At 42.5% G+C, this 286,086-nt stretch overlaps 6 protein-coding genes, 3 long non-coding RNA genes and 1 pseudogene across 21 annotated transcripts; 5 read left to right on the top strand and 5 right to left on the bottom strand.

The window, feature by feature from the left end:
* The first annotated feature begins 1,724 nt into the window (after positions 1-1,724).
* GPR179 (G protein-coupled receptor 179) lies at positions 1,725-19,934 on the top strand. The gene is made up of 11 exons (XM_036990902.2): positions 1,725-2,946; positions 4,189-4,297; positions 5,947-6,034; positions 6,445-6,680; positions 7,460-7,528; positions 7,903-8,012; positions 8,294-8,532; positions 8,706-8,844; positions 9,498-9,603; positions 10,143-10,289; positions 11,679-19,934. The coding sequence occupies exons 1-11, from the start codon at positions 2,156-2,158 to the stop codon at positions 16,752-16,754; spliced, it is 7,110 nt and encodes a 2,369-aa protein (XP_036846797.2). The 5' UTR covers positions 1,725-2,155; the 3' UTR covers positions 16,755-19,934.
* A 165-nt stretch (positions 19,935-20,099) lies between these two features.
* Positions 20,100-39,859, bottom strand: MRPL45 (mitochondrial ribosomal protein L45). Of its 2 annotated transcripts, none has more exons than XM_017659332.3 (8): positions 39,701-39,859; positions 38,246-38,423; positions 37,711-37,828; positions 35,178-35,276; positions 22,424-22,472; positions 21,392-21,541; positions 20,817-20,990; positions 20,100-20,607 (listed from the first exon to the last, which is right to left on the bottom strand). In XM_017659332.3, the coding sequence occupies exons 1-8, from the start codon at positions 39,764-39,766 to the stop codon at positions 20,512-20,514; spliced, it is 930 nt and encodes a 309-aa protein (XP_017514821.1). In that variant the 5' UTR covers positions 39,767-39,859; the 3' UTR covers positions 20,100-20,511. The 2 variants fall into 2 exon arrangements, with proteins under 2 accessions (XP_017514821.1, XP_017514814.1); XM_017659325.3 differs by having other exon boundaries at positions 39,620-39,781.
* Positions 39,860-42,643: 2,784 nt separating this feature from the next.
* LOC108396463 (uncharacterized) lies at positions 42,644-65,326 on the bottom strand. Of its 4 annotated transcripts, XR_012130732.1 has the most exons (4): positions 65,093-65,326; positions 46,685-46,834; positions 45,482-45,614; positions 42,644-42,879 (listed from the first exon to the last, which is right to left on the bottom strand). It is a non-coding gene; the product is annotated as an uncharacterized lncRNA (long non-coding RNA). The 4 variants fall into 4 exon arrangements; XR_012130731.1 differs by having other exon boundaries at positions 44,912-46,834; XR_005053794.2 differs by having other exon boundaries at positions 45,482-46,834.
* A 124-nt stretch (positions 65,327-65,450) lies between these two features.
* NPEPPS (aminopeptidase puromycin sensitive) lies at positions 65,451-165,291 on the top strand. 2 transcript variants are annotated; one of them, XM_036990856.2, is made up of 23 exons: positions 65,451-65,860; positions 73,770-73,854; positions 118,694-118,771; positions 130,174-130,295; positions 133,393-133,500; positions 134,764-134,964; positions 135,418-135,514; positions 135,627-135,660; positions 136,520-136,634; positions 138,735-138,899; positions 139,736-139,840; positions 140,211-140,271; positions 142,135-142,244; positions 144,805-144,868; positions 146,532-146,668; positions 151,202-151,336; positions 152,578-152,797; positions 156,924-157,066; positions 157,481-157,537; positions 160,613-160,720; positions 161,212-161,367; positions 161,646-161,693; positions 163,795-165,291. In XM_036990856.2, exons 1-23 carry the CDS (start codon positions 65,600-65,602, stop codon positions 163,945-163,947), a joined length of 2,763 nt encoding a protein of 920 aa, XP_036846751.1. In that variant the 5' UTR covers positions 65,451-65,599; the 3' UTR covers positions 163,948-165,291. The 2 variants fall into 2 exon arrangements, with proteins under 2 accessions (XP_036846751.1, XP_017514783.2); XM_017659294.3 differs by having other exon boundaries at positions 146,529-146,668.
* Positions 116,475-116,556, bottom strand: LOC118967023 (U4 spliceosomal RNA; annotated as a pseudogene).
* Positions 163,949-188,568, bottom strand: LOC108396469 (uncharacterized). 4 transcript variants are annotated; one of them, XR_001852956.3, is made up of 6 exons: positions 187,993-188,568; positions 175,391-175,485; positions 173,390-173,426; positions 172,130-172,287; positions 165,512-165,607; positions 163,949-164,114 (listed from the first exon to the last, which is right to left on the bottom strand). It is a non-coding gene; the product is annotated as an uncharacterized lncRNA (long non-coding RNA). The 4 variants fall into 4 exon arrangements; XR_012130730.1 differs by having other exon boundaries at positions 172,130-173,426; XR_005053797.2 differs by lacking the exon at positions 173,390-173,426.
* A 208-nt stretch (positions 188,569-188,776) lies between these two features.
* KPNB1 (karyopherin subunit beta 1) lies at positions 188,777-211,914 on the top strand. Of its 3 annotated transcripts, none has more exons than XM_036990892.2 (22): positions 188,777-189,096; positions 189,199-189,257; positions 191,289-191,471; positions 194,544-194,744; positions 195,668-195,820; positions 197,386-197,445; positions 198,039-198,128; positions 198,460-198,570; positions 199,308-199,409; positions 200,907-201,131; positions 201,954-202,160; positions 202,899-203,029; positions 203,987-204,134; positions 204,478-204,549; positions 205,726-205,870; positions 207,051-207,133; positions 207,621-207,728; positions 208,145-208,288; positions 208,401-208,506; positions 209,148-209,262; positions 209,893-210,054; positions 210,740-211,914. In XM_036990892.2, coding segments are annotated over exons 1-22 (2,646 nt in total). In that variant the 5' UTR covers positions 188,777-189,056; the 3' UTR covers positions 210,741-211,914. The 3 variants fall into 3 exon arrangements, with proteins under 3 accessions (XP_036846787.1, XP_036846788.1, XP_073091604.1); XM_036990893.2 differs by having other exon boundaries at positions 188,780-189,096; positions 201,969-202,160; XM_073235503.1 differs by lacking the exons at positions 188,777-189,096; positions 189,199-189,257 and adding an exon at positions 189,713-189,727.
* A 7,722-nt stretch (positions 211,915-219,636) lies between these two features.
* TBKBP1 (TBK1 binding protein 1) lies at positions 219,637-237,012 on the top strand. Of its 2 annotated transcripts, none has more exons than XM_036990901.2 (10): positions 219,637-219,773; positions 221,663-221,921; positions 222,347-222,469; positions 222,729-222,833; positions 223,872-224,052; positions 224,649-224,821; positions 224,993-225,054; positions 233,418-233,536; positions 233,771-234,507; positions 235,474-237,012. In XM_036990901.2, the coding sequence occupies exons 2-10, from the start codon at positions 221,697-221,699 to the stop codon at positions 235,600-235,602; spliced, it is 1,854 nt and encodes a 617-aa protein (XP_036846796.2). In that variant the 5' UTR covers positions 219,637-219,773; positions 221,663-221,696; the 3' UTR covers positions 235,603-237,012. The 2 variants fall into 2 exon arrangements, with proteins under 2 accessions (XP_036846796.2, XP_036846795.2); XM_036990900.2 differs by lacking the exon at positions 219,637-219,773 and adding an exon at positions 220,331-221,287.
* Positions 237,013-243,521: 6,509 nt separating this feature from the next.
* LOC108396433 (uncharacterized) lies at positions 243,522-246,660 on the bottom strand. 2 transcript variants are annotated; one of them, XR_005053793.2, is made up of 3 exons: positions 246,452-246,660; positions 245,171-245,357; positions 243,522-244,243 (listed from the first exon to the last, which is right to left on the bottom strand). It is a non-coding gene; the product is annotated as an uncharacterized lncRNA (long non-coding RNA). The 2 variants fall into 2 exon arrangements; XR_001852939.3 differs by having other exon boundaries at positions 245,171-245,293; positions 246,452-246,658.
* A 9,738-nt stretch (positions 246,661-256,398) lies between these two features.
* TBX21 (T-box transcription factor 21) lies at positions 256,399-267,942 on the top strand. The gene is made up of 6 exons (XM_017659369.3): positions 256,399-257,119; positions 264,799-264,953; positions 265,282-265,403; positions 266,008-266,166; positions 266,296-266,357; positions 266,582-267,942. Exons 1-6 carry the CDS (start codon positions 256,629-256,631, stop codon positions 267,198-267,200), a joined length of 1,608 nt encoding a protein of 535 aa, XP_017514858.1. The 5' UTR covers positions 256,399-256,628; the 3' UTR covers positions 267,201-267,942.
* Positions 267,943-286,086: the final 18,144 nt, after the last annotated feature.

Raw genomic sequence — 286,086 nt, 5'->3', positions numbered from 1 at the left:
CGTAGTCACTGCCTCTCTGGAGCTTGGCATCTCTTTTGAGTCCTAATCATGCCATTTCTTGGATGCGTGACCAAGAGCAAGTAATTAAACATTTTTAAATCTGTGTTTGATTTGTAAAAATAGGTCAATAATAATCCCCCCCTTGATGGAGTTCCTGTGGAGATTAAATGAAAATTCACATGTAAATGCTCAAACATTATATAAACATTAGTTATTATGAAAAGCTTCTGGGTGGAAAAAAACAGCTTACTATTATATCTTCACCCACTGTGTTTTCTTGGACCTCAACTCACCATAACCCGTAATACCAGGAATGTGGTGTGGGTCACTTGCTCCCCTGTCCCTCTCTTTCTGTTGGCACACAGAATCAGAGGCCAAGGAGAGAGCTATGAATGAGCTATGGATGGTCTGAGCCCAGTGACCACTCACTGGCTTTGTGGCCTTGAGAAATTCACTTTGCTGACATTTAGTTTTAGTTTCAGTTTCCTTCTCTCTCAGAGAAAGGTCTAGGTTGTAGGCACTTCTAGTTCTGACATCAGAGGGATTCTGCTGGGGGTTTGGTCTCTGGCCCCCTTCCCTTTCTCCCACCTCTTACCTTTCCACTTAGAGTTCCAAAGCAGAATTGTTATTTGCAAAAGCTACGTGAAAAGCAAGGGAAATTTTTAGCAACCACAACCCATCCCTTCCTGCATAGTGATCTAGGACACCAAAGGTTTAAGATGGGGGTGGGCAGCAGTGAGAAGGGAAGCCGAGAGATGGCACGTGCACATGGGTCCAGATGGCTGGTGAGGGGGAGCACATCAGCAATGGAAAGGCGATAGAAGAGGCAGGGTGAGGAAGGCAGGGACTTGTTCTGTGGCTGTCCACAAGAACTGACACCCTTCTGGATCCGAGGAGGCTGCCGTGACAGTACTAACTCTGGCCACCCCCAGCTGTTGTGTCTGACAGTGGGAAGAATGTGGGCACTAAGAAACCCAGGAAGAGCAAGAGGTTAGGCAGGGTTTTCATGAGGAAAGGATGGAGACAGGACTTAGGATAACAAAGGCAGCAAATGAAGGTAGAAGAAACAAGGAAAACCATTCAGTTTCTTTTCCCCTGCACGCATCACCTCCCACCACCACTGGCTGTGGTTGTTAACTCTGTGGTGCAGAAGGAAGGCGCCCCCAGTGGGGAGGTGGAGACCTACCAGCGGCTCTCACTATGTCAAGAACAACTGTGTGGTGTTGGGAAGTCCCTTCACCTCTCTGGGTCTTGATTTCTTCCTCTGTAATGAGGCTTTACTATGGTCTCTGAGCTGGAATAACAGGGTGATGGCAGTGGTTGGACGGGGCCATGTAGAGGAGTCGGGGCTCTGGGTTTGAGTCTCAACTGAAAATGAGCAGCTACATGATCTTGGGTGAGTCTCTGATCCTCAGTGTCTGCACCTGTGAAAGAGGGCTAAGCATAGTCACCATAGTGGTTGGGGGGAAAATTCATTGAGATAACACGCAAGAAAAACACCTTATAAATAGCCAGAGTCTGGACAAAGATTGATTATGGTTATATTAGGCTCTCTTCCCCACTCTCGCAATCCCCAGTCTCAAATTCCTGTTCAGCAGCATTGTTAGAAGGGCACAGCCAGCCAGAGCTGTGCCAGGAGGGGCAACTTGGCCCTTTATCATGCCCATAGCCACTGCTGCCAGGAGGCTGAGTGGAACAGAGGGGTGGAGAGAGGGGCATAGGCTTATCTGTGGTTGCTATGGTGCCCCATCCTGGATTTGCCCATCTCTCCTAGTGGAGCAGAGGGCAGAGGAAGGGAGGGAGAAAATGCCTGGTCCCTTCCTCTCCCCTCCAGCTCTCCCTCTCTGGAGCTGATGTGGGCAGGGGAGGTGGGGGAGGGAGCCTAGATCCTAGATAAGAGGGGGAGGGAAGAGTGGTGTGCCAGGATTAAGAGGGTTTGCAATGAGGGGCTACACGGAGAGAGAAGGGGCAGAGCCCTCATGCCTATATCCAGAAGCCAGCTGATGACGTGAGAGAGAAGAAAAAACAGGCAAGACAGCGCCAGCATGAGAGAAGGAAAGAGGAAGAGAGAAAGCAAGGGTAGGTGTGGAGGCAGGCAGCCCCAGACTTCAGCCAGCCTCTGCCTGGTCTCTTCTGAGCTGCCAAATTCTCCAGGATGGGCACCAGGGAAGTGGTCATGCCCCCTCTGGTGTGGGGGCTGCTAGGCTGCTGTTTCCTCTGCAGCTGGGCTCTGGGGGATCCACGGCTGCTCCACTCTCTGCCCCCGCTGTCCTCCCCAGTCAAGCCAGGATCTGTACCTGTGTGGGTATCTCCGGAGGGGCCTAAGGCAGCCCTGGCTTTTCTCTACTCTGGAGATGCCCGACAGCTCTCAGGGGCTAATTGCAGTGAACGCTATGAAGCCCACGGGGCAGGAGGCAAGCCAGGGCTCTCCCCAGTCCTATGGAGGGCAGCAGGCACCCTTACCCAGGCTGCTAATTTCCTCAACATGCTGCTACAAGCAAACGACATCCGTGAATCCAGTGTGGAGGAGGATGTGGAGTGGTACCAGGCGCTGGTCCGCAGCATGGCTGAGGGAGACCCAAAGGCCTATCGTGCTTTGCTGACCTTTAACTCTCCACCGGGGGCCATTCACCCACAGCTGGCCCTGCAGGCCACCCGGATAGGGGAAGAGACCATCCTTCAAGACTTGTCTGGGAACAGGGTGCAGGAGAGCCCAGCTGAGGCCCTGGACACCTCTGCCCTGCAGAAGCGGGTGCTGACCAATGACCTAGGGAGCCTCGACAGTCCCAAGTGGCCCCAGGGGGATGGATATGTGGGGGACATGCAGCACGTGAGACTGTCTCCTCCTTTCCTGGAATGCCAGGAGGGCCAGCTCCGTCCAGGCTGGCTTATCACACTCTCAGCCACCTTCTATGGACTTAAGCCAGACCTCAGCCCGGAGGTCAGGTAAGTGGGATTTGGAGGATTGGATGCATTTGTAGGTATGTGCATGGGCCATTTAGCATGCATATGTGTGTCTGGAGGCACAGATGCATGTAATTGCAGTCAAATCCGGGAATCTATAACTATGTGTTAACACATGCAGGTATGTGTACAGACTGTGTGTGAATCAATCCATTTACACATAGGTATACACATGTGTGTATGTGTAGAAATGTGTGCGCATAGCCAGACATAGGTCTTGTTCTCCAGGTCTGAGTAGTGTTGTGAAGCAGAAGAGGGCTTGGTGTGGATGACAGTGACAGTCCAGGCACCAGACTTCCTGCAAGAGCCTGGTGGGCCCTCCAAGAGTCCAGCCCACTACTTTCTAGCCATCTAGAGCATAAAAGCAGGCTTCTCCAAGGGAAGGAGAATTTTTGCGGGGAAGCTTGGAATCACTGCCCTTTCTGCCCAGGAGTTGGCCAGGTCCCCAGGGTCACACCCAATGGCTATATTCTTACATCAACTTGGTTCCACTGTCCTTCCTGTCCTGACCCAGATACTTAATGATATTCCTCAAATAATTGACCTCCTCCCTCAACCAGAGAAAAGAGGTGATTGAGAGCTCTGGTGGGAAGGAGACAGCAAATGGCCACAGTACTGCGATACATTCAGAAATCAACATTGTTTTCCAGCTATGTGTCTCTAGTAGGGCTCCCTTCCTGCAGGAAGGCAGCCTGGCTTCTTGCCAGCTCTCATCCCCTTCAGCCCAGAGCAGAGGTTAGGAGTCCTTGGGCCAGGCAGTGCCATTCCTTATCTCCCTTGCTGTGACGGAGACGTGGTTTGGGCAGAGTGGGAGGGTGGTCAATAGCTGAGCTGTATGTGTGTGTGTGTGTGTGTGTGTGTGTGTGTGTACACATGCAGTGGGAAGTGTGAAAATCTCCTTCAGACCAGATCATCAGAGCCCCAGCTCCCACATATCTTGACATGCCTCCACCCATTGATAGAAACCAGAACATGCTAGGATGTTGAAAAGCCAAGGGAAGATGGGGACAACCTTGGGGAAGGGAGACTGTTGCCCGCAGAGACACTGAGGGCTAATGGCACTGGAGAAATGGAATGCATATGTTCCCTCTTTCCCAACACACTCCAGCCACTGTGCTAAATAAAAGCTTGCAAAGCTTGCATTGCCCCATAGTCTGGGGCTCAAGGACACATGTCCGCTTTGGCATCCTTCACTGTACAGCTAACTCCCAATTCATGCCCTAGGGGGCAGGTGCAGATGGACATAGATCTTCAGAGTGTGGACATCAATCAGTGTGCCAGTGGCCCAGGCTGGTACTCCAATACACACCTGTGTGATCTCAATACCACCCAGGTAAGCATGAGGATGGGGAGTGGGGACTAGGGTCATGCCTCCCTCCCTCTTTCCCACGACTGCCACCAGGTCCTAGAAGCAGCTGACAAAGGCACACAAGCCTCTCAGGGCTTCAGGGGAGCACCTAGTGATGAGATAGAGATGAGATGAGATGTTAGGCTTTTTATAAGTGAGGATACTGACAGCCTACACCTCCATCTCCCACTCAAGTCACCTCCATTCCTTTGAAGTCTCAGTTTGCCTCCTATCTGCTCTCCTTTTGGGTACTGAGTGCTCCAGAATCCCTCCCCAGGGCCATATCCTGAGCCTCTATTAATCATCCCCTTTCCTTCCCCTGGACCATGTTCTACATGTCAACAGAGCTCTAGGCTCCTTCTGGCCCACAAAGGATGCTCTGTTGTTGTTTATCCAAATAAGTGGAATTGCTGGTTGGGGTATGGGAGAAACTTAACCAAAGAAAGAGCGTGAAGGGCTCTGGGACTGGTGATAGTGATGGAACCCAGGCCAGATGTTGGCAGAAGCAAAGCCATGGATGCAGGAAAATCTGGATAATGGAAAGCAATGGCTGGTAATCCTGCAAGCCCAGTACTGGGAACCTGGGAGGCCAGGGAAATAATCTGCTCCCTTGTTACACTGACTACATGTTTGTTCCTGAGCTGAACCAAAGCCAAGGCCAGCCCTGCAGCCTGCTGGGAGGTGGGACACATTTGAGCATCTGCTGCTCTTCAGGGTACATGCATTGCAGCTATAAATCCAGGGGTGGAGAAAGGCTCCCATGGGCCAATGTACTTTTAAACCCAGCCACATACAGGTTTCTGGGTACGCATTTAACTGATTGTGTAGACTGCGGCAGGAACAGAGTAAGTTCAGTGGTCTGGGCAAGAGGGGAAGCTGGGTCACGATTTCAGAAGCACCACCCTCTAACCCTCCTTGGTGATGTCAGGGGCTGGACAGGAAATCTCCCAAGGTTAACTCTTTCCTTTGTCCCACTGCTGTCTGTTCCCAGTCACTCCCCACAGCAGATCTAACCTCATCCATGTGCTCATCTTCCCTGACTGGCTCTGAGGTCTAGTCTGTTCCCTGCTGTGAAAACATCAGTGGGTGGCGATGAACTAAAGAGCTGGCCTTAGCATCCCACCACCCTGGCATTAGCCTGGCACTGGGGCTGGGGAAAGCCATCCTATACCAAAGCCAGATAGCCCTGATGGAGGAAGCTGCTCCTCCATGGGGGCCTTTTCAGCCAACTGTGTGCCAAAGATGGGGACCCTTTGAAGAAGGATGTAGGCACACTGGTGTGGTTGGACTCAGAGTTCTCACTACTTCCATCTCTGATAGCACCTTGTTCCAGCATTAGCTGGACATTGGGAAATGAGACCTGTGAGGCTCCTGCTACTGCCAGTCTGAATAAAAGTGTGATATATTCCTGTACTCTGCTTGGGGGTCTCTTTGAGAAGAGAGACTGTGTTGGGGGTGGGAGTGGGGACAGAGTTTCCTCAAGACAGAAAGCTTCCCGAGGACTAGAGAGGGCTTCTGGGGGGATTCCCTAGTGTGGACCCTAGTGATATAGGTAAGAAGGTAGATGGACCCTCTATCTCTTCCCAGGAGGGAGGCTTAATAGAAATCCCTATGGTGTTTCATTGTCTCCACAGTGTGTCCCCCTGGAGAGTCAGGGCTTTGTTCTAGGCCACTACATCTGCCGCTGCCGACCTGGCTTCTATGGGGCAAACCACTCCAGGGGTATGTAACTGGGGTGAGGGCCAGGCACGTTTTATAGGTTGGGTTGTTTGGAGGTAGGTATCTGGGCAAGAAAGACAGTTGGGGTGAGACACTGGGAGGAAACTTGTGGGGCAGGGGAAGCAGGCACGGTCCAGTTTGGGGTGTCTGTGTCTTCTGAGAAAGAGCCCATAGCATGCCGACCTGATGCAAGCTAACCTTGCAATGAGCCCCAGCATGGTAGCCCCCCTTCCTGTTAGCTTGCCTTTCCCTGAGAGTACAACTTCCTCCTTCCTCCCCTCCTGACCCTAGCCCGGAGGCCATAAACTGCGGAAGGGTAGGGAGAGGGCTGTGGTGGCCATTGGGAGAGAAGGCTGGGATCCTAGGATGACCTAGTCATAACCTTCTCCCTGCACCCATCTTGTTCTTTTTAGGGTTAGAAGAGAGTGCTGCCCAGCCTCCTAGGCAATTCTGGTCCTCTCAAGGCAGCTTTGGGAGGCTGCTGCAGTGCCAGCCATGTGCTGAGGGCTGCACCAGCTGCAAGGATGCCACGCCATGCCTGGTAGAGGAAGGCCTGGCACTGCGGGCAGCACTACTGGCCTGCCAGGCCTGCTGCATGCTAGCCATCTTTCTGGGCATGCTGGTCTCCTACCGCTGCCGCCGGAGCAAGGCAAGGAAGGCCCCACATGGCTCTCCTCCACACAGGTGCTACCCATCTTGGGCCCCTGGGTTCACCTGACGACCAGAGACTGCCTAAGCCTAGAACTTGGGAGAAATAGGTTCTGGTCTTGATTATTAATTTAACTTTGTGACATTATGCAAGTGACCTCACTGCCTTAGACCTGCCTCACCTGTAAAATGAAGTCATTGATTCAAAGCATCATGTAAGCACTAGATGTGATCTGACCCTCCTGAGGCTCCCAGTTGAATGGAGGAAGCAGATATAAATAAAATGACAGCACCATGAGACAGGGGTGAGGACAGAGGTGTGTCAGTTACTGGGACTGCTCAGCGAAGGGATCCAGTTGGCCGGGCCCTGATGGCATGGGACTTTCTGGAGAACGTGACATTTGAGCTAGGCTTGAAGTTCAGCTGGATGGTTACCAGGCAGGGAAGGGGTATCTAGACAAGGGAGCAGTCTGACCCAAAGCCTGGAGGAACACATGAGATCCCATCTGACTCCAGCAACCTCCCATGTGAGGCCAGGTTTGCAGCATGGCCTGGGCTGGGAGGGGCATGGGGTGGAGCGGCAGGGGCTAGTGAAATCTTGGCCTTAGCCAAGCTTAGTGTCAGGGGAGCTAAGAGCTTGTGGTGGGAGTGCAGCATGGCAGAGAGTAGACCGAGTATTACAGGGCAAAGCCTAAGCCCAGGGCCACTGAGGGACCTCTAAAACAGGCCTGAGACCCTCCTGCATCCCTGCTTACATGCCTTGCTTTTCTGGGTTCACAGAGGATCCGGGCATCTGGAGTTGTTCTGCTGGAAGCCATCCTTTTTGGATCCCTGCTGCTCTACTTCCCTGTGAGTTTGTGGCCAGAGACTGATCCCACTGGCCAGGATCCCTGCAGTCTCTACCTGGCACCTTCCAAACCCCAGAATCCTTCCTTCTCTCTGACCCCTTGGGGGCACTCAGAGACCTCAAAATCCCCCCAGTCATATCCACCAATGGCAAGCTGGCATAGTGAGCTCTGGAGCCAAATAGTTCAGGCTTAAAAGAGCTGTGACCCACTGTGTGACTTGAGACCAGTTACCTAACCTCTGTTTAAGCTGCAACTTTGCAGAATGGAGGTGATGATGTGTGTATTGCTGGGAGGATCAGCAATGTGCTTAGCATAGGCCTAGTGCAGAGTGGTAGTGCAGTGGAGAGCAGCTGTTTTTGCCCCCCTCCTCACCAGGTCTTCATCCTGTACTTCAAGCCCAGTGTATTCCGCTGCATTGCTCTCCGCTGGGTCCGGCTGCTGGGTTTTGCCACTGTCTACGGCACCATTATACTCAAGCTTTATAGGTAGGGTCTGCGGCAGATCTTGCTCTCATGCTGCTCACCCCAGGCTACCCCAGCTCATTTCTGGAATGGAGTTCTTCACAGCCAGCCTCTTACCAGCTCCATTCCCTGTGCCCCCAAGGCCTGCTCCCATCACTATAGCTCCCTCCTTCATGTCACTTTTTTTGGGGGGAGGAGGCAGTAAACCATGGAAGGGTTGGGCAAATAGGTGTGGAGGGGAGGGAAGCAATGGACAGAGGCTGGAGCCTGGCCCCCTCCCCTTCATCCCCCTCACACCCTTGTAGAGTGCTCCAGCTGTTTCTGTCTCGAATGGCCCAGCGGGGCCCCCACCTGAGCAGTGGGCTGCTGCTGCAGCGTCTGGGACTGCTCCTGATGCTTGTGGTGGGCTTCCTGGCTGTGTGGACGTTGGGGGTCCTGGAACAAGGCATCCAGCACACGCCTCTGGTGACCCGAGGCCACACTCACTCAGGCCGCCACTTCTATCTCTGCTACCATGACCGCTGGGACTACATCATGGTTGTGGGTGAGTTGCTTCCACTCAGCCCAGCCTCTCTGGCCCTCAGCTCTGCACCTCCAGGGGTCCTCTTATCCTGGTCCTCCTGCTAGGTAACCAGACCCCTGGCCCAGCTTCCCCCAGCATGCCCTACAGAGAGAGGCAGCATGTGCCCAAATCTGTCCCTTCCTACTTCCCCACAGTTGAGATGCTGCTCCTGTGCTGGGGCAGCTTCCTCTGCTATGCCACCCGGGCTGTACCCTCGGCCTTCCACGAGCCACGCTACTTGGGCATCGCCCTGCATAATGAACTGCTGCTCTCTGCAGCCTTCCACACAGCCAGGTGAGGACGGGCCCCTCCTACCCATGACTCCTCCCACCCTAACACAACTCACCTCTCCCAGGTGAGGGTACCTTCATCCCATGGCCATCCTTGCAATACTGCCATGCCTCAGTGAGGAAGACCCACCACCTATAGCTCTCTCCCTACTTGACAGATACCCTTGCTGCCCCCTTGAGCTTCCCAACACCCACAAAGAAGAAGCACGCCCCACTCCTAAGCCACTTCTCCAGCACCATCATGCTCCTTCCCACACATGTTCAATTCTCCCTGCCTTCTTCCCCCTCACACCTCAGCTGGCCCAGCAGCAGACCTGCTATGAATATCCACAAGTACCTGGCCCTGTGGTGGAGGTAGAATCAACCCACAGCACAGTCCACAACAGAGGTGTGGAGCACGATTCCGTGCTACAGCCAGCCAGAGAAGGGGAGCTGGAGTAGTCAGGGAGAGCTTCTTGGAGGTAGAGGTTAAAGTGAGACTTGAGGTAGAATCTACCTCCTAGAGAGGGCAGGAAGAGCGAAGAGTGCCCTCCTTGCTCTACTGGGCACCTCCATGGAGATCAGGGCTGGGGATGGGGAGGTGAGCCAGTGAGCCAGCTTAAGGGGGAAGAGGCCCTTTCACCAGCAGCCAATGATCCCCTCACTCCCCACCCTCAGGTTCACGCTGGTTCCCTCTCTGCACCCGGACTGGACCCTCCTTCTCTTCTTCTTCCACACGCACAGCACAGTCACAACCACACTGGCTCTGATCTTCATCCCTAAGGTGAGGTCTTCCCACTCCTGGGGGTGAGGAGTCTCCAGAACAAAGGGGCATTGTGAATGTGCTGCCGCTGCAGTGCCTTCTCCAGCTCAGAGTGAGGATGGCACCTTGGGGGTGCAGGCGCTGAGCCACAGAGGTCCTAAGCAAGGAGCCCACCTGAGCAGACAGGAGTAGGGAGGAAGCTACTGTGCTTCTGCCTCCAATCCTTGGGCAAGGAACTAAGAGCTGCGGCTAGAGGGGTCCTTGTATCACAACTGGAAGTTCGGCAGTCTGAAAATCAACTCGGAAGCACTTAGAGAGAGAGTTGGGGGAGCTGAAGGACATAGCTAGGAATTGTTTTGGTGGGGGGCTAGGACCTCCCTGGTCTTTGAACTGGAGAAAAGCAGGGAGGATAAGGGGGAGTAAAACTCTTTGGACCCCTGGGATTGCAAATCAAAGAAAGGGATGAATATTCACAAAGTAAGATGTAGTCCACGGGGCAGGTGGAATGGAAGTGAACAGGAATGAAGGTGACTCTTCCCAATCATGCCTGCGCTGGCCAGTTCTGGAAGCTGGGGGCTCCTCCCCGAGAGGAGATGGTGGATGAGGTGGACGAGGATGAGCTGGACCTGCAGGGCTCAGGCTCCTACCTGGACAGCAGCACCGCCTCAGCCTGGAGTGAGCGCAGTCTGGACCCCGGAGACATTCGGGTACCTGCCACCCTCCCCGCCTCCTTTTTGATGGTATCTGCTAGGTGCTGGGCAGGAAGCATTGCTGTCCTGCCTCCTGGGTTATGTGCCAGTGCGGGCCCCTTCCCCTGCCCCTAGCTTTCCCTCTCCCTAACACCTGCCTCCTCCCTTCTCCACACTTGCCCTGAGCTGCTTTCCCTGACTAGTCAAAGGAGGCCAGACACCACCCAGCTGGAAAGACCCCAAAAGTCCCAGAACCCAGATACCCGAGGCTCAGGCCACTTGGCAAGTTAGAGGCAGAGCCATGAGTGGAGCTCTAATCCCCCCATCCTCCACTCCCATTCAGCAGTGACATCCTGTGAGGAGTAGACTAAGAAGCCCCTCAGTCCCCAGCACACTGGGGCAGCTGGGTGACCTGAAGGCCAGCTGTGGGGCTGGGTAGTTCAGGCAGTGAGAGGCTATCAGAGAGTTTCCACACCAGCATCCCCTTTTCCTGGACCTGGAAGTCTAGAGAAAGGAAGTTCTTCCTGAATCTTTCATCAGGAGAGCATCCTTACTCTTATTTTTCTGCCTAGGAGTATCATTATTGTCACAGGAATGCTGATAGGAGGCTTAGAGGGCAGGAAATAAGAAGACCTGGAGGTTAACCCCATTGTTTTATAAAACCTAAGGTAGAGGAACCACTTCGTTTTCTCCATCCTCTCCACCTCCACCGGGACGTTGTTTAGAGCTCCCAGTTCCCAACTGGTCCCAGCTGCCATGTCCTCTCTTTCCCCCTGTGTCCTCCTCAGCTTTGGGCTCCCTGGGTATGGCCCCAGTCCAGCAGAGAGGCCAGGGAGTGTGGAGGTGCACTGCCAAAGCAGTGTCACCCTGGCCCTCCACTAGGGGAGCAGCAGCCAATCTACTCTCCCTGTGCTGGCTCTGGGGAGAAATGCAAAGTATAGGGCTGAATTTGAAGTCCCCTTCCGTCATCTGCACCTGAATGTGGCACTTTTCATGCACTGGTCCCAGCATTCTCATATAATCCTCTTAAGGAAGCCGGCATTAGGTGTCTAGTTATTGTTACTTCACAGAAGTACAGACTAAGAGTTTAAGAAAATAGCCTTGAGGCACATGATGGGTCAGCAGCCTCAAACCCAGGTTCCTGTCCCCCAAGCTGGTGACCTCCCTCCAGTCCACAGAGAAGTGAATGCTCACTGTGTCCTCAGAGATGAGTGGGTCTGGCCTGGAACTAGGGTGCCTCCTGCAGAAGTAGAGAGGTGAATCCTGACAGTTTTCAAAGCAGGATCCCCCAGAGGAAATGGTCTAAATAAGGGCTGAAGGGGAGAACAGTGCAGCCAGGGGATGGAGAGAGCTTAGCTTGTCCATCTGAAGGTCAACTCTGCTCTCATCATTCCTCCCTCCCCTCAGGATGAGTTGAAGAAGCTCTATGCTCAGCTAGAGGTCCACAAGACCAAGGAAATGGCTGTTAACAACCCTCACCTGCCTAAGAAGCGGGGCAGTGCACACCAGGGCCCGGGCCGCTCCTTCATGAGGTACCTGGCCCAGTTCCCAGAGGCCCTGAGCCGGCAGCACTCTCGGGACTCACGCTCCCCGAGCCGCAGCAGCCTGCCCAGCTCCTCCCGCCGCAGGCTCCTCAGCTCCAGCTTCCAGGAACCCGAAGGGCCACCAGCTCTGCGCAAATCCCACAGCACCTACGACCACAACCACCGCAGGGAGCAGAACCCGCCTCTCCTCAACTCTCTGCTGAGGAGGAAGCTGGCCAAGAAAGCCTCACAGGCAGAAAGCAGGGAATCAACAGAGGGGCCCCCTGCCCTGGGCTTCAGGTCAGCCAGTGCCCACAACCTGACAGTGGGGGAGAGGCTCCCCAGAGCCCAGCCAGCCTCTTTGCATAAGTCGCTCAGTGTTGTGACTGGCTCCAGTGAAAAGGCCCTGCTCATGGTCAGCCAGGCCTACCTGGAGGAGACCTATCAGCAGGCGAAGGAGCGAGAGGAGAGAAAAAAGGCAGAGGCGGCCTTGGTGAGCCCCATGCGGAGGCCATCAGCCAGGAGGCTAGAGCGAGCTCAAGGCTTTCCTCTGTCAGCCCCACCTTCCCCTGCCAAGAGCAGCAGCGTGGACAGCTCCCACACCTTTGGGAAGCTTCATGAGGAGGCTGCAAAAAGGCTGCCTCACTCACCCATGCGGCACCAGGTCTCCACACCCATCATAGCCCTGTCTGGGGCCTGTCTCGGAGAGCCAAGGATGCTGTCTCCCACCTCCACTTTGGCTCCAGCTCCAGCTCCAGCCCCAGCCCCAGTCCTAGTACCCCCCCAAAGCCCTAGCTTACTCACCTACATCTGCCCCTGGGAGAATGCAGAACTGCCAGTCAAGAAAGAAAACATGGCTCAAGAAGGCCCCTCAGGGCCAGAGCGAGGCAACCACCTCCCTGCCCCAGTTCGGGCTAGGCTCTGGAGGGCCCTCTCTGTTGCAGTAGAGAAAAGAGGGGCTGAGGAGAATGGGATGGACACAGAGGGCAGGTATGTCCAGGGGGAAGCTGAAGACATGGATGAGAACAGGCCCAAGGTCTCTAAATCCCAAAGCCTCAAGACCCCTGTTCAGCAAGGCTCCATGCGCAGTCTGGGACTGGCTATCAAGGCTCTGACCCATTCTCGGAGCACATACAGAGAGAAGGAGAGTGGGGAAGGGAGACCTGAGAAAGAGGAGAAGGGCAGAGCTTCCGGAGAGGGTGTTGGAGCATGCCCCAGATCTCCCAGGCTAGGCCGGCTCAAGGTGATGAGTAAGCAGGCTGCCCTTGCCCCCTGTGATGATGAGCTGCTCCAGAACCAACAGAATGCTCACACCAGCAGAATGCTCCAAGTCTGTCACCAGGAGGGCAGCAGGGAACAAGCAGACAGAGGCAGGAGGACATCCCAGGGTCTAGGAGAGGGGAAAGTTGAGACAGCAGGGAAAACAGGGCCTGCCACACCGAGACAAGTCAGGCAGGGCACAGCTGGGGACAAAAGTGCTGAGCAAGCAAAAGAAGCCCCTGTGTGGTGTCCAGAACTGCCCAGAGCTGGCCTCCAGCCCCTGGCCACTGCTGACCACAGGCCTGCAGAGGTATGTCCCCTGGAAATCACCGAGTCAGAAATGTGTCAGCCTGACAGTAGCAAGGCTGAAATCTGCCCCTGGGAGGTGAGTGGAGCCCCTGAGAAGGGGACATTAAGACAAGACCTAGTAGATTCCCAAGAAGAGAGAGGGAAAGCCTCAGGAAAATCAGAGCCCAAAGATGTGGTTGCTGTTGCTCGGAAAAAGCCAGAGAGGCTGGTCAGGGGGCAGGAGGCAGTGTGTCCCTGGGAGAGTGCTGATCCCAGGAGTCTTTCCTGTGTGTCAGCCCCTCAGCACTCTGATAAAACCAAGGGCAGGTCTGACAAAGTGGGTAGTGTGGAGGCCAGAGTGCTAGCGAAACATCAGCGGGAAGTCACTAGCCCAGACGCTTCTACAGCTGGCATTGCTAAAGCAGAGCTCTGTCCCTGGGAGGCAAGTGAAGGAGACAATGGGAAACCATCCCAGGAGAGGGTAAAACAGCTCCCCAAGAAAAAGCAGAAAACCCCCAAGAAAGCCTTTTGGGAAGAGCAGAAACTAGGTGGAGACTTGGAGTCTCTGTGTTCATGGGAGAGGACAGATTTCCGGGGTCCCTCAGCAGTCTCTACCCAGACCCCAGGAAACCTTGGTTACCCAGAGAGTTTGGGCAATAGCATCACAGAGGTGTGTCCATGGGAGGCAAGGGATGCTCCTATCAAGAAAGCAGAGATCTGTCCCTGGAAGCTGGATGATGAGGGAGTGGGGAAGGAAATGCTGAGTCAGGGGACAAGTGGAGACCCTCTCCAGGAAAAGGGGAAAACTTCCAGAAAAGGGCTCGATGGAGAGATGGAACAAACTGGGAAAGCAGTGCAGAAACTGAGTCAAGAGCAGGGGTTGGTGTGTCCCTGGGAGAGCATAGCCCCTGGGCACTCCAGATCATGTCTAGACAATTCCTCATCCAAAGCTGGTGGCCAACTCCTCAGCAATGGAGGAAGCAGAGTAACGCAGGTATATCCACGGGCAGATCTCAGGCCAGAGCTAAGGGACACACCACTTGCCAAGGCAGAAAGGTATCCCTGGGAGGTTAAAGAGAGAACAGAGGATTGGACATTGGGACAGGCATCACCAGAAGGAGAACCTCAAAAGGATAAGGATAAAATGCCTGGAACATCAGGAATCAAAGATGTCACAACTTGGGAAAAGCCTGAGGGGCAGATCCAAAAGCAGGAAGAGGTCTGTCCTTGGAACAGTGTGGACCCGGGCAGCTTCTCTCCACAATCAGGTCCTCAAGACACAGATAAGCCCAGAGCCAGTTTCCAAACGTCAGGCAGCGTGGGAAGCAAAACTGTTGAGATCTGTCCCTGGGATGTGGAAGAAACCCTGCCTGCAGAGATGGCAGAGATGGCAGAGATCTGTCCCTGGGAGGTGAGTGCTGAGGCAGGGGAGGAGAGGGCTTTGGAAGCTGAGGCCAAAAGGAAAATTTCAAACAAAGCAGGAAAGACTTCTGCAGATTCTAGACCCAGCAAGATGGCTGTTATTTCTCCAAAGAAGCTAGAAAGACCAGTCCTGGAGCAGGAGGTGGCTTGTCCCTTGGATTCAGGGGATTCCTCTCAGCATTCAGACACTCTGGGCACTGACAGGCCAAAAGCTGGATTCCAGGGACTAGACCATGCAAGGAGCAGGCCAGCTGAGGTGTGTCCCTGGGAAGTGGAGGAAGCACCTACTAGAGAAAAAGTCAAGATCTGTCCCTGGGAAGTAAATGAAGGAGCTACTGGGAAGGGACTGGATCAAGAGACAGGGAGTGATTCAGCAGGGAAGAGGGAGAAAACTCTAGAAAAGGGGAGCCTCACCTCCTTGGGAGAAAACATACCAGAATGGAAGACAAAACTGAGTCAAGAGCAGGAAATCATTTCTCTTTGGGAGAAGAAGGACTTGAAGGAAACTTCTGCTCAGGCTCCTGAAGTCTCAGACTTGTCCAGCAGCATGAGCAGCAAAGTGGCAGAGGGACACTGCTGGGAAGTGAGTGATGAAGCAGCAGAGAAAGGAGACCTGACACAAGACCCAAGGACAGGCTCCTTCCCGGAACGTATAACCCGAGAAAAAGCTCCATCTTCAAAAACAGGAGAATCCACTACTGAAGATGGGATTCAGGCAAGCACTGAGCTACAATCTCTCTGTCCGTGGGAGAGCATGGCCCCAGCAGACTACTTCTCCCACCCAGACAGACAAGGCCCTGATCGATCTAAAGCTGGCTCTCCAAGACTGGTCAGTGCTGGGCGCAGGCTCACTGAGGTGTGCCCATGGGATGCCCCTGCCTTGGCTGCCCATAAACCTGACAGCAGCGCCAAAGCTGAGATCTGTCCCTGGGAGGTGATGCAAAGAGTCACTGAGGAAGGGATGGGACGAAAGGATGGAAATGGGAATCCTCAAGAAGAGAATGGGAAAGCCCAAGGAAAACCAGAATCCAAAGCTGTGGCAGTTCAGGAGAAGCCAGACAGGGTAGATGGGAAGCAGGAGGGTGTGTGTCCCTGGGAGAGTCAAGATTGTGGGGGTCTGTCTCCACAACCAGCCCCACAAGCTTCAGATAGAAGCAAAGGCAGTTCAGAGGCAGCAGGCAGTGTGGAGGCCAGGGTAACAGAAGAGTGTCCGTGGAAAGTAGAAGAGACTCCCTCTGATAAGAAAGCAGGAATCTGCCCCTGGGAGGTGAGTAAAGGAGCAGCACAGAAAGGGGGGCTGGAGCAAGAGGTGGACAGAGACTCCCCCGGGCAAGGAGAGATGTTCCTTCAAAAGGCAGGATCTGGAGGAACTGAAGAACACTTTCCAAAAGCAGCAGCAAAAGTCAGCAGAGAGCAAGAGACAGTCTGCTCTTGGGAAGGCACAGGTTTTGGGGGCATCTGCCTCCACCCAGATGCTTTGGACACTGACTGGCCCACAGTCAGTCCCTATGGAGCAAACAGTATGGGGAGCAGGGTGGCAGAGCTGTGTCAATGGGAAGTCACAGATCCAGAGGGAAATACAATAAAGGGCACCATGGCAGACATTGGGCTTTGGGAGGGAACTGAAATCCCATCTGAGGAATCCAGCCTCCTTGCTTTAACAGCAACTCCGACAGAAATATTTTCTCCTACAGCTCCAGATAACCCACCATGCCCTTTAGTCCACAGACCTCAGGATAATTTCCTTCAGGAGAGCAAAAGCCCCCACCCAGAGGTGAGCAAGCAGGCCAGTACTTTTACTCTAGAAGGTGTCAGAGAACTCCAAGAACTTCCAGAATTTAGGCCAAGGACCAGCTTCACCCCAGAGCCAAGGTTCCAAGAAGCTGAGGCTCAGATGTCTTTTTCCTTAACTGACCAAGGAGAAGAAGCTTCTAAAGCTGAACATGGAGAACTCACCCCTCCAGCTGTCTACCCTTGGGATCAGGAGTAAAAACTACATCGGGTGAGCTAGCTCTTGGGAGCCAAGGTCCATTCCAAGTCCTGGGTACTCCCAAAGAGCTGAATCAAAGACACTTGGCCACTTCCCATCTCCAAGAAGGCCAGAAGATAGTTCATTCCAAAGATAAATTATACAAGGGGGTACAGCTCAGACCCCAATAAAGTCCCACCCTCTTTACTTCTAACCCTTCTTCCTGCTCCAGGGAGCAAAGGCTGCTTCTAATGAATCCTCCCCTCCAGCTAGAGTATGCAACACAGCCCATCCAAATGTGTCTGGATTCTCATCTGTAAAGTCAGTATTAGGGATGAAAGGAAGTATTAATGGTGCCCAGCCCACATTTTCTCATAGAGAAACCCCATTCTTTGCTGAAGTCTATGAAAGACCATTTTTTGAGAAGAAACTAAACCATGTGAGGCATTGGCAACACAGGGACTGAGGATCATAGAAGGCTATAAGGTCACCAGAGGAAGTTTAAGAAGCCACTTACGAGTTCAAAGATAAATCGGAGGAAAACCTTAAATGGCTCAAAAGAGGGGTCTGAAATGCCTAAGGACCTTGTCATTTTGCCTTTGACCTCGTTTCTGCTTTAATGATCCTCACACAGACTCTACTTACTGCTGAAACAGAGCTAATCAAGCACTTTTACATTCATTTCAGCATCTTAGCATCCAAAGCAACATGAGAGCACACAGATGGAAAGGCAATGGACGGCTTCAGGCCCTCCCCACACTGGCCAAGGGAGTTCCCTCTTCCAGACACCCTCTCTCCCAGTTTAAGGAATATACCTCTTGCTAGCCTTTTCAGAGGGTCTCCCCTTCTTCCTGCCCCATCTGTGGCCAGTCTCTGGAGTTCATCTCACTGGCTCATTCTCTTAGCCTTTCAAGTGGAGGGACCCCTCTGTTGTCAATGCAACTGGAGCAAAGGAGAATTTCTGGTTCTGATGTGAGAACCACTCCAAACTCACTCAGTAACAAGAGGCCCACATCAGTATCCTTTCCAAGAAGCCTGAGAAAGAAACAAGGCCTTGTTTACAGGCAGCACTATAACTGCTCTCAGAGAGTAGTGCTACAGGGCAGGTTAGAGGCTTGAGGGCTGGGGAAAGGGCATTGTGTATAAACAAAGCCTTCTTTCTTAGGGAAATCTCTCTCTCAAGATCTTTGCTTGGCTCTATTCTCTAAAATCAGCTCAAGCTACCCTTGCCTAAGTGGTCCCAGATAATAGAGTTGCTGGAATTAGATAACATTACCAGAGGGAAAAAACACTGGTCAAAGGATTCCCAGCATTGGCAGGGGTGAGGTGGGTGTGGAAAAACAGACGACACATTAAACATGGCAGAGCTAGGCAGGGGCACTTAAGATGGCAGTAAACATACCCTCGAACTGGACATACTGATGCAATTCATGGAGAGGAAAGAGACAAAATGAGGAGGCCAAATACCCAATGGGAAAAAAATGAATCTGCATGTAAATACTCTACGCAGCTACAGGACTTCACAGAAAAAGCAGCACAGTGCTCCACTTCCAAAAAGCAGAAGGAAAGGAATAACCCACTCTTTCAGGGACCAGACACCCTTGTTCTCATATGTAGGCCTTCCCACTTGCCTGGGTCCCTTACCCTGGGCTTTCAGAGCAGCAACTGAAGTACGTAGTTGCTCCAGGCTCCAGCTAGCCAACCCCACAGCTTCCCAGCCAGTGAGAATTTTGCAAACCGCACCTCAGAACAATTCCATGGGTCTAGTCTAGTGGGGAACAAAAAAGCTGTCCCTATAACCACTGTTTATGAAATAAACCACAGGGAAAAAATAAAAGAATGCTTTTTCTTGACCACTGCAGTTGGTTCTAGCTTATTTGTTATGATTTTTTTTCAATGTTTTTAAGTAAGAACAGTAGACAGGTAAAGAAAGAAGAACTACGCTGCAGCCTTCAGGACCCTGGATCTGGCTAATTCTCAGCCAGTGCCCAGCTCGGTGGCTGGCACTGGAGATGGTCTCTGCCTGGCCCTTTAAGCCAATTCTTTACATCTGAGCCATTAGCTCAGCTGGATTTGATCCCAACGGGACACAAAAACTGCACTCATCCTCTGACTCCCTGGTAACAGCTATTGCTTGGCTGTTTTGCAGGATTACCTAGAGACTCCCAAGACAGACTGAGGGGAGTGGGGCAAAATGGCCTTTTCCAAGTACTGTTTTTACATATTCAGGGAAATCAACGGGTCATTTGCCTATTCACTTTGTTTTTGTTTCTCTGCTTCCCTACCTCCCTAGATTATCTCCCTTTACTCCATACTCACTGGCCGTGGATGCTGCTCAAAGCACTTGCTTCTAATTTTTGCGTTAATCCAGGGTTTAGGCAAATGGGATGTGACCAAACCTCACTTGGGCAGCAATGACGCAAAGTGATGTACATTTTAAGCCAAAAGGGTTGCGACTAAGTAGCTGCTTTGGATTAACCCGGCAATGCTGCCTCTCCCCTCAGCATACACATATTGCTTCCACAGCCAGCATTCAGCAACTATTGTAAAAACACATCAGTGTCTCCCAGTGTGGTCTGGTCTGCTTGCTGCTTTGCTGAGATCGTGGTTTTAGAGAGATCGAGCAGTTAGGTTATTCTTGACTTGATTCCAGTTTCTTTGGCCTCTATTTTCAGGACAAGGTCAGAACCGATTAATCTTGACCTAATGATAGACTCCTTAAAAGCAAATTGTAGGCTTGAAAAACAGAGAGCATGAGAATTAAGGTCCTGTTTTTTAGGGGGAGCCCATGCTGGGCTAATGAAAGCAACAGCCAAAAGGCCAAGCTTGCTGCTAGTACAGAGTAATTTCCCTTGTCATACTTTGGATGACCCGGGATGCATGAGCAGGTGAAGTCCCACATCCTCCTCCTGACAGCCCAGCTGGAGCTAAGGAATAAGGAGGGGCTGGGCTATCTCACTCCACCAGGTTCATAAACTGGTATACGTGCTTTCCCAATGCAGGAATAGTCACTCCAAGGAGTGCTAGAAAGAGGGAACAAAGTCTTATAGATGGATTTCCCAAATGTATTAACTCCTCCATGGCCCCTGCCTTCCCCAAACTTTCTGGATCACACCAGGATGATAATATAATCCAAAGGCTGAGGAATAAATGATTTCTTTAGATTTACATTCTTCTATGAAATACAAATGCTGATTAACTGGATTAGTGTATGAGAAAAGAGCCTCTTATATCAACATCATTTTTCTCAAGTCTGGATTTCCTGGATGTCACATCACTCACAATTCAGTTTGTCTCCCATTTCTGCCATTTGAAGGCTGGTCTACTTCCAGCCTGAACCAGGGGAAATGTACAGAACCCACTACAATTTGTCCAACGTCTGATGGTGTTTTATTTCAAACTCTAATCCCTATTTTGTGATTATAAAATTCTGCCAGTTTGCTCCTGACAGTCCCTACTGCAAGAAAAATGGGTATTAGGTAGTCTCTGAAACACACTTTTATCTAGATTTAGAAGCTAGGTATATAATTATAAAAGAAGTAAAAAAAGTGGGTCCACGGCTGTGCGTGCCAGCCACCCACTGGGGCCCAGCCATCAGCCGTGGTTGTCGAGGGTGAAACTGCTAAAAAGACCCAAGCAGGACAGAAGACAACAAAGTAGGTTCTTTCTATAGCCTGATGGAGATGGATGACCACATAGCTCCCAGACTCCCAAACTTTACAGCCAAGCTTCCAGTCACCTCATCACCCCTGCTTCACTCCAGGAGGTATTTTTGCTATCAGGCTAGCTGAGGCTTAAGGGCCTCTCCCTGTGACCCTTGTGGTTCTTCATAGTCTTCCCAGGGTTTCAGCTGGGGGCCAGGGATCATCACCGTCTGAAAGAGCAGGAAGCTGAGTTATCGACCACCCAAGCACATGGCTTAACCAAGAGATTCACTGCCCCTTCCTACATGCCTACCCCAACAGGATTTCCCTTCCCTGGAGCTGCATCACCCCCTCTCTCCACTAGGTGGAGCCCAACAGGAGTGGCTTAGGATGTACATGAATACTGCCTCAGGCCTCTTAAATGAGGCAAGGGCCTTACCTTAAGGATGGGCTGCTTAGGGGGTGCCCACGGTGGGACGATCTTGGCATGCATTCTCCAACTCCCATAGGGGTTAGTCAAGTGCTTTTCAAACACAATATACTCCAGCACATCCCTGGGCACATCCTCCTGTCCATACATCAACCGGCCAAACCGGTCATAGATAGCCAGCGTCTGCATGGATGAAAGCAAATCTGGCCTGTTAGTCCGTGTTTTGTTTTTTTCTTTGCCATACTACCATTTTTCCAACCACCATAACAATAAACTTTAGAGGGTAGAAAAAAATTATCTCAGAATTCTGAATCTTGACTAACTGACGTACTGATTATTCTTAGAGGATTTTTGACCAGGGTTGGGGGGACAGGGGTGTCAAGACCAGGAAGGGTGAGAAAGAATATTCTCATACTTGTCTTAGTAGAGCTGACATCTAGCAGTGGGAAGGGCACAACGACAGAACAGGGTAAACCATGGCAAACCTTGTCTTAGACCCCAAGTCTTGGGCATCTGTATCCAGGACTCCAGAGAGAGGTGCCCAACCTGAGAGTGAAGAAAAGCCAGAAGGATGGTATCTCTACCTGCCGAGTGTGCATGCGGATGGTGACCTGGCCATATATGTTGCCCTGGCTCAACAGGCTTGAACAGCGAACCTGAGCCACCTGTGATGGCTCTAAAGATTCTATGAAGCTCCAGCGGACGGTCTTATATTTGATGTCCCAGACCATGTCCTGAGGGCAGAGGAGAGCAAGTTCAACTGGGTTTTTCCTTCCCTTTAGGGAAACTGGTACTTCCTTCCACACCTGTTCTCCCTTCTTGCAACACTACACCGACATGCAACATTTCCCATCAAAGGCCTTCTTATGCCTACTTTCTCTCTCACCTTCCTAAATTGTGATTCAGCTACTGCTTAAACCCACTTCACAGCAACTCTCTTTTCATCCAAGTCACAACTCAAGACCCGTCCACCTCCTTGAGGACTCTTCTCCAAGTCAATGAAAACCACACTTCAAACTAATACATCATTATCCCTCCCATATACTTTCATGATCTGCTAATTACTGAATGCATTTTTTACTGTATATATATTGTTTTTCCCCCCTCACCTTTTGGAGGTGAAGGATGGGATTTTACAGAGATCATAAAGTCTAAATTGCTAAGACTAGGTTGGCTACACTTGACCCTAGGGAGATGAGGCTGAATTGACAGAAACTGAAGTTCTTATTCTTGATCCACAAAGTTCCCATTTTCAGGAGTCTCCCAAAGTACCTAGCACCCTTATTAATACACAATGTTAAGTCTCATGAATGATTGCCAAATCCTTTATTATACTCCAGGTATGCGTAGGGCTGGCCTACTGTGGCCCATACCTTGACCTCAGGATGGGTCCCAGAGGCTTCAGTACTGCTTGCTAAGGGACTTCCTCCTTCTCATCTGCAGTGCCCTTACCAGCGTTTAAGACACTCATTATCATTTGGCCAAAAATAAAGAAACTTAAGCTTTTTCCTTAAGTTTCCTGCACTTTCAAAACTAATCCTTCTTATGAAAACCAGAAGTCATGTCTACAATCTGCCATTCAGACACCCACAGCTCTGAGGAGGATGAGAACCTACCGGAAAACAGTTTTCAGTTACCAAGGTATGAAGCCGGTCATGATCTGAGCTAAAAACGAAAGAGAAATATATCACTGACTTTTGCTTTTATGATACCCTGTAAGAAAATTAAAAATGGCCCTTAAAATGGAAAACAATTGGTTTTACCAATACATGCTGCACACAAACTATAAACCATGCAATATGCTATGTCGTGGGGACATAAAGATGAACATGATTTAAAAGAAAACCTTGAAATCTAATAGAAGAGTAAAGTTATGTTTGAATCTCAGAAGCAGAAAGAAATTTCTCTGAAATTACCATACATCCTTTAGATGGGCAAGAGACCCTCATAGGGACATGGGTATCAGTCTTCGCTCTAAGCTGCTATGGGGAATGAAATCCAACGCAAATAGTCAAAAGCTCAACTTATCTTACCTCGGACACATCAATGGTACCAACTGGCTTAGCTGTGCATTTCACACTTGTATCTATGAACCTAGCCAAAAGATAATCATCTGTCTTTTCTGGTCTTTTCTTTTTTTCTCCCCATCTTTGTTGCTGCCAGAGTGACCTAATTGTGCTGATTCTATGCTGTAAGAATAAGAAAACAGACATTCCAGCTCCTGTACATACAGGATTTTAGGAGAGTTCTTAACTGAGAGATTTCAAATAAACCTAAGACCACAGATGAGTTTCTTTCAGATACACATGCATGACTTTTCCCCAAAGTTTAATACTTTCTGGGCAGTTTAAGTCTTCATCCCTTTGAAAAATCTTATCTCTAATCCCAGAGTGAGTAAGAGATCAGTTCTATCTGCTTCTCTTCTACCTTTATTCCTAATAGAAAATATTCCAAGACATTTCCCCCACAGTAGCTCTCAGACTAGACTGAGTTGTGTTGGCAGCTACCACCAGCAAGTCTGCACCTCTAACAAACTCTTCCCCCTCACTATCCTGGCCTATAAATCTTCAGTAGAAATAACTCCCTTTTCTATGACTTTACTTACTATTCTGCAATAGAACTTACACTGAAGAATGAAGAATAAAAGAAAGAGATTTGTTTCTGGCAACATAAGGACTGAGCTAATGTGAAACTACTCTCACTATAAACATCTAGGAATGTTGGATAGAATATAATACATGCACACATGCACATTTCCAAAAACTGTAGCTTAGTTCACAAGAAAGAAAAGTAAATCCCTAGATGCCAGAAAGGGAACTAAACCAGAATGGAAGGAAAGAATACAACCTGATATCACAACAGGATAAGAGATGATTAAGGGATCCAGAAATAGATGATGGCTAGGAGCTGACTTTCCCTAAAACTGTGGATCCCTGCATAAAGCTATGACCCTCAAGAGTCCTGCATCTGCAGCCAAGGGAGACTAGAAAAACAGTCCACCAGCTGAGAGAGAAAACTTCTCTGTCCAGGGTTGAATGGGGGTGGGGGTGGGGGAACCCAAAACTACAAAAATTCAACAAACTCCAAGCAGGATAAACTTCAAGAAATCTACACTGAGACACATTACAATCCAAACATTAAAACCCAAAGACAAAGAGAGTATCTTGAAAGTGGCAAGAGAGAAGTGAATTGTCACATACAAGGGATCCTCAATGAGATTACAGTTGAATTTTTATCAGAAACCATGGAGGTTAGAAGACTGGGGTAATATATTTAAAGTCCTGAAAGAAAAGAAAAAACCTGTCAACTAAGAATTCTATAGATGGAAAATCTCTATTTTAAGAATGAAGGAAAAATTTAGGCATTTCTAGATAAAAGGAAAACTGACAAGAGTTCATTATCAGTAGATCTGCCCTACTAGAAATGCTATAGGGAGTTTTTCAGACTGAGTTAAAAGACACAAGACAGTAACTTAAAGCCACAAGAAGAAATAAAGAACACTGGCAAAGGTAACTATATAGGTAAATATGAAAGCCAGTATTATACTTTTGGTTTGTAACTCCTTGTTTTTTTCCTATAAGATTTAAAAGACAAATGCATAAAGTAATAATTATAAATCTACGTTACGGGCACACAATGTATAAATATGTAATCCATAACAATAACAATACGAAGAGGAAGGAAGAACAGAGATATGAAGGAGCAGAGTGTTTGTATACTATAAAATTAAGTTGATTATTCAAACTAGGTTGTTGTTCTAAGTTTAAAATATCAATTCTCATCTCCAAGGTAACCACTAAGAAAATAACTTAAAAGTATGTAGAAAAAGAAGGGAACCAGAATGGTACATTACAAAAAATCAACTAAATACAAAAAAGGTGGTAATGGAGGAATGGAACACAAAGAAATATGTAAGACATACAGAGATAAATAGCTACATGGCAGAACTCATTCCTTAACAATTATTATTTTATATGTAAATGTATTAAACTTGCCAGTTAGGAGGCAGAGATTGGCAGACCAATGAACAAAAAACCATAATCCATCTATATGTTGTTTATAAGAGATTTACTTTAAATACAAAGATGCAGAAAGATTGAAACATAAAAGGATGGAAGAATATATTTATGCAAATAATAACCAAAAGACAGTTGGGGTAGTGATAATATTGTTAGACAAAATAGATTTTATGCAAAAAAGGTTACAGGAGACAATGGATTTGATAAAAGGTTCAATCCATCTAAAAGATGTAACAATTATAAATATCATACATATAATTTATAAAACATATAAAGCAAAAATTAACAGAAGGGAGAAAGAAACAGTTCTATAATAATAGTTGGGTATTTCAATCTTCCATTTCCAATATTGGATAGAACAACCACATAGAATATCGATAAGGAAACAAAGGACTTACACTACCAATTAACAGATCACTCCTGCTAACAACATCAGAACACACATTCTTCTTTGAAAACACAAAATAGCAAAACTATGGGATGTGGCAAAAACAGTGCTAAATGAAAATTTTATAGTTGCAAATATTTACATTAAAAAAGAAGAAACATCTCCAATTAAAACCTACCTGTGCACTTTAAGAAACTAGAAAAAAGAAGAGCAAACTAAACCCAAAAGCTAGCAGAAGGAAGCAAATAATAAAGATTAGACCAGAGAAAATCAAAATAGAGAACATCAGAATCAGAAAATCAAAGAAGCCAAAAGTTGTTTCTTTAAAGTTCAACAAAATGGAGAAACCTTCAGTTAGCTCAAAAGAGAAAAGACTCGGGGGGATTCTCAAGACAGCAGCGTGAATAGGGTGGCAGAAATCTCCTCCCAAAACCATAGATACTTTGAAAATACAGCGAATACAACTATACCTAAAGAGTGACCAGAAGATACAGTATACTAGCCAGGCTATATCTACATCTGCAAGAACTCAATATCTCATGAAAAGGGTAAGCTACAAAGCCATGACCTGGTGGGACCCAAGCACACCCCCCACCCCAGCTCACTGGCAGGAGGAAAAGAATCAGAGTGGGGAGGGAGTGGAAGCACAGGACTGCTAAATCACCAGAACTTCAGGCACCCTAACCCCCTGGGTGGCAACACAGCACCAAAGCCCCTCACGGCAATAAGCAGCCTGCCATTCATTCCTCACCACCGGCACTGCAAGCGAACTGGCTGATCTGCCATTGCTGCAGAGCAACGGGGAGCAGCCCCACCCACAGCAACCACACAGAGGCTTCTCCCAGCGCATGGCTAACTGGGCCAGACCCAGAGGCTGCCCCCTGCCTGCAGTTGACCGACACAGACAGTGGAGACTGCTGCACAGTCCAGAAGGCACAAAGGGGCTTTACTCTTGCGGCAAACATGTGCTGATCGCCTGCAACCACTGCCAATGTCCTAGGTCATCCTGAGGACCGCCCTGTGCACGGCAGCTCAGGGGATCAATACAGAGGCTGCCCCCTGTACGTGGCCAACCGGCATAGGTAGAGGAAGCCGGTGCGGAGTCCGGAAAGCACAGAGGAGCTCTATTCTTGGAGTGAACACGTGCTGCAACCACCACCAGTGCCCTAGGCCATCCCGAGGGCTGACCCACCCACGGTAGCTCAGGGGATCAACCCAGAGGCTGCCCCCGTGCACCGCTGACTGGCACAGGCAGAGGAAGCCAGCGTGGAGTCCGGAAAGCATATAGGAGCTCTGTTCTTGTGGTAAACACGCGCTGATCGCCTGCAACCACTGCCAATGCCCTGGCCATCCCGAGGGCCGTCCCATCCATGGCAGTTCAGGGGATTAACCCAGATGCTGCTCCCTGTGTGCAGATGACTGGCTCAGGCAGTGGAGACGGGCAAGGTGACAAACAAGCAGGAAGGGACTTTGTTCTCCCAGCTGGCACACATGCCACTTCATGGTGATCACTTCAATCAACACAAAAAGGCAAAAGAAACTCGTTCAGTCCAAAATCCTTCAAACCCCAGAAAGAGGGCCTAGTGACACTGAAATCACCAATCTTCCTGAAAAAGAATTCAAAATAAAACTCAAAAGCATGCTGATGGAGCTAAAGAGAAATATGCAAGAGCTAATGGATGAATTCCAGAGGGAGATGACAGAAATAAAACAATGGAAGGACTTAAGACCAGACTGGATGAGGTGGAAGAGACTGTTAATGGAACAGAAATCAGAGAACAGGAATACTGAGAAGCTAAGGCAGAGAAAGATTAAAGGATCTCCAGGAATGAAAGAATATTAAGAGACCTGTGTGACCAATCCAAACAGAACAATATTTGCGTTATAGGGGTACCAGAAGAAGAAGAGAGAGAAAAAGGACAGAAAGTGTCTTTGAAGAAATAATTGCTGAAAACTTCCTCAAGCTGGGGAAGGAAATAGTCTCTCAGACCATGGAAGTCCACAGATCTCTCAACACAAGGGACCCAAGGAGAACAACACAAAGACACATAATAATTAAAATGGCAAAGAACAAAGACAAGGACAGAGTATTAAAAGCAGCCAGAGAGAGAAAAAAGATCACCTACAAAGGAAAATCCATCAGGCTATCAGATTTCTTAGCAGAAACCTTACAGGCCAGAAGAGAATGGCATGATATATTCAATGCAATGAAACAGAAGGGCCTTGACCAAGAATACTGTATCCAGCAAGATTATCATTTAAATTTGAAGGAGGGATTAAAAAATTCCCAGATAAGCAAAAGTTGAGGGAATTTACCTCCCACAAACCATCTCTACAGTATATTTTAAAGGGACTGCTCTTAAGTGCTTCTAAGGCTAAACAGATGTCACCAGAGAAAATAAAACCACAGCAAAGAAAGTAGACCAACCAAATACTAACTAAATGCAAAATAAAATTAGCTATTCACAAAATCAGTCAAGGGAAACACAAAAGAGTATAGAATAATACACCTAACATATAAAGAGTGGAAGGGGAAGAAAAAGAAGGGAGAGAAATAAAGAATCATCAGACTGTTTATAATAGTGTAATAAGTGAGTTAAGTTACACGGTTAGATAGTAAAGAAGCTACCCTTGAACCTTTGGTAACCACGAATCTAAAGCCTGCAATGGCAATAAGTACATATGTATTGATAATTACCATAAATGTAATGGACTGAATGCACCAATCAAAAGACACAGAGTAATAGAATGGATAAAAAAGCAAGACCCATGCTGCCTACAAGAGACTCACCTCAAACCCAAAGACATACAAACTTTTCAGATCACAAAGGTATAAAACTAGAAATAAATTGTACAAAGAAATCAAAAAGGCTCACAAACACATGGAGGCTTAGCAACATGCTCCTAAATTATCAATGGATCAATGACCAAATTAAAACAGATCAAGCAATATATGGAGACAAATGAAAACAACAGCACAATGCCCCAACTTCTGTGGGACACAGCAAAGGCAGTTCTAAGAGGAAAGTATATAGCAATCCAGGCCTATTTAAAGAAGGAAGAACAATCCCAAATAAATAGTTTAAATTCACAATTATTGAAACTGGAAAAAGAAGAACAAATGAGCCCAAAGTCAGCAGAAGGAGGGACATAATAAAGACCAGATAAGAAATAAATAAAATTGAGAAGAATAAAACAATAGAAAAAATTAATGAAACCAACAGTTGGTTCTTTAAGAAAACAAACAAAATAGATAAACCCCTAGCCAGACTTATTAAGAGAAAAAGAGAATCTACACACATAAACAGAATCAGAAATGAGAAAGGAAAAATCACGACAGACCCCACAGAAATACAAAGAATTATTAGAGAATACTATGAAAATCTATATGCTAACAAACTGGCTAACCTAGAAGAAATGGACAACTTTCTAGAAAAATACAACCTTCCAAGACTGACCAAGGAAGAAACAGAAAATCTAAACAGACCAACTACCAGCAACGAAATTGAATTGGTAATCAAAAAAACTACCCAAGAACAAAACCACCAGGCCAAACAGATTCACCACTGAATTTCATCAGACATTTAGAGAAGGCAGAATACCCATTCTCCTTAAAGGTTTCAAAAAAATAGAAGAAGAGGGAATACTTCCAAACTCACTCTATGAAGCCAGCATCACTCTAACAGTCTAATACCAAAACCAGGCAAGACCCCACAAAAAAAGAAAATTACAGACTAATATCCCTGATGAACATAGATGAAAATAATACTCAACAAAATATTAGTAAACTGAATTAAAAAATACATCAAGAGGATCATATACAATGACCAAGTGGGATTCATCTCAGGGATGCAAGGATGGTACAACATTCAAAAATCCATCAACATCATCCACTACATCAACAAAAAGGACAAAAACCACATGATCATCTCCATAGATGCTGAAAATGCATTCGAGAAAATTTAACATCCATTCATGATAAAAACTCAACAAAATTGGTATAGAGGGCAAGTACCTCTCAACATAATAAAGGTCATATATGACAAACCCACAGCCAACGTCATACTTAACAGCAAGAAGCTGAAAGCTTTTCACCTAAGATAGGAAACAAGACACAGATGCTCACTCTCACCACTTCTATTCAACATAGTACTGGAGCTCCTAGCCCCGGCAATCTGACAAAACAAAGAAATAAAAGCATCCAAATTGGTAAGGAAGAAGTCAAACTGTCACTATTTGCAGATGACATGATATTGTACATAAAAAACCCTAAAGAATCCACTCCAAAACCACTAGAACTAATACCTGAATTCAGCAAAGTTACAGGATACAAAATTCATACACAGAAATCTGTTGCATTCCTGTACATTAACGATGAACTAGCAGAAAGAGAAATCAGGAAAATAATTCCATTCACAACTGCATCAAAAAGAATAAAATACCTAGGAATAAACCTATCCAAGGAAGTGAAAGACCTATACTCTGAAAACTATAAGACACTCTTAAGAGAAATTAAAGAGGACATTAACAAATGGAAACTCATTCCATGCTCTTGGCTAGGAAGAATTAATATCATCAAAATGTCCATCCTGCTCAAAGCAATATACAGATACAATGCAATGCCTATCAAAATACCAACAGCATTCTTCAATGAACTGGAACAAATAGTTAAAATATTCATATGAACCCCAAAGACCCCGAAAAGCCAAAGCAATTCTGAGAAAGAAGAATAAAGTGGAGGGATCTCACTCCCCAACTTCAAGCTCTACTACAAAGCCACAGTAATCAAGACAATTTGGTACTGGCACAAGAACAGACCCACAGACCAGTGGAACAGAATACAGACTCCAGACATTAACCCAAACATATATGGTCAATTAATATATGATAAAGGAGCCATGGACACACAGTGGGGAAATGACAGCCTCTTCAACAGTTGGTGTTGGCAAAACTGGACAGCTACATGTAAGAGAATGAAACTGGATCATTATCTAACTCCATACACAAAAGTAAATTCAAAATGGATCAAAGACCTGAATATAAGTCATAAACCATAAACTCTTAGAAAAAAAACATAGGCAAAATCTCTTGGACATAAACATGAGCGACTTCTTCATGAACATATCTCCCTGGGCAAGGGAAACAAAAGCAAAAATGAACATGTGGGACTATATCATGCTGAAAAGCTTCTGTACAGCAAAGGACACCATCAATAGAACAAAAAGGCATCCTACAGTATGGGAGAATATATTCGTAAATGACAGACCCAATAAAGGCTTGACATCCAAAATATATAAAGAGCTCACATACCTCAACAAACAAAAAGCAAATAATCCAATTAAAAAGTGGGCAGAGGAGCTGAACAGACAGTTCTCCGAAGAAGAAATTCAGATGGCCAACAGACACATGAAAAGATGCTCTACATCACTAGTCATAAGAGAAATGCAAATTAAAACCACAATGAGATATCACCTCACACCAGTAAGGATGGCTACCATCCAAAAGACAAATAACAACAAATGTTGGCAAGGTTGTGGAGAAAGGGGAACCCTCCTACACTGCTGGTGGGAATGTGAATTAGTTCAACCATTGTGGAAAGCAGTATGGAGGTTCCTCAAAAAGCTCAAAATAGAAATACCATTTGACCCAGGAATTCCACTTCTAGGAATTTACCCTAAGAATACAGCAGCCCAGTTTGAAAAAGACAGATGTACCCCTATGTTTATCGCAGCACTGTTTACAATAGCCAAGAAATGGAAGCAACCTAAGTGTCCATCAGATGAATGGGTAATGAAGATGTGGTATATATACCCAATGGAATATTATTCAGCCATAAGAAGAAAATAAATCCTACCATTTGCAACAACATGGATGGAGCTAGAGGGTATTATGCTCAGTGAAATAAGCAGGCAGAGAAAGACAAGAATCAAATGATTTCACTCATATGTGGAGTATAAAAACAAAGGAAAACTGAAGAAACAAAACAGCAGCAGAATCACAGAACCCAAGAATGGACTAACAGTTACCAAAGGGAAAGGGACTAGGGAGGATAGGTGGGAAGGGAGGGATACGGGGGTTGGGGGGAAAAGAAAGGGGCCATTATGACTAGCATGTATAATATGGGGGGGCACGGGGAGGGCTGTGCAACACAGTGAAGACAATTAGTGATTCTACAGCATCTTACTATGCTAATGGACAGTGACTGTAATGGGGTGTGTGTGGGGGGGACTTGGTGAAGGGAGGAGTCTAGTAAACATAATGTTCTTCATGTAATTGTAGATTAATGATAACAATAACAACAACAATAATGCATTGTGTTTCTATAGACTAGAATAAACAACCAGAAAAGGAAATTAAAAAAATAACTCCACTACAGTGTAGTCATTCATAAAAGTATTATCATACTAGCCAAAAGGTAGAAACAACCCAAATATACACCAACAGATGAATGGATAAACAAAATGTGTTATATACATACAATGGGATATTATTTAGATATAAAACAGACATATGGATTCAATGGACTAGAACGGAGAGGGTGGGAATAAATCTTCATATCTATGACCAACTGATTTTCAACAAGGCTACTAAGACTATTCAATGGAAAAGGACAGTCTCTTAAAAAAATGATGCTGGGTGACGGCCAGGGACTGTGGTGGGATGTGTGTGGGGGACTTGGTGAGGGGAAGAGCCTGGTAAACATAGTGTTCTTCATGTAATTGTAGATTAATGGTAGCCAAAAAAAAAGATGCTGGGAAAACTGGATTTCCACATGCAAAACAATGAGGTTGGACCCTTACTTTATACCATATACAAAAATTAACTCAAAATGGATTAAAGACTTAAGTGTGAGAGCTAAAACTACAGAATCATTAGAAGAAAACATAGGGGGGAAGTTTCATAACACTGGATTTGGCAATAGTTTCCAGGATATGACACCAAAAGCACAGGCAACAAAAGAAGAAAAATGTAAGTTAGACTTCAAAATTAAAAACATTTCTGTATCAAAGGACACCATCAATAAGGTGAAAAGACAACCCACAGAATGGGAGAAAACATTTGCAAAATACATATATACCTGATAAGGGATTAATATCTAGAACATATACAGTACTACAACTCAAAACAAAGTAATAACCCAATTCAAAAATGGGCAAAAGACTTGAACAGAACTTTCTTCAAAGAAAACATACTAATGGCCAAGAAGCACATGAAAAGATGCTCAACATCACTAGCCATTAGAGAAAAACAATGAAAAACTACAATGAGATACTACTTCATATCCATCAGGATGGCTATTACCAAAAAAACGGAAAATAACAAATATTGGTGCAGATGTGGAGACCTGGAACCCTTGTGCATTGCTGGTGGGAAAACAAAATGGTGAAGCTGCTGTGGAAAACAGTTCCTCAAAAAATCAGACATAGAATTACCATATGATCCAGCAACTCCATTGGGACTGAAAGCAGGAACCCAAACAGATACCTGTATTCCAATGTTCATAGAAGTATTATTCACAACAGCAAAAAGATGGAAACAACCCAAATGTACACCAACAGATTAATGGATAACCATGAGGTGGTACATACATACAATGGAATATTATTCAGCCATAAAAAGGAAGGAAATTCTGATAGGTGGTACAAGATGGATGAATTCTGAAGACATTATGCCAAATGGAATAAACCAGTCACAGAAGGGCAGATATTGTAAGATTCCATTTATATGAGGTACTTAAAATAGGCAAATTGATAGAGACAAAAAATAGAATAAAGGTTACCAGGTGCTGGGAGGAGGGAGCAATGGAGAGAATTACTGCTTACTAGGTAGAGTGTTTGTTTGGGATAATGAAAAAGTTCAGGAAACAGGAAATAGCAGATGATAAAATTTAAGACCACTGAATTATTCACTTAAAAATTGGCTAAACTGGTAAATGTATATTATGTGTATTTTATCATAATAAAGCCCTTCCTAAACTGATAATTTTTAAATGAATGGTTATATCTTTGATTTTTTTTTAAAAAGCAGGCATACAAGAAAACAACTAACCAAAATCAGAAGAAAAAAAAAAGACCTACAGAAGATAAAGATTTTTATTAGACATGGACTTTAAATGCAATTAGTATGTTCAAGAAATTATATGACAAAATGGAGAATTTGTGGCAAAGAACTGAACACAAAAAAAATCAAATGAAAATTCTGAAAGTGAAAAACAGAAAATAACTACAAAATTAAGAGCTTGACAGATAGGTTTAATAGCACATTAGATACAACTGAAAAAAGGACAGGAAGATAGATCAGAAAATATACAGACTGAAGCTTGACAGAGTTAAAAAATATGTATTGGAAAATATAAAAAAGAGCCTATGAGACTATTTGGCACACAGTGAAAAGATCTAACATGCGTATTCAGAACCACACAAGGAACAAGGAAGTAGAGCAGAAGCAACATTTGAAGGGATGTTCTTAGAATTTTCCAACACTAACAAAAAAAGCAACCAAAGATTTAAAAAATAATAGGAACCTAGGGCAGGAAAAACACACACACGAACACACATACACATAGGTACATCAAAGTAAACTGCTGAATGCTAGAGGCAGAGAACAAAATCTTGAAAGCAGTCAGAGGAAAAAGAAACTTTAACTCCAAAGGAACAACAACAAAAAAAAAACAGCCAACTTCTCAGTAGAAAGAACAGAAAACAAAAGATGATATCTTCAAAATGCTGATAGAAAATAAGTACTAACCTAGAATTCTCTTCCCAAAGAGAGCATCCTTTAAAAATGAAGATGATTTTTTAAAAAGCCCATAAACAAAAAATGAAGGAGAAATTTTAAAAAGGTAGAACTGAAAAACTAGATGACAGTAACATGGAGATGGACAAGGCAGTGACTGGACAAGTATTCTAAGGTTCTTGTAATATTAAGTCAAGAGTACGTTAAAACATTTTAGGGACTACTGACTAAAAGAATAAAAATCAATGAATGTAGTGCTTCCAAATAAGTGGAAGGAACAAAAAAGAAAGAAGGAAATTATGTCAATCCAACAAATTGAAGGAGAAAAAGAAAAGAAAAATCATGGCAAAGAGAACATACAAAATAATGTGGTAGAAAAAAAAGCCAATACATAAAAAACACCACTGAACAATAAAAATGGCAGGTTTTAAGAAGATAAATACAATACATAAAACAATACTATACATTGTTTATACACATATACATGAGGTGAACAAGTATAAAAATATGCATGGGAATGATATATAGCATAGTGGTTATCTGTAGGAAGGAAAACAATGGGGAGATAGGGTGTCAGCTATGTTTTATCCCTGCCCACACCCCGTTAGGGATTCTGAAGCAAACATGGCAAAACATAAACATTTTTTAACCTGAATGGTATTTTTTATGTTTGAAGTATTTCATAATTAAGAAAAATTTTTTTAAGAAATAAAAGTAAAAGGAAATAATTAATGGATTTTGAGTACAGGTTTGGGGTCCCACCTGAACCATAGCAGCCACAGCTCAAGAATATCAGCAACAGTCCAAGGACTGGTACTTAAGATTACTCTAGGCCCTTCTTTGCTTTTTTTTCATTTCCCTAGCAGCCCTTTCTTTCCCTTGGTTGAATCATGGTAAAGATGGAAATTTTCAAAAGAAACTTATTCAGGAAAAGGAAATGTACATACATTAGGCAAATACACAAAAAGAGGATGAATTAGAGATCAGGTGGGGTAAGAACAGCAGCCATTTGGCAGAGTGTCCCACCATTTTTAGGTGGAGCAGAGCCAGACCAAATGGTGACAATTCCCAACAGCAGGGAGAGAAGACAAAGTTACTGCCAGGCTCCAATTATTCTCCACATAGAAAGTTCTCCCACTTTATAACTCTTACCTGAAGAAAAAAAGATTATACCTAGAATAATAGCTGCTCACAACATAACTGGCTTAACACAGGAAATTCACTTACTTGTTTAGACAAAGGTGAGCTTCAATGAAGATATCCTTAGCTTTTTCAGGGAAGTCTCTTATTTTAAAATTTGCATCATATTCTCTTATCTTACGAATTCTGTAAAATTAAGCACGAGAATCATTTCTAAAGACTTCATACAATTTTCACAGCTTACATTAATCTTAACTTACAGCTTACATTAACCTTCATTAATGTCTGTCCTCTTACTCAATAACTATGTTTTGAATGTGCCAAGTCCTGTAAACGCAATCTTACTTGCACTTAGATCAGTCATTCTAAAGAAAGACCAAGTCTTCTTATAGTGAAATTTCAGAATTCTGGCATCAAAGAAAACATCCTATAAGCACTAGAAAGAAAATAGGTTTCACACAGAGGCTCAGGAGTCAGGATAACATCAGGCTCCTAACTAGCAACAATTAGACATTAGAAAGACAATAGAACAGTGCTTTTAGTTTAGGAAAAAATTATTCCTAGCTCAGAACTCTATTATCTTGGCAAATTATAAATGAAGTGGGGGAGTAAAAGACTTTTTCTTAAACTTGCAAGATTTCATCTCTTTTCCTCAGGAAGCTGCTGGGGAATGTGCTCACCAAAATAACAAACTAGTTAATAATAACAGAACAAATAATAAGAAGTAACAGAGTAGAACCATGAAAGAGACATAACATCAAGAAATAAGAGAATACAAGAAGATGAAGGCTTAAGGAATATTAGGAGGATGATAAAAGAAGATCCCAAGATGTACAGTGGGTCTTAAACAGCAACCAGTCCAGATTGAAACAGGTAAGAAGGTTACAGGAGGGACTTTTTCTTTAAGATTAAACTAAGAAAATAATGAATGTTTTGAATGTACTAAGAGGAAATTTAGGGGTTCTATAAACAAATGAGAAAAAAAGACACAATTCCAAAAAAGAAATTATGCAGGGAAGGAAAAGTCATGATAATGTACTGCATGATTTAGCTGTCAATGGCATTTTCATGGTTATAACATAAACAGGGAATTCTGATATAATTAAAAGTATTAATATATTAAGAAGATGAGAGACACCATGACAAACTGGATTTATTCAAGGTATGCAAAGTTTGCCATTCTCAAATCAATGTTAATTCATAGAATAAAGGACAAATATCACATGATCATCTCCATAGATGCAGAAAAAGCATTTGACAAAATTTTTAAAAAAATTCAACACCCTTCCATACTCTACCTCAAAGCCTTCCTTGAACTGTTTGTCTCCCTAGAATGCTATTCTTCACTACATTCCTCTGCTTAGCCAATTGTTAAGCAATTCCTATATCCCAGCTGTAAATGCCATTTCCTCAGGGCAGCCTTCACTGAACTTCCAGACCAAGTTATCTTCCCTGTCACATGATCCCATAGCACTCAGACTTCACCATACCTATAATTATTTAATTGTGTACAACCAGTATTCAATGGCTGTCTTCCTCTCCTAGATGGTAACTCCACAATAAAGCCACATGAGTTTTGCTTATCATCATCACACCAACCACCAAAGACATCACAGTCCAGGCAAGAAATACTTAAAAGGAAATAATTACAGCACAGAGTTATCACAAGTAGGAAATGTAAGTGTACAGTTACAACTATGCAGAGGCAGCTCCAAAAAGAGTCAGAGAAGGCTTAAAGGCAGACACAATAATCAACTGGCTCTTGAGGAATGAGTTGGAGTTATCAGGTGAAGAAGTGCAGAAGACATTTTCAGGCAAAGGAAATGATGTGCAAAGATACAGAGGCATAGCACATTAGTTTAGAAATGGCAATTAGTTTAGAAATGCTGAAGTTTAGGATGTGAAAAATGGAATAAGGAGAAGATGATGGTAGAGGTTAAGGCAAGAGCCAGATTATTAAAAGTCTTGAATACCGCTGTAGAAATATGGATTTTATTCTTAAGGTTATGAAGAGCCACAAGAGTTTCAAGCAGGAAAGGTGATGTGATAAAATCTGTATTTAGAGAAATAAATTACGGTCACATTAAGAATTAACACTGACTCAAAACCAGTTGTGCACAGAAATTTATATATGACCCTAAAGAACCTCAGAGTGACACATACTAAATGTTTCTGTCCTTTTAACTTAAAGAGGGACTAAGAAGATTTTGGCTTCTACCTCTTTAACAAAGGCCCAGTTATCTCCCTAGAGCAGATCTGTCTTCTTGACTGTTTCTGGCTTTTCCTACTATCTGAAGTTTAAACACTAAGATACTTCTCATACAAATATCCTTTTATTATTATTTTAATTTTTAAAATACATGATCAGAAAAGGTCTTAACAAACTAGAAGTCAACTCCTTAGTTGACATGACACAAACTACCAATAAAGGCTGAGATGCTAAGAATCAAAATACCCATATTACTTAACATTAATTACAGACTATATTACAGGCAAAGAAAATACTGTCATCAAGGGAGTTATATCCAACTCAGTTAACCCAAGATGGCCTCTCTGGAAAAAAAAGTAGCAACAAAAATTTTTATTCTAATACTAACTCTTAGTAGTCTCAGACACCTACGACAATTGTGATGCCACATTTTTCTTCAACCGCTCAGTTTTCTGTGCCAGTCCTTCCTTTGAAAGAGATGACACACGAGCATCACCCTCTGGAGGAATATAGGTGTCAAAGATATTAGCTGTAATGAGAGAAGGAGAACACTAAGCAAGCATTCAAAGACTGAAAAGAAGTCATCTTGAGGTCATATAAAATTGGGAGGGATTCTGGATACAAAGTAGACTAATGAGACAGACTTCCATGAAGAGGAAATCTATTACATTAGAAGACATAGACTAAGATAATTTAAGTCTTCTGTTAGAGCCTCAGTTTCTTCTTAAACAAAATAGAGAAATTTCACCCTTGTCATCTAAGAATAGTATGAAAACAAGTGCAAAGATGACCTTATGAAATATAGTATAAATAAAGTGAATCATTGGGGCTGACCTGATTTTGTAGTTAACTAAATACTGTCAATCACAGTCCAAATCATTCCATTTTCCAGAATATCTCTGACAGAAGGAGACTGGGTCAGGGTCTCAGAAATACCACACCTCACCTGTACAAGCCAGATGTATGGGACGCTCCAAATGTTCCGGAGGAATAACTAGTCCTGCTTTCCGGGTAAATTCTATAAACTCCTTTTGTGATCTGTATTTGGGTTCATGAGCAGGAGGAGTGAAACGTTTCTTAGTTCTCACTGGAACTATGGCTGTGGGGTGAGTAGCAAGGATTGGCTGGAATTCAGGAAAAGGTTAGGATATAGATAACCTGGAAAAAAAATCTATCTTGAACAAACTCTAAGCAAAGATAGAAAGGACACATCCAAAGAATGACTTAGGAATAATTATACAGCCACATGTAAGAGAGAAAATGCATTACTATCTTAATACTTATGAGTGTTTCTAACTAGGCCAGTAAGCAACATTTACTAACACCACTCAACATTAACTAAAGGCTTTCTTGTAGTACTTTCCATAGTACGAGGACTATGCCAACTCCTAGAGATGCTTAATTGATTGAAGCAAGGCTACTCTGCTCTCAAAACACCTTCAGTCCAATGGAGAACTTAAACACCAACCTAATAGTAAAATGAACAGAATGCTATTATTAAAACATAAGAAAAGTCCTTTTTTTGGCATCCCTTCTATATTTACTCAGATTACATTCTGCTCATTACATTCTGATCCTCACCATAAACTTCATTCTGCTGTTGTAGCTCCCAACTGATCAATTAGCTCTTTAAGGGCCAGATTGCTTTTCTCTCTGATTATGAAGTTTGCTCAGGCAGGTACAATGACAATACAGGACTCCCTTCTTTTCAGCTACTGTTCAACTTTGGACATTTATAACAATCAAGGGACTGTTTGCAAAGGCCAAGATATGGAAGCAACCTAAGTGTCCATCAATAGATGAATGGATAAAGAAGATGCGGTACATACACACAATGGAATATTATACTCAGTCATAAAAAGAAAAGAAATACTGCCATTTGCAACAACATGGATGGATCTAGAGGGTATTATGCTCAGTGAAATAAGCCAGGAGAGAAAGACAAATACCATATGATTTCACTTACTTGTGTAATATAAAAACAAAGCAAAACAGAAGGAACAAAACAGTATTAGGCTCGTAGACACTGAGAAGTGACTAGCAGTTACCAAGGTGGGGGAATGGGACTGTTGAAAACACTGTGATGCACATTTAATAAAATAAAGAATCGAGGGGAAGCGAGTGCCCCTTCCAAACCATTACTTGTTTCCCCTTTAACACCTCCCGGCCAGACAGACCCACACCAAATTGGAGAAACTTAATCCCCTAGAACTTGCTCGCCCTTAAGGTCCTACCCAGGCTGTCCGCACTCGGCTACTTAGCTTAGTAACTGGGTCCCGTCTACCTAAACTGAGATGTCAGTCGTATTGACCAAGCTTACCAAGAACTGCAAAGCGAGTATTTCCCCTCTACTCTGTCGTCTTCCAGCCCCTAGAGTCCTACCCGCTCCGTCCCTACCCACCTGACGAGACCACCAACCCACCGTCCTGGGTAAGCAAGACAACCCCCGCGACACAGGGGCTGCCATTTTGTTCACGCAAAGGCCTCTGGGATGGAAATTACGCTTCAAGAGCCTAGTTCAGGATAGAAGGCGCAAAGGGTGGAGCTAGCCGGGGTGTGGAATTTTCCAGGGCGCGCGCCCTCCGCCGAAGTGTGAGCGGCGCGCACGCGCACGTGAGCAGGGAGGGGGCGGTGCGAATTAAGGACAGCGCGTGCGCACTGAGAAGGCGTTGGCGGTTTGGGTGGAACGCACGGCTGTCACGCGCCTGCTGGAGAGCTCTGGAGCGTGAACTGCGCTTGCGCACGTCGCTTTCTGGCTGCGAGGAGTTGCCGCGCTCCCCGAAGGTTGTGATGTTCGTGCGCCTTGTTTCGCTTCTGTTGAAAATGAGGTGGTGTACTTCTGAGACAAGTGTTTTTCTTCAATGCCTAGGTTGATCCCCGAAACGGCGAAATGAACTCGTTTCTGGTTTTTGTATCTGACGTGACTATGCTGGGTAACCTCAAACCCGAGCCAAGTTTTCCCAATCCGTACAGTTTGAAGAAAATTATTTCTTACTGTCAAATTAATGACTACGTTTATTGTACAAGCTTAATGACTACTATGTTTTCTGAAGCAAAAGACAAGCGGACCGACAAAAACAATTCTTATTTGTAATTTTGGGAAAGAGTCACAGGTTTAATATTAACAAATAATAGATGATACAGAAATGTTTAGCGGGTGCCACGCAATTTTGTAGCATTTTACATATGTTAACTCAGTTACTTCTCACCACAAACAAGAGTAGTATTCTTTTACATATGAGGTTGGGTCGCTGAGAAATTACTTAAGGTCACGTAATACTTAAGGTCACACAGCTAATAACTGGCAGAATTGAGATTCAAATCCAAGCAGTCTTAACTCCAGAACCCATGCACGGAGTACTATGCTGTGTACTTCGTCACAATTAGATGTTAAAGAATTCATGCTGTTTGCGATCAGCTTGGAAAATCCAGTGCTGAATGGCAAACACTTTCCACACTTAACCATAGATTTTTATCTTTTTCTACCAATTAGTGTTTTTTGAGCACTTACCTGAAGCATTTTGCGATGAGTTAGGAACTATGGGATGTACATGCAAGAGCTTCCAGGCGGAGATTGGAAGGAAAAGATTACTTTTGAGTTTGGGGAACACACATATTGTCTTATATTTTGACTTCTCAACTATACTGTAAATTCTTCGAGGGTAAGAATACTCCCACAAGTCCTACCCACAGCATTGAACCTATAGCATGACATATTAATAGTGACGTGAATTAGCTGTTCTAGTTTATGTTAAATAAAAAACATTATTAAACATTTAAATGAGATACCTAATTATTTCTTAACAGACTCCTTTCTGCCTACTCTATGCCCCAGAAAATTAAAAATGATTCTTTTTTTACTTGTCTCCCCACTGGAATGAGGAAATGACACTCCATGTTGAGTGTTATCAATACAGAACATTGATATAGTCTATCTGGGATTATCAATTCCACTGGTAAATTTTATGCTGGCCTCACGTGGTAGCCAGCACATCCCATCATCTCTTCCAGTCCTCTGATCAGTTCCTCAGAGAATGCAAACGTGTTTTATATCAGCCTGGATGAAATAATAAGGGGAGTCAATATCATTTAATTCATTCTGAGATGAATTATAAGTGGGCTTTTTTTGTTAGCTGCTCTTTTGAAAAATTCAGATTATCTTCCTACCTCATTAACTCCATGGAAAATTGGAAGTGTACACTGGGGAAGTAACACTAAAAGGATTGTGTGTGTGTGTGTGTGTGTGTGTGTGTGTGTGCGCGCGCGCGCGCGCGTGCGCGAGCGCATCCATAGAAAGTTGCTGAGCTTTTTTTAATTGAAATATAATTTATATACAATATTATATTGGTTTCAGGTGTACAACATAGTGATTTAGCAATTATATACAATTCTAAACACATCACATTAAGTGTAGTTACCTCTGTCTACATGCAAAGACATTAAAAGATTATTATTGACTTTTATCAATTCTCCTTTTATATCTTTTGTAACAATATTACTTTTATTATATTGTCTATGCTGTACTTTGATTCTTCATGACTAATTTATTTTATAATTGGAAGTCTGTACCTCTTTATTCCTTTCACCTATTTCACCAGCCCCTACCACTTCCCCTATGGCAACCACTAGTCTGTTCTCTGTGATTATGAATCTATCTCATTTTGTTTGTTTGTTCATTTGTTTTGTTTTTTTTAGATTCTACATATAAGTGAAATCATATAGTATTTGTCTTTCTCTGACTTATTCCACTTAGCATAATACCTTCTAAGTCTACCCATATTGTCACAAATGCCAAGGTTTCATTTTTTTTTATGGCCGAGTAGTATTCAATTGTATATATATATATACCACAATTTCTTTATCCATTCATCTGTCAATGGACAATTAGGTTGCTTCCATATCTTGTCTATTATAAATAATGCTGCAATAAACACAGTAGTGCAAATATCCTTACAAATTAGCGATTTTGTTTTCTTCAGATAAATTTCCAGAAGTGGGATTACCAGGTTATACAGCATTTCTATTTTTAATTTTTTGAAAAACCTCCATACTACTTTCCCTAGTGTCTTAACCGATTTATATTCCTGCCAACAATGGACAAGAGTCCCCTTTTCTACACATACTCGCTAACACTTATTTCTTTTTTTTAATATACTAGCCATTCTAACTGGTGTGAGGTGATATCAGAAGGATATTTCTTAATCCCACAAATGTTGTAGTTCCCATTTCAGAAAAAGCAAAATAAAAACAAGAAGGGAACTCATTGTGCAGTTAGAGGAAGGAATAAGTGGTTAAGGGCTCATCTTTGCAAGAACAGCCTTACACATAGTAGACACTCAAATATTTATTCAATAAACAGATGAGTAGAATCCCAGATGAAATATGATAAGGTAGAGGGCAAAGTTGATGTCCTGTTTCTCCAAGTGCAGGGGATTCCTGGAATCCCTTGTCCTGATGAAATTTCTAAATGGAGCCAAAGAGGACGGGATATCTCATGAACAGCGGGGCATGCACTTGCATTTTTTTCTTCCTCCTCATAGATAACATCCAAGATCAGAACTTCTACTTGATAACCTACATCTGGGAGAAGTACAGTTGATTTGAACCAGGAAAATCCTTCTGGAGAATTGGAAGAATCTGATTGCAATATGTTCATCAATTACAAAAAACAGTATGATCCTTGGATTGAGGCAAGTAATAGGCTTGCCATGTATTTACATTGTACTTCCCCACCTTGAGCGAAGGCATGAAAAGCAAATGTAAACTGTCGAAGATAAGGTGACATAGAAGAAACCAGGAATTCTGACTTTCTAAGAAATGTTCTCAACTGACCCTTAGCTCACAATGTTAGTGGTGTTGCTTTTCCCATCCTGGAGTTGACTTTCTATGGCTCCCACACACTGGCTGAGAATGCTACAATGCCTGAGGTTACATATTAATGCCACTTCTTTTCCTCACCTATAGGAAGGGGTAATTAAATACCTAACTCACAAAATTGTTAATAACTCATTAAATGAGTTTTCCCACACTGGTTAGTTATGGCTACTGCTTCCAAGCCCTGTGATAGACCTGGAAGAGCTATCATACAGAGCCTAGAAGAGTCCTGGTAAATGTAACTGCTCTTTGTGCTGGACACAGAATAACATCCCACCCCAAGTCCACTCCAGTGCAGTGCCCCTAAAGCAAGAGAGCCTGGATATGAACTGAAAATCCTCAAGAAGCCCTGTGTGTTAGCTTTCTTCCCCTAGGGAGCAGTTCTCACCTCTGTTGAAGCTAAGACCACCCAAATGCAGGTTGTTTCCAAGCTCCAATGTGATTCCCTAATTCCATGCTGCACAGCTTTCTTCTACTAGCTGCTCTTTTTTCTCATGATCCTTCTACTCATCCCTGCTGCTAAACACAAAGACCTTTTCCTGCCTGCCTCAGACTCCTTGTTTTAGAAGGTATGTCTAGAAAGAGATATTGCTCATCTGGTTCAGCCAGAAAAGAAGCCCATGCATTCCACTGTTCATGGTAGGTCTAGAATTAATCCCTAGCCTCTTCTTGCTGGCTAAATCAAGCAATAATCCTGAAAGGGAACTTCAGGCTATTTGTGATTTCCCTCTCCCCTTGCACCACATTCAGGGAGGGGAGGAAAAAGGCCCTGGATCAGAGTAATCTGTTTCTAACCCACTTCCATTCCCAGGGATTACCTCTGTAGGAGGAAGGAGACCAAAATAAATCTGGCATATTAGCTCTGGGGACTTGAGGAAGGCAGCCCAGGGGTGCCTGGAGGGCTGTAGGCATGGGGCAGGAGCCTGAGAGCCTGGTCTCATGTGCTGGAGTCCCTTTTAAAAGGATCCACAAACTTGGAAAACAATGCCTAGAGTAGTATTTGGCAATACTAGGCACTCTATAAATGTGGTGAATGAAAGGATAAAGTATATAGATTGTGGGCAGAAAAAAGCAAAAACAATTCCCTAATTTTACCTACAACTTCATATCCTTATATGCAACACCAGTTTATGGCTAAAATCAATCAACCCACAATTAAGGGAGTGTGATGCAGTGGGAAGTCCTCTGGGTTGGGAGGCAGGAGACAAAATTTCCAGTCCTACCATTGTTGACATCAATTTACCCTGTGGCCTTAGACAAGGTACTTCATATCTCTGATCACTAATTTTCCCTATTAAAAAAATCCACTCTAGAGCCCTAAAAGCCTACAGTCACATGTGATGTGTATTGAGCTCCTATTAATACACAATGCCCTCCCTGAGCACATTTATATACTGACAAGAACTCCCCTTGGGGCCCCGTGAACCAAGTGCTCAGCACACACACCCCACCCCCAGTCTGCATTTCTTCTCTACCCACCATGGACTCTGACACATAAACTTGTATCTTCCAGATGACCGTTCTTTGGGACCCTCTCCAGTGTCTGGGTGAAGGCTTCCCTCCCAGCTCTTGGGCACTGGAGCCAGGGAAGCTGTGTGAATCTGGGAAATGTCCACTAGAGGGTACCACGGCTGCACTGGGATCTCAGACTGCAGGGAAGCCTAGCAAAGCCAACGATTTCAGGATTTGTAAATACCCACATTCAGAGATTTAGAGATCTCCGCTCACTGTTCCTTACCTGGTCCTCTCCTTATTGCTTCTTGGAAGGCTTGACAAGTCTTACCATTTTGACATCATTTTAATTTGATCTGACTTCACATCAAAGGTAGCTTTTTAGAGTGGAATCCACGGGGGCTTTGGCAACAACAGATACACCTGGCTCCCCTACTTCCAAACTCTATGGGCAAATTACTTAACTCTTCTGAGACTCAGCACACCCATCTATGAAATGAAAATAATAAAACCTTGTAGGACCACTGTGAGCACTAAATGAAATCATATATGGATATATGTGACTGGTAGACAGTAGGTGCGTAAAACTGTTTTTGCACTGGAGGATTTATTCAAAGAATTGCCACAAACTGGGAATGGTGTTGAGGAAAGAAAGATGGCTTTGCAAGAGCTGAGCACCTTCAAACAGGAAACGTGACATTGTGCCATTTTGCTCTTGAATCTTGCAGTTTCCAGACTGGTGCTGCTTGGCACTCCTCAGCCTCGGTGCTCAGTGCTGGACTCAGCAGAGTCCAGCCACAGCGCTCTTCTGCCCTGGTTTCCTTGGAGATGAGCTCAACGTCTACTTTCCACTCACCTCCTAGACAAAGGTCTCTGTTTGCCCCACTATATCCTGAAGCACCACATCTCCACCTGGTTCTGTCCGTCCCCTTTCCTCTCATTTCTCCTACAGTCACTCCTGGGGTGGAACATGCCATCTGTTACTGAAGCTGAGCAGAAGTTTGGGAAAGGGGGAGGGAAAATGTGTTAGGGCTTGCGTGTCCGGAGACACGTTACAGCTGCAGAACAAGCCAGGATCAAACTACAAGCCAGAGGCTTTAGGGCAGGCAGCCGTGAGGCCCGTCCCTCCACTCTCCTCTCTGTCTCACCCCAGAGGTTTCCTGGCATGAGTGGGAGAGGTTGGTATCAAGTCCTTGAGCCCTGACTCACTCCCTGACCTAGTTGGGTGTTACCCAGTTATCTCCCAAATGTCTCTCCAGAGGCCTTTGTTAGCAACACAACAGTGTCACCCCAGAAGACAGTAGAGACCAAAGAGAAAAGCAGACCACATAGTTCTTCATCCCCATCCGGGGAGCCCAAGAACAAATAAGAAGTTTACAGTCCTCATGGCTTTATGCACCACCCAGGAGGTTACATTAGTTATAAAATGAACAAAATCGTTTCACATTGCTACACTGAGATTGGCTATTTTCCAGACTGCTTTATAGAAAAAATTGTGCTTAACTTTCTTAAAAAAGAAAAAAATCATTGTTTTATTTTAATTGGACAGGGGCAGGGGAAGGGGCTCTGGAGAAAGGAGATGAGGACTGGAACATTGAGCCAGGAAGTGACTGGCCATTTTCACATAATGAGTCAAAGACCTATCTAGGGACATAATTCAGGTTTCTTAACCCCACCCCAAATTCCATTCTTTTCCTTGGCCTAGTTCCTTATGGACTGTAGGAATGTTCTGGGCTCTCTGGACTTCACAGAAGTTCTTATAACCCTCTATTCCTGAAGGTTCAATAGGAAGTCAATTGTATCATGGTTATACAGTGGGTCATATGTGTACCGTTCACTATCTGTCCTGTAGAAATGTGAGATATGTTTGTTGCCTCCTTCATAGGTTGTTGAAAACATTGTATAAGTTATCTAAGATTCAAAGAAGACCTATGTAGTAGTCTGCATGAGATTAGATCTCAGGCACAGGAGATTCCATTTTTAAATCATTTCTTGCTGTTCAGATACTAATATTCTTGTGAATCACTGTACCAGTAGACTCTGAAAACTATCATTTTACCTCCCTTTTATTTGAAGGTCCAAATCCTTAAGGTCATGCTCCCTAAAGACATTAGCTGGTTTCCAAGAAAGCAGATTTTAGGTTTATCCTTTGGCAGAGACAGAGTTATTCCACACAGGCCAGAACATTCTTTCTGCCAGAGTTCCCCATCTGGAAGAAAAGAGAGAAAGAGCTTCAGAGTTTCCATAAAGGCTGCCTAAAGGAAAGGAAGGGAAAGTGAGCCACAGGGAGGGAAAGAGAAAGCTTCCAGGGGTGGAACCCCAAACAGCCAACCACAGTCTGAAGAGAGTATCAGATCAGTAGACCTAAAATCCTGGCCCAGTAGTGCCGCACCTTTCCCTTCCTCCTATCCCTTAGTCAGTATTTATTTTGCTCCTCATTCCTTTATCTTTCACATGTACTTATTTGTCCTGGCTGTGCCAGCTCAGAATTTTCCTTGGATTCTTTGTTTTTTTATCTGTAGCTCCCTTTCAATTTTGTTCTCTCCTTGTGGATGACTCTTAGATACTCTTAGACTACTTCTTAATATTTCTCAGAAAAGTAGGATTACTGAGTTAGAAGGAACTTTCTCATAACCTATGATGCACAGGACTTTAGCCAGTCCAGGGAGCTGCTGAAATTAAATGCCAATTTTGTGCATATATGCATCTTTCTGCCAAGAAGGCTCATGGCTTCTAATAGGTTCTCATACCTTCCCTTTAAATCCCTGCTCTTGACCATGCATTTCAGTGTTTTTCAGAATAAGGCTGGTGTAAGTCCAGGAAGAGGAAATCCCGGGGCAAAATACCTCTAAAACCACAGTCAGTCAAAGGGCTGGGAACCCAAGTTAATTTGAGAACCTAGATCATGACTTCCATTTAAAAAAAATGAATAAAATAGTCAAGAAAATATCAATGAGCATCATACTTAGTAAAGACATTAGTTTTAATTAGTATTTGACTAAAATTACATACATAACAACTTCATGATTTTAGCTTTTTATAATAAAAACACCACTAAATGAATGAATATTAAGTGAATCTATAGATGCTGCTCTAATAACTGGGGATATATGGATTCAAGAGACATGTTTCTGGCTTCTAGAACTTTGTAAGGCAGCTCATTCTACTCTCGAGCACCTGATTGTGACATTGTGACAAATTCCTTCCTGTATTGATGTAATATTTGCTTTCCTCTTTTTTTTTCTTCCCATGGGTATACAGGTCATGTTTCTTGTCCTTATACTTAAATTTCACAATTAAATACTGAGCATAAGAATATGCTGGCCATTACATCCAGGTTTGAAGTTAAAAGCATAAAGATACATTAGATTTTGAAGAATTACACATTTAAGCAATCTAGGATGTGATTAGATTCTACACATTTACACAAATTAAATGACACAAGTATAAATGCAGGACAGTAAGACATGTAAAACTTTAGGTTGCCATTAGAGGAAAAACCTGTTCTGGTTGAGTCTCCCCTTAACTTAAGACAAGCTAAGGAGTCTTTGTTTCCGTGCAAAAATTCATAGTATAAAACCCCTGTTAGGAGGAAACTAGCAACAGGATAGGTTAAGGAATTGGCTCAAGCAAATTCAGTGTGGGGCCCGGCTGGTCTGAAGGTTATAGGGCTGCCTGGAAGTTGGAGATCCCACTGGATGTTGCAGTCCAAGGACAGAGCTGCAGATTAGAGAAGCAGGCTGGAAACTGGAGGCAGAATGGTTAATACATTCTTCAGATGGTTAGTACATTCTCCAGGATGCTTTCCTCAGAGTTTGCTCCCTTTTTACCCAGTGATTCTTGTTTGCCCTCTGCAGCATCACTAAGACCCTACATCCTCTTCTATGAGGTTGAACCAAATGAAATTGCCATTTGTAGATCAAAATGGTTGAATTTTGGCAATTTCATATTTTTAGCCTACTTGACAAAATAAGCTATTCAAGGACAACTATTATTTATCTACCCTAGTCTTCTCTTCCCACATTTAACATCTCTAAACTCCACCAAGTCTTCCTTACCTGGTGAAATTACTGAGTCCTTTTCCAACCTTATCTTTTACTCAGAGTATAATAGTTCTTCAATATATTTTTTAATGTGGGGCACCCAGAACTGGTCAGTTCAAAATACTGTGAGACTATTATCTCTCTTGGTCTGACATCATGTCTTCATGAAATTGTGACTGCTTTGGGGTTGGTGAGTCCTAAAAATAAAATCCTTGGCAACATTTTATTTTTCACATAAAATGCTGTCGAGCCAGTCCCACTCCTTCCTATACTATTGATTTAAAAATTTTTTAACTAAATATAGGTCTTCACTTTGTCCCTGTCAAATTTCATCTTGTTGATTTTGGCACCTTCCAATCTGTCAAGATGATTTTAAATCTTGTTTCTATCATCTATTCAATTATTTTTCCCAGCCAGATCATCATCAAAGTTATGGATTTTAAAAAATGTTTAAAGGACAATGAGGACCCTCTCTTTGTTGATATAGATCTTGTAATCAATATCTTTTGAGTTCAGTTGAAAACCTAGTTAAAAACCTACATAACTGTGACTATCCACCCACAACTCCTCAGCCTCATTTTCTTAGCTCCATCTTCCTGCTCCTTTACTACTTCTCTCTAATCTGCCCCTTGTCCATTAAGCAAACCCACCAGACCCACCCAGGTACCACATAACTATGGATTTCTGTATGGAAGCCACAAACACCAGCTGTTTTTAAAGAAATCACTAAGATCCTTCCGTCTTGCTAATTCCCCACCTGCTGTCATGCTGATCTTCCCTTCCTGCAAGTCTGTGGAAGGCTTTGTGATGCCCAACCCTCATTACCCCCACCAGCCACTCCAAATAGGATGCCTTTATATTCTTTTAGGATGTAGAGTCTGGCTTGGACTTTGACATGGCTCTTCCCATGGGCTCTTGGTGCTTTCCTCCTGTGTACAATAGAATTCTCTTCTTCAGCTTGACTATTATTCAAAAAATAAGGTGTATAACCTTGTCGTGATCTTTTTAATGGCTATATAGTATTCCATCACATAGACATACTATGTGATGGACACTGAGGTGGTTTCTAAACTTTTGGTATTACAAAAAGGCCATGAGTCAGCTTGCAAGTACCAAAGTACAATGAATTTGTGGAAATAGAATTGAAGGGTCAAAAGACATGTACATTTTTATTTTGATAGATTGTGACAAATTGTTCTCCAAGGAGTTGTACTATTTTGCTTTAGTGGTGGTTAAAATCTCAGCAACCTAAGCAATTTTGAATTAAATATACCTGTTCTTAATAGAAATCTCCCGATTATGCTATTGGGAGTTTGAGATCATTTTTAAAATTTCCCTTCTCCCTCATTTCTCCTCCTTTTTTTCTTCTCTGATTGTTCCCCAACTCTGAACTCCAAATTCTTCTCATTCATTTGGATAAAGTCACTCTACTGTCCAACTACTTACCTCTGCCCCAGCCCTGCATTTGCATGTACAAACCTCAGTATAGTACACTTACCACCATCCAAAGCCATCCTCCTTAGTAATAACAATCTTGAGCACTAACATGTATGAAGCTATCCTTTGAAAAACCTTATGACGCAGGTACCATTATTATACCTACTTCATGGGTGAGGACATTGAGCTATAGGGTGGTGAAGTGACTTCCAAGGTTACACAGTTTAAAAATTGCACACCTACTATTTGAACCTAGATGGCAGGTGTCTAGAGATTAAGCTCTGAACCCATGCAGACAGACACCTCTCTTGGGAGATTAGGGTTCTAGCAAATTCTAACCTAACTTTCTTAGTGATTCCGGATAACAATTGAGGCTCTGGTCTCTACCCTATCCCTATCTAGCCTACAGCCTACTCTGTGAGCAGCTCTGCCCCACAAAAGTGTCTGGAAAAAACAAGTTTCAGAACTGCCTTAGCCAGAGGTAGAGGAAAAAATGTGGGGTGGAATCACAGGCCGAGGGGGACATCAGTCAGTCCCTCTCCCTCTGCAGAGGTGCGGCCTCCCTGTTCTGGTCTCTGGGTGGGTCTCCCCAGACAGGAAGGGAACAGTTGGCTTAGTCAGTCTAATTTTCCCTGCAACTGATCACATGATGAAATCCAGAAGGTGCCTGAGGTCAATTTAGGAAATTCTATTTTCTATTCAACATTTATTGAGTCCCAACAATGGGCCAGGCACTGTGCTGTGTTACTGTCCAAGGTAAATAAGTCACATGCTTTAGAGGTGAAGATAAGCACTTTAATTGCTAGTTACCTACAGTGTGATAAGTGTCTCAATAGCTAGAGATGTGAGTGTATTGTTTGGAGTGTGAGAGGGCAAGAGGAGAAAGGGAAAGAGAAAGTGCAAGTAAGGAGTTTGTCCCTGGGGGTTTGGAGTTTTAAAAAACAATTCAGATTAGGGAAAGAAATAATAACAGTCTCAGTAAGGATTTCTGGCAAAAGGGAGGCACTTTCATGAGTGCTGAGTTCTTCAACTGCAGGTAATTTCAAATACCTTGCCGTTTATCTGGCATGGTGGGGGAATGAAAGAATGAGAGGGCAAAGAGGGTCAGGAAAAGTTCCAAGATCCATAATTGTGGGGGGAAATGTTAATTCCTGTGAAATGTTAATTCCTGGTTTTTCTTGGCAGCTTCTTTGTAAATTGTGATGACAGCTGGTGGTGGGGAGAACAGAATCACTGAAATCACCAGTGACCACAGCTATCACCTGAGCCATTCCAGGTGGCAGGCCACTATGGATTCTTTATTTTTTCTCTTACTCATTTAATAAAGTGAGGGTATTATGGACATTTTTTTTTCTTTGAGGTAGGAGGTAGGGAGAAAGGAAGAGAGGGGTTCATTCTCCAAGAATAATGAATAAGCAAGCCACATCCTCTACAACAACCAGACAGCTTCTTGTAGGATGAAAAGCCCTGGATGAGAGACTCAGTCACTGATAGACCTGGTCCAACTTACCATGAGCTTTGGAAATTTACAACCGATCTGTACATCCAGTTTCTCATTTGTGTGGTGGGAATAATAAATTCTTGTCTCTCAATTATATTGTGAAAAAGGAAAGAAAGGAATAATAGATAAACATTTACAGGCTTCAGGAAATTGTATTCTATAGAGATGTCTTTTATTGTTTTCAGTAATTTATCAGACTGTTTCAGAAAAGTAAAAGCACCCTGGCTGATTAGGTTTTTTTTTTTTTTAATGGATTCTGAGTTTTGTTAAGGGGCCTCTCTTGCATAACTTCCCCTTCTTAATTAGGACAGAAATTCTGGCCATTGACAGAACCCTAGAGGAGCGAAAATAGAATTCAACTGTTCTACAACTTCTGGTTCTCAATAGACTCCACTTAAGCATTTGGTTCTATCTTTAAAGCTGAGTCATTAAAACAAGGGCCAGTTTTAATGAAGACCATACTTAGGAAGAAATACGGATAACCGAAAGAGAAACAAAAAGTAACGAAAAAAATCCATTGATGGGCTCCAAGTGGCCATAAAATCTGGTAACAGGTGAAAAATACATAATAAAAGATATAAAGATATTACAACACATACTATGTTCCATAACATTACATGATATATGGTCAATATAATGTCCCTCATTAGCAATGCTTGGTTCAATGTGATGTGCCAACCTACAGCAAATGCTGTACAGAGTTTCTATCAGTTCCTGCAAATGAGTCTATGATGCCTTCCTCAGAATTTACCTTTGATTTTCATTTTCACCGAATAAACCTGCACACCACAGAAGACATAATCCAGTTCAGTCTGTAAAAAGTAAGCTATTATCTATGTTGTAGGTTTTACAACTATCTTGTAGCTTCTACAGAGATGAATATAGAGAATGGATGCAAAGAGAACAGTAAAGAATCTAGAGAAAGATAAAGGGTGAAAGTAGAAACACACAGACTGTGACCATAGAAACAAAATCGGGGGAGGAAAAATACCCAAATCCAGGGAACAGAGAGGGAGAAAGGGAGGGAGCGACCCTCTGGAAAATAATGCATGTCACCTCACACCAGTTAGGATGGTCATTTTCCAAAAGAGAAAAAACAACAAATGCTGGCAACGATGTGGAGAAAGGGAAACCTGCACTGTTTGTGGGAATGTAAATTGGTTCAACCACTGTGGAAAGCAACTTGGAGGTTCCCCAAAAAACTAAAAATAGAAATACCATTCGACCCAGTAATTCTACTCCTAGGAATTTACCCACAGAAAACAAGATCCTTGATTCAAAAAGATATATGCACCCCTATGTTTACTGCTGCAGTATTTACAATAACCAAGACATGGAAGCAACCTAAATGTCCATCAGTAGATGAATGGATAAGGAAGATGTGGTACATATACACAATGGAATATTATTCAGCCATAAAAGAAAAGAAATTCTGCCATTTGCAACAATATGGATGAAGCTAGAAGGTATTATGCTCAGTGAAATAAGTCAGGTGAAGAAAGACAAATACTAAATGATATCACCCATTTGGGGAGTATAAGAACAAAGCAAAACAGAAAGATCAAAAAAAGCAGTATACTCATAGACACTGAGAAGGGACTAGTGGTTACCAAAGGGGAAGAGCTGGGGAGGGTGGGTGGGGAGGGAGAAGGGGACTAAGAGGCACTATAATTTGCAACCACAACATGGATTGGTCACTGGGATGGTAGTACAGCACAGAGAGTACAACTAATGACTCTATATAACATCTTACTACTTTGATAGACAGTGACTGCAATGGAGGGAATGATGCTTTAATAAAGAAAAAAAGAAAATAATGCATATATTGAGGGAAAAGCACAGTAAGGACAGAAAAGCAAATGAGAAAGCAAAAAGGATTCTTAAGAAGAATTTCCTAAACTTCATAAACTGTTATGTGTAGCTCTTATTAGCCAAAGCTGATGGTTGGAGCATAGTACATTTTCCCACAGAGAATTAGTAGGAAAATATAATTTAAGAGCTAGAAAGAACTTTAAAGATTATCTAGTCCAGTGCCCAATTTCCAGATGAAACTAAGGCATTAAGAAGTTCTAGAAACGAACAAAAGATTTGGGTGGCACTGTTGGAAAGCCAGGAGATTCTGATAACCATCAAGAGCAAATAATGAGTGATGAAAACTCATCTGCTCTTGAGTGGGCCAAGGTATGCATCATCTGTTAGGGAAGAGCTAAATGGGAACTCAAGCTCTAGTCTTGACATGTTCCAGCAATTCTTTGGGCTAAATTACATCAGTCCTGGAGTTTGCAGAAAAGGATCATGGGAAGACCAAGTGCTGTGGAGGACAGAGCATCTGTCCTGAGTCAGGCTGACCTGGGTTTTTACACTGGCTCTGCCAACTACCAGCCACTGAGATCCCAAGCAAGTCATAATCCAGGCATTTCTCAGTTGTCCAAAATGGGAATAATAACATCTGTTTCATATGATCTTGGGGGAATAAGTAAAAGAATACATAGTACACAGTGCACCCTAGTATAAACAATTCACCAAAGCAATAAAAGCGGCCAGTCTGAGAAAAATTCTTCCTAACCAGGAATCAAAAGAAATGTGAAATAAAGATCAGTGAGATACCACTTTTACCTACCAAACTGACAAAGATTAAATGAAAACTAAGCTAATAACACTGTAGGGTGTGAAAGCAGATGTTCTCATGTATTACTGAAGGAGTATAAATTGGTACATATATGGAAGTTGGTTTGACAATGTGCATTAAGGGCCTTAAATTTGCACATTTTGATCCAGGATTTTACTTTTAGATATTTAGCTTAAGGAAACAGTCACAGGTATGGGGGAAAAGATATATCTATCTATAAGTTCATTTGCATAAGTTCTTTATATGATAGGAACAAATATAGTAAGTACTAGTTTTCATAACCTTCCTCTCTCCCACAAGGCAAGAAGGATGTTTTGCCTCTAGATCAGTAAAACAAGGGGCTTAGGTCCCACAGAAAATGAGATAGAGTTTTAATTTAATTTGCATTGAAAGAGGCAGATATTTACAAGAAAGGTGAGAATAATTTTATCAGAACCCTTCAGATGGGAAGAGAAAGATGATGGGAAAAGGAAGGGAAGAAGCTGGAGAGAGGCGCTAGTTGGGAAAGAAGCCTCGAACAATCATCTTACGTGTGAGGTATTAAGGGAAAGCGGGAGAAGAGAGGATTTTGATAAGTTTTGCTATGTCCTGTTAATCTAATCTTCTTTTGGCTTTATCTTGAGAAAGTAAAGATTTATTTTACTTTTCTTTTTTTCTCATGTTCCCTCTTTCTTCTCTTCTTCCTTCTCACCCTCTTACTCTTTCTCTTTGACAGTTTTTTTTCTTTTTATATGTTGGAATGATGTTTCTTTAAAATCTTTGCTTGGGCTATCTATCAGCTAGGCTTTATATGGATTCTATTTAAAACAGCAAAAATAATTAGAAATACTCTAAATACCCAAGAATAGGAAATGAGTTGATAAGTTAACTAATTTGTAAGTTAATGCATTAAATAAGTTAACATATATCTATAGTCATTAAATTGTACAGAGGAATATTTAATAAAGTGAATACTTGAATAACATATTAAGAAAAATGTATTATGATCCCAACATAGTAAGTGCGTGGGTATATGTGTATGTGCCACGTATATGTGCACAGGAAAAAAACAAGGAAGGCAGTATACCAAATGTTAACAGTGGTATTTCTGGAATTATTTATTTCTTTTCTTAGTACTCATCTAAATTTTTTGAATTCCCTACATTGATCAAGCAATACTTTTATAACCAGAAATCCCCTCACAATAAACTTTATTTTTTAACTTTATGTTTTGAAGTAATCAGCACAAGAATCACACAACTTCTAGAAAAAATATTGAAGATTATCTCAGCAACCTTGAATGAGGCAAAGATTTCTTGGCAGGACACAAAAAGCACTAACTATAAAAGCAAAAATTGAAAAATTAGACTTCATCAAAATTTTCTACTCATCAAATGATACCACTAAGAAAAGAAGTAGAAAAATGACAGACTGGGAAAAAATATTCATAGTGTATATACTTGACCAAGGATTCATATCCAGATAATATAAGGAATACCTATAAATCAACAAAAAAAAATATGAACTACACAATGAAAAAAATGGGTGTCTGGCTTGAACAGACACCTCACAAAAAAAGAGACACAAATGGCCAATAAGCTGTGAAAAGGTGCTTGTAGTTAGTGCTACGTACCACCCAGAATCTCCTTTTGGAAAAAAAGACTTATTCCTCAGCTACTGAAAAGGCTGCCAGGAGACAGCCTTCAGCTGTCAGTCCACTTTAGTGATTGCCTCATCTAAAGAGCCCTGACTTCCCTAAGGTCACTCCCTCTTCTCACAGTGGCCTGCATCTAATAGCTGATAAACAATTTGGCCTTTTGCCCAAATTCAGAACATTTTTGAAGGATCATCCCAGTTTCAGAGCTCTCCCTAGGGTTGGCTGAGGCCTCTGAGACCACATCACATATCAGCTTCTTCCTCTGCCCAGTCATGCTTTTGTCTCTTCTTTTTCAGAGGTGTTTGCACTCAAATGCACTCCCCAAAAAACCTCCCACTGACTAATTTCCCTTTTATAGTCTGCTTCCAAGAGAACCCAACTTGTAACAATGCTCAACATCAGTAATCATCAGGAAAATGCAAATTAAAACCATAGGGAGATGCCATTTTGCATATACCAGAAGAGATTTTTTAAAAAGACTGGAATCACCAAATGTTGGTTGAAAATGTGAAAAAAACTAGAACTCTCATATCTTGCTGGTTGGAATTTACATGGTGCCACCATGTTGGAGAATTGTTTGGCCATTTCTTAGAAGTTTAAATATACATTTACTATATACAGGAATTCCTTTCTTAAGTATGTACACATGACATATATCTATAAAATTGTACAAGAATGCTTATAGGTTGTCTTAGTTATAACAGCCTTAAACTGGAAATAACCCAGTATCTATGAATAAGGGAATGGATAAATAAATTGCAGCATAGTTCTACAAGACTACTCAGCAACATGAAGGAATGAACTACTGATATTCACATGTGTAGATCAAAAACATTACGTTATATAAAAGAAACCACACATACACACACACCAAACACATATTGAATTATTCCATTGATATGAAATACAAGAACAGGCAAAACAAATTTATGGTGATCGAAATTAGAAAGTTAGTTGTTTGGGTGAAGGGACAGGGGTGGGGATTGACAGAAAAGGGCCATGAGGAAACTTTCTGGGATGATGAAAAGATTCTGTATCTTGTTTTGGGTGGTAGTTACACAGTGGTTACAATTGTCAATAGGCATTGACCTGAACATTTAAGATTTGTCTGTTTTATTCTGTGTAAATTAGACTTCAATCCAAGTTTATACACACATGAGTAGCATACACTAGGCATTCAATATATGATTAATAAGCAAGTGAAGAGATGACTTTTCTAAAGAACCAAATTAATAATTATGGAAAAGATTTCCCTCTTCTGAGTTATGGTAAAATGTGAGATTCTCTTGGGATAGTCCTTCATTAAAATCCTATGAATAATTATTCTTCACAGTGGTTTTATTCTTCCCCTATTAAAATGATCAAGCTTTGATATCTTCAGGAGTGACAGAATCAGGTCTATTATGTCTGTCTGCATCATTTGCAGGTGAGTGGAAATGCTTAAAGTATATTAACATAGTAACAGTGGTGAGAGAAAGAAATCAAAACCATCACTGGTTTCTCAGTGTGGCAGATCAGCATTTAGCTACTACTCTACAAACCTTGCCAACATCTCTCAAAGCAATTTCTCTTATAAACTATGGTACAATCACCACCCTGTTTTGAATATGGGTATTTAATCTCAGAAAAAGTATTTAAAGTATTCGACATATTTGGAGAGACAAGTTTATGGAGCCAGTTGATATTAACTTATGCTGTTTTCTACTCAGATTAATACCCTGGAGCATATGAAAATTAGAAAAGTCAGAATCCTTTCAGGGGTTTCATAGCCTAAAATCTAAACAGACTCTGTTGATGTGTATCAACTGCCCATTGACTTTCAAGAAAATGATTTTCGCAAACACAAAAGCTATTTTTAAATTTCCTTTTATAAAATCAAACAGTTCAAAGGCCATTGGTTGCTTTCTTCAAAATCTGAAGGTGAAGTTGCCAGATTTAGCAAACAAAAATATGGGATGTTCAGTTAAATTTGAATTTCAGATAAATAATAAATAGTTTTTGGTGTAAGTATTCTCCTCAAATACTGCACATTTTTAGTATAAGCATGTCCCATGAAATATTTGAGACATATTTACACTAGGAAACAATTTCTTGTTTATCTGAAATTCAAATTTAATGAGATGTCCTATACTTTACCTGGCAACCCTTGTACTGGGGAGAGTTACTTGGCATATACTCTGCAGAACAAGAGGCCCAACCTGCCTGTGGAGAATTCCTTTAAGGTTACTACATGGAATTACTAGGTAGGCAATGATCATGGTAAAGGAAGAAAAATTGAACTTTTCTTCTGCTCCATGGATTTCTACTTTCTTTTTCATACTGAAAAACACTATGGAAAGCATTTAAATGTACTTCCAATTATTTAGAGTGGTAATGGATTAGTTGTACTAAATAAAGAGTGTACTCCAACTGGACGTCTCGGGTTTGTTCGTGTATGGGCTAAGAGCCTAGGATTAACCATATGGATTTATGAACCTAGAGAACTTGTTTCTCTTGTTAGGTTTGCTGTTCCTAGTGAGGAACGAACAGACCTGATTCTGTAAAGCAATTTGAGGACTTCAAACCTGCTGCATGAAGACATTCTTTTCTAATGAACTTATCCCCACACCCCTTTCAGTAAAGGATCACCTCCACTGTTCTGCTTTATAGGACTTGTTATACTATATCGATCTCCAAAGTGGAAACCTGCTTCTAATGGAGGCTAGAGTACTAGTACTTCAAAGGTGGGCTGAAAACAGCAACGTTGCTCTGTTTGTTTAAAGCACTTGTGGAGAGAGCCTTCTTTTCAGCAACACCTTATGCTCCCACAGCACAGGATTCTATTATCTCATTTGAGCTGCCTAGTTATTCTAGCAATCAGATCTTTCTGTCTCCTTCCTGTTACCTGGCCTTGACACCATCATGTGCGTGCTTTGCCTTGACTCCCAAGGAACACAATTCTTTTTCTCTAAACTCAAATACCTGAATATTGGAATTTCCAGGACAGTTACATGACTATAACAGTAGAGAAGATGTGAAATCAGGACTGTCCTGTACAATCTAGGGCATGTGGTCTCCTTTATGCTTAGGTACTTGTACTCTGACAGTTATCTGCCATAGCAAGGATATTTGGAAAAGAGACAGAACTGAGAGTCAGAAATTCTCATCATGGCTTTAATCACTGCTTTGCAGTTAACCTTGGGCAATTGCTGCACCTGTCTCCCGTGTCAGTTTGTGATCCCTTTATTTGAAGCCCCCTATAACAACAATCATAATTAAAAAAAGTAAAAACAACTCATTTCCACTTTACATTGCCTATCCTTAACATTTAAGCTTAATCCTAGTGTTTGTAACACCACATATTGGGCTTCTCTGTCCCTTTACCATAAGGGGGAAAAGTTTTGGAAAATAAAGGTCTTAAAGTTTTATGATTTTAATTCCTTATTCAGGAGGATGAAACATGCATCTGCTTTCAGGACCACAGTTTGTAAACTTCAAGTCTGAACTCAACCCGGATAGAATTATACAGTGTTCTAATTTAGGGGAAAAATAAAAGTGGGCTTATAAAGAAAGTGATTTACCCCATCAGACAGTAAGAATGGTACTTTCTGTAAAATAGTGACTCCTTTTACTCCCTTCCACCTGTTCAATTCCTTTGATTCTGTTATCCTCCCCTCCACATATCAATATCCTCTTAAACTGAGATAAAACAGAAATGATTCATATTAGGAAACATACATAAGACTAAACAAAGATGTCATATTTTGCCATCTCTTGGTACCGAGGCACCTCAAGATAGGGCCCAGCAAGAGTTCAGGGTTTCCTGATGCAGAGTTTCTAAAATCTGTGGCCTTCACTTTGTAGTTAATGTATGTTTGGGGCATTAAAAATATAAATCTCTCTTGAATGTTTGAATTGTGCCTTGTTGCCTAAGAGTTTAGTCTTTTTTTTTTTTGGCCTGCCCTAATTCCTGACATCAGGTCCCTAGGGTATTTGTGCTATGCCTCATTCTCAGTGAATGTGTATTTTATACAGTGTGATTGCACTTTGAACTAAAATAGACCATATCTAGAAATCTGCTGGTACAGCTTCCCAGGACTAAAGAATCTGAGCAGTTTGAATTGCTTATTGTCTCTTTGGATTCTTCTTGAAGTCAACTCACAATACAGAGATGCTACCATCTAGATTTTATTAAAAAAAAAAAAAAAGTACCAGATCGTACAGGCTAGCCTTCATACTGAGACTATTTTCCTAGAAACTGCAGAATATCTGGAAATGAAAGGGGCCTACATGCTTGCTTACCTTACAGTCTTTCTGACCTGGCATTATTTGTTTACTGAGGACAAGATGACTATCAGTCCAGTCCTGTGCATAAGGAGACCACAAGCCAATTTCTAGCTCCCCCTGCACTTTTTATGTGTTCATTACTCTTAACTCTAATACAAATTCTGTACAGAGGCTGGAAGCAGATTTTCATCCTCAGTTATTTAAGATCATGGCTAAAACTCCAAGGCAAATTGCTCTCATAAAAGGATTACACCCCTGATTCCACCAGATTGGTGGGGCTTAATGTCTTGGGTATCTTTTCTTCAACCCACCCCTAACCTAGCGCTGGACAGAGGTTGAGATTATTCTCTGTGCTAGGCAAGGGATCAGGTATTGATATTCTGATCTAAATTCTGATCTAAATTCTTGTTAGGGATTTAAAAAACAAACAGAAATAGAGCCAAGGGTGGAGAAACTGAGGCTATCTGTTACCAAGCTTCTGAGACTTCTAATCCTCTTGGCTACTTGACTTGGTCAGGTTCAACCCGAGCCCTCACTTATTTTTATGGTTGTCAGGTCAAGGCATCATTGCTAAGTCAATTCCAGCATGCCAGCTCCAGAATACTGTAACCTTAAGAGACTTGGGATTCCACAAGAAATGTAGCGGTGTTCTAGAGACCAATGCATCAGATACAGACATTTTCAATTTTTTTATTAAGGTATCATTGTACAATCTTATGCTCAGGTTTCACATGAGCAATGTTGTAGTCACTACATTCACCCATATTATCAAGTCCCCCACACACCTCCCAATACAGTCACTGTCCATCAGCATAGTAAGATGCTATCGAGTCACTACTTGTCTTCTCTGTGCTATACGGCCTTTCCTGTGCTCCCCCCCTATATTATGTGTGCTAATCATAATACTCCTTAATCCCCTTATTCCTCTCTTCCCACCCACCCTCCCCAACCCCTTTTCCTTTGGTAACCGCTAGTCCATTACTGGGTTCTGTGAGTCTGCTGCTGTTTTGTTTGATCGGTTTTGCTTTGTTGTTATACTCCACAGATGAGTGAAATCATTTGGTCCTTGTCTTTCTCCGCCTGGCTTATTTCACTGAGCATAATACCCTCTAGCTCCATCCATGTTGTTGCAAATGGTAGGATTTGTTTTCTTCTTATGGCTGAATAATACTCCATTGTGTACTACATTTTCTTTATCCATTCATCTACTGATGGACATTTAGGTTGCTTCCATATCTTAGCTATTGTAAATAGTGCTGTGATAAACATAGGGGTGCACAAGGACATATGCATTCTTGCCTGCACAGAGGTACTGGCTTTATTCCCTAACTCATATTAGAGAGTGGTTAACCCTTCCTAAGAGGATGCAGCTAAAAGGACTCATCCCAGTTTGAAGATCACCAACAAAGTGCTTGGGTTTAGTCATGTAGTTGCCAGTCACTTGGGAGTGGTAAATAATCCTGCAGGAGAGTAGTGGTTTGTGAAAAAAGGAAGCAGAAATACTGGGGGGGAAAAAAAGAGGGGTCTAGAAAGGAAATAAGCAGGTGGAAATGTATAACTTTTTCAATTTCCTGATGGAAAGATACCAAGAGAAATAAAACTCTTTCCAACCATTCTCTGGCTGGATTTGGATTTATTTAATGTCATATTGCCCCCCTTAAATACATTACATGCATTATATATATATCACCTGTTAAGTATAGTTATTGTCCACCAGTATAGTGCACATTTTAAAGCATATGGAATTAATCTACTTGCCTTTCATGAGGAATACAGGTGAGTAGGCAACATTCTATCTACTTCCCACATTTCCAATGGTCATTCCAACAGCCATCTTAAGTTATAGAAAAGAGTCAAGTCTGGGATCTCATAGTATCAGCTTCCTATGGATTGCTTGCCAACTTTTGTGTCCCTAGTTGGTGGAACCCCTTCACCATCTTCTGCAGGTAAGACTCTTATTAGTGGAATTAAAGTTATAATTCCCACAACACTGAAGGCCACATTTTCTAAGTCAGGGAGGCTAAATATAGTCCCCCTATGAAGACTGTTCTGATTTTAAAAACATGACAGACATATTTTCAGAAATTCCTAAACCACAGGTAAAATACTATTCTTTAAGAAAAGCATATATTAGGCACTTACCTGCTTTATAAATGGTGAAGCTGAAATAGGGAAAGTATAAGACTTGCTCTAGGTCATAAATGAAGTCAGTGATCAGATTGGGACTATGTCCTCAGACTCTCAGACTAGTGCTTGAAAACTAAAGATGAAAGTGCCTAATATTAGAATGATCTTGATTAGCTTTAACTTTTTATTGACATATGCAACTTGCATAGGTTTTTCATTTATGGATTTTTAAGGGCTTTGTTAACCAAAGAAGCCTAGAAATCTGCAAGAAGTTGGGCTAATGACCTTGAGACATTCCTGGCTTCCCTGCTCCTCCTGAAGCACCATGGACAGGATAGGAATTTCCAAGAGCCCTTGTGTTCTTCATTTCAGTTATTCCAGAGAAGCCTGCCTAGAGCATATGTTAGATTGTTAGTCATTCTTCCTTATGGGAACTATATGCTACCTTCTATTCCCCTATCCCAAATTGTAGGTAGCAGGTCTGGGTTCACTCTTGACTTGCTGCAGGGCCATGGGACTAAGGATGGGGTCAAGCAAGGTTTTCCCCTTTTTTCCTCAGCAGGGTCACAATTACTGTTGTCATGAAGTTTATGGCTCTGGTAATTGGTATTTAATTTTTTTAGAGCACTTCTATGATTTTATAAAAGAAGGTGACCTCTAAGGTTCACATAGATTCTCTGTGGGATACACATGTACATAAAGGAAAGATTACAGACTGGGTAAAATATTCTTTGGTCAGTCGTTAGTTGAGTCAATACCAGTTTGGATGGACTTTGTGTAGGGATTAGTCCTGACAATTATAAGGGAATAAGTAGTACATCTTGAAAATATACTCATATACAACAAACAGAAAATACAATTACAGAATAACAGAACAAATACAAATATATCAGCAAAAGTCAGTAAGTGGGAGCTGATGGGAATAGGGTTAGAGTTGGGTGGAGTTAAGTTAATGATGACTTTCTGGAAGAGGCGAGTTTTGAAGGAAGGGAGGGGCATACATTTGGTGAAAAGGATGAGGAGGTCCCTCCAGCAATAATGCATGAGCAATGGTAGAGTAGACAGAATGAGCAAACCTAAGAGCCAAATGGTAAACAGCCTAGCTTGCTAAAACTGGAGAATCTATGTCAAAGGGTAAGAAGACAAGTCTTGGAGAACCTTAAATGGTAATAAACCAAATTTGCTTTAACAGACAAGAGGGAGCCTTAAGGGTTCTTGCATGGACACAGAAATTCCTTAACCACAGGTAAAATAATACTATTCTTTGAGAAAAGCATGCATTATGCACTTATCTGCTTTACAAATGGGGAAGTTGAAGCAGGGAAAGTATAAGACTTGCTCTAGGTCAGAGATGAAGTCAGTGATCAGACTGGGACTATGTCTTCAGACTCTCAGATTAGCGCTTGAAAACTAAAGACAAAGTGCCTGATTGTAGAATGACCTTGATTAGCTTTTTCTTTCTTGCTTTTTTGAGTGAAGTATACAACTTGCATAGGTTTTGAAAATAACTTTAAGGAGCTGAGATACAGATGGATTATTAGAACAAAACAAAATTGGAGAGTTAGAAAAAGAGGGAAGTTGCTGAAAAATTTCCAGGAGAGAAAAAAGCTGGTTCCTGACATTTATTAGCTGTATGACCATGGGCAAATTACTAAATCTTTGTATGCCTGTTTCCTGATCTATAAGATGGGAATAATGGTGTCCACCTAACAGAGTTGTTGAAAGAATTAAATGAATCAATGTACATAAAGTTTTTAGTAAGCATTCAATACGTTATTATTCAATCATTAATTAGATTATTAATGTATTATTAAGATTCTGGCTCTGTAGAAATACATCCATGTAACTAAAGGCCCATCTCATATCTTAGTTTGAATAATTGCACTTTTCCAGTTTGTCCTACTAGGTGTGAAGAAGAATTCAGAGGGTAAGAAGGCAGGCCCAGTGTCTTAAGACTGTGCTGCCCAATAAAAAAGCAACTAGTCAATAATAAAAAAAAAAAGCAACTAGTCACATGGGTCTATTGAGCACCTGAAATGTGGCTAGTCAGAACTGAGATGTGCTGTAAATGTAAAATACACACTGAATTTCAGAGCCTTAGTATGAAAAAAAATCATTAATATTTTTTATATTGATTGCATGTTGATATATTTTTGATATGTTGGGTTGATAAGGTGTATCAATTTAATCTGTTTCCTTTTTCCTTTTTTTTTAAAATGTGGCTACTAGAAAATTTATGTAGTTGGCCTCCATTATATTTTTATTGGACAGTGCTGGTCCAGTAGAACATTCAGCATTGAGTTTTGGAAATTAAGAGGATCTACATGAGAAGGTTCTATAAAGGAATATGGAAATTATAGATAAATCCCCTTACCCATGACACTTTAAAATACATATATTTAAATATATGCATTACATATCTATAATATATATTTATAAAAATTATGTACATATCAATTTGCAGAATATCTACGGAACTGAGGGAACCACAGCTAGTTTACCTTCAAAGAGGTGACAATCGGTAAAGGTTTCTTTTACAAAAGCAGAAACAAAGACGAAAAAGGGAAAACATAGTTTGAACATTAACTCATGAAAACAAAAATCTTCCTAACTTTTGAACTCATTCCCTCAAAGGTGCAAATTTTATTGACTTAAATAACCTGGATTGCTAAAGATTTTACAAGATTTTTCCTATCATCCCTTGAAATCGCTACTTAAAATAACAGGGATTATTACTGCCAAAGAGCCTTTGGTCAGGGCTTTTCACTGACTTGGAGGTAAAAATCCAGTTTCGTGTTTTGCTCTGAATCGGTATTTTAACATTTTACCTTGACTGTACCGACGGACTTGCACAGGCTTCAGTTTCTAAACACAACTCGGGGGAGGCGTGGACCCTGACGCCTTTCCCTCCTCTTCAAGAACCCTGCCGGACTCCTTCCGGCAGGGGCGGCCCTGGCAGCCGATTCGCCCCAGCGGCGCAGACAGGTGCAACGCGGGGAGCCGCCTCCCGCCGCCAGCTCGCTTCCGCGACCCCGCACCCTTCCGCCCCGCCGGCCGCGCCCTCGCCGCCCCGCCCCCTGTCCCGGCGCGCGCGCGCCCGGCGGCGGGGCCGCGCTCGGCTGGCAGGGCCGCGCACGCAGCCACCGCCTCCTTCCCTCCTCCCTGCCGGCCCTCCTCCCCTCCCTCCCCTCCGCCCCCTTCCCCGTAGGCAGCCAGCCCGCCAGCCTGCCCGCCCGCACTGCCTCCCTCCCGGCCCCTGGCGCTCGGGCCGGGTCTCTCCCCCGCCCCCAGGCTGCCCCGGTCGCTCTGCTCAGGCGGTCGCCCGCGCTCGGTGGATGTGGCTGGCAGCCGCCGCCCCCTCCCTCGCTCGCCGCCTGCTCTTCCTCGGCCCTCCGCCTCCTCCCCTCCTCCTTCTCCTCAGCCGCTCCTCTCGCCGCCGCCGCCGCCGCCTCCACAGCCTGGGCCTCGCCGCGATGCCGGAGAAGAGGCCCTTCGAGCGGCTGCCTGCCGATGTCTCCCCCATCAACTACAGCCTTTGCCTCAAGCCCGACTTGCTGGACTTCACCTTCGAGGGCAAGCTGGAGGCCGCCGCCCAGGTACGGCGACCCTCGGGCGCCGGGGGCGAGCTGCGGGGCAAGCAGTTAGGCCGCGCCCGAGGGCTGGGGGCGGGCGGGCCTGGGCCTGGGGCTGGGGAGGCCGGCCTGGGCACCGGCGCGCCCTTCGGGGCTCTGGGGTGCTCTGCGCTGGGGCCCGGGACGCGCTGCGGGGAGCGCTGCGGGAGCCCCTCCGGGCCGGCACACCTGTGTGAGGCTCATTCCCCCCGACCCCCGGCGCTTCCGGGCTTGGTGGTGTTCTGGGAGAGGCTGGAGGGTGTTGGGGGAGGCCAGAGGGGTCTTTGGAGTCCACACTATGTCTCAACCTCCTGACTCTGTTCCTTTGGCTTGTTCTCCCTATGCTCCATGGAGGACACATTGGAAGGGGCGGTCATCTGGGACTCGACCGCCGCGCGTCTGAGAGCCGGGGAGATTCTAGAAGCGGGGAGAGGTTGAGAAGGAGAATGTTAATCCCAGGCAGCCTTGCTGAGTTCTCCCCGCCTGCTCCGGCCCAGGGGCTGGGTTTCCAAGATGATCCGCCCCCTCCCCTGTCCCTTCCCCTCAAGTGACAGTGCAGCAGTGACTTTGTTCTCTCCTAACCTAGAGAAGCCGAAGGAGGACCCCATCTCCGTTTTTCCTTTAGTCTTCCTAGCTTTGCAGCGTTTGAAGCAGGTGGATTTATTGCTACAGCACTGGTTGCTTAGCAGTACCCTAAGAAAGAAGCTATTTAGCATATCACTGGTGAAAATATTCCATTACTCTTCATTGCAGTTTTTGGTGAATCATGCTCCCGCCGCCCCTCACCCCCCCCGCATTATTTGAAGTATTGTTTGATTTTGGAGACCATTAGTATTGATGCCCAGCAAAGGTCCCAAACAATAGATATTGGTGATACTATGTTATATGACGTATTACATAAAGTCTGTAATGAAAAATGGTAACTGTTTAGTAGTTATCTTTAAAAAGAATGATGGCAAATATATTTTGTTTCATTTCTTTTCCTACTGCAGTCACGGAGAAAAATCAGTAGGCCTTACCGAAAATCAGTCTTACCAAACAGAGTGTAGTGGTGAAATGAGAGAAATGTAGACTAGTGCTCGAAGGAATTGAAAGTTGGCAGTTGTCTTTGAAAGCGGAGTACTCAGATTGAAAATATGTCTAAAAGTGTAGAATTTGAAAGTATACTATCAGATTTGGGGTACTTGTGTGAAAGCACGAGGGCTCTAGGTCTGGCTGCATCAAAAGGCAAAACTTAACCCTGTGAAAGGTGATTTTAAAAATTTCCATTAAGAATATGAATCAGAATGAGTGCATCTTGGGTCCAAATTAGGTTTTGAGAGCGTTCTTTGGCAGACTTGTTTAAGCCCAAGTGACTAGAGTTTGATATATATTGGCAGGGGGCAGATGGGAGGGATCGTAAACACAAGTGTGTCTTGTGATTTGGCAAACCTGTGGGAAGAAGGACCTACTGAAGAATGAGTTCATATTATGTGAACAGGCTAACATTTAAAAACTCATAGTTGGCATAATGGGTTCATAATTTGAAGAGTGTACGTATTTAAGGAAAATATCAGAAAAAAAAACTGTCCGTAAAGATTTTTAAGTGATTATTTTAGTAGGAAGTGACAAGTTTTATTTAACTGGTAGGATAGAACGAGCAGTGCATGCTTCTCCTAACCCCTGTCCTACTTGCTTTTCCAAAAAGATGAGAACTATGTGGAAGACTGGTTTGGGCCATTGCGAGAGCGCATGGTAAGGTACTAGATTTAAGCAGAGAATTGTTAATTTGATACAAGGAAATAAGTGAATCTTTTTTAGTAATCAAAGCATTTCTTTTCAGAAATTCTTCTCAGACTGTGCAAATGAAAACATTTGGCAACACAAATGAAAGATGGCATGCTAGTGAATTCTAGCAGGTTTTATTAAAGGGTGATTAGACTTTTCAATTGTACTCATTGCCACCTGTAAAGGTAAAGAGGAGAGTTAACATTAGTGGGAAAAAATGTTAACATTAGTAGCAAAAAGCATGTAATAATGTTTTTGAAGTCCGTGGGTTGGAGCAATAAATTTAAATGGAGGCATTAGGTGATATCTTATTGTAGAAATCTAAAAATGTGAACAGAATTAATCTCTAGAAACTCAGGTTTGTAATTGGTCTTGGATCAGTTTCCTAGCAGTTGGAATCACATTACACAAAGTGTGAAAGTTGCTTGGTTGCTTTAGTTGCAAAATTTTATGATAAGTCCAGAGTATTTGTACAGGTTACATATTAGAAACTTAGTGGATTTTTAACTTGGCTTGGGGTGTGGACTCCTGTGGAAGGTTAAGAAATTAGTCAGTGTGCTGTGATTAAAAAAAACTAGTTGTCTTTTACATAAGTAAGTATGGTCTAATTCAGCGGTTTTGAAAATGGGCCTTGAGAAATGGGACATGCCCTTTTCACTCCCTTTTTACATTACAATACTTTAGAGCAATGGATTTTTTTAGCTATTTCAAATTCTGACACTCTTGCTTTGTGGATAATTCATTTTAAAATAGATTACAAGTTTATGTGAGTGACTGCAGTTCCTGGTTTATACAGTAATTGGGCTTTCTTTTATGGAAATATTTTACCTGTGCCAGAAAAATTAACTTCATACTTCAAGGCCAGAAGTCAGGATATACTAGACAATGGCCTCCGCCCACAAAATATTCATGTTGGTGATGACTAAATTGGCACCTAGAGGATAGTTACAGATACAGTTGTTTGGCAGGCTAAAACTTGGCACCTAAATGGGTGTTACTGTCAACCCTGTGTCCCTGTGTTGTGAAATTTTCTGCCCAAATTTTGCACATTGTCTTTGTAGTCATTTTGGTAGTTTTTTAATTACTTAAAGAAAATGATAAAATTAATAATTTGTCCAGCATTGTGCTAAGTCATTAGATGGTCTTCAGAAATTAAATTTGAAATGTGTGGTAAGGAATTGAATTTCTTCAGATTTTTGTTCTGTTTCTTGAAATGTTATTTACAAGGGAACACCTAAATACAACAGATGTTTACATGTTAAGCTTTATCTAGCATCATCTGATAGTAAATTCTGCAGTGGCTGTTCCAGATAAATGATGCCCTTTGAGCCACTTAGACTTTAACAAATATTTACCGATTTGTATAAAACACCTCAAAGTATTATCTTTTTAAACTCTGTAATTCCTCATAATCCTAGGTTTGTTTCTTTTCTTCTTTTTAAAAAATACTCGACATCATTCTGAAAGTGTCATTGATACTTACACACATAGATTACCCAAAACTGTGTACTCTATTAATTAGTTTCATATCTGTTCTTTAAAGTTTTTTTTTCTTATCCAGGTTATTCTTGCTGTTTGTTGTGCCTTGTCGCTGCCTGTTGTGCAATTTCTCCTGTCCCTGTTTCACTGAACTTGATCTGAAAAGGTCTAAGTAACCAGATAAACTAACTTGTTAGCGCTTAAAAAGAAATTTCTAAGTGAGAGTTTGATGGGTTCTTTTCTGAGCAGCGGGTATGAGGTATATTGTATGGACTTTGTATCATCTATTCTCTGGCTTTTCATACAGGCTGTCTTTAAACTTCCTGGTTCCAGATAATTGATATGGTCCAATACAACCTGGATAAATGTGGTCTTGAGTAGTAAATTATCTATGAAATGTCTTTGAACTTTGCTACATAAATGAGCCTGTTGTTATTGTAAAGTAAATCTTTACATACTAATCTGTATGTGATTCAGTAGCCGTTTTGTTGTTAACCTGAGATCGGTTCTGTAGATCTTGAGTATTCCATTTTGAACACCATAGTATGTAGTTTTCAGTTCATTTTGCCACTTGTAATCACTTAAAATTTTTATTTTAACTTATGAAATATTTTAGAAATACAGAAAGTAACCCACCACCCAAAGTTAGCAGTTAGTTATTAACATTTTGCCCCATTTGCTTCAGACTGTGCATGATGTTTTGGGGAAATAAAATGTCACAGATACGTCTTAAGCCCATTTCTGCCTCTTCCCACCCCCAATCCCAGAGGTAACTTCTCTCTTTAGATAGGTGAGTGTTATTCCTATGTATAGTTTTAAAGTTTTATTGCATATGGAGGTACCTATAAACAATAAGTAGCAATGTTCTGTAGGTTAAATTTGTTTATGTTAATACTAATTACTATGGTTTACTTTCTGCAACGTGCTCTTGTCAATGTCTCTTGTTAGAAAACTTGGCTTATTTTGTGTTTACTTATTTATTTGCTCCTTATTGTCTTTAGAAGTTAGCCCTATTCCACAAAGAAAATGATTATTACAGAATTGTAATGATCTAATCATTTGCTAGGCAGAGTGGCTCAGACTTCAGACTGGTATTTGGAATTGTCACACTGGAGATTTCCTTTTATAAAATTCTCAGGACTTTGGAAATCAGAAGAAAAAAACAAAAACCTCTGAGTCTTACTATAGTATATGTAAAATGTATTCCTGAGTGATCGTATTAGAGACTCATTCAGGAAAAAAAATTGCCTCAATTGCTGCCTTCTAATTTGTAGGAAATTTCCATTGTAAAATTGTTCCCAGTTGTCAAGCTATTCCTCAGTAGAGCCATTACTTAATGTCTGGTTGAGTTGAAATGTAGTCTGTAGTATGGGACTCCAAGAAGACTTAACCCTGGGTTTGAAACAAAGGAAGCATCAAAAAGAGTAGTATTACAGTGTTAGTCAAGTACTTAGGTATATAAGTCCATATGGATATTTTAAATTACCTTACTTGTGCAGTGCATTAAGTACAGCACAACATTCTTAAATTTTATCATAATGATCAGGTACTGTAGAAACTAGTAGGTGAATGCTGTTAGATGATGGAGTTAGATGATTAGGGCATGTTTAATCTTGGTCTATGTGTATGTGTCTTAACACATTATCTATTAATTGATTACTATGTATCAGGCACTAAAAGCTAAAACAAGCACTTTCTATGAATTACCCTGTTATGCACCTCTAATATGAGACACAATATATTGTACAGTTTTTAAAATTTGAGTGGAGTTTTATTATTACTAAGATACGCACTTCTGTTCCTTTGGTTCTTCCTTACTACCCTTCCAGAAATGACACTATTTTTTGAGGAAAAAAATTAGCTATTTAACAACTAGCTCAATTCATTAGTATAAACAGGAAGAATTGGAATGTACTTGTAACTGGTGTGCACTGTGCCTTTCCAAAATACACAATCACTTTTCCCTCAGAAAGTTACAAACAGTAGAGAGAGAAATGTCACTTGGCATATATACAGGTATCTTGACATTGGCAGATTAATTGCTTGGCTACCATTAGACTCACTGTATATGTTGATGGATGAAAATATGGTTGCCTAGATAAAGATTAAGACACGTAACTAGACCGCTATTATTATTCTGTTGGCATAAACTTCAAACTCTGGGAGGTTTTTATTCATTTTCCCTTTGGAGCACACCCCAGTAAGTGCTTCACTTCTCTGTTTCTAATTTTCTTTTAAAGTCAGTTTATGAATAGGCGAAGAGTTTTTTCTTTTTGTTCAAAAAGTAGTACATAATTGGCCAGTTGGGACAAAAAAGTTTAGGTATGTTCTGGTGAAATAAACAGTGTGAAGGACTGTTACCACTTACAAAAAAATAAAACAAGACAAAAATGTTCATTAGATGACATTTTTGTTTAGAAACAGAAAGATTTATGAGGAGAATTTTTTCTAATGAGCCTTTATAGTTTCATTTTATGTATTAGAGATTTTGACAGTCTGTTACAGGCTTAATACCATATTCATTGTAATTTAAGTTAGGTAATTTTAGCTTAAAATTATTCATGTTTATGTATTGGTTATTAACAAAATGATTACTTAAAAATTTTTTAAAGTAATTTTTTATTAAAGTATCATTGATACACAATCTTATGATGGTGTCACATGATCAACATTGTGGTTCCAACATTCACCCATATTATCAAGTCCTCATACCTGCCATTGCAGTCACTTGTCCATCAATGTAGTAAGATGCTATAGCGTCATTACTTGTCTTCTCTGTGCTGTACTGCTTTTCCATGACCTGCTTATATTGTGATTGCCAGTTATAGTGCCCCTTAATCCCCTTCTCCCTCCCTCCCCACCCACCCTCCTCAGCCCCTTCTCTTTGGTAATCACTAGTCCCTTCTCAGTATCTGAGTCTGCTGCTAACAAAATGATTACTCTTATGTATAACTTTTTCATACCAATATTACAGTACTCCTGTGTCTGTACCTAGTTCTGTGGTTTGCTCAGTGGTCTCAAGGCACTACTGAACTACACAGGGGTTTTGTTTGGTCTACACAGTGTAGACTTTTCAAATTATTTTCCATCAATTAAAAATTGGGAGATGGCATGTGATATCTGAATTTGTAACTTTTTTTTAAATTAGAAGATGAGTCAACACCAACTCTGCTTCTCAGTTTGCAATGATTGGTTGGCTCCAAGAAATGGCTACTTTCTTCTTCTTTTACACGCAGTCAGCTTTTGCTCATGCACAGCCTTCACGTGGCCTACTGTGCTCACCTGCTTGGCTGGACTCTGTAGGCATTTGCTTGTGATTTAGGGTATCTATATTTTTATTATTTTAGATTTAGACCATTCAAATGTCTGCAAATGAATTTGAGGTGTTGTTTAATGCAACAAGTGTATGAAAGCAAAGTTACAACCAAATTAATAAAAGGGCAGGGGTTATGAATGAGCAATTTGCAGAGGAAAAACTTAATGGCAAAAAAGAGAGAAAAGAAAATACATTTAGTAATGTTACTAGTAATCAGGGGAATACTAATTACAACAACAAGGGGAATATCACTTACTATCCATCAGATTGTCAACAATTTTTAAGTGTTTTGGAGGGTGCTCAAAGTGGGATTTCTTTATCCTTTGCTCATGGAAGTGTCAGTTGAAACTACTCTGCAGGATCATTTGGCAATTCTTGGTAAAGAAAATGTGCACAAGAAAACGTGGACCAAGATGTTTATTACTGTATTAAATTTAAAAAATATGGAAATAACCTAACCTCCTTCATAGAATATGCTACTACTAAGCAGAAGTTAAAATTAATGAACTAGAATCTAACTCTGTCAGCACTTACTCATCTCAGATACAGTGTTAGATGAAAAAAGCAGGTTACAAAAGGCTGTACACACTTTGATATAATTTGTGTAAAGTTTAAAACGTTTTTTGATGATCTTTGTATATATAGCAAAAGTACACTAAACATGTGAGAAAGATACACATTAGTCTTAGAATAAGTGGTTATCTAGGGAATGATAAAGAGGGGAAAGGGCTTTCATTATATCTGTATTTTATTTTTGTTTGGATCTGAAGCAAGTAAGACAATGTCTTAAAATTTATTTAATCTTGGTGGTGAGTTATTCATGTCTTACATCCAAAGTACTTCTTTGGGGGAAAAAATTTAAAGAGTGTTTCATGAAGTTTTGACATAGTTTATGATACCAGCTTTCTTCCTCTATCCTAACAGAAGGCCTTATGATGGGTGTGATATGCAGGTTAAAATACATAGTTAATGACAACATATAAGAAGTGTTTCCTAATTGAACAATTTTTTGAAATAAAAATATTTTGGTAAGTTGTAAATCGGGTTTAAGAAAAGTTGCTTTTATTTAGCTCATTGGTCAGATGTTTAAATTCTGTGAAATACTTGAATATTTATTATTGCTTTTAATATAATTTTAAAAATGTGAATTGTTTTGGATTACTCAAAACTTCTCATTTATTTTTACTGTTAGTGTATAAAAAACTCAGTCTAGGGTTCAATGATCTCTGGGCTTAAAAAAATTACCTGTGACATACCCTAGGCTGAGATGAAGATGTACATATTATTAATCTAGGCTATTTCTGACACCACTGGTTTTTCTTTTTCCCTTAGGTAAGGCAGGCAACCAATCAGATTGTGATGAATTGTGCTGATATTGACATTATTACAGCTTCATATGCACCAGAGGGAGATGAAGGTAAGAGCTGTTTCATTTTAATTTGCTGTTCATTTGTGTGTATATGTATTTGTGTGTGCTTGTATGTGTGTTTACATTTTCAGGTAAAGATATCAATGTTTGTTACTTTAGCAATAGGAAAGTTCTTCAGATGTTCATGGGAAATATTTTAATAGCATAACCCAACTGTTAATAGATAAAGGAAATGTCACAATTTTAATTCTGTTTCAGATATTACCTGATTTTTGACCCTAGGTAGATCATATTTTCATAAGTGTAAAGTGAATGTAATGCATATAAAGCTGAAGAATTATTTTAAAAATTAAGTACTTTGAACGTGAAAGGTCGGTTCATCAAGGGGGCTTATTTCTTAGGTGGTTTTCCTAAAGTTCTTTTTTTCTTCCACTTGAACAATAGATTAAAACTGAGATAATAAGTCTTACTCTTAACTGGGAGAAAAATATTTGCTTTATGAAATCAAATGTGAAGGTTAGAAGGTAGACAACAGAGTTATAGGGGAAAAGTATATTAAAAAGATACAGAATGTGTAAGAACTCAATTAGCATCTTTAAAATGGAAGCTATTTTAGACCCTGTAATTACAATAAGGATTAAATTGAGTAATCAGTTTTGGCCTGAAATCTTATTCCACATGAGCTGCATTTTAAAAAGATACAACTTTGGCATAAATTCACAAGTATACTAATATTGGAGCTGGACTGCTTTTTATTTTTTTCTTTACCTTGATGTTCCTTGTCAAAATGATTTATTGGTTAGTCTCTACTACTCAGATTTCCTCTTGGAAAGTCTTCTCATTTGATATAAAACAAGTTAGAAATTTGATCTTTTAATTTACATTTTGTATTGCTATTTCCCCTCTCCTTTATGTTATACTGAAAAGAAGCATAAAGGCCTGACAATATTATTACATGAATTTTTCTTAAACTATCTTGTCCGTAGAAAGACATACATACACTCAGAAAGTAAGTAGCAGTTGAGCATATTATTGCCAAGAAGTGTTTATGTTCAGTTGATTGTAAATGAGATCAAACTACTGTGATTTTTAAGTTAGAGGAACAGATCCTTCAAATGGATTTTGAGTGAATGCCTGCTTAAAAAAAATAGCTTGGTAAATGAAAGAGATTATTTAATTTCTTTAACTGTGAAGAAAAATGGGAAAATTTAGCCAAGCATATCAAGGCAAGCTTTCTTTGTTGTAGGGAGAGAACATTTAAATTCAGTGTACAGTTTTTAAGTAGTGTCCATTATAAATAGGTAGAGCTAGTAAAATAAATGTGCCCCACCCAGCGGTCACAGTTTCAGCTCAGGTGTCATTTTTTTAAATTTAATTTTCTACTAAAATGCCAGGAAAGAGTTCTGAGAACTCAACTGTGCTGAATATCCATAACTGCATGATGCCAAGCCATGATGATATGAATTTCAAAGAAGCAGTGTTAGTGTTCTCACGAAGATGAGAGAGTCAAAAGAGAGATGAAAGCATGTAGGAAGTAAAGAGGATTTTTAGAGAGATTCAGAGAAAACATTAACATTTTTCAGGTGCATAAAATATTTTCTTCAGAGCTAGCTAAGGTGCATTGCTTCACTTATTTTTTCTACAGCAACAAGAAAAACCTGGAGTCATGTGTAAGCCAATTTAATTTTAGAGTATAAGAATAAGGAATTGTATTTTGGTATTTTAAGGTTTCAATCAGAAACAAAGATAGATTTGGCTTTCCAGATAACTGCATAACTCAATTTTGCCCTTGGACATAGTAGCATTTCTTGATTTTTACCTTATAGAAGAGTATAACATGTTACTTTGGAAACTAGTAGTTGCAGATATGACTGCCAGTTCCTTCCAGGTCTGTATGCTAGAAGCAGGGAATAAATGAGTCAATAGGAAAGAGATCATTTTTTAACCCAGCTAGTCTCATCTAGATGTACCTATTAATACTTAGGATTTTCTGCAAGATCTATTTACATATCTGTAACCACTAAATCTTGGTGCTTTAGGGTAAAATCAGAAAATTATTTAAAGACATGAAACTGTTGCTTCTTTGTGTAAGTTTTTAATTGATGAAAAAGGCCATCTTGTGATATGTGCATTAACCCAGAACAACCTATTGGCATGTGTCTCTTTAAATTAGGGCACTGCCTTTTAAACAGAAATAATTTATTTTGAAATCTATTTGAGATATTACCTTGTAATATTTTTAAAAAGGGAAATCAGAAAAATGGCTGAAAATTGTTTTTTTACTGTTCTGCACTTCAAGGGTTGGTGAAATCACTAGCACTTAAGCCAGTGCAAGGAATGCACCTCCCCTACACAGGGCAGGGATTAGTATTGCCATCAGCTTCTGCAAGAGAAATATGAAACTTTTGAGTGCCTGAACTCAGGTCCTGACAGGTAAAGAGTCTTTTAATTTATCATTAATAGATGGCTTGGGCATAACCATATAGAGAATGGTCAATTGAAAGTTTTGTACTGACTTTCCCTTAGTATACTCAGTCAGGTGTGTTTGTAGAATTAGCTGTATAAGAAAAAATTTTTCCATTGGTGACATGGTATTTCATACAAAGTTCTAATTCATAGATTCAGATCCAGCAGCATCACTTTGGTTTATCCATGTAAGGCATGTAAATTTTTTAACATGTTTATTCTTGAAATAGGATCGTCTTTTTTGGCATGTGCAAATAAATGTGCACATGTGTGTGTTTAAGTGAAAGGATAAAACAGCTTAGTCAAAAACATGGCCAAATATTAATAATTTTGAGAAAAACTATTAACTTGAAAAAAGGAATCATTCCTCACACTTGATCATAAGCCTTTATCCAACTGTTAGTAATACATAATCTGTCATAAAATTATGTGTGGATAAGTAATGACATTAATAAACCATCATCTCTGCAATATAGTTGTTTATGTCATCCTGAAAATTAAGTGGTAGACCTCAAATCAGGAAGATTGAAAGAGAGCGGAAAATACCTCTTTCTAATACAAATGTATTGAAATATAGACTTTCACAAGGAAATTTTAAATTAAAGAAATCTGAGTATAACTTTAATTACACAACTAAAGATATATGCTGGGGCCTCAAACCAAAGGTACTGTCGGGATTAAGCAAATAAATGTGAATGAATTGGTCTGGATGTAGGAAAATAAGAATGTTAAGGCAGAGGCTGAAAGGAAGACTGCCTGTCTCACATAAATATATTAAAATTTTAAAGAACTTTTCTGGCCAAACAACATTTTTGTGGGCTGTATGGAGTTCTGTTGAATTTGTAACCTCTGAAGAGGAATTCCAGGGAACTGTGGTGTGTTATGCATATTTTTTTTACTTGGACAAGAAGATAAGACTTGAGTATAGCTGTCTCATTAAAAAGAGGAAAAACCCTTATGAGATTCTTCTAGGTATTTCATTGAAACTGATATAAATAATGTAGAATATGCCATATAATATTAAATGTATTAAGCAAATTGCTTTAGTTTGCTGTATGTTTTACGATACATACTTTGAGAGACTCAGAATCTAGCATAATACCTCTTTTTAGGTAGTTTTTAGAGTTTTTTGGGCACTAAAATGGTCTTACTTCTGAGTTCTTGTTTTTATTTTGTCTGTGGTTTTCTACTTTTCCCAGGTATACTGAGTTTTGGGAATTTAGAACATAAAGTCTGTTATGTGCTTTTAATTATTCTGGATAATGGGTAAAATAATACATAAGCAAACCATTCTTCCAGGCTACATTGAAGAGCCAAGTATTTTCCCAGTTCTTTGTTAACTTTCAAGGGATCTTGTTTTCTGAATTAAATGGTGATTTTATTTTTTTAATTAATAAACTTTATTTTTTAGAGCAGTTCTAAATTCACAGCAAAATTGAGTAGAAAATCGATACTTCCCATATATGCCCTGTCCCCCTTCTACACACACAGCCTACCCCACTATCAATATCTCCAACCAGAGTAGTACATTTGTTATAGTCGATGAGCCTGCATTGATACCTCATTATCATCCAAAGTCCATAGTTTACATTAGAGCTCATGCTTGGTGTTATATGTGCTGTGGGTTTTAGCAAATGCATAATGACATGTATTCACCATTATAATGTCATACCAAAGCATTTCACTGCCCTAAAAATCCTCTGTGCTCTATTTATTCATTCCTCCCCCTAGCCCCTGGCAACCACTAGTCTTTCACTGTCTCCATAGTTTTGCCTTTTCAGAATGTCATACAGTTGGAATCATAGAGTATGTTCCCTTTTCAGATTGGCTTCTTTCACTTAGTAATAGGCATTTAAATTTCTTCCATGTCTTTTCATTCCTGATAGCTCATTTCTTTTTGGCTCTGAATAATATTCTGCTGTCTGTATGTATCATTTTTTTTATCCATGCACATGCTGAAGGACATCTTGGTTACTTCCAACTTTTGGCAGTTATGAATAAAGATGCTCTAACTATCCATGTGCAGGTGTCTGGGGGGGACATATATTTTCAGTTCCTTTTGGTAAATACCAAGGAGCATGATTGCTGGATCCTATGATAAGAGTGTATTTAGTTTTGTAAGAAATTGCCAAACTGTTTTCCAAAGGAAGTGTATCATTTTGCATTCTCACCAGCAGTGAATTAGAGTTCCTGTTATTCCATATTCTCCCCAGCATTTGTTGTTGTCAGTGTTTTGGATTTTGGCCATTCTGATAGTTGTGTAATGACTGATATGTCATTATTGGTTTAAGTAATAGGTCTGTAATCATGTGATGTTGAATATCTTTAAATATGCTTATTTGCCATCTACATATCTTTCTTGGTGAGGTGTCTGTTCAAGTCTTTTGCACAATATTAATTGGATTGTTCTTTTTCTTACTGTTGAGTTTTAAGAATTCTTTGTATGTTTTGGCTAGCAGTCCTTCATCAGATGTGTTTTTGAAAAATATTTTCTCCCAATATGTGGCTTGTCTTTTCATTCTCTTGACATTGCCTTTCATAGAACAGAAGTTTTAAATTTTAATGAAGTCCAGGTTATCATTTATTTCTTTCATGGATTGTGCCTTTAGTGTTGTATCTAAAAAGTCACTACCATTCCCAAGTCAACTAGGCTTTTTCCTATGTTATCTTCTAGGAGTTTGATAGTTTTGCATTTTGCATTTTACATGTAGGTGTATAATCCATTTTGAGTTAATTTTTATAAAAAGTATAGGGTCTGTGACTAGATTAATTTATTTTTTGCATGGGGATGTTCAATTTTTCCAGCACCGTATGTTGAAAAGGTAGCTCCCCTGTATTGCTTTTGTTCCTCTGCCAAAGACCAGTTGACTATATTTATGTGGGTCTTTTTCTAGGCTCTTTATTTGTTCCATTGATCTATTTGTCTCTTGTTTCTCTATTACCACATCACTTTGATTACTGTAGCTTTATAGTAAGTCTTAAACTTGGTTAGATTAATTTCTCTTTATTCTACTCCTTCAGTATTGAGTTGGGTATTCTCGGTTGTTTCCCTCTTTGTATAAACTTTAGAGTCTTTTTCAATATCCACAAAGTAACTTTCTGGGCTTTTGATTAGGAATGGTATTGAGTCTGTAGATAAAGTTGTGAAGAACTGACATCTAGACAATACTGAGTTTTCTTATCCATGAATATGGAATACCTCTCCATTTATTTAGTTGTTCTTTTATATCTTTCATCATAGTTTTTTGTAGTTTTCCTTGTATGGATCTTATACATATTTTGTTAGATTTATACCTCAGTATTTCATTTATAGGGTAATTTATCTTATTTCATAAGTGATAATGTGTTTTTAATTTCAAATATCACTTATTCATTGCTGGTATATAGGAAAGTGAATGACTTTTGTATGTTAATGTTATATCCTGCAACTTTGCTTTTATTGCTTATTAGTTCCAGGAGTTTTTTGTTAATTCTCTTTATTTTTCTACATGACTGTGTCATCTGTGAACAAAGACAGTTTATTTACTTTCCCAATATGTATACCTTTTATTTCCTTTTCTTGTTTTAATTCATTAGTTAGGACTTCAATTATGATGTTGAAAACCAATGGTCAAAAGGGACATCCTTGCCTTGTTACTCATCTTAGCTGGAAAGTTTGGAGTTTCTCACCATTATGGTGTTAGCTGTATGGTTTTTGTAGTTCTTTGTCAACTTAAAGTTCAACTTTATTCCTAGTTTGCTGAGAGTTTTTATTATGAATGGGTGTTGGATTTTGGCAGATGCCTTTCTGCATCTATTGATGTATTTATGTGATTTTCTATAGCTTGTTGATGTGATGGAGTACATTAATTGATTTTTGAGTGTTGAGATAGTCTTGCATGCTATGATAAAACCACATGGTCATGGGGGAGAGGAGCCAAGATGGCAGCTTGAGTAGGGCAGCAGAAATGTCCTCCCAAAACCATATATATTTTTGAAAAATACAACAAATACAACTATTCCTAAAAGAAAGACCAGTGGATACAGTATAACAGCCAGGCCACATCTACATCTGTGAGAACTCAGCATCTCACAAAGGGGATAAGATACAAGCTGCGGCCCGGCAGGACTCAAGCGCCCCCCACACCCCCCAGCTCCCCGGCTGGAAGAAAGGAGTCGGAGCAGGGAGGGAGTGAAAGCCCAGGACTGCTAAACACCCAGCTCTAGTAATCTGCACCGGGAGCGCAGACACATAGTGCACGGTGTGCTGGATATTAGAGAAACGGAAAAGCAAAATCTGTGAGCGGGTCCCCCGCAACCTTCTCTCCTGGGACAAAAGAAAAGTGAGTGCTTTTTGAAAGTCTTAAAGGGACAGGGACCTCACAGCTGAATGGAATCATCCTGGCACACTCAACCCAGCAGCTGGAAATCCCGGGGGACTCCAGGCGCCCTAACCCCCTGGGCCACAGTGCAGCTCTGAAGCCCCTCACTGCGATAAGCAGTCTGCCAGTCATTCCCCCAGCTGGTGCAGCCCCTGACACAGTGGTCCAGTAGCCTGAGAGCAGTCGTGCATGCCCACGGCGGCAGCAGAGCAGCCCAGGAGCAGCCACGCAGGCCGCCAGCAGCGGCAGAGCAGCCCGGGAGTGGCCATGCAAGGCGGCAGCGACTGAATGGCCCAGGAGCAGCTGCGCGAGCCCGTGGTGGTGGGGGCAGTGGTGGAGCAGCCCAGGAGTGGCCACACCCCCGGCAGCCTCCCAGAATCCTGGTGCACAGCCACCCGGGCCAGACTCAAAGGCTGCCGCCAGTGCTCAGCTGCCCGGCACAGGCAGGAGAAACCACGGCAAGGTGCAAAAGGGCACCGCTTTAACAGGAGAGCACACCTGGCGTGCCTGCCACTCCCCGCAGGGCTCTGGGCTACCCTGACGGCAACCCCGCCCACGGTAGCATAGGGGATTAATCTGGAGGCTGCTCCAGGAGTGTGTGTAACCAACATGGGCAGCGGAGAAGGGCAAGGGGACCAGCAAACAGGAAAGGACTTTGTTCTCCCAGCTGACACATGTGCTACCTGCCTACAGCTACTTTAATCACCATGAAAAGACAGAAGAATTTGGTCCAGTCCAGAATTACCCAGACAACCCCAGAGAGAGGGCCTGGGTAGATAGATTTAACCAATCTTCCTGAAAAAGAATTCAAAATAAAGGTCATAACCATGCTGATAGACCTGCAGAGAAATATGTAAGAGCTACAGGAGCAAGTAGGGAGGGAGAATACAGAAATAAAACAATCTCTGGAAGGACTTAAGAGCAGCCTAGATGAGGTGCAAGAGGCCGTTAATGGAATAGAAATCAGAGAACAGGAATACAGAGAAGCTGAGGCAGAGAGAGATTAAAGGATCTCCAGGAATGAAAGAATATTAAGAGAGCTGTGTGACCAATCTAAATGGAACAATATATGCATTATAGGAGTACTAGAAGAAGAAAAGAAAAAGGGATAGATAGTGTCTTTGAAGAAATAATTGCTGAAGACTTACCCAAACTTGGGGAGGAAATAGTCTCTCAGACCATGGAGGCCCACAGAACTCCCAACACAAGGTACCCAAGGAGGACAACACCAAGACATATAACAATTAAAATGGCAAAGATAAAGTCAAGGACAGAGTATTAAAGGCAGCCAGAGAGAGAAAAAAGGTCACTTACAAAGGAAAACCCATCAGACTATCATCAGACTTCTCAACAGAAACCTTACAGGCCAGAAAAGAATGGCATGATATATTTAATGCAATGAAACAGAAGGGCCTTGACCAGTAATACTGTAACCAGCACGATTATCATGTAAATATGAAGGAGGGATTAAACAATTTTCATACAAACAAAAGTTGAGGGAATTTACCTCCCACAAACCACCTCTACAGGATATTTTAAAGGGACTGCTCTAGATGGAAGCACTCTTAAGGCTAAATAGATGTCGACAGAGAAAATAAAATCACACAAAGAAAGCAGACCTACCAAATACCAACTAAAGGTAAAAAATAAAATAAACTACTCATAAAAGCAGTCAGAGGAAACACAAAAGAGTACAGAATAGAACAGCTAACATATAAAGAATAGAGGAGGAGGAATAAGAAGGGAGATAAATAAAGAATCATCAGACTGTGTTTATAATAGCTTAATAAGAGAGTTAAGTTAGATGGCTAGAAAGTAAAGAAGCTACCCTTGAACCTTTGGTAACCACGAATCTAAAGCCTGCAATGGCAATAAGTACATATCTTTCAATAATCACCCTAAATGTAAATGGACTAAATGCACCAATCAAAAGACACAGTGTCACAGAATGGATAAAAAAACAAGACCCATCTATATGCTGCTTACAGGAGACTCACCTCAAACCCAAAGACATACATGGATTAAAAGTCAAGGAATGGAAAAATATATTTCATGCAAACAATAGGAGAAAAAAGCAGGTGTTGCAGTACTTGTATCAGACAAAATAGACTTCAAAACAAAGAAAGTAACAAGAAATAAAGAAGGACATTACATAATGATAAAGAGGGCAGTCCTACAAGAGGATATAACCATTGTAAATATATATGTACCCAATACAGGAGCACCAACATATGTGAAAGAAATACAAACAGAATTAAAGGAGGAAATAGAATGCAATGCATTCATTCTAGGGGACTTCAACACACCACTCACTCCAAAGGACAGATCCACCAGACAAAAAATAAGTAAGGACACAGAGGCACTGAACAACACACTAGAACAGATGGACTTAACAGACATCTATAGAACTCTACACCCAAAAGCAGCAGGATACACATTCTTCTCAAATGCACATGGAACATTTCCCAGAATAGACCACATACTAGGCCACAAAAAGAGCCTCAGTAAATTCAAAAAGACTGAAACTCTACCAACCAACTCTCAGACCACAAAGGCATAAAACTAGAAATAAATTGTACAAAGAAAACAAAAAGGCTCACGAACACATGGGAGCTTAACAACATGCTCCTAAATAACCAATGGATCAGTGACCAAATTAAAACAGAGATCAAGCAATATATGGAGACAAATAATAATGACAGCATAAAGCCCCAACTTCTGTGGGATGCAGTGAAGGAAGTTCTAAGAGGAAAGTATATTGCAATCCAGGCCTATTTAAAGAAGGAAGAACAATCCCAAATAAATAGTCTAAAGTCACAATTATTGAAACTGGAAAAAGAAGAACAAATGAGGTGCAAAGTCAGTAGAAGGAGGGACATAATAAAGATCAGAGAAGAAATAAGTAAAATTGAGAATAACAAAACAATAGAAAAAAATCAATGAAACCAAGAGCTGGTTCTTTGGAAAAATAAACAAAATAGATAAGCCCCTAGCCAGACTTATTAAGAGAAAAAGAGAATCTACACACATGTACAGAATCAGAAGTAAGAAAGGAAAAATCACAACGGACTCCACAGAATACAAAACATTATTAGAGAATACTATGAAAATCTATATACTAAAAAGCTGGAAAATCTAGAAGAAATGGACAACTTCCTAGAAAACTACGCCCTTCCAAGACTGACCAAGGAAGAAACAGAAAATCTAAACAGACCAATTACCAGCAAAGAAGTTGAATCAGTAATCAAAAAACTACCGAAGAACAAAACCCCTGGTCCTGGTGGATTCACCACTGAATTTTATCAGACATATAGAGAAGACATAATACCCACTCTCCTTAAAGTTTTCCAATAAATAGAAGAGGAGGGAATACTCCCAAACTCATTCTATGAAGCCAACATCACCCTAATACCAAAACCAGGCAAAGACCCCACCAAAAAAGAAAATTACAGACCAATATCCCTGATGAACGTAGATGCAAAAATACTCAACAAAATATTAGCAAATCGAATTCAAAAATACATAAAAGGATCACACACCATGACCAAGTGGGATTCATCCCAGGGATGCAAGGATGGTACAACATTCGAAAATCCATCAACGTCATCCACCACATCAACAAAAAGAAGGACAGAAACCACATGATGATTTCCATAGACGCTGAAAAAGCATTCGACAAAATTCAACATCCATTCATAATAAAAACTCTCAATAAAATGGGTATACAGGGCAAGTACCTCAACATAATAAAGGCCATATATGACAGACCCACAGCCAACATCATTCTTAACAGCAAGAAGCTGAAAGCTTTTCCTCTAAGATCGGAAACAAGACAGGGATGCCCCCTCTCCCCACTGTTATTCAACATAGTACTGGAGGTCCTAGCCACAGCAATCAGGCAAAACAAAGAAATACAAGCCATCCAGATTGGTAAAGAAGAAGTCATACTGTCACTATTTGCAGATGACATGATACTGTACATAAAAAACCCTAAAGACTCCATTCCAAAACTACTGGAACTAATACCTGAATTCAGCAAAGTTGCAGGATACAAAATTAATACACAGAAATTGCTTTCCTATACACTAACGATGAACTAACAGAAAGAGAAATCAAGAAAATGATTCTATTCACAATTGCATCAAAAAGAATAAAATACCTAGGAATAAACCTATCCAAGGAAGTGAAAGACCTGTACCCTGAAAACTATAAGACACTCTTAAGAGAAATTAAAGAGGACACTAACAAATGGAAACTCATTCCATGGTCTTGGCTAGGAAGAATTAAAATTGTGAAAATGACCATCCTGCCTAAAGCAATCTACAGATTCAATGCAATGCCTATCAAAATACCAACAACATTCTTGAATGAACTGGAAAAAATAGTTTCAAAATTCATATGGAACCACAAAAGACCCCGAATTGCCAAAGCAATCCTGAGAAGGAAGAATAAAGCAGGGGGCATCTTGCTTCCCAAGTTCAAGCTCTACTACAAAGCCATAGTAATCAAGACAATTTGGTACTGGCACAAGAACAGAGTCACAGACCAGTGGAACAGAATAGAGACTCCAAACATTAACCCAAACATTATATGGCCAATTAATATATGATAAAGGAGCCATGGACATACAATGGGAAATGACAGTCTCTTCAACAGATGGTGCTGGCAAAACTGGACAGCTACATGTGAGAGAATGAAACTGGATCACTGTCTAACCCCATACACAAAAGTGAACTCCAAATGGATCAAAGACCTGAATGTAAGTCATGAAACCATAAAACTCTTAGAAAAAAACATAGGCAAAAAACTCATGGACATAAACATGAGTGACTTCTTCATGAACATATCTCCCCGGGCAAGGGAAACAAAGGTAGAAATGAACAAGTGGGACTATATCAAGATCAAAACCTGTACAGCAAAGGACACCATCAATAGAACAAAAAGGCATCCTACAGTATGGGAGAATATATTCATAAATGACAGATCCGATAAAGGGTTGACATCCAAAATATATAAAGAGCTCACGCACCTCAACAAACAAAAAGCAAATAATCCAATTAAAAAATGGGCAGAGGAGCTTGACAGTTCTCCAAAGAAGAAATTCAGATGACCAACAGACACATGAAAAGATGCTCTACATCGCTAGTCATAAGAAAAATGCAAATTAAAACCACAATGAGATATCACCTCACACCAGTAAGGATCGCCACCATCCAAAAGACAAACAACAACAAATGTTGGCGAGGTTGTGGAGAAAGGGGAACTCTCCTACACTGCTGGTGGGAATGTAAACTAGTTCAACCATTGTGGAAAGCAGTATGAAGGTTCCTCAAAAAGCTCAAAGTAGAAACACCATTTGACCCAGGAATTCCACTTCTAGGAATTTACCCTAAGAATGTAGCAGCCCAGTTTGAAAAAGACAGATGCACCCCTATGTTTATTGCAGCGCTATTTACAATAGCCAAGAAATGGAAGCAACCTAAGTGTCCATCAGTAGATGAATGGATAAAGAAGATGTGGTGCATATACACAATGGAGTATTATTCAGCCATAAGAAGAAAACAAATCCTACCATTTGCAACAACATGGAATGGAGCTAGAGGGGGTTATGCTCAGAGAAATAAGCCAGGCAGAGAAAGACTAGTACCAAGTGATTTCACTCATGTGTAGAGTATAAGAACAAAGAAAAAACTGAAGGAACAAAACAACAGCAGACTCACAGAACCCAAGAATGGACTAACAGTTACCAAAGGGAAGGGACCGGGAAGGATGGGTGGGAAGGGGGTAATAAGGGGGGAGAAAAAAGAAAGGGGGCATTACGATTAGCACATATAATGTGTGGGCGTGCACGGGGAGGGCTATGCAACACAGAGAAGACAAGTAGTGATTCTACAGCATCTTACTACACTGATGGACAGTGACTGTAATAGAGTTTGTGGAGGGAACTTGGTGATGGGGGGAGTCTAGTAAACATAATGTTCTTCATGTAATTGTAGATTAATGATACCAAAAAAAGAAAACATACAAAAAACAATGCTAGAAAAAGAGATTTGGGATACTTTTGTCTGGAAGTGGTAGTTCAACAATGAAACTGAACTAAATTCCCCGAGGATGAGAATGTAAATAGAGAAAATCAGAACTATCGATTAATGCCCTCACCTAAAAGATGGAGAGAGGAAGAGAGGCCAAAACATTTAACAAGTGTCAGTGCAGGAAATGGAAATATGAGCATGAATGATGATTATGACTATTACTTTAGAAGTTTATCTCTCAATATTATTCAAGTAAATATAGGATATTGAAAATTTACTAAATAATAATAAAAAGGTAAGAATGACACCAAAACTCTTTTTCATGAGTTCTGCCAATAGACGAGAGATAAATATGCAGTTTTCAAATGTAAATGTATATTGCTTACTGAAGTGAGATGAAGGCTAGTAAAGGACTTGCATACAAACATCTAAGTTAATGATAACTACAGAATTTCTAGGAAGGTTAAGATGAAATTATCTATAATAAAGGCACATTTATATATGAGAAATAAATCACCCTTGCTAGCTGAGTCCATTAGCTAATTGTTTTTTTCCCAATAAATTGGCCACGTTAATAGAATTAATGTATTTGTTTTAGAATCATGTGGTCACATGAACAAAGCTGAACATATTCAAATATATACTTAAATCCTAATTATTTAGTAACACTTTCTTAGATAATCCTCAAACCTACTCAGCTATGGGTAGTGAATTCTGAGTTGAACTCATTTGTACATTATGTCAAGGAATAAGGTAATATTTGAAATAAATGCCTTGTATAGGAAAAAAAGAAAACCACATGGTCATAACATGTAATTCTCTTTATACATTGCTGGATTTAATTTGTTAATATTTTGTTGAGGATTTTTGCATCTATGTTCATAAGAGATACTGGGCTGTAGTTTTCTCATACTGTCTTTGTCTGAATTTGTTACTGAGGTAATGTTGGCCTCATAAAATGAGTTGGAAAGTATTCCTCTGTTTCTTTCCTCTGGAAGAGATTTTAAAGAATGACTGTAATTTCTTTTTTAATGTGTGGTAGGATTCACCAGTCTTCAGAAGGTAATAGGCCCAAATTGTCTATTTCTTCTTGTGTGAGTTTTGGTGGATTGTGTGTTTCAAGAAACTGGTCCATTTCATCTATGTTACCAAATTTGTGGGCATAGAGTTGTTCATATTATTTCTTTATTATCCTTTTAATGTCCATGGGATCTGTAGTGATGTCCTCTCTTTGAATTCTGATTTTAGAAATTTGTCTTTTTTCCTTGGTCTGACCAGAGGTGTATCAATTTTGTTGATCTTTCAGAGAAAAGAGTTTCTCTGCTGTTTTCCTGTTTTCAGTTTAATTGATTTCTGCTCTAATTTTTATTATTTCTTTTCTTCTGCTTACTTTGATTTAATTTGCTCTTTTTCCAGTTTTGTAAGATTGAAGCTTAGATGATTGATTTTAGATCTTCTAATATATGGTTTCAGTACTCTAAATTTCCCTCTAAGTACTGCTTTCACCGTATCTGCCAAATTTTGAAAAGTTGTATTTTCATTTTCATTTAGTTCAAAACTTACAAAATTTTCTCTTGGGATTTCTTCTTTGGCCTTTTTGTTATTTATAAGTGTATTGTTTATTCTCCTGTTGTTTGGGGATTTTTCCAGCTCTATTTCTGTTATTGATTTCTAGTTTAATTCCACTGAGATCTGAGAGCAGACATTTTGATTTCTATTCTTTTAAATTAGTTAAGGTGTGTTTTATGACCTAGAATGTGGTCTGTCTTAGTGAATATTCCATGTGAGCTTGAGTAGAATGTGTAACATCAGCTATTGTTTGATTAAGTAGTTTATAAATATCAGTTATAGCCAGTTGATGGATGGTGTTATTGAGTTCAGTTGTATCCTTACTGATTTTCTGCTCCTGGTTATGTGCATTTCTGATAGAAGGGTGTTAAAATCTCCAACTATAATAGTAGATTAATCTATTTCTCTTTGCTGTTCTATCCATTTCTGCTTTATGTATTTTGACGCTCAGTTGTTACTCATACACATTCAGGGTTATCATGTCTTTGTGGAGTGTTGACCTCTTTATCGTTATATAATGCCCCATTAACTTCCTTGTTCTGAAGTTTGTTCTTTCTGAATTTAATATAGCCATTCCCAATTTCTTTTGATTGGTATTAGGTTTATATTTATACTTTCTCCATCCTTTTACTTTTAATCTTATGTGTCTTTATACATAAGTGGATTTCTTATAGACAACATGTGGTTGGGTATTGTTTTTGTTTTGCTCTGACGATCTGTGTCTTTTCATTGTTTTGTTTGGACCATTGATGTTTAAGGTGATTATTGATATCATTGGATTAATATTTACCATATTTGTTACTGTTTTCTATTTCTTGCTTTCGTTTTTTGTCTTCCACACTTTTTCTGCCATTTGTGGTTTTAATTGAGTATTTTACATGATGCCATTTTTCTATCCTTAGTATATCAATTATACTTAAATTTTTTTGGTTGCCTTAGAATTAGCCATGTACATTCAAAACTAATCCAAGTCCACTTTCATATAATACTATACTGCTTCACAGGTAGTGCAAGTACTTTTTAATAACAAAATATTCCTAATTCCTCCTTTCCATCCCTTATATCATGGCTGTCATTCATTTCACTTATATATAAGCACGCATACGCACACCCTGCACACAAGACAACATAATCAAATACATTGTTGCTATTAATATTTGCATTTACATTTCCCCCATGGCTAATATGTCAGGCATCTTTTCATGTCTTTAATTGTCAACTGTATATCTTCCTTGGTGAAGTACCTATTTAGATCTTTTGAGTTCTTTATATATCTGAGATAGAAGCCTTTGTTGGTCAGGTTTTGCAAATTCTCTCTCTCAAACTGTGGCTTGCCTTTTCATTTTTGTTACAGTGTTTTTTGAAGAGCATAACTTTTTAATTTCAATGAATTCCAGTTCATTGAATTTTTCTTTTATAGGTCATGTGTTTTTTTGTGACCTGTTTAAGATGCTGTAAAATTCAAGGAAATTAAGATTATTTTCTGTGTTTTCTTCTAGAGGTTTTATCATTGTAACTTTTGCATTAAGGTTTTTGATCCATTTTGAGTCATTTTATATATGGTATTAGATAGGGGTAGATTCTTTTTGCTTATTAATTAATAAATTAGTTTTTTGGTATATGGCTTTCCACTCATTCTACCACTATTTGTTAAAAAGATTATTCTTTCCCCATTGAATTTCTGGATTTTGTTTTGTTCCATTTTAAGTCTTGAAATCAGATAGTGTAAGTCCTCCATCTTTGTTCTTTGTTAAAATGATTTTGGCTATTCTAGGTCCCTTTAATTTTCATATAGATTTTGAAATCAGCTTGTCAATTTCTACAAAAAGAAATTGATATTGTTACAGGGATGGCATTGACTCCATTGGGGAGAGCAATAGTATTTCCATTCATGAAGGATGTATTTATTCCTTCATTTATTCAGGTCTTCCTTAATTTCTCTGAGCAGATTGCAGGAAGTTCTAGTTGATTATAGCTTATTCTAGAGAGGAATTTATTTTCTGCTTTTTATTTTGGCAGACAAAATTCAGCCAGATCTTTTTTCTTTTTTTTTTAATTGTAAAATGCACATAACATAAAATTTACCATCTTAACCATTTATAAGTATACAGTTCATTGAGACACATAAACATTGTTGAGTGATCATCACTACCATCCATCTCCAGAACTCTTTTTATCTTGAGAAACTGAAACTGTAAACAATAACTTTCCATTCTTCCTGTCCCTCTGTTCTAGGAACCACCATTCTGCTTTTTGTCTCTATGAATTTGGTTACTCTGGGTACCTAAGTGGAATCATACTGTATTTGTCATTTTATTACTGGCTAATTCCACTTACCATAATGTCCTCAAGGTTGTATCCATGTTGTAGTTCAGAATTTCCTTATTTTTTTAAGGCTGAATAATAGTCCATTGTACAAATAAGCCACATTTTGTTTATCCATTTATATGTCAGTGGACTCTTGAGTCGTTTCACCTTTTAACTAGTGTGAGTAATGCTGGTGTAAGCATGGGTGTACAAATATCTCTTTGAGACTCTGTTTCAGTTCTTTTGAATACACAGTTGACCCTTGAACAACATGGATTTGAACTTTGCAGGTCAATTTATACACAGATTTATTTCAATAAATAAAGTAACAGCACCTATAAATGTATTTTTTGGCATTTTTTTCTCTAGCTTACTTATTGTAAGAATACAATATATAATATACAAAACATATGTTCATCAACTATTTATATTATTGGTATATAATATATACCAATAGCCTCCAGTCAATAGTAGGCTATTAGTAAAGTTTTTAGGGAGTCAAAAGGTATATGCAGATTTTTTACTGCTTAGGGGGTTGTAATCCTAACCCCCACATTGTTCAAGGGTCAGCTATAAAGTGGAATGACTAGATTATATTATATATAACCTTATTATATATTATAATTATATATTATATTTTATAATTCTATTACTGATTTTTTAAAAGAATCACCATACTGCTTACTATAGCAACTGAACTATTTTACATCCCCACCAAAAGTAATAAGGGTTCCAAGTTACCCACATCCTTGCTACCACTTATTGTTTTCTTTTTTTTATAGTAGCCATCCTAATATATATGAAATGGTATCTCTTTGTGGTTTTGATTTGTATTTCTCAAAACTTTTCTCCTACATTTTCTTCTGAGAGTTTTATAGTATTAGTTACCACATTTAGGCCTTTGGTCCATTTTGAGCTCATTTTTGTGTATGATATAAAGGGTCCAACTTCATTCTTTTCATGTGGATATCTAGTTTTCCCAGTGCTATTTTTTTTAAAAGACTGCCCTTTCCCCATTGAATGGTCTTAACACTCTTGTTGAAAATTATTTGACTGTATATGCAAAAGTTTATTTCTGGGCTCTCCATTCTATTCTGTTGGTCTTTGTCTGTCTTTATTGCCAGTACCACACTTTATTTTTGTTATTATTACTATGCTTTGTAATCAGGAAATGTAAGACTTCCAACTTTTTAAAATTTTCTCCCAAAATTGTTTGGCTCTTTGCAGTCCTTTGAGATTCCATATGAATTTTTGGATAGATTTTTAAATTTATGCAAAAAAAAACTTTTGTTGGCCTTGCATTGAGGGATTGCATTGAATCTATATATTGCTTTGGAGATTATAGACATCTGAACAATATTAAGTCTTCTAATCTGTGAATAAGGGATGTCTTTCCATCTCTTTGTATCTTCTTTAACTCCTTTCAGCAGCATTCAAGGCTTTTAAGTCTTTGGTTAAATTTGTTCCTAAGTGTTTTATTTACTTGACGCTATTATAAATGGGTTGGTTTTGTTAATTTCCTTTTGAGATTATTCATTATTAGAGTATAGAAATGAAACTGATTTTTGTATGCTGATTTTGTATCCTACAACTTTGCTGAATTCATGTATTAGTTCTGACAGTTATTTTGTGGAATCTTTAGGGTTTTCTACGTAAGATCATTTTGCCTATAAACCAGAGAGCATTTTACTTCTCCCTTTCCAACTTGGATGCCTTTTATTTCTTTTTCTTGTTTAATTACTCTGCTAGAATCTCTAGTACTGTGTTGATGAGAAGTGGCAAAAGCCGGCATTCTTGTCTTATTCCTGATCTTTGGGGGAAACTTTCAGTCTTTCACTAAGTGAGACCATCTTGATCCAGTTGAATCTGTTTTTGCTTTTATTCCAGGTTTGTAGCCCTGTCAGAGTTCTTTACTAAGGTTTTTCCTTCCTTTCTAGGCCTTGAAATCCAATTTTTCATTCCCTCCTGTCATAAAATTGCTGAAATCTAGGAGTCAGCAAATGTCTTTAGGGGAAATTAAATGAAGAATGTTAGACTTTATCTATTTCTCCATTTTTCTGGGATGTTGACCATTTGAATCCTGGCAGCTTTGGTAGTACTGAATTTCAGTTTTCATCTCCCCAGTCCAGTGACACTGCTGCAAGCTTTAGTACTTAGTTTTCTTCACCGGTCTCTATGTTCTGCTTAGAAGTCAGCAAATGCAAGGGAATAAAGAGCCTGTGAATACAGAGCTGATATTTGTATGATTCCCATTCAAATACTTAAAAATATATTTTTAGTCCAGTTTTTATAGTTGTTCTGATGCCAGATAAACTGTCATAGCCAGAAGCAGAAGTCTAAATTAATCATTTTAAAATGTGAAACTTATTTCATTATGACATCTGTAATAGAAGATGGTGTTTTATTCAACTATTTGTAGGTCCAAAGGTTACTGGCTTTAGCCCAGATATAAATAATTATTAGCAAGTATTAAGATGATGGTTTAATAATCTGAAGATTGTTAATAAAGTTGAGAATACTTCTGCAAATATTGCATAGGAATAATTGTTTAAATGTAATTATAAAACAATTACAGGTTATTTTCATCACATGGCATTTAATATATTTTTGCTTATCTTTTAAAATTACAAAAGAAAGACATGCTTGTAATAAAATCAAACAATACAGGATATAAGATGTAAAAGTCCTCCTCTTTCCCTCCCTTTAATGTACCAACTACTAGTCCCAAAAGTAACTACTATTAATGATCTGATATGAATTCTTTTATACATGCAGGTTTTTCCCCTTTAAATGACAGAACTAAGATTATGATGTACATAATGACTTGCAACTTGCTTTTTTAACCTAATGTGTTATACATCTTTTAAGGCAATGTACATACATCTGTCTCACAAAGGCCTAGTATTCCTTAGTATAGATATATCATTTTACAAAGCCATTTCTAAATGTTGCACATTTTGGTTATACTTCCTTTTTTTTGTCTGACAGTATTGTAGAGGACATCTTTTGTGCACCAATGAGAGTATACCTATAAATTGTGACAGAAGTAAGAGTATTATGTTGAATTTTTAACAAATACCAAATTATCTGTTATAAATATGATGATCACATATTCCTCTTAAAAAGTTGTATTATTTTACATTCCTATCGAGAGTGTGAGAATTTACATTTCTTTATACTGCCATTTCACTGGATATTATCAATGTTTCTATTATTTTCTAATCTGAGAAATGAAAAATGCATAGTTTCTATTTGAACTTTTTATTAATAGGGTTAATATCTTTTCATATACTTACTAGCTTTTTAATTTTTTTTGTAACAATTGTACTTTGGGGGTTTTTTGCCCATTTTTGTATTGCTTTAAGCATACATCTTATGTACATGCACTATTTGTTACATATGTTGCAAATATTTTGTCAGGTCTGTCTTCTGTGTTTTAATTTTGTTATGGTATCTTTTGCCATACTAGTCAAACCTATCAGGTGAGTGAGTTTTTTTTAATTGACTTTCTACCTCCATGGTTATCTGTAGCTTACTAAAAGGATATTTTGATTTTGAATTTTTAGTTTGAATTCTCCTTTGTGGTGTTTTTCTAGAATTTTATGTGCTATTTAATATTTCTGGGCTTTATTTGGTATGTGTTGTTACAGGTCTACAAATTGGAATTCATAATTAACATTCTTTGACCATTTGGTCACTGAGTAATCTTGAAACTTACTCCAGAAACATTAGAACATGCCTTAAAATAATCCATAATAGGATTTATACTAACTCTATACTAAGTATAAATTGTCTGCTCTTCTACCCTCTCCCTCTTGGAAAGATCAAAATGAGACCATTTCAAATAAAAACAGACTTTCTTATCTCTTTAATCCTGATATATTAACAGTTGACCCTCCCAGGTGGAAGCAAACTTCCCAGTAGTTTAGATTTCTGGAATTATGGCACTACACATGAAGAGGCTTTTTAGCTTTCTTATGGAAATCAGTATCAGTTTCTTGTTAGAATTGCACAATTTTTACAGATCCTGTCTTGATGCTTTTACAACTGTAAACAATTCAGTGACAGCTTTTGAGAACAGGTTTTTTTTTGTTGTTGTTGTTCTTATACTTTCTTATTCCTCATTTTAATGGAACTTTACTCTGAAGGTATATATACTCTTCAATTTAAGTACTGGTTCCCAAACCAACATTATGTGGCAGCTTTATAAACATTTAGCATTTTGGTTTAAGCTTTATTGATAGATACATAAATAATTGCGTTATTTATGTAAACATAATAATTATGCTAGAAACAAGTACTTTGATTGATTATTGTGGAACTTCAAGTAACAAGTCTCCTTCTATCTCCCAGATTCTACCTTTCACTTGCTTTTCAGATAAATTAGCTTGACTTATATGTATCAAAGGAAGTTTGTTATTTATTTGAAACCTTCCCTCCTCCTCATATCAAGTTTTTTTCTTTTTCATTAAGTGGTCATTTGTGTAGTCATTCAAGGAGTTTTTGTTATGTGTTTAAGCGATAGTTTGATAAGTATGAAAATATGTCTGAACTGTTCTTTATAAGAAACTTAAAGCCAATGGCAAAGACAATAGAGAAAAAGAAAACATATTTTGTAAAAAAGAAGAATTTATTTAGTGTTAACATTAAGATAAATAAAACCTTAGATTTCTAATTCCTGATTTTGTTGGTATTTTTCTAAGTTTATCTGTGAACTATGTTCTATTTTCTCTGTAGGATGGATCCATTTAAAAATAAATCGATAACTGTTAGCTCAAACTGAATAAATTTGAATAAAATTGTCGGATTGAATAAATCCTGGAATTAGAAGGAACAACTTATACTATTAGCCAACTCTTTTATTTGTTTTTAGTACAAGTCAGAAATAAAGAACATGAAGTTGCCGGTTGTGCATACTCACATTCTTTCACTTTCACTTTAGTTGGTTTTGAATGACAGTGAAAAACTCTCTGATAAGTCAGAGTCAGGTTTCCTTATGGTTATGTACAAATAGAAAGTATATGAGTGTATAGTAGTTGTAAAATTTAACTGTATCTGGTAAATTTTTAAATATTTAAATGGCTTTAAGGTGATACAGATTGCTTTAGTGACTGTTCTAAAAATTTAGATGACTTAACATGGAAAGTACATTTGTCTTCCTAGGTTCCCTAACCTTCAGACACCGTTAGGTGCCCAACTAAGTGTATCTCATTTTTCATAATAATGATAATGTTTAATAGTAATGATAAAAATAATGAAGAATTCATTGTTTACTGTATGTGGGCACTAAGTGTATTACATATTCACATAGACAAAAACCCTAGGTACACGGAGGTCGTTAAAGTGGTAAATGACTCAGACCAAAGCAGTGGCTTCTAGGGTCCATGCACTTAAATCACCACAGTCTACTGCCTGTGTATAATTTAACCACACCACACAGTAGTTATCTGTTTTGTCTGTACTACTACTTCTTATTAAAATCTGAGTTCCATAAGGATAAAGAGCCATGACTCATTCTTTTTCACCTTTGGTCTTCCATGATATCAGACATATAATCGGTATTCAGTAAGAATTTGTTGAGTGAACTGAAGCAAAATCTGTAAGTTTGTCATATTTGTTAGGCCTGAATTTCTTCATATGCTTATTCTATGGGCTTTATAGCATAATAAACAAAATTTCATTTGGGGTGATTTTGTCAGCTCAAATTTGTATTTTACTTCCCTTTGAGGAATACAATTGAGATATTTACTAATTGTATAGTGTTTTAAATGTTAAGGAAATGGAGAGCATAAAAACTGTAAATTGTGTAATTTTTAGATTCAATTTGAAAAGAAAAACTGTTTCCATAATATGTAATATTGTATTATACGCTGTTGGCTTTTTTTATTTGTTTTATTGAGGTGTGATTAACAAACACAAATTTGTACATATTTAAGATATACAACTTGATGTTCTGATATTCATATACATTGTGAAATAATCATCACAAGCTCATTAACATCAGTCACCTCACATGGTTACCATTTTCCTTGTCTCTTTTTCTTGTGTGTTTGTGGTGAGACCACTGAAGATCTATCCTCTTAATCAGATTCACCTATACAATACAGTATTGTTAACTATAGTCACATTGCTTTACATTAGATCTCCAGAACTTACTCATCTTGCTCAACTGAAACTTTGTACCCTTTCAACACTGTATCTCCATTTGCCCCTCCCTCTAGTTCCTGGCAGTCACCATTTCTGAAAGGAAAGGAGCGACACACAGCAGCAATTCACCGGAGAATTCCACTTTATTAGGGGAAGGTGCTGGGTTATATAGGAAGGGGCATGAGCTGATTGAGGTGTCACTTCTACGGGGCTGGTGGCTATTGGCTAGGTGCTGGGATTAGGGGGGGCGAGGGGTGAGTTCGCCATCTTATGGGTGGGGGCCCTTCATTCCCCCTTTTCTCCTCTATGGGGTTGTGGACGTTGCTTTCTCTCTGACTGCTTCCTGCTGAACAGGGGCGGAGAAGGGAGTGAGGGCTTGAGGACTGGAAGGAAAGGGTTGATAGGACTCCCCACAGTAAGGACGAGTAGATGTGAACTTCTTCAGGTTGGAAATCAGTGAAGGTTCCCTGTAACCATAGGTCGAGGACTTGTTGATTCCAGTGGTGCCAAGAGGATACGGGTGCCAGAAGCCAGGCGTCTGCGGACATTGTTTCCAGGAACAGTTTCTAGCGGAGAGAGGGGTCCATCTCAGCGTGTGGTGAGGAGGTTACGTGAGGGTGAGGGATCTTCTGTGGCTAAAAGCTGGTAGTTCTTGAGTAAAAGCTGGTTGAAAGTTTGATTAGAGATTTTTCCGACTTGGGATTTTGATGAACTTTATTATACAGGGTAAGAAGAGACAGGCGAAAAGAATGATTATTATGGGGCCTGCAATGGGCCAGAGCCAGGTGAGGAGGGGGTTTGTTAGTATTGAAGAGAATGGGTTGGAATTGGAAGCAGAGTGGAGACTGGAGGCAAGGTTGGTGAGTTTGGTAATGTCAGTTTCTACAATGCCGGATTCGTTGATGTAATAGCAGCACTCTTCCCGGAGGAAAACGCAGGTGCCTCCCTTTTCGGCTGTAAGCAGATCTAAGGCCCGCCGGTTTTGAAGGGTGACCTTAGCTAGTGAAGTGACCTGTCTTTGGAGAGAGGCCAGGGAATCAGCAGTGGATGTGAGGGCCCCCTCAAGTTTGGCGTTGAGATTTCTAATTGCCCATAGAGAGTGACCCAAGGCTCCCCTTGAAAATCTTGCCCCAATAGCTGAGGTGGCTAGGGAAATACTGACTATAATGGGAAGGAAAGCAGCCCTTCTTGTGCACAAGGGCAAAGGAGGTTGGAGCTCAAGGAATTCTGCCATGCTGTAAAGTGTAAGCTGTGGGATTAGGGTGATGAGAATGCAGGGTGTGCTGGAGTTGGGAGGCAGTGAGTTGAAAAGACTGCCATTACACTAAAAGAAGTGTCCCGGTTACATAAAAGTCTTAGAGCTGGAGGTAGGGGTGTGGATAGAGAGGCAGTGAAGTGCGCTGGAGGGGGGTGGAGTTGGGCCTACACAGTGGTGGATGGTGAGATTATCTGTGTATTCTGGTTCCCATAGGGTTATGTCTGCCAGGGGACAGAGGGGTTGTCTTTCTGCATGGAAGGAGTAGTTGGAAATATTAAGGGGCACGGCGGCCAGCAGTGGGCGCTGTAGTGATGCGCACAAGAAACAATTGGCGGTGTTGAGGGTGTGGTTGAGAAAGATGGTGGTGTCTTGAATGAGCTGTAACTAAGAGTAGGAGAAATTGGAAGAGGGGCGGGGATAAGATGATGAAGAGGCGCTGTCAAAGAGTTTGGATAATGACTTTTTCGGAATGTCCGATATCTGATGCAACTTGAGAGATCTGGGAGAGGGAACATACTCTCGAGAGCTATGAAGGGTACCGTGGGGGGTTGAGGATCCCCCATAGTAAACTGAGGCTGTGACCCCAGCGGCCCATCAAGAGTCCCAGGGATCTGGGATTGATAAGGAGAATGAGCTGTTGGGATATTTTATGAAACGGTTGGAGGAGTAATACTGTGGGTACCGGGAGTTACCCGTGTAGTGAATGGCGCAAGACCAGTAGGGACATCCCCCGTAGGTGTCTGGCCATCGCCTGCAATAGGCTTGTTTTTGGTCATAGAGGAAGCAGAGGTAGGGAGAATAAAGGTTAGCTGCTAGTGAACACTTCAGTGGAGGAAGGAAAGTGGAGGTATAAAGGCTCAGAGCAGCCTTTCAGAGGGCAGTCTGATGTGGTAATGAGGGCAGTAACTTTTGTTTGATGCTGTGTGTAAGTCTGTCTGACTTTGAATCGCTATACAAAGGAGGCTGGGGTGGCGGGGAAGACAATAGGAATGAGGAAAAAAAGCGAGAGAGAAGTAAAGGAGGAAAAAGTCATGATTTGGGTATGGATGGCAAAGGGGATGAACGGGAGATGCGGAGTTTCAAGGGGTGATTTGGTTAAGTAGGGTTTTGTCTTCAGGAGAGAGAGAGAAAAAAAAGGATTGTAAAAAATGGATCAAGGATTGGGGGCTGGGATGGAACAGATCGTGTAAGAAGCGGAAGAGAGACTCTTTGTCCTGGGAACAGAGAGTGTCTTGTGATAAGGCTAAAACCGCAAGGGCAGACGGATTGTTGTCTGGTGTGTCTTCTGATAGGGCAACTGACCGGGCTACTCTGTCGGCTTTGTTGTTACCTCTTGCAATGAGGGAGTCATCCTTTTGATGTGATTTGCAGTGGACTATGCTTAGTCGGTGTGGGAGTTGTGAAGCTTCTAGAAGTTTAGTAATTAAGGCTGAATTAATTATGGAATTTCCTTTTGTGGTGAAGAGGCCTCGTTCTTTCCATACTGCCGTGTGAGACAAGAGAATGTGGAATACGTATTTGGCGTCAGTGTACAGTGTGAGAGACGTGTCCCAGGCCAGAGGTGCAAGCTCTGGTGGCTGCAATGAGTTCGGCCTGTTGATTAGTTGTACTGGGGGGTAGGGCTCGTGCCTCAATGACGTCTTCGAGGGAGACTACTGCGTATCCTGCGTAGTGGGTGCCCTCATGTTTAAAGGAGGACCCACCAGTAAACCAGATGAGGTCGGAGTGTGAGAGGGCTCCTTCGGAGATTGTGGAGTGGCACGGAAGGAAGTTGTGAAGGGCTTCCAGGCAATCATGTGAGAGAGTATGAGGAGAGTAGGGTAGAGGAAGAAGAGTGGCCGGATTCAGGGGCTGGCAGGGGAGGAAAGAAATGTCTGGATTTTGGAGGAAAGAGGACTGTAAGGTCAGGAGTCTGGAAGGAGGGAGAGTCTGTAAAACTTTTGTAGGTTAAGAGATCTTTTAGGTGATGTGGGGACAGAATGGTAAGGGGCACCCCAAATGTTAGTTTATGAGCTTCCTTCTGCAAGAGCTGTCCAGCAGCTAATGCCCGTAGGCAGGGGGCCCATCCCCGAACTGTGGGGTCTAATTGCTTGGAGAGATAAGCTACTGGGGCAAAGGATGGGCCATAATATTGGCCTAAGACTCTTAGAGCTTGACTGGACCTCTCATGAATGTATAATGAGAAGGGCTTCGACAAATCAGGAAGATGGAGAGCTGGGGCTTCCACAAGGGCTTGACGGAGCTTAATGAAGGAGTGTTGGGGTGAGGATGATAATGGTTCTTCAGGGGGGCCCTTGCTGAGGTCGTATAGGGGTCTTGCCAACAGGGAGAAGTTAGGGATCTACGCTCTAAAATACCCAGCCAGGCCTAGAAAGGAAAGGATTTCTGTCTTGATTTTGGGAACGGGCAGGTCAGAGAGGAGCCGTTTTCTGTCTAAGGTAATGGACTTTCTTTGTTGAGATAGAAGGAATCCGAGGTAAGTGACAGAAGGGGAAGAGATTTGAGCTTTGACGGGGGATACCCAGTAACTTTTAGAAGCTAGAAGGTTAAGTAGGGAGGCAGTGTCAAGTTCAGACCGTTCCCACGAGGGACTGCAGAGTAGAAGATTGTCCACGTATTGTAATAAGGTGGACTCGGAGTAATCATGATGAAACTGTTTGAGGTCCTAAGCTAGGACCTGTCCAAAAATATGGGGACTATCTCGGAAGCCTTGTGGCAAAACTGTCCAAGTGAGTTGTTCAGAATGTCTTGTGTATGGGTCCATCCAGGTGAAGGCGAAAAAATCTTGGGAGGAGGGATAGAAAAAATGCGTCCTTGAGATGTAGGACTGAGAAGTGGGATGCTGAGGCAGGGATCTGCGATAAAAGGGTGTATGGATTTGGAACTAAGGGATGGATAGGGACAATGGCCATGTTGATGAGGCGAAGGTCTTGGACAAGGCGGAAAGATCTGTTGGTTTTTTTTTTAACAGCTAATATGGGGGTATTAAACGGGGAGTGAGTGGGTCTGAGGTAATTTTTGTTTAAGAGATCTTGAATGATGGGTTGGAGGCCTATGAGGGCTGAAGTGGTTAGGGGGTATTGGGCCTGACAGATATACTGAGAGGGGTCACGTAATTTGATAAAGGCAGGAGGACATAGAGCCACGGAGGGGCTTGTAATGTCTCAAACTTAGGGATTTACAGGGTGTATGAGGGCGGAACTGGAGCTTTCATTGGGTAAAGGGGGGTAGTCGGCTATGAGGGCCATCAGAGAGGGAGTACTGGGGGCTGTGGGAGTGGATATAGTTATGGAAACATGGAGGAGAGAAAGGATGTCCCGTCCTAGTAAAGGGATGGGACACTGGGGCATAACCAGGAAGGAGTGGGAGAAAGGTATGGGATTGTCTTGGATTGTGCATAAAAGGGGGGGGGGTTTAATGGGAAAATCTGTTTACCTCCTACCCCAACTATAGGAGTAATGGCAGGCGTGGTAGGGCCCCGGTATTCTCGCAAGACTGAGAAGGTGGCTCCTGTATCTAGGAGGAAGGAGATGGGGCGACTGTCTACTATTAAAGTAACCCTGGGCTCCTGTTGTTGATGGAAATGGTCAGGCAAGAAGCCCCTGAGCCCCGTCAATCTTCTGCCAGCTCCACTACGGCAGGCTTAGGATGGGGGTTGTTTGTCCAGCCTCCCCTTTGGGTGGTTGGGCAATCAGACCCCCAGTGGCCCTTTTTGTGGCATCTGGGGCATGGGGTGGTAGGAGATCTGGGGGAGGGGCATGCCCTTGACCAATGTCCTTCTTTTCCGCACTTGAAACAAGCTCCTGGGGGGTGGGGGGGGCTTGTTTGTAGAAGGGCGCCCAGGTTGTGGTTTTATCAGCTGGGCCAACATTTGGAAATTGGCCTGATCAGCTTTTTGTTTACGGCGTTCTTTTTCCTCCACCCAGTTATGGAAGACTTTAAAGGCCACTGTTAGGATCTCAGTCTGTGGGGTAGCAGGGCCCTGTTCTAACTTTTTGAGTTTAGCTTTAATGTCGGGGTAGCTTTGAGGTAGGAAGTATGTCATAAGGACATGTCTTCTGTCAGGCGTTTCTGGGTCAAGGCTGGTATACTGTAATACTGTAATAGGGCTTGAGTGAGTCTGTCTAAGCTACGTCCCGGAGGGGGGCGATAATTTTGGGAGGCTCTCGGGACCGAGTCTGAGGGGGACTGAAGGGTTCTGGCTCAGTCTGTGGGGGAGAAACAGGTGATGAGGGCAAAGACGGAGGAGGCCCCCGGGACCTGGTTAAAGGGGGGCTGAAAGGCTCAGGCTCAATTTGCAGGGGAGGGGCAGATGAGGGGGACGAAGGCGGAGGAGGTGAGATGGGGGAGGAGATGGTGGGGGGGGAGGGAGAAGGGCTGTTGTAGGAGAAGAAGGGGAAGGGAGTGAACGGGAGGCTTCTGCGGGAGAGATGGCTTGCAGGCTAGGAGAACTTGGGGGGAGGAGGAGGGGGAAGGGAGTGAATGGGAGGCTTCTGCGGGGGAGATGGCTTGCAGGCTAGGAGAACTTGGGGGGAGGAGGAGGCAGTGGCACTGAGGGAGGCGGGAGGAGGAGGCGGAAAGCTTCGATATAGGGAATCTCCTTACATTTTTTCAGGTGCTGGCGGTAGTTAAAGAGATCACGAGTGATGTTAGGATCAAGAGTTCCCCCTGCGGGCCATTGGTTGTTATTGTCTAGGGGGTATGTCGGCCAATCTTGGGAGCAGTATTTACGGAGAAGTTTTGGTTTTATATCAGGTGTCAGGGAGAGGGTGGCTAGATACTTGAGCAGGCATTCAAGAGGTGAATCTTTAGGGAGGGATGAGGAGGCTCCCATGGATAAAGGACAGAGAAGGAGACAAACAGGGGAAGATGAACGGAGATCCTTGGACTGGGAGCAGACAAAGGGCGTCCCCAATGATCCTTGGTGGTCTGCGGAAACTCGTATACAAGTCGGAATTTCTTAGGAAGTGTGGGTCGTCACCCAGACTTCTCTAAGAAGGCAGAGTGCCAGAGTCATGAGGTACCTAGTACTAGGAATTTTCGGTGGATGGAACAGATTTCGGTGGATGGAACGGAAGGAGGAGGGGGGAAAAAGGGAGCGTTCTCATCCGCAAAGGAGTCACCTCGATTATGGCTATTGGAGGAGGGGCCTGAGAGTCCGCCGCAGCCGTGAAGGCCTAAGGCGGGGAGAGTTCTCTCCTCGCCCCCGAGCATCAGGGCTTTGCTCAATGGCGCTGCGATAGCTCGGGGAAGAGTGGCCCGCTCAGGGGGAAAAGTTACCCAAAGGCCAAAGAGGAGTGGTGAGTGTGAGGAGCCAGCGCTGGAAAAAGAGGACGAGGGCAAGCTTCTGCTGGTGTCCGGGGGGGAAGATGAGGCCCAGTTGGGGTGTCCCATCTCCCAGGTTTCGGCACCAATGAAAGGAAAGGAGCAACACACAGCAGCAATTCACCGGAGAATTCTGCTTTATTAGGGAAAGGTGCTGGGTTATATAGGAAAGGGCATGAGCTGATTGAGGGTGTCACTTCTACGGGGCTGGTGGCTATTGGCTAGGTGCTGGGATTAGGGGGGGGCAAGGGGTGAGTTTGCCATCTTATGGGTGGGGGCCCTTCAATTTCTACTCTGCTTCTATGAGTTTGACTCTTTTAAATTCCACATATAAGTGGTACATGTAGCATTTTTCATTCTGTGTCTGACCTATTTCAATTAGCATGTACTCCAGGCTCATCCATGTTGTCACAAATGGCAGGCAGGATTTCCTTCTTTCTGAAGGCTGAGTAGTATTTCATTATGTGTATACACACCACATTTTCTTTATCCATTCATCACTGACAGATACTTAGGTTGTTTCCATATCTTGGCTGTTGCGAAGAATGCTGCAGTGAACATGGCAGGTACTGATTTAATTTCCTTTGTGTATGTGTATCTAGAAATAGGATTGCTGGATCTTAAGTGGTTCTATTTTTAATTTTTGGAAGAACTTTTGTACTGTTTTCCGTAATGTCTGTAGCAGTTTACATTTCCACTAACAGTGTACAAGAGTTCCCTTTTCTCTACATCCTTGTCACTTGTTCATGATTTTTTTTGGGGGGGGTGATAATATATTTGCTGTCTTTAAATGCTAAGCTGAAAGAGTTGTTCTCCAAATTAGTATTTTTTAACTTTTTTTTTTAAGACATTAATAGAAAATGATGTTTTCTTGATAAAGTGGAAAGAAGTGGTTCACATAAGAAGAGTGGCAGAGGCCTATCACTGCTCAAGCCCTATCTGGCTGACCCAAGGTTTAAGGAAATCAGTATCTTGGCAAACCTGTTAATTTATTTATATTTGGAACTGCCACAGAACACCTGGAAAGCTTTGCTCTAAGTGGTTTCAAATTATTATAATTCCAAGGGATCTTAGCTGCCAGATCCCTTATAATAATAAAATATCATTTTATTTATTTTTATTTATATATCTTATATAAACAATAATTTTATAAATTTATCATTTATTTAAATATTTATTTGTGCCTTCTCTTTTTTCTCCTTAATCTCCAAATCTTTGTCAATTTTTTCAGTCTTTTCAAAGAATCAACTTCTGATTTTAAATCCTCAGTTGAATGTTTATTTTCTATTTCCTTAATTTTTGCTCTTCCTTCTACTTCCTTTGGTTTGTTTTGCAGCTTTTTTTTTTGAAACTTCTTAGAGATGGTTGCTTGGCTTATTAATTGTTTTTCTAGTATATTCATTTAAAGCCATAAATTTTCCTCTTGAAAGTTTATTGCTTTTAGCTGCATCCCATACTTTTTTTGGTTTGTTTTGGGGGAAATTCTCCAGGCAGTGATGATGACTGCTGTAGCTGTACCTCCACTTTTCCTCTTCTTTTTTTCTTTCCTTAGAGAAAGAGCTTTATGAAGGTTTATATGCAATATTAACATACAATAAACTGCACGTATTAAAATAATGTAATTTGATATTTTTTTATCTATGAGTACAACCAGGATAATGAACACACCCATCCTACCCACAGTGTTCCTCTTGGCTCTTTATAATCCATTCCTCCCCTTCTTCCCAATCCCAGGCAACCACTGATCTGCTTTTGTATTTTAAAATATTTCATAGTTTATCATTCAGTTCAGAATATTTTCTGATTTCTGATCCATGGAATGTTTAGGTGTACTTGGACCTTTTCTGGTTTAACCAAATTATGGTCAGGAAACACACAATATGAGTTAAGTCCTTTGGATGTGAAGACTTACTTTAGCCCAAGAAACTTAGTTTTTAAAATGCTTGTGTATACTTAAAAAGAGAGATTTCTATAGTTGTTAGATATAATGTTTATATGTCTTACTAAATGAAGTTTGTTAATTTTGTTTAAAATTTTCATTTTTACTAATGTTTTCCTGCTTGTTCTATGAATTACTAATGTTTGCTTGTCATATTTTTCTCATTTTTACTTTCACCTTTCTGAATACTTAAGTTTTAGATATATCTAATCTGAGAATCTTTGTCTTCTAAATAAAGCATTTACATTTAATGTAATTCTGCTACTTGGCTTTAAAGCTCCCATTTTCTTATGTGCTTTTTCCTATTCCCTTAATTAGGAAAGTTTAAAAAATTACTGTTGTTTTTTGGTGGGTGTCAGTACCCCGTGGATTACAACAGCCACCCTTGACTTTAAAAGTCTAGTGTTAAGCAGTCATTTTGCTCCTTTCCTTGATAATACAGGGATTTTAGAGCACTTAATCTCTATCTCTCTCTGACTTACATGTTACTGTTATGATATAGTATAATTTTTTTAAATATGTATTTTTATTTATTTTGAAGTCATAAGATATTATTGTGTTATATAGTTCTTTCTTCTAGCAGTCTTTTTAGAATCATTCTTTTTGTTTGAAGAATACCCTTTGTAATGTTTAGTGTGGGTCTGTCGTTGGCAAAGTTTCTGTTTTTATTTCTTTGAGCATCTTTGTTTTGCCTTATTTTTCCAACCTTCATTTTAAATTCCTGCTTTATTGAAGTTACATACAAGATGGATTCGTTTTTAATGTCCATTTTGCATTTCAATGAGTTTCAACAGTGTGTATACCAGTGTTACAACATTTATTTTTGAAGATTATTTTTGCTGGCTTTAAAATTCTAGATTGGCAATTACTTTCTTTCCGTACATTGCCTTTTTTTTTTATTAAAGTATCATTGATATGCAATCTTATGAAGGTTTCACATGAACAGTATTGTGGTTTCAACCTTCGCCCATATTACTAAGCCTTTACTGCCCCCACTCCTCACCCCATTGCAGTCACTGTCTATCAGTGTAGTCGGAAATTGACTTTTATTCCACGATCATCTTACTTTTATCCTTAAGACGTCAGCTCTCACTTCCTTAACACTAGTGTTCCCCGCAACCTTCCTACTCTAGTTGCTCTTTGTCTTTGGTTTTCTGAAATTTAAGTAGTTGGATTTCTTTTTATATAGCCTGCTTGGAACTTGAAGGGATTGGTGAATGTGTGGCTTAATATCTTTTCATTGATTTTAGAATGGCCTCAGTCATTACCTCTTTAAATACTGCTTCTGCTGCATTCTGACCTCTCATCTCCCCTCTTAGGATTCCAGTTAAATAAATGTTCCACCTTCTAACAGTATCCTCCATCTTTCTCATTTTCCTCTGCATTTTTCATTTTTTTGTTACTGTGCTTTGTTCTGGGCCTTTTATTCTTGCCTATCTTCCACCTCACTGATTCATTCTTCAGATGTATCTCATCTGCTTTTAAGATTGCCCGCTGAAGGTGTGTTTTGCTTGTCTGTGTTTTGTTTCATTTTTTGTTATTATATATTTTAGTTTTATCATATATTTTTCCAAGTGTGTGTGGGTTTTTTGTTTGTTTTTTCTTTTCAAGTAGTTTCTCAATCCTAACTGATTTTTTTCAAGCTTGGGCTTTTATCTTTTTGAACATAGTAAGAAGGTATATAAATATATCTGCTAACACCTAGGGTTTCTGCTCTATTTTATTCATTGTTTTAGCTGTTTTTCATTCAATTTGTCTTGTCCTCTGATGTTCCAGGGTTTATTGATTATTAGATGTTGAATTAGGAAAATCATGTAGTCAAGATAAGGTGATGTTTTCTTCATCTAGAGAGAATTTTTGTTTACTTCATCTGGGTGTCGCAAGTACTCAGGGATAATCTTTTTCCCATTATCATGGCTTCAGTTTTTCTGAGGTCTTATTGCATTCCATATGTGGACTAATTTTATTCTTATTCACCTTTCCTATGAGATTATTAACTTTTGAGCTTCAAGTCCAAAGGAGGAGGTGGTTTACTAAGGCTCACTAGTCTTGATTGGCTCTGTATTCCAACTTTTGTCCCATGGGCCCACCAGATTCAGCCTCTAAGGTCTGTCAGACGGATCAGCAAAATGACTCCAGAACAAAAATGCCTGGCATATAAAACTTCCTGTCTCTGAAATCCTGTCTTCTTCCTCTTGACCTCCTTATATTTTTGCTTTTTGATGCTTTTAGAGATCTTTCTTCCATGTAGCTTTTTTAGTTTTGGGGAGTTGGGTATGGGAAAGAGAGAATTTGTTTGAACTATATACTCTACTGTTACCTGAAATAAAGCCCTAATTGTTTTACAAATGAAGAAACTGAGATCCTAGTAGGTTAAGTTAGTGTAAGACCATATAATTAGTGGCAAAACCAGGTCAAGAATTCATGTATTTGTAAACTCCATTAGGGAATGATGCAATATCAGAGGCCCTTACTGGACAGTGAAGGGGAGGATTCTCTTTCTGAACTCTTTAAACTTCTCTTTTTTTGAGGGGGAAGCCAGTTTGAGCTTCAGTCCCTTGCAACTCATGGACAGAATCTTGGCTGATATATCTAGTTTCAAATGTTATTTGCCTTCCCCATGTACTTTAATAAAATTTCTTATTCATCTTTAAAAAAAAAAGAATTCATGTATTTGTGTTACTCTAGTATTTGTCCTGCTGTTGAATCATCATGAATATCCATAAGTCATTTATTAAAAATAGGAACACTGTAGAAGAGATTTCTATGTTCTCTTGGATCCGATTTATATTTGGCACATGAATAATTTTCTTTAGACTTCTTAGGTAGCCAAATAGGATAGGACCATCACTACATTATGTAAATACTAAATTTCAACATATAGAACTGTCAATATAGGTACTGCTTAAACTGTAACTCAGTATAGCCTTGAATGGCTCTTCTTCCTTAGGGTGAGGAGGAGGTCTTGGAGCCTTGCAAAGTAAGAAGTATCTCTGAGCTCTTGGTTCCATGATCTCTGTAGGCGCCTTTGGAATTCCTCCAGAATGGTGTTTTCTTCCCTACTGCAACACTATTTTGGGCTTTATGAAGAAGTAATATATGTTCTAAGTAGCAGGTGGCTATTACAAGCCTTTGTTAAACTGTAAATTCTTTTTTATTGCGCCATGGACTGCTTTTTAAAATCACAGAAACAATTTGGTAGATAGGTTGCCATCTGAGTAAAAAAACAAAACAAAACCCCATCACAAGTTTATGTAGTACTTAACTATACAGGCATATGTGGGCTATATAGAATTATGTGGGCTAGATTGATTGTTACATACAGTAGTGGCTTAGAGGATATTACATGCTGAGCTCTAAACAGAAAATTTATAAAGGAACTTTTGAAATACAGTTGTATTAGAACTTATGATACTGGAATTTTTAGATTTTATATTTATATCTCAGTATAATACCAGGGTAGAATCTACTAGAGGCTTGTGTAGGTAGCACAAGGAGTAACAACTTTGGCTGATTTATTTATGTGTTTTTTTCCTACTTGAATTTTTTTTTAATGTGGCTTCCTGAGTGTACCATCTTGTATTTCTCTCTTTTTTCTTCCTCTTCTGTGGCTAAATTTCATTATGTTTACATAAAGGGGAAAAGTGTTTCATGGTTTAACTATGGTTTACCTTTCAGTGCAAGGTTATCATGCTCAAATATTAATATAGGAAGGCTTTTTTGATGCAGAGAGTATATGTGGCATGTAGAGGGATTAACACTAAAACGTTAAATGGAGTGACTTTTGATGTAATAATTTTCTTATTTTACTTTGTAGTATGACAATTTAAGTGTGGATCCCTGAACAATATAGCTTAATTTACCTTTTTTTGTACTTTATAAAAATAAAATCATACAGTAAGTACTGTGTGGTTTTTTTTACTCAGTGTTAAGCTTCTGAGATTGATCCGTGTTGTTTTGTGTAGCTGAATTTTCTTCTTCTTTGTCACTGCCCTGCATTCCATTATAGGAATATACCAAAACATATTTATCGATTGCGCTGTTGGTGGACACTGATGGACTTTTGGATTGTTTCAGTTTGGGGCTGTTGTGCGCAAAGCTCCTATTCTCAGCCTGGTGCACATATGTACACTTCCGTAAAGTATATGCCTAGGAGTGGTGTTGCTGGGTTATAGGGTACATGTATCTTAAGGTCGTGGCAGTTACACTACTAAAAACTCCAGTTCATTCCAGCTGTTGCACATCCTCATTAACATTTGGTATTTTAGTACTTTTGTTGGTAGCTAATCTGGTTGGTATGTAGTGGTAGCTGATTGAGGTTTTAATTTTTACTTCCTGATTATGAGGTTGGTTACCATATATATATATATATATAGGATACATGTATTTCCTCTATTGTGAAGTGTCAGAGTTTTTGCTCATTTTTCTGTTGGGTTCTATGTCTTTTCCTATGATTTTTAAAGGAATTCTTTTTATATTCTGGATATAAGTTCTTTCCCACTTAAGTGTCACAAGTATCTTTTGCATCTTCACTTTCTTAATGGTGTCTTTTAATGTATAGAAGTTCTTAATTTCATGGGGCTGAATTTATCATTCTTTTTTTGTGTGTGGTTATTGCTTTTTATGTCTTTAAAAAGAACTTTCCCTTTTCCAATATCATGATGATATCTTCCTATATTATCTTCTGAAAGCTTTATTGTTTTGATTTTACTAATCTACTTGGTAGGTATGGCATGAGTCTAGGTCCAGCTTGGTTTTTACTCCCTGATGAGAATTCTGTTGTCCCAGTACCACTTATTAAAACATCTTCCTTTCCCCTGCTCTGCAGTGCTCCATTTGGAATTTCACATAATAGTAGCAGTACTTTTAGTATCTGTTGTTTAAGTTTGGTCAACCTTCTATGAGTTTAGTAGTACTTTAAAATAGATTTGATTTTTATGACTAATATTATTTAAATTTGAGGAAAGTGTGACATACTGCAGTATCTAGATAATGTTCTATGTTTACATTGTTAATGCAAGAGATCAGAGAATCAGACCTACAGGAAGCCTGTGGTTTGCAGTAAAGAAACTATTGTTTATTTATTCTTTTTAAAAATATTTATTGTTTTATGTAGCACAATACTGATTGAATAAATGATTAAGTCGAGTTATTGTAGATTCTAAGTACATATGGACATACTTAGTACATTTTTATTTAGGAGAAAGTCTGAGCTAGATTTTATTTAATAAGGAAAGCAGGAGTTTACTTATAATTACCGATTGTATTACTCATTGATAATAGAAACTGGATTTAACAATAATAACAGTAGGCTCCCTCATAAAAGTATGTACTCACTAAAGAAAAGGCATTGTATCCCTCTTGAGATCTATTATGACAGGAGGGGAGGAACAGAATTAACATACAAAATGGCAAAGTAGAAAAGGCCAGCAGAGAGGGGAACAATTAAAATAAAGTAAGGTAGACTTATGAAGGTACCATAGAAGCTGAAGCATTTGTTTACTGAGGACCCTGGTATTCTTTGTGGAAGTGAGCAGAGTAATTTAAAGGAAACATACTAGACCAAATAGCATGGTTACACAAATGTTGAACAGAAAACAATCTTATATTCAAGAATAACTCAGGTGAGAGAGGTTCTGAAATTTTGGCAGAGACTAAGTGGAGCAATGACTAGGAGTGCTTGCCTTCCTTTAGTTGTTAGAGCATTTTGGACATCAAGGGCTGTTACCCTGCAAAGACTGACTGACTGAACAAATAAGATGAGCCACTTCACCTTCTGTGTTCTCTGAGAATAGGTATGTTATTAAATTATGGTTGGCCTGAATCCTAAAGAACTAGGCAAGAAAGACTCCTTGTCAATAAGCCATACTTGGAAAATCCAGAATGAGATCTTCATCAGATTTATTTGATAAATGGGCTTATTATAAAAATTTGGTCAGGATCTCAAAAAGAATATCTTTAAAAACATTTTTAAACATTTAAAAACCTTTCATAGTTAACGTATACCTAGATGCCAAATTAGAAATGTATAAATGTATGTGTACATTGTATTCCTCTTAAGGCCTATTATGACAGAAGAGGAGAACCAGAATTAACATATAAATGGTAAACCGGTATACAGTACAAAGTAAGCCTGCTTTCCCCCTCCCCAGCCTCTCAGCTCTCCTTCATGGAGACAAAATTATCAGTTTTATATATATCCTTTCTTACACAGACATATATTCATGTATGTGTGTATATCTATATACATATATAGGTACACATATACATCTGTATAGTGTATGTGTGTGCTCACAGATAACATTCTGTATACATAGTTCTGAATTTTTTTTTACTTACAGTCAAAATTATGTCTTAATTAGTTTTTTTAAATTAGTTTTTAAAACAAGGCATTTAAAATCCAATTTATAGGTCTTGTAAAACCTGTAGATCTATATTGTCATGAGTAATCTTTTATAGTCCAGGTGGATCTCCATTGCAGTAATTTTGAGTATAAGATTTTTCTTGTCATGGTTTTAATACATGCTATGATTATATTCAAGTTTTGCTTCCACTTAGCAGACTACTAACACACACTTAACACATGCATGCTATACCCAAACATGTATGTTTATATCCACAGATTTGAAAATGCCAATTATATTTAAAACAATTTTTTCTGATATATAGCACTCCATAAAAAGTAATTTCAGCAAGAGTCCTTATTTATACATGGGTAACAAATTACTTATAGTTGAATTAATAAAGAACTGTGTTAGATATGTTATGATCTAGGAAAGAGTAGTTATTTCTTAAGAATCATACCAGTTAATCATACTTTACACTCAGTATGTTATATAATCTTCAAATAACTGAGTAATAGGTAATGATTTTAGTTTTATGGGTGTGAAAACAGAGGCTTAGATTGTTGAGTAACTATATATGCCTGATTGTAAGATTCTCTCCTATTTTCTCATTTAAAGATTTAAGTATTTTTTAAAAAGTTTTTTGGTTAAGGTTAAGTTAGATTATTTTTAATTGTTTATACACAATATAATAAAGTGTCTATAGTGTTTAATTTACATATACAGTTTAAATTATAAATGTTAATATAAACTATTATATTGATATATTAGTATTAAGTCCTAATCAATATTAATTAGTACTAATTCAATTAGTATTGATAAATTAGTGTTAAATATAAACAATTTAGAAATATTGTCTTCTCTACTTCAATGAAGCATATTTATTCTGACTTTCCATATGTGTCTTTTTTATTAATCGCTTTCCATTCTTTGAACAATCTAATACTTCCGGAGCAAATATTATCTTCTAAGGTATTTGAGATACTCCCTTTTTTAAAATCATTTATTTTATTTTATTTTACTTATTTTTTAATTGTATTATCTTTTGGTATCATTAATCTACAATTACATGAAGAACATTATATTTACTAGACTCCCACCATCACCAAGTCCCCCCCACAAGTCCCATTACAGTCACTGTCCATCAGTGTAGTAAGATGCTGTAAAACCACTACTTGTCTTCTCTGTGTTGTACAGCCCTCCCCATGAGATACTCCCTTTTTTGAATAAATATGTTATAACTGGAAATTATATCCTAGTCATGTCCCTATTAATATAACATTAGTAAAAGTTGCTTCTTATTAATGTATCTTGTATGAATAGTATTGATAATCTCCATGACATAATCACTCTATTGCTTTTTGAAATCATTCATTTATTCCTTATGCTAATAATCACTCAACATACTACATGCCAAAAAAAGTGTTCTTGGATTGGAGGTAGAGTTGTGAACAGAACCAAGAATCAATATTCCAGATACATAGATTCAATTTGGAAAGACAGACAATAACAAATATGTAATGTAAAGTAGTGATAAGTGCTTAAAAATCATAATAAAAGGATGTAGAGTGATTGTTCTTTAAGGTGATAGATCAGATCTCCAAAGAAGTGATTTAAGCGGAGGCCTGAATGACATAAAATGTGTAGATATCTGGAGAAAGAACTTTCCAAGCAGTTGCAGAAACCCTGAGGTTAGAGAATGCATGCAGACTTTGAGCAACAAAATATGAGTTGTAGTTATTCCACATCCTCGACAGCGCTTTTGTTCTCAGGTCTTTTAGATTTAACCATTCTTGTGAGTATGTAGTGGTATGTTGTCATGGTTTTAATTTGCATTTCCCTGATGACTGATGTTGAGCTCTTTTTCATTTGCTTTTTGGCCATTCAAATATCTTCATTTGTGAAATTGTCCAAGTCTTCTGCCCATGCTTTAATATGAGTTGTCTGGTTTTTATCCTTGAGTTATAGAAGTTTTTTTTTTTTATATTCTGGATACAAGTTCTTTGTCATTTGTATATAAAACAAAATATTTTCTCTGGTTTGTGGCTCTCCTATTCATGTTCATAACGGTGTTTGATGATCACAAGTTTTAAATATTAATGAAATCTGATCTATCAGATTTTTTTCTTTTATGGCTAGTGCTTTTTGTCCTAAGAAATATTTGCCTGCCTCAAGTAGACTTAGCTTTTCATTCTGAATATTTTGGGACTCCATTTAGAGGCCTTGATCTCACTCATTAACTGTGGCTGCTGTGTGAAGAATAGACTGTAAGGCAGCAAGAGTAGAAACAGACCAGTTAAAAAGTTATTGTAGTGGTCTAGGGGGAAATAATATGGCACATTGGGCTGGGGTTGTATGGAGGCATTGAAAAGCCTGGGATAAAAGGAACAGGCTATTGAATTTGCTTATTGGATATATGGTATGAGAGACAGACATGCAAGCAGGCAGTTAGCATGATTCCATGTTTTTGGCTTGAGCCACTGGATAAGTGGTTTTGCCAGTTACAGAATATTCAAAACTGTTGACCAAGGTTATTTCTAACTCTAATGTTTGCCAAGATGTATGTTGTCCTATAGAAAGTAATTTGAAGACTGTCTCATAAATTCAAATATATGGCTACTTCCTCTTTTTTTTATTGAAATATTGTTGATATACAATCTTACATTGGTTTCAAATGTACAATACAGTAGTTCAACAGTTACCCATATTATTAAATCCTCACCCCCTCTAGTATGGTTACAATATCTATCACTGTAGAAAGATGTTACAGAATCAGTGACTACATTCTCCATGCTGTACTACCGTCCCCATGACTAATTTATATTGTGATTGAGAATTGTTGTGCCCCTTTGTCCACCTCACCCTCCCCTTCCAACCACCCTAACCCCTCCCCTTTGGTAGCCACTAGCCACTTCTCAGTGTCTGTGAGTCTACTGCCATTTTGTTCCTTCTGTTTTGCTTTTCCTTCTGTTTTGTGGCATTAACAGCCACAGTTAATGAGTGAGATCAAGGCCTCTAAATGGAGTCCCAAAATATTCAGAATGAAAAGCTAAGTCTACTTGAGGCAGGCAAATATTTCTTAGGACAAAAAGCACTAGCCATAAAAGAAAAAAATCTGATAGATCAGATTTCATTAATATTTAAAACTTGTGATTATCAAACACCGTTATGAACATGAATAGGAGAGCCACAAACCAGAGAAAATATTTTGTTTTATATACAAATGACAAATAATTGAAATCATGGTATTTGTCTTTCTCCACCTGGCTTATTTCATTGAGCATAATACCTTCTAGATCCATCCATGTTGTTGCAAATGGGAGGATTTCTTTTTTTTTATGGCTGAATAATGTTCCGTTGTGTGTATGTACCACATATTCATTCATCTTTTGATGGACAAGACACTTAGGCTTCCATATCTTGGCTATTGCAGATAGTGTGGCAATAAACAGGGGTGCGTATGTCTTTTTGAATCAGGGATTTTGTTTTCTTTGGGTAAATTCCTAGAAGTGGAATTGCTAGATCAAATGGTATTTCTATTTTTACTTTTTTGAGGAACCTCCCATACTGCTTTCCACAGCAGTTACATTCCCACCAACAGTGTAGGAGGGTTCCCATTTCTCCGCATCCTCGCCAACATTTGTTCTTTCTTGTCTTTTGGATGGTGGCCATTCTAACTGGTGTGAGTTGATATCTCATTGTGGTTTTAATTTGCATTTCCCTGATGATAAGTGATATGAAGCATCTTTTCATGTATCTACTGACCATTTATATTTCTTTGGAGAAGTGTCTGTTCAGGTCCTCTGCCCTTGTTTTAATTGGATTATTTGTTTTTTGGATGTTGAGGCATATGAATTATTTATGTATTTTGGATGTTAACCCCTTATCAGATGAGTCATTTATGTATATTCTCCCATACTGTTGGGTGCCTTTTTGTTCTGCTGATGGTGTTCTTTGCTGTACAGAAGTTTTTTAGTTTGATGTAGTCCCCACTTGTTCATTTTTTATTTTGTTTCCCTTGCCTGAAAAGATGTGTTCAAGAAAAAATTGCTCATACTTATATTCAAGAGATTTTTTTTGCCTATGTTTTCTTCTAAGAGTTTTATGGTTTCATGACTTACATTCAGGTCTTTGATCCATTTTGAGCTTCCTTTTGTGTATGGAGTTAAACGATATCGAGTTTCTTTCTCTTATATGTAGCTGTCCGGTTTTCCCAATACCAGTTGTTGAAGAAGCTGTCTTTTCCCCATTGTATATTCATGGCTCCTTTATCGTATATTAATTAACCATATATGCATGGGTTTATATCTGGGCTCTCTATTTTGTTCCATAGATCTATGGGTCTTTGGTGCCAGTACCGAATTGTTCTGATTGCATAGCTTTGTAGGAGAGCTTGAAGTCAGGGAGTGTTATCTCCCCAGCTTTGTTATTCTTTCTCAGGATTGCTCTGGCTATTTGGGGTCTTTTGTGGTTCCATATGAATTTTAGAACTATTTGTTCTAGTTCATTGAAAATGCTGTTGGTGCTTTGATAGGGATTGCATTGAATCTGTAAGTTGCTTTGAGCAGGATGGCCATTTTGACAGTATTAATTCTTCCTGTCCATGAGCATGCAGTAGCTTTCCATTTATTGGTGTCTTATTTAATTTCTCTCATGAGTTTCTTATAGTTTTCATAGTATAGATCTTTCACCTCCTTGGCTAGGTTTATTCCTAGGCATTTTATTATTTTTGATGCAATTGTACTTCCTCTTTTCCAAGAATTTTGTAGGAAATTTTGTACACATGTAATGTAGTTGATACATACATTTGGAAGCATATGCTGTAGAATGGAATCTAGCAATTCAGTACTTGATTGTTTCAATTTTAAAACTGCTATTCTTTTGTTTTTCTACATTACTTTTCAATTTGGAGCTTTTTTTTTCTTTTTTAAAAGTTTTCAATTAGCAATAATCACGCCTCGGATAAACCTCATTGGCTACGATACTGCCACTGCGCAAAGCTAATTTGGAGCTTTTTTATACATTTATAAAAACAAGTTAACTGTAGTAATACTTTATGGAACTGGTCTTTGATCATAGTACATCAGAGCTACTGTAATGCAGTTTTATATCTTAATCAGAAAGATACATTTTTAACTGTGAAGGTGATTCTGTACTTCCCTATAGACTAAGTATGATTCTGTTCTTGGGAACCAGGTTAGAACAAATACGGAGTTTTTGCTAGCAAAAGTCAACATTTCAGTAGAGATTTTATTAGTATTTTATATGTGTCATGTCTTGAGTTTCTGTTCCAGTTTAGGAGCTAGCTTATGATAGTGGAAAGAATTTTAGCAATAGGAGTAGGAAGGAAGGAAGTTCTAGTCCAGCTTTGTGACCTTAGGGAAATCATTAACTTTATGTATAATCTCATTTTCCTATCTCTAAAATGAGGAATAATTGATTAAAGTTCTTAAAATCAGAAATTATAGCTTCTTACTGGTTTTGTAATGATTTCAGCTTTATAAAGACATGTTTGAACCATAATGATATTAGAAACATTAGAAATTCAATCTTTGGGTGATTCATTTTAAAAAAAGGAATGAATTGTGTGCATCTTGCCTGGCTCACAGAATGTTATTAAATCTGAATCACTGTTACTCATATCAGACAGAAGCCTGTGACTGATGAGGCTACTTCTCTCTATTGAGGTACAATTCACATGTGATAGCATACAATTCATTCATTTCAAGTGCACAATTCGGTGGTCTTTAGTATGTTCACAGAGTTGTGCAGCCATCACCAGAATCAATTTGAGAACATTTTTATTACCCCAAAAAGGAAGCATCCATGAGCACTCACTTCCCATTTCCTCTCAACTTGTTAGCCCTAAAGACCACTAAGCTATTTTATCTATAGATTTGCCTATTCTGGACATTTCATATAAATACGTGGCCATTTGTGTCTGATTTCTTTCATTTCATGTAGTGTTTTCAAGATCCATGTTGTGTGTATTGGAACTTTCTGTTGTCAGATAATATTCCATTGTATATCACATTTTACCTGTTCATCCATTAATGGACATGGGTTCTTTCCACTTTTTGGCTGTTATGAATAATGCTTCTGTGAACATTTGTATATAAGTTTTTGTGTGGTCAGTGTTTTCATTTCTCCAGATATATACTTAGGAGTGGAATTGCTGGGTCATGTGGTAACTTTTAATTTTTTGAGGAACTGCCAGGCTGTTTTCCAAAGTTCCTGCATCATTTTATATTCTTACCAGCAATGTATGGGGGTTCTAATTTCTCTGAATCCTTCCTTATACTTATCATTATCTGTCTTTTTGATTACAATCATCCTAGTGGTGTGAAATAGTATCTTGGGGTTTTGATTCCATTTCCCTGATTGTTAATGTTATTGAATATCCTTTTGTGTGCTTATTAATTATAAAAGGCTACCACTTTGCCTCGCTGACTTTTCATTTGGGATGGAGATATGAGGTGGCTGGAAGTTGATTTACTTAGCTCTTTCTGAGAAGTGTCAGCTAAGCATTCTGAAGTATCTGTTGAATAAGCAATCTCTTCTCACTCCTGGTAGAGAGTGAATTGAAGACTTAATCCAGTCTACACACCTGTTTTCACCTTCTTTATTTCTGTAAAATAAAACAACAAAGAATTTTATTGGAGTAAGGATTACTTGCGTATTATTTGGAATTGTTACCTGTCTTTGGTTGAAGGACAGAACTTTCATTGATAACATCTTTAACATTGAAAACTCGGCAAGTTGCTCAATCTCTCAAGTGCTCATGAGTAACACTGCAACATAGAAAAGCAATATCATAGTCACACAAAGATAAGAAGCATGTCTGGGAATCTAGTAGAAAGCCTTTTCACATTTATAGTAGCCCTATGTTCTTTATATCCTAAAAGTTTTGTGAATCAATATAGGTTGTGTAATTGTTTTTAAGGAGCACATTCAACTTCAGTTACGGTGCTCCAAATCGGTTAGTTTGAAATGATACTCTTGTTGATAGGAACTTAATTTATTAAATTAAGAATGTCTAGTTTTAATAGAGATTTGCTCTTGAAAATGTTCATTGCTGCAATCTGGATTTGGTTTATTAGTCTAGTCAAATTTGTGAAGTATTTTTTTTTCCATTCCAGAAATACATGCTACAGGATTTAATTATCAAAATGAAGATGAAAAAGTCACCTTGTCTTTTCCTAGTACTCTCCAAACAGGTAAGAGACATGGATTTTGTAAAATCCCATGAATAGTGAGTTCTTCCAAAAAAATTTTTTGTATGCCATTTTTTTCCTCATTGTTTTAAGAAGATTAATATTAAGATAGAGTTTTTGAAAGAATCAGATTCATTGCAACTTTTGGGCCACCAGAAAAACAAAATAAAAAACTGATGATCATTCACTCTTAGAACATAATACATTGTTTTTCACCTTTCAGCTTTTCAAAAATACATTTCCCTTAACTCAGTCTTCTTCTAATTGGATCCAGATCTCTGAGATAAATGTCCCAGATGATTGTGATATACAATTAGAGACTATACTAGATAGATATTAGGGCATGGAAAGAAAGATTTGTTGATATGTTGCCATTATTAGGTATAAAAGCACAAAGAAAACAGAAGACTTTCTGATCTTAAAATCGTGGAAGAAATTATATACAAATCAATTGATAAGCAGTAAGACTGATTATTAAGCAAGTGAAGACAAAATGCAAATGACTAATAAACATGTGAAAAGATACTTGGCCTCCTAGTAGTGAGAAATATCAAAACAACAGTTACTGATACACCAGTTTTTGCCTGTCATATAAGCTGAAGTTAAAAAAAACGAATCTCAGTGATGTTAATGCCTTGATATTACTGGTGGGATTGTAAATCCAGGCAGTTATTTGGAAAGCTGTCTGGCAGTATGTATCAAGAGCCTAAACATATTCCTATCTTTTGAAACAGAAATTCTGGTAATAGGAATATATCCTAGAGAAAAGTCATAAATACTGGAAATGCATTGTGCCTCAAAATGTCTACTGAGACATTACTTAAGCTAGTAAAAATTTAGGATTAATATATTTGTTCAACACAAAGGAATTAATTAAGCTATTTATGACATATCTGGATGGTGGAATACACGTAGCAATTAAAAGTGAGGTTTTTGAAGTCTCATGTTCTAGAGTGCTTATTATAATGTAAAATTGAAAAGCAGAATACAAAATTACATAATTAGGGTGATGAATCATAACTCTGAAATGGCACAAATGATATATCTGGTTGACATAATATTTTATTTTTATTCATATTTATATCTTCCTCTGGTTTCTGTAATTTGTATACTGAGAATATATTGCCTTAATATGAAAATATTTTTAGAAAAAGTTTAAATTGGAGAAGTTTTGTCTTTTATTTTGGTGCTCTTAAAGACCTTTCATTTTGCCTTTTTCTAATTAGGATTTTTTGTGTGAAATTATTATAAAAAATATTTTGCAATGAACATTATTAAAAGATAACAAAGAATATAATGTAAGAATTGTGATTTCCTCTCCCTGACCCCTTCCACTTCCTTGTCTGGTGAATCCTTGCAGAATATTCTATGTATATATGAGAGTATGTGTACATTTTAACCCACAAATGGGATCACAAATCTCATTGGCTTACAACAAAACATGTCTTGCTTACACATGTCCCTGAAGACTGCTGATCATCTATAGCCATATCACCAACTTTACTAAAGAGCTACATTCAGCTCACAAGACTTCTCATTGCAGGACCTGTAGTGATCAGCTACTGTCTGCATTTCTCTCCATGTGGGAGATTCAGGGATGGGGACAGAGCCAAACCACAAAAACACATTTAAGGCTTCTGTGTAGATGGCAGTGTATTTGATGTCCATTCACATTTCACTGGCCCAAGTGAGTGGTATGGCCAAGCCCAAAGTCATGGGCAACATTTGATAAAACTTCTCATTTGAAAGCTAGAGTGAAAAGCAAAACAAATAAGTATAATAGAAATACAGGAACTTGGAAGATACAAAGACAAATGAAAAGTACATATCAAAAAACCCAAGATGATTTAATATCCTTAGAGATACTGTTGATACTACATTCATTAAACAAGGACAGGACAGAACACCATCAAACAAAAAGAAAAAGAATTAGAGCAATAAAACTTTCAGAAATTACAATTAATTAGAAATAAAAAACCCAGTTTTTGGAAGATGAAATAGAGGAATGTTTAAAACATAGTAGGAAGATTTGAAGACCAATCTAGCAAAGCCAAAATCCATCTAATAGAGAGGACAGAGAAAATGGGAAGAGGAAGTTACTTAAGACTCAAAATTCCTTTGAACTGAGGGGGCAGAAGACTTCAGTTTGAAAAGGTACATTATAGAGTGGGACTAACTCAATAAATGTAAAAAGTCCCACACCAGGAGAGGGGTGGAGCCAAGATGGCAGCGTGAGTAGAGCAGCGGAAATCTCCTCCCAAAACCACATATATTTTTGAAAATACAACAAATACAACTCTTCCTAAAAGAGAGACCAGAAGACACAGGACAACAGCCAGACTACATCCACACCTGCGAGAACCCAGTGCCTCGCGAAGGGGGTAAGATACAAGCCACAGCCCGGCAGGACCCAAGTGCCCCTCACCCCAGCTCCTGGGGGGAGGAGAAGACTTGAAGCAGGGAGGGAGAGAGGGCCCAGGACTGCTAAATAGCCAGCCCTAGCCATCCGCACCAGAGCACAGACACAGTGCGTGCGTGGAGTGCTGGAAACTAGGGAAACAGGACAGTAAGACCTGTGAGCAGGTCCCTGCAGCTGGCACCTTGGGGACAAAGAAAAGCGAGTGCTTTTTGAAAGTCTTAAAGGGACAGGGACCCCACAGCTGCACGGAAGCGTCCCGGGACACTTAGCCCAGCAGCTGGGAATCCCAGGGAACTCAGGGCACCCTAAGCCCCTGGGCAGCAGCACACCTTGGAGGCCCCGCACGGAGATAAACAGCCTCCTGGCTGTTTCTCCTCCTTTGCAGCTCTGCCATATCGGAGCAGCAGCCTGAGGCAGGCCACACCCACAGCAACCGCAGAGCTAAACTCCATAGCGGCCTGGCAATAATCAGAAACCCTGTCTGCACATAGTTGCCCAGCACAAGCTGCTAGAGGTCGCTGTTCTCCCAGGAGAGGAAGGCCACAAACCAACAAGAAGGGACGTTCTCCCAGCCGTCACTTGTGCCAGCTCAGCAAACTATCTCTATCGCCATGAAAAGGCAGAATTTGAGATAGACCAAAATCAGAGTCAACCCCTGAGAAGGAGATAGACCTAACCAGTCTTCCTGAAAAAGAATTCAAAATAAAGGTCATAACCATGCTGACGGAGCTGCAGAGAAATATACAAGACCTAAGGGATGACGTCTGGAGGGAGATTACAAAAATGAAACAATCTCTGGAAGGATTTATAAGCAGAATGGATAAGATGCAAGAGGCCATTGATGGAATAGAAACCAGAGAACAGGAATGCATAGAAGCTGACGCAGAGAGAGATAAAAGGATCTCCAGGAATGAAACAATATTAAGAGAACTGTGTGACCAATCCAAAAGGAACAATATCTGCATTATAGGGGTACCAGAAGAAGAAGAGAGAGAAAAAGGGTTAGAAAGTGTCTTTGAAGAAATAATTGCTGAAAACTTCCCCAAACTGGGGGAGGAAATAATCAATCAGACCACAGAAGTACACAGACCTCCCAACAGAAGGGACCCAAGGAGGACAACACCAAGACACATATTAATTAAAATGGCAAATATCAAGGACAAGGACAGAGTTTTAAGGCAGCTAGAGAGAGGAAAAAGGTCACCCACAAAGGAAAACCCATCAGGCTATCATCAGACTTCTCAACAGAAACCTTATAGGCCAGAAGAGAATGGCATGATATACTTAATGCAATGAAACAGAAGGGCCTTGAACCAAGAATACTGTATCCAGCACGATTATCATTTAAATATGAAGGAGGGATTAAACAATTCCCATACAAGGAAAAGTTGAGGGAATTTGCTTCCACAAACCACCTCTACAGGGTATATTAGAGGGACCGTTCTAGATGGGAGTACTCCTAAGGCTAAACAGATGTCACCAGAGAAAATAAAATCACAGCAAAGAAAGCAGACCAACCAAATACTAACTAAAGGCAAAAAATAAAATGAACTACCCACAAAAGCAGTTAAAGGAAACATGAAAGAGTACAGAATAAGGCAACCAACATATAAAGAATGGAGGAGGAGGAATAAGAGGGGATAGAAGTAAAGAATCACCAGACAGTGTTTATAACAGCTCAATAAGCGAGTTAAATTAGACTGTAAGATACTAAAGAAGCTAACCTTGAACCTTTGGCAATCACCAATCTAAAGCCTGCAATGGCAATAAGTACATATCTTTCAGTAGTCACCCTAAATGTAAATGGACTGAATGCAACAATCAAAAGCCACAGAGTAATAGAATGGATAAAAAAGCAAGACCCCCATCTATATGCTGCTTACAAGAAACTCACCTCAAACCCAAAGACATGCACAGACTAAAAGTCAAGGGATGGAAAAAGATATTTCATGCAAACAAAAGGGAGAAGAAAGCAGGTGTTGCAGTACTAGTATCAGACAAAATAGACTTCAAAACAAAGAAAGTAACAAGAGATAAAGGGGACATTACATAATGATAAAGGGGACAGTCCAACAAGAGGATATAACCATTATAAATATATATGCACCCAACACGGGAGCACCAGCATATGTGGAACAAATACTAACAGAACTAAAGGAGGAAATAGAATGCAATGCATTCATTTTAGGAGACTTCAACACACCACTCACCCCAAAGGATAGATCCACCGGACAGAAAATAAGTAAGGACACGGAGGCACTGAACAACACACTAGAACAGATGGACCTAATAGACATCTATAGAACTCTACACCCAAAAGCAACAGGATACACATTCTTCTCAAGTGCACATGGAACATTCTCCAGAATAGACCACATACTAGGCCACAAAAAGAGCCTCAGTAAATTCCAAAAGATTGAAATTCTACCAACCAACTGTTCAGACCACAAAGGTATAAAACTAGAAATAAATTGTACAAAGAAAACAAAAAGGCTCACAAACACATGGAGGCTTAACAACATGCTCCTAAATAATCAATGGGTCAACAAACAAATTAAAATAGAGATCAAGGAATATATGGAAACAAATGACAACAACACAAAGCCCCAACTTCTGAGGGATGCAGTGAAAGCAGTCTTAAAAGGGAAGTATATAGCAATCCAGGCATACTTAAAGAAGGAAGAACAATCCCAAATGAATAATCTAACATCACAATTATCGAAACTGGAAAAAGAAGAACAAATGAGGCCTAAAATCAGCAGAAGGAGGGATATAATAAAGATCAGAGAAGAAATAAACAAAATTGAGAAGAATAAAACAATAGAAAAAAGCAATGAAACCAAGACCTGGTCCTTTGAGAAAATAAACAAAATAGATAAGCCTCTAGCCAAACTTATCAAGAGAAAAAGAGAATTAACACACATCAATAGATTCAGAAACGAGAATGGAAAAATCACGACAGACTCCACAGAAATACAAAGAATTATTAAAGACTACTATGAAAACCTATATGCTAACAAGCTGGAAAATCTAGAAGAAATGGACAACTTCCTAGAAAAATACAACCTTCCAAGACTGACCAAGGAAGAAACACAAAAGTTAAACAAACCAATTATGAGCAAAGAAATTGAAGTGGTAATCAAAAAACTACCCAAGAACAAAACCTCCGGGCTGGACGGATTTACCTCGGAATTTTATCAGGCATACAGAGAAGACATAATACCCATTCTCCTTAAAGTTTTCCAAAAAATAGAATAGGAGGGAATACTCCCAAACTCATTCTATGAAGCCAGCATCACCCTAATACCAAAACCAGGCAAAGTCCCCACCAAAAAAGAAAATTACAGACTAATATCCCTGATGAATGTAGATGCAAAAATACTCAATAAAATATTAGCAAACTGAATTAAAAAATATATCTAAAGGATCATACACCACAACCAAGTGGGATTCATCCCAGGGATGCATGGATGGTACAACTTTTGAAAATTCATCATCATCCACCACATCAACAAAAAGGACAAAAACCACATGATCATCTCCATAGATGCTGAAAAAGCATTCAACAAAATTCAACATCCTTTCATGATAAAAACTCTCACCAAAATGGGCATAGAGGGCAAATGCCTCAACATAATAAAGGCCAAATATGATAAACCCACAGCCAACATCATACTGAACAGTGAGAAGCTGAAAGCTTTTCCTCTGAGATTGGGAAAGAAAGGGATGCCCACTCTCCCCACTGTTATTTAACTTAGTACTGGAGGTCCTAGCCATGGCAATTAGACAAAACAAAGAAATACAAGGAATCCAGATTGGTAAAGAAGAAGTTAAACTGTCACTATTTGCAGATGACATGATATTGTAGATAAAAAAACCCTAAAGACTCCACTCCAAAACTACTAGAACTGATATCGGAATACAGCAAAGTTGCAGAATACAAAATTAACACACAGAAATCTGTGGATTTCCTATACACTAACAATGAACCAATAGAAAGAAAAATCAGGAAAACAATTCCATTCACAATTGCATCAAAAAGAATAAAATACCTAGGAATAAACCTAACCAAGGAAGTGAAAGACCTGTACCCTGAAAACTATAAGACACTCTTAAGAGAAATTAAAGAGGACACTAACAAATGAGAACTCATCCCATGCTCTTGGCTAGGAAGAATTAATATAGTCAAAATGGCCATCCTGCCCAAAGCAACATACAGATTTGATGCAATCCCTATCAAACTACCAACAGCATTCTTCAATGAACTGGAACAAATAGTTCAAAAATTCATATGGAAACACCAAAGACCCTGAATAGCCAAAGCAATCCTGAGAAAGAACAATAAAGTGCAGGGGATCTCATTCGCCAACTTCAAGCTCTACTACAAAGCCATAGTAATCAAGACAATTTGGTACTGGCACAAGAACAGAGCCACAGACCAGTGGAACAGAATAGAGACTCCAGACATTAACCTAAACATATATGGTCAATTAATATTTGATAAAGGAGAAATTTATGAAATAAAAAATGAAGAGAAAAGCAAAAATATTTTTAAGTGATTTTTAAAATAGTCCAAGAAGATATATAAACCTAGCATGTATAGAAAAAATAGATAGCATAGATTCAATTGATTAAATTGAAAAAAACCAAATGTGCCTATCAAAAGAAGCAAGAATGCATTTTGTAGACTTCACCAGGTAAGAACAGACAGAAACTCCTAGTGTGTGTGTGTGTGTGTGTGTGTGTGTGTGCGCGTGTGCGTGTGTGTGTGTGAGTGTGTGTGTCAGTCACCAGGTAAGAATAGACAGAAACTCCTACGGGGTGTGGGTGTGGGTGTGTGTTGCTTAATCTGTGCCGGGCACTGTTTTATGTGCATCACAGATACTAATTTATTTAATCCTTTTTGATTCTATTATCTCTACTTTATAGATAAATTAAGGCACAAAGATGGTTTAATTAACTTAAATAACTTGCCCAAGGTCAACAACTAGTAAGTGGCAGAGCCTGGATTTGAACCCAAGCAGTTTAACTCACAAGTCAGTACTTCTAACTACCACATTATGTTGTGTTTTTGTTTTTCTTTTTAATTATTGAAAAAAACAAATACATGGACATGGTTTGAAATTCAAATGATGTGTAGTGAAAGTTTGTTTGCAATTCTATCCCTAACTTCCTCTCTCAGGTTCACTCCTCAGAAGCAACCAGTTTCCTATGTATCCATTTATAACTATACCATGCTTTTGTAGGCATTTATGTACATGATGTTTAAGAACATAGATGTTAGCAGGCCATACATGATATTCTGTACTTCTTCTTTTCCCCTTATTTCTATATATATAATAGGTCATTTATTATCAGTATATAAGAACTGTGTCATTGTTGGTAAGGACTATTTACAGCAGATAAGACAAATTGTGAAGTCATTTCTAATAAAAGCAGGAGCAAGTCAGAGAAGGTTATAACCATTAGTATACTGTAATTTGACAGGTTTTTAAGCTAGTGTAATAATATAAATAAGTAACATACAAATATTAGAATTAAAAAATTGTCTTTTTTGAAGATGTGACTATATTGAATTATTGAGTATCTGTAAATACCTGTTTGAAAATCTTTGACTTTTCACATTTTCCCAAGATTGTCTGGGTCAGAGTTAGCCAGTCATTCTTTGCTTTAAGAGTGAATTCCTTACATTTACAAATTTTAATAGGTTGTGTAAGTGCTCTATCTTCCGGTAATGGAGTAAATATTGAACATATGGTAGGAGGACATGAGTAACCTTTGTGTTGTTTAGCCTCATCAAATTTAACAGTCCTGCCAATTTTTATATAGCTAAGTTAAATATTTTCTTTTCTGAAATTGGCACCATTCTAGAATAGTGGTTAAGTTACCATAATCATTGTAATGCCTAAAAACCTCAGAATCAGCAGTTAGGATCCTGCTGAGTGACATTTATTTGGAGAAACATTAGAAGATATTAACATTTTTGAAGAGTAAGGAACAAGGTCATAAAAAATAGTGACACAAAGGCAAAGACCTCTACTCCCTTTTTGTATTAATTAATCTCTTTAATTTTACAGCATTTAGTAGGCTCACTAAATTTTTCTTGTATTATATCAAGATTTACTTTGAGTTCTACAATTGTTATACTCTTCTAAGCTTTATGCAAATAAGGTTTCTGATGGAAGTCCCAATTTTTCAGTTGTCTAGTTTATAAATGAGCTTATTGTATGTTTTAAAAGATTTCCCACCCCAATCAGGTAAATATTACATACATTGAATATTGAAATAAGGCATCTAATTTGAGGAAGCAATGAAAATTGTGTGTGCCAATAGGTATAAAGTTAGACAATCTAGCAATCAGTTCTTCAATATGGTATAAATTTGCGAAGTGAAATTTATTAAGAAGTCCCTTTTCTTCTCCTGTTCTTGCCCTAAAATACTATATTTAATAGTAAATGCTTATAACTAGTATTGTATAATATTATACTAATTAAATTTGTTAATGACTTTTAAAAAAACTTTAACTTCTGTTTTGTTTGAATTTCAGGTAATAACCCTTCCCAATGCTTTGTATTTTTAGTCTGCCACTTTTTTGAAGTGGTCACTATCAATATCTTGTTATGGTTTAATGGCCTTGAAGATTTTAAACTGGGTAAAAGTGTAAGCAGCCTTTCTTATTTAGTTATGAGTTTAAAATCCACTTTTATTCCAAATAGGAAAAATTGAAAGTAAATTTACCACGGAATATGAGTTACATAAAAGACATCTTAATGGTTGACTTAATGAAAACAAACTGGCCAATTCCACTTATGGAATCATAACATAAAATTCCATCAAACATTTCTCTTTAAAAGTAGTCCATTTATATAATCTATTAGATAGTCCTTGTTAACTTTATTAATGTGAATACATCTGCTTTTTTTAAAAAAATTAGTGAATTCCTGAAGAAAATAGAAATTTGTATTATTTACAGTTACAATTCTTTAGTATCATTTAGAATTCTTTTAGATTCTTTTACTGTATTCATTTTTACTGTCCCAGTAATATATCATTCTTTTTAAAAGAGAAAAACTACTAATTGTCCCCAGACAGAAAATCTGATTTAAAAAAAATAACACAATCATCTATTCAGTTTAGCTTCAATTGAGTTGTTTTTTGTTTTAATTTTCCCAGCATGATTACTTTAAGAATATGGCACTTTCTTTGGTGATGACTTTGGTGCAAAGGTCTGAAATTTTAACTTGAAATTATTTTCAGAATGAATTTGAGATGCATTTAAAAAGTCAGTTTAGCAAAGCAAAACTGAAGGAACAAAATAGTAGCATACTCACAGACTCTGAGAAGGGACTAGTGGTTACCAAAGGGGAGGGGTAGGAGGGAGGCTGGGTGGGGAGGGAGGGAGAAGGGGATTCAGGGGTACTATAATTGGCAATCACAATATAGGCAGGTCACAGAGAAGGCAGTACAGCATGGAGAAGACAAGTAATGACCCTGTAGCATCTTCCTAAGCTGATAGAGTGACCACAGTAGGGGGGATGAGGACTTGATAATATGGGTGAATGTTGAAACCACAATGTTGTTCATGTGAAACCTTCCTAAGATTGTATATCAGTGATACCTTAATTAAAAAAAAATCAGTTTAGTTACTTCATAGACTGTGTTTTGTTTAAAAACAGTTTGTAGTTTGTCATTCCCTTATTCTGTAGACTTGGGCTCTTCATGACTTTTGGACCTTTCCAAAAAGCAAATTCAGTTTTGGAAGGTGACATATCCTTTGACAACATCCAAAAGGATGTGTCAGTCAGACCATGTCAAGAACATTTTGAACAGTGTCAGTGTCATTGCTCTACAGCATTCTAAAATGACAGTTTAAAACATTAGGATATAGGATATGAAAGTTTTGGTATGATTGGCTAATTACTTTATAGCCATAGTATATCTTTGATTTGTTAGACTCCCATGCTCTAGATCCTGTTATAAATAGGTACTTTAAAAGGATCAATTAAAATTCAGCATCTCTCTAGGTTTGTGACTTGATTTGTAAAGTGTAGAATGAGATTATTGTTTTGTTATGCATATGAATTTAGTACATGACTACTAGATAATAATTATAATCTTTTCTATTATGAAAGAAAGTATATATACTCACAAAAGCTCCCATTTTGTCTAAATTAGTTTTGCTCTTATGCAACAGTACAATATATAGTCAGGTTGCATTTATTTGCATATAATAATTATTGGTTAAATGTATTTGCTTAATATTATCAGGTTTTTATCATTTCAGAATGCTGTATTATCAGGTTTCAAATGATGAGGGGACTGTAAAAGTTGGTTCGAGCCCTTTGGCTGATTAAGTCAGTGGTCTTCCCTATAGTTCCTTACAAAAGTATAGAATCAGTGTTCTATTTGGATTGAGTAGATAGTGTCTTAATGATAGAGTAATTGGCATGAAATTGTCTGGAAGGACCAAGTTACATGGCATAATTGGTAGAGAGCATGAATTTTGGATTAAACAGGTATAAGTTTTTATCTCATTCTTGCTACTTATTAATTGTGTGTGGGCAAGTTACTTACCTGTTTGACTCACTTTCCTCATCTGAAGAGATAGAGACAAAATACCTACTTCTAAGTTTATACAAATACTTTTAAAGTACCATGCACAATAGCATATCATACATTTAACAGTAAATATTCATTTACTTTCCTGTTTTTATCTTCATGTATTGGTAATTTGAGACTAAGTTAATAAAGTTAAGGAACTTTCTAAGCACTCATTCTAAACATGACTTTGAGGTTTACTGTAGGATTAGTCCACCACTTACTTTAGTAAATACTGAATTCTCTCCATTGCCAGGAGTATTTGAAAAAGGAAGGAATGATTTGAACATTGTACATAGCCAACTGAATTAGTGTCTTAAGGACATATTTTTGATATCCTGTACTTAACATCTCCATAAAAGTGGTTTTCATTTATCTTCAATCACAGGTGCAGGAACATTAAAGATAGATTTTGTTGGAGAGCTGAATGACAAAATGAAAGGTTTCTATAGAAGTAAATATACTACCCCTTCTGGAGAGGTGCGCTATGCTGCTGTCACACAGTTTGAGGTATGGTATTTTGTAAAATGTGATCTTAAATTAGACAATCTGGTAAAGGTCTATTCTATCATATGCGTTGTTTTTTGAGGTACCTTTGGCCATAATTATATTCGTGACTTAGGAATTTTTTACTATATTTCAGCCAGTTATCTTGATTATAGAAGGGAGGGAATTAGAGGTGTGGGCTGGGGAATGATTTTATATATATGTATATAAACAACATTACTGTTAATTCAGTAGGAAAAGTCACAGGTGTCAAATACAAAGAGGATAATTTTAATTAAGAAAGCTACATAGTATAAAAACAATTCAGGTACTGAAATTTTACCTGTACGTATGTATGTATATACAGATATTTGTAAAATGTTACATGTATATGTATGTGTGTGTGTAAAATTTTGTTATCTGTGCACATATATCATATATACACACACACTCCCAGATATGCATACATATACACACAAATTCCATCACCTGTGTGTGTGTATGAAAATTTGTTATCTGTATGTTTGTATATACATATATACAGGTAACAAAATTTCAATACTTGAATTGCTTTTATATTTTTTACCTTTCTTAGTTGAAATTATCTTCTTAGTATTGGACACCTATGGCTTTTCCTACTAAATTAATAGTAATGTTATTATATATAACATTACTTTCCTTCTTTGACATGTCCTTTGTATCTTACTGTATTATCTGTGCTTTCTTTGATTTTTATTTATCAAGTACTTGGAAGTTATATACCTTGTTTTGAATTTGCTAGTGATACTTTTAAGTGTTAAATCTAATTAAATTTATTCCTGCAAATTCCAAATTTTTTTATGTTTCTGGCTACATTTCTGCATTATTTGTTTTGCATTCCTAAAATTTTAGGTCTAGTTTACTACTAATTTGTCTTACCTGGTATCTTCTCTTTCAAGAATTTTATGTTACCTTCTGTTTTAAAACAACATTTTCCAAAGCTGTTTAGGCTTAATTCTGTGTTTAAATTATTTCAGTGCTTATCTCTAGCCCTTTTAAGCACTTCTTCATCCTGGAATGGTTGGCTGGAGTATCTCCAAATGAGTTTTTTCAAGGGAGGATATGTGGGTGTGTACTTCTTAAGTCTTTGCATATCTGAAAGTCTTTTATTTGCCTTTATACATTACCAGTTTATATAATAGATGTGTTAGTGGGAAGGGGGGAGTGCAACCCCTGACATTCAGAGGCTGTTCTAGCACTCAAAGGTGTCCATGTGATTCTCCTATTGGACATAAACAATATCATAGAATACCAACCACAGACAAAGTTACTCTGAGACCGTGGTAAAGTGAGACAAAACATGGGCACTTCATAATTTCATCTAAGCACAGACAAAAACAAGGTCACTGTGCTGCTTACAAAATAACAAAAAAGTCCCTGTCTTCGTTAAAATAAGTGACTACTACTTGTTTACCAATTAAGTTTTCAACTTGCTCAAGTCCCTATAGATAAAATTTACTGAAAAACCCACTCATCTAATTGCCACCACTTTCTGACAACACCCAATTAGGAGTAAATCCTCTATTCCTTAAATCCTCCCCCAGATCACCCAACCAAATCCCAAATCATGTAATAGATTCTTTCTTAATAGTCTTACTTAGATACCCCATGTACCCTTTGGTGTGAGTTCTCCCTTGCTGTAGTGCGTAATAAACCCAACTTGTTCAACTACAATTGGCTTACAATTTTTCTCTTTCAAAGGTATATAAATATTGTTCCAAAGTCTTTCACATCTCATTTTGTCAAGGGGAGGAGTCAGACTGGAATGTTTCTTCTCCCTTTATAGGGTAACATGTTATTTTGTTTTGCTTTGTTCTCCCTGGTTGCTTGTTAAATTTATTTCTTTGTATCTGAAAATTAAAATTTTCACCAGGTGTTCACTTTTCATTAACTTTCAATAGTAATTGGTGAACTCTATTGGTGTTCAGATTCAGATCTTCAGTGCAGCAAAATATTCTTCTATTACATCTTCATTGTGGTTTCTGTTCTGATCTCTTCTTTAGAAACAGCAGTTAATCATAGCTTTAGCTCTAGCATCTCTCCCTCAAGTGTACCTTTGATTGCTTTCATCACTTTATCATTTGGATATTTTAGAAACTTCAAAATTTTGTTGTCTGTGTCATTCACTGAATTTCCTCCAGTATAAACTCATTTCTCTACAGCTGCTCCTCCTAATTTAAGTTTTTCTGTGCTTCTATTTCTTCCTTTATACTCTGCTTACTTTTCAAATGTCTTATTCTTTGATAGAATTCACAATTTATTGAATTTCTTTGAGAGTGCCACCTAACATTTTTCCTCAGAGAAACTCTTTCAGAAGCATGTGCTTCCTCTACCTCTGCATATTTTGTTACTTCTTTTCATGATACAGAATCTTGTCATTGGTTCAATTTTTTTATTTTGTTGTTTTATCAAAGTTTCGTTCTTTTATAACTGGTATTCTACTGAACCACTAAAGTTTATTTTGCTTTAACAAATTTGCTTTTTTTACTTTTAAAGCAAAAATGAGGTCTCTTTAGGTCAAGTGGTGACAGTTTTATGTAAAGTACATAGAAATGTCATATACTGTTGGAATTACACGAATGACCTGTTTAGAACTGATAGGGCATCTGTCTTTGTTCTTGTTGCTACCATTCTAGATAAAGAACAAAACATTAAACATTCTGAAAATATTTTTATTTTTGAAGTAAAAGGCAACCTATCCTTTTTCTAGCTCTGAATCCTTACAATGTATTATTATCTTCCTGTGCTCTGTGTTTTGTTAATGTTATTGATGAAGCCATTTGCACTATATTTTTGCAATGCCTTATTAAAAATCAAAAAATGTAATTGTAAATTATTCTAATACTATAAATTGTTAAGATCTGTAGCAGACCTAGTTCCTGGATAATTGCTGATATGGCACTGATGTGGCCTTGTGTTTTCTTTGTAGTCAGTGCCCAGCTTGTTGCCTGGCATGGAGTAGAAAGTAAATATTTGAATAAGTGAATGAATGAATGATAGAAATAAAGAAGTGGTGGTTACTTCATGAAATAGTCTGTTAGGTTAATTCAGTGATATTTATATTTCATATTCTTTTCTTAAGGCTACTGATGCCCGGAGGGCTTTTCCCTGCTGGGATGAGCCTGCTATCAAAGCAACTTTTGATATCTCATTGGTTGTTCCTAAAGACAGAGTAGCTTTATCAAACATGGTATGTATGTGTTTGTAAGTACATTTAAATTTTGAGTAAGCTTTTAGCATATTTAGTTTGCTGATTAAATGGAGTAGCACTCAGCATGGTACTTGATACATAATAGGAACACAAATGTTCATTTTCTTTATTTCCAGTAACCCCTCTTTTTCTTAAATTGCCTTATTTGGAGAGCTCCCCTCCCCTCACTGAAATAAATTCCTTATAAACTGTATTACCAAGATTGTCTACTTCTTTTAATTAGGAGACCTAAATGAGTGGTAAATTTAATAAATACTACCTGAAAGAAGAAAATCTGACTTTCTTATTAAATGCCAAAAGATAGAGCCACATAATGTAGTGTATTGAGGTTTTTGAATGATAACAGTTCTTGGAATGTGCTCTCTTCACTGACGTTACTGATCTTCTTCATAGAGTAAGCATTCCCCATTTGAAATCTATTGTCTAGGACTGCCTTGTTTAAGACATGAAGTAGCCTGTCACCTATAATACGATTCTGGAGAACTGGAAAACCCTACTGTACCTGAAAATTACTGCCTTTGCCTCCTTTATTGGTGGGAAGAATTCCGTAGGTAGAACGCCATTCTCTTCGCAGATTTTCTTAGAGAGGAGGCTAATGTATTAAACTGAAATAATCATTTACAATTTAGTGTGAATGAGTGAATCAGGTCGGTTCTTGAATAAGTCTTCCTTGGAAAAAGAATAGAGAGATCTTGAGGAAATTGAGAGCCTGAATAAAAAAAAGAGGGAAAACACCAAAGGGGATTAGGGCCTCCAAAGGTAAAGTGGAGATTTCTTCACCAATTTGCTTAGGGCCAGCCTTGGTACAGTGAGTGCTCTAAATCTAGAAATCCATATCCTTTGAAATGTAGATTCCATGGTTATATTTTATTTTTATTACTAATCCTTGTCTCCTATCCTTATTTCACTTGAAAAACATTGAGGTCTTAGTTAAAACATCCCCAGAGCCTGGCCTATAATAGGTATTCAAGAAAAGTTACTTCTTTTCTCTCATAGACCTTTGGTAGTTTTACACTTTGGCCCCCAACTTCGTAGTGTAAATGCTTTATCAAATCACTTTCATCACTTTCCTTTTTTAATAGGAAAGATTTGACAGCACAAAAGCACTGGATGAATTGGGGTAGAGAAGTAAGCAGTGATGGAAAAGGGTGGGGAGAGGCAGCAAAGTCAATAGTGTTAGGCTAAGTGTTCACTCTGAGGTATTTAATGTAAATTTGTTTTAATTTTCCTTTTTTTTTAAAGAATGTAATTGATCGGAAACCATACCCTGATGATGAAAATGTAGTGGAAGTGAAGTTTGCCCGCACACCTGTCATGTCTACGTATCTGGTGGCATTTGTTGTGGGTGAATATGACTTTGTAGAGACAAGGTCGAAAGATGGTGTGTGTGTCCGTGTTTACACCCCTGTTGGCAAAGCAGAGCAAGGAAAATTTGCGTTAGAGGTAAATGTACTTGAAGAGGATTGTTCCAACAGTCCGTAACTCCAGGTTGGGGAATTTACATTTCTGATCAATTATTAGTACAATTATTTATAACTTAATCTGAAATTTGTTGTGCTAGTTTGGTTTTATTTTTAATAGAATTTTGAAACTACCACTTTGGTGTTAGATTAATATTGTACAATATAATGATTAAGAGAATATTTGAGTGGAATTTGTTTATGTAGAGACTGGGTGGGAAAATAATTACATTCTCCATATAGAGTCATAAGTGGATTAAAGTTTGGCCAACAAATACAAAGCTTGGGGCTAAGGCAGTCTTTGGAGGTAGGGATCCCCCGGTTTAGTTTTTAGTAATTTGAGATGCTTTGGCTTGCAACAGGATTCCTTTGTGGATTTCTGTATGAATTACAATAAAATATTTATCAGATGGTTCTTTTGTTTATGCTTTTATAGGTTGCTGCTAAAACCCTGCCTTTTTATAAGGACTACTTCAGTGTTCCTTATCCTCTACCTAAAATTGATCTCATTGCTATTGCAGACTTTGCAGCTGGTAAAGTAAATTTCATTTTATTGTTGAATTGTAGTAACTTTTTTTGAATTTTGTGATTTTGAGGATGAAGTATGTATATATATCAATAAATGTTTATATTTATTTTATGAAGGTGCCATGGAGAACTGGGGCCTTGTTACTTATAGGTATGTTAATATGCATTACCCTGCCTTATCTTTTCAATCACTAATTTCATAAGAGTTTCACTCCTAATCACAGTTCAGTAGCTTCTGCTTTATGATCTGCTATAAATTTGCTTGCCTTCCTGCTCTTCCACGCATATCTCAGAATGCTGATGAACACCCTCTGGTGCTACTATCTGAGGGCGTACAATTTTAAAGTGAGCATCTGGCATTAGTAGTATTTTTAGATACATTTTTGGCTGAGTTTCTCATTTCAGTGCCTTCCCTTCTTCCCAGTAGTTTCATAGTTCTTTATCCAACTTGAAGAACCTTCCCTGATTTAATATTTTCTAGCTAAATTTTTACATGTTTGTCACCACAATACAAACATGTGGGTTGTGTAATTTTTAAAGCAGGGTCTGTAAACAAATTTTACCTTCTACTTTCAATTGCCTTCTTTGATGAACTAAGTTTTGGACAGCCTGCTCAGTGTTCTTTTTGAGGCTGTGGAATGCATCTTCCTCTGACTTGCCACTCCCCTTCTTTTAATGGAAGGACTGTCTCCTCTCTCTGGCTACCACAATAATTCCTAACCTCTTAGACAAAGTGTCAATTTTCAGGCAGTTGTTCTATCAGCAAACTGATAATCAGACTTGTATCATATCTTTGATCTTCTGTTGTATGAATCCTTTGGAATAGCCTTTAATTTTCCTGGAATTTTTTCTGTCTTATATACTTAAATGTCAAGAAGCGTTTTCTTGACATCTCTATAGCCTAACTTAACCATTTTGCTTACTGTTTGAATCTCCCTCCCCAACTTGTGCATGCTTGACTTTATTGCAGTACTTTTATTATTTTTAAAAAAATTTCTTTTTAAACACAGGGAGACTGCATTGCTTATTGATCCAAAAAACTCCTGTTCTTCATCACGCCAATGGGTTGCTCTGGTTGTGGGACATGAACTCGCCCATCAGTGGTTTGGAAATCTTGTTACTATGGTATTTAATATTTTATGTGCTCAAATATATTTCTTTTCATCCTGCTGCACATTATTTTGGCTGCCTAGTATTACAGGTTTGGCTAGAACATTCTGCCAAAAAAATAATTGAATGATAGAAAAACTTTATTTTTAAAAGGTCCACTTTGAAAAGTGTTGATCAGAATCTCTGTGTTAAGAGCATGTGGACAATCTTTATTCAACAGAAAATACTTCCTAAACTGTTCTAGAATTTGCCTGCAAATGGGGGAAGTCATGATACTAATTTGGTGAGAGAAAGAGATTCTCTCTTAGGTAGAGAGAGTCCATGCAGTGAGATTGCAGGCTAACTATAGTTTCTTGAGGCATATTTATTATATAATTCACCAGCTAAAAAGTAACCTGATAAATAACAAACTGATCTTTGATTAGGTCGAAATGTTTTTATAGGTCAGCTTTTTTATTGCCTAAAATGTTAAGTTGGAATTTGATAAAAATGAAAGCAAAGAAGCTACAGAATAACTGTGAAGAATATTGAAATTTCCAACTGTCCCCCTGAAGTTCTTGTTTATTATGTTTGTAGATAAATTATGTGTATGTAGTCTTGACTTTTCCTCTTAATCTAAACAAATACTGTCTATGGCAGCCAACTGTGTTAGAACTTGGGAGCACAGGGTTTAATAAGTGAACTAGAAGTACTGCTGCAAAGAAATAACTGGAGATTCTGGAGCCAGCCAAATTCCCTGATGACATCTTAGGCTGCCAAAGAGCAGATCTGATTTGGATGTTAGTTGAGTCCATATGTTGGAGAAATAAGCAAGAAAGTAAGACATTTAGCAACTATTATATGTCTGAGAGAGTTTCTAAAGAAATGCAGCTCTTGAAAGTAAACCCTTTGCCTTTGTTTTGGATGTTTACATTTTTACTTAGGGGTGAAAAAAAACTTTTTAAGTGCAATTTTATGTGGAATTACGTGTTTGAGTACCTGTATTCATATATGGAAGTGTTCTTTTCTCCTAAGGAAGCAAGTTTGTTGCTACCAAACAATTTTTTTGCCCAGCTTTAAGTGATCTTTATTTTTTATGATTTTATTTTGAAACTGCCAGCAATAAATTTTAGTAGAGGAAGTGTGTGCATTCTCATACTGCTTTCAAACAACTTTTTACTGGATTTGAGTAACTATTCTAGCTACTAGATGTTGTTTCAAGAGCTTAGAGATAGGTTGGGGAATAGCTTTGTACCAGCTTATCTTAGTGGAGGCTACTAGTTAAATAAGTGGACAAACCACTTAGACAAAAAGCCACTTATCACTTAATATTGAAAATATTTTATCTTTTCAGAATTTTTAAATGGGGCTTTTGTATTTCACCATTGCATTAGCCCATTAGCATCTGTCTTAGATTCATACATTGCTTTCTTTTCATAAAAGATTTAATCAAATTTAATGAAAATTGAAACCTCTAAAAAGTTGATTTTTTTTTTAAGTTGGTTTATCTGTGACTCATTATATTCTGTCTACTCCACTGTTAATTCTTGACAGGTGAAAATTATACTTTTCCATAAATACTTAAACACTATTCATTACTGAACTACTTACTGCCATGATATTTCTGTTTATTTCATGTAATCCTTACATAAGAAGGGCTGCTTTTCTGTTTATCTAGGAAGTCTAACTCATCTGTAGTGGTTTTCCCAGTTATTATGGGATAGTCTCCAGTTTTCTCTCTTTGGTCCTGGTAGCTTTTTGGTTTCTTTTTAAGAGAAGTTTTTATTAAACTAAATTTATATAACAGTATAGGCTCTTGACTACATTTGTCTACTCTCTCACCCTTTTTCATGTAAGAGCTCCCCACTTCCTCCTTTTCTCCCTTTGGTAGTAAAAAGTTACTTAGCAGTGAAACATCCCTCAGGCATAATGCTAATATCACCAGTTGGCCTTTCTTGGCACCTCTTTTAGGCATCTCTTTTGTTTAGAGGTGTGAGTTATTTACTAAAATGTTTGGAATTGAATTTTAATTCATTAAGTTGTAAGTTTTAAAGTATAGTGGAAGGGACACATGAGTTTTTCGGATTAGTGGAATGCCAAATGTTTTCTTTACATATTTCTGTCTTTTGTTTTTAGGAATGGTGGACTCATCTTTGGTTAAATGAAGGCTTTGCATCATGGATTGAATATCTTTGTGTAGACCACTGCTTCCCAGAGTATGATATCTGGACTCAATTTGTTTCTGCTGATTATACCCGTGCCCAGGAACTTGATGCCTTAGATAACAGCCATCCTATTGAAGTGAGCCATACTTTTTCAACCATTGGCCTTTGCTCTCATTTTTAAGGAAATAATTTGTTATAGAGATACTTAGGACTGAAAAGAAAATTGCATGGATAATGTCACTTGTTTTTGTAGTTTATATTTCCAGTTTTGAAACTCTAACAAGATTAAGGTCTAATTATGTTGCTTTTTAATGTAGGCAGTATGAAAATTTGATCTTTGTAAAGGCATGTGTTATATACCTACAAGCATTCACTGAATGTATTTTTACTGAATAGGATGGGAGAATCATACCTGTTGGGTAATATGCATAGGGGAACATTATGATTCCATTGTTTGTTTCAAAGAAAATTTTGAACAGACTTTTATTGTTGTCATTACCTGTTTTTATATATATTTAATCCTCTTGACTTAGCCTATCCTTATTTCAGCTAGTTTACAAATTTTGCCTCCAAAGAACTAAATTTATAGTCCACTTTGACATATTCAACCAGGGACCTATGTAATTGTAAGCCATTACAATTAGTGCAAAAATCTAATGTTTTTCATCTCTCCCTTCCTTACTCCCATCCCTCTTAATTCCACTCTCCATAAACAGATCATAGGGACTTCCTCTAGCAAAGTAGAGCCAAGACTGGACCCCAAACCCTAAGAGATGATAGGGATAATATTATATATTCCACTTTATTAGTATTAGTCGCTACACTCTTTTTAAGGATCATCAGTATACACTGTGATTGAGCTAAAGGCAGAAAAATATGAGTTAGAAGGTTTTTCCTAGAAAGGTTTTTATGTAATTCAGTATTACAGGCTGTCTGCTTCCTGTCATAACCCTGAATCACACTGTCTGCCAGGTCAGTGTGGGCCATCCTTCTGAAGTTGATGAGATATTTGATGCTATATCATACAGCAAAGGCGCGTCTGTCATCCGAATGCTACATGACTACATCGGGGATAAGGTAAAAAAAAATTTTTTTAAATCTTCCATTCCTTTATGGTGAAATCATAGTGTTTTGCATGGACAAAAAATGTTTATTTTTATTTAGATTAAGTGCCTTTTTATATTAACTCTTATGCTTTCTTAGATGAATGATGTTCAAATATGTTTGGGTTGGTGGGTGGGAGGCTAAAAACTTAAAAGCAGAAGTAGAAAGCAAAACGTATAATACATTTTTAAATAAAAGGCAGTAAACATTAGAAAGAGAATATGTTTTTCAGTAAATCTGACACTCAAATAATTTGAGTAAATTAGGTTTTGAGTACTAACTTGCAAATACTATAAATTCTGAGATCTTACTTTCCTGGATTTTAAAAATTGTGTTTTCTCAGGACTTTAAGAAAGGAATGAACATGTATTTAACCAAGTTCCAGCAAAAGAATGCTGCCACAGGTAATCTTTAATAGCTTGAGACAGATGTGCAAAGAAAGTGTTGGCTCTCTATCCAGAGTGGAACATTTAATTTTTTTCTAAGTGCTTAACTTTCCACATGGTGGACAGGAAATAAATTGATTAATTTGAAACCGTGTGTTAAGTCATGGCTCAACATGAATCAGGGCCCATTATCCTTTTGGTCATCCTCCAGTAGTCTGCTTTCCACAGCTCCGTGTTTTGCCACATGAAAAAGTCTAAAAAATTCTGTTGACTTTACCAGAGTTTACCTTATCAGAGCTTGTTATTTTTGGTGATTTGTTGGTTTTATTGCCCTAAATTGATCATTGGCTATTAAAATAATGGCAAATTAGCCATTTGGGGGAGTGAACTTGTGAGACTACAGAGTTTCAATGAAGTAAATTCTTAAAATTTTTAGTGTATGATGATCTGTTAATTTATTAGATGTCAGAGTCAAAAGGCAGAATAAAGGTAGGAGTTGACTGAGTATGAAAAAGAACCAGAGTCAAAAGTATTTTAGTTCTTTGGTGAGCAGTAATAATGTAAAAATCAAGAAAGTTTGTGTAATGTTATTAGTGTCTAATAGAGTGATGAAATTTCAGAAAGGCTGGCCATGAGCTGTTGCTGAGGTTTGGGACCTGTGAATTAAAAATACAGTATCTGCCTCTCTGTTCAGGACATGATGTAACTTTGAATGCCCCCCTCCCCACCCCCTGTAAATTTCCATCTTAGTTTATAAAATAGACATTCTGTGTCTCAAAGCAGGGCTATAGAAAAATGTACTCTTGGAAATTTTATCAGTCTTTGGCATGCATATAATATATAATATATGAGGAAAGAACCTTGTGCTTCTTAAACTGTAATGTATATATAATAACCTAGGGTCTATTAAAATACTTCTAATTCAGTAGGTCTGGGGTGAAGCCTGAGAGTCTGTATTTCTAACAAGTTCTCAGGCCAGTGCTACTAATTCATAGGCCACACTTTGGAAAGGCCTCTTTTTGGTTTGGTTTTGTTATTTATGAAAGACGATTGGCAGTTCAGATACATTTTAGTTAACATCCATGGTCTTCATCCTCTTGTAGCAGTTCCAGGGCCTCTTTTCTCTCTTCTCTGTCCTTCCCTAAGTCCTGCTGTGCTGATGTCTCCACTGAATTCTGCAGTTGCCCGCTAACTCACTACTTCTTGTCTTGTCCCACTCTCTGCAGTTTTATCTCTCACTCTAGCTAGGCTAGCTAGGGCTGTCTTTGTAAAGGGAGTATCTGATTGCTTCCCCCTGCTGATTAAAAATATTTGAGATGCCACATTCCCTTCATGATAAAGTCTGTATTTCTCTGCCATACAGATTCAACAATTCAGCCTTTTAAGTACTTTTCCTCTTTTCATGTCATCATAGTATGTGTTGCACTGTATTTCTCTTTTGCTTACTCTACCACCAAGGCTGAGATCTATTTGACCATACGAGTTTTACTTAGCCTCATTCAGAATCTTGAGGTATTTTTTAACTTTTGTTAATTGAATGGGTTAAGTTCATGAATGATTGTTTAGTAGTGATCTTGAATATGTTTCCATTTGTTTTTATTTCTTTTTGTTTGAACTCACTTGATTGTCTTCTGTGTATTATATAACTTGTAATTTTTAAATAATTTACAACAATTAAAAACATCTTAGAATATGATGTTTTTGAAATAGAGTTTACTTATTTACTTAAGGGGGGTGTTAATTTTGCCCATATATTTCCTGAAACTGAAAGAACAAAGAATTGGTCAGCAATGCAGTGTCAGGAGTTATATAAAATTTCTGGTTTGTTTAGGAAAATAAACATGTAAACATCTTAGATTTCCATTGTGTTTTCTCTTCTAGAGGATCTCTGGGAAAGTTTAGAAAATGCTAGTGGTAAGCCCATAGCAGCAGTGATGAATACCTGGACCAAACAAATGGGGTTCCCCCTCATTTATGTGGAAGCAGAACAGGTAAACTTATAAAAAGTCCTTTCATTGTCTGATATTATATTAAATGAAATTCATTCATTGAATTCATAAATGAAATTCATTCATCAAATTTGCTTTCTCTGTGCTTTAAGTATACTAGGTAACATTTAAACCAGCCTTTATACTCTCTTCTTCAGGGATTTATTATCCCTATACTAAATGGTTTGCCCCACATCATTAAAATTATACATGCTTATGATAGAAAACAAAATGTTGTCTACTGTTATTGTCCCTGAGAACACCATAAACTTGATAAAATTCTAATATCACCAAGTGGGGTTTATTCTAGGAATGCAAGGTTTGTTTAACATTTTAAAAAACAATCAATGTATTGATGCCTAATCACTACATTAATAGAATCAAGTTAGAACCACATAATCACTTCAATAGATGGAGAAAAAGCATTTAATAAAATTCAAAACTCACTTATAATATCATTCTTTAGTTCTTAATGTTGGATTGGGTGGAAATGCGATTTTGTTTAGAATTGCATTCATATTAGTTGAACTGTTACCTGAATTCAGAGAGGTGTACTTCAAAATGAGTTATCCTCCAGTAGGACTGAGAATTACACATCAGACTTTAAGCATATCAGAAAGTTTATCTTAACTTAATTTAATTATGTAAAATTAAGAAATTGTTCTCTTAAATTTCTTTGCCATGGTTTTGTGAGCTATGTAGGAAATTAATTACCATTCATTTTTAGGGAAAAGGATTCATAGCTCTTTTTGGTATGTTTGTTCATTTGGTTCTGTATTGTCCATAAAGCTAAATATGTTTTACAGAGATGTCTTCAATGTGGCAGTCTAAATAAGTTAGTAAATTTGCTTTTCCATATTTTAAGAATTCTACGTGACATTTAAAACAGCCCTTGTACTTCTCCAAATGCATTCAAATTTATATAGTACGTTATAATGCTTGTAACTTAACCTTCTAGAGCCACATCTTAACCGTAAGTTTTTTTTTTTATAACGAAGTATATACATCGGAGTACCTCTCAGTAATGTTGACTGCAAACATTTGAAAAGGCAATTTAATTAATTGAGTCCATCATATTTGGTGGGAAAAGATATCTATATATTTAGTGACCTACCACTGTGACCATTCTTTTTCTTACTAGTCTTTCTCCACTTTGGACTAGTCCATTATAGGAGATGTCTGATCAGATTTGATACTGACACTATATAAACTGACAAGTAGTTTTAATTTTACCTGACTGTTGTAAGAATAATAACACACAAAGATGATTGTTCCTTTCACCTCCGGGGATTTCAATTCTGGGGATTCCCTCAAGAACTATCAACACCTCAAAATTACTAAACTACTTAATGATTACAAATAAAGCAGACTAATAGGCTATAATGTCTTCTTTAAGTAGAGCACACTTTAAAGAGCATAATAGTTTATAAGTTAAAACAGAGGACACTAATGTCCTACTTCCCTCCCAATATTACCAAGATTCTATTAACTTTTCCATCAAGCTGCTTGCAAGGTCTTAGTTCCTTTGCCTTGTTGTTGTCTATAGACACAGCCAAACCCACCGACTGTCTAACATTACAGTAAAAAACCTGCCTATGACTCCTCATTTAAAAATAGAAGAGCTCTGCAACATGTAATATCTTAATTATCTGTTTCTTGCTGTATACTCCCTAAATTTAAATATTTTTCTTTATTTATGAATCAATTAAAATCACCTTTCAGCTTTTTCAAAGAAATCTATATGATATGTAACTAATCAGTGGGGTAGTATTTAAGTTCACTAGTAGTTTGTTTTGTGGCACCAAAGTAATCATTTCTTCCTCACTCAATTTTTTCAGCTTTTCAGTTCTGTCTCTTCTAGTCCATTTATCCATAAAGGCCATTGGCCCAATTTTGCATTTGATTTAGTTGATCTTAAACCTGTTATGTCTTGTATTAACATATTCTAGGGCATAGTAACAAATGATAAAACAAATGACTGCATATTGTTGAGTATTTTTTTTAGTATGTACTTGCCTTTGTGGCTTCTGGCTTAGTTTTTTACAGTTTTTCTCTCCACTTTTTTTGTGTTTCATTGCAAAGCTCATCCTTTGAAACAAGGTGTGTTCTTCTTTCATGTTTATCAGTCATTCTAAAAATTTGAATTCTCAATATTGAGTCCACATGCTAATCAAATGTTGCTACTTCTTGAGGGGAAAAGACTAAAGACATAACCTTCATCTACAAAGATTAACATAGCTTGCTGTAGTATTATTTATTGTTTTGTATCTCTTTGAAAACTCAAATATTTTAAAGTTCTTATCTGGGTACATATCTCCTGTGAGTGACCATATTACATGTGGCCATACAGTGGCCTTTTATTTAGAGTGTTATTTTGAAGCCTAAATGAGAAATAGTGACCTTTTCCCCATTCTGTAGTGTCGTTAGTTCATCAACATTGCATTTTGTATGCTCATGAGACATTTGGCCGTATGGGTTTCAGCTTCTACTTTGTCACAGAAATGTTGCCCCTTCCAAAAAAAAAAAAACTGGATACTACTAGAGCTTTGTTCTGCTTCTTTAGGTAGAAGATGACAGATCACTGAGGTTGTCCCAAAGGAAATTCTGTGCCAGTGGACCGTATGTTGGTAAGCAATGGCTGTTAAGTGGGAGCTGATCAGTGAATTTGGATACCATGCCAGTAGTGTTCCAACTAGTAGGAATAAGTATCCATTTAAAAGCATTTTTAGTAGAATTAAATAAAAACAAGAGAAAATGGTAATTAAAAGGAAATCTAAGAAATCAAAAAGGAAATTTGTGAAGTATTTGTATTGTTGTTATATTCTTAAGTTTTTGAAATTCCCTGTCCTGTGTTATTGGAGGCTAACCAATGAAGAAGGATAGGAACACCCAAGAAGTGATGTCTCTAGCCTTAATCCCTAAAAGAAGACTTGATACACATTTGTGTGGGTGGCTAAATTTTTTTTTTGTAATTCTCAGGCATAATAAATAAGTAAATAAGTCAATAAAACCCAATGATTATTTAGATTTATTATGTACCAAGCACTATAACTGACCCTTATTATATACTCTAATCAACCCTATTAGGTAGATAGTATTATTTCCATTTTACAAATGAGGGAGCTGAGGCACAGCTAGGTTAGTTAAGTTATCCAATGTCACCTATCTAAGGAGTTTAAGAGTAGGAATTCAAACAAAATAGTTGTATTCCATGAGTTTATACCCTTAACTATCACTCAGCTCTGGTTTTTCAAATATTTCTACATGTCATTAGACTATTTTACCCAGGAGATTAAAGATTAACTGAAAAATCAAAAAGCAAAGTGTTCTGTGCACCTTTCTTACTTACATTAAGACAGTAGCTGTTAACAGGGGGAGGTGTGTATCAGTGACACCAGTGCCTTTTCATGTTCCACCCACCAAAATACGATGCGCTATACTAGGTTGGAGAGGTCCAGCCTTCCGTCCTTAACCTTCCTTAGCATTTAGAATTACTCTTTTAATAAATGTATCTGACAAGTTGATGACAGATTTTATCCAAATAAATCTCTAAGTGTCACAGTTGCTGTTTTCTGCCTCACTCCTGGAATCTGCATTATAGGACTGACAGGTTTTGCAGGTTTTTCTAATACTCTGTGACCAAAAAAGCAGATTTAAAACCTGAACTATCTAGGAAGAAATTTTAATTTGTGGTTAACTTGATAGCATAAAACTATAAATAACTTACTAAAATAGTACTATTAATGTATTGGGAATTAACTTAAGAGAACGTATGTATCTGCCTTACAAAAGCTTTGGCTTTTAGATATGATTCCTCAGTGATAGAATCCAACAGCTTGCAGGGTATATCCTATATATCACAGAAATAAAGATCAACCCTTCAGTGTTTCAGCAGTGTGTACAACTATTAAGGACTACACCTTAGAACTGGTTTCTAAAAGCTATGTTAGAACTTTTACCTACTTGAAATTTCTTTTAACAGTAAAATCATTGCTGTCTGTATTGCTCTGTAAAGAGAAAACAATTAAAGTCACTATTATATTTGTGATTCTAAAACTAAATAAACTATTCTCTCTCTTTAGACTATGATGATTTTGTTAATAAATTCTCTCTCCTTTGCACTATTACTCCGGTTGCCTGGAAGAGTTCATGTACCATTAAAAATAAGCATTGGCTTAACAGACTCAAGCCCATATGTAGGACACAAGTCCTCTCTCTTTGTCTTACCTTCCATTTCTTCCAGTGAGAAACTATTTTTCAAGTTTTCTCTTTGTTCTTTTGCCTAAGGAGAAGACTGTCCCCAGTGGATGGTTCCTGTCACAGTCTCTACTAGCGAAGATCCCAACAATGCCAAACTAAAAATTCTAATGGACAAGCCAGAGATGAATGTGGTTTTAAAAAATGTCAAACCAGACCAGTGGGTAAAGGTGAGTCCAGAAATGGCCATTTTTATCTTACCTAAAATGATTTATTTCAGTCACTCTTTTTATGCATTTTATGGCTGGCTGTAAATTCTGTTGCTACAGTTTAAACTAAGACTTGTAAACCTAAACCTTCCTGTGTGAAATTTAGGGCCAGTTTTCAAATAGTGTTGGCTAAATATTTGCCTTTATGGCAGTTAAGGGAGTAGTAGATAAGCAGATACAAACAGATAGGATTAAAGGAAAAAATATAGTATATTATATATAAAGTCACATTATCTGAAACATTTGTATTCTTGTAACACCAAACTGCCTCATCATTGTAATGACATGTTAACTTCAGTGATATGTTGTCACTGTATGTATACAATTATAATCAAGTGAGATCAGACATATAATAATCAGTTTATGTCAGTGAAATGTGAAATTCCTTTAACTGGTGTTTTAAAGCCATTTCACAAAAATAACAGTTGGCAAATACTGTTTTTCATTATTCTGTACCCCGTTCCTTTCGTATGAAAGTATCAACTACAGACTTTTCTCCTAATTATAGGTTCCTGATAGGAATTATGCATTATCTCAAAGTTTTGTGCTTTTCTGAAAAGAGCCATTTCTCTCCTTGTCTTAGTTTTTAAAATAAACTCAGTGGAATGTATTTATATTGATATATTACCATTTGAAATTATAATCTGGCAATTTGGTAATGGCACAAGAACAGACCCATAGACCTTTGGAACAGAATAGAGAACCCAGATATAAACCCAAACATATATGGTCAATTAATATACGATAAAGGAGCCATGGATATACAGTGGGGAAAGGCAGCCTCTTCAACAGCCAGTATTGGCAAAACTGGACAGCTACATGTAAGAGAATGAAACTGGATCACTGTTTAACCCCATACACAAAAGTAAACTCAAAATGGATCAAAGACCTGAATGTAAGTCATGAAACCATAAAACTCTTAGAAAAAACATAGGCAAAAATCTCTTGGACATAAACATGAGCAACTTCTTCATGAACATATCTCCCTGGGCAAGGGAAACAAAAGCAAAAATGAACAAATGGGACTATATCAAGCTGAAAAGCTTCTGTACAGCAAAGGATACCATCAGTAGAACAAAAAGACATCCTACAGTATGGGAGAATATATTCATAAATGATATATCCGATAAGGGGTTGACATCCAAATTATATAAAGAGCTCACATACCTCAACAAACAAAAAGCAAATAATCCAATTAAAAAACGGGCAGAGGATGAAAATCCATCAACATCATCCACCACATCAACAAAAAGAAAGACAAAAACCACATGGTCATCTCCATAGATGCTGAAAAAGCATTTGACAAAATTCAACATCCATTCATGATAAAAACTCTCAACAAAATGGGTATAGAGGGCAAGTTCCTTAACATAATAAAGGCCATATATGACAGACCCACAGCCAACATTATACTTAACAGTGAAAAGCTGAAAGCTTTTCCTTGAAGATCAGGAACAAGACAAGGATGCCCACTTTCCCCACTTCTATTCAACATAGTACTGGAGGTCCCAGCCATGGCAATTAGACAACACAAAGAAATAAAAGGCATCCAGATTGGCAAAGAAGAAGTTAAACTGTCCCTATTTGCAGATGACATGATATTGTACATAAAAAACCTTAAAGAATCCACTCAAAACTACTAGATCTAATATCTGAATTCAGCAAGGTTGCAGGATACAAAATTAATACACAGAAATCTATGGCATTCCTATACACTAACAATGAATAGCAAAGAGAGAAATCAGGAAAACAATTCCATTCACAATTGCATCAAAAAGAATAAAATACCTAGGAATAAACCTAACCAAGGAAGTGAAAGACCTATACTCTGAAAACTACAAGACACTCTTAAGAGAAATTAAAGAGGACACTAAAAAATGGAAACTCATTCCATGCTCTTCACTAGGAAGAATTAATATTGTCAAAATGGCCATCTTGCCTAAAGCAATCTATAGGTTCAATGCAATCCTTATCAAAATACCAACAGCATTCTTTAATGAACTGGAGAAAATCGTCCTAAAATTCATATGGAACCACAAAAGACCCTGAATAGCCAAAGCAATACTGAGAAGGAAGAATAAAGCAAGGGTAATTATGCTTCCCAACTTCAAGCTCTACTACAAAGCCACAGTAATCAAGACAATTTGGTACTGGCACAACAACAGACTCATAGACCAATGGAACAGACTAGAGAGCCCTGATATAAACCCAACCATATATGGTCAATTAATATATGATAAAGGAGCCATGGACATACAATGGGGAAATGACAGCCTCTTCAACAGCTGGTGTTGGCAAAACTGGACAGCTACATGTAAGAGAATGAAACCGGGTTATTGTTTAACCCCATACACAAAAGTAAACTCAAAATGGATTAAAGACTTGAATGTAAGTCATGAAACCATAAAACTCTTAGAAGACAACATAGGCAAACATCTTCTGAATATATAAGCATGAGCAACTTCCTCCTGAATGCATCTCCTCGAGCAAGGGAAACAAAAGCAAAAATGAACTCATGGGACTACATCAAACTAAAAAGTTTCTGTACGGCAAAGGATACCATCAACAGAACAAAAAGGTATCCTACAGTATGGGAGAATATATTTGTAAATGACATATCCAACAAGGGGTTAACATACAGAATATATAAAGAACTTACATGCCTCAACACCCAAAAAACAAATAACCTGATTAACAAATGGGCAGAGAATATGAAGAGACAGTTCTCCAAAGAAGAAATTCAGAGGCCAACAGGCACATGAAAAGATGCTCCACATCACTAATCATCAGAGAAATGCAAATCAAAACTACAATGAGATACCACTTCACACCAATTAAGATGGCCAACATCCAAAAGACAAACAACAACAAATGTTGGCGAGGATGTGGAGAAAGGGGAACCCTCCTACACTGCTGGTGGGAATGTAAACTAGTTCAACCTTTGTGGAAAGCAGTATGGAGGTTCCTCAAAATGCTCAAAATAGACATACCATTGACCCAGGAATTCCACTCCTAGGAATTTACCCTAAGAATACAGCAGCCCAGTTTGAAAAAGACATATGCACCCCTATGTTTATCTCAGCACTATTTACAATAGCCAAGAAATGGAAGCAACCTAAGTGTCCATCGGTAGATGAATGGATAAAGATGTGGTACATATACACAATGGAATATTATTCAGCCATAAGAAGAAAACAAATTCTACCATTTGCAGCAGCCAGGTGGAGAAAGATAAGTATAAAACGATTTCACTCATCTGTAGAGCATAAGAACAAAGAAAAAACTGAAGGAACAAAACAGCAGCAGACTCACAGAACCCAAGAATGGACTAACAGTTACCAAAGAGAAAGGGACTGGGGAGGATGGGTGGAAAAGGAGGGATAAGGGGGGAAAAGGGACATTGCGATTAGCACACACAATGTAGCAGGGAGGGAACACAGGAAAGGCAGTGCATGCAAAGAAGACAGGTAATGATTCTATAGCATCTTGCTGCACTGATGGACAGTGACTGTAATGGGGTAGTTGGGGGGGACTTGATATTAGGGGGAGTCTAGTGACCATATGTTGTTCAAGTAATTGTACATGAATGATATAAAAAAATCTGTTAAGAGTTTCTTTTTAAATCTATGTTTAAACTGCTTAATATAAAATTAGTTTATACAAATAAAAATAAATAAATAAAATGTAATTTCCAATGTCAAAAAAAAACAATCTGGAAGATTTTGCAGCTATATAAAATTTTTCTTATAAATGAGAAAAAATATTATATGCACACTGTGATTATAATTTGCTAAATAAAGATGTTATTCCTAAAGTAAAGGATAAAAGGAATCAGTAAATTAATAGTTGTTAGAATTGTGAGGTGTTTTTTGCTATTTACATATGAATAGTAAAATATTTATATCTTAAGCTATTAATTTACTATTAAAATATTTTGTATATAAATATTGTTAAAAATATGTTTGGCTGTTGGTAGCCTATAGGAAATAATGAAAGTTAGTGATTACTCCACTCCCAAAGTCATATGAAATTGCCTTTAAAGTCCATGTAATTCTTTAAAATCTAAGATCTGACCATTGTTATTCTCTTGAGCCTCTGGTCTCACAGTAGATTAGTGTTTGTAAGTCTTGGAGTTGCTACTTCCCAAGTGTTTTCATGTATAGTAAATATTTTCTGTAAATTTAAAACTATCCACTGAGATTAGAAATAGAAATTTATCCACATTATTTCCTCCTCCCCTGCCATGTTCTTCCTACTGTCTCCACTGTGGCTCTCACTGTGTCAGGTTTGTTTTCTTTTGTGTCTGTATTCGTTTTTGACAACTAATTTCAATCTTTATGTGTTGTTTCATTTTAGTCTGTCTGCTAGTTAGCACACATGATCTTTGCTGTTTTTCATCCAGATATACTAAAACCAGAATCCCTGTCACACCTCCAAAAGATTGATTTAAAAAATGTGTGTAATGTTTAATGACCCCTATTGGATATCTTTCAGTTAAACCTGGGAACAGTTGGGTTTTATCGGACCCAGTATAGCTCGGCCATGCTGGAAAGCTTATTACCAGGCATTCGTGACCTTTCTCTACCCCCTGTGGATCGACTTGGATTACAGAATGACCTCTTCTCCTTGGTGAGCCTCTCTCTAGTAGTATGATGGATTCTGCTGATTAAAGGATTTTGTTTTTCTTGGAGTGTCTGATGTAACAAAATCAGAAAACTATAGTTCTTTTGAAGGTTGAATTAGCCTTTGGGATTAGAGCACATGACTAATTATTAATTAACATGACAAAATTGAACCTATATAATTTACCAGAAGCAAATCCCATTTCACTATTCCTGAGCCAGCTTTTGCAACTATATTTAAACCATCCTTTGGAAGGCAAAAATCCTTTTCAATAGAAATAGATAGGCACCTTGAAGAAATCTCCCTATTGATTCAATTTTTTAACTAATTAATTCAAAGATTTACATTTTTCTAAAATAGTGGTTGTACTTTGCTGGAAAAGTCTAGAATTTTTTTAGCATCCTACTACTATAGAAATTACAACAGCCCAGTGGCTTTGGAATTATACTTTTATTTGGCTTTGTTCTAGAAAGAATTTAAAGTAGCAATTAATAGTAATATCTTTATGACTCCAACTTAGGTTAGATAATTTCTAGATATCTTTGTGATAAGATTGTCAGATTCTCTCTAGTGTTCCTTTAAATTGGACTGAAATTTTGCCTCTGCAACTGGCTTTGGATTCCTTCTTTGTATAAGCAGAGATTAGCATTGATGCACAAAACCTTGCATCTGCTGATCTCATTGCTCAGAGAGACCTGCCCCAGGAGACAGGTGTGTGTGTGCAGTTGGCTGCTGTAGCAGAGGTGCTTCTTCCCAGCTCTATTAGTGAATTCTGAAAGGACTCTGAATTTGTAGTGCCTTCCAGTTTGTGATCTTTTAGGAATAAGTAAAGGACTGACTGAAGTTGACACAGTTTGCAGGTCTAGTTTTGAAAAAGCCTATGAAAAACCAAAGCCCCAACTATTTTTGCAATTTTTCTGAAAGCATGAAAAATTTCAAGAGAAAACGCAAAGGCCCCTGAAACTGAATAGAAATAGGAAGCTGTTTTCTTTCCTTGTTCTTTACAAATTGGTGTAATTGTAACATATTTTTTTATGTGACTCTTACAAATAGCAAAAAAGTAAATAAGGAATGTTAATGATAGGATTTTTATTCTAATAGTATTCTGAGCTTATACAGATTCATTTCCTTTAAACCAAAGAGATGACTGACCAGCAGTAAATAATGCTGAAAATGCATGCCTGTGTTCTTGTTTTTGTTTTCTTTTTTTGAACATTAGATTAATTTATGTTTTTTTCCTATCCCAGGCTCGAGCTGGAATCATTAGCACTGTAGAGGTTCTAAAAGTCATGGAGGCTTTTGTGAATGAGCCCAATTATACTGTATGGAGTGACCTGAGCTGTAACCTGGGGATTCTCTCAACTCTCTTGTCCCACACAGACTTCTATGAGGAAATCCAGGAGTTTGTGAAAGATATCTTTTCACCTATAGGGGAGAGACTGGGCTGGGACCCCAAACCTGGAGAAGGTAATAGATGTGCTGAATAAAAACAGAATTGATGAGAAATTGGTCCTTTTTTTGCTCAGCTGTGGATAGCAATATTAATAGCATCATCTTTTTATCTGCTGGATGTTACTATGTATTCAGCTAGCCAGAAATTAAGACAAGCTCTTTTAGAACTACTGGAGAAGTTGTGTGGGTCACCAACATCAAAGCAGTCAGTGGTGGTTATGTGTATTCATTGCTAAATGTGATTTGTGCACAAAGCAAATGATGGAAATAAATGTCTTTAAAAGAGTTCCAAAGGCCTGTCTGTTGTCAAGAAAAGCAAAGGGGAATTTTGGATGATATTATTTATTGTTATACCATAAATAACAGGCTTCTTATATACAGTTTGTAAGGGTGCTGAGAGACACAGGGCCAGCTTTCTGAATTAAGGAAGTTAATTGCTTTCTACATGTGTTCTCTCCTCTGTGATTATTTCTGTAATCATGTATTTACTCTTTGCTATCATTTAAATGTTGGGAATGGTAATTTGAGAGTTTTAAATATAATGATTTTCTCCCATCTGCTGTAAAGGTAGTATTGTCCCCTGACCAGTCTAAAGCTGGGAGTCTTGCAATAAGAACAGACTAACAATTGCTGAGAGCTCTGTTTTTTTCCTTCATTGATCCCACAAGTATTTATATACTGAGTAAATGTTACATACTATTCTAGAAGCTGGTGGTATAGCCGTGAAGAAAGCATTGCCTCATGTGACTTACATTCTAGTGGGAGCCACAGCAAATAATTAAATTTATAGTATTTTAGGTAGCAACAAGTGTAAGGAAGAAAAAGAAACTTCGGTAAGTTAGATGGGGAACAGGAGTAATAGGTTGTTTTATAGTGAGTGGTTAGGGAAACAGTCATTCATGAGGTGATATTTAAGCATAAGCAGAGACTTGAAGGAGAGACCTCTGAGGATGTCTAGGGGAAATGGCCCAGACAGGGAACACCAAGTACAAAAGACCTGGGGCAGGAGCATGCTTGGGGTATTCAAGGAGTAACAAGGAGACCAGTAAGGTCAGAACAGAGTAAGTGAGGGAGAGAGGGGGATGGGAAGCAGATCAGCTCCTATAAGACCTGTGGAATATAGTAAGAAAATTTTGACTTTCACATTTAGTGAGAGGAGAAGCTAATTTGAGAGTTTGAAGCAGAGGAACATGATTTGGTTTACTCAGCTATGTGAAAAACAGACTGAAGGGGGAGGCAGGAGAGGAAGTAGGGAGACAAGAAAGCTCTTTCAGGAACCCAGCTGAGGGGCTGGTTGCAACTAGCACCTGTAGGTAGTAAATTCTGTGTATGTTTTGAACATAGAAGTTAAAATAGTGCCTAGAGGTCCAGACTGAAAATAAATACATTTAGTTTGAACATGTCACAGCCACAAGACTGGATGATATCACCTAGGGCCCAAATGTACGTGGGGAACAGAGGCCTGAGGACTGGCCCTAGGGCAGTCCAGGATTTAGAGACTGGGTAGAAGAGGAAATCAGCAAGAGAGACTGGCCAGTGAGGTAGGAGAGTCAGGAAGGAGAGGTGTCCTAGAACGCTTTTTAACGAAGCAGTGCAGAGGGAGATTTATCAATGGTGATAAATGCTGCTAAAGGCAAAATGATGGAGAATTATGGTAGTTGGCAAGTGTTGTGGAGTGGTGGAGAACAACAGTGGGTTCTCCAGAATTGGAGGAGAGGAAAAGGAGACAGCACATTTAGGCAACTTTTCAAAGGAGTTTTGCTGAAAAGATGATCAGAGAAAACTGGGTAGTATATATAGAGAGAGATATAGGGTCAGGGGAAGCATTTTTTTCATAAGATGGAATATTTGATAACATGTTTTTGTGCTGATGAAAATGATGCAGTATCTTGAATCATACAATTAAACCAATCAGATCTTTGAAATCTTAAAAAAAAAAAAGGAAAATGATGCAGTATTTATAGGAAAACTCATGATTTGATAGAGGGGTCATTGCTGAAATGATGGCTGAATAATCTGGAGGAGTTAGAATCCACTGCACAAGTGCAGGAGTTGCCCCGAAGTAAGAACACAGACCTGGAGAAACAAGACAGTAAGGGGATGTATGGAGACAGATCTGGGTAAATGGGTGGATGTTGCACTTTTCTTTCATGATGATGATATGTGAAACTTTTTGACTCAAAAACAAACTTTATTAAGTAGAATGTTTTATAGTTTCCTAGCTTTATAGGTGGAAGAATCAAACACAAATAACAAAACATTGCCTTGTATCACACAGCAAATCAGTACCAGTGCCAGAATTATGAGTTGGTTCTTCTTATAAGAACCTTCACGAGTGTCTGGTTATATTATCTATTGATGTTCTGTAGTTTTCTTAAGCTTACTTTTTATTGAGTTATGATTTAAGTATTACAGAATGCACAGTTTAAAAGTTACAGTTCAGTGACTTTTGACAAATGTACCCAACACTTCCATCACTGCAGGAGGTTGCCTCAGGCGCCTTCCCAGTCAGCCCCTGCTACTCAAGTGTCCCCTACCCATCACCTGCAAGCAAACAATATTCTGACTTCTTTCACCCTATGTTAATATTATCTCTTCTAGAACTTTATATAAGTGGAATCATAGTATATATTCTGTTCTTATATCTGGCTTCTCTCAGTACAGTGTTCTTGAGATCCATCCTGGTTGTTTATTCCTCTTTATTGCTGAATACTACTTCATTGTATGAATATACCACGATTCATTTGTCCATTGTGCTATTTATACTCCATCGGATTTCTGTGCTAATGTTAACCTCCCCCCCTTTTTTTTTTTTAGATATAATCAGTATACCATAAAATGCACCCTGATGGGGGTGAAGATTTAGTAATATGTATAACTGTTAAACCACTGTGATATATACTTGAAACCAATATAAGATTGTATATCAAAAAAGATTGTATATCAGTGATACTTCAGTTTTTTTAAATGCACCCTTTTAAAGTATACAGCTCAGTCAACCATCACCACTCTAATTCCAGAACAATTTCTTTACCCTCAAAAGGAAGTTCATACCCACTGTCAGTCACTCCCCATTCCCTGGCAACCCTAGTCCCAGGCAACCACTAATCTGCTTTGTCTCATGGAGTCACCTATTCTGAGCGTTTCATATAAATGGAATCATACCCTTTGTGCCTTTTGTGTCTGCCTTCTCTCACTTAGCATAATAACAATGTTTTCAAGGTTCATCCATGTTGAAGCATGTATTAGTACTTCATTCCTTTTTGTAGCTGAATAATGCTCCATTGTATGGATATACCACATTTGGTCTGCTCATGTGTTGATGAATATCTGGGTTGTTTCCACTTTTTGACTTATGAATACTGCTGTGAACATTTACATACAAGTTTTTGTGTGGACATATGCTTTTGTTTCTCTTTGGTATTTTCTTTACAAATGGAATTTCTGGGTCTTATGATAACTCTACGTTTAACTTCTTGAGGGACTGCCAGACTGTTTTTCAAAGTGGCCACACCATTATATATTTCCACTAGCAATATATAAGGGTTCTAATTTCTCCACATCCTTGTCAACACTTGTTATTATCTGTCTTTTATTCTAGTCATCCTAGTGGGTATAAAGTGATATGTCATTGTGGTTTTGATTGGCATTTCCCTGGTGACCAGTGACTTTGAGCATCTTTATATGCTTATTGTCTATTTAAATATCTTTGGAGTACTAGATCCATCAGATTTTGATTTTAGAAATCCAAGATTTCAGTTTTTTCATACAAAGCATTCTAGTACTGTATGTTGCCCTTCTCTGAATCTTGTATCAAAACTGCATGATCTAAGCCTGTTCCTTCCATACATAATCCTCAGCAGTGTAATTACCTACAGTAAACATTTAGTAAATTTTCATTCAATTGTCATTTGTAACTAGACCAAGTCAGCAAGTTTATTTGCTTGTCTAGTCTATTAGTATTTCATTTCACTCTTACAATTTTATAAATTTAAATCAAGTGCTCTCTCAGTACTAAGGTAATTGTTATGTTTGTTCAAGATTGTAGACATGGTATAATACAATTTTAAGATATTCAGATGGCGTATTTGTAAAAATAAGCTTTTTAAGTAGTTCTGTGTCTCTTTTACTTCTGAATCAGGTCATCTAGATGCACTCCTGAGGGGCCTGGTTCTGGGCAAACTTGGAAAAGCAGGACATAAGGCTACACTGGAAGAAGCCCGTCGTCGGTTTAAGGACCATGTAGAAGGGAAACAGATTCTCTCTGCTGATCTGAGGAGTCCTGTAGGTTTTCATAACAAAGTACTTTGATTTCTGGGTGACTGCATCATTCTTTGTAGTGTAGAACATATTTAATGGTAACCAGAAATGACCCAGATACTGACCCACAAATCATGTCTGATTTACTTTAAATGAGAACTTGGCTACAAACCATCTAAACAGCACATGTTAAAGTTTCACAGTTCACACTGTGGTGCTGAAAGGTGGTTATCAGTGCACATCCCTCTCAGAGAGCTGTCTCGCTCTGTTGTTACTACATGCCATCAACCTTTCTGATTGTTCATGTGGGCTCTTAGCTCCTTGCCACAATTTGTGTGTAACATCCCCACATGGCTATTTGCAGTTTTTGACTTTCTTTCTTGTGGATACATGGAACAAGATACATTTAATCAGATGCCTTCTTTGTTCCTATTGTAGGTCTATCTGACTGTTTTGAAGCATGGTGATGGTACTACCTTAGACATCATGCTAAAGGTGAGTACATTTGGAAAGGGCTTCCATTTTCTGCTTTTGAACTTGGATTGACACAGAGAATGTAGTCTTTAAGTGGTTAAAAAAAGGTTCTTGCAAAAGAAATAGATGCAGGAGTACATATTGCAGACATGCAAATATTAAAAAGCATGGGGAAAATATATAATGCCTGTTCATATATACTACCAATATGATAGCAAAGCCATCTAATTTTTTCACTACTTTTTTTTACATAAAAGTTTATACATCTTAAATCTCAACGCTGAAATGTTCATCTTGATTAACAAATCAAGTTCTTAAAAATGTTCCCTTCAGTGTAAACTTATTTGGGGTTCTGCCCATTTTAAACAATGGGTTTGTTTCTGTGCTTAGAAGAGGGATAGGTGATCAGGTGTCTCAGGGGCTTGGGCTATGCCAGCGCCCCCTAAAAATGGACAGGAAATTAATTCACCTGCCTGCATAACCTCTGTCACTTTCCCAGGGTGGTTGGCATATAATTAAACTCTGGCTTAGAAAAAATAGAAGTAAAACTTCCTATGTCCTTATCAATGGCAGTAATCTGTTCGGAAGTGCTGATTCTTCAGAGCAAGTGCTGTCTCCAGGCCCTGTCCATGCATCTATCAGTCTAAGAAATAACTTGAGTGCAGTGGTTACTTTAGAAGTGGAGTGAGCTGAATTTACTTATTTCCATCAAATAAAATGTGCAAAACATGCCTAACTACCCCGAGCATCTATCATACCTATTAAGTCCATTCATTAAAAAGATCAGTATTTAAGTGGATGAACAGGAGAGGAATAGGTTGTGCTTTAATACTTCCACCTTTACTAGATTAAGAACACTTTCCTGATCCCAGGTGGATCAGAAATGCAACTCTAATTTCTGGTATTTCAGTTTTAGACAAATCTTACTTTAAATGATTAGAATGTTTTGAAAAATACACACTTTAAGAAACTGCATCTTAAAGTGTACTACTGCTTGACAAAATTGAAGGAACAAAACAGCAGCAGACTCGCAGACTATAAGAAGGGACTAGCAGTTACCAAGGGAAGGGGGTGGGGAGGGTGGGTGGCGAGGGAGGGAGAAGGGGATTAAGGGGCATTATGATTAGCGCACATGATATAGGTGGGTCACAGGGAAGGCAGTACAACACATAGAAGACAAGTACTGACTCTATGGCATCTTACTATGCTTATGGGTAGTGACTGCAGTGGGGTGGGGGGTGAGTATTTGATAATATGGGTGAATGTTGAAACCCCAGTTTGCTCATGTGAAACCTTCGTAAGATTGTATATCAGTGATAGCTTAATAAAAAAAATGTACCCCTTCAACTACCTATCTTTTACAAGGGTTTCCTTTCTAATAATATAGAAATTATACTTTGGATGTATTTTTTAACTAGATGACATTAAGGTCCCTTCTCATTCGTAATATCCTGTGAACCTGTGCACTAAAAATCATGTCTTTCTTTACATATAAAATGAGATATTTTGTATTTTAGTCTATTCCATAAAGGTATGGAATGAAATAAGGGTTCTAAATATTTCATGATAGAAATTTTGACATTTTCATGTCATGGCATACTTTTGAGAATTTATACTATTATGTATATTTAATAAGAGTTTGCGTCTATTTAACACAAGAGCTCACAATAATTTAGCTTTACTATGGAAAGAGCTCGAATGAAGGCAGAATCAGGGTTCTTGTAAAAACTAGTTGATTAGAAACAAGGAGGATTGTTTTCTGTTGGTAATTTAGGAATAGTGAGATAAGATAAATAACTTTAGGTCAAAGTTTATTTGAAATGTGGTATTATGGTGCCATCTAGTGGACTAGTGTAACAGGTTCTCCTTGGGTGAAAAAATGCTTCCTGAAAGCCAGAGTTCAAACTTGAGTATTGGGGCTGAAAAGGACCTTAGAAATCATCTGTCCACCCCGCTCATTTTACAGATGGGGAAACTGAGACCCGGAGAGGTTAAGGACTTAGTCAAGATCACACAGCTAGTTAGAGGCAAAACTGGGACTAGAACCCAGGTCTCCTGACTTCCTATCTATTTTACCACACTGCTGCTCAAAAGAGTCCAAAGGAAAGGAAGAGGAAACTGGGAGCTGTGATGGGGTCTCCAGACACTGGTCAGTGTTAAATCATGAGGGGGAAAAATAGTCAAAAGAATCTTTAAGTTGTCTTAGAGAGGTATCTCATATACATCTGTAGCTCTAATTTTAATATATAATAATATTTTTTTGTTGATTATGTAAAAAGATTTTGTATATTCACTATGGAAATTTAGAGACTAGAAAAGTATAAAGAAGAAAATAAAACTGACCTGTAATTTTTTAAAAAGCAGGTCACAAAAATAGCATGTATAATATCTTATTCCTGTTATGTTAATGTACACATAGTAAAAACTTAATTTTTTCTTTATGCTTCTCTAGTATCCTAATATTCTGCATTCAGCATGTGTTGCTCTTGCAGTTAAAAAATGTGATGATGATAATCCCACTGGTTAGAAACCATCATTAATTAATGTTAACATTTTGATGTGTTTTCAGGGATTTTTTTTCCCCATCACCTTACATTTTCTAAAATTTACAATCATGTTGCTTTGTCTCTCTACTTGTTTCACGTAACATATCAAGAGTATGTTTATGTCATAAATATTCTTAAAATGTTACTTTCAGTAATGCATCATATATTTTCACTGTTATAAATTGATGATCTTCAGTGGTATTATTAATGATCAGTTTGTTCATATAACATAGAATATTAGTCAGAGATCATAATGATGTAAAGAATTTGGCCATGACAGGTTTACTCATTAGATCTTGATGTTAAACTGCTCAGAACTGATGTCAAGCCATTCATATGGTGAGCACTATACATCTAGTGACCTATTGTAAAGGCTTATAACAAATTTAGTGCCCAAACATCTTGAAAAGTATTCTCTTTTGTTAATTTCATATTCTGCAATCTTAGCCATTGAGACTGTAGAGCAAAAGTTTCACCTTATTGGGAGAGAAAATCATAAACATATGCATAACTTCCAGAGGAGGGTTAACTGTGTCTTTTTTCATTGTAGCTTCACAAACAAGCAGATATGCAGGAAGAGAAAAATCGAATTGAAAGAGTCCTTGGAGCTACTCTTTCTCCTGAATTGATTCAAAAAGTCCTCACATTTGCACTTTCAGTAAGTTACAACAAAAATTGCTTTTAGAGGGGATTGCTACCCATGGATCTGCAGCAAGTGTCTTTGATTTAGTATCCTCTTGATCTGCTTTAACCCTAAACTAAGGCTTCCTCCTAGTCTAGGAAAACTAGGGTAAGCTTTTGTTACTGATCTCTGTATTTCTCTCTGGTGGTGAAAATCAGAATAGTTGGGAGAGGACATACACTGGTAAGGTAACTGTACCTACTTTGTGTCTCTTCCTTTAGCATATAGGAGCCCAAGCATCTGCTGAGCAGCCTGTTTGTACCTGTATCAAGGCCTCATTCATAATTTGGCCATTACTTAGGTTAAATACTCTGCTTTTTGCTGAAAGCTTCTGGTGTCAGTTATTCCTAAAACAAGGAATGAGTGTCTTCAGTGTGATTACTTGGGTACCTCAACAGTGGTTGCTCTTTCTGGCACCAGAAGATGTTTTGAATACAGTAAACTTTTAGTTCTCTTTCTGTTTTTAGGAAGAGGTACGTCCACAGGACACTGTATCAGTAATTGGTGGAGTGGCTGGCGGCAGCAAGCATGGAAGGAAGGCTGCATGGAAATTTATAAAAGACAACTGGGAAGAACTTTATAATCGATACCAGGGAGGATTCTTAATATCCAGACTAATAAAGGTATGCAAAGATGTTCATTTTGAGTAGCTTGCTTATCATGGATATTACTGAGAGACATCCATGGTTCACTAGATCCAAAGATTATGGTCTTTGCTCTTTAAGAGTTTCCTAATATAGTTACTAGTTTTATTAAAGGGCTTCTCCATCACCCATCCTGCACCTTCTAGAATAAGCTGGAGTTGGGAGAGAATAGAATGCTTAATTTTTTGAGTAAATGGAATTTTGTTCCTAGCCTCTTTTATTGCACTTACTATTCAAACCACTGTTTTTTTTTTCAGCTGTCAGTTGAAGGATTTGCAGTTGATAAAATGGCTGGAGAGGTTAAGGTAAGGAAAGTACTGATTGCTTTCACTTTTAAATCTAGTAAGAAGAACCACTAACTAACCAAACTGTAATCATATTGTGTTGAGAATGTTGTATTTAGTGACTCCTTGTTTTTGCTTGGAGAAAGACAACTTAGGTTGTATCTGTAATGCCTGAGGAATTTAGAGTTGGAATCATCTTTGAGGGTGTTGAAAGAATATGGATGAAAGAATGTGGAACTTGGAGGAGTTGGCTTGGGTCTAAATCTGTGCTCCACCCCACGTGATTTCAAGTTTGTTAACCCCTATGAGCCTGTCTCCTCACACATAAAATGGAGTGATGATAAGATTGTTATTTAGATTAAGTAACATAGTGGAGCTGGAACAGAGTAGGTCCTTGATATTAATTGTTTTTCCCTTTCTAGTAGCCTTCATAGATCTGTTGTGTACCCAGTGAAACAAGATGACTATGTAGACTCTCTTCTTAGCCCTTACAAAGGTTAATAATCACATTAGTGGTAAGGTTCGGCATTTGGGGGACAAAATCTATACTGATTAGGAAAATCTCTAAGACTTCTGTTGGATTTAATTATGAAGTATTTTTTTAAAGTATTACTTTTCATGTACTTAAAGGCAAGGGGGTTATTAGGTGTGAAATGAGAAGTTCAAAGAAAGCTACAAAGTTTGACTCACCCTATAAACCATCATGAGGAATAAGATTTTAAGATTTCAGATCTTGAAAAAACAGTGACTTGATCTCTGCCTTCATGTGTTTACACTGTCATGTAAAGTTACTTTATTGTGAAGATAATAAGTAGTCTGAAGGAGAAATATATATAATGGGGCTGGAGGGGAGGGCAGTGGCCAAGCTGAGGCTGGTAAATTAGGTATAGAGGCCAGACCGTGGAGGACCTTAGAGGTCATACCAAAATTTTCCTAAGAGTGGAAGACTCCTGGTGGCTTATAAACAGAGGAATGATTTGGTCTGATTGGTAGTACAAAAATTTCAGACCGACTGCAGTGTGGAGAATAGTTTGGGATGGGGAAGAGGTGTTGGGACACTAACTCACCCAAGCAAGAATGACCTGGCTGCTCAGAGGAGATGGAGTGATGACAGACTCAGGGGCTTGGTTTTGTTCATCTTTAATTCAACAAATATTTACTGAGTGTCTTCCCTATGTTGTGAACATATCTGATGGGGGAAGAAGGAAGAGTCAAGGACAATTCCCTGGTTTCTTGTATGTAATTGGTGGTACCACAACGATCAGGAGCCCTGGAGCAGGAGGTATTGCCATCTGTGTAAATAGGGTTATTGATTTCTGAAAGGTCTAGACTTAATCTGATGAATTAGTCATTCTCTGTTTTTCACCTGTGATGATTAGTTCAAAAGAAACATGACCCCCTGCCCTCCATCCTTTTGCTGATTGGTATTTAAGAGTTTCTTTACTTTCTATGAAACCAGGTTTTACTTCATTGGAATATGGTTTATTCAACTTTTAATCAAAAAGCATTGTGACAAATTGTAATAAACTCAGAAGTGGTTTTATTAAATGAAAAAATGTGAGCCCATGGAGTGTTAAATTACTAGGGGTATAACAACAATTTAAGCTTCTCAGTTTTGTCATCCCTTACAAATTAATCTTTATTTGAAGCAGACAGAATGTGTTGTGTCCTTAAGTATTCTGTGACAGGTATTATACTGTTTACATGGGTTATTGCTTTAATCTTCTGGAATAAATATTTTCTCATAGATGGGAAAACAGCAGTTAATTTACTCAAAGCCACAGGCTGGTACATGACCAAGCCTAGATTCAAGTGCCAACCCTGACTCCAAAACCTAGATTAACCACTGGACAGACAGTGAGCCCAAAAGAGGCCTTAGCTTCTGTTTCTTTACTATTAACTTTGACTAGGTTTTAAGCATGTAGTATTTAGGGGAGAAACCCTGTATGAGGGTCCAAGGAGCTGTTTGTTTTCTTTTAGCCTGGGGGTAACAGTGGTAAATTTTCATACATGAAGTTTATGAATCCTTTACAGACCAGTGGGTATTTCTTCATGACCTGTGATAATTAATCTTCTTGCTGTTGCTGGTAATGATCCTACATTCTGGATTGTTTTATACTAGGCTTTCTTCGAGAGTCACCCAGCTCCATCAGCTGAGCGTACCATCCAGCAGTGTTGTGAAAATATTCTGCTGAATGCTGCTTGGCTAAAGCGAGATGCTGAAAGCATCCACCAGTACCTCCTTCAGCGAAAGGCCTCACCACCCACAGTGTGAACCCTAAGCTTGCCGCCACTGCGGTTCCGCTGCTCCACTGCAGGGATAAGGTGGAGCTACCGAACAGCTGATTCATATGCCAAGAATTTGGAGTCTTCTTTCAAACCAGTGGGGGTTGGACAATGAATGTAGTTAACTGGTTCCTGCTCACACTCCAGAATTAAATTCTATTGAAAAAGGAAAATCAGCATTTCAGCAAAAAAATTAAAATTAAAATTAAAAATGTAAATATGATAGTAATAAAATAGAGCATAACGAAACTGTGAAACTTCCTGAAGCCTTGTCAGTGGTTAAAAGTATTTAACACTCTCCTGTTAATGACAGATGTTTTGTTTTTATAACCTACCAAAAGGAAACTAGAGGCTTCTGGGTGAAGAGGATTTTTGTGAAGTGGGTTCTACAAGCAGCCTGCAAGCCAAGAGTAGTGTCCATTGCTGGGAATGGTTAAACATGAAAGGCTGATAGCTGGTATAATATAGTCAGAGTCTGTGCATAATTCCAAGTGTTTTTTTTTTTTTTTGGCATGGGGACTGATCAGGAAGACATTTTCCTGCATAACTCAATCTGAACTAAGGATTGTAGTTTTCGTTCTTGCCTTCCCTTCTGTGTAATCTCTTGGCCAAAAAAAAAAAAAAAAAAAACCTATCCTGGTTTGGGTTTCTTCCTCCCCTTAGTTCCACCCCCAACTCCCACCCCGGTGTCCTTCTTAGAGATAAATAATAAGGAAACATCTTTTATAGCCACATTAAATAAGAGAAACTGATATACATTATTTTTTTTCTTTCTTTTTTAAGATGACTTTTAAGAGCCTTGAAATGCATACAGGTGAGACAATAGAAATGAAAAGGTTTTCAGCCAAGCCTTTGTGAAGAAGTCATTCTGCTGAAAATGGTCTTAAGTTATCTGACAGGCCAACTTTTGAACCTCTTTATGACAGTATCATACAGGCTTCTGCTGTTCAGTTTGGGGCACGTAAGAAGTCAGTAGTAACTGCTGCAGAGCCTATATATTAGTGGTAACTGGTTAAAGACTGTAAGCCTGTTTGTGCCACGTTTTGCTTCAACAGTGTATCCTACTAACAAGCCCCACCTATCTAATCCAGTGAGTTCTGACTCTAAACTTCATTCCTTTCTTGTCCCTACCTTTTTTCTTTACTTTTTCCTTTCCTTTTATTCAAAAATACTTTTTGCATTATTAATAGGAATTCATATTTGGTGTGGCTTAACTGTATTTCAGAAGGTCATCAGATTGTGAGACTGCTTCCTTGAAACATTTTTGTGCTATTGTTTTAAAAAAAATAATAATTAAAAAACAGTTGGCGTTAATAAAAATGTCAATGTGAAATTGATGTCCTGATTTCCTTTATTCTCAATTAGAATTCAGTAGGATTATAAATTTTACTACCGTAGGATTTTTTGAGTCTATGAAAATCCAGTTCCTAAATTCCTGATGAATATTACCTAAACAGAAAAATCCTAAGATTCCATTTAAATTAGTTCTGGATTCTCAGAAATTTCTTAAAAGATCCTTAGAATCAGCATTCTGGAGTTAATTTGAGACTTACCAGTACCCTATTGAGGGCTCCTCATCCAAATACCCTGCTCAAGGCTGCATGGTACACCATCTAAGCAGACGCTTAAGGCACCGCAAAGCAGGGACACTAAAAAGACAGAGAAAAATTCTGATTTACATAACTCATAGAATTTTACAATCAGAAATTATGGAAATAGCTATTTCAGTTTCAGCATACATGCAAATTTTGTGTATAATAGTTCAGTAGTTTGAATTATGTCTGGGGGAGAGGTTGTGCTGGATATCTTCCATTTGCCCTTTAGAACTACTACATCCTGTTCTACACCCAGGAGGTGTTGACCCACATGGACTGTATTAACAGGCTCCTTTGCCATCTGACCTCAGGTTGGGTTGATCCAATTAGTAACACCCTCAGAAGATCAAGAGGCATATGGAGAGGATGGTCAGGGTATTTATTCCCCTGACTTTCTCACTGCCAGGTCATATAGATTGTCTGCGTACCTTTACCAAAGACCATTGACCCCTGTTAGGCAGCCCTCTCTAGCTTCTAGCTCCCTTTGCTCCTTCAGATAAAGGAATAGAAAGGACTACTACTTTACTAGCTCTGCATTCCTCCATATTCCTTGTTGGTTTCCCTGAACTCTGCCCATGTCTTTGTAAACAGTCCCTTTATTAAGCCTTCCTCAGAATACCCAGTTGAGTGTGTTCTGTTTTCTACTAATACCTTGACTGATTTGGGTTCTATGGTTCTGATGTTTTGAGTCACTGGAAGTCTTAATCCAGCCTTTTCCATGTTCTTTAAAATTAAAAGACGTTTTAATTTATTGTCTTCCAAAATAGCTCTCTACCATAGGTAATATATTCATTTTACAGATGAGAAAGCAGACTCAGAAAGATTAGGTTATACAATAGGTAACTCTTAGAACCACTGGTCAACCCAAGCTGGCCAGGCTCCAGAACCTATGTTCTCCTAGCTGATAGTCATGTCTCCACAATTAGATGGTCCTACAGTTGGACTGGACCCAGGCACAGCTTTAAATGTGTTTAATCATTTTCCTTTTCCCTGATACTTCTTGGTTGAAGATTTTAGTGGTATCAGTAGTTTGGAAAGAAAGATGGATATGTTGATAACTTCCTATAGAGAATTTTATGTTATTTTTTATTAATGGAAAGAAGTAAAGCCTTTTGGAACAGTGGACAGTGGGGGCTGAATTCTTAACTTGTAATTTCTAAGGATGGGTTTCAGGGAGCAAAGAACCCTTGAAATTATTTGTAAGGAATGTATCTCTCTGTAGCATACAATCGGGGTGGGGGCGCATGAGAAGACCTCTATAGCTTTAAATAGATTATTTCAATTTTATTACCTGAACAGGTCCTAGAATGTTACCATAAAGACTTGGAGCCACACTTTTAGAGTTAGTGATTTTTCAGCTAGAATGCTGAAGACAAGCTTTTAGTAATATAGTGCTCGACCTATATTTAACAGCATTTTTGACTGAATAAATTATCTGATGAGAACTGGAATCTCCTATTACTGGATACTAGTTTGAGGGTCTCAGGTTTTTTCTTATAAATAAGACTATCTTATCTTTTGTGATAACCAAAGGTGGACCATGCTTTCTTGTACCAAGCCTGGTGGTTATAAACTGGTCAAGGTGTTTGGTTTCAAATACAAGTTAGAGGAGACGCTGATGTTAATAAAACAATGAGTCAAACAACTCCTTTCCCTAGGAAACCAAATCAGAGAACTGGCTGTTGTGAGTATATTTGATGACAAACGTGATAGATGGCATATCAAAGGAAAGTTGATTGGGTGGTTACTGCCATTGGTAAAGAACTCTGATTGCTCCTGCAATTGAGTCCATTGCCTAGTATATGGCAGCTGTTGGTTCCACTATTAAACTCCTGGTTCTAACACGAGTGCAATAGCAGCAGAGAAGGAACATAGCTTACTATCATCATCTGTGCTTTCTCAGGGAGGTTGCCAGCACCTGACAGCAGACGTGCTAAAGACCAATTAAGGTGACAACCAGAAAGAAAAAAATAATTAAATCCTGCCATGGTTTAGCTGACCATACCAGTATGCTCCTCTGAGAATCTGCCTCCCCTAATGCCAATCAACCTTAACCTTTATCGTGAATTTGACAAACTGTACCAGGTATATTACATTACACTGCCATTTCAATCCACTTATTAGAGGATTGATTATCTACCTTGTATTATATATATTAATCTTATGAATACTATGCTTATTATTTAGGCTTATACTAAAGAAGCAGAAATTTAAAAAATACTAAATAGCTAATGGTTTAATGGGAGAAGTCTCAGGAAGGCAGAATATAAGATAATGGAGGGGTGATAGAAACAGTTGACAAGAAAAGTACAAAACACTTAAAATATTTGAGATGAAAGAGGATGGGTGAGATTGTTGCTTTTCTAATAGGTCAAGTCCCTCTTTTATCACAGCATTTGAAAGTCAGAAGAATATAAAGGAGTGTGGTAGGATGAAGTTGATACTGTGGCCTTTACAGGTGCAAAGGTACCTCTGCTCACTTCATTCTTTTTTTTTTCCTGCCTATGTCACTCCACCTCTCCCACCTCCCCAAACCCCACCACTGGCAACTACCAATCTGTTCTGGGCATCTATGAGCTTGGTTGTAGTGTTTTTAAGATTACAATATGTGTAGTACAATATGTGTAATACACAGACCATACTGTATTTGTCTTTCTCTGACTTATTTCACTTAGCGTAATACCCTCTATATCCAACCATGTTATTGCAAATGGCAGGATTTCATTCTTATTTCTGGCTAAATAATATTCCATTTATTTATCCATTAAATTCCTTTATCCATTCATCTGTTGGTGGACATTTAGGTTGTTTCCATATTTTGGCTATTATAAATAATGCTGCAATGAACATGGGGTTCATATCTTTTTGAGTTAGTGTTTTCATTTCCTTCAGATAAATACCCTAAAGTGGGATTGCTGGATAATATGGTAGGTCTATTTTTAATTTTTTGAGGAACCTCCCTACTGTTTTCCATAGTGGCTGCACCAATTTACATTCCCACCAACAGTGTAAAAGGGTTCCCTTTCCTCCACATCCTCACCAACTGCTAATGCTTGTTATTTCTCATTGTTTTGATACTAGCCATTTTTAACAGATGTAAGGTGATAACTCATGTGGCTTTGATTTGCATTTCCCTGATTAATGATTTTGAGCATCTTATATGCCTGTCACCATCAGTATGTATGCTTTGGAAAAATGTATATTCAGCTCTTATGCCCATTTTTAAATAAGATTTTACTATTTTTTTTTTGCTATTGAGTTGTATGAGTTGTTTACATATTTTGTATATTAGACCCTTATCATTGTTATGATTTGCAAATATTTTGTCCTGTTTAGTAGGTTGCCTTTTCATTTTGTTAATGGTTTCTTTTGCTGTGCAGAGCTTTTTAGTATGATGTAGTGCCACTTATTTTTGCTTTTGTTGCTCTTGCTTTTGGTGTCTGATTTAAAAAAATGGCTAGGACCTGTGTTAAGGAGTTTACTGCCTATGTTTTCTTCTAAGAGTTTTATGGTTTTAGGTCTTCCAAATAAGTCTTTAATCCACTTTGAGTTCATTTTTGTGTATGGTGTAAGATAGTGGTGAAGTCATTCTTTTGCATGTCTCTCTAGTTTTCCCACCACCATTTTTTGTCCTTTTCCTGTTGTATATTCTTGGCTCCTTTGTCATAAATTAATTGACCACATAAGCGTGGGTTTATTTCTGGGCTCTCTATTCTGTTCCATTGATCTGTGGGTCTCTTTTTATAGTACTGTACCATTGTAATTATAGCATTATAATATAGTTTAAAATGAAGTGTGATGCCTCTGGTTTTGTTCTTTCTCTAGAACACTGGCTATATTTGCAGTTTCTCACTTCATTCTTATAACATTAACAGGGTACACAGACTCCAACAGGTAAACAACAAAACCATACACGACTTACATAAGACCCCTTGGCTACCAAATCTGGTCTTCTCTCCCTGTCCCTGCTGACACTCTTATTCCTAGAAATTGGAACATTCTAGATCTCTGTGTCCAAATACAGTGACCACTTAAGTTTAAGTCCATTTAACTTAAGCTATTTAAGTTTAAATTAAAATAAAAGTTAAGTTCCACAGTTGCACTAGGCACATTGCAAGTGCTTAATAGCCATGTACAGTAAGTGGCTACTGTATTGGGCAGCACAGATACAGATCATATCTATCACTGAAGAAAATTCTATTGGACCACCCTGTTCTACATCTAGCCTATGCAAGAGTATTTTTTGTTTGATAGAAAATAGTTACATAATGTCTTTACCAACCCCATTGCAACAATTTGCTGTTCTTCTAAGAACATTTTATCACTAATGCCTATGCACTTCAAATTTTATTTCTGTTCACAAATGTAATACATATTCATTTTCCAAAAACTGAAGGAAAAAAAAACATAGAAAGTGACTATCCCTTCTTATAAAGACACCTCCCACCACCCAAAGACAATCATTATTACAGATAAGTTTGGGGAATATTCTTACAGCTATGTTTTTATACTCCATGCATTTAATTAGTAATGAAGATAGGCTGTACCCCCTTTGCTTGTTCCACTTTGTAACCAGTTGCACACTATTTTCAGTCTTTGCCTTATGAAGCTAAGTGTGCCAGGCTCAGATCTGCAACTCCTAAGTCATGGAACCAATCTCCAAAGATGACTTGAGAACAAATTAACAGTTGGCAAATGCGTACCTTGAGAAGCGTTTCTTCCTTGTTTAGATTCATTGGTTCGTGAAAGTTTTCCAGCCTGACTGCTTGATGTTAAATGCCAGTTTGGCGGAGTGCACACATTTGAGGAATGTGGCTTTAAGCTCTTGCCTCGATTAGTTAAAGTGGTTGGTGTAATGAATTCACTCAGTGTTCTTTCCTCACTGGAGATGTGGACTGCACTATATTTGGAACCCTATACACTGCTGCCTGGGTGTTTGGCTACAATTTTTGGATAATATCACCATTAACAGGATTAAGGAAATTATACAGTGACGGATTTCACAAAGACTGGTGAGGAGAGATGTAGCTTAGCTGGCTTGAAAAAGGGAAGAGAAAGATGCTATTCTCACAGATTGCAACCTGCAGGGACTTCAGCTTGCTGCCGCTGTTGAAATGAGGCCATGAGTTCCTCCCAATGGGCCCTGCTTACCTGCTGAATGCCTGCCGTGCAAGCCTGAGCAACTGTGTTACTTCCACTACTATATTTGCACCATTAATTTAGTAACTATTCCTCATTGCTTCCAACAAATAAATATGCCATCCAACTGTAAATGACCCAAGTATGCACCAAACCAAGGAAAGACCTGAGAGAGGAATAGTCTGGGTAGCTTTGAATGTTCCTGTCATCTATGATCCACCCTTAACCACCCCAAATATGATGCTGGGCAAAGGTTCTCACTGGTATGTGAGCATCACAAACACTGGCAGAGGCGAGGACAGCACCAGCCTCTTCCATTGTCTCTGTGCTCTAACCTCACAACCTGCTGTTTGACATGGGAGGTATTTTAACCACCAATCAAAGGACCTTGGGTATTGAAATACTAGAAGAAGCTTGTCACACAAGCCCCACAGCATCAGACTTGAGTGCAGTTTCCAAGGCAAAGTTCTAATATATTAGTTCCATGACTATGGAATCCAGACAGCAGACACTTGTTACAAAAGCTTTTAAGGCAAAAGGATATCGTAGTAAGCACTGAGGCTACAGAATCAAATAAGACAGATTTGGTCTCAGCTTCATGAAGCTTACAATCTAGGAACAAGAAATATTGAATAAGTAATTAAGTGTGATGAGTCTGGAATGGGAAGTGCAGGGTGGTATAAGAGGGTATTACTAGGGAAGCCAGTGTGGCCTGAATGTTCAGGAAAGGCCCCTCTGAAGAAATGATGTTAAACTGAGAACCTGAAAGATGAATAGTTGCCAGCCAGGAGAAGAGGAGAGGGGAAAGGATACTAGGCAGAAGAAATCATATGTGCAACAGGCTTGTGGCTGAAAAGAATCTGACCTACTTAAGGAACCAAAAGAAATCCAGAATAGCTGGAAAAAAAAGAGAAATATTGTGAAAGAGGGATCCAGAAAGCTCGACAAGGGCCAGACTACAGAAGGACTTAGGCCATGTCAGAGAGTCTAACCTTTAGCTAAAGGACAATGGAAAGCCGTCAGATTCTTTATCTGTACAGTGAGAATAATAGTAGCTATCTCATGAGTTACCAGGGAACAGAGAAGAATGCAAAGGAAGGTCTCCATAAGTTATAAAGCATTACAGGAATACTACTATTATATTATTAGTAGTAATAAACTGCTGCCTTCTTAAGAGTAGGAGTAATAGTTCAAATCTCCTTCTAAGTGGGAATATGAAAGTGTCTATAATACCCTGACTTAGGAGAACCAATGGGAAGGTCAGAAGTTTATTTCAGTTGAAACTTCCAGTGTGAGATTCATGAAGCCCATGGGTGGTAGGCACAACTGTTTGGAACAGGATCACACCATTTATGGCTGTGTATTTCTCAACTCCACACCAACTATCCGATACCACTTCCAGCAAAGATGAGTGTTCTGCCTCCTTCTCAAACCTACCTGAGCAGAAGTGCTAAGATGTTCCTTCCTCTTGATTTCTTCCAGCCAGAGCTTGAACCCGTCATTGCCTAGGCCAGCTTTTGTAGAAGCTGCCATCATTCCAAAAACATTACACTCCTCTGAGTTGTTCATGGCAAAATAATTATCCCATCTTGCACCTGCATTGTTTCAGGAAAAATTCAATGCCTTTCCAAACATGACATGTTTCATTCTTACAATAGCTCAGTGAAGTGGGCACAACCAAACCTCACAGAATAGATAAGAAACCTGGGCTTTGCCTCCAATCTGACCAGCACCAATATACTACTACAGAGAACTTAATGGTTCATTTTGGGCCATTTCCTCTCCACCTGCAACACATTAAACATTACCCAAGTAAGATAGGGCCTAGCTTCTGCAGGTGTAGGCATTTGATTCAGGCCCCATTGCCACAATCTTCTCAGCTCTGGTCGAACAAAGCAGGTATGATTCCTCCCCGGAAGTCACAAACTACCAGAAATGCCTCACAGCACTGCACACCCATGGTAAGGACTTGTATTTTCTCTTCAACCTACATGATACTTTTTACATCTTTTTGAAAATTTAAATGCTAGCTTTCAAAAATCATTTTACATAAAAATCCAAATTTCTAGCTTTTCTTGACAAATCAGGAGGTCTGGCATAAATGTCTGGAGTTTAATACTGACCTGAGAACCAGCACAACATAGGCAGTCCCCACTCTGCAGAGATCCTTTATGATGGTCCCATGACAGGCCCAGGATACCTGAGTTTATGTATCTGCTTCCAGATAGACCAAGTATTACGAAGATGGTGTGGATACAGTGAAGGTTCTTATGGCCAGGATTCTCATCTGGCCCTGGTCCGCTAGCTCACTACACGTGTGGGCAATACATTGTTACTGACTCTAAATATAAAGAGCTCTGCCAGTGCTCTGGGTGACACAGTGGCATGGCTGCAGGAGAGCAGAGACTGAAGTGGTGGCAGTGCCAAGGACAGAGACTGAGATGGCTGTGCGGGCAGAGAAGCCCAGAGGCAGAGACCAGCTTGCTGCATGCAGACTTGCTCTGAGTGGATGGGATTCTAGTGACTAACCTGTCACTATGGGAATAAAGTTGGGCATTAACCCTTCCACCCCAAGAATGTTCCACTGTCATTTCTTTGGTCTCACTGATTCCATAGTGAACTTGTCTGGGGCTGATACCCATTGGCAAGATAGATGGTATCCCTCCTTTGTGACCCTTTTATATGTACAGGACTTACCTCTGTTGGAATATAGCTCTGGGAATGTCTTGGAGACCTTTATGTAGATGAGAAAACAAAGATTGACCACTCCAGTCCATCTCTAATATATCTTATTTATTTGCAGGTACTTCCCAAGGGTAGAGGTGAAAAGCTTTATTCCATCAAAGACTTCAGTCACTGCTTTCAGTGGTCTCCTCTATTCCATTGTGGCTGCTATATTTATTCATTCATTCAAGATTCAGAACTTAAAATAAAAATACTTTCAAGGTGATGGGACAGTGGCCTCAAGTAACTTTTGGAATGAGATGGATAATTTTAAAAAGGCATTACTGGAGTCCCACTCCTGGATATATATCCAAAAGAACTTCAAGTAAGATCTCAAACTATGTGCCCTCCAAGGTTCATAGCAGTATTATTACAACAGCAAAGTGTTGATGCCACCCAAGTGTCCACTGATGGGTGAATGAGGGAAACAAAATGTGGTCCATACATATATGGAATATTACTCAGACTTAAAAAGGAAATTCTGACACATGCTACAACATGAATGACCCCTGAGTACATTATGCTAAGTGAAATAAGCCAGTCACAAAAAGACATATACATGATTCCACTTACTTAAGGTATGCAGAGTACTCAAAGTCACAGAGACAGAAAGTAGGATGGTAGGGGCTGAGGGGAGGAGGAAAATGGGGAGTTGTTTAATGGATACAGAGTTTCAGTTTCGCAAGATGAAAAAGTTCTGGAGATCTGTTGCACAACAACGTGAATATACTTACCACTATTGCACTATACACTTAAAAATAGTTATCATGGTAATTTCTTTTTACTACAATTGTATTTTTTTCTAAAAACACATTACTGGCTATCAGGAGACTTGGGTTCTGCAGCGACTCAATACTGATTTGTGTGACTTTGGGTAAGGCACATTCTGGAACTCAGATCCTTTTCTACAAAATGGAAGGGTGGAAGAGAAGATAATAAAAACACAAACCTCAGAGCAGGGTAGATGGATGTGATAGTGCTGTGTGAGCAATTGAACACTACAAATCTTAGATGTGGTCTTCGTCTCAAAGTGTGATTTCTGTGGTGACTAGATAAATCTTAGATTTAAAAAAAAGCCAAGGTGTGTGTTGGGTGCTAGAACCTTCGAGAAGAAAGAAAAAGAGCCTGCCCTCAAATTGCTCATGGTCTGGTGGAAAAAATAAAAACAGAATGAGAAAAAATTTCCAATATAACCTGTTTACGGTCAGTCTAACATAGGCTGGATTCAAATATACACAATTTCTCTATCATAGGATGAAGGTTAGGTAGAAATTAGGATATGTCATTCAGGTAAATCAGAAGTTCTCAAATTAGCAGAACACAAGCTTAAAACTTCAGACAACCTTTGCCAGGCGTTTAGTCTACAGAAAAAAAATGTACCTTCACCTACAGCCTTTTGCTTAGACCCATTTTTCTTGATTTCTATTTTTCTTTTCTTACTGATATTTTAAATTCAATTTAATTTATGAATGTACTAATTTTCTAATTGAGTTTAACTCAATTCCTGTTTAACCAAAAGACACCCAGGATAGCTGGAACAGAGAGCTCCTCCTGGCTGGCATGTCTCAGCACGGAGCGAAAGCCTGTGCATGCTGAGGTTGGTGGGGGTCAGTAGATTCTGTTCACACGATCATGCCTCCATAAATACAATTCACGGCCAACGGATTTAGTCTACTATGATTATGCTTTGCTCCTGTTTCAGATCCTTTTCTTTTTTCCTTTTTCAGTTTTAAAAAACACGTTTTTCCTGGAGTTAATTATTTATAAAAACAATTTGGTTTTTATTTGCTTAGTTTTCCAGGTCCCTATAATGAACTGATGCTCCACCATCACCAACAGTGCAAATTTTTCCTCTTTTCATTTCCTCTTACTTCTCAGAGACAGCCTTTCGGGGACCTCCTCTCCCCCTGAGCCAGTCCTCACTGATGACTCCCCAGGATCCCCCTTCATCATCATACTAGGGATTTTTCTCACCTATGTGGAATATCCTGGTGCCAGGGTCACATGTCTTCCTGTTTCTTGGGGTTTTTTTCCTCTAATTTTGGTGCACCACATCCTCCAGTAGTTTCCTGAGAAAGGGTATATGGGTAACACGTAAAATTTTTAAGATTTCACATATCTGAAAATGTGCTTACTTCACTGAGCTCATAATTTAGCTAACTCACAGTTTGGCTAATTGTAGGTCATAAACAATTTGAAAACATTCCTCCACTACCGGCATAGTTGGTGAAAAGCATGGTGCCATTATGATGGTTGTTCCCTAGAATGTGATCTGCTTTTCTCTCTGAAAGTTCTAGTAACCTTCTATTTACTTAGTGATCTGGTACTTCATGATTTCTTTTTTATCCATTCTGTTGGGCACTCAGTGGGCTTCTCATTCTGGAGATCCAGGTCATTCAGTTCTGAGATAATTTCTTGAATTACGCCTTCAATTATTGCTTTGCCTGCATTTGTCTCTAACTCTTCTTAGTTCTACTACTAAAAGCTAGTTCTACTCTAGCTTTTGAAAAATCTTTTCATGCCTATTTTCTGCCCTTTTTAAAAAGGATTATTTCCTCAATTTCATCTTCCAACCCTTTGATTGAAGTTGCTTATCGTATTTTTAAGATGTTTTACTCCTTCATGTCTTTTTTATAACCTTCCGTTCTTGTTTGATGGATGCAAGATCACCCTCTCTAAGAATATTGTTAAGTTTAGGTTTTGTTTTGTTCTGTTCTCTGTGCTGTCTCTATATTCCCCATTTTCCTTTTTTCTTGTTTGTTTAGTCATATCTTTGTCATGTTAGAGACTTTCAACTACTTGGTGATCCTTGACAGTCTATTCATGGTAAAGACTGAAACACTAAAATCGTCTGGAAGCTCTGTGTTCATGAAACTGGGCTTCTCGGTTGATGGTGTTACTGTAGTGAGCTGACTTTCACTGGGAACTCACAGCTCTTGGTTTATGTAGTGGGTTGTGTATTGGCCCCAAAAAAGATATGTCCACATCCTTATCCCCATAACCTGTGAATGTGACCTTATTTGGGAAAAGAGTCTTTACAGATGTTAAGGCTTTTGAGATAAGACCATCCTGGATTATCTGATGGAACCAAATCTACTAACAAATGTCTGTAAGAGACACAGCAAAGAAAGACACAGAAGAGGAGAAAATTGTGTGAAGATGAGAGGCAGACTGGAGTGATGCAGCTATAAGCCAAGAGACAGCTGGGGCCACCAGAAGCTGGGAGAGGTAAGGCAAGGCAAGGCAAGGCAAGGTTCCCTAGAGCCTCCAGAGGGGACATGGCCCTACTGACACCTTGATTTTGGACTTCTGACCTCCAGAACTATGAGAGAATAAATTTCTTTTTTGAAGCCACCAAGTTTTTGGTATGTTACAGAAGCCCTAGGAAACTAATACAGTATCCAGAAGTATTTCTTCATGGGCTGGCCAGTTTCCCCAAAGAAAAATCCTCCAATCTTCTGACTGGAGGATATTAGGCTGGCTAGGAGAATCTTAGGGCCAGGTGTGACAAGGGGACCAAGAGGTCTCACTATTCGGTATATAGTCTTTTACCTTATTCCCTAGTTTTTCAATATAGTACAGTACCTTGTCTCAGCTATACTTAGCATCCCAGAGTTCAGAATTTTTCTAGATTAACCTTTGAAGAAGGTTTATTAATCGTGTTTTTTAATTTTTTCTGTATTTCTAATACTTTGACATCTTGGGGCCTTGCTGATTCTGGAAAGACTGCCCCTCCTGGGGCTAGCCAATTCTTAGAGATAGTAAACTATTCTCCTGCCTGTGTAACTTTTAATTACAAACCACTTTATACACAATCCAAAGCTCTTACCCTAACCACCTACTTTCTTAGACTCTCACAGGCATCATTATTCCCCTGCCCTAATCACTCCAGGCCCAGGTAGCAGACAAGCAGAGACAGCCCTGTGCTCCAGGATCCAGTGAAATTACTAAAGTAGCCAGTCCTAAGCCTGTTTACCCTGCCTCACCTGTTCCTTCCTGTGGAAACCACAATAAAGGCTCTGGTCATGTTGTATATCCATTCAACGGAACACAATGAAAAGGAATGAACTCTTGATATGTGCCAACATTGATGAATCTCAAAAATACTCTGGGCAAAAGAAGCTAGGCACAAAAGAGTATTTACTGCATGGTTTACTTTATATAGAATTCTAAAAAATGCAAAATAAAATGTCAGAAAGCAGACTGTGGTTTCAGGATGGAGGGTTGACTCAAAAGCATGTAAGTTGTGGTGCTGATAAACTAGTACTCAAAAACAAATAAACAAAAAAACGTTGATTTGTGTGCTTTCTTCAGTGCAAAGACTCCCACTGGCCAATTCTGAGCTGCTAATGGGATGGGGGTAAACATAGATTTGAGATGGGCACACCTGGCTCTCCCCAGCTAGAACCAGACCACCACACAGAAAGGAATGAAGGTGATGAAATGTTTGTATTTTAGTTGTGTTGGTGGTAGTATGAGTTCATATATTTGTCAAAACTTATTAAACTAAACCTTAAAAATGGGTGCACTTTATTGCATGTAAGTTATATGTCAGAAAATTATGTTTCAAATGAAGTAGCAACAACCAAAATACCCATACATTTAATAGAATATGATGCAGCCAGTCAAACAATCTAGAAGATTTTTGTGCATGGCAAAAAAGAAGATTTGCTATATTGTTTTGTGAAAAAGGCAGAATGGGAACTTTTATTTTTACCATCTATTTGCCTATGCAAATTCTGTAGGCAGATGGACAAGATCTGGCTCTTTTTTTTTAATGAACTGATTTTTTTTCTTTGTACTTAAAAGTAGTAAATAGCAAAATGGTTGAGGGCCCAGAATCTGCCTCCTTTATCATATCCTTTAATAAACCGGTACATGTGTTTCCCTGAGTTCTGTGGGCCACTCTAGCAGATTAACCGGGCCCAGTGAGGAGGTTGTCAGAACCTCCAATTTGTCACCAATTAGGACTGAAGTTGTGGATAATCTCGGGGCGTCCTACTTGCAATTGGCATCTGAAGTGGAGGTGGAGGGCACTGTTGGGGACCGAGCCCTTAACCTGTGGGATCTGACGCCATGTCCAAGTAGTGTCAGGTTTGAGTTAAATTGTAGGCCAGCCAGATGGTGCCAGAGAATTGCCTGGAAGGGGAACCAACCCCCCATATGGTGTCAGAAGTGTTGTGAATGTGGTAGTCTGTGTGAGAGTGAAGGAAGACATACCCCAGCAAAATAGCTGGGATTTTCCCCAAACAACAAAGCAGGTAACTGAATTGATTATATACTCAGTTAAAGAAAGAACAGAAGGATTAGAAGACTCCCTGCTCAGAACACAGGACTCCCTTTAACACCTGGCCAGGAAGAGAGGCCTCAGTGAGCTTCAGGGCTCATGACTCAGCAGGCATACTTCAATGATTTTCAAATTTTAGCTTATTCTATTGGTACTCTTTTAAAAGCTTAAGTCAAAATGAAAAGGCTACACTTATTTCTGCCTTGCACTACCAGTGTGAAAACCTATCCAGAGTCAGTTCAGATATGTTTAGTTCCTTCTATTTTTTAATGCAACCCGATAAAGAGCTGAGCCAATTTAAAATTCTTTATAAAGTACATTTTTGAGGGGGTGACAAAAATTACACAGTAATACTCTGGCTGTCATTTAAAATTGAACTATGTTGGGAAAACTTTTTAATGGTGGATATATTTTAATGGTGGATATAATTTGGGATTACAGGTGATTTCTGCTTTTTAACTTCGTGATTTAATTTTCTCCAGTGAGCATGTGTTACTTTGAGAAACAAAAGGAGTAAAGGAGCATGGCATAAATGAAAGGAAGAGTGGCTGAGGGTGTCTGGTCTGTCTCCAGGCTCCTGGGCAAACGTCGGGGGGGACAGGGTAAAACCGATTTGCTCCCCTTCCTTCATGTCTCTCAGAGGCCCTCCTAACTCAGGATTCAGGAAGCCTTTATCTCTATATTCTTGCTTTTCTTCCTTCTATGTCTCCAGTATTGAGTCCCTTTCTGTTTGGGGGATGGGGAGGATACAACATTAAAAAATCATCACCTATTTATGAAAATTGTTCATAGAGGCGTGGTTGTGCCAGGTCCTACAGAGTTCTTGCCCTGGAGCTTACAAATACTTCTGCAAACCTTCTCCACAATCCCTTTCCTTGATTTTTTTCTTTTTTTAGGAGAGCCAGGGAGAGGCTTTTATTTAGAGAGTAAGTGAGAAGACAGAGCTCCTGGCTCATGCCAGGAGGGGACAAGAGAGCCCCCCTTTCCTTGATTTTTAAAATTCTTTTCTTATAAAAAAAAATCTACCCATCAAAGAAAAGCTGGAATACACAGAGAAGAATCAAAAAAGAATATAAAAATCATCTGTAGTCCTACCACCCAGAACCATCCATTAACATTTGGTTTATACATTCCCAGTCTTTTTCTTATTTATGAATACACAGATATAATATTCTTTGAACACAACAGGGCATCTATATATGATATGCAAAACAAAACATTTTTATTGACGTATATCATACCTATGGTCAAGTGCACAAAATGCATGACTCTGAAGTGTCAGGTTTGATTTTTTAAATATAAATGCTTACAACGTAAGTTGCTTTCTGTAGTTGGCAATCTATTGTGAGCATTTTCTGCATGATTAGATGATCTTCTATAGCATAAATTTTAATAGCTAACTACCATTCTTAATGTATTATAACTTATTTAACCAACCCATCCTTGTTAGATATTTAGGTTGTTTTTAGTTAAGTGCTGCATTACTTTCCTATTGCTGCTGTAACAAATTACTATATCAGTGGCTTAAGGCAACACAAATCATTCTCTTATGGTTCTAAAATCAGAAGTCTAAAATGGGTCAGGAGAGCTGTGTTCCCTCTGGATGCTCTAGGGGAGAATGTTGTCTTTTCCAGCTTCTGGAAGCTGACATTCCTTGGCTTATGGCCCCACATCACTCTGGCCTCTACATCTGTAATCACATCACCTTCTCTTACTCTCATCCTCCTGCTTCCCTCTTATAAGGACCTTTGTGATTACACTGAGTCCACCCAGATAATCCAGGAAAATGTTCCCATCCTAAAACCCTTAATTTAATCACACCCTCAAAGTCCCTTTTGCCCCATAAAGTAACAACCTCAGGTTATGGTAGCATGTGGATTAGCATGGTATTAGCATGTGGACTTCTTTGGGGAACATTATTCATACTATCACAACTGTAAGAAGATAGTTGTGATCATCGGCATCAGCAATAACAGCTAACCCATAAGCCAACCTGGCTAAGGCTATTCTAACAGTAACAGCTAGCACTTACTGGGCCCTCATCGTAGGCCAGATACATAGATAGCCCTCCCATTTCTTGTCCTACCCCTGCTGTTCCTTCTCTTCTCCCTCTTACTCTTACTGCCTACTAGTTTGGAACCCCATGTCCATTTCCAAAATCTTTTGCCTTTCTTTCTGTTTATAGAATGTCTTTCAAGACTTAAATTTCTTAGGATCTCAATGATTGTTTCTGATCTACTGACTCCTAACTTAATTCCCATGCACCAGCCTTTTCCCCAGATCCCAATCAAGAATGTAGCTTCCCTTGGCTGTGCCTTTACAACTTTAAAAACTAAATGTTTCTAAAACTGGATTCGTGACCTTTCCCCTAACCTCTATCCCACCTTCCTGCACCTTTATAACTTAACCTCTTACTCAAGCTGAAGACCTAGGACTCACCTTTCATTCTTCCCTCTCCTTTGTATCTAATCAGCAACTAAATCCCAACTACTTTGATTTAGCATTCCTCCGATATCATAACTCAGTACCTTGACTGTTGCTAGAGTATGTAATCTGAAATCTTTCTCCCATCCAAATCATACTGCTCCTAGATGGATTCTCTCCTCCAGGAAGCCCTCTGTGATTGCCCCTTCCTGGGATACCATCTCCCCAAGCTTAGAGGAAGTAACCCATAATTAAACACCCATTGTGTGCTCAGCTTTCTCAAGCATTTTAAAATTTAATCTTTTTTTGATATCGTTAATGTACAATTACTTGAACAACATCACGGTTACTAGACTCCCCCTATTATCAAGTCCCCACCACATACTCCATTACAGTCACTGTCCATCAGCGTAGTAAGATGCTACAGAATCACTCCCTGTCTTCTCTGTATTATATGGCCTTTCCCATGTCCCCCCCCCCATATTATGTGTGCTAATCATAATACCTCTTTTTCCCCCTTATCCCTCCCTTCCCACCCATCCTCCCCAGTCCCTTTCCCTTTGGTAACTGTTAGTTCATTCTTGGGTTCCGTGAATCTGCTGCTGTTTTGTTCCTTCAGTTTTTTCTTTGTTCTTATACTCCACAGATGAGTGAAATCATTTGATACTTGTCTTTCTCCGCCTGGCTTATTTCACTGAGCATAATACCCTCTAGCTCCATCCATGTTGTTGCAAATGGTAGGATTTGTTTTCTTCTTATGGCTGAATAATATTCCATTGTGTGTATGTACCACATCTTCTTTATCCATTCATCTACTGATGGACACTTAGATTGCTTCCATTTCTTGGCTATTGTGAATAGTGCTGCGATAAACATATGGGTGCATATATCTTTTTCAAACTGGGCTCCTGAATTCTTAGGGTAAATTCCTAGGAGTGGAATTCCTGGGTCAAATGGTATTCCTCTTTTTAGTTTTTTGAGGAACCTCCATACTGCTTTCCACAATGGTTGAACTAATTGACATTCCCACCAGCAGTGTAGGAGGGTTCCCCTTTCTCCACATCCTCACTAACATTTGCTGTTGTCTTTTGGATGTTGGCCATCCTAACTGGTGTGAGGTGATATGTCATTGTGGTTTTAATTTGCATTTCTCTGATGATTAGCGATGTGGAGCATCTTATTATGTGTCTGTTGGCCATCTGAATTTCTTTGGAAAAGCATCTGTTCAGCTTCTCTGCCCATTTTTTAATTGCTTATTTGCTTTTTGTTTGTTGAGGTGTGTGAGCTCTTTATATAATTTGGATGTCAACCCCTTATCGGATATATAATTTATGAATATATTCTCCCATACTGTAGGATGTCTTTTTGTTCTGATGGTGTCCTTTGCTGTACAGAAGCTTTTTAGTTTGATATAGTCCCACATGTTCATTTTTGCTTTTGTTTCCCTTGCCCAGGGAGAAATGTTCGTGAAGAAGTTGCTCATGTTTATGTCTAAGAGATTTTTGCCTGTTTTTTTCTAAGAGTTTTATGGTTTCATGACTTACATTCAGGTCTTTGATCCATGTTGTTTACTTCTGTGTATGGAGTTAGACAATAATCGTTTCATTCTCTTACATGTAGCTCTCCAGTTTTGCTAACACCAGCTGTTGAAGAAGCTGTCATTTCCCCATTGTATATCCATGGCTCCTTTATCATATATTAATTGACCACATATGCTTGGGTTTATATCTGGGCTTTCTAGTCTGTTCCATTGGTCTATGGGTCTGTTCTTGTGCCAGTATCAAATTATCTTCATTACTGTGGCTTTGTAGTAGAGCTTGAAGTCAGGGAGTGTAATTCCCCGCTTTATTCTTCCTTCTCAGGATTGCCTTGACTATTCGGGGTTTTTGTGGTTCCATATGAATTTTAGAACTATTTGCTCTAGTTCATTGAAGAATGTTGTTGGTATTCTGATAGGGATTGCATTGAATCTGTAGATTGATTGAGGCAGGATAGCCATTTTGACAATATTAATTCTTCCTATCCATGAGCACGGGATATGTTTCCATTTATTGGTTTCTTCTTTAATTTCTCTCATGAGTGTCTTGTAGTTTTCAGAGTATAAATCTTTCACTTCCTTGGTTAGGTTTATTCCTAGGTACTTTATTCTTTTTGATGCAATTGTGAATGGAATTGTTTTCCTGATTTCTCTTTATGCTAGTTCATTGTTAGTGTATAGGAATGCAACAGATTTCTGTGTATTAATTTTGTATCCTGCAACTTTGCTGAATTCAGATTTAGATCTAGTAGTTTTGGAGTATAAAATTTAATCTTTAAAGTACAGTTTCAATGTTTACAGATGAGGGAACTGAGAAGGTAAGTAATTTCTGCAAACTAATAGAGCTAGTAGTAGATGGCAGGCTTGGAACCCAGTGTGACCAATTCCAGTGCCAAGCTTTTTGCCTCTACTCCACATGGCCACCCTAGAGTTAATGCCAGTGGTTCCAAAACTGACTGTTCATTAAAATCACTTGGGAACTGATTCTGAAGCCTGCATCTGAGCTACTAATAAGATTATCTGGAGATGGGGCCCAAAAATCTATTTAAAAAAATTCCTACACTCATCATGTGACATATTTTATTACTTATTACTAATTAGTATGTTTAAAACACATGCTTTATTCCTTTCAGAAGGATAGGAAGTACTGTTGTATTCACCTTTGTGACCCATCCAGTACCTTTACAGGGCAGGCACTTGAAAATAATTTGCTGGCTGCTTAACTGCTACACAGTGAGGTGTGCTGGGGGCTATACTATTATGAGAGTTGAGAGACTAACAATAACAGCTAGCACTTATTGAACCTTCATCAAAGGCCAGGCCCCCACTGGATTAAGAAATTTACATGTATTATCTTCTTAGGACTTCCCCATAATCCTATAGGCAACATCAGGACACAATTTGCAAAGCCCCTTATTCAAAAATTATTAATTTCAATATGGTGACAGCAGAGAATTAAACCAAGTGAGGGGCCAGCCTTTCTAAGTACCTGTGTAACTGGGCAGGTCTTGTACCCATAAACCAATCTGGCTATTATCTCCATTTTACAGATGAGGAAATGGACAGAAAGGCATCAAATAAATATTTCCAAGATCACACTATGAGTAGCAAAGATACCATGTGCACAACCTTAGCTGGAGAAGGCTTTGTTGCAATCTCTGTGTTTACAAAGCTCGCCAGTCCTTCTAGGTTCAGCTGAAACCCTTTGTCTACTAAGTGTTCTCATCAATGAGCCAGGGAAAAATTCTGTTTCCTCTAAAATTTCAGCACCATGACAGCATTTGGTTTGTACGTTTCTTATGGCCTTTATCACATTCCCATGTTATACCTGGAATGCCCTGGGAGGTGGAGGTGTGGGGTTGCCCAATAAATTAATGTAGTTGAACATATTAACAAGAGTACAACTTGAAGATACAGAGGGACAAGGAGGGAATTCCAGGCAGGGACAGGCGTAGCACAGTGATGAGCACTTCTGCAGGATAGAGAGATATGGTTGGCCTGATTGGACCAAAGGTACATGGAGAGACTAATGTGGGTAACACTGAAAAGAGGGCAAAGCAAGTGATAAAGCATTTTTAACAAAGCTAGACAGTCACTTCTGCAGTCCTTTAGGGCACGCTGCATGTTTAGTTATGCGTGCTTTATCCTTTCACATATGTTTGAGCACCTACTATGTGTGAAGCACAATTTCAAGCAACAAACAAGACAGACAAGATTCCTTGCTCTCATGGAACTTGCATTCTAGTGGGGGTGGGGACATACAGCAAAAAAAGGTAATTTTAGTATTGAAAGGTGTTCTTAAGATAATCAAATAGGGTCCTGTCATAATAAACATGGTGGAAACGACCTTGGGGTGATCGGGGAAGGCCTCTCTGAAGTACATCTGTAGTGAGATAGGAATAATGGAAAGAAACGACTGGGAGAAGAGTGTTCAGGCAGAAGGAACAGCAAATGGTAACTAAGGTCCTGAGACTCACACATTATGGTATGTTCAAGGAACAGAAAGTTGGAGCCTGGTGAGCAAAGGGAAGGGCTGGGGGAGAGGAAAGAATTGTTTTATCATAGTAGTATTTCTGCTTCTGGGAGCTGAAGATGAAAGTTTTGGAGATGCTTTCTGTCTTCTAAATTACTTGGAAAAGTGTTGTGTGGAAAGTCAGGAAAAGGCAATGAAGTCCGCCCATTACTAAGTAGGGGGCACTCAAACCTCCAGATGTCCTGGGAACCTCCATTTTTCCCTGTTCACGGCTAATGGGGCAAAGGTTTGACCTCCCCCTCCCTGGACATCTTTCAGCTTTGCTCAGAAGCAAAGAGCATCCAGTCACAGCCTGACTGCTTCTGCCTCGCAGCCAGTCTTCTCACACATATGCATTATGTGCGTGTGTGCGCCGGTGCGCGGGTGTGCGTGCGTCTTCAGGGGAGCAGGGGCTGGGAGGAGACTCACCAGCTGATCTCATCACTCTGAATTCACTTGCTTAACAGATGCTGATGAGCACGTCCCAGCACAAGGCCCCCCTGGAGCAGCACTTCACAGGGAGGCTCCTGTTCATGCTTTGGACCACCTAATGGTGCAGCAGAGGTTCTCCCATTTCCTATCTCCTAAAGGTTAAGTAACTTGTTCAGGATCATATGGCAGAAGTGGCAGAGTTAAACTGAAATCCAGTTTTTCTCTTCAATTTCAGAATTTGTTCACTGGACATGAATATCCTGATATTCAAGAAGTTATAGCAAATACTGTATCAAAACTCCAAACTCCATACAAACCTCAAGAAATACAACTTGAAGCTACTGCGTAACTCTCCCCATTCTAGTAAACCATGTGGCCTCCAATTCCTCCTACTCAGGGGAACAATACAAACAGCTTCCCCATCCATTCCCAAGTGCAAGCCAGAAATCTAGTAGGCACCAGTGACACTTCCCCTTCTTCCAATCAATTACCAAGTTCAACTAATGTTGACATCTTTTTCTATTTCCACTATTACTTCTACCATTCTCCTTTCTACAAGTGCCACTTCTTATCTGGATTACTGCACTGGTCTCCCTGCATTTGTTTTCCCTCTTTCCAGTTTAATCTCCATATTATAACCACCAACTTCTTAAAGCCTTTAAATAGCTGCCCTTTGCTCTTAGGATATAGAAAAGTCATCTGCATGGCATGCAAGGTATCATATGATCTTTTCCCTACTCAACGCTTCAGCTTAATCTCAATCCCTCGTTCTCTTGTTTCCGGGGCACTGGTCTTCTGGCATTTCCTTGTAATCTCCAAGGTCCCTCCCAACTTGCACATGCTGTTCTTCATCTGAATAACTCTTTTCCGTTTCTCAGGTAAGCTTCCCTGAGCCCCATAACTGGGTCATTCCTTCGCATGTAACTTTTAGAACTTTACATTTGTTTGTGAGGTTAAATGATTAAAGTTTTTCCTCCCTAATGGGCCAAGGACTAAGCATTCATATAGTATAAAATAATGCAAAATATATAATAGCATATATAGCATATATAACATGCCAGGCAGTATTCCTAGCATTTGACACATATTAGCTTGCTCAAGACCTCCCAAAAGCCTGAGGTAGGTAGTTATTAACCCCACTTTACATACAGGCAAAGTAAGACACACAAGCTAAGAAGTGGCAGAACTGGAATATGAACTCAGGCAGTTTCTGAGTCTGTGTATTAAACACATATTATGGTGCCTCATTAGCACCTGCTGAATGCAGGATAGCATTCAGTGCTTTTGACAGGGACTATACAGCACCAGCAGTAACCTAGTTCTTAACTAAAAACTCATTTCACTTGGGTTTTGGTGATCTTGGTTGACTGAAACTTTGCAGCAAAACATTTATCTTCCCAGCATTTTATTCCAACTACTTTAAAAATCCATCTGCCCTCACAGATATTATCATGACTGATGTTAGGCAAACTGCTAGAGGGCAGAAGAAAGTTGGCTTAAAGTCAAAATCATGGCTCATTTGTAGTGTGCGTAATCCAGGTATGGACAACTCAAAGATTTTCATGGATGTCATCTCACTTGACTTTCATTGATTCCTAATAAAGTTACACACACACCCGAGGCACTTTTCCTCAGTTAACAGATGAAGCAAAAGGCTGGAGTTCGGAGGATTGCCAAACCATAGGAAATCAACTAGTCATAGTATGGGGTGAGGAATGGTGTTCCCACAGTTCCAGGAAACCAGAAAGAGATCTCTAGCAGAGGACCTCTTCTTTCTAAGGATTAAAGATAGCCAACCAACCTTTCCTAATTCGTGGGTGGAACCTCTGAGGGGACAGAGCTCCTCCTAGGTTTTCCCAGTATGGCTACAGTCTCAAGCTACATAGTAAGAGTTCTGTTGGCTAGCTACAGTCAATTAACCATAGACCAATATGGTGAAAAGATGTAATTCTTCACTTGAAGTCCATGTACCAATGTCAGGGGAAGACAAGAAACTGTACATTTTCTTTATGTGCATTTTGCTGAGGAAAAGCTTTCATTAGTTTCTCCCAGGACTTAGAACTAAAAAAAGGCTAAGAACCATGATCCTTTATGCCTGTACACACATTCTTTCTGATCACGGTCGTGCCTTTACAGGGACACATTCGCAGGATTTAAGATTTCTATTCTTTCAAGTACCTGGCAGCTATGGATGGGAATCTAAGAGGAATCCAAATGCCCACCCAACGTGAGTTAGACGTTATAACCGCACCTATAAAAAGGTCTAAAGAAATTACATTCGCGTTCGCCTCCTTGGAGGGGGCTGGCTGCATGGAAGGCCAAGAGCGCTTAAGTCCAGTCCCGACCAGGCCACTAACCGGCTGTGTAAACCTTAGGTTGCATACCCTTTCTAGGCTTCAGTTTCCAGATCTGCAAATTGGAAGTTGAACCGCACGGTCTTCAGGGTACTTCTCTGCCGAGAGCTTCGTACAAAGTAGGCCTAGCCATTAAAGCAGCTTCCTGTGGATGCGGTGCTGGGCTTTAATGGTCCCCCACCCCGGCTTGGACCCGCGAAACCCTCTTCGGCACGCCTCTCCAAGTGACGGCGCTTCCCTAACCGCAGCCCGAAATCGGCTCCGCCCCGTCCCGGGGGCGTCCCATCGTGCCCTGCGCCGGGCGCCTAAAGCGGTGGGGCACCTCCCGCCTTTCCGCTGCTTCGACCCCGGACTCTCTCCCCAGTTCTCCCAGGCGCCCCATCCTATCAACGTCTAGTATCCCAGCCAATCACGCGGGCCCGGAGTCTCGCTTTAGGCCCACCCTCCTGCCAACCCTCAGCCGGTCTGGGCTCGAGGCCTTTACCAGGATGATCCAATCAGCGGCGGCTCTCTCCAGCCTACCCCAATCTCCCTCCCTCCGGCCAATCCACGCGCCTCATTTTGCTGCCCGCCCAGCCAACCCGGGCCTTGAAACCAGCGGGCGAATAGGCGCAGGGCAGCCCTTCAACGCTGACTGCCTGGCCAATTGGGGATTTCGCGTGGCCATGGCGGCAGCCAATCGATGTGGTGCGCGGTGCCGCCGCGGAGAGGTCCGGCCCGAATATCCCTCCGCCTTCTTCCCTCCCCCTCTCTCTCTCTCACCCTCCCTGCGAGCCGCCGTTCACCTACCGCCTCCCTTCCTTCTTTCTCCCTCCGCCACTCGAGCACCAGCCGCGCTCTGAACTGCCCCCGGGGTCCCTCCCCCGCCGCCAGAGGAGCAGCCGCCGCCGCCGCCAACAGCAAATTAGGAGGGAGGAAGGAAGGAAAGAGCCGGAGCGACTACCAAGAGGGAGCCAGTGAATGGGCTTGTGGTGACCCTCGCCCCCCACCCCACCCTCCCTTCCCACCCGACCCCCAGCCCCCATCCCCAGTGGAGCCGCCGCCCCAGAACCAGAACCGTCATCTTAGGAGGAGTCGCCGCCACCACCTCCGCCATGGAGCTGATCACCATCCTCGAGAAGACCGTGTCTCCCGGTAGGACGCGGGGGCCGGGGGTCGGGCTTAGGTGATTGGGTGGGGGGAGGGGAAGCCCTGGTCCCTCTGACCCTGTCCGTCTCCCACTTTCCTTCCCCCCAGATCGGCTGGAACTGGAAGCAGCGCAGAAGTTCCTAGAGCGTGCGGCTGTGGAGAACCTGGTACGTACCACCCCGTCGTCCCCCATCCCTCGGTCTCCCCATCCCTGGTGTGCAGGCCTTCCCGCCCTCCTGGAGGCCCAGGCCTCGGGAACCCACCCCGCCCCATCCCGTCCTCCCCCCCACCCCCAGTCCAACCTAACCCCGCCATCGGGAAGCCGGTGGGTGTGTCCCGCCCCGGGCCCGGCAGCTAGCCAATGGTGCGGCGCGCCGGGGTGATTGCCGCCCAATCGTCGCGCGGCCTGAGGGCGGCGGTGCAGCGAGAGGGAGAAAGAAGGAGGGAAAGGAGGTTAGGTTGCACCGCGCTGCGTGTTCAGCAAGGGTGGGGGTGGGGGAGCCGGGCCTAGGGGCCATGTGGAAGCTCTGAGCCCAGCCGCCTACCCAGCTCCGACCGTTCCCGGCTTCTCCTTCCTGTCCCGTGGCCCCTGTGATTCTCTTCACCTACTTCCCAGAGCGCTGCCCTATCTCTCTTGGTCTGTACTCTTGGCCAGGCCCGGTATCCAAATGATTCTTAATCCATTTCAGCAATATTTCTATCCTGCCTGGTTATTGCTCTCCCAGGGTTTTTTTGTTTTTTTTTCATTTGGATGCGTAAAGACTTAATCTGTGCCTAGACAACAGGCTGAAGTGCATCCTTAAGATCGGGTCTGTTTCCAGGTGAAATCACAGAGGAAAGTTACTCGTTTTTCGTAATTTCAATTTAAAGGGTACAGAAAAAAATGAAGATAAGTCTGCTAGAGACTGGATTTCTATATAAAAATGTGGAACGGATTGTTTGAAACAGTCTGTGTGCCAGGAATGTTTGTCTTCTAATGTTGGGGGAAGGGTGGATGATACTTGACATCTTGTAAAGGTAGTAGGTAATGTCTAAAACTGTAACCAAATGTGTCCCTTAATCTAGGCAAAATAATCTAAGCCAAAGAAAAGTGACAAGGCTTATTTTATACAAACTGCCTTTGAATGATTTATTGGCCCTTACGTGTTTTAAGTTTTCATTACGGACCTTTATATCCTTAACTTTCTATAGAAAATATTTTTTCCACTGGTATGTAAAAATTTCCATTTAGGATATATTCCTGTTTCTGCTTTTGCTAATTTTCAAGAGGCTTTTTTATCTTACTAACATTTTATATTGTTCCTAACATTCTTTAGTGGTATGTAATTACTAAAGCTTTTAAGAATTATCATCTGTGACTGCAGAAACTATCTGTTTTTGGTTTTTCCTGTTAACTTTTCTACTTAGAGCTTTTTGCAGGGAAGAGGAGTGTTAAAATTTTTAAAGGGAGTAGTCTTGGGACTCATGCATTACAAAAGATTGGGTGTGCTTTTCAAGAACCCACTGTGTTTAGTGGACATATCAAGTCTGAAATGTAGAGGAGCCTGTAGTGTGTTAGCTGTTAGCTATTAAAACACTTTTCTTGACATTTTTATCTTTTTTCCGTTTTCCCCTGTTTCTAAATACTATAAAATTTTCCTTATAAATCTGCTTTTTTCATTGTTCCCTTTTTGCTGAACACTTAGAATAGAGGGGATTAGCGTCCTAAGTTTGTTTTACGTTTGTAAGTATTTCCTTCTCTTATACAAGGAGTATCATTCTTTTTGGACTGAGATTTTTTTTAATTTAGAAAAACAATTTTACTTTGTACCTTGTCATAATGTATCATATAACAAATATTTACTGAGTACCAGCCACTCTTCTAGGTACATAGAAGAATCCTTTGATTACCAGATTGTCAAATTCGCTTTGATTCTGGGGGACTAATGTGAAGATTTAGCCACTTAGAAAGATGTTGATAGGAAAGTCTGTAGCTCTTTGTTACATGCTAAGCCTGCATGAGAAGATGGGTGACTTTCTTATGTACCGAGTAACATTTTTATAGGAGTCTTGAGGTAGCTGTTTCGGTATTTTCTGAGATGTTATGATATATCCTAAAAATTTTCGGTTTTCCCCAGTGTTTTGGTGTTCCATAAGCTATCCTCAGTTGGTGAAATTCCCAAGGTACTTTGATTCACAACTGTGTCTTCTCTTAACAGCCCACTTTCCTTGTGGAACTGTCCAGAGTGCTGGCAAATCCAGGAAACAGTCAGGTTGCCAGAGTTGCAGCTGGTTTACAAATCAAGAACTCTCTGACATCTAAAGATCCAGATATCAAGGCACAATATCAGCAGAGATGGCTTGCTATTGATGCTAATGCTCGACGGGAAGTCAAGAATTATGTGAGTAACTTCCATCTGTTTTGGTCATATTAGCCTAGGGAACAAGAAACATCATTGTCACTTCCTTTGTCATTTACAGGGATTGAACCAACAGTATAATTAGCTTTCTGGAACTTAAACTTCACCTGAAGATAAAAACTATTTGGTTAAAATCTTCTTTCTCAGTCAAGCTTATCTGTTCTCATTAATGCATTGGAATTATTTTCAGTTAACTAAGGTAGACTGTGGCAGTTTGGGAACCTTTAAACAAATTAGGTACCAGAATTTGTAGAATTTTGTGAATTGGCATAGTATAAAAATTGATGGTTCCCAAACTTAGACTACTAGAATCATAGGAAATTTGTTAATAATATGTATTTCCAGGTTCCTTTCAGAGATTCTGGTTTGGAGTGGGGTCCAAATAATTTTTCTTAAATTAATCTTCTCAAGTGATTCTTTCATAGCCAACCAGCACCTCGCTCTTATTAAACTTCTGCTGTAGGTCATTCTCATCATTTGGTGGTTTAGACTTGGCAGCACTATGTGGTGTAAGAAGGGGAACTAAATGATCCCTTGGGCTTTTCAAGCCCAAAGAGTTTGTGAAATAAGTTTATAACATTAATGGTGTTTCTGTCTACCCTAGCAAATGTGAAGAACTTCCTCAGAAACATTGGGCTTTTTTTAGCAAGGTGTTCAAAGAGTAGACTGATGAAATTTAAGGAAAGAATGTCCCTTGCTCTGCATGATGGAGTTCTTGTGACTTTATTACTGAATTAGAGATCCTAATTCTAGCTGCAGCAAAGGATACTGGATAGGCAGATGTGGGTGTTTTTTGTTTGTTTTCCCATTCATGAGGTTCTTACAACTGGCCTGTCTTACGTGGATAAGGCACAGAAGGTATAGGTAAGCATCTGTGGAGTCATCAGTTGACTCTTGGAATTGGAGGGGAGAACAGTGCAGGCATTCATGTGTGCTTGGTGCAGGTCATGTTATGCACATTAGATTTGTTGTTTCCTGGTTCTGGGGGTCAGCAGTAGGTAAATAAGTGCCCCTTAAAGCAGTGACCTCTCTATTATGTACCTCCTTTCCTCTGCAGTCTTGCATGGAGGTACTCATGCCAAGGAACTAGGTTATGAAAGCAATATTTTGAATCTTTGGGATATGTAGAGCTATTTCTATCCACAGTGGGTCTGCTTATGTAATATTTTTAATCTTCTCCTCAATAATTTGTTATAAATGAAGTTTATTCCATCAGTCACTGGAAATCTTTATGCTTATAGTGCCCATTCAATTTCTCATCTTCCTCAAATTACACAGTAGTAAATGAGAGAAGATATGATTAGGAACTCTAATTCATCCTTTTTTCCGGCATGTCATTCAACACCAACATTTTTTTTTTTAGTATGGATAAGAATTTATATAGGCATTGTTGAGTCCTTGGGCATGAAAAACATTTAGCAGTCATCTTTTTTCCCTGCTATAGCACATCTGGTAATTAAGATTATCTGTACTAGTGGTTATTTCTTTTTTGCAGTCTTCATCCTGGGCACAATTGAGAGCTAGTTTCTTACTCCTCTTATTTCTGATAATTGAGTATTACTATTTGAGTCGCCCCTAGTTAAAAAAAAAAGTTTCAGTACTCAGGAGTTAGAATTTGTGGCCTATAAATCACCTCAAGTAATATTAATTGAGAGTCTTTTAGACATAATTTAAAGGAGAAAAGAGAAAGGTAAATAGATTATAGCATTCTCCACGTAAGTACTAGGAAGTGGTAGAGTATAGCATAAAGGCACCCTGGACTCTTAGTCGAACTTGGGTTAAGTTAATACCTCTTTAGCCCCTGCCATTCCAGACAATTCATCTCATCATTCTCCTCACCCTGCCGCCCCCCACCCCATGTATTTGATGTACATTTTTTGTTAAGTCTGTTCTAGTTTTGGTAGCTATCATTTAGAATCAATCAGAAATGTGTGTTACTGCATAGAGCTATTGGGATGGGGGCTGGCAGGAATGATGATATACTGTATGAGGGGGAAAGCCGGGGCATTCATTATTAGCTACAAAGCAGGATACTAAGTGACCTGACCCAGTCAGCAGAGCTGGCCTGAATATCTGGCAGCTACTCTTTGTCCTGTGTTCATGCCAGTAGCAGTTAACTGTTTGCCTTTTGAGTGGGCTGGTGAGTCTTAGTGAATTCATTGATTGAATTAGCTGATCGTGGTAATGATTAACCCTGGGTCAATTGTCGCTTAATCCATAATCTGTACCTGTTCCTTTTACCCTTTACAAAAAATGCTTACCATTTCAAACAAGACAATGGTAAGTGGATCTCATTTTAATTGGCATATCTGACTAGTTCTTGCTGTTGTTGATGGAGAGAAGGGTTCTTTGATTCTTGGGCAAACAGAAGGAATCCTTTCAGACTGGAAGTTTAATAAGGATTATTAAATAATTGGTAACATCAGTAACTTTGTAATCTGCATCTAGAGATGTTACTTGACCAAGATCTTCTATGAAAGTTACCTAGGGTGCTAAACTGTCAATGACCAGAAGGAAGAAGGTCCATTCCACATTTCGTGAGTGGGAGGATGTCTTCCTTGAATCAGGTTAGACAATGATCTACTATGATGTCAGACTCACTTGAATGCCCCAGAGTTAACCGCATTCTAAAATTCCATACACTCTATCTACAAAACAAGGCTGTGAGCATCTTTCACCAAGGATCCTAAAAGGTGAATTTTGTCATCTCTACCTTTTAATGCTATTTCCCCTGTAAGTGCTACCTTCTTACCTAGTGTTGAACACTGAAGTGAGGGGTCTAGCTTTGGAGAATTCCATTTGGACATAGGGGATGGGTGGTTTCATTTCTAGGCTCTGGTGCAACATTGATTGTGGTGGTGTTGGTATTGAGGCTGGCAATTTTTCAACAGCTGACTGTACTATATATGCCTTAGAACTACTTTTTTTCTGTGTTACAGAAAATTTAGTCAGTGATAACAAGAGGTGTAGTGGTACGTAATTGTGTTCAAAGAGTATTAGGAATTAAATCTTTCCTCTTGTTTTTTTTTTGTGTGTGTGTATGTGTGTATGCAGGTTTTGCAGACTTTGGGCACAGAAACTTACCGGCCTAGTTCTGCCTCACAGTGTGTGGCTGGTATTGCTTGTGCAGAGATCCCAGTGAACCAGTGGCCAGAACTCATTCCTCAGCTGGTAGCCAATGTCACAAACCCCAACAGCACAGAGCACATGAAAGAGTCGACATTGGAAGCTATTGGTTACATTTGCCAAGATATAGTAAGTGCTGCCTGTGGTATATCTACCTTGTATACCTCATATCTCTGATTCTCTCTAGTTGCAACATGCATGCTATTAGGATTATTATTTACTGTGTCATGTAGAAAACCAAGCTACTGAAGAGTGCTTTGAAAGTAGGATTACTTTATTTGTTAATTTAGACTCTTATATTTGGATAGTTAACTTATCCTCACATTTCTAATCATGCCCTAAAGTAAAGGGACTTGAGAGTCACAAACTCCAAAAGGAAATCCGTGTTTGTAGAGGTGTAGATTCTAGACTTTTAAAAGAGGGTATTCTCTGTCTTGGAGTGTCCCTGATCTGATCCCTTTTGCAAGGTCCTCTGTGTGTCATGCATGCTATGTTATTTTTTCATCTACTGTTTTACAGAAACAGGTCGCTAACTTGCTGTAGCTTGTTTAGCCACTGGTACTACAGCACAATTAAAAGCAACCTCCTAAGACTGTCGATGCTAAAGTTACTGCTCTCTGTGGCTGTTCTGTGCACTGATGTGATGAAGCAAAGAAGTCACAGCATTTGACCTGGACTTAGACTTCCTAGATGTTGTGCCCAAGTGTTGATTGTTGGCCTCAGATGTTCTGAAGCCTTACTTCAGTTGGCACAGATGGCCTAAAAAATATATATAGACTGCCATCTCCATTTGCACAGAAAAGAAAAGCCAGCATTATCTCATGTGCAGAGACATCATAACTAAGAAGTGTGAGATGAAGTTGATGAGTTGAACTTGTTTCAATTGAGTTTTGAACTACCAGCTCCTGGGATATTTTGTGTGTGGTTTGTCCCTAAATGGAAATGTATGGAAAAAGATCAGAGAAGGTCATGATACTCACTCAAGCAGATTTTACAGTTTAAAGGACTGTAATAAGCCCATTATATTCATTGCACTTCTTTGCTTGTTGCAGGACCCAGAGCAGCTACAGGATAAATCCAATGAGATTCTGACTGCCATAATCCAGGGGATGAGGAAAGAAGAGCCTAGTAATAATGTGAAGCTAGCAGCTACTAATGCACTCCTGAACTCATTGGAGTTCACCAAAGCAAACTTTGACAAAGAGGTATGTTTCTTTTAGCAAAAAGGTATAACTTCAATGGTGAGTTAAACAAAAGGTGTTTTTTCTTTTAAGTTTATGGTTTAGAAAGTGCCATCTTATTAGAAGTAATCATTACCATTCTAGTTCAGATTTGTGTTGTGGGAACAAACATAGCCATGAAGTAGGTGTTTGCCGTTTCTCATCAGGCTTTGGGGAATAAATAATGTGCTCTAAAGTGTTTCTGAGCTTAGGTTTTTCCTTTTGCAGCCCAAGGTATGGGTACAATTTAGAATTTTTTAAAAAAGTAATAGAAAGTGGGCCGCTTCATTCCTCCTTAGGAAGGTGCTTTGAAAGTTAGTACATAAAGTTTGTTTTGCCTCAAAGTATTTTCCCCTATTCTCTATTTATAGCTGTTAAAATACACAAAAACATAAATTTTACCATCTTAACTAGTTTTAAGTGTACAGTTCAATAGCATTAAGTGTATTCACTTGGTTTTGCAGCCAAATCTCAAAATTTCATCTTGCAAAACCAAAACTCAGTATCCTTCGAACAACTCTTTTTCCCTTCCCAGGAAACCACTTTTCTACTTTGTTTCAAAGAGTTTGATTACTCTGGATACCATATATAAGTGGAATAACACAGTATTGGTTTGTTTTTTCGTGACTGGCTTATTTTACGTAACAATGTTTTGGGCTCGTGCGTGTTGTAGCGTATGTCAGAATTTCTTTCCTTTTAGTGAGTAATAGGCTGAATAATATTCCGTTATATGTATATGCCACATTTTGTTTATCCATTCACCTGTAAAGACATTGAGGTTGCTTCCTTCCACCTTCTGGCTATTGTGAATAATGCTATTATTAGCCTGTGTGCACAAATACATCTGAGACCCTGCTTTCAATACTTCTGCATATATGCCCAGAAGTGGAATTACTGGCTTATATGGTCTAAAAGTACTTTTTTATGTACGTTGACATTTCAGCTGGGCTTTTGCCATTTCTTGGCCTTTAGTGGACAAAGTAGGAATGTCTTAAGAAGCTAAAGCAAACTGCAATTCAATTGCTCAGAGAATAGTCTTCTTCCTTTTAGATATCAGAATGGTTCAGATGGCAGCAAATAAAGCTCATTACTCTTCTCCAGCGTCTTATTTGGTGTGGATTTGCCACTTCCCAAATAAAAACATTTTGTCTCAAATAAAACAGGTCTTTTGAATTCTTTTGAATTTTCAATACAAGGAAATGGATTTTCTAATGTAGGGTTTTGTTTTGTTTTTTAACTGACCTTTTTTATTTAAACCCTGTGAACTACATTTTCCTGTCTATACTTTCTCCCTGGAGTCTTGTTAGTGAAGGTCATTTTAGGGATTCAGAGATTAGGGACCACCTTAGAGGGCAGGTCATATAGTAGGCATGGGGGGAAAACTCTAGCCTTCATAGTGACATTATTGTGTCTTGGAAGAGCTGCTTGGTTGGCCCAGGGTTGTCTGGGTCCCTGAAGGAGTGAGGTTTTCCTTGAAAGGGATAGTCTCACAGTCTTAATATTTATCGTCTATACTCTTCTAATTGTCTTTATTTTTATTTTTCCTACAGTCTGAAAGGCACTTTATTATGCAGGTGGTCTGTGAAGCCACACAGTGTCCAGATACGAGGGTAAGTGTGAGGTCAAATGAAAGACCTACCTTCCATCTCCCCTAGGAAATGCCAGTGCTAGCATAGTAGTTTGAAATGTTGGAGACCAGGTGACTTCAGAAATAAGGTCTGACTAATACTGATCTTAAGAATTTTTCTCTAACATCTTAGAGAAGAAGGAAGAACAGTACTTAGAAAGTCAGTATAATGGAAGTTGTCATCCTCTTAAAAACATTTAAGGGAGAAACGGTTTTTGATCACCCTTGGCTACCTGACTGCCCTAGTTTATTCTTGTAGCTACTGACACAGCTCTGCTGTTGCTCCAGCCTAAACCTTGACCCTTGAAGTAGGTGGAGTAACATCCTGTCCAGCTGGCATTCGTGAGTTTAGTCCTGCCGTGGGATCCACAGGCACCATTAAAGCATAAAGAGAAAAGGAGAAATAAATAGGAAAGGATACTGAAGAAAAGAGGGAGAGATTGATTTGTGGGGAATGATAACATCACCTGAATGTGCCATGATTGAACCTTTATTGACCCTCTTGAGTGATTACTTACATTGTCTGATTGTACTGTTATTACCTTAAACAGTAAACTAATTTGCTATTTATAAAAGGTACGAGTGGCTGCCTTACAGAATCTGGTGAAGATAATGTCCTTGTATTATCAGTATATGGAGACATATATGGGTCCTGCTCTTTTTGCAGTAAGTATTTTTATTTTATGTATTCAAGTATGTAGCTAATTGCAAAGCCTATCATTTCTGATGTTCTTCAGTTCTGCAGTTTCTTAGTTAATATTATAAAATCAAGGAAATTCCTTGAGTCTGAGTGTTGTGTTTAAATTCCTTGGTTGTATGCCAAGAAAACTTGTGCTGGTAAAAAGAGTATTTAAAAATTTTTTTCTTTTCTACCTTTCATTTCAGATCTAGCTCTCATAAATCTATGTTTTTGAAATTTGAATGTGTTAGAGGAGGGTTCTGACTTAAGCGAGCTCTTATTTGGGGACTGTGGTGTCTTTTTTTTTTTTCTCCGAAGATCACAATTGAAGCAATGAAAAGTGACATTGATGAGGTGGCCCTACAAGGGATAGAATTCTGGTCCAATGTCTGTGATGAGGAAATGGATTTGGCCATTGAGGCTTCAGAGGTGAGCCTGGGAGAGAGTCTATATGGCGGTTAGAGCTGTTACTCTGACAGGGCTTTGAGGGTATCTCCATTTGGGGGTTTTGGTGTTTTTTTTCACTAGCCAAAGGCCCTGATAAGAGAAAGATCAGTAATGAGGCATCTCATGTTTTTGCCAAATCAGTTGGGCGTAATATATTGTAAATACTGATTTTAGTACTGTGAACACAAGAGGGCAGCAAATAGTCACAATTTAATGAGATGATACCTGATGCTGAATTGCTTTTGGAAGCCCTCATGTAACGTAAGCATGGGGTGTATAATTGGTAGTTTATTAAGCCTGGTGAAGGAATTAGATGTGGAAAAGGGGTTAACTCTACACTTGGAATCTTTGAATTCAAGCTTTGTTTCCAACTGTGATTATCTTGTGGAATTCAAGAAACAATCTTATTTTTGGCATCCTTAGGTAGACTTCATCTCTCCATCCAAAGGTCACTTAAGTGACAGCTTGTTAATGCAAATTGAGCTTACGAAAAAAGAATGAAATTCTTAAGGTTACCTTGGTCCTTTAAGGTAGGTTATATGTGTGGCCTAAAAGAAGCTCATTGAAGTAGACCAAAAAGTGAGCTCCTCCAAAGATCACAGAGAATGTTAGCATTTGCTCCATGTATTTCAGTACAGACCCCTGGGCAGCTCTCTTTGTTTGCCTTTAGTATCAGCTTGTTTGCAGCTGTCCAGAATTTGCTTTATGTGTCTCTTCAGGCAGCAGAACAAGGTCGGCCCCCTGAGCACACCAGCAAGTTTTATGCTAAGGGAGCATTACAGTACCTCGTTCCTATCCTCACGCAGACACTGACTAAACAGGTAAGTTAACTTCCAGATTTAACCAGGTAAGCTATGAAACCTTGCTAGGCTGGACTTGCTGTGGAACACTTCGCATGAAGGAACCCAGTAACCTTTCAACTAGATGAAGTTCTGTTATAGATGGCTTGAAACAGCTGAGCCAGATCAGTAAGATTGCTGGGCTCTGAGTTGTTTGTGAAGCAGTGAACATTTTGGTCTTGATTGGGAATGAGGCACATATACTTCTTTGATTTCCTGAGTGCTCCATTATCCAAACCAATACAAGAGACATGCTGTAAAAGTTGCAATAAAGAAAGGTTAGGAAGAAGAATATGCTTGTTTTAGGCCACTCAAACATCTGCTAATATCTGGGATATTTTCATGAGTTCATGGTATATATTTACTTTCAAAATGCTGATTGAGGTTGAGTTGTTCAGATCCTAATGAAAGACTCCAGTCCATGAAAGAAACTTGTGATCCTTCATGATCATTAATAAAGTAAAGGTAACAAGGTCTTACGAAGATGTGGGTCTAATTACTAAGTACAGAAATTCGTAGGAAGTGTGTCCTGGTTGCCAGTGCTCCCTTTTGACTTTATGCATCATCAGTTTTTCATGGTATGGTGTTAGGAAGTCTGTTACCTTCTCTTCTGGGGCACATGAAATACAACGAAGAAGCTGGTGGTGCTGAGGAAACACTGCTGTAACTTGAGCGCTGCAAAATTTCTTTGTACATAGGAGTGTAACTTGTTTTTAGAAAAGTACATGACTTTGAATATGGCAGTCTCAAGATAAGTAGAGTATATTTGGTTTGAAATGGACTGGTTTGTTTTCTTAAATTTTTATCTCTCAGTTTCATAGTTGCTTTTTTTTTTTTTTTTTATCTTTTGACCTTAGTATCTTTGCTTTTGTGTAGTTTGGTTGTGCTTTCCTTGCTTGGGAACAAATCATTCTTGAGATACATAATTTTCTGCAACTGCATAGACAACCTGCCTTCCATTACTCTCTGGTTCAAATGGCCACATAAGGAAGATATACCTTGAATTCCAGTTTCAGGGGAGGTCTGAATAGAATCTTTTTTGTTTAAGTTTTTATTGAAATAGAACAATGACTAGCACACCAGAATCCACTTCATGTTCCTAGTCATTAACTCCCTCACCTTTAAGTTCACAGATAAGTTTTGATTGGTTTTGAACTTTATGTAACTAGAATCACATAGTATATAACTTTGTTCTGCCTTTCACTGTATGTGTATGAGACTCATCATCCTTGTGGCATGTGCTTACGGATTGGTCATCTCCTTGTATAATGCTAAGGGGGGTTTCCCCCATCTGCATTTTTGTTTAACAAAGGTTGTGGGGCGGATCTTTGTGGACGAGATTAAAATACAAAGGTTTTATCTTTTATTTACTTCCCCAGTGCTTAAGTTCCAGTGACGGGTTGGGAATAGTCAGAGGACCTTTTGTGTTAAAGTGATTCTTTGAACAGAAACTTAACTAGAGCCACATTCCTTCGCCAGGATGAAAACGATGACGATGATGACTGGAACCCCTGCAAAGCAGCAGGAGTGTGCCTCATGCTTCTCGCCACCTGCTGTGAAGATGACATCGTCCCACATGTCCTCCCCTTCATTAAAGAACACATCAAGAACCCCGATTGGCGGTACCGGGATGCAGCAGTGATGGCTTTTGGCTGTATCTTGGAAGGACCAGAGCCAAATCAGCTCAAACCATTAGTTATACAGGTGAAGCTGAGGGAGTTTGGGGGTGGAAAGTGGTATATTTATTGTTTAAAGTATTTGCTTGAAAGTACGCCTTTATCTTTAAAAAAAAGCTGTAAGTAGTCATCCACAAAGGGTATTTCTAGCTATTTGTTCTCAATGAAGGATCAGATATGTTTAACTTTTTTCAATTACAAAAGTTATTTGACTTTTGAAAAGGCCAGAAAAGAAAAAGGCAGTCACCTTTAATCACATTGCCCAGAGATAACATTATTAACTCCTGGTATTTATCCTTGCAGCTTCTTTCTGTGTGTATGTATGTACATACACATGGATGGAGAGCTTACTGTGCAGATCTTCTTATAACCTGTTTTTCCACTTAATGTTCTATCATAAACATTTCCCCATAATTTTTAATAATGTAATTATTCTATCCTTAGGACAAGATGGCATTATGTAATGAAAAGTCTTAGGGAAATGTGTTTATTTCACTATTATAAATGATACAGTTGTTGATTAGAGTTGAGTTCAGTGCATGTAGAACACACCTGTCAGGATATAGTTAAATGCCATCACAGCTGCATCCCGGAATCTCTACCTGAGTAATTACATAAAGACTCCAGAAAGCATTTATACCAAACTCTTAAAATTCTGTACTGGGATTTGGTAGAGAGACTCTCACTGTTCACCTTACTTGGCTTTTATTATGTTGTTAGTATTTGAGGAACATGTCTTTTAAAGTGGCAAAACCATCTTGATGCTTTGAGTTAAAACCCAACCATTGGTATGTCCTCTGAGGAATCAGTCAGCATGAGTTCTAATCTTTGTTTTGCTTTGCTTATATAGCTGTTGTATTTTCAGGCAATGCCCACCCTAATAGAATTAATGAAAGACCCCAGTGTAGTTGTTCGAGATACAACTGCATGGACTGTGGGCAGAATTTGTGAACTGCTCCCCGAAGCTGCCATCAATGATGTCTACTTGACTCCCCTGCTGCAGTGTCTGATCGAGGGCCTCAGTGCTGAGCCCAGAGTGGCTTCAAATGTGTGCTGGGTAAGAGATTCTCTTCCTGGCCTGATAAGGAGCTTGGCCGAGCCATTGGCAAGGAAGTAGGAGGTATGGGAGAGGAATGGGTTTACCTCATTTCTGAATAGCATCTCCTTTCTAATTTATTCAATTAAAATGTGGGGGAGATGCCAAGTGCATGAACCAGTGGGAGCTGTTGACTCATGGTGACTGGTTCCTGAACCATTTAAAAGAGTCATGCCAACCCAGTGGGAAAACTGTCTGGACCTGGTTTTCTTTTTTCAGTTGCTCGGGGACAAGAAATTTTGATGAAGGTAGAGTTGCTGGCTACAAAAAGGACCTGCTGAGAAGGGGGCAGGGGGGAAGGAAGGTAGGCGGTCTAAGTACTGAGTCAGTATAGGCTGTGTCAGATTCATTGGAGACCTTTGGGGCATGGGGAGGAAGTTCAAATAAGGAAGGAGTGGGCTTAAAAGCATTTCTGTGAATGACAAGAGAAGAGTGAAGTGGCAGGCATTCGTGACAGGGAAAGTACACTGCTTCTTAGTTGTGGACATGTTACCAGGCAGGACAAACAAAATACAAACATTTAATTTTAAGGATGCTTCTAGAACATGAAGGTCTCTTGAGATGATCATGACACAAAAAATTGAGGATATACTTGCCTTTGATTTATTCTTACATGAGTTAGAAAGGACTACACCTAAGATATCTTAAGGAAAAAGGAGGTTCTTTTCCAGACTAATATGAACTCTGTCCGGGTTTAAGGCTTTCTCCAGTCTGGCTGAAGCTGCTTATGAAGCTGCAGATGTAGCTGATGATCAGGAAGAACCAGCTACCTATTGCTTATCTTCTTCTTTCGAACTTATAGTTCAGAAGCTCCTGGAGACCACAGACAGGTAACTAATACTGTGCAGAAATGGGGTATCTTTTCTCTCCAGCTCTTTTTGCTTTCTGTGTGGGACTCTGCCTAACATAATCATAGAAAATACTGCAAAAGAAGGAATTAAAAGAACCCAGCAGTAGATTATTTTATTAAATAAGAGAGAAAAGAAAGAAATGTAGATTATGTCTGCCTTAGGATTGTTTTGGTTTACAGTTAAAGTCAGAAAATAGTCTCATTTCTTTACTTACAAAGTGTAATCAAACTAGATAGTTCCCTTTATTTTGCAGTGTCTACAGTTACCTGGAGTATTTGATAATAAGTTAATAGCTCTCATTATGAACTTAGTTGCCACAACAGATCATGAACTAGTTTGTTGGATGTAGAACTTGACATTAAATACAGTTGTTTTATAAGTGAGCTTTTGAGTTGTAGTTTTAAGAGTTATAAATTAGGGAGTGCCTTTAATTATTTGGGTTTTGAATAGCTATACCTAAAGCTGTGCTCAAGAGAAACCATGAGAAAGAGGGCTGGGTATACATTTTTCCATGCTTAAATTAATAAATTAGTTCATCGCCACTTCTCTGTTGAAGTTGTATATGAAGGCTTCTCTTGCAGATGAGTGAAGGAAATTGAGAGATCTTGTTCTTAGCTATTCAGGCAGCCTGTTCAATTGCCCATGTGCATTCTTCAGCGTTTTTAGGCTACCTTTTTTCCCTGTAATTTTAGCCAATTTCCAGAAGAGCCATTCTGAAGTTTAACCAGTTCCAGAGACCCTAGTGAACATAGCCATTAGCTCACAGGGAGAAAATCTGGTTCCTGGCTGTCTGTATTGTGTTGCCAAACTCCAACTGGGTCTGCAGCCTTATCAGTTTCTGGGTTTGTATTTTCAGCAAGATAGTGTATACATTATAGTAACCTCCGTCCTTTCTCATTTGAGGCTCTTAAGATTTTTCTTGTGTGTTCCTTACAGGCCTGATGGACACCAGAACAACCTGAGGAGCTCTGCATATGAGTCTCTGATGGAAATTGTGAAAAACAGTGCCAAGGATTGTTACCCTGCGGTTCAGAAAACTACCCTGGTCATCATGGAGCGACTGCAGCAGGTGCTTCAGATGGAGGTGAGACTCCAGGCTTTCCTGCTATTGGTGGGAAGGGTTGTGGTGCTTCTGACTCATAGCTCTGTTTTCAAGGCTGTTCTCTTTTGTTGGTGTTAAGTATATATTTTCTCATAAAGATACTAGGTTTATACAAGAAATGTTTCAACTTAAGATTGGTATTGCCTGTCACAGTTTACTCGTGTGTTGGACCATATTGGTGTAAAAGTTGATTTCCTGTGTTAATATCAATAAAGATTATTTAACAGTCCTGGCAAACCCAGCAAAAATGGGAAGCATTGAGGGAGTTTGGACCTCATTTTAGAAGGTGTATATTCAGAACATGATCATCTTCTTTTCCTTGTAGTCACATATCCAGAGCACATCAGATAGGATCCAGTTCAATGACCTTCAGTCTTTACTCTGCGCAACTCTTCAGGTATGATGGTGCCTTGTCCCTTCATAGCTCCTTCTAGAAAGAGAATCCTGTCTCAGGATGACAAGTTCATGTTCACACAACTCTGTAGTGGTATTGATGATGCTTCTCAAAAGGCCTTGGCTGCATTGATTGGGAGGGTAATTTCCCATTTTCTTGTCTGTCTATAAAGAGGCAGTCTGTCCTTTGCTCAGTGTAAGGAAGGAAACCACTCAGTTTGTGATGGTCCTCCCAGCTGTACAGCTATTTTATGTTGGCCTCTTTTAGTCTTTGGTTTTCATTGAGTTGTTCAAGTGTAGCTCAGTCAGATCTAGTTCCCAACTGTGGTTAACTCTGAAAAATAATAGCCTTTAGTTTCTATCATCTTTTGAAACAACAGTTGCTGTTGGAAGATTTATTATAATTTACATTATTTATAAAGCACCTAATATTCATAGTGGCCTTTTCTGAGGACAGACTGGGAAAATTAAAATGTCACTCCTCATTACTGGAATCGTGGAGTAGCTGAGGATCTATTCCCTTTTTACCAAAAGACAGGAAAACCTTGGAACTTCTATCATGCTTAAGTGGGGTACTAGGTTTTAATATGGAATGATGCTAACTAGTTCACCTTCTCTGTGAACTCCTCCTCTGTTTTACTCCAAACTAAATTTTTTAAAACTGTTAAGTCTTAGTTATCAAAACAAAGGAATGATCCAGTAACATTAGTTGAAACAGTTAAAGGGTAAGGAGGTTTGAGGAATACTTAATTAGGACAAATAGTGAATTTTATCAAGACTATTTCTTGACGATCATTGTAAATGGGTTAGGATATAAGAAGGGCTCTTTTGTGTGTCATTTGTAAGAACTTTAATGGATTCTTTATTCATTAAAACATTTTAACTGCCATTCTAGTAAGACTGGAATTAAGGAGGCCACTGATGAATTTGTCAGATACAAATGAACTGCAGAGGAGATGACTTTCTGCGTCTTGTGTTTGTTCTGAATTGGGAAATAGAAGGAATATTGAAATGAATGTTTTGTTGCAGACAGTTGGCACTGTCAAAGCTTTTGAGTATAAAAAGTGTATTTGACCTTACAAAAAAAAAAAAAGATCTAAGGAACTTAATTGATTGGAAAATAGTGTTCTGACGGGAAGGTTTGGAATCAGCAGATCCTGAACTTTTATTCATTTCACAGAATGTTCTCCGGAAAGTGCAACATCAAGATGCTTTGCAGATCTCTGATGTGGTCATGGCCTCCCTGTTAAGGATGTTCCAAAGCACGGCTGGGTCAGGGGGTGTGCAGGAGGACGCCCTAATGGCAGTTAGCACACTGGTGGAAGGTGAGCGAACCAAAATCACAAAGGAAGTGTTTCTGAAATGCAGAGTTTCAATGACTGAAGAAGTTTTGACTGCAGAAGTGTAGTCCTGTCTTCTCATTTATAAGGGCACAAGTCAGCTCAAAACCGGGTGAGATGAGTATAAATTTGTATATAACTGCCTTGCCACTCTCCTTGAAGTAAATGGGAAGTCAGTTTGCAAATTAGATTGGCAACTTTTTGGGGGGAGAAACTTACCAGCTATCATGTGTTCATCAGGTTCCTCTCCCTTGAATGTCTATTGCTTTATAGAGGTTTGGTTCCTATCAAGGATGGAGGAAGCAATGGTTTCTAATTTTGTTATCTGGCACTTGTTACCTCCTGGTTCAGATTGTATTGCTTCTAGACTCAAGTTTTCATGTTGTATCATGGTGCCTGGTATGGGATAGAATGAAACATTGAGTGAGTTCTAGGAATTAATTGATTTTATCATTGTTGCAATTCTGACTGTGCAGAATTGCTTTGGGGTAGCCATATCTGACTTAAGACTCTTTGAAGGGCCATTAGAAGCACATTAAAGAGCACTTTGGAAGCCTGGAATGCTGCTTCAGAGATGGCCTGTAAGGTATAGTACTAAAGCCATTACCAGAGGACCACTCCCCTGAGGACCAGACCTATTTCTAGCATGAAGAGCATCAGTCCAACTGGTCTGGCAACATGTGACCCACCCTGACAGGGTACAGAAGTTCATTTTGGCTCCAGGAGAGGCTGGTTTGGATATGAGGCCCAGTCTGCTTTTCCTGACTGGCTTGCAAAACCCTTTATGGAATTGCCTAGGGATCCTTTTTTAAAGCTAGCTTCCAGAAAGGATATGGTATATTCAAATGAAGAGGTAGGCATGAAGCAGGCAGTATTGCTAGCTCAGCCAATTCAGAATTAACCTTGACATTCTTTGAGGGCCATACCACTTGGTTGTTTTAGCCAGAGTGAGCTCCCACTCTGAAAGTTTGACATTATCTCCAGGGCATAGGAGTTAGGCCTCTCCAGTAGTTACGGATTTGGCTTACCCAAGGCAACCTTAATGTGTTACTCACACTCCACCCAACATATTGAATGGAGTGACTACATTTTGGGAGAGCTGGGATGGTTATTTTTTTGCTCACTTCTGTGATAATCTGTAGTGATAATAGTTGTTTCCTTACAGTTTTGGGTGGTGAATTCTTAAAGTATATGGAGGCCTTTAAACCCTTCCTGGGCATTGGATTGAAAAATTATGCTGAGTACCAGGTAGGCTGTACTTTTCAAAATAATATATTTATGTTCTCATTTGTATTCATTGTGGTACAAAGTCAAGTTCCTGTACCCCAGGTAGTTCTTCCCTATGTACCTTCCCAAGTGTTGAGCTACTTTATTTGTACCCTGAGAATCTGAACTAGAAGTAGTCAGTAAAAAACAGGATATTAGATGCATCAAAGTAGCACCCTAACAGCAGGACTTTTTTTTTTTAAACCACCTGCCTGCTACGTAGTCCCTAGTAAATACTATCTTTCTGTCCTTTCTTAATGCTATCTCCAATAGTCCTAGTTTTCTTCTTGCCATATTGGTTGTTAAAATGAACCAGTCTCAGAGTCTTCCTTGACTCTAGGTTCAAGTGGTAAAGGACCAGCAGCTAAGTAAAAATAGTGCCATTTTTGTTCGTATGCCCTGGAGACAATGCTGCATCTCCACAGACGGCCTTTTCTGTTTGGGGGATAATTTTCTTAATTCTTTGCAGGTTTGTTTGGCGGCCGTGGGCTTAGTGGGAGACTTATGCCGTGCCCTGCAATCCAACATCTTGCCTTTCTGTGATGAGGTCATGCAGCTCCTACTGGAGAACTTGGGGGTGAGTGTCAACACATAAAATCTAATTTACTGGTATGTGAAGAAGTCCTTAGTTGGAAAGAAGGTTAACATCAAGGTCTGTGACAGAGAGCTATAGTTCCACAATGTTGGGCTGTGTGCTTGTAAGGAAGGGAATTGTTTGTTTTTACATGATGAGTCTATAGTAAAGTTGTAAAGTCAAAGGCATGCATGCTACATGCATGGAACTTGAAGGGGGAGACCAATAAATTATAAAAGCAAAGTAAATATACAATCCCTCTATCTAGAGATAAATACTGTTAATTTTTGTGTTATGTTCTTAGGGTCTATACCCTGCATATTCTTAGTTGCTTATTATTTTAAAAGTTTCTTGAGTCTTTGGATAGAACAAGTATTGATTTTTATTAATTTGCCTTTTTTTTTTTTTTTCCTTGTCAGAATGAGAATGTCCATAGGTCTGTGAAGCCACAGATTCTGTCAGTGTTTGGTGATATAGCCCTCGCTATTGGTGGAGAGTTTAAAAAATACCTGGAGGTTGTACTGAATACTCTACAGCAGGCTTCCCAAGCCCAGGTGGACAAGGTGAGTTTAAAGCTAACTTAAGTCTAGCCCTGATTGGGGGAGTGGGACTTCAGACAAACATAGAACTAAAGGTGATTAGCGTGATGGAAATTCTGGTTTTTATCTCTTGCAGTCAGACTATGACATGGTGGATTATCTGAATGAGCTAAGGGAAGGCTGCTTGGAAGCCTATACCGGCATTGTCCAGGGATTGAAGGGAGACCAGGAGAACGTACACCGTTGAGTATACAACTTAGTTGATTTAGTCCAGTGTGCATTTAGCCAAACGGGCTGTTTTTCATTGTGTAGCTTACTTGAAACTAGCAACTATTGCTTAAAGGAAGGTGGGGAGAAGGCAGAACAGTGCTTCATGAAGAGAGTGGCCTTGGGGGAGATTTCCATTATTTTTCTTCCTGGTTGCTCTTACTTTGTGTCATGTTTCTTGATCATGGCAGGAATGGGACTCATTCAAGCTGTTGGCTGGTTGCATCTGCACCAGCCATGAGCAGCAGTTGTTGAGGCCTCCCCAGTGCCTCAACTTGGAAGGGTTGAAGGATTGGGGGTTCAGATTTCCTCTGTCACTTGATTGTATTATTGATTGGGGAACTATTTTTAGTTTACCCCTTTGATATCATGGGCTTAGGGGAAAGGTTCCATTTGGTCCTTTTAGATTGTATCTGCTTACAGGAAGAGGAGTGCCTGCCTTTCCTGTTGACTTGAAGAAAGACATTTTAATCTGGGGAAGGGTAATTTGGTATAACTATGTAACTAGTTCTCTAGCCGGAAACCTTCCTGATGGGGGTAGAGTGGAAATTTTGAAATGGGGTTGTAATCCTGCCAAATGTGGGTCAACTTCATCAGACCTTCTCTTCTTTTATAGCGGATGTGATGCTGGTACAACCCAGAGTAGAGTTTATTCTGTCCTTCATTGACCACATCGCTGGAGATGAGGATCATACAGATGGAGTAGTAGCCTGTGCTGCTGGACTGATAGGGTAGGTTATTCCCTGGTTCTCGGAGCTGAATAGAGCTGGTCGTGGAAAATGAGATGAATAGTAAAGAATTTTCAAAGTAGCATGGATGGTGATTACCCACTTCTTTGGCATGGAGATTTTTTTTTTCTTTAATGGAACCCCTGGTGTCCTCTTTTGAATTCTCACAATGATAAATCATTCAAGACTTGGCAGATTTCTAATTTCTCCCCACTAAACTCTTTATGAAGTGAGTTCTCAGAGGTATAGAAGCAGCATCAGATCTGCATCCATCCCATATTCTGATGCTGGTCAACAAATTGCCTCTGTATAGCTCCCTCTACTGAGGGTTTCTGAGGCATCATTAGAAGAAAGAACATTGGTCTTGAGGAGCTCAGACCTGGATTCTACTTCTGATTTTACCAGGAATTAGCTGTGGAGCCTTAAGTAAGTCATTACACCTCTTTAGACCTCATTTTTCTCATCTGTTGACAGCAGGTGTTAGATTTACTTATCCACAAAATTTCTTAGAAATTTTAAAAGGTAGGTGACTACTGAGAAACCCATAGCTAGCTTAGCACTGATTTGGAAGACTCAAAATATAATTATTGATATAAGGCCAGGAGCTCATTTTCAGGTGTTTATTTTACACAGGGACTTGTGTACAGCATTTGGGAAGGATGTACTGAAATTAGTAGAGGCTAGGCCAATGATCCATGAACTGTTAACTGAAGGACGGAGATCGAAGACTAACAAAGCCAAAACCCTTGCTACATGGGCAACAAAAGAACTGAGAAAACTGAAGAACCAAGCTTGGTAAGAACTTGGCTCCCCTGCCTTCTTTCTCCTACTTTCTTGGGGAGAAGGAACATTTTCTTTAGACTATTTTGACAGGGGCCGCCTTTCTTTTGGTATTTTGTCTTGTACTCTTTCCCACATAAGTGCTTCTGAGCCAGGCCTTTGTTCCTCAGCCTTATACTAGTGGAAGGGTCAGGCAGCCTTAATCTTTCTTAGGCCAAATATTTGATTCCTCATGGTGAAGAACAGAACTAATATAACTAGAATTCACTGAAGTCCCCAAATCATTTTGGGCCCTAATAAAGTCATCAGTGATGACATATTCCCATAATTCTTTCTTATTCCCTTTGGCATGCTCCTCTCTTTCTATACTGCAGTATTTCTAGACATTGCTTAGCTCTACAGAAGACATCCAAAGTCAGAGTTGTCGGACCTCTGCTTTGAAATTTAGTTTTGTTTTCCTCTCATATACTGAGTTAAATAGACTATTTTGAGTTTTATTTTTTTAGTTTCACTTCTGCCCTCTAATGCAGATGCTAATGGGAGCAGACAGATGGAACATAGGAAGAGAAGAAAAATAATCGGTCCTCAAGAAGTTGACAAATTCACTTTAGGTCTATGAGCATTTAATTTTAAGAACAGGTGTGTTTGACTCTACGTGATCTCAAAACAAAAGACTGACCTCTTTTCCATTTCTTTTTAGACCCGTTACCATTGGGATGATGACCTGAGACCCCCGCTGGAAATCTCCAATCTTTTGAAAAACCCGGAAGTGAGGAGTGTGCACGGATGCTGAATGTTTGGGAGTGAGAGGATGAGTGAGTGAGGCTTGAAAACACACCACATTGAAAATCCTGCCACCGCAGCAGCCGCAGCCGCAGCCGCCAACAGCAGTGCTGTCAGTGAGCTAAGTAAGCCCTGACTTCGTAGGAAACCGTAATGTTGGCCGTCTTGGAAAAGAGAGAAGCAAAGGATTTACCTGCTAAAAAAGAAAGCTAGCTCTCCCCAGGAGAGGCTAGAACTAGCTTTTCTGTCTATGGGCTGGTGCTGAGTGGAATGACTAGGAGAGGAGGAGGGATAGGTTCAGCTGTGGTGCTTTGTTGTGAAAGGCAGCCTGGCCTTTGCTACTGATAAGATGGAGCCTGGGTCTCAAGCCCACCTTTTGTATACCTTTGCCATGTGACGCCATACGCGGGCTGGCTAAAAGGAGGGTGTGGGATTCTTTACAGTCTGAGAATGAGTGTGTGTGAGTGAGGCGGTATCCACATTCTCAACTTCAAGTCATTGCAGTTTCTTTTTCCCAGAAAAAAAGGGGTTAGACATTGCATTTCATAAAACTAACTGAAGTTCTGTCTACTGATGCAGCACAAGAGATGTAAAAAAGAAAAGGAAAGACGCTCTTCTAGGTTTTGTTTTGTTTTGTTTTTTTAATTATCTTCTGGGGAAAACACTGACGAATGGTCAGAGCTCCCATATCCTAATCTTTTCATCAAGACGCCTTTCCTAATAATATGATTCAACTGTGAATGTAGAAGTGGGGGGGAGGGGGGTGCAAAAGAAAACTCTGGAGTTAGAGGATATAGATAAAACAGAAATTACAATTGTTACAAATAAAGAATGCAGACTTCAAAAACAAAAGGCCACAACCCAAACAAATCCAAATTTAAATGCTCAGAATTGGCAGCACAAAAGAAAAGTTCTCTCCTGACTTACATTGTGGCAGTCTGAACACCCCCAGAAAATTGTGCCAAAGAGTTTAGAAAACAAATATACAGTAAAAGTACACACAGACAGCAAACTTCAGGTAACTATTTTGGATTGCAAACAAAGATAAATTTAATGTTTAAACACTCTGATAAAATAACCATTTGGAAACTGCTCGGCCTTCTGTTCTCTTTTATTTGATTGACTATAATGCGATATTGGTCTCTTGCTGCACTTCAAAACCAACTAACCAACAAAACAAAAGGCAAAAAATATATATATATATGAAGTGTGTGTGTACATATATATATATATATATACATATATGTGCACACACACACTAGAACTCATGATGAAAATGGCACTTGAAAAAGGTTATATTTTTCCACTGAAGTTGAAGATTAATAAAATGGTGTCAAACATTTCCCTGGTCACACACTTTAATACTTTTTTTTAAAGTGTGATATGCTATGAAAACCATAAACCAAGACTTAGTTATTTCCCCTTTTATAAGGGAACAGGGCACCCTGAATTCTGGGTTTAGAATCTTTCAGCAATAAGGAGGGAATATTAGTGAGCTTTGATCCCTTTTGGTTTTGCAGTTGGAAAGTTTTGCTGGCATTTTGAATATGCTGCTTTCAAAAACACCAAGGAAGATTTTTATTGCTTCTTGGTATTTGGAGGATAAAAGACAAGACCTTAAATTCCCACTTTGATTTCCATTTTAGCAAAAAAATACGGGCTTATGTTTCTTCTCTGCCATTTCCCCCCCTCTGTCCAAGCCTTCCCCCTCGTATGTGGAATTGGCTTGGTATTGCCCATCCATATGGCAGCATCTCTAATAGCTCTTGTACAGGGTATCAGATATTGTGCCTTTTGGTGCCAGGTTCAAAGTCAAGTGCCGATCTATGAACCAGTGTACAAAAAAAAAAAAAAAAGCCAGGTGTTTGAAGGAAAGACGCTCCATTGTGAATAAAGAGCTTGCATCAGCTCCTAAGCCCTCAGAAGAGACCTGGTCCTCTTAATGCCTTGTTTAAATTTTAGTCCTTGAGGGAGAGGATGATCCATTAACCATTCCCGACAGATGTTGGTCAGGGCTTAGGGAGGAGGGGGCAGGAATATCAGGGAGAAAAAAATCTGATCATTCCTCAGTGCTACCCATTTCTGTCCTGTGTGGGCTGCTTAGCTAGACAGCAGGAGAATAAAGTACACCAAGAACCGTAATGAAAACAAAACCTTCCGTGTGTTTTGTCATGTTTTGTTCCAGGGAAGCAGTTGACAAGTGCTGTTACTAATGCGTTCTCCCAGATCCCTTCAGTGGCGGGGAGGAGGAAAACGGGCTGGGTGGATTGTGGTCTCGGTGCCTTGCCGTTTTTCCGCACTGGTTATGCATTTAAGCCGCCTCTTTTCTATTACCTTTGGCTAGCGGGTTTTCCATAGTGTGGAGACCCTTATTTGTCCTTAATCAGTTGTACCGCCTAAGGCAACTGGATGCATAATGCATTCTGTCCACTCACTGTCTGGGCCTTCCCTACCCTAGTCTTGGCACATTCCTTCAAGAATGTAGTTACCGTCTGCTTGGGAAGATGACAGTGCAAATGTGAAGAAGATGGACATCAGACTAGGCTTTGGTTTGCCACACGTGGCAGCTGCCTGCCTGTATCGATTACAATTACATTTATTAATTTTGCTTTTCATTTTCCCAGTTCCCATCAGATCCCCTCTGTTGAAATCTTGGCTGTCAGAGGCAACAGTAATATTGCCTTAGGGACTTGTGGAGAAAGGGAGGGGAATTGCTCAGTGTAGTGTTTCACTTTCAGAACCAAGTAATCAGTCACTCTTACATTTAAGAAGTGTGTTAGTCTGACTTTTAAGAGAAATCCAAACTCCAACAAGCATCTTGGTTTTTGAAACAACTTCAATCTGTAATTGGCATTCAGAATGCCCTTGGCATGCCAGTCTGTGATGGCATTAAAGACCTGTTAAAACACTTGAGCCCAACTTTATTAACCAAAACTGATACCACCACCTTTATCTTCTAAATAAAGTCCGCTTTATTTTTATTTTCAACATTTTGCCGCTTCATTTTTGGTTCCAGATGATGTCACCTCCTCGGAGGTGAAATGAATGGTTTGAAAGAAGCTGGGATGTGTGTTGGTGATAGATGTGTGTGTGTGAGTTGGGGAGAGGAAGGACACACCTGTCTTAAAAATGGATTCTACATAGTGTGATGGGAAATAAGCAGAAAACATGTTCTACAGAGGAGGTAGTGAGAAAGGACTATGGAGGTTTCCTGTTGGGAGTGATTCTGAAACTGCTGGAGATTGTCCTGTCTTGTGCATATTTTTCAGGCTAATGATCTGGTTTGTTTAATGGCTCATTCAGAGTTAGCTTTTTACTTAGTTTGCAGTGTATATTTAATTTCTACTTCTACTTTTTCCCCCAGAAATTGTAGAGGAAAGAATACTAATGGGATTTAAGAAACTGGGTCCTTTCCTTTACCCTGCTGCTTATTACTGTAGAGGTGCTTGCAGTCTGTTTTATGGAAACATGCACTTCCTTAGTTTATGTTGGGCAAGAAAAATGAGGGCTGACCTTAATTTTCCTACCTTAGCCTCCACGTGGCCTTTTCACCTTTTCTGATTGCACACTTGTCAGTAAAAAAATTTTGATCATGCATACCCCAATGTGTTTACAAACTATATACCTGTACTACTGTACCCATATATTGTGTAATAAGACAAGTAGATATTAAAAAGCAACTATATGAAAAATAAATATAAATAGAAGTTCTAATAATTTATTTCTATGCCCAATTTTGGAGATTTCTGAGTATTATAAAGGGTAACTTGTAATTCTTATATAACTCCTCAATAATGTCAATCCTCCAAGAATATTTCTCCATTGAAGGTGTTCTTACAGGGAAGAGTGATACTAGTTCATTATCAAATGGCAGGGGACTGCTGCTCTTTCCAAAAGTTTCGCAGGTAACCCCCTTACTGATAGACATCTACCCTGAAAGAATATAGATGTAAGGTTATAGGTGTTGCCTGGCCTCCTCAAGGGTTCTAGGTTGACCTGCCTGAAGTGAAAAACAGTAAATATTGAGAATATTTTAAGTGTAAATTAGTGAATTATCAAAGCAAATGTAACAGTCACTATTCCCATTGATTGGTGAGGAAGGTGGGGCAGAAAGATTTTATCTGATCAAAATCACACGGAGCTTGATTTCAAATGTCAGATAAGATACCAAAACTGAAACTTTTCTCACGTTTGCCCTAGACAGATGTGGTGATACAAAACAAGGGTCCTTACTGTACATATTTATGATAGACCACCCATGTCCTTCACAGCACTATCTAAAAGAATATTTGAAATTTGTTTCCTGATTTATTGCCAGTTTTACCAACTATAACATAAGCTCCCTAATGTGGTAACCATGGCTGTCTCATTTACCACTGTAAATTTACTCATCCCCAGCCTACGGCAGTGCCTGACATGGTAGACCTTCAATAAATGTTGAACAAATGACATGTCAATACCATTCAGGAAGCTTCTGGAATGGCATCGCTTAGCCCCTGAAGGGTAAAGCATCCAGAAACCTGGGAATGGCATGACCTCAGGAGACCTGGACTCCTACCTCTTCCCCCTCCCCATTTGCTGGATGGCTCTTCAGGCTAGCCTCTTAACCTTGGGTTAACTGAAGGAATGGGAACAGGATTTGTCCTCACGCAATGTCATTTATATACTTACCAGATGCCAGGGTAGTAATAAGCATCTTACATAGAGCAATAAAAGTAATCACCACCAATGCTATAACAAAGGCGCCACTTTAATCCCATTTTACAGAAGAGGAAACAAGCAGAGGAGTGAACACCCTTGCCCGAAGTCATGTGGGCTAGTGAGCAACGCTGGCCCTGCAGGCTGTTCTGTCAGACTGGGCTGTTGGACCTCATGGGACATCAGTTAGAGAATGAGCAGAAGAGCCTCTGCCCCCAGCGGGCTTACCCTGGATGAAGGGTTTGGGAATTAAAGAGCAAAGTCATTTTGCCTTAATTCTGTAATAAGGTCCACTGTCAACCTTTCTGCAATTGTCAAAACTCAATTCAGGGACTAGGGGTGATATTTTTACCTCAAGTCGACTTTCCTCCTAACGAGTTTGAATCATCTCCCTGCACTTTGTTTACCCTCTGAGCTAGTTTTCGGGATTCAGGGCTAGGGGAGGGGTGGATGCTGGTGCCTGGTGGCCAGAAAGTCCACCGGGCTGCTGAGTAAGCTCCACATCTGAATTACCCGTGCGCTGTCAGCTGATCCTGTGCAGCTCTGGGCCAGAGGCTGATGAAGCCTGAGCTGTTCCCTCTCTTCGGTGCTCCTAGCCCCTAAGGTCCTGATCTGAGCTCTCCTGAGTGTGACATGTACCTTCTTGTCTGCAAGGAAATTAAGTTTCAGCTTTAGCACCCAGACTGAGCTCTGGAAGAAGTTGCTCTGTATGAAGAAGCTTTCAATAGCGATGAGCAACGCCTGTTATATTCTGAGCACTGACCTTCAAAATTCTGTACAATGTTTGGAATATGACCTCGGGCAAATTATTCAACTTTGATCCTCAGGTTCCTCATCTGTAAAGAAGGGATCCCAATGAAAGATAATGCATATAAAGCTTCTAGCATAGGGCCTCCCACATGTATTAAATGAAATGAAGTGATCAATAACTGTTATTGAGTGTGTGCCAGGCACTGTTCAAGACACTGGGGATATAGCAGTGAATGAAGCAAATGAAACCTCCTTTCTGTAGTGCTTACATTCTAATGGATAATACTAGTAAGTATCCAAAAATTCAACACAATACAGTTTTTTAAATTCTGTTGGGGAGATAGCAGAAATGCACATGGTTGTGGGAGAATATGAAGCACAATCGGTTATATATTAAAAATACCCTAAACACATTTCCACCCAAACCTTGCTAATTTCATTAGAGAATGTGCATTACCTCCCTAGAAATCTGAAGATTTGGTGAAAGAATGAGTCTTTGCACCCCCTGCCCAAACTTCTGATTTGATGAAAGACCAGCAGCTGCATTTGGGGTCCCAGGAGGGTTCTGCAGTGAACCCTAATTTTCTGAGGTCAAGAACTGGAGGGCTAAGGTGACACCCAGACCCTGCATTGTCACAAGTGTCCAGTCAATTTTCCCGCCTGCCTGGTTCTATTTGAGTCATCTGAGTTTTATTTTGATTCAGTCTCTTTGCCGACTGCTAACACCATCTCCTCCTACTCTTTTCAGGCAAGAATGGGATGGGAAAGACAAAGTTTTTCTCCAGAGCAGAGGTCCTGGGAGTGGGAGACAGTCTCTCTTGGATGGTGGTTTCCAAGGAGGAAACACGCAGGGGCAACTCACACTGCTTCTGTGCCCTTTCTCCCACCAGTACCTCCAGGAGGCAGGTCCTCTCATACCTCACCTTGTGAATGCTTCTTAGCAACGCTGTATCACCTAGGCCCGACCAGCAGCTGTCCACCACGTTCATTCCCTTCTCTCCTCCAACCATACTTCTCCTTTCACTATGCCCTTGGTTTTTACCTTTTCCTACCTTTGTCATGATGAGTTCTGATATCATGGGTTCTTCAAAGGAATTAAGACCTATCTCAGATGAGAGGTGAAGTAACTAATCCAAAGACACACTGCTTCACCCATTTATTCATTCAAACAATAACACTCCTTGTTACCCACATCACCTCACTGGGGACACTTTCTGTGACTACTTTCTCTAAAGCAGATCCCACCCCCATCCTGAGAATTGCTGCCCCTTGTGTCTTTTTACCCTTTGTAAATGTCTCATCTATTAATTTTCTTGTTTGTTTGAATTCCCTACTAGAATATAAGCTCCATGAGGGCAAGAGAGATGTGTTTATCCTCCAGAGATAGGCTCATCACTGTACTGTCAGCATCCAGCACATAATGGATATTCAATTAATGTTTGCTGAGTAAATATACAGAAAGCAGGTAACATCTGGGCAACTGGGGATACGAAGACAGAAGGGGTATATAGGCCCTGCTTTCAGAACTTTCCAGTATGAGCAACAGAACCAGAAAGAGGGAGAATGGGAGGAGATCAAGTCAAAACTGGAGGAATATTTTAGGGGCACCTAATCAGGCCTAATAGCTGTGGGGCTTTTGCCACCAACCACCTAGAACCCAAGGTAAACTATGTGGCTGTGACTCTGGCCTGTACCCTGAGCAGCCTAGCAGCAGCACTTATCCCAAAGAGTGGGTACTCAGATGCACACGCAGACCCATTCCCTTCCCCTTTCCAGTGAGGAGGGCTTGCCAGTCAGTTTCACAGGTCCAGCTGGTAGCTAAGTCACACCCATCTGGTCCCCAGAGACATCCCCACCCCTCCTAGCCTAGCCTCCAATCTTTTGCCTGGTCTTGCACTTAGGAAAAGTACTTGTGCAGCCTTAAGGAAGGTGACACCTGCCTAGCCCTCGGGATTAGTAGGGTAGCAGATGTCCCAGCCAGGAAACGATCACAGCCAGAGGACAGCTGTGTTGTCCCACATGAATCAGAGAAAGCCAGTGCCTCAGGGTGGCTGACCCGTCTTTCAGTTTGGACTTTAAAAGGACCCTAGCAGGGAGACGAGGAAGGAAATCAGAGAAATATCCTTTGAAGAGAAAGAGCCCACAGCCTCCGTTGGCTGTCCTGGGAGCTGCTCACCCCTAAATCAATCTCCCTACAGAGGGGCAAGATGGCAGCTGCTGCTCCTGCTTCTCCACATTCCAGATTCATCCCCTTGCTCCAGGACCCAGAAAAGTAGGCTCTGGTTCCCAGCAGCCTGAACTCTCCCTCCAGGTGGGAGGTTTCACAACTCAGTGCTGAGCCTACAAAAGCCCCTTCCTAAGCCTATACCCGGCTTCCAGGGTCAGCTTGTCAGGGGTTAGCCAGTCCTCCAGGGTTTTCCCGATCAGTCCCTGCCTGCAGCCAACACTACCAGGCCATGCCTCTGCTCACATTTCTTAATTCATCAGCGAGTAATCAAAACGACTCAGTAACACCTCTTGAGGATTCACAGGGCACCTTTATTTCTGATTCCCATTCTTCCCCCACAGTTGCCTGGATTGGAAATTACCTCCAACTTTAATCCAGGAGGTTAACTAACATGCCCAAGGTCACACAGTAAGAAAATGGCAAAAAGAACCCTGGGTCTGCTGTCCAGCAGTTGGGCAGGTACCCAAAAATCTTTGTGGAAAGGTGAAATCTGGTGTTTCTTCATTTCGCTGGCTTGTGGGTGAGTGGTGGGGGAAGGGATTCTGTCAGGTAGGAAAGGTGCCCCCTTTTCCTAAATGAATCTCTGACTTCAGTTCACTCTCACTTCCAAAGAAGTTACTGATCTAACCCTGATCTCCCCGACTAGACCCTATTATGGTCAGTGTATTTATCAGAGCAATGCCCCCTCCCCCAAGAGCAATGAATTAATTAGTAGGTCTAATATTTTCCTTCTCAAAAGAGCAAAGACCAAAAAAATCCAAATAAATAGCCTCATTTTCCCCCAAAATATACCGCTCAAAGCAAAACCCAGAGCGCCACCTGAGCCTTGCACTGTCCGCAGACGCCCCCAACACACAGCACTCCACCCCACAAAAGCGTTAGGAGGCGCCGGGGAGGGGGCGCGGAGCGCCGGCCGGGACGCTGCGGGGAGCCGGTGGGCGCCGGGCGCGCTGCCAGGTCGGGCCGCACCGCACCGCGGGGGCCGGGCGCCCCTCGCCACGTGGTGGTGGCAGCGGCGGGGTCCGGGGCGTCTTCCCAGCTGGAGAGAGCCGGAGCAGCAGGGGAGGAGGAGGAGGCGGCGGCGGCGGCGGAGGAGGAGCGGGAGGGAGGGAGGGAGGGGGGCGGGGGGGAGAGGTGGGGGTGGGGAGAGACCCGGCGGCGGCGACAGGGCGAGAGCAGAGCGCGGTGCCAGGGGGGTGGGGGCACCGGTGCCCGTCTGGGGAGGGAGCAGGCGGAGGGGGTAAGCTGCGATTACAAGCAGGAACCGGCAGCAGCTGTGAGTCCCCGGCTGGGCTGGGGCGGGGGGAGGGGAGAGGCGCGCGGAGCCGGACTCGGGGGGTCGGGGTGGGCTGGAGGAGGGGGCGGGAGGTTGGCCAGCAGTTGGCACAGGATGGCCGGGAGGGGAAGGGTCCGGCCTTGGCCACCCGCATTCCCCCTCTCTCCCTTCTCCACCGCTCCTCAGGCCGCACCGCCTCCGGAGCCCCTTGCCCGGCCCGGGCACGGCGGGCCGGGGCCCGGGGCTCGGCCAGCGGTGGGGAAGGGGACTGCGTGGTCTCAGCCCCCGAGAGGGGAGGGGCAACAGTTTCCATCGGCCGAGCTGAAGGGGTTTAAAGGGCTGCTCTTAAAGGGGCCGTAGAAGGGGCCCGGGACCGAGAAGGCACCCCCTCCCCATCCGCCTTCCGTCACTCTCACCCGGGGCCGCTGCGCGGAGCGGAGAATGCAGAGGAAGGAAATATTTGTCGGGGCGGCCCACGGGACAGAGCCCCCAATAATGGGGTTGGGCGGGAGGGGGCGGGCAGGGGGTCTGGGGGTGTGTGGTGAGCGCGGGCGAGCGGAGTCGGGGGAGGGGAGGACAGGGGCCCGGGGAGGAGAGGGTTAAAGGTGGGGCCAGCCCTACAAACACGCGCACACACTCCTTACTCAGACCCGGTCACACGCGTTTCCCGGGCACTTAGTGGGGCGCGGACGCGGTGTTGGGGCCTGGGCCCTCTTCACCCCAGGCTCCTGCCGCCCGGCTTTGGGAGGTCGCGGACCCCACTGTCTCGACTCACACCTCACGCCGTGCCCCCTCTCCTACACGCACACAGGCTCTGGCGCGCGCGCACACACCTTGGACATTCCCATAGTGCCTCACGTGACACACGGCCCGAACGTGCCCACCCTTCACACACGCTCACGCACGCGTGCACACACGCGCACACACAAACAACACACGGCCTCCGGCCACTTCCCAGCTGCGATCCCCGACCCCCAGCCGCAGCCCCACAAAGCCACTCATTGACTATGACACACCTACACTCATTCACAGACACACACGCTCCCCCCACATATGCCAGCTACAGACACACATTCATAAACAGGGCCAGAAGAAGTACACACGCACCCCTCGCCTACTCTTTCGGGAGCCCTGAGTCATTCCTGCCCCCTCCCAGGGCTCCCCATTTCCCTGCGTGCAGGCTCCACTGGCTTCGGAATTCCTTGGCAGCCCTCTTCCAGAGCCCCCTTCTCCGCTGTGTGTTCCCCCTGACACTCAGTTGAGGACTTCCTGTGGGTCCCAGGTCAGGGGCCAGGAGGGCCTGGAGGGTTGCCACAGCCGCGGTGTGAGAGGGGGAGGCACTTCCTCTTCCTGAGCTCTGGGATCCTGCTGGAGGAAACTAGGAGGTCGGGCGGGGGCCCAGCAGAGGCAGAGCTGACAGCGGCCCGCCGCCAGGGCTGACCCTCTCAGAAGCACTGGGCCTTAGGGAGGAGCCAGGGGTGCCAGAGGCCTGGAATGAGGAGTGTGGCGGAGAGGTATTTGGGAGAGTGGGGTGTGGGGTGGAGAAGGGTCTGAGGAATGAGTCAAGGAAAGTCCTTGCGGACCCATTCGCTGGAAAGGCAGCCCTCTCCTGTCCACAGATCACCCTGGGTTCCGGAAGGAGCCCTTCTCTGCTGCTGGCCTGGCTTACTTGTCACCCTATGTGTCGCCCCATCCCCCCAAGTCCTGTCCCTAATCCCAAAGGCAGCAGAGAAGATGGGGCTTGGAAGTCTGGGAGGGTACAGTGGGAGACGGGGGCAGTGAACTTCCAAGCTGCATCTCAGCTGGACACAGGGTTCCCCAGGCCTGGTGGAGGACTACTTGGGAGAAGCTCCAGACTGCCCTCTCCATGCCTGCTCCTGCTCTCCCAGGAGGCGCAGTGGGCCCGAGGCCTGGGACCTTGCCATGGAATCCATGTTTGAAGATGACATCAGCATCTTGACCCAGGAGGCCCTGGGGCCCAGTGAGGTGTGGCTGGACGCCCCAGGAGACCCCTCACTGGGGGGTGACATGTGCTCAGCCTCCCACTTTGCCCTCATCACGGCCTACGGGGACATCAAGGAGCGGCTGGGAGGCCTGGAGAGGGAGAATGCCACGCTCCGCCGCCGCCTCAAAGTCTACGAGATCAAGGTCAGAACCCAGAGATAACAGAGGCTGGCTGTGGGGGGGGGGAGTAGGAGGCAGGTGCTGGGTGGCAGAAAATGGGGATCCAGCAGAGATTCCAGGGGTCCAAAAGAGAGATCAGGGTACACATTCGTGGGAACTTGAGGGTCCTGTATGAGGGATGTGACTGCTCTGGGTGGGAACTCTGGAGAGCCCAGCTGCCAATCAGGAAGGGCTCCAGAGGGCCAAGGTGGCAGAACCTGGGGTCTCAAAAAGATCTGCTTGGTGGCAGATGCCTATAGGCCCATGGGAATTGGGACAAACAGATCCCACTAAAGCCGGGAGGGAGAGGTGTAGACACAGAGGCAGACTGTGAGGTGGGAGCATAGTGAGGCTGAAGCCCGGGCAGAGAGCCAGGCACCAGCTCTCCTGAGGGCCTGCCCGACCCACAGTACCCGCTGATCAACGACTTTGGAGAGGAGCACGGCTTCTCTTTGTATGAAATCAAGGATGGCTCCCTGCTGGAGATGGAGAAAGTCAGCCTGCAGCAGCAGCTCAACCAGTTTCAGCATGAGGTGAGCCCCCAGCCCAGGCCTCCCAGCCTCCTGAGCTCCTTGCTCCAATCTGTTTCTGATACCTCCCCCACCCCCAGCCTCTGGCCTTCTGCCCCACAATCAGAGATGGCCACAGTCCTCCCTAGAATCAGCTGCAGCTCCTCCCACCCCTCCACTGGGTGCTGGTTGTGGGGATGGGAGGCACAGAGAGCCACTCAGTGCCCAAGACAAATATGGGCCTGACTGTGGCATGCACCACCTTGCTCTGGGCTCCTTCCAGCTGCAGAAGAATAAAGAGCAGGAAGAACAGCTCGGGGAGATGATCCAAGCTTACGAGAAACTCTGTGTGGAGAAGAGCGACCTGGAGACAGAGCTGGGGGAGATGGTGAGGCCCTGGGAGCTGGGGGTGCTTGATGGTGACCCTGGTTGTGTGATTGTGTGCAGCCCTGTGTGCATGTGCTTCTGGCGTGAATCCTGCTAGTGTGTGTCTGTGAGTGTCTGTTTGGCTTTATGAGCAGGGCTCTGTGTGTCATACAAACTGTGAGTAACCCTGGGTACATCTGGCCATGCAGTGACAGATGATGACTGCATGAGTGACCCTGTAGGACACTGTGTCTCTCTGTATGTTTGAGTCTCATGCTGGGTCGACCCTATGCCTACAGCACTGTGCCTGGAAGGCTGTGTAGGTGAGAGCCGAGACCAGAAGTGTCTGTGGCTGCTGGGATGGGTCTTGGCATGTGTGTGATTCTGAGTAGGGGTATGGCCATGAGTGTGAGCAGGTGGGCAGGCGTCAGAATGAGGAAACCTGGTCTCTGCCAATTCCTACCTGTGACCTGGGTCAAGTAACTTAGCCTCCATCCCTTCTCTGAAAAGTGGGGCAAGTAACAACCTCACTGAGCTGTCATGGGCATTCGTGTAAAAATGCTCTGCCTTAATAACCATAAACAGTTAAATGGCACTCACCATGTGCCAGGCGCTATTCACATCTCTTTAGGTGTGTTTACCCATTTGAATCCTCATCACAAACCTAACAGGTGGTGTGGTTATCCCCACGTTATAGAAGAGGTGGATGAAGCCCAGAGTGGTTAAGTCATATATAAATAGAAATTACTCTGCTCCCGAGAGGGTGGCTATGTCTGGACAGTGGGCTGAGTGTTCCTAAAGTGTTCCTGTGTGCTGATGACAAAGAAGAGGCATTAACTTCGACCTTGCATGGGGCAATAGCCAGAAACATCCACATCGCAGCTGCTGGGAGAGGAGACTTCACACTCACGGCCATTTAAGAGTGCAGCTGGGACGCATGACCTGGGGCCTCTGCTTAGGTTGGGGCAGGGGCGTGATGGCTACCCAGACATAGGGAGAGCCCTGGGTTTGGGGTGCACTGGTCCTGTGCAGATCCTCACCCCATTGTCTCCCTCTGCAGCGGGCCCTGGTGGAGACCCACCTGCGGCAGATCTGTGGTTTGGAACAGCAGCTGCGGCAGCAGCAAGGCCTCCGGGAGGGAGCCTTCCCCAGCCTGAGCCCCCCGCCTGCCCCTGCCCCGCCCTGCGCTGACCTGGACCTGCACTACTTGGCACTGAGAGGAGGATCTGGCTTGAGTCATGGTGAGATCTCAGTGATCCCTGGCTTCCCTACCCTAAAGTTCTCAAGCCTAACCCCCATTTCGGCACCACTGGACACCTCCAGCTACTTGGATTGACAGTCAACTCCCCATTATAATGTCTTAAATTTCTCCCATAGTCACCCAATCCCTCCTTGTCACCTGTTTCCTCGCCTCATCCCTTCTTACCCCACTTTCTCCCACTGACACCCCCCTTACCCACTTATTTCATTTACCCCCATGCAATTCCTGTGTGTATCAGCAGAGGGCGCCCCCACCCAGGGTCCTCCTGCCTCTCCTAGGTTGTGATTAGAAGAGGCCCCTGAGGATGCTCAGAGACTTGAGACTGGCCAGGGAAGCCCTTCAAGAGGCCATCTTATTTCAGCCCTGGCCTCCAGGAAGATTAGAAAGAGCAGCTCAGCATGCCTTCCTCACTGACCTCAGCAGAAGTAGCTCTTATCCTGGGGTATTAGTCCTCTGGCTGTCTTGGTTCCCTCATGCTGCTTTCATCATCTGCTTTACTTTGTGCTTATCTGGGCATCGTTGGAGGGTGACCAGCAGTTGGACCCCTCCTGACACTGCCCTCTCCCCCACCTGCAGGCTGGCCAGGCCCCACACCAAGCATGAGTGAGCTGGAGCGGCGACAGCTGGAAGAAGCTCTAGAGGCTGCCCAGGGAGAGGCCCGGGGGGCTCAGCTTCGGGAGGAGCAGCTCCAGGCTGAGTGTGAGAGGCTGCAGGGGGAGCTGAAGCAGCTGCAGGAGACCCGGGCCCAGGTAAACAGCATGGGGGCTCTGGGCCCCAGGCCCCTGCTCTGTGAGGCTACAGGAAACAACCCTTAGAGGTCCAGGACTTCCTTGCTGGTACAGATCAACCCTCGGAATGGTAGAGAAGGGGGATCCAGGCGAGGCAGGGTTGAAGTCTGACCTCTCAACCTTTCCTCTTAGGATCTGGCCTCCAACCAGTCCGAGCGGGACATGGCATGGGTGAAACGAATTGGGGATGATCAGTAAGTCACATCTGTAATCTCCCTCCTAATCTCCACCGTGGGGTTGGCATGTCCCAGGTCACTTCTCCCCCTCCACATTGTCTGGGGGACCTCTCCTCGAGCCTTCAGGGCTGTGGGATTTGGGTTGCTCGTGTGGCTCTGCATCCTTCACAGGAAGGAGGTGAGGTTCTGGGGGTGCTCAGGTTCTGGGGTGTCCCCTTTGTGTTCCTTGGATGCTCAAGCCTGTGTCTTCTTGAAGTGTCAGGGGTTGAGATTTCCTCAAGGTTTTGCTGCTATGTTCTGTGTCCCCTGGTGAGTTTTTTGGGCCTCTCTGGGACCCCATTTTCTGTTCCAGAAACAAGACCCAGCTGGTTGGGTTAACCCTCCCTTCCATGACAAGGGGGAAGGATTTGTGGAGCCTCATCTCCTATCTCAGGAAGGAGGAAGGGGAGGCTTAGATGAGGGGATGCTTCCTTAAGTTTGCACAGCAGTGGGTGGGGAATCAGAACACCCTCTGCTGGGGTGTCCCTTTGGAATCCTGCCAGGAAAGAAGGGCAGCAGGAAGTAGGAAGGGAGCCTTGTGAGTGGAGAGCCTAATGGTGGGGGCCCCTGGGGCAGCACTGGGTAACAAAAGAAGGGAGAGCAGCAGCCTGGCAGCAGTGAGCCTGGGCCTTTCACATCCGCACCAAGCTCATCCTCTCCCACTTTCTGAGAAATAGAGCACAAACCTCCTTCCGCCTAAGCCCTCTCCCCTGAGATGAGGTGTGTGGCACAGACTCCCTACCTTCAATAGACGGGAGGATGGAGGCCCAGAGAGGGGCAGGAACAACCCTGCATCGCATCATACCCAGCCATACGACCCCAGGGGTCCACCTCCTGGCAGGCTTCCTCCTTACCTTCCTCCAGATTCTGGCCAGCTGGGGATACCCCTCAGTCCCTCCACACCCTAGGGTGAGGGCCTGGGTGGAGCTGTGATAGCTGGGGGGTGAGAACACAGTTTGTGGGACTGGTGGGTGGGACCCCCTCCACTAAGCTGCTGGGGTGTGTTGGGGGCCTCTGTGGAGAGGGTCCACCCTAGCTTGTGGTTGGGGCTCAGAGCCCATTCTAGCTCATGCAGCCAGTCCCAAACACACACACACACTCTAGAATCCTAACTTGCCCCAAAAGTTATGCCATAGGGCCCTTTTTTGGGTCAGAGTCCAGTCCCCTCTTAGAAGATCAGCAGCAAGGATTCCTCTAATCAGTCGAACCCAGAAGAGGACTTTTTTGGCAGGGCTGGAGTGTGGACAGCCAGGTTTCAAATCCTTCCCAGTATGCTGAGTGGCTTTACTTTATTAACTTCACTTTCTGGCCCCAGGGTTCCCTCACAGGCTTAGAAGTCAGTTATCGCTGAGAGATGTGAGAGGAAGGTGATGAGGGTGAGCCAGAGAAGGGCTGGCGGGTCCCCAGATGCCAAGGCTGTATCTGAGTGAGTGAAGGGAAGCCCACCCAGAAGGTGCTTTTGGAGGTCGTATCATCCACGCTGCTCTTCTGACCAGAACAGCCCCCTTCCCTGCCCAGCCCTGGCACCTGCCCCACCCCATCCCTTTGGTCAAAAGGAGCCAGGCTCTGCTTCGGGACTGGCCTGAGCCAGCCTTACTGGAGGTGACCTCCCAGCTCCTCCGCTGGGTCCCCATGGTTTGGGCTCTGCCTCAGGGCCTCTTGAACCTCTGCTGGGAGCCAGCCAGGCCCTGTATGCCCAGCCTCATGTTTCCTTTCAGGCCAAACATCTCTGGACAGCCCCAGTTTAGCAAGAGTTAATTCTCAGAGGAAGTCCTCACTCCCCCGGTAGTTTTATTTTCTTATAAACTCAGCTCCTTTTGGTAATAGGCTGCTTCCCGAGTGCTCCCTCCCCTGTCCACCCACCTGAGGAGGCCTCAGTCACCTGCTTTCAGCTCACTTTCCCCACCAGCCCCTTCTCATCCTTTGACTTCTGCCTGACCCTCCAGGCAAATGGGAATTTTATATGTGGGCTTTCCCAGGATAGGCATGCAGGGGCTGGGTTATCCAGGTGGGATGTGAAAGCTGGAGTGGGGGCCTGAGTTCAGGCCACACCTATGTGAGAATCTTGTGTATCCCTGGAAGGTGCTCACCTTTCTCAGTTTGGATACCTCTAGGGCAGCCAGTTTTATTGTGGGAGTTCTAGCTGTTAAAATGCCCTCCCTTATCCTGCTCCGGCCTTTATTAATTCCACCTCCATGGGTTCTACCCACCCTGGGAGGCAGCCCCTGCCCCAGGCTTCCTAGGCCCTCCCATCCCAGCCCCTGACCCACAAGCTCTGGTCCTCAATGATCCTCTGAAAATGGAAGCCCAGCCCAGGTATGCCCTCTGGACAAGACTTCTGGCCTTTGGTCAACCCAGCACCTGGTGCTGGTGCCCAAGTGACACATGGCCCCAGAGGAAGAGCCTCTGGGAATCACTCAGGGGCCAAGGGCAATGATGAGGGAGGGGTGGGGACCCCCTGCTCCAAGGATGCATGGGGACGTGAGGACCCCGAGAGGGTCCCAGCTGAAGTGGGAGGTGCAGAAGCCACAGCCGCCTCCCCTCTGGGCCCAGCTCAGTCACAGGTCCTGATGCTGCCTTTCTGAGGGTGTGGCCCACGCTGGGGATGGAGGGGAAATTGTGAGAGGGGGGTCCTTGAGCAGGTACAGCAGGAGGGCATTTAGTGAGGGGCATAAGGGCCAGACGAGGGAGGGAGCTCACCTGGCAGGGGATCTGTGAGGGGGGTGCTCAGCATGAGGAATGAGGGGGGACATGATAGGCCTTTCTTTTTCCCAACCTGGGGGGCTCAGTGTTGCAGCCTGGGCCCTTTTCCGCCCACCCCCCACACCCCTCTCTCCGCCCACAAGCCTCTGCGTGGGCTGCGGTTAGTGGTGGGGAAGAAGTGTGAAGTCAGAGAGAGAGGATGGAAACTCTGCACAGAGGTCAAGGGCAGTGTGGGGTGGGTCAGGACGGAAGTCGGAGACCCCCGTGTACCCAGAGCTTAGCCTCATGCCCCAGAACCAGCAGGCCCAGGGCCTCCCCCTTCACGCTTCTCACCCTCCCTACTTCCTTTCTGTCAAATCTCCTTCAGCCAGGGCACCAGCCTCACAGGAATTAACCCCTGAGCACTTGCAGCCCTGGGGGCTCCCTGGAGGGAGGGGCTCTGAAGTTGGGGCCCCTCATTGTGGTCTTAGGGATCGTTGGGCTTTGAACCCGATTTTGCCCTTGTCCCTACCAACTAGGCAGAGAGCAGCTCTTACCCACATTCCCTCCCCAGATGGGAAACTCCACATCCTCCCCTCATTCTTAGAGCCAAGTCATTGAGCTGAAGCTCCAAAAAGATCAGAACTAGATTGCCCCTTTCCCTACTGTTTCCTAGGCACTCCCCTGATTCTTTGTCCATGCCAGACACTGTGTGAAGCAATTTACCTACAAAATCTCCCTTAATTTTCACCAAACACATGGTAAAGATATCGTCCCCTTTCACAGCTGAGCATAGTCAGGTACAAAGAAGTTAAGTAATGGGAGAAGTCAGGTAAGAAGTCACGTGCAAATGCCACGCATGCCCTGAGCAAACGGGGAGGTGGGAGCTCTGTGTTGTTTTTCTGGTTCAGGTTCTTCTTAAGGTAGGAAGCCCTTGCTTGAGGAGCGGCCAGATCATTTGTTGACTAAACCTGATCACTTTTGAAAGTGAAAATGTCAATATTTTAACATTTCAAAATTTTCATAATCATGCTGGGGCAACCAGGGTGAGCCAGAACAGTCCTGGGCAGATTGGGATGTGTGGCCCCCTCACCTCCCCAAGGACTCGGGTTCCCAGCCCCGCCGAGAGCTGCTCGGTTCAGCCACATCTGTGGAGGCTTTCTAGACACGGTGAACATCTGGCTGAGCTGGACGCATGGCAGCGGCTGCCATGTAGAGCAGGGCTCTGCGGTCCACAAGTCATAGCTGGTCGAGGAGAGTGAAGGGGCTCAAGGCGCCTGAGAGGAAGTGGTGGAGCACTGAGTTGTTGCAAAGCGACTTCCTCCTCCCCACAGGCCCGCAACCTCAAGTCCGCGTTCCATGGCTGGGTGCCTGTGGCCCCCTCCCTGAGGGACGGGCGGGAAGGCTGGTGCTGGGTGTGCCTGTGGGCGGGGAGGAAAGTTTGGTCCCTAAATTCCGCCATGGGGTGAGGTGGCAAGGGGCAGCTGGGGCAGGCATGGGCAAGGATGAATGGGCTGGGAATGCTGGGTTTCCTTTATCCTCCTGACTCGGGGCCAGCTAGTGATTCTGGCAGCATGCCCAGCTGATCCTGACCCGAATCCTAACCCTGACAGTGATTCCACCCTCACTCTAACCCTTTTCCTCATCCTGACCTCAACACCTTTCACAATCCTGACCTGAGCTATCAACCCCCAGCCCCAGCCCTAATCTTGACCTCAAGACCATCCTTGGTTCTAATCCCATGACCCAACACTGGCCTGAATTCCAAGCACACGGCCTCCTGACTGTGGCTCCAGGGTGGCGCAGGGCACCCAGGAAACTCCTCTGGGGCAGATGCTGCCCTTGGAAGCCCATGTGTCTCACAGCTGGTTGGAGCAGAAAGAGCCCTTTACAGGGGAGGACATTTACGTCTCTAACTTAACTCACCTCAGTTGCTTTATCAATAACAGTGAAGATTATTGTTTCTAGGTGAATTTTTGAGATCCCTAAATTGTTCGTGGAAAGAATGAATGAAAGGATAAGTCAACGAAGGCTGGAGAGAGTGGCAGCGGAGTAAGCCCTCCGCCCTGCCCGCCCTTCCATTTGCATGCTGGCTCCTCCAAAGGCGCCAGCTCAGCAGGCAGAGGTGCCAAGAGCATGTTTGAATCCCAGCTCTGGGCCACTACGGCTCTGTGACCTTGAGCCAGCCTTTTAATACCTCTGGTCTTCTGCTTCCACATATATCTAGCACCTTCCTCTTCCCTCCCAGGACAGGATGGAGATGCTCAGGGGTCCCAGGCCACTTTGGAGGTACCCAGCCTCTTCCTCCTCCTCATCTTTCCCTTCTGCTGCCTTCCCATCTCTCCTTTCCCCTTTCACTGATCCTTTCAGAGGCAGTATATAGCTCGATGGTGAGTAGCCTGGACTTTGGGGTCCAGAAGGCAAGAGCGCCTATCCCAGCAACTCCACTGCTACTAGGATATGTGACTTTGGTTAAGTGCCCTAACCTACGTAAGCCTCAATTTTCTCATTTGCAAAATGGAGATGATAATACTGGCAACACGAAAGGGCAACTCTGAGGCAGAAGCGGCACTTAGAAGCCCATGTGTCCCACAGCTGGTTGGAGCAAAGAGCCCTTTACAGAGGAGGGGTTCTTAACACAATGCCTAGTCTGTGATAAGCACCCATACAGATTATCTATGATTCTTTTCTCCCTAGGTACCTCCCAGGTCCTGAGAGACTCAGACAGAACTTTCCCCCATAATTTAAGCAAAAAGGAAGCACCCAAATGCAGCCATCTGCTGCCATTCCCCTGACCCATCCTTCCCAAACAGTTATGATGATGGAAAATAGCACTCAGGTGTGGGCCAGGAAGCCAGGAAATGGAATGTGTATTCAGGTGCACGTGTGCAACTCTTGGTTGTGTTGTGAAGTTGAGATTTTTTTCCACTGAATTGGCAGTGTTTTCTAATGTGAGTCATTCAGGTTGTTAGCGTATTTAGCAGCCTCAGGCCTGTGCATCAAGAGACAGCCAGATGAAGGGGGAGGTCCCAAAGGGCCATGGGACATCAGGAGGTCAGGTCCCACCACTTTGCCCCGGGTCTCAGAGGTCTTTGTGAGGGCTGCCCCAGCCCCAGGAGGACAGTAACCACCTGCCCGAGGCACCCAGGTCAGAATGGAGAGAAGGACTGGACATTCTGGCCTGGGGGCATCTTCCTTCCATTTCCTGCTGCCCTGTTTGACTGTGAGGAGGGTGCCAGGAGTTGGGCAGTGGAAACTGGGGTAGCTCCTGACAAGGGGAAGAAGGGAAGCAGAGGAGAGATAGGGGCCTGGGAACTGAGTGTGGCAGGTGAGATCTCCGAGGCAGGGTGTGAAGGTGACGACCTGTATCTGTCACCTGAGATGCAGCAGTGAACGAGGATGGGGAGAGAAGCTGTGGCTGCTGGGTCAGTGCCCTGCCCAGAGCCCCTCCTGCTCCCACCACTGAGGGGCCAGCATGATCCTCTGAAAGCCCCCAGGCTGATGGAAGAGACAGAGCTTCTGCCCACAGCTTGCCCTTGGTCTGAAGGGAGAGCCTTCCATTGGGGAGTCCCCAATGTAATGTGGGACATGAAGACTGGACCTCCCAGTGTCGATGGGGAGATGCCATTTGTTCCCACAGACCTATGAGAGGAGGGTGGGGGACCACAGAACACGTGCAGTGCACCTAACAGCTGTGATGGGGTGGGACAGGGCCGCAGCACCTCAGCCAGGGCTACCTACACGCCTTCGTCCCTGCTCCTGTCCATCCCCAATCACCATCAGATGGGTAGCGAGCACCGCCTGCTAGGAAGTCAACTTGTCCGCCAGAATCCCAGCCTGTTTACAAGAATTGGGCTTTGGCCTGAATGAATTAAAAATCGCTTTTATGTGAAAGGGGCTTTTGCCTTTGCCACCACCCAGCTCTGTGCCAGGATTAGTAAGAGAGAGCCAGTCAGTGAGCCGAGAGCAAGGGAGCTCAGTCATTGTCTACCCTTTGCACCTCAGCTTTTCCTGCCCTCTGAAGCCCTAACCTCACGACTTCCCCTCCTCTCCTCTGGGGTTAGATGCTCAGACACACGCACACTCTCTCTCTCTCTCTCTCTAGCTTTGGTCCTCACAATTTTCATACCAGCCTCACACCTACCTTCACTCCCTCCCATCCCCATACATCCTCTCTCACACATCCATTACCATGGGATGAGGACAGGGCCTCAAGGTCTGGAGAACTGCCCCACCCCCCTTTCCCAGGGCCTTATAGCTCCTAGGACAAGAGGGCCTTTTCTGGGAGATCCAAGGAAAGAATCTCCATGCTGGAGTGGCGAAGTCTGCACATGCCACTTAACTCCAGCTCCAACTTCCACAAAGTTCCAGAATCCCCTCTGGACTTGGTGAGGGGGTCAGATCTGAGGAAACCAAACCCCTGCCTCCCAGGCTTTGTCCTGGGAGATGGAGGCAGTGACCCAAGGCCACAGCAGAGCCTCATGTGAGGTCGAGAAAGGCTGGAGGTGGGCAGGCAAGGGTGGGAGACAAGGGAGAGAACATGAGAGTGATAACCTTCAGGGGTTCTAGTTCGAAGTGACCCAAAGAGAATGGAAGAGAAAAGAAAGTGGGTGAAGTCATTGCTAAGCTCACAGTCCTGTTCCAGCTCCATAAGGGAGGGTACCCAGAGGGCCTGACAGGAATAGGGAGGAAGAAAGGGAAGAAGAGAAAAATGGACAGTGAGATTCAATTCATCATTTACTTGCTGAACATCTACTGGGTATTAGGCCCTGGACAAGGTGCTGAGAACATAGTCCCACCTTTGAGGGAGTTGTGAAGTTTCCGAACAAGGCAAACTTTGATAAGCACTTATTGTGAATGGCGCCCCCTAGAGGTGTGCGGTGCACAGCAGCTGCTCCAAAAGATCCTGATGTGTAGAGGGCTCCCTGCAGATCCTGGGAGGCTGAAAGGAGCTCAGAAGCAGCTTTGAGGTAGAAGCAAGAGCACTGGACCTGCAACTAGGTTCAAGTTTATCAGCTGACCGCTCTGTGGAGACAGGAGGCCACATCTTCACTTAAGGAGTGGGGCTTTCCATAGGCTGTGCAACTCTGTTCCCCAGTCTTTCAAGGTGAGGACTCTTCATGGGCCCCCTGCTCCCAACAGACAGATTGCACTTACACTTTTAGCATGCGCTCTTTGAGAAAAGTCACAGTGACTAAAGCTACTGTAAATTCAGTGCAGCTTTTTGATGAATCTGTGTTTTATTCATCACCACAGCTTCTGTACAGATTAGATTCACACATCCCTGTATTAGATGCTGTGTTCAGACCACAGACAGTGCTCGGGGAACACATGGATTAAGGGACCCTTTGGAATCAGTGAGCTCCCCCATTCCCAGCCCATAGTCTGGGAACCACTGCCCTAGCCCCAGGTAAGGTTCACAGGAAGGAGAGGGAGGCTCCCTGGAAGAGGTGGACCTTAAAACCCAAGAGAATTTCTGCAGTTGGGGTAGGAGGGCCTTGGAGGAGAGGGAAGGGTAAAATGCTGGGGCAAAGCCACAACTGTGGCTTCCACAGTGATGACAGTAAGCCCACACCCTTCTCTTCCCCACTCCCTGCCCCCTGACATCAGGGTCAGGGGAGGCTGGGGTCAAGTCCTGATGGGATTGGGATGTCCTTCAGGGTGAATTTGGCACTGGCTTACACGGAGCTGACAGAGGAGCTGGGCCGACTTCGCGAGTTGAGTTCCCTGCAGGGGAGGATCTTGAGGACTCTGCTGCAGGAGCAGGCCCGGAGTGGCGGTGAGATGGGACAGCGAAGGGGGGGCCCGGTGTTGGACCCCGAGCGAGAAGGCAGCAATGGCTACCCTCCTGAGTCCTGGGGCCACTCTCGACGTTCTTTCCCGATGCTTGGGTCTTTTACATTCGCGCTGGGAGGAGAGTGGGTGGGCATTGGTCGTCAGCAAGCCCCTGGCCCCCAGTTCTGAGGTCTTCTCTCCCCACCACTGCCCTCCACCCGTCCTGCTTCTCTTCCAGGCCAGAGGCATTCGCCGCTGTCGCAGCGCCACTCCCCAGCCCCCCAGTGCCCCTCACCATCCCCGCCTGCCCGAACTGCGCCCCCATGCCCCCCCTGCCAGTCACCCGCCCCACAGCGCCGCTCTCCCGGACCCCCGTGCCCCTCGCCCCAGCAGCGCCGCTCGCCGGCCTCGCCCTCCTGCCCGTCGCCCGTCCCGCAGCGCCGCTCGCCGGTGCCGCCGTCTTGCCAGTCCCCCAGCCCGCAGCGCCGCTCACCAGGGCCCCCCACCTGCCCGGCTCCGCAGCCCCGGCCCCCGCCGCCGCCGCCGCCGCCGCCGCCGGGGGAGAGGACGCTGGCCGAACGCGCCTACGCCAAACCGCCCAGCCACCACGTGAAGGCCGGCTTCCAGGGCCGGCGCAGCTACTCGGAGATGGCCGAGGGCGCGGGCTACGCGGGCGCCTCCCCGCCCTGGCTGCAGGCCGAGGCGGCCACGCTGCCCAAGCCGCGGGCCTACGGGGGCGAGCTCTACGGCCCCGGCCGGCCGCTCAGCCCGCGGCGCGCCTTCGAGGGCATCCGACTGCGCTTTGAGAAGCAGCCGTCGGAGGAAGAGGAGTGGGCTGTGCCCGCCAGCCCGCCCAGCCCGGAGGCGGGCACTATCCGCTGCGCTTCGTTCTGTGCAGGCTTTCCCAACCCGGAGTCGCCGGCCGCCACGGCCTACGCCCACGCCGAGCACGCGCAGTCCTGGCCGTCCATCAACGTGAGTGGGTGCGGGGCGCCCGGCGCGGAGACCGACCGAGAGCCCCGCCCTCCGCTGCACCCCTGAGAGGCGGGGCTCGGGTCCTTGATTCCCCGGGGCAGCGTAGGCCCTTAACTCCTCTGCTGTGGCTTTGTGAATCGGGTCCTGCACCCTTAGCCATTAAGGGTCTACCGATTGACAGTCCTTTGATTCCGAATTCTATTACTTAGTAGCTGTGGGATCTCAGACAAGTTACTTATCCTTTCTGATCCTCAGTTGACTCATTTGCAAAATGAGGGCAGTAATTATATTGTCTCATTCCATTAGAGGGTTCTTAAGAGGGGGACACTGAACCTACAGCACTGTGCATGGCGCCTGGCTGACTGGCTGGGTAGTGAGCATCAGCTGGCAGTGGTGCCAGAGGCCATGCTGCCACCACAGCCACAGGCCTCATCCAGTTCCCTCCATTAGGCCTCAGAGTCCCTACTCTTTTCTGTCTGTCCTGGAAGACAACCATACTTCAGGGCTCTGTCATTTCACTGAAATAATGCGTTTTCTGAATGTCAAAGCCAACCTTTACCACCTAGAAGGACCAAAATATATTCCAAAGCCAGACAAAAAATTATTTTTGGGTCACACATTGGGATTATCCATTGCTTTAAGTTATCTGGGAGCTGTGTCTCAGTCACTCTGGGGCATGTCTGGGTCTTGGTTTCCCTCGTTACCACAGATCCCTGGCAGGCTGAGCATACATACCTCCTCACACACACCTCCCAGAACCCTATGCCTGGGTCAGGGAGTGGACACTGAACTGGTAGAAGGTGGGCAGGGAAGGAGAGAAGAGGGTTGGCACTGGAGAAAGGGTATCTAGACCCCTTTTGCATGTTGTAGCCCTTCTAGCCCTGTGTCCTGAGAAAGGGCAGGCTGGGATGTGGGGACCATGAGGGAGGACTGGAGACCATAAGTGACTCCCCTCTCTCTCTGCAGTTGCTGATGGAGACAGTGGGCTCTGACATCCGCAGCTGCCCCCTCTGCCAGCTGGGTTTCCCTGTTGGGTACCCAGATGATGCCCTCATCAAACACATCGACTCCCATCTGGAGAACAGCAAGATCTAGGGTGCCTCGCCCACCCCACTGGCTGTTTCTCTGCCCTTTCCCATCACCCCCCATACACTCACTTTGAATGCTGCATGAATCTCGTGGGGGGCCCCTGCCCCTTGCGATCCCCAGATACCTCCACTAGCTACCAAGTCAACGTGTGTGCCGTCTTCCCTGGTCCAGGCACCACTCAGCCCTGGCTCTTTCTGGGAGGTCAGCTGAGGTTTCCGCTGGGGAGTGGGGATCTGGGCTGAGATTGGGAGAGGCATACCCCTCAGCCTCTCCCTCTGCCTTTCTGTTCTCATACAGGGTTGGATCCAAGAAGGTGTCTAGTGCTTAAGCCTGGGGGAGGGGGAAGGTATCAAAGGACTCCAGGAGTTCCCCCAGCCCCTCCCCAGATGTCCCTCTTTCTCGGGCTGTGCTCTGTCCCGGGAGTGCCTCCCTGAGGGGTCCCAGAGCCTGCCTAGCACACTGATGCCAGTTCTTCCACCCCCTGGCTGGCTCAGAGCTCATGGCATGGACCCCCACTGAGGGAAGGAGATGTCTTGTTTCTTGCCATTCCTTGCAGACCAGCCCTTTTCCCCCCTGTGCCCAGCTTGGGGAATGGGAAGGTGGGAGAGGACAGGGAGGACCCTGGAGAGCTGGGAGGATCCAGCCTAAAGAGGCTGCCATGAAGGCTGGGGGGCCCTGTGCCATGACCTTCAGACCAGGGGACCATGTGTGCCAGTCTTCCAGGCCCATGCCCTGTCCCTGGAGCCCCTAGCACCAAGGCACAGATTGTTAAGACAATTGCTCACCTCCACCCTTAACCCACTCAAGCCCCTTACACCACGGGTGCCCTGGAGCCCATGTGTGACTTAGCCTCTGTTAGCTGGGTGGGTGTCATGAGCCCTGCCTCCTGGGCCAGAGCCTGAGGATGGGCCTAGGGTGCTGTGGAGATCAACTTCAAAGGAGCTAACCACCCCCACACCCCAGCGACCCCCATTCCCTCTGTGAAATCTACCTCAGAGTCATACCCTCAGAAGGATGGGTAAGCAGGAGGCCAGGGGGTCCATAGGGCTGAGGTGGGGAGCTTCCTACGGCAAGAGCCTGCTGCCCCACGAGGAATCCAACCCCCTCTGCTTCAAGCCTCTCCTGGGTCTCTGCCCTGAGGAGGGGCAGTGGACACTACTGTCAGTGCATGTACCATTCTGATCCAACTCTTCCAGGCCCCCCACCTCCTCACACCCCTCCCCTCCTCCCCAGTGCAGGGGAGTGAAGGGGTGTGCTGGGCGGGGAAGGGTCGAGGACTCCAGAGAGACATGGCATTGTACCTTGAGTGTTCCCTCAGGAAGGGGAAATGAAGAAGGGGGCCTGGAGAGGGGGGGGGACTCCTGAGCTCTCTGCACAAGTTGAACGTCCAAATAAAACTTACCTGTTCCATCTGCACTCGGTCTGTGCCGTCCATGGCTGGGTTGGGGTGAGAACCCTTGGTAGCATGAGGTCTTGCAAACCATCTCAGGAACCACAACCATGGGAGGGTGGGCATGGGGCGAGTAGGGGATGCATAGGGCATCCATGTTCCAAGGTGATCCTGGAGGCATGGGTATGCTAGTGGCTCAGATGACTTGATGGAGTTTATTTGAAACAGATATGGACCAATAGGGGGTGTCTTTGTGATAAGTCAGCCACTCCAGTCCTGAGCAGGTGTCAGGGACTCTTGAATTTTTCCCTCCTAGCAAGTCAGGAAGGTAGAGGTTCTGAAGACTTAGGGATTCATTTATCAGGAGCAGCTATTTCTTCATCAAATGATTTCTGCATGCCAGAAACCAGGCTAGGACCTCAAAGAGGAAGAACATCCATGTTCCATGCCCTCATGTGTCTGAGAGTAGGGGAGGGGCTAGGCTTCAGCCTCAGCAGCTTCTTTGAAAGTCCCACAGCCTGGGAGGTCAGAGCCAGGTCACGAACCCATGACTTCTGCCCCAGCCAGGGCTGTGCCCTCTGTCTGCAAAAGGGGCCTGAGCTATCTAATTCTGGGTGCATTTCATTGCCACATGACCTAGAAACAAAAGGCAGAGGAAGGTGCTCATTGTAGGCCTGAGGTTCAGCTCCAGACCCAGGGTAAACATCTCTCCCCATTCAGTGCCAAGGTCCAGACACCCTTGGGAAGACTTGCCAGCCTCCCCCTGCTGCTCTTGCAGTGAACAACTACAGGTGACTGCTAGTAAAAGTTCACCAGCCTTTATTCCATCTGCAGCCAAGTCCTGAGTACCAGGAAAGGTGAGAACAGCCTACAGCCATCCCTACGGGACGTGGCTTCATTAGCCATAGAAAAGAAGGTACACGGCGCCTGGTGCTCCCCAGCTTCAACCAACCCCCGTGGAGGAAGGCAGCACCCAGGTTTCTGGTTCTGGGTCCTCTTTGGATTTCTGGGAGCATTTACTGAAAGGGTATAAGTGAATTAGGGATGGTACTAGGACACAGGCAAAGAGAAGTCCTCGTCATTGAAGGGCAGAGGATGGCCAGCACATGGCCTGGGCAACAACTTTTGATCCCTGAGCATGTCTGAAGGTGGGAGGGAACCCATATCCTGCAGTCTGGACATCACCCTGTCACCAGTGTGAAGGGAGCAGAGAGATATATAGGGTGTAGATTCTGTAGATTCTGGCAGCTTGTCTCCTTGATTTCTGGGGACCTGGGAAAGGGCTGGGGTGCAGGGCAGAAAGTTGCTGGGGGCCGGGAGGGAGGTGGAGAAGGGGCAAAAGCTAATGTGTCCCCAGCTCAGTTCCTCCAGAACAGCTGCCTTTATTTAAAGCCCCCCAAAGGAGAGGACACTGGGGATAAGGGAGCTGGAGGCAGGCAGGAGGCCTACCAGCACTCACCCCTCTCCTCCCAAGCAGGACTGTGATCGGATTGAAGGACACTGGCTGCTCCTTCTTCTGTGGTCATAAATGGGCACTGGGGGCTGAGAGAGGGCTGCAGCAAAGGGGTCTAGATCACTAGGCTCCTGGAAAGGCGAGCATGGGACAACTTTCACAGGAGCAATGTAGAGAGGAGACCCCACTAGGCTAGAGAAGACCCCTCTGGGAACCTGCTCACTCTCACCAGCACAGATCCAGAGCCAGACATGGCGGGCGTCGGGGAGACTTCACAGAGACCGACCATCTACGGGTCCATCTTGGGCCCAATGCAAAACCAACACCCAACACCCCATCCAGCTCCCGCCCCTCTGCCCTCAGTCTCCCCTTCAGCCACCTGCTGCCCCTTAGGCCTCCTTGCCTCATCTTCGGGGACCCTGCGGCCTTAACCCTCTTCCCCCAGGACTTCCTCAGCCCAGAGCTCCCAGGCTGCAGAGACCCCTGCCCCACTCCTGGGTCCTTGTGTCAGGCAATCAGGTAAGGAGAGCAACAGCTCCTTTCAGAAGCTCTGTGTGTGTGTGTGTGTGTGTGTGTGTGTGTGTGTGTGTGTGTGTGTGTGTGTGTGTGTGTGTGTGGTAGGGGAGAGAAAAGGAGAAACTGATTGCTAATGAAGAGGAGGGGTGTGTGGGTGAGTCAGCTGTGTTAATGAGAAACACCTCACCCTGCTGATTAGAACTAATGAAGAGGAACAGAGGGGTGGGGGGATTCACTTGGTGACATCTTTATAGAGTAGTGGGAAGCAGAACAGCTCCCCCAATCCCCTTTCTCCCTCAGTAAAAACAAGAACAGAGCAACTTTGGCTACCGCAGGAAGAATTAAACTCAGACACAAGGATGAACTGTCAAGAGCAAGGAGGTCCTTCCTGGGAAGGGAAGGGACAAGGCCTGGGAGGCAGAGACCAGAGGATGTGGGCAAAGTGTGTGCAGTCCTCTGGCACCTGGCCTATTCCTGCCCTTCCCTAATTTCTCCATGTTGACTCCAGGGAAATTCTTGGCATGTAGGGCTATGCCCCCTCAATGCCCAAGTGCCTTTTGAGATCTCCAGAGGGTCATGAGGAGGCTGTTGAGAAGGCTCCAGTCTGCGCCCTCCTGTAGCAGCCTGGACAGAAGGCTCTGATTGGGGCATTGACTGTCTATGCAGATGCTGATGTCCCTGGGGCCCACCCAGCAGCGATGAGGGCAGGAGGGAACTAGGGTAGGGGAGGACCTGGGCATCAGCTTCAGGCCCTCTTGGTGGTTGCCCTGTCCCTGTGGAGCCCCCGGGAACCCGCAGCTTCACCCACCGTGCACGCCAATTCAGCTGAGGGCAAGGACACCAGGCGCGCCTCACAGATGTTCCAGTCGGCTGTGTGAGTGTGGGCACAGGGGGGAGGGAGAGGAGGGTTGGCAGGGGGGACAGGATGGGTGTTGGCCAGCACCTCCAACACCTCCTAATTTGCATTACCACTGACACCCTTCTTGACCAAGAAAATGGAGCCAGAAATAACAAGGGGGAGGTGGTTCCCTGGGGGGGCCTTTGAGGCTGTCTTTCCTTGCCTCCAACACTCCCACGGTGGTGGTGCTGGGGGCAGGAGGCCAGTGCTCTTCCAGCCCCACAGCTGTCTCCCGGCAGGGGAAATGCCCCTGCCATTGCTCCTTCCTGCTCAGGCTGGGGAGTCGCTCCATCCAGGCTTCCCACCTTCCCTGGCCCAGACACCCCAGCCCCGGCCCTTTCCTTATTCCCAACCTGCCTCACCAACCCTCCCCTTCTCTCCCAGGAGCCCCTCGCACAGCTGTGATGTCTCTGCCAATGACGTTTCTCCCTTCAGTCTGTGCCCTGCTATCCCGTCAGAGTGGGCAATTCCCAGGGCAGGGCTCAAACCACCCCTGCTAACCTGGGAGCCGCTCAAGGGAACATTGTACATGAGCAACCGTCCAAACAGTAACAGGGCAGCTTGTGAGTAGATTCCAAAAATGGCATGAGGTGGACCCGAGTCCAGTGTGAGACCCAGGCTGTAGGGCCATGGCAGTGAAAGGGGGCTCCCAGCTCTGCTGGGGTCCACGTTTACATGGAGGTAGCTCCCAAGTGTCAGACCTCTCCCTTGGGAGAGCCTTGGAGAATGGGCCCAGGACTATTCCATTTGAACATGTTTCTCCCCTTCCCCAGGGACTACCACACAGATCTGCACACATTTGGTGCTCAATTTATGTGCACTGAGTTTACTTCTGGCCCAGAGAGTACAGGGAACGATGTGGCAGCCACAGCTTGGAGGAGGAAGATGGCAATCGTGATGGGCTGAGGAGGGGGAGGCTCCCTCAGGCGGAGGTGTCCTGGGACCTGGAAGAGCAAAGTGGTGAGGGTGGAAGCAGAGCAGGAGGGCCTGGCAGGGAAACCAGGTCGCGAGAGACAGCCAGAGAGCTGTGAACACACTGTGGGAAGGAGCGAACGGTGAGCTGAGAACTCCCCCCACTTCCCCCTCCAGAGATGCTATTTTGGAGGGAGAGAATATATGCAGTGCAGGGGGCAGGCGGGGGGGAGTATACCAGCTTCCGCAGGGGTCAGGGGACCACCTGCAGCCCCCACTCTCCCTGGCCAGCCACTGTCACTGGCCCTGGAACCCTAACTTCCCTCCCCATCAGGAAAGGCTTGCTCTCTTGAGTGCTAGAAGAGAAAGAATGAGCTAGGAGATGGGCAGCTGGCCTCCTGGTAACCCCTTGGGGGCCCCTGGGGTCTCGGACCTAGGGAGAAGCTTCTATTTCCATTATTCCCTTGGAGCACAGGGTGAGGCAGGCACTGAGGGCAGCTCAGTGGGCCTGAGCCCTTCTTGCTGCCAACTCCATACTTAGGCATTCTGCATTGATTCCCCTTTAGCATCAAACTCAGGGAGCAAACTTGGTGTTAAAAGAGGCCAGGGTAAAAGGTGCTTCCGGAGCCAGCTGGTTCACCCCAAGAGGGGAGCCCTCCGGAGAAGAAGCTGGTCTTGCCCCTTTGGACCAAGGAGACTGGACAGAGGTCAGAGTCAAGTAGAGCCCTTGCTCAGCATGGAGGGAAGTTCCTGTGTCCCAGCCCAGCCCCTCTGAGGGGCCCTGACTCATACGGGGACGAAGGCTCCGATGCCCTGCGAGTTTCTGTGGTGGCTGGGGGCAGGGGGTGGTCAGGCCTGGAGAGAGAGCGAGCGAGAGCGCTGGGGGTGAGAAGAGACTTTTGTTTTCGTTTCTGGAGCTTGACTCTTCTTTTGCCTGAGAGTCCAGCTTTCCCTGAAGGAGTAAGGTTGGCTGAGATGGGAAAAGGGCCTGGCCTCTAGCCAGCGAGGTGCTAGGCCCAGCAGCAGAAGGAACCTCAGGCTGGATTTAGGAAGAACTTCCTGGGGAGGCACTGGGGCACATTTCTCAGATGAACGCGGATCTGGTTCCTGGATGTTTTCCCCAGGAGAGCCCTCCCGCCCTCTAAGGCTGGGGAGTTAGAGCTGGCACTGGGGCAGTGCAGGCCAGAGGCCGGTGAGCAGAGTGACCCACAGGCATCTCAAGGCTCAGGGAGGAGGGATGAGGGTGGATTCAGGCGTCAGAAAACATTTGTCCTCAAGACCATGTCATGGGATTCGAGTTAGAAGGCCGCAGGTGGGAAGGCCTGTCCCTCATCTAAAACCCTCTTGCATTGTGCTGTCTTCACGCTTTTCTTCTGGCAAGGGGAGTCTGGCTCCTTCTCCCCGTGCCTGGAGCCAGAAGCACTTCAGGACTTCTTGGCAGGGAACAGCAGGATAATGAAGCCAAAAATCCCTGGAGCAGAGGACCTGGGGAGGGGGTTCACAGAAGGGCAGGGGAATGCAGAGAGCCCATGTCGTTCCAGCAGGCGCCCCTGCTGTAAAGGGACGCCCAGTCAGGCTTTTGGCCCAAAGGTGAAGTAGGTGGATGGGGCTGATTGACGATCATGTTCCTCCCCCTTCCTGGGGCCGTTGGTCATGTGGGTGTTCAGCAGGAGCTGAACTCTCCCACCGCGCAGATAGCAAAAGCAAACTGGATGGGAGGTGAGGGGGAGGATCAGGAGATGGTGTGAAGGAGATAGTTCACCAAGAGACTGGGTGTGGGGCAGGGAAGAGGACAGTGCCCCCTGGTGCCAGCCTTTCTGGTGTGTCCAGCACACAGAAAGAACTGACCTGGGAGATCAGAGACAGCCCCTTGTCTGCCTTAGCGACCCACTCCCTCCTGGACTAGCAGGTGATTAAGCCTGAGGATGGAGAGGTGGGACTGAGCAGGACTTGGCATAGAGGGTCCTCAGAGCTCAGAGACTTGTTTCAGGCGCTGTCCTAGTCCCTCACAGTGGGCATGTGTGCATCTCTTCCTCCAGAGTCATCCTGTCACACTTAGCCCATAGGCACACAGCACAAGGACTGTCCCCTTTATGCATACATGCACCAACACGCGCGTGCGTGCGCACACACACACACCCTTTCTCACTTATCAGGCTCCCAGTGACACCCACTTGCAGAGATGCACATCTCTCAACACATATGGCATACACACAGAGTCTCACACAACCAGGAACACATACCACACCTGGTATGTCCCAGGTGGCACAAAGACAGGCATGCACTGCCAGCATTCACATGTGACCCCATGTGGACCTAGGAATAGAGCATACCAACACAGGCATCAAGTCCCACGTGCAGACACAGGCCTGTGCTCCTGGCTTTGAAGCTGACCGCATTTTCCAGGGGTGTGCTGGTAAATGTCTAACAACTGGCTCTCCAATTTAAGCTGTCATTATGACAGCACTGACGCTTGGAAGAGATGCACAGAATTTGCTCTTTCAAGCTGGTGGGAGCCAGCTCCAGCCCACCTCTCCATTATTCTTTGTAGAAATCACATGATAAACCTTAACCACAAATGGGCAGCCCCCAGGAGGCCTGCACCTGGGCATCAGTGACTCATTAGGGCAGCTTCTTTCCCCATGGGGCTGCCTCCCCTTCCCTATGTTCTCTCACCCCTGACTCCAGTCCAGACCCCACCTCCTGCCCCTCTCACTTCTCATTCCCTGTCACTCAGAGCTTCGAGCTGTGCTTGGTCCTAAGTCTCTCTCACCCATGCTCCCTCCCTTCTCTGGCCAGGGCTACCAAGGGTTGGGGGGTGACAAGCCTGTAGCTAACTCAGGCGGGCTTCCAGGAGGCAGAGAACAAGGAGATGCTGTGTATTCCCAGAAAAACGCTAAACCTGTCTGTTCCCGCTGCTGATGCCCTGTATCTGCCTCCTTGTGCCTGGTTACCTTACTCTTCTCCCTGGTCATCAGGACAAGGAGTCTGATCAACACTGAAAACTGTGAAGGGGAGAGAGTTTGCACCTTGCAGGGCAGTGTGGGGAGGCAGTTAGAGCCTGTTCTGAGAGTGAGGACCTCTGGTTCTAACCATGCCCTGGGAACATTACATCACTTCTCAGAGCTTCCGCTTCTCAATTTGAAAAAAAAAAAAAAAAAAAAAAAATGAAGGGACTGGACCAGGTGGTTTTAATTTCCTTCTCAGCTCTGACATTTTGGCACTCTATATTTCTGAGATTCTTCTAAAACCTACTTTTTAGAAGTATCCATTGTTGCTAATCCTGATCTTTATTCAGTGCAGGAAGAAGGTGAACAGACGTGTTTTGGGGACTGGGGGACAATGGTTATCACAGCTGAAGGAGCTGGAGGCTGGGCCTGGGCATCTGTAGGTTTGGGTTTAGGGCCTGACAGGCCACATCCCCTTGGGAATCCGTCCAGCAGCCTCTGTTCTCTTTGCTGTGGATCCTGAGTTATTCCTGCGGCACACATATTAGAAAAGGGTCAGAAGGGAGAGAGAGGAGGAAGGGATGAAGAAAGGAAGGAAGGAAATGAAAGAAAGGAAGAAAAGAAACAAAATGAAACAAAAGAGACAAAAAGAAAAAGGGATCTAGGAAGCAATCAGCCTAACCAGTAAAGCTCTCAGGGGGACATGGAGGGGCTGGGCAGAGGTGTCCCTAGTTGCTACAAACTGTTCTGTGTGGATCTGTGAGGTGAAGGCAGTTCTGGGCCTTCCTGTGCTTGGGCTGAGACTTGCCAGGGCAGAGTTGAGTGTCCTCCGCTGCCCCACCCCGTCAGAGCCCCGGGACAGCGGCTGGGCTCAAGCTGTGGCCCACTCCTCTGCCCAGGCCTCCTCCCACTGCATTGCTGATCCTTCTGAAACAACTGAAACCACAAAATTGGCTTGTGGTTGGGTGAATATCAGTCAGTGCTATTCAGCTTGGCCTCCTAGGATGACTAAGGGGGTTGGAAGCCCCTCCTATAGTCCCCCAAATTTTCAGAGGAGTCAGAGGCAGAGATGGAAAAGTGAGTTTTTTGGGGACGCTTTTGCTGGAATCTGAGCTCCCAGACGGCGGGGCTGCAGGCACTATGTCCCAGCGCATCTGTGAGCCCAGGGTTCTGGAGGTCACAAGGGTTGTGGGTAACATTACTCCTGGGCTGCCTCACCCACCGCCTGGAATAGGAAGGGGCTGAAAATGAGGACACTTATGTCCCCCAGAGTCTACTTTCAATCTGCCTTTTCCAGCTCCAATTCTCAAGGGAGCTGGGAGCCAGCCTACTGCTGAAGGCAGGACTGGGCACAGTAGGTGCCAAGGGAAGGGCTTGGGTACTGGGCTGGGACCAGAGTCCTCCCCTGGAATCCTCCATTCCCACCCCACATGGCTGTGTGAGCTGGAGATAGTCACCTTCTCTCTCTGGGCCAAGTTCTGCTGCTGATCTTTCAGATGGTGCAGATGCAAGAAGCAAGGCTTCCAGTGTGAATGCTCAGCCCCAGCCTGAGGTCCATGTCAGCTGGAGTTTGATGGTTCCTGAGGATGAGAGGACCTACAGCTCCATCCTTCCCAGAGCCAGGGAGAGAGAACCCAGGAGATCCTGAGTTCAAGGTGGAAGTGGGGTGCGTAAGGGAGCTGCTTTCTTTTTTTCTGCTGGATATTAAAACACTCCCGGCTCCTTTTGCAACCTCCTCCTTCCTGAGCATTGCCAAGGGAAGAGGTCACATCCCTTCATCTCGATGTTATGTAAAGTGGGGTAAAAGCATCCTTTAGAAAGTTTGCTATTTTTATTGATCTGTAACATCTCAAAGGAAGAAGTGCACTTGCCAAGCAAGTACATGTCAAGACAAGTCTCCTGTCCACTTCCCTGATGCCGCCCCCAGCCCCAGCCCCTGCCATACGTGTGCTGGAACCCCCAGGCTGTGCCTGAGCATCAGCTGCCTGGTCCCCTTTACCTCAGGGCTTAAATGTCTTCATTTTGAGCCCAGTCTGGGAGGCAGGAGGGTGGGTCCTACCCTGGCTCAGTTTTCCCTTTTGGAGACTCTATCTTTCAGCCTCAATTTCCCTTTCTTGAGATGAAAGACTTGAATTCTTTCAGCGCTGACCTTTTGTGTATTTGTAACGCTAGTGACGAAAGGGAAAAGGTAACCATGTCCTTGACCCCTCGTGCCCGCACCCCATCCTTGTGGTTCCTGACGCCCCCGTCCCCGGCCTCGCCCCCGGTTCTGCCCCATGCTCTCTTTCTGACTGTCCATTGTCTCAGTTTCTCTCTCTTTCCTGCTTTCATTCCCCATCTCTCTCTGTCTCTCTTTCTGTTTCAGCTCCCTCATCCCCCACCCGACCCCCTCGCTGGGGGTGGGCACACGTGAGTTCTGGATTGCTGAGTCAGGCTTTTCTAACCGGCCCCTACCCGGGATTCATGGTCCCCAAGAGCCAGACCCTCCCCACACTTGGCCTGCCCTGGTCCAGGCTCTGAGCCTTTGAGGAGGCAAGGTTGAGGGTCTGCACAACCTGTCTGCGACCTGTCCCCACCAGCTTGAGGGCTAGGGGGTCCCGGGGTGGAAGGAAGGAAGTGCCTGCCTCCTCACTGAGCCCCCAACCCGTGGGGAGACCAGAGAGGGTTCTTCTCACTTCAGGAGGGGGAGGGAATCCCTTTAGCGGCCCAGGCTGCAAGGTGAGGAGGGCTGTACTGACCGTGATTCTGGGAGAGATGGAGAGTGCACGCGGATGAGTAGCATATGAAGAATAGGTGTGGAAAAAGTTTGTCTCACTCATAGGCACACCAGAGGCATGGCACCTCCCCTCCCCCATCCCACCCTCACCTCTGAGGGCTGGGAGCACGTGCGTGAAGCACGCGCGCACGCGCGCACGCACACACACACACACACACACACACACAGACCACGCTCACACTCTTGAGCACACATCAGATGGGCTAGAAGAGCAAGACTGGGGAGCTGGGCTGAGAGGGGGGAGGGGCGGGGCCGGAAGGCAGGGCCCCACCCCCGGCCCGTGCCCCATGCCCACCATTGCAGCCGGCAAGGTCTCTGCCCCCTTGACTTTTCCCAGCTTCGAAGAAATACCTCCCTTTAGGGGAAAGCGAGATCGTGAGGGGAAGCAGGGGAAGCACTGGCCCGGGCAGAGGCATGAGCCTGATTTTCCAGTTCGGGGCGGGTGGAGGAAGGTGGCGCTGGGGACGCCCGGGCGATGGGGCCTGACTCAGAGCCAGAACCACAGAGTTCGTCCGCTGTATTGTCGTCGGGGAACAAGAAGCCACCAGGTTTATAAGAAACTGCGATTCATCTCTGTCCCCTTCTACCCCTCTCCAAGGGATCAAGGTTAGACTTGAGGAAGAACTTACAGCCCCGGCCAGGAAAGGACTCTACCTCAGATTATCTTTTTGGAAGACTTCCCTGGATTTGTTAAAGAAGGACAGCAGGTTCAGGAGGTTTTAGATCTTGAGAAGAGGCTAGGGCCAGAGAATGGGACCCTCAATTTCCCCATGTAAATTATCAAAGAAAGCCCCCTCCTTACTCCTAGCCCAGAACAGGAGTTCTTGAGCCCCCCTTGCCGTCCCTGAGCCACTGCTGAGGCTGCAGCAGGGGCACACAGGGCTGTTCAGAATCCTGGACAGTCGGGCTGGCATGGAGAAGGGTGGGGCTCCAGCTGGCTCTGCTGCCCCCCTCTCAGCCACGGGCTCACAGGTCCCAAGATGAGAGGCAAGAGGGAGCGTGAGTGCAGGTTCTGTAGGCAGAAGGGCAGAGCTGAAGGTGTGATGTCCTCAGAGTGGGAAGAGAGAGGGGGGCAGCCCTGGTTGGCAGGGAGCATGCCCAGTGGTGTCCTCCCATTTCTAGGAGCTGCCCAGTCCCCTCCCCATCCAGACAGAAACACCTAACAGCTTGGGTGTCTGGCAGTGGCCCAGTTGCCAGGGCCACGAGTTTAGAGAAGTGAGGAATGCCCTGCCCCCGTCCCCTTCCCCTGGAAACCAGGACTCCTGGGTTCTTCCCGTCTGGGGCCATTTGCCTCCACTGCTGCCCTGCCCAGCTCTGCCTCAGCTGTGCATGAGCCAGTCCCTGCATCTTCAGTCCCTAAGTCCTGCTTACCACTCCTCCCGCCCCATAAGTGGGATGGGATTTGCTGAGTAATGGGTTCAGTTCTGCAGGGTCATCAGATAGAAAAGGAAACCAGGAATCACTTCCCAAAGTACAGGGGAACACTTGCTAGATGATCTGGGGAGGCCTTGGGGTCTTGCCTTTCCCCAGGGGAAGAACAAGGACTCTGAGGTGGAATTGGGTTGGATAAGATACCTTGTGAGGAGAGAGGGACAGGGGAGAAAGATAATGAGAGCCTGGGGAGATGGAGTCACTCACTGTTCTGAGCATCAGTTTTCTCACCTGTAAAATGGGGAGATCAATAGTACCCTCTTTGCAAGTGGGGTCATGCGAAGGGTACAGGTGTAAGCATAAGGGCTCAGTATTGGGTCACCAGCTATGCAACCTTGACAAAGTACTTGACTTCTGTATGCCTCAGTTTCCTTGTCTGCAAAACAGGGACAATGATCCCTGTGCAACTGAACTTGCAGCACCCTGAAGCTGAATGAAATCAAGGGCATGAATTATCTGGGGGTGTTCCCTTGTCTCATTCCACATACCCCCAAGCAGTGGTTTGGGGGAATGGGGGAATCAGGAAGAACTCAGATTTTTCTAATTTCCAAACTCACTAGGAGTCAAGGGAAGAGGCAAAGTACAAGCTGGACTTGGCAGAATGTTCAGGGTAACAGGAGCCTGGGAGCCCTGGCACACAGTCCATTCCTGGGGCCCTGAGCTTTGGGTGGTCACCTCAGGTCAGTGTGTGTGTGTGTGTGTGTGTGTAATACTATGAGTCCAGTATCTCAATTCCTAGCCACTGGTCCAGTTACTAAAGATTTGTCTGACTATAGCCTTTTCTCCCCAGGCCACAGAACATGTCAGGTTCTGGTGCCAGTGACTGAGGAAAAAATGGAGGCAGGCATGGGGAGATGGGCACTAATGGGCAGCCATACCAGCTTCATGCCCCCTTTGGCTAGAGACGCCAGTCGAGGCGCAGTCTCAGGGCCCTGTACAGAGCACCAGCTGCCTGTGGCCCTGGTTGGGGGAAGTTGGCAGGACGCCTTGTGACCCCTCCTGGGTAACTGAGGAGGGTGGGCAGCAGCCAGCAGCCTCCAGGGGGAAATCTCAGACTTGTGTGTCAGAGTGGATCTGTGTCTAGGGTGGTAAGTGGGGTTAAGCTCAAGGTCAGGTCTAGCCAATCCATTTCCGTGCCCACAGGGCCTTGGGTGCCCTCCACTGCAGTGGCTGGGACCCAGGTGCCCACTCAGCTAGAGATGGCACTGCTCATGCCTGCTTTGTCCCTCTGCTCCAGACACTGATTGCCTGCCTGACTCCTGCCTGGGATTTATGAGGAACGGAGCACAGCAGGTAGATCCAAGGCCTCCATTCCACTCCTAAACTACAGGTGCTATCGCCCCCTCGATTTTGGGGATCCCAAAAAAGGAAATGGGATTGAGCTGCAGTATGAGGGACCGTGAGAAGACAACTGAAAGAACTTCCCAACCTTAAGTAAATGAGGTAGGAGGTGGCTCTAAACTGCTTAAATGGACAGAGCAGTTCTGTACACTCCAGACACAGTCACTTAGCCTCCCTCTATTAAGTGCTTGGAGATCATCAACGTACCTCTGGCTCTTGGGTCTCCTAACTCACTCTTCCTTGCTCTCTGCCTTTTGCCTTTCCCAGATCACTGTTATGTTCCATGATAGGAGTTGAAAAGGAGAAAAAGTAGGGAAGGAGGGAAAAGGAAACTCTGAGAACAAGCTGGAGGACCAAGGTGGACCCCAAGCAGGATGCAGAGTTGACAAAATGACAAAGGGGATGCAGTGGTAGGTGAGTTTGTTGAGATGGTCAAGAAATGTGGGATAAGCAATCCACCTTTGCAGTGGGAGGACCTGAGGCTGGAAGGTAAGAAGGGCTTCTAGAGGGGCAATAGTGTCTCAGTGTTTCTGGAATAGAATTTGTATATATATTGTGGGTGGGGTAGGAGTGGAGAGAGGAAGGGTTGTTTCTTCCTGTCTTTGAGGAGGAAGATGGTACAACAGGCAGACCAGAAGGTGGACTGCAGATAGAATTCCAAAGTGTCCCCGTGAGACAGGGCTGAGAGAGACAGAGGGCCAGCTGCTGGGCCTGCAGCCTTCTCGTCCCCCCTCCTGGCTCACTCCGCCTGCAAAAGCTGCTCAGCTTCCCCACCCCATTTTGGCCTGAAGCCCTGGGAAGCTGCATGGCATTCTCACCAAGGACCCAGTGCTGGCTTCTTCCCTCTGACCTATTTTTTAACCATCTAATGGGATCCTGCCCCCCCCAAACCAAAGCCCCAGCCCCCTGGGCCCGTCAGCTCCACCACGTGTCAAAACCGCCCCTGTCACTTTTAGTTGGTTTCTCAGTCCAGCCAGCCCCTCCCCCAGGGCCTGAGAGCATGGCTAATTACCCAGCTGCTGAGCCTACACCCCCACCCTGCCCCTCCACCTCCAGCCCCAGTAGAAGGGCCCCAAGCACCACTGGGAGGAGAATCTGGGGCCTCCTCACCCTCCTGCTCTGTGGCAGGAAGTCCTTCCTGCTATCTAACCTCCATTCTTCCCTCTGTGCTGGAAAGGACTTTGGGATACCCCTTCAGGGACAGAAAGAAGCAGCCAGTCTCCTGTCCTGGGTTTAGGGGAGTCTTCTGTCCCTGGGTCTCTCCCAGAATTCTAGAGGATGGTCTCTGCCAACTGTCTCATTTAACAGAGCAGAAGCCTGAGGCCCACAGGGGAAAGCACTTAGCCCAAGGTCGTCAGGAGCTAGTGGTGGGACCACGACCAGAACCCAGAGCTGCCGCTCTCTTTCCATTTGCTTCTGCCTCCTCCCCATCTGCTGTCTGTTTCCATATCTGTGCCACTCTGCCCCCACCCCTGACCAAGTATATTCCCTGCCATGCCCCTCTTTCCCTTGCCCACTGGCCTGGTGGGACTACACCCTGGTGTTTCAGGGCTGGCTGGCTGGCTTTAGGCACCATTTAGGAATGGTATTTGTCCGTTTATCTCTTCTCCCCCACTTACCACCTGTGTCTCCTTTTTCCTCCCTCTTTTGTCCACCCTGGTCCAGCCCATAGGTCTGCCCATCTTGTTCCCACCCCACAATGTTAACCAGATGGACAGAGCCAAAGGGCCTCACGCCCTATACAACAGTTCCAGAGCACACTCACAGATGGAGGCCCAGTCCCCGACAGACAGATAGACCATGCAGCAGGTACACTGAGACCTGGAGAGATGTCAGGACCCGGACGGAGAGACAGGTGGAGACACAGAGACCTGAGTAGGCTCAGAGCCCCCAGAGAGAGCAGATGGACAGAGACAGGCACGGAGCCTATGCTTAGGAAATGGCCACAGAGTTTCCAGACCCCACAGATAGAAGCGGATGTAGAGAGACACACTGTTGACGCAGGCAGAAACACAGGGACTCAGACATATCGAGAAGCAGAGACTTTGAAGCCTGAGAGGCTGATGGAATTGTGGGGCAAACAGTGATACTTGGCGCTCCCTGGAAACCCTAAGAGGGCCTGGGGAGGGGGACAAGCAGGGGCTTGTGGCCAGAGGCTCCAGGGAGTGGCCTTACATCAGAGGCCTGTCCTGTCCAAGCCTAACGGGACCAGGGAGCTGTACTGTCTCCTGGGGCACAGAATGGGGAGCAGAGAGGAGCCTGGCTGGGAAGGGGTTAACCCTGGGACCTGCATCCTGCTCAGCTCTTCCACCCCCACCCTCCCAGCTCCCTTTACCCAAAGCTCCAGGTATTCCCCTCTACCCCCACTCCTGGTAACCTGACCCTGCTTCCTGCCTGAGATTAAGGGCCAGTCTGCTGAGATTCCCCGGGAAGGAAGGGACACAGCCCCTCCCCAGGGCCTCCCTGGGGCTCAGACTTACCCACGCACACCCTGGCATGCCCCCATGATTAGAGCCGCTCAAGGACCCGACATCTTCAGGCCCTTCAGGAGGGCACTGGAGCCCTAGCCTGGGAGTGCGGTGTGGGCGGGGCACTGCATGGGTGGGTGGGGGGCTCTTGTGCGAAGAGCTGGGGTGTGGTGAGAGAGAAGAGTTGTTGTGAGGAAGGTTGCCCACAGAGGGAGAAGGACTGAAGTGCAGGAGGACCCCGGGGTCGCTGGAGCCCCAGGGTAAAGGCAGCCCAGCCTTGAGGGGTGTTCAGGCTGGCAGGGTGAGCCAGCCTGGGGGTAAGAACAGGGAACCCTTGACCTTGGGGTGAGCCCACATGGACCACCTGGTGCTGAGTGCGGCTACTCTGAACTCCTACAGCTGTCACGGGGGGAGGAGGCCTACAGGTGCTCTCTGCCCTCTGCCCTCCCTGGCTGTTAATCCGAAGCTTCCGGCCATGCTCTCTGAAGGCTGGCAGTCTTGGGACAGAGGGACAGTGCGTTCAGGGCTGGCAGGGGGTGGTGAGCAGAGGTGGATGCCCAAGGATCTCAGGGAGGCTGGATGCGCAACAAGGACAGGGACTGGATCACAGGGATTGACTGGTCTCCCGTGGCTCTGTGTGCACACATGGGGGATATGGTATGTGAACAGGCTGGTGTGTTTTGAATCCACACCTGAGGGGCAAGTGGGCTGAGTGGTCCAAGCACTCTGGGCCCAGGGTCACCTTGCTAGGAGCTCTTTGAGCCTGATTTACCTCTGTGACCCCAGAGTCCACTGGAGTCTGGCCCATCCAAGCCCTCAGCACACGAGTCTCCAGGGGGTGGTGTATGGGCAGGAGGGGAAGCCTTGCCCTTTCTGAGATGAAGTCTTACAAACAGAGAGGTTTTCTTTTGACCCAAGGCCCTCAGTGAAGGGGGAGGCTGGACTGTGGGAGACCCATGGATGCAGACAGAGGGAAGGGAAGGTAGAGGAGAAGAAAACGGAGGCAGTTCAGCACCTCTTGGGCCTCTGCTCTGTCCCTGTCCTGGGGCCTCTATACCACCTCACACTTCACTTGAGACCCAGTTTGTCCTGGCAGAAGGTCTATCAGCTCCATTTACTGACAAGGAAACCAGAGAGGTTAAGCTACTAGAACATTCCACACAGCCAGTGAGGGTTGGAATTGGGGTTCCAAGCCAGCCACCCCCCAACCCCACCCCCATTTCCTTCTGTCCCATCTCCACTACCCACAGGCTCCTCTGCCTCTGTAGACCTCCCTCTTGCCACCCCTCTCCCTCTTTCCTGCATCCCCCACTTGCGGGGCCTAAGACTTTCTCACTGAGTCACGTTCCTTCTGGGTTTTTCTAACTTTGTGGCCTCTGTCCCTCTCCACCTCTGAATCTCTCAGAACTGCAGCCCAAGCCTCTCTCTGTGCTCTCTTTTTCCTTTCCTGCCTCCTCCCCAACGTGCTGCCCCCTCTCTCTCACCGATCTCTGTTTCTACAGCCTCTGAGGTTTGTGACCAGCAGGGTGGAGGGCAGAAATCCTGAGTCCTGGTGCAGAGTACCCACCCCAGCCGCCTCCTCCCCAAATCCCCCCTGTGCTTGCCGCTCAGCCCTCCCCACACCACACAGCATGGGCTCATTCAGGAGCTTCAGGGTTCCTGGAGCTCAGCACTCTGCACGTTTTGAAAGGATCCAGGTGGCTGTTAGATTCTGGGGTGAGGAATTGTGTGGTCCTGAAGCTTCGGTAAGAAAATCTTCACGATGCTTGGAGCAGCCCTCCTCAGGCATTCAATCCCACCGGCCCCTCTCCAAACCCTTTCTAATATCATCATATGACTTTTCATTTATTATTATTGTTTTTCCTCAAAATGGGAAAGCAAGCCCTCTAGTGGGAAGAGCACTGGATCAGGAGTCAAGAGCCTGGGGTTCCAGCCCCAGCTCTGCCACAAGCAGTGGGTATGAGTTGGGTAAGTCATTCCGTTTCCTATATTTACCACCCAGTCTGTTGGAGACCATGACTCTCCCATCCTGGACACAAATCCTGTGTATCTCTGCTCATGCCCCACGAGGGCCAGCCTTCTAGCTGCCCAGCAGGTTGATGGGATGACAGGGGCTGAGAGGAGCAGCGACAGGGATGTGAGGGGATCCCAGGGGGCCTGGTCTCTTCCTCTTTTCCCATCTCTCAGCCCTCAGGCCTGGGAAGAGGCTGAGGTGGCAACAGGAGGAGAAGGTGTCACTGCCAGGGTTCTTCTTCTCACCCAAGCTGGCAGAGGGGCGGGACTGGCAGTGGTGACACCAGGGCCACTCAGCCCCCGCTTTTCACAAGCACTTTCTTTTTTGGGTGGAAGAAATTGGAGGGAGGGGGTGAGGAATCTGGGGTTGATGAGCCAGGCTATAAGACCCCCTAATAGCACCATTGGATTGCAGAGACACTGCCCCAGCCACTCTCTTCCTCCAGGGACATGTCCCCAGGTCCGTCTGATTCTGACATTCATAACCCCTCCTGCCCCAAAAAGCTGGGTGGGAGCTCAAGTCATCCTGTTCAGAGGCAGGGGGATGGATCATTTGGCCTGAGTAATCCTCAGGTTAGGGTAGAAAAAAGGGAGGAACAAGACTCCATTTGGCCTTCCATAGCCAAGCACTTAGCAAAAATGTCCCCCAAAAGAGGTGTCAGCATTTAACATTCTCATGTCCCCTGGGGAAGTCAGTCATTCAGGGAAGTCTTACTGAAATCTCTCATTTCCCAAAAAGTAGCCAGGGGTCCTAAGGTTACCCTCTTTCAAACAGTGCTGGCCCAGTTGGAGCAGTGGACAGAAACTCCACCCACCCCCAAGGCACCGGGAAGTGGGGGGCTAAGTAGAGAGAAGAGGCCAGTGTCTGGGTCTGATGCTGTTGTATATCTGGTCCCCTTTTTCAGGGAATACTCTGATTCTCTCTTCCCCCTTCTCCCTCCCTGGGTCATGCCTGTCTCCTGGGGTCCCCAGCTTCGCCTTCACCTGCCAACCTGCCTCTCTGTTCAGCTCTAGTTGGGAGCAGAGAGTCCCCATGGAGCCCTAAGGGTGAAGCCCTGTTGGGCTGGGACAGAGATGTAGATATGGGCCAGCCTCCAGGGGAGAATTGAGGAGGGCTTGTGGGGCCGGGGATGGTGGTGCGGGGAGAGGCACACCATATTCATTTAACACAATGAATATGTTAATGTATTTTTCAAAGCACTCTTAAAAATGTAAATCTTTATATACTGACCTGCAAAAAATTCCATGACACACCTTACAAAGCAGTAGGTGTGGTATTTATATAAAATCATGTGTGTGTGTGTGTGTGTGTGTGTGTGTGTGTGTGTGTGTGTAAAAGACCGACTGTGTGTAAGGAAGGACATCTGCAAGGGTGTACACTGAAATGTTAATCCTGTCTGGCTGTGGGGGGTAGAATTTGGGGTGATTTATACAGTCTAATTTTAATGTTACTGCTTAAATTTTCTATATGCGTATACACAGGAAAACTCCCAATGATACTACATTCAGTACCCGGGGAAAAGGATTCTGTCATAAAAGGGGTATAACTACCTTTAGTCAACAGAAAAGGAGAATGGAGAAAAACTCTCCCCTAGCCCTGTTACTAGAAGCAGCCCTTTGGAACAAGGGTTTCCTTCCTGTCAGCCAGCTCTGAATCTGCTCAAAGCTTTCCATCCAGGTGTAATAATGGATTGGACCATGCTGCACAGGTACATCCTCTCATGTATGGCTCACAGCCCCTCCAAGAAGTAGATCAGTTTGTTCCCCTAGTCTGCAATGAGGCACTTGAGACTGACTTTCAGGCAAAGGAAGTGACTTGCCCAGGTCACATATACCTGAGTGACAGGCAGAGCCAGTTCTAACTTTGAGCTCCCACAGCCCAGTAATACCTCCAGTGCCCACGGCTGCCATGCTCAGGTAGGGGAGCTTCTGTGGGCCCAGCCCAGCCCAGGGCCCTGCAAACCTCGGTGGCAACCACTCGCTGATGCAACCCACTTCAAGGGACTCTTCCTGCTGCCCACTGGGTTCCACATCTGCCCTGGGCTGGAGGAACAAGATGCAGCGCGGTCCAATCCATTATTACACCTCTTGTGGCTCACAGCCCCTCCAAGAAGTGGATCGATTTGTTCCCCTAGTCCGCAATGAGGCACTTGAGACTGACTTTCAGACAAAGGAAGTGACTTGCCCAGGTCACATATACCTGAGTGACAGAGCAGACACATCCCACAAACCACTTAGCACAGAGCCTGGGCACACAGTGCATCAATGAGTATCTACTGGATGTTCATGGTCAAAGCGGTTCCTACTTGCTCAAGCCTGCCAGTTCTGGGAGGCCTGGTGAGAACCATCTAGGCCCTCAACGGAAGGCTTCCCATAGGAGGGGGCTTTTGAGCTGAGCCTTCAAGGATGGGTGGAATTTCCACGAGGATCCAGAGAGAAGCAGGTTGCTGTTTCGGGGGACTTATCTCCCCAGAAGGCAGTATTTAAGCGCAAACTACAAGGTGCGCGGGGACCCACTCCACCTCAGGGGCCCGCCAGTCCTCGCCGACTGCAGAATTTGCAGAGTATTAGCCACGAGGGGGCGGGGTAAGAGGGGGCGGAGCCGAGGTGGCAGAGTTGGTTGGGGGGGCGCGAGAAAGCTTCATAAAGCCACAGCAAAGGCGCCGCGCCGCTAGTGACAGCGGCCCGCTAGAGAGAGAGCCCGGGAGCTGCCGAAAGCGCGCCCGCCAAACGCGGGCGCAGGACCCAGGCGTCCGAGCCCGGGCTCCGGTGGGGTCCCCGCCCCGCCGCGTCAAAGGCCACCTTGGCCATCCGACCTACTCACCTGCTGCTGCGCGGAGAGGGGCCGGTCCTCGACGGTGGAGGGAAGGTGCCAGCCCACCCCGGATGGGCATCGTGGAGCCGGGCTGCGGAGACATGCTAACGGGCACCGAGCCAATGCCGGCGAGCGACGAGGGCCGGGCGCCTGGCGCCGACCCGCAGAACCGCTACTTCTACCCTGAGACAGGCGTGCAGGACTCGGCCGACCGTCGCGGGGGCGCCAGCCTGGGGGCGCCGTACGCCGGGGGCGCCCTGGTGCCCTCCCCGCCAGGCCGCTTCCTCGGAGCCTACGCCTACCCACCCCGGCCCCAGGCCTCCGGCTTCCCAGGGACGGGCGAGCCCTTCCCGCCGACCGCGGGCGCCGAGGGCTACCAGCCTGTGGATGGCTACGCGGTCCCGGACCCGCGCGCCGGACTCTACCCGGGGCCGCGCGAGGACTACGCGCTGCCGGCAGGGCTGGAGGTGTCCGGGAAGCTGAGAGTCGCGCTCAACAACCACCTGTTGTGGTCCAAGTTTAATCAGCACCAGACGGAGATGATCATCACCAAGCAGGGACGGTGAGTGGGGCGCGCGCCGGGAGCGCTGCCGCTCCGCCAGCAGGTGGGAGCCTCCGACCGACCGCCGAAACGAGGACACTTTTTCTTTTCTTTTCCTTTCTTTCATCTTTTTTTCTCCTGCCTAGACTTTGCTCAAGTCGCCCTGTCCCATACAGCTTTGGCGTCGGTTTTGGGGGTGCGAGGGGAAGGAGTCGTATGAAGACAAGAAAGTTCTGGGGGCTCTGTATACACCAATAGGCAGAAGTCAAAGGGAATCCGGGTGGGAGAGCATGCAATGGGCGGCTCACATGGCTTAGGGGAAGGGTGCCTATGGTCTCACCCAGAACTGGTGTGTGCCCCTGCCCTGCTTTCTGCCTGAAGGGGGTCGCTGGAGGCGGAGGGGGCGCCCGTGTTGCTGCTCTGACAGGGCAGGATGCCTCTTAGCCTCTCAGCGTGGGGAGCTGGAGTGGAGGGCAGCCTTGCAGTGTGGGGGGCAATAACCCAGCCTTCCTGTCCCGGGGCCCCTCTGCCTACCTCTCCCAGCTGGTCTGCTGCTGTTGCACACAGGTCAGCCTTGGGGGGTGGGTACGACTGGGATTTGGTGACATGGAGAGGCAGTCACCAACTTTCCTTTCCGGTAGTACTTTGGGATCATATGTCTGGGGTGTGTGTGTGTGTGTGTGTGTGTGTGTGTGTGTGTGTGTGTGTGTGTGTATGTGTGTTGCAGGCTGGTGGGGAATAAAATGAGGGTGGGGGTGACAGGTCCCTCCCAGGCACAGGCCCCTGCCCTGAGGGTACTAATGCCCATGGGCCTAAGCAGGTGAAATTAATCCATGGGTCTCAGCCGGCAGCCAGTACCACAGTCTGTCCCCTTGGAGGTCTGTCCTCTGAAAACCTGTCCCCCTGTGCAGATAGTCACTGGTCCAAGGTCTATCCTGGTAACCCATGGCTCTATGGCTCTTAGGGTCCTGAAGCTGATTGCATGTGGGGTAGGGTTTGGGGCCGATGGTGCTGCTTCCGGAGAGAGCCTCCTGCATGGGGAAAGAAAGAGAAACTTGCAACTTGTGTGGTATTTGTGTAGTAAGCAGCACTCTGAGTGCGCCCTGCCTGGGTCTGGTGTGTGTGAGTGTGTACCCACCCTTCCCAGTGGGAGTCCAGGTGGGCAGGGGACCAGAGAGAACCTCCGTGTGGAGGGGCTGTGTCATCCCTGAACCCAGGAGGTGTTGAAGAACAGATACCAAGTGTGAGGCTTGGGGAGGGAGAGTCCATGCTGGGCCTCGGGTTTGGCATTTAATCTGGGATTGCTGGAACATTCTTCCCTCCCAGTGATTTCTGTGAGGTGGCCTGGGATTGAGGGACCTGTCCACCAACCACAGATGGCTTCAAGTTGCTGAGCTGTTCCCCTTTCCCTGGGGTGAGCCCAGGAATGTTCACAGTTTCTTTTATGGCATGGCCTAAAATCCTAAGCCTTCTGATAATTCTTCTCTTCTCCCTACAACCATAGCCCCGTCCAGGTGCACCTAAGCACAGCCCAGACATCTAGTCCTATTGGGTCCGTACTGGAGGAGACCCAGAAGATCCTGTCCAGTCTCCTTCATGCACAGACAGGGAAATGGGCCCTGAGATATTAAGAGACTCTTCTTCGAGCACACCTGTCACTGGCAGAACATACCAGAACCCAGATGATATCTGCCTGGTGTCTTTCTCCAGCCCCCCACGGCCTGGAGTAAAAAGAGCGGCCCACACTGTCCAAAGGCCTTGATGCACTCAGAATGCTTTCGCTTCCATTATTTCACTGTGTGCTAGGTAGGCCAGTGGCTTCCCCATTTACAACTGAGGGCACTGAGGGGCAGGGATAATGGGTAGCTTGTACTTGGTCACACAACAGACCTGAACTCAGGCCTCCACTCTGTGGGAGAGTCAGGGGGCTTTGCACCCTGAGGCCTGGCTGGGTCTCCTCACAGCCTGTTGCTGGGCTCTGCCCATCCAGTCCCGTGGGATGGGATGGATGGAGCATCAGTCAGAGCTTCAGGGATCAGGCAGGTGCTGGGCTGACTGGTGGGCAGCCCGAAGGCCATGTAGGAAGGTGTCTTAGGGGGACATGTCTCTGAGTGTGGGTGGCCATCTCTGCCATGATGGCCTCCCTCTTTCTTCATGTCCCTGCTGAATAATTCTCTCATGACAGGTTTTTTTTGTCTCCCTTACATCCATACACTGTCTTTTATGATACAAAATTCTAATATACACAAAAGTGAAAAGAAAAATGTAGTTGGCCTCCCTCTACCCATCACCCAGTTTCAACAGTTGTTAACACCATACAGTCTTGTTCTTCTGTATCCTCACGCACTTCACTGCTACCCTTCCTGTCTGCAACTATATTAGTAATGGTGTAATTAGTAAGTAAATGGTAGATATTATACTATTTCATCCTTAAATATTTCTCCATGTACCTTTGAAAATGAACACAATACCATTAGCGAACCTGAAAGGAAATTCCTAAATATCATAAAATTTCTCTGATTGTTGTGTGTGTGTGTGTTTTGCAATCTTCATGCTTTCCATCCATCCTGAGGGACTGCTGCTTTGGACATTGTGGGATTGCTGATGAAATGGGGCAGTAGCCCCTCACCGTTTCCTTTGGTGCCTCCCCTTGGATCAGGCCTTAGGGGCCCCCATGATGGGTTGGAAGGGACAGATGACACATGATCCCCAATTCAGCCCAGAATCACCCACCCGCATTTCTGAGCTTGGGCTTCAGTGATCTGGGAAGTCAGCGGCCATTTCCTTCTGATTCTGGTTTCTGAAAAGCAAGGCTTGGGCTCAGAGCACAGCTCTTTCTGTCCTTCTTTGGCAGGCAGGCCTGTCCCTTCTTGGGTTCTAGTGACTTGCCAGTCACCACCGCATCACCCACAGCCTTCTTCCTTTTTGAAAAATCCTTCCACCCAGGGCCACCCACAACCCTGCAGCCTTTTGCCCTGGGCTGACTCATTCCCTCCTGGATTGTGCCTCTCCCACCCACTAGAGACCCATCCCTAGTGTGGACAGGCAGCACAGGCATCCTCTTCTCCATGGGCAGGAATGGGGTGGGGAGCATGAATCCCAGGTCCAGAGGCTGGTCCAGGCAGCTCAGATAGGGAGACAAGGGGACATTGAGGACAAAATGATGGACTAGCTACCTGGAGACTTTGGTGTTCAAGTTTTTGTGCTTGTGAGATTTGGGGTGCCCGGATCTGAGTAGTGTTTCTGTGAGGCAGCGTATGTGTGCTGTGAATGTGTTGGCAAGCATAAAATAGTTGGTGGTAGACATTCTCAGTAGAGAAAGAGCGGGCCTGGTATCTCTGTGTGTGTGGGTGTGTGGGTGTGCATTAATTGCTGGCAATCCCCATTTTTCTGGGTGTGATTAGTTGATTATTATAATTAAGATAACTTGGGGTAGCTCTGTTGTTAAGTAACTCAATTTGCACTGTGTATGTATGTGTGAAGTTAGCTGTTGATAAAACAATTTCAGCCACACACAATCCTTGATCCTCACAGACATGATTTTCCCTTCTTTACGTTCCCAACTCTGAGAACTTTTTAGATCTTTAAAATTTTTTCTTAGTTTTAAAGCTGCTGGCTTTATTTTAAAGCTGAATTCATTTCTCTTGGGCCTGGTGAAAACAATTTTGCTCTCTGTTCAGCTGTTTGCTACTGGCTGTCTGACTCCGATAAAGTGGGTCTGAGGTTGGTAGGCAAAGGAGAGCCCTTGATGCCTGAGCGTGCATTTTGATAGGTAGCAGGCAGTGGCAGGTCACCCTCCGAAGAGGTGGTACCGATTCACACTCCCTCCAATAAGATTCGAGAGGACCCATTTCCCTACAGGCTCCGTCAGCATTAGATATGATCCAATGTAACTGATAAAAACCATCTCTTCTTAATTTATACTTAATGACAGTGAATTTGAGCATCAGAGATGTCAGGATGGGGGAGGGATATGAACACCCTACCAATCATTTCTTGGCGAGATAGTTCTTAGGGGCAGCAGAGAAATTTGGGTCTTTCGATCCTGTCCTCTGAGAACACTGGTCTGTTTGGGGGGCTCAGTTTGGCACCAGACCCAATTTCATTCCCTGTTTCCTCCCCAGCAAAGTGTCATGTACATCAGGGACTATTTTAGGTTTCTACCTGGTAGTGATTCTAGACATTTAGGGGGAAATTGAGACCTCCCTTCTCCTCTCCCTTTCCCTCATCCTCTTACTGTGTCTCCTCCATTTCCCTCTACTAGTGATAAGCAGGATGGAGGGCCACGGGCACAGCACATGCTCTGAGCTTTGGAGACCCCGACCTGCTCTCCCACCAAGGAGCCATCACCACTCCTCTCCAAGCCTCAGTTTCTTCAAGTATAAAATTGGAAATAACACTTTACATTTCAAAGGACTGGTTTGATGAGTGGGCTGCTGCATAAGTAGAGGCACAATGAATATGTTCCTTCTCTTCGTGTTTTCCTACAGGTTTGGACAAAAGCTAGTTACCATATAGGAAATGTAGGAGTGACCTGACCACTGTGGGAGAATGAGTTGGTGGTAGAAACTCCCTCAATTGTTCCAGGCTTCATCCCTAACCTCTGATTTCTCAAGTCATTTGGCCTGCCGAGCCCCTGGGACCAGAGCTCTGGACTATTGCTGGGGGTACTTCAGGCCAGAGGGCTCTGACAGCGCTGGGCCTGGGAGAAGGTGGGGTGGAGGTGGGGCTGGAGAGAGGATGAGCTGTTTCACATCTTTTTAACTTCTTACCAGCTCTCAGGGGAAAGATGGACAGGAGTTAGTATCTCCATTTGCAGGTGAAGAAATGAGGTTTGGCTTGGAAATTAAGTTATCCAAGGCCATAGGGCCAAGTAAATCACTTTTCCTCAGCCCAGGAGAGTCTGGGGGGAAGACAGGAATGTGACAGTCTCCTCCCAGGAGCTCTTCCCAAGATTATTAGAGGTGTTTCTCTGGGACCCTCTGGGGACTAGGATCTACTCCAAAGTGTTCCTAAGCCCCTGAACGCCCCCTCCCCAGGTTTCCTGACTCATGGACCAGTGCTTTCTTTCTACCCTGCAGGGTTTTGTGCAGGAATGAAAAGTAATCATGAGTATTTGATGCTACCATCCTAAAAATTCTTCTTTCCTGCTTGGGTTGGACAAGCAAGGCTAAACCTTTGAAGCTGGTGATGGCACTGGTGCTGGTACTGACAGTGGTGGTAGTGATGGTGGTGGGAGGGTGATGGTAGGGGGCTGGTGATAGAGGAGGCAGTGATTATAGTGATGTTGGTGATAGGGGCGGTGATGGTAGTGATGGTTGTAGTGATGGTGGAGGTGGTGGTGGTAGTGACGGTGGTGATGGTTGTAGTGATGGTGGAGGTGGTGGGGGTAGTGATGGTGGTAATGGTGGTAGTGATGTTGGTGATAGGGGCAGTGATGGTGGTGATGGTTGTAGTGATGGTGGAGGTGGTGGTGGTAGTGACGGTGGTGATGGTTGTAGTGATGGTGGAGGTGGTGGGGGTAGTGATGCTGGTGATGGTGGTAGTGATGTTGGTGATAGGGGCAGTGATGGTAGTGATGGGTTGTAGTGATGGTGGAGGTGGTGGGGGTGGTGATGGTGTTGGTGGGAGTGGTGATGGTGGGGGGGGGGGTGACAGAGGAGGCAGTGGTTGTAGTGATGTTGGTGATAGGGGTGGTGATGGTGGTGATGGTGGAGATGGTGGTGGTAGTGACGGTGGTGATGGTTGTAGTGATGGTGGAGGTGGTGCGGGTAGTGATGGTGGTGATGGTGATAGTGATGTTGGTGATAGGGGCAGTGATGGTAGTGATGGTTTGTAGTGATGGTGGAGGTGGTGGTGGTGGTGATGTTGTTGGTGGGAGTGGTGATGGTGGGGGTGGGGGTGACAGAGGAGGCAGTGGTTGTAGTGATGTTGGTGATAGGGGTGGTGATGGTGGTGATGGTGGAGATGGTGGTGGTAGTGATGGTGGTGATGGTGGTAGTGATGTTGGTGATAGGGGCGGTGATGGTGGTGATGGTTGTAGTGATGGTGGAGGTGGTGGTGGTAGTGACGGTGGTGATGGTTGTAGTGATGGTGGAGGTGGTGGGGGTAGTGATGGTGGTGATGGTGGTAGTGATGTTGGTGATAGGGGCAGTGATGGTGGTGATGGTTGTAGTGATGGTGGAGGTGGTGGGGGTAGTGACAGTGGAGGTGGTGGTGGCAGTGACGATGGTGGTATGATGGTGGCGATGCGGGTGTTGGTGATGGTGGGGGGGGTGGTAATGGAGGGGGGAGTGGGGATAGTGATGGTGGGGGTAGGAGTGGTGATGGTGGTGATGGTGGTATGATGGTGGTGATGGTGGTGATGGGGTGATGGTGGTGGGGGTGGTAATGGAGGAGGCAGGGTAGTGGTGATGGAGGTGGAGGTGGAGGTGGTTGTGATGGTGGTGGTGGGGTGGTGAGGGTGGTGGGGGGGTGGTGAGGGTGGTGGTGGTTGTAGTGATAGGGTGGTAGTGATGGTGGTGGGGGTGGTGATGGAGGAGGCAGTGGTTATAGTGATGGTGGTGATGGTTGTAGTGATGGTGCTGGTGGAGGTGGTGGTGGGAGTGATGGTGGTGATGGTGGTATGATGGTGGTGATGGGGTGGTGGTGGGGGTGGTGATGGAGGAGGCAGTGGTTGTAGTGATGTTGGTGATGGGGTGGTGATGGTGGTGATGGTTGTAGTGGTGATGGAGGTGGAGGTGGAGGTGGTTGTGATGGCGGTGATGGTGGAGGTGGTGGTTGTAGTGACAGAGGAGGTGGTGGAGATGGTTGTGGTATGGGAGTGCTTCCTTCTCTGAAGCTACTACTCTGGCACGGTGGGAGGTAATGCAGCCTCCAGCCTCACCTTCCTCCACTCTTCCTGGGAAGCAAGGCTTTGAGCATGAGGACTGTGCTCAGTGGATGGGAAGCTCCATCTAGGGGTTTAGCTGCTTCTCTGATGGCCTAGGCCTGGGGCAGGCCATCCTTCAGACATCAGGTCCAGGGGGATGGGGCAGGGAGCACTGGGGGTGAGGGCCATAGGGCCCATAGGGCTAGGTGTGTGTTACCACGGTGGAGAGGATAGATGGGGACTGAGGCATGGAGGCTTGCAAAGAACTGCCTGTGGGGGGCTGGCTTGTGGCTTTGACCCCTTTAGGAGGCAAACTAAGGTTCAGGACAGTAGTGTGCAGTTCATGTCTAATGACTGACCCTCTGAAAGAAAAAAAAATTTTAAACCCTGTTCACTGATTTCCATGGTTTAAATACTCCCATGACGGCTGATTTCAAGCTGCCCAACACGGTTTCATGAACTTCAAGATGGGGAGGGATGTGCAGTAATGCACATTACCTAGTATTTCCACCATGCAGGCTCTGTAGACGTAACTATCCTCAAGAGCAGAGATGATAGTGAAGCATAGTAAAATAATTGGAAGTGGTGGTTTTGGAGTATTTATTACTTTGGTTTATAATATAATGTGTTTAATTGTAAGTTTATATAATTTAATGTTCAGTCATGGCTGTGTTTAACAACTAGCTGGCAGAATTCCCCATCATTTCCAGTTGGCTCTCATGAGGGATGGGAGCCAGTTCAATCATGCCACTGAAGGCCTTTGCACAGGGCTGGCTGCCCGCGGGGCTGGGGCCTGATGGATATTGGCCGGTCTCTCTGTTCACCCCAGGCGGATGTTCCCATTCCTGTCATTTACTGTGGCTGGGCTGGAGCCCACCAGCCATTACCGGATGTTTGTGGACGTGGTCTTGGTGGACCAGCACCACTGGCGGTATCAGAGTGGCAAGTGGGTGCAGTGCGGAAAGGCCGAGGGCAGCATGCCAGGTACGAACACCCTTGAGAGGTGTGGTCGCTCTTATCTCAAAGACTGGGCGCCCCCTGGTGGATCCTGGAGAAACCCCTAAACCCCTGTTCCCACACCTGGGATTTAACTCCCATCCCACTGCTCGCACCCATTCTGCTTGTCATCTGTTTTCTTCTTTGCTGTAGCCTGTCTTCTGCTCAGTCCTCTGAGCACACCTCCTCTTGTCCTGCCCTGTGTGGTGCACCCCTTGCATCTTTTTTTGACCATCCCCTCACAACAGGCACAGGAGCCCCACCACCAGAGATCTGGTCCCAGGGGCTGCATACCAAAGAGGTTCACTGTCCACAGGAAATCGCCTGTACGTCCACCCAGATTCCCCCAACACTGGAGCCCACTGGATGCGCCAGGAAGTTTCATTTGGGAAACTAAAGCTCACGAACAACAAGGGGGCCTCCAACAATGTGACCCAGGTGGGACCCCTCCCCACAGGCTAGCCCCCACCTCCCCTGAGGCCACAGGTGGTCCTGTAGGCTGGTTCTGTTCTATAGAATCGCTTTTCTAGAGGACTCTGGGTCTTTTCCACCCACCTTGGGGGGAAGCTGAAGGTGAAGAAGCTGAATCTCAGGAGGGGACAGGGAGCCACATTCAGGCTGATAGAAGCCAGGGGTGGTGCAGGTGGGGGATGGGGGGAGGTTCTTCACTGGATCCTGGCTGCCACTGCTGGGTGCCGAGTTGGTCCGAGTGGTCCCAAGGAACAGGTACAGTTTCTCTAGGTTGAACAATCCTAGTCAAAGTACCCTTACCCCTGAAAAGTCCTGGTTATGCTAATACCTTGGTCACAGTGGGTATCTGTGGGTAGGAAATGGGGCAGGAGGACAGAATGGTGCCCCAGAGGGGCTGGGGACCACAGTTGGAAGGTGTGGGAGAAGTTACAGGGAGCAGGCAGGGGAATGGACATGATGAGCTCAGGGTCCTCTCTAGCAGGGGCATACGGCTGGCCGTAGGTGGGGTGGGGGTGGGGGGACCCCTCATGCTTCCTCCCTGCCACCCCACAACCACTTTGCTCCCTCCCAGATGATTGTGCTCCAGTCCCTCCATAAGTACCAGCCCCGGCTGCACATCGTTGAGGTGACGGATGGAGAGCCAGAGGCGGCCTGCAGCGCTTCCAAAACGCATATCTTCACTTTCCAAGAAACCCAGTTTATTGCGGTGACCGCCTACCAGAACGCAGAGGTGAGGGCTGCCGGGGCTGGGCCTGAGCCTGGGAGGCGGGGAGACAGTGCAGAACCACATCTTCCCTGGTAGAGATTTTGGAAATTCCCTAGTCCCAGACTCAGGTGACTCTATTCCCCCTCTCTCTAGATCACTCAACTGAAAATTGATAATAACCCTTTTGCCAAAGGATTCCGGGAGAACTTTGAGTCGTAAGTGCCACTGGGTTCAACTCACCTTTGCAGCAGAGGGCCTCCTCTTGGTTCCTCCTGGGCCTGGGACTCTAGACATGTGCTCTGCATGTCCCCTGAGGGTGGGAAAGGGTGGGGTGGGTGCAAGCCAGGGAAGGAGGGTCCCGGGAGGGATGTGCAATGGGCAGTCTCATAGGTGACCGGTTCTGTTTGACTCCTGGTTTTTTGCCCCCTATTTTTTTTAGCATGTATGCATCTGTGGACACCAGCATCCCCTCCCCACCTGGACCCAACTGTCAATTGCTTGGGGGAGACCACTACTCTCCTCTCCTACCCAACCAGTATCCCGTTCCCAGCCGCTTCTACCCCGACCTTCCTGGCCAGGCCAAGGATGTGGTTCCCCAGCCTTACTGGCTGGGGGCCCCCCGGGACCACAGCTATGAGGCTGAGTTTCGAGCAGTTAGCATGAAGCCTGCTTTCCTGCCCTCTGCCCCTGGGCCTGCCATGTCCTACTACCGAGGCCAGGAGGTCCTGGCGCCTGGAGCCAACTGGCCTGTGGCCCCCCAGTACTCTCCCAAGATGGGCCCAGCCAGCTGGTTCCGCCCCATGCGGACTCTACCCATGGAACCTGGCCCTGGAGCTTCAGAGGGGCGGGGACCAGAGGACCAGGGCGCCCCCTCAGTGTGGACTGAGATCACCTCCATCCGGCTAGAGTCTAATGACTCAGGACTGTGCGAAGGAGACTCTAAGAGGAGGCGTGTGTCCCCCTATCCTTCCAGTGGCGACAGCTCCTCCCCTGCTGGGGCCCCTTCTCCTTTTGATAAGGAAACCGAAGGCCAGTTTTATAACTATTTTCCCAACTGAACAGATGACATGGCCAAAGGAACAGAAATAGTGTCATTAGGTTGGAGGACACCAACTAACATAGACAGCAGACTCAGGACTGAGAGGCTCCCCAGCTCCCTCTGTCCCTTCTTTTGTAGTTGGTTGACAAAGAAGGGGGCCAAGGCTGATTCTGGGGTTTGCATCTTGCTTCCTGGCCCCCATGAAACCCGAGAGGAGTGTTCCCTTCCTCTCCCTTTGCCCCAACTACAGACGTTTACCTGGTGCTCCTTCTGGCTGTGGGTTCTCAGCCCAAGAACAGAAAACAGAACAAGAGCCTGGCCACAGAGGAGCTTTCTCCCTCCTGGGGGTGCGCGTGCGGTCCGTGCGCAAGGGGGGGTCTGGAGACCGGCGCTTTCCCTTGGCGGACTTTCAGTCGTTTTGTTTGCATGTGTAAACTCCTGGTCTGAAAAGAAAGATCTGTGGATTTTGTAACAACAGCCATCCAGCCAGGGGCCAGGAGAGGACGCAGGTGACCCTGGGCAGCTGGCCTGGGCCCCACCCGCTCAGAAACAATGGGAACCTGAGGAAGGGGCTGGGGAGGGGGCATGGTACGCTTGGTGAGAAGCAAAGTCTTGGGGGTAGTGGCTGTGGGTGCGCGTGTGCTTTTTTCTTTTTTTTTTCCTTTTTGGAATGGGGGAGGCTATTTATTGTACAGAGAGTGGTGTCTGAATGTATTTCATTTGTCTCCATCACTTTCTGAAAATAAACATGAAACTGTCAAGTGTGTCTTGCTTGGGTGCCCGGCTGGGGGACATGCATGGGGACCCTGCTGGACATGGCAGCCACATCAACGCTGCCGTCGGCTTTCCAGCAGGACCCACAGTTCCTAAGAACCTGGACCTCCTAGACATCCCAAGTGACTTCATTCAGGGGATTGCCTGAGTTAGAGCAAGGCCACATGTCCTACCTGCTGTGCTCAGGTTGTGGTTGATGCCACCTCACAAGGCATCTTGGGACAGAGAACCATCGGGCCCTCTGCCTGTTTGTCCCCTTGACCTGTGGAGGAGGGTCGTGAGGGCAAGGCCGGAGGACCTGCGGTTGGGGTGGGATCCTGCGGGGCCAGGCGGCCTTGATTTCTCTCTGCATTTCTAGCAAGCTTTGGTTCTCCTTTTAGGGTTGTTTGAGGGTTAAAGGAGAAAATGTAAATCAGACCACATGATATTGCTGTTTTTATAGGTCAAGAATGAGCAAATATTGGCAATTTCTGTGACACAACCTAGTACATGTCAAGGGTTTGGAACAGTGCCTGATAAACAGTAGGTACCCAGTGTGTAAACTGCTATTGTTGTAAACTGCTATCCTTCACTAGCTCTGATGCTGTCTCCCTTTATACACACGCTGAATTGTTTTTAAAATGGTACGTGCTTCTCTTAAAGAATTTAAGCAATGCAGAAAAATATGAAGACAGCAATAAACTACCCCAAATCTTACCACCCATCAGTAATTATCATTAACCTTAGATTGGTTAGACAGATAGACAAATATTTTTATAACATTGGAATCAGACTGAAAACCGTTTCTTGATGAAAACTACTGAATATTAGTTTACAGAATTTAATTAAAAGTAAAACATCAAACAAACCATCAACCCCCCAAAAACTCAAGTGAATGAAGGGAATTGCTGAACTCAAGATAAATTTTTCTTCACTATAAGAAATACTGCCTGAAGAAGTGCTCTCAGTTTATGAAAAGGGCTTACGGGAAACACTAAGAGGCTGGATCACTGTGTCTGCCTCACCTCAGTCCAGGAGACACCTCATTCTGATGGGGGACATGATTATGGGCTTTGGAGTGCCCCAATTCTATTTGGGGCCTGGAAAACTTCACTTCTGTTACTGTTCACGTCCCCTTCTTTACTGGTCTCTAACTAGAGCCATTTTCAATACTTTCTAGTCAAAAGAAAGAAAAGATAAGGAGATATATTTGGTTCCATCCTCTTTGGATTTGGAAACTCACAATTCTGTAACTGACCCTAGGAGTTCTTCCAGACCCCAAGCCGTGAGCACAGAGTATTCCTCCCCTGCCCCTCCTCTTGCCTGTCACTCTGTGGAGTTCATGACACTAAGTTAGACCTATTTCTTTTCTTGGGGAACTGTTGTTGGTAATTACAATACTTTTCTACCCTGTGGTTTTTATTTTCATTTAAATTTTTTTCACTATTGAAGTATGGTTGACATATAATGCATTAGTTTCAGGTGTACAACATAGTGATTGGACAATTATATACTTCATGAAATGCTCACTGTAAGTGTTACCATCTGTCACAATCCAAAGCTATTACAATATTATTGACTATGATGTGCTTTTCCTCTCCGTGACTAATTTATTTTACAACTAGAAGTTTGTACCTCTTCATCCCCTTCACTTATTTCACCTGTCCCCCTGCCCTCCTCACCTCCAGCAATCACTGGTTTGTTCTCTGTATTTATGAGTCCGTTTCTTTTTCTGTTTGTTTTGTTTTTTAGATTGTACATATAACTGAAACCATATGGTATTCATCTTTCTTTGTCTGACTTATTTCACTTAGCATGATACCTTCTAAGACCACCAATATAGTCAAGAATGGTTTTTGTTCACGTCATTAAATTGAAGTGAAGGGAGCTGTGATCAAGCCATATTCCACCATCTTTTTCCAGAAGTGTGGCTGCATGTATTTTGATACTTTGTTATTTGACTCATAAAAGTTCACTACTAACAACTCAACCAAAAAATGGGCAAAAGATTTGACTAGACATTTCTCCAAAGAATATAAATGACCAACAAGCTCATGAAAAGATGCTCAATGTCATTAGTTGTTAATAAGTCAAATGCAGTTCAAAACCACAAAGATACCACTTCATACCCATTTAGGATGGCTATCATTTTTTAAATATGGAAACCAGAAAGTGTTGGAAAGGAGATGGAGAAATTGGAACCCTCAAGCATTATATATATAAAATGGTGCAGTCACTGGAAGAAAAATACGACTTCGGCAGTTGCTAAAAACGTTGAACAAAGAATTTCCATATGATTCAACAATTCCACTCCTAAGATACCCAGCAGAAATGAAAAGAGACTCCCAACAAATACATGTACACCAGTGTTCACAATAGCATTATTCACAATAGCTAAACGATGGACACAAACCAAATTTCTTTCAACAGAAGAATGGATAAACAAAATGTGGTATATACGTTCAATGGAGTATTATTCAGCCATAACAAGGAATAAAATTCTTATACATGCTTATAACATGGAAGGATGTTGGAAACATTGTGCTAAGTGAAATAAGCCAAATGTTGTATGATTCCACTTATACAACATATCTTGATATATCTTGAATAGAGAAAGTCAGAGAGACAAGAAGGAGAACAGAAGTTACCAACAGGCTGGGGCTGGGGGAAGAGAATGGAGAATGGGGATGGAGTTGTTAGGGGTGATGAAAAAGTTCTTAAAATAGATAGTAGTGATAGTTATACAATATTGTGAATGTAATTAACGCCACTGAACTGTACACTTAAAAAGGTTAAAATGGTAAATTTTATTATGTATAGTTTACCATATTAAAAAAATTTCAAAAAAAAAATTTCACACACACACAGAAGAGTTCACTACTACTGTTTGTTCACTACTAAATGTATCTTTTACTGAATATAGATAATGAATCAATTATTTTACTGAATATATATGAATACACACAGTCTTTAGTAAATATAATGCATTTTACCTTAAATATTATATGGTCTGGCATTAATATTCCATTTTTGCTTTGTTTTTATTTAAATTCATCTGATAAGTTTTCTCATTTTTAGTTGATCATGTCTTAGTTTCACTTTTGTTGTAGTTAAGTCTTTATCAAGCAGCAAACTACCTGATTTGAAACACATTTAAGGTTCTTAAAATTTTTATTTATTTATAAATATAATGATCACTCATTAACTTACCACACAACTCATGAAGTAAAACACTAATAATATCACAGCTAGCTATATAATACCCCATTCCATCTCCTGCCTTTTGCTTATAACCAGTATCCTGAATTTTGTGTATACTTTTCTTGTTTTTAAAATTACATGTTAATACATATATCTAACTATTATGTCATTTAGTTTTAGTTATTTTGAACTTTATAAAAAGTGTGTGCATATATTTCTATGCATAGACATGGTCTATTTCTTCATTTATTTAGGTCATCCTTAAGGTCCTTAATAAGTTCCACAGTTTGTAAGTATAGATCTTACATATATTTTATTAGATTTATTCTTAAGAATTAAGTAGTTTTTTCCTCTATGAAAGGCATCTTTCAGAAATATGTTTCCTAATTATTACTGGTATATAGAATTAAAACTGATATTTGTATGCTGTTCATAAGATCCAGCCACCTTGCAAAACTCTCTTATTATTTTTTAGTGGTTTGCTATAAATTCATTATTTTCTTACTGGCCAATCAGATTATTTCAAGTAATGACAGTTTTATCTCCTCCTCTCTAATTAAAAGGCCTCTAATTTCTTCTTATTATTGCACTGGCCAGAACTTCAAATACTACTTTCTTGCTTTTCTGGGATGATTACGCCATATTTATTCCACTTTTCAATTATGCTGGTTTGACATTTCTGTAACCTATTTCTATTATTTTAGTGGCTAAACCATGTTCAAACATACCAAGTCAGAATGGTCTTTCCCTACGCTGATTTGGTTTTCCCTCAATTCAATTGTGATTTTTAGAGCCTTCACTGGGAGTATAAATTCTGCCATAGGATTTGGGTTTTCTTTTCCGTTTTGCCTTAATCTGTCTCTCCTTCATCCTGCCCTATTATCTTTGTATCTCAATTCTCTCCTAACAGATTTTTAAAAATTTCATTGAAGTTGTGAATAGTTCCCTAGAATTTTCTTTTAGATCTTAAAATGGCAAGATAATTGAGTAAAGCAACTTACTAATTGGGATTATTAACTATAGATCAGTTAAATGAGTAATTGAACTACAGCACTTTGGGGGCAAAATAATAGATATTGTATCTAGTAGACCAAACTCCTCTTTTATGAAGCCTTTACTTATATCCTCTTCTTTCCAGGGGTAAGCCTTGAAGACCATGTTTATATGATGTAACCCTGCCCCTCCCCACACACCTCATCATAGCTGATTGGAAGAGGGTTGATAAACAAATGAATTGGGGTTGATTAGTAAATTAGCGCTATTGCTTGAGTTTGGGTTGTGTAAACTGGTGCAACAGGGCAGCCAAGTATATGAAAATTCAGAGAATGCGGTTTGTGGAAACAGGAGCAGAAAATGTGCAAAGAGGTAGAGTAATAAAATATAAGGGGAGTGAGTGATAGCAAGAGCGAGAGTGAGAGTGAGAAAGAACTTCCTGGTTCCAGTTCCTCTTAAGGTCCTACTGAACTTCCTCTTTGTCCTCTGAGCCACACCACGTGGCTAACAGCAGTTTCCCTTGTGGAGTGGGAGTCTGGGACTACTAAGAGAACTTCGATTAAGTCATCCCTTCCCATTTATAACAAGCAAGTCACATCATTGTAAGATGCAGAAATGTTACACATCCTGTTCCTATAGTGGGAGGACATGTACTCAGCTTAACCCAAAGTAATAGCAGACTGTTAGGAAACAAAGTAAAAAAGGGTAAGGCTGGGTTAGGGTGGGAGGCAGAAACCACATTCTCACTTTACTCCTGTGGGAATTATTCTCGGATTCATCCCAAGGTTGATGCTGCCATTCCTAGGTCTTGCTGAAGTATTATGTGCAGGTTCCACATGAGCAAGGAAAGCTCAAAAAGCTGAGCCAACAGCCACTTGCTTCTGGCCTCCAGGTTCCTGCCATTCGAACCGTTCTTCCCCGATAGCAAAGATATCATTTCTCCCTCACTGCTTTCAAGACTTTTTCTTGGTCTATTTTTCAGAAGTTGGACTGTGACGGTCTTGGTGTGGATTTCTTTGAGTTTTCTTATTTGGAGTTCACTCAGCTTCTTTTGCCAAATTTGGGACACTTTCAGCCGTTATTTCTATTTCTATGCTTTCCCAACCCTGCCCTCTTTCTCCTCTCTTCTGATGACAGGAGTGTAGAACTTTTGTTATAGTTCCACAGGTCTTTGAAGCTCTGCCATTTTTGCTTTCCATCTGTTTTCTACCTGCTGGACAGTTGGGTAATTTCTGTTTTTCTACATGTCAGCTCACTGATTTTTTTTCCTCCATCCCTTCCATTTTGCTATTGAATATATCCATTAAGTTTTTTTTTTCTGTTGTATTTCTCAGTTCTAAAATCTCCATTTGGTTCTTCTTTATGTCTTTTATTTCTTTGCTACATCTTTCTTTTCTTTGATGAGGTCCTATTTTTTTCATTTGTTTCAACTGTGTCTGTTGAAGCATTTTTTATTATGGCTGCTTTAATGTCTTCATCAGATGATGTTAACATGACTGGCATCTGTGTTGGCATGTATGGATTTTCTTTTTCCGTTCAGTTTGACAACTTCCTGTTTCTTGATATGACAAGTGACTTTCTATTGAAATCTGTACATTTGGGTATTACGTTATGCTACTCTGGATCTTACTTAATCTTTCTGTTTGAGCTGGCTTCCTCTGACATTGCTCAGGCAAGAAAAGAGGCAGCACCCACTCCTTACTGCCAGGTGGAGGTGGAAGTCCAGCTTTTCCACATCATCTCCTCTGACACTATGGGGTTGGGGGGCACTGCCCGCAGTTGGGGATGAAAGTCCTGACTCCATATCCGGCCTTGACACCAATCCAGTGGGCTGGGGAGTGGGAGAGTCAGTTCCTTCCTTGTAACCTGGCAAGGATGGAAGTCTAGACTCCCTGCTTGGTCTTTGCTGGCATGTATAGGAATTAGGCCACATATTCTTTCTTTCGTATTTTATTTTTTGTGGTGTTTGGCTGTAATTAAGTGGCTTCTGTCTATAAGTTTTCTGTATTGCTAAGCTATTCTTTTCCTGATCCTTTAGCTCAAGAGAACAGGCTTTCATAGAGGTTTTGTTTGTTTGTGTCTGCTGGTGTGTCCAGGTTGCCGGAATCTTCAGCAGCCAGTCCAGGATATATGGGGCAAAAATAAAACCCAGAGAATTCACCACTGTGACCATTTTTCAGGTCACAATCTCCCTATGCCTATACGCCTTCTCTCCACCTTTCAGAGCCTTCTTATGTTTGTTTTATGTATACGATTTGGGGTTTTTAGTCATACTTAGTGAGAGGAATAGGGAAAAGTACATCTCCACCCACCTGGAAATGGAAGCATCCCCAAAAACACACTTGTAATTACTGTAGTTTTATATTATTTTGACATTTAGTAGCTAATTGCCTCCCTTCTTACTTTTCTTTTTTCCTTTTAACTGTCTTGGTTATTATATTCATGTACTTATTTTCTAGATTAACTTTAGACTTAGCACTTCAAATTCCCCTTAAGAAATCCCATTAGTATTTTGATTTGGGATTATGTTACATTTATAGCTTAATTGGAGGGGGGTAGCTGCTTCATTAGAATATTGAGTCATTCATCTAAGACCAAGGTCTCTTTTATTCATGCCATTATTTTATGTCCATTGAAGAGTCATAGTTTTCTTGAACCATTCTATTAAATTTACTCTTACACAGGCCTTGTAAAATTGTGAATGGGATATTACTAGCTAGCAATTTGTAATTAATAATTGTTCATGTATATAGAGTAATCAGTTTCTATATATTTATCTCATGTCTGGCCACTGTACTCAATTTTTTCATTAATTCTTTCAGTGTTTTGTTTTGCTTTTTCTCTACTAAGTGTCTCCTTCCCCCACATTTCTTCTTGTAACACTTACTGGAGTGTATTTATAATCCAGCACCAGTCAATCATAGCATCTCATGCTCCTGGATGAGGGGTGGGCACATGACCCAAGACAAAGCAATCAAGGCCCTTCCTTGGATTTTTTTGTGGCTGTAATTGACAAAGAATAAGTTTGTTTCTTTTCTGGTCATGGAGCTTCAGATACAATCCTTATAATTATGCCGTCAGTGGCCAATGTTCTCCAATTGCATAGAGAAAGCCATTCAAAGTTGAAAGACAATGAAGCTGAAACCAAGACAATTGAAATAAAGAGAAAGAGTGAAAAGGCAGTTATTTGGTCCCTATTTCCAATATTCCCCTGCCATTCGATCTCATGAGCCAATATATCCACCCTTCTTTAAATCACTGTGAGTGAGGTTGTTTTATTTGCAACTGAAAGAATCCTGACCATGCAGAACCAACACTAGAAGTGGGGTGATGTAAGCAACAGAATGGAAAGGTGGATTGGCCAAGGGGCGTGGAAAGCAATGAGAAACGATTCTTTCCTATCTGGGAAAATAATTATCCTCATGGAAACGGATCAGCTTGTTTTAACCATCGTCTATTGTACTTTAGGTCTCAGACTATATGCCTAAATATACTGGAATTATTGGGGATTTGATAGAAAAATGTTAAATTTTGAATGTGATATGCTACTGGTATATCTTCAGTATAGTGCTACAGGTAACAAAAACTATTCCATTTAAACTGGACCATCAGGGGATATAGGCTAATTGGTTTTTTTAATTCATTTTATTATCATTAATCTACAATTACATGAAGAACATTATGGTTACTAGACTCCCCTCTTCACCAAGCCCCCCCCACAAGCCCCATTACAGTCACTGTCCATCAGCGTAGTAAGATGATGTAAAATCACTACTACTTGTCTTCTCTGAGTTGCACATCCCTCCTTATGCCTCCCCCCACATTATACATGCTAATCATAAGGCCCCCTTTCTTTTTCCCTGCCCTTATCCCTCCCTTCCCTCCCCTCCGGCCCAGTCCCTTTCCCTTTGGTAACCGTTAGTCCCTTCTTGGGTTCTGTGATTGTGCTGTTGTTTTGTTCCTTCAGTTTTTCTTTGTTCTTATACTCCACATATAAGTGAAATCATTTGGTACTTGTCTTTCTCCGCCTGGCTTATTTCACTGAGCATAATACCCTCTAGCTCCATCCATGTTATTGCAAATGGTAGGATTTGTTTTCTTCTTATAGCTGAATGATATTCCATTGTGTATATGTACCACATCTTCTTTATCCATTCATCTACTGATGGACACTTAGGTTGCTTCCATTTCTTGGCTATTGTAAATAGTGCTGCAATAAACATAGGGGTGCATCTGTCTTTTTCAAACTGGGCTGCTGCATTCTTAGGGTAAATTCCTAGGTGTGGAATTCCTGGGTCAAATGGTATTTCTATTTTGAGGTTTTCGAGGAACCTCCATACTGCTTTCCACAATGGTTGAAATAATTTGCATTCCCACCAGCAGTGTAGAAGGGTTCCCCTTTCTCTGCAACCTCGCCAACATTTGTTGTTGTTTGTCTTTTGGATGGTGGCGATCCTTACTGGTGTGAGGTGATATCTCATTGTGGTTTTAATTTGCATTTCTCTGATGACAAGCGATGTGGAGCATCTTTTCATGTGTCTGTTGGCCATCTGAATTTCTTCTTTAGAGAACTGTCTATTCAGCTCCTCTGCCCATTTTTTAATTGGATTATTTGCTTTTTGTTTGTTGAGGTGTGTGAGCTCTTTATATATTTTGGATGTCAACCCTTTATCGGATCTGTCATTTATGAATATATTCTCCCATACTGTAGGGTACCTTTTTGTTCTACTGATAGTGTCCTTTGCTGTACAGAAGCTTTTCAGCTTGAAATAGTCCCACTTATTCATTTTTGCTTTTGTTTCCCTTGTCCGGGGAGATATGTTCGTGAAGAAGTTGCTCATGTTTATGTCCAAGAGATTTTTGCCTACATGTTTTTCTAAGAGTTTTATGGTTTCATAACTTACATTCAGGTCTTTGATCCATTTCGAATTTACTTTTGTGTATGGGGTTAGACAGTGATCCAGTTTCATTCTCTTACATGTAGCTGTCCAGCTTTGCCAGCACCATCTGTTGAAGAGACTGTCATTTCCCCATTGTATGTCCAGGCTAATTGGTTTTGTTAAGAAAGATCTAGTCTGTTTGTGAGTAATAATCTAAGACCACTGAAAGACAATTGCGTGCTACATGTAACTGCAAATGCTGACTTATATTTTCTATGCTAAAGTTAGGAAGATCCAGAGGAAACAATCCATTGTAATCATAATTTGTTTTTCCATCTCTCTGTTCTGCTTCCTCAACATTGGATAATTTCCCCTCCTTTGAGTCCCAGTAGCCCTCATGACTGACATTATCTCCTGGGGCTACAAGCTTCCTTGTTCAACTAAGTAAGAGCAAGTCCACTTCACAGCATTTTTAGCAAAAGTCCTGTGCTTCACTCTGATTGGGTTACTGTATACCATGTGCCCATCCCTGAACAATCATTTTGCCTAGGGAGACGGGAACACACAGATTGACACACAATCTAGATTTGAAGTGTAAAGCAATCTAGATTAAATCTCTTGACTGAAAATGGGAGAGAGAAATATGGTTCCCCAAAGGAAATCCAAGGTCTTGGTCCTAGAAAGGATGCTGGGCAGTGAACCCCAGATTCCGTATCCAAGGCACAATCTTAATGTAAGGCCTAGATGGAGAGTCAGAGCCCCCAAGCCTGTTGCTAAGACACAAATTACAAAAGTCAGGTTCAGTATCAAGTTTCATGACTGGGCAAGATTTCTGGCATTGGTTACTTGCACTTGACATCCCAAGGAACTGAAATGGCAGACAGCCAACTACGATGCAGGAAAGTGTGTCACTAGAGAATTCCCAAGCCTGGCAAACAGGGGTCTCTGATTGCTCAGCCGGGAGATATTTCCAATTTAACTAAGCCATCAGGAAGTGGGACACTTGAGCAGGACACCTCTCAAGGGGGGACTTCTCTTTAAACTCCTCTTGGGTCTGGCCATGGAGGACAATGGACAAGATAAATCCACACAGTGGCCGAAATCAGGGGTAACCAGACTAGCTAAGAAACACCTGATTCGCTGCCAGGAAGTGAGTCCTTGCAGGTCCTGTCCTCCTGTTTGTGGTATTTTCCAGACTGTGGACCACTGTCTGCTTTCTCTATCCCACTTTTTTTTTTAAATATACATCATGCTTTTCTTTACAAAAATAAAAGTGCTAATTTTTATGACTCTGAATAATATAAAAGCTTATTAAGTGAAACCTTAGTCTTCTCAGATCTTCCCCCATCAGGTCCACTCCTTCTCCCTGGAGGGTTATGTCATTAAGAGTTAAGAATGCATTCTTCAGAGGTTTTCCTATGCACATACAAGTACACACACACCTCTTATTTGTACAAGAGAATAAAGCTGAAAAATTGAAGTCTCCCTCCATCAACTCTGAGGCCAGAAGTAATAATTTTCAACTATTTCTCTTTTTAACCGTCCTGACAGTTCTTCCATTATTCTGGAAAATATGCTAATATCTCTGTACTTAATTCATCAAGTTTAAAAAGCATCTTCTGACTCCCTGCAATGAAAGATGATGAATTTAAATTGTTTTTACTGCTTTTCTTCTTTGCCTAATCCCTGCCAGTCACTTATTTATTACTCCTTCTATTATTTACTTTTAGGGCTTTAAATAATTTAAACATCTATATCTTAACTTCTCTTTGGATTGTTGTCTATGCAAAAATGACTTTACTTCATTCTTGTACATGATTGATATTTTGGCTGGGTATAATTTCCCCTCAGTATCAGTTAGGATTAAGTTTAGTTATACATAAGAGACCTGAAATAGCAGTGACCCAAACAAGTTGAAGTTTATTTTTTTCTCATGTAAGAGACTGCAGGGGACTAGACTCTTCCCAGTTTCCTACTCTGCCACATGTAGGACATGGTCCTCACCCTCATGGACAAGATGATCGTTTCACATTGGCTTGTGGGCAGCAGGATGGATGGAGGAAGGTACAAAGAAGGAAGGGACAGCTGGAACTTAGTCACATGACCACATTTAGCTTTGCAGGAAACTGGAAATGCAACATTGATTCTGGATCCCAAGGTTCTTCTATGACTAAAAAAGAATGGGGAACAGATGCTGGGGACAACCAGCAGTCTTGCCACTCCCATTGCCCTTTGCAAGTTTTGTCCCACCTTCTTGAATCAGGAGTTGCTGATGAGATGTCTGATGACAATCTGGTTTTCATTTCTTTGTAGATAATCTGTTCTTTCCCATGGAAGCTTTCAATTGAGAAATAATTACATATCAGAGGCCTTGGGACCTGAGAGTACAAGTCATTTCCTCCAATGTGCTGCTAACCTGCTCTTACTCTTTTCTCAGACTCCTTCCTTCCCGTGCCCTCTGTGTTCACCACCTCAGCCAAGGTGGTGGTCTCCAGGTTTGTGTCTTCAGCTTTCCTCGCACTTGCCCTGAGTGGCAACACCCTCCTGTGGCTTAGCCACCAACCATAGGCATGAATCCCAAATTTATCTCCACAGGTTAATTTTTTTTTCCCCCAACCTCGAGATCCAAAACAATCCAGTCATCTACTGGCATCTCCACCTGAATTACCCTCAGGACCACATCCTCATGTGCCACTCTGAACTTCCCACCTTCTACCTCCCAGAACCTCCTTCTATGTCTTTCCCTCAAGGAAACTGCACCATGTTTGCCCTTTGGCTCAAGCCAGACTCCTGCCAGTTCTGAGTGGTCTTCTCCTCTATGAATTGCTTATTCCTTTCTTCTCTTGTCTAATTCTCATTTTTCTCTCATAAACTTGGTAGAGGATCATTTTGGGGAAATTCTTTCCTGATTTCTCTCTGTCTCAGTCTGGCCTGGGTGCCCCTCTCTCGGGTTCCCAAGGAATCTGGAGTGTCCCAGGATCCTGTTATCGCTGTGATGCTTTCTAATCATCTGAACCCTTATCTGGACTCTGAGCTATTCAATGGATGACACAGGATCTTTTTTCTGAATGCCCAGTATCCAGTGGGGCACTGGCATACAGAAGAGCCAACTTCCACTTTTTGCTGCCCAGCTCATTTCCCACAAGCCTCCTGATAACTGCACCCCCTTTTTGGGGGGGAACTCCCTCCTTCACTCCACATGGTCCTGAGAGCTGTGAGTTGGGGTGCTCGCTCGGCTTCTGTCTCTTCTCTTGAGGTGAGCATGTGATCGAGGCTGTGTTAATCGCTGCCTCCCATGCAACAGTGATTAGCCCCCGTGCAGGACCAATCAGATCCTCCCTTGGAGTTAATGTACAGACCCAGAAGGGGGCTCTTTCACATTGAGATTGCTAACTGAGATGATAAAGGCACAGGGCTGTGGGTGGCCATCCCCCACCTCCCCACCAAGGGAGTCCCTCTGCAGAAGAGAACCAGGCAGAGACCAGGAGAGATGAGACACAGGCAAGGATAGGGTTCTGGGGGCCTTGAGTCCCAAGTTCTGGTTCTGCTGGCTCTTATTGTACTTCCTTCACTCTTTAGGTTTTCTTAGTACCCTCCCCAGTTATGCACACCAACAAATTTCCTTATTGTTTAAGTTGCCTTGAGTGGGTTTCTGCCACTTGTAAATGAAAGACTTCTGACAAGAGAGAACTCCATAAAAGTTTGACGAAGACATTAATAAACTAAGCTCACCACAGTAAATTATCTACATGTGGTGAGAGAGTGGAGGTCTTAGGAAGAGGCTTCATTTCCTTATATGTTACATGACAGAAAGGGAGTTCTTCTGAACCCAGGCACCCCCAGGTTTCGGGTTTCAGAAAAGAGGCAAGATTTGTAATCATTCATCAGGACCCGCTCCATGTCAAGTGGAGAGTGGGAAAGCAGTGTGGATGCCCCCTGACTGGCTGCTGGGTCATTTAGTGGTGGGGCCATATTGCCTTAGAGAACACTGACTCTCCCTGAGATTCTCAGAGCTACGATCAGCACTGCCACACCTCTCACTTTCCACCTCCCAGAAGTGTTAGAAAGAACCAGCTAGGTCAAGGAAGGGAGCTTCTTGGAGATATCCTGACCCTCCCTCCATTCATATGACAGGACATATTCATCCCTAGGAGGTGCAGGGTCAGCTTTTGGACAGTCAGGGCCTGGGGGGATTGTCTGTGCTGCATGCACACATGTCCTCTGGCTCTGCCTCTGTGTTGTTATATGGGTTTTCCACGCTTGTGAGAGACAGCACAGCGGGAATCCAGAGTGGCTGGGTGACCTTAGGCAAGTCACTTAACTTCTCTGCGCCATAATTTCCTCATCTGTAAAATAGGGATGATAAACTAGTACTTACATCATAGGGTAGTTGTGAGGAATAAAATAAATTGATATTTGTAAAACACGTTGTAAAAAAAATTGTTTAGACTATTAGCGTTTCACGTGTTGAAATCCAGTCTTGGGATCCCAGAATCCTTTTTGGCCTTAATGAAAAGACCCCTCATGGGCCAATGAGTGGAGTAGGGGTGGTAGTGGAAATGGTCGTGGAACTACTTGGATGGAAAAGATCTAGTGGAATTCCTCAAGTATCCACAAGAGGGCAGCTAATTTCCCAAAAGAGCCCACTTCATAATGAAGCCTTCTTGCCTTTATTTACTTCTACTTGGGGATCTGTACCGAAGAAGGTCCATCCCAGCCAGACCACAAATGTGTGATAGTGGCTGATGGTGCTGCCCAGTGATGATAAATGACTCATATAGAAGCTTCTCCAAACTCAGGCACCCCAGTCCACAGTGCCGCTTACTCCTCAGAGACCCAGTTATCCCCAACGTTTACCATCATACCTGAGCCTGCTACCCGAAGGGCTGTCTGCATACCTAGGAAAGGGAATGTCAGCTCCTTGCAGGCCTGGGTGTGCTGGTTCCCCTTCCCTTGAAGGGTCAGACCCTTCAACTAGCCTTACTTTTCGGGCTGTAAGAATGGTTTTTATCCCATCACAGACCCCTCTCCCATCCCTCAGCTCCCCCAGCTCCCTGAGCCTGGCAAGAGTCTGGGCTGGGTCGCTTGGATGCTAATCAGCACTTCTGGTTTTCCAGAGAGAGCTGTGAGTTGCAGGGAGTGAGGCGGCGGGCCCAGAGACTTCCCTCTGCACGGCTGAGAGGATGAAGCCGGGGGCGAGGGGAGATCAGGTCCAGTGCCTGATTCAGCAGAGAGCTCATGACCAACTGACACCACTGCTCCTAGGTCCCCTTAGTAAAGGAAAGGGAGGTCACCCAAGCTCTCCCTCTCCTCCTCTCCCTTCCTCCCCACAATCCAGACCCAAAGGCACCTTTCCTGCAGCCAGCTTTGTGGGGAGGCCGTCTTGGGGCCCAGGTAGGGCAGAAGCCCTCCTGACCCTCTTTACCTACACAACTTCCCCACACAGAGGGAGTCAGGGCAGAGGAGAGAGCACTGGACTCTATAGGAGACCTGGGCCCTATGCTTGGCACTGTCCTCCACTGTTGTCACCTCCCTGAGTCTCAGTTTCCTCATTGGTGCTGTGGGGATGACTATACCACCCCACTTGGGCAATGGCGTGGCAGACTGGCTCCTGCAGGAAATGGAATCCAAACTTGGAAGGCTGGGTGGGACAGGAGGGCTCCAACTGCTGGTGGGAATCCAACATAGTTCCTAAAATTACCTAACAACTTAGTTGGGGCAGGAACAGAGTACATAGTGGTACGTTAGATCCCTCTAAAACGATGGGGCCCTCATCTCCGTGGTCCGCTCCCCACCAGTTCCTGACACAGAACACGGCCTCCTTCCACCTGTTAGCTGACCGATCCCCTCCCCAGTTAAGGAGCCTGAACTGTGGCAGTTCGGCCCCCGCACCGCAGACTCACCAGGGAAACCTGCCTAAAGCGGGCCAGAAAGTCCCTGAAGGGCAGGAAGCTCCAGGCCAGCAAAGACGAAGGCTGAGGGGGCCGAGATGGACACCTGTCCCCAGGCAGCACCTTCAGCGCGGGCTCTGGAGCCGGCACCTGGTGGCCCAGGACGGGAGGTGGCCGGGGCGCGTGTGGACAACCAGCTTCGCGGGAGCATCGAGCGCACAGCCGCGCGCCCCGCCCGGCCGCTTGGGTGCAGCCGGCCCGGAGGCCGCGGGGCGGAGCCCGAGGACCGGGGACGCCCGACCGCGGGGCCTCGGCCGGCAGAGGGACCCGGCGCGCCGCCTCCTCGGTCACCTCTGCCGGGAGCGGCGAGGGCGTCCCGGCTGCCCCGGGGCTGTGGGGCTGTGGGGCTCGGGGCGGGGCAGGTGCGGGGACCGCTGGCGACCTCGGACCGGGTCACCGGCTGGCGGGCAGCCCGGCTGCGGGGCGGGCCGAATCTCCGCGCGCAGGAAAGCGGGTCCCACCCCAACACGGGCACCGGGGCGCTGCCGGACCCGGACCTAGCGCGCCCAGGGCACCCCAATCCTGAACGGACACCCCCAACCCTCTACCACTCGCTCCCTCCATTTCATTGAGCGCGGGTGTGTCGCTGGAGTCAACATCTGTAAAAGAATATTCGAAGACCAATAAATGATGTTACAAAATCAGTGCATGGGTAAGAAATCCACTAATGTGCAAGACAGACCTCCATTGTAATATAACAGAATATGAAAAATTCTTTGATATGGTTTCTGATTGCACATTTCAATTAACCTTTGAGAAACTACCGCTTGGCAAGTTCGGGCATAATACCAAGGAAAAACTTAAGTATTAATATTAATTCATGTTAAAATACTCTTCTCCTTTGCAACTACATAGCTGTAATAAGCTAGATTTTTCTTCACAAATTTCAACCAAAACAGCATACTGTAACAGGTTGAAAGAGACAGCTATGAAATTCCATCTGCCTTTTATTAACCAGAGATTTGGAAAAAAATGTAAACCAATGCTGTTCTTCTAACTAAATTTCGTTTGAAAATTCTTTTATTAAAAATACATCATTTATGTTACATGTAATAGTTTTGCATTGTTATTTTTAAATAAATAAAATAAACATTTTTAAATTAAAAAGAAAAAAAAGAATATTTGAAGGAGATTGAAAAAGGGGAAGCATGGGCCTGAAGAGCAGTGAGGGGTGAAGACAAGAGGCTTGGAAGCAAGGAAGTCTGAAAGCAGGATAATTTAGGGCCCCACGTACTGGAGGGGAGATGATGACCAATTTTCCTCTCCAGGTTGTCAATTTCTCCTTGTATATCTTTAAAACACAGCCAGGTTTTTTTTTACCCCCTCCCGACCCCTGTTAAAAATAATGTGTATTCATTGTTGGACAATTAAAAATAACAAGCATAAAGAAAAACTAAAAATAGCCCAGAATCCCATATTCCAATGACTTTCAATTATAAACATTTTCTTCCTTAACTGTTACATGATCACACCTTACTTAGTTTTGTCTGCTCTGTCAGGACCACCTTCCCATGTTGTAGTCTTCAAAAACATGATTGCAAAGTGTGCATAATATTCCATTGGAAAATAGATTTTGATTTATAACCTTTAAAATATATCATTTACACAGCAATGAAGATCCTTGAATCTTTGTCCACATCTGATTTTTAGGCAAAGTTGCTAAAAATGAATTTATTAGATCCTATGCAGTGCGTTTCAAGACGGGCTACGTATTCCCTTGCTCTGAGAAGTTTTATAAAATACTTTAGCCAGAGTGGTGGTGGTGGTGGTGGTGGTGGTGGTGGTGGTTGGGAACAGGGGGTGCTGTTTTGAAAATGCTCCTCAGGTGTTCCTCATGTGCAGCTCAGGTTGACAACCACTGGTTTAAGAGTATTAACATTTTATCTCCGTTTATTTTTATTTTGAAAATAGTATATACTCCTAGGAAAATATTCAAGCAAAAAGGAAGGTATAAAGGACATAGGACATAATAAACATCCTGCTCCCACATTCACACCCCTCCCAGGGGTCCTCATCATTATTTGTTTGGTGACCCTGCCTTTTTTAATGCATGTGTATGTGTATAAATACACATATATGTTCAAACACTGAGATGTGCATATGATGGGGAATGGCATAGCAGGCAAACTATGGCAGTTTCCCCCCTTTTTACAAATAAAATAGTACATGTTATACAAACAAAGAATACAATAATGTATCCCCAAAGACACAGATTTGGGCAGCTGGCAAACTGAGCACAGCATCACTGAAGCTAAACCACAATTCCAACCATTATCAGAACTGCATTTTCAACACTGGGTTTTGTGAGAAGAATGGAAGTAGGGAAGAGCCACAAATGTTCTGGGGAGAGCAGCAAAGAGCAAACTGTATGAGTTCAGGTGAAAGATAGCTTTCTCTTGGTAGTGCTAAAGATTGAATGTTCATGGACCCCCAAAACTCCTGTGCTGAAACCTAATTCCCAATGGGATGGTATTAGGAGGTGGGGCCATTGGGAAGTGATTAGGCAGCCAGCTGGAGTCCCCATGAATGGGTTAGTGCCCTTAGAAAAGAGACCTTGGAGAGCTCCCTTGCCCCCTGCACCACATGAGGACACAGTGAGAAGACAGCCGTCTATGAACCAGGAAGGGCCCTCTCATCAGACACTGAACCTGCCAGTGCCTTGATCTTGGACTTCCCAGGCTCCAGACCTGTGAGAAATGAACTTCTGTTGTTTATAAGCCACCCAGTCTACGTTTTCCTGTTACAGCAGCCTGAAAAGACTGAGACAGGCTGCTGACACTGCCATGGATAGCTCTATAATTCACCTGCCCCTTCCACACCTTGCTTCCCTCAGGCCCCTGGACTCCGTGTTTACCGAATGGACCAGCCTCTCCATGGACGCTCCTGCCTGCTTGTATCTCTCTCCTTCCTGCTGGCCTCCAACCTTGGATCTTCCCATAGTCTGCTCCTACCCATGGGCAGAGAACCCTGATGGGGTAAGTTCCCCAGCTGTGGATGGACAAGGACTGTCATGGATACATAGCCTTTAATATGAGATCACTTCTCAGCCAATATTTGCATTTGAGCAACTTGTTCATTCTCCTGCGCAGTCATTAACAGCCTTCACTGCTCACTTCCAGACTCTCAT

Source organism: Manis javanica, chromosome 4, assembly GCF_040802235.1.
Source record: "Manis javanica isolate MJ-LG chromosome 4, MJ_LKY, whole genome shotgun sequence".
Lineage (NCBI taxonomy): Eukaryota > Metazoa > Chordata > Mammalia > Pholidota > Manidae > Manis > Manis javanica.
This window is presented reverse-complemented; position numbering and strand designations above follow the sequence as displayed.

Coding starts and splice junctions, on each gene's coding strand:
- NPEPPS (XM_017659294.3), top strand. CDS start 65,600: ATGTGGCTGGCAGCCGCCGCCCCCTCCCTCGCTCGCCGCCTGCTCTTC. Junction 140,272..142,134: donor GCAAAAGAATGCTGCCACAG/GTAATCTTTAAT, acceptor TTTCTCTTCTAG/AGGATCTCTGGGAAAGTTTA. Junction 142,245..144,804: donor TTTATGTGGAAGCAGAACAG/GTAAACTTATAA, acceptor CTGCTTCTTTAG/GTAGAAGATGACAGATCACT.
- GPR179 (XM_036990902.2), top strand. CDS start 2,156: ATGGGCACCAGGGAAGTGGTCATGCCCCCTCTGGTGTGGGGGCTGCTA. Junction 8,845..9,497: donor GCAGCCTTCCACACAGCCAG/GTGAGGACGGGC, acceptor CCCCACCCTCAG/GTTCACGCTGGTTCCCTCTC. Junction 9,604..10,142: donor CTCTGATCTTCATCCCTAAG/GTGAGGTCTTCC, acceptor TGCGCTGGCCAG/TTCTGGAAGCTGGGGGCTCC.
- MRPL45 (XM_017659325.3), bottom strand. CDS start 39,766: ATGGCAGCCCCTGTGTCGCGGGGGTTGTCTTGCTTACCCAGGACGGTG. Junction 21,542..22,423: donor TAACTGAAAACTGTTTTCCG/GTAGGTTCTCAT, acceptor CTCTGCCCTCAG/GACATGGTCTGGGACATCAA. Junction 20,608..20,816: donor CTAAGCAGCCCATCCTTAAG/GTAAGGCCCTTG, acceptor CTGCTCTTTCAG/ACGGTGATGATCCCTGGCCC.
- KPNB1 (XM_036990892.2), top strand. CDS start 189,057: ATGGAGCTGATCACCATCCTCGAGAAGACCGTGTCTCCCG. Junction 194,745..195,667: donor GTTACATTTGCCAAGATATA/GTAAGTGCTGCC, acceptor TGCTTGTTGCAG/GACCCAGAGCAGCTACAGGA. Junction 198,571..199,307: donor TGGCCATTGAGGCTTCAGAG/GTGAGCCTGGGA, acceptor GTGTCTCTTCAG/GCAGCAGAACAAGGTCGGCC.
- TBX21 (XM_017659369.3), top strand. CDS start 256,629: ATGGGCATCGTGGAGCCGGGCTGCGGAGACATGCTAACGGGCACCGAG. Junction 264,954..265,281: donor GGCCGAGGGCAGCATGCCAG/GTACGAACACCC, acceptor CACTGTCCACAG/GAAATCGCCTGTACGTCCAC. Junction 266,358..266,581: donor TTCCGGGAGAACTTTGAGTC/GTAAGTGCCACT, acceptor TATTTTTTTTAG/CATGTATGCATCTGTGGACA.
- TBKBP1 (XM_036990900.2), top strand. CDS start 221,268: ATGAGGAGTGTGGCGGAGAG. Junction 224,053..224,648: donor AGGATCTGGCTTGAGTCATG/GTGAGATCTCAG, acceptor CCCCACCTGCAG/GCTGGCCAGGCCCCACACCA. Junction 234,508..235,473: donor AGTCCTGGCCGTCCATCAAC/GTGAGTGGGTGC, acceptor CTCTCTCTGCAG/TTGCTGATGGAGACAGTGGG.